Source organism: Larus michahellis, chromosome 6 (genome assembly GCF_964199755.1).
Source record: "Larus michahellis chromosome 6, bLarMic1.1, whole genome shotgun sequence".
Taxonomy (NCBI): Eukaryota; Metazoa; Chordata; class Aves; order Charadriiformes; family Laridae; genus Larus; species Larus michahellis.
Window position 1 is genome coordinate 62,851,341 of NC_133901.1, and position 288,358 is coordinate 63,139,698.

General features: G+C 40.8%; 5 protein-coding genes and 1 long non-coding RNA gene across 18 annotated transcripts in view; 3 read left to right on the top strand and 3 right to left on the bottom strand.

The window, feature by feature from the left end:
- Positions 1-84,747: 84,747 nt before the first annotated feature.
- Positions 84,748-91,690, bottom strand: LOC141744817 (uncharacterized). The gene is made up of 3 exons (XR_012587585.1): positions 91,146-91,690; positions 87,926-88,016; positions 84,748-87,116 (listed from the first exon to the last, which is right to left on the bottom strand). It is a non-coding gene; the product is annotated as an uncharacterized LOC141744817 (long non-coding RNA).
- Positions 91,691-103,761: 12,071 nt separating this feature from the next.
- On the bottom strand, positions 103,762-197,372 carry GPAM (glycerol-3-phosphate acyltransferase, mitochondrial). Of its 6 annotated transcripts, none has more exons than XM_074591118.1 (22): positions 197,354-197,372; positions 136,809-136,907; positions 135,304-135,434; positions 133,162-133,284; positions 130,118-130,191; positions 127,049-127,162; positions 125,640-125,789; positions 124,059-124,155; positions 122,951-123,087; positions 121,632-121,731; positions 120,694-120,906; positions 120,187-120,300; positions 118,094-118,179; positions 116,978-117,093; positions 116,154-116,224; positions 114,784-115,048; positions 114,149-114,291; positions 112,525-112,602; positions 109,352-109,492; positions 108,409-108,598; positions 108,241-108,299; positions 103,762-107,139 (listed from the first exon to the last, which is right to left on the bottom strand). In XM_074591118.1, exons 3-22 carry the CDS (start codon positions 135,403-135,405, stop codon positions 107,023-107,025), a joined length of 2,490 nt encoding a protein of 829 aa, XP_074447219.1. In that variant the 5' UTR covers positions 135,406-135,434; positions 136,809-136,907; positions 197,354-197,372; the 3' UTR covers positions 103,762-107,022. The 6 variants fall into 6 exon arrangements, with proteins under 6 accessions (XP_074447219.1, XP_074447216.1, XP_074447217.1 ...); XM_074591115.1 differs by lacking the exon at positions 197,354-197,372 and adding an exon at positions 137,448-137,614; XM_074591116.1 differs by lacking the exon at positions 197,354-197,372 and adding an exon at positions 137,304-137,319.
- Positions 170,468-181,468, top strand: TECTB (tectorin beta). 2 transcript variants are annotated; one of them, XM_074591954.1, is made up of 11 exons: positions 170,468-170,935; positions 171,836-171,924; positions 173,769-173,959; positions 174,384-174,526; positions 174,608-174,680; positions 177,234-177,337; positions 177,417-177,500; positions 177,700-177,862; positions 179,815-179,884; positions 180,828-180,860; positions 181,340-181,464. In XM_074591954.1, the coding sequence occupies exons 2-11, from the start codon at positions 171,849-171,851 to the stop codon at positions 181,390-181,392; spliced, it is 990 nt and encodes a 329-aa protein (XP_074448055.1). In that variant the 5' UTR covers positions 170,468-170,935; positions 171,836-171,848; the 3' UTR covers positions 181,393-181,464. The 2 variants fall into 2 exon arrangements, with proteins under 2 accessions (XP_074448055.1, XP_074448056.1); XM_074591955.1 differs by lacking the exon at positions 180,828-180,860 and having other exon boundaries at positions 181,340-181,468.
- Positions 197,373-215,325: 17,953 nt separating the features above from the next.
- Positions 215,326-232,350, top strand: ACSL5 (acyl-CoA synthetase long chain family member 5). Of its 2 annotated transcripts, XM_074591122.1 has the most exons (22): positions 215,326-215,435; positions 216,597-216,710; positions 219,739-219,924; positions 220,484-220,592; positions 221,123-221,187; positions 221,267-221,368; positions 221,700-221,799; positions 223,013-223,191; positions 223,889-223,921; positions 224,146-224,197; positions 224,744-224,817; positions 225,252-225,329; positions 226,296-226,430; positions 226,900-227,034; positions 227,109-227,204; positions 227,749-227,821; positions 228,714-228,802; positions 228,883-228,999; positions 229,265-229,408; positions 230,397-230,498; positions 230,877-230,948; positions 231,388-232,350. In XM_074591122.1, the coding sequence occupies exons 3-22, from the start codon at positions 219,769-219,771 to the stop codon at positions 231,526-231,528; spliced, it is 2,052 nt and encodes a 683-aa protein (XP_074447223.1). In that variant the 5' UTR covers positions 215,326-215,435; positions 216,597-216,710; positions 219,739-219,768; the 3' UTR covers positions 231,529-232,350. The 2 variants fall into 2 exon arrangements, with proteins under 2 accessions (XP_074447223.1, XP_074447222.1); XM_074591121.1 differs by lacking the exon at positions 216,597-216,710.
- Positions 232,351-237,093: 4,743 nt separating this feature from the next.
- Positions 237,094-248,396, bottom strand: ZDHHC6 (zDHHC palmitoyltransferase 6). Its single transcript, XM_074591123.1, has 10 exons — positions 247,912-248,396; positions 246,498-246,589; positions 244,135-244,294; positions 242,890-243,051; positions 242,238-242,291; positions 240,584-240,751; positions 240,196-240,237; positions 239,646-239,791; positions 239,514-239,557; positions 237,094-237,671 (listed from the first exon to the last, which is right to left on the bottom strand). The coding sequence occupies exons 1-10, from the start codon at positions 248,149-248,151 to the stop codon at positions 237,568-237,570; spliced, it is 1,212 nt and encodes a 403-aa protein (XP_074447224.1). The 5' UTR covers positions 248,152-248,396; the 3' UTR covers positions 237,094-237,567.
- A 53-nt stretch (positions 248,397-248,449) lies between these two features.
- Positions 248,450-288,358, top strand: part of VTI1A (vesicle transport through interaction with t-SNAREs 1A) — a 290,579-nt gene continuing 250,670 nt past the window's right edge. For 3 of the 6 annotated variants that reach the window (XM_074591124.1, XM_074591128.1, XM_074591126.1), the window contains exons 1-3: positions 248,491-248,860; positions 256,603-256,661; positions 263,235-263,345. In XM_074591124.1, the coding sequence (XP_074447225.1) occupies positions 248,767-248,860; positions 256,603-256,661; positions 263,235-263,345 (264 nt within the window). In that variant the 5' untranslated portion in view covers positions 248,491-248,766. Of the gene's footprint in view, positions 248,861-256,602; positions 256,662-263,234; positions 263,346-288,358 lie in introns of all 6 variants that reach the window. The other 3 variants (XM_074591127.1, XM_074591125.1, XM_074591129.1) reach the window with 3 other exon arrangements.

The following is a 288,358-nucleotide window of genomic DNA, read 5'->3' on the forward strand; positions in this document are numbered from 1 at the left end:
CTTTTTCAGAAAAAAAGATAAGATTTAGTTCCTGTGTGGAACCAGTTTGCTCTTAAGTGAAGAGAATCAGAGACAGAAAATCAAGAGGGTACTGTCTAAAACCTAAAATATATCAGTCCAATGGCTTATTATTGGCATTTTACCTAAATACATATTAGGATTATTAAAAATGTGTACGGAATATTTGGTTACCTACAAAGACACTGTCATATAAAGACATACAATGACACACGACTCCAGAAAATTTCCTTTGCAGACAAATAACACATCAACGACATTTGATGACACCCAAGACAAGAGGAAGTAAGGCTGAAATTGTTTATCCTCACCAAAGACTTCCTATATGTGAACAGAAGAATCCAACTGACTACTGTTCAAAGAAAATGTGTCATTTTGCTGAGCAGGAAAATTTGTTTTGGGTTGCTAGAGTCAATTCAGCTGAAGACTAAGTCAGACATTAGCCAGTTCAACAATTAATTAATTTTTAATTAATTAAAATCTTGAGCAAATTCATTGTTAACTGACATGTTATATAACTTGCGGATTGTTTAGACAGCTCAAATAGGCTTTATTAACGTGGCATGAATAAGTATTTTTAATTCTTTTTTTTAATTTTATAGAAAGTCTAAAGAAATACAAGATTGAGTCTTATGAAAGTCCTGTTGTCTAGCTTCTCTTGAAATTATAGAGCACAATGTTCTTGGTTATATTTGCTTTCAGATTTTCCTTACCAATGGGCATTTTAAGACACCTAGGTATGTGGGGGCAGGGGGGAACAACCATGTATCGGAACAAACTACCTTGGGAATCATGCTTATATATGGGAGAACCCAAACAGACTAACATTCCTATATTAACTTCTTTTTTCTTCAGCTTGGCAGTACCATAATCTAATTTTTTTATTTTATTTATATCAAGTTTTTGAGGAATTTTAGTTAGAATCTGGGCATAACTAGTCAATGCAAACATGGCTTCTTTTGGGTCTAGTGGTGGGATTTCCAGCTAAGGGGGGGACCCTTCCATTCCTCTTGAAGTGGAATGAATTTTCTTGCTGTTTGTAAAGTGATCTTCTGCAGACAGCCACATCCCAAACCAGCAAAGCACGTTTGAACTTGCAGCCTCTGATCTGAATGGGACTTGACATCTGCTTACATCCAAGTGCAAGACTGAATGTCTTCAGTGGTTATAAGCACAAGCTTTACATTAAGCACACTGGCAGAAGCACCCACCTGAATTGAAGCCTGTCTATATTAACAATTTCCTCAATATTTGAATTTCTGCCACTTCTATCCCCAAGGACTTTTTTAATACTTAAAATATGATCTGAAATGGGGATCTTCATTAATATGTATACCATGTGCAGCTTCTCCTCAACAGTTGCTTACAAATTAGATGTAGCAGGAACTATCTCTGACCTTCAGTTAATTATTTTATACCACTACTGAATTTCAAGAACTGCAGGGGGTATCTTTTAGAAAATACCTACTGAATATTTGAGGAACTGCAAATGACACAAGGTCATCCATTTAATAAGATAGTATTAGCATCCTGTTCTGAGGACCCAAAAGTAATCCTCCACCCAGCACCATCGGTCAGAGGGCAGCAGCAAATGACTCACGGGAAAGGAGGATAATTTTTCATTTTTTCAGAAAGTTCTGTGACACAAACTTTAACAGATCATTAAGGATTTCATTCACAGGAATCCTGACTTAAATCCTGTTGCCTTTCTCTCTGGGTCAACAGAGCAGAGAGAGTTCAGTCAGGTGAGAACTCTTCTGAGCACAGTAACTGTAGAAATTGTTGTATTCATTGGCACTCCTTACCTGGACTCCTGCTCCTGAATGCAGTTTGCCTTGTTTGATCATTCCCACACATGCAAATTGTCAGAGTAGTACTTATCTGAGAAGCAATTTCCTTAAGTACTAGTATATGGTCAACCACCTTAGAGTACACACAGACATTACAGCCTTGTTATTCCCTTGAGGGAGCTCAGTCAACTAATTAAAAATGTTATGGTAATCTTAGCAGCAGTAACGATAATTGGAGTACATTAGTTTACTCCATTGACTTTTATTTGATTGCCTATATATTTGTAATTTGCCTTTTAAAAACTAGTCTATAATTATTACTTGCTCTTATTCACTCCCCATAGTGCATGAATATGAAAAAAAGAAAAAAAAAAAAAAAAAAGAGTTATGCAATGTCACAGTCCCTCCAAGATGGGTATGTAGAGAAGTGGGACTGGCCAGGAAAATGGACAAGTGTTTAGGAACAAGTACACCCTTGTCATGTACCGCACTCTGCACAAAAGAAGAACCATACAGCACTCTCACCTAATTCTCTAACAAAAAAAGGTGGAAGTTACAGTATTAAATAGAACTCATAAGGACAAATTGCTCTTTGCAAGATGTGGGACTGAAGGTGATGTCTCTCAGAGTATGCTAGCTCACACCAGTATTTTTGTCAGAGAGAAACATGTGCAAACAGATCCAACCTCCCATCCTCTCAAGCACTTTCCCCTGCTCTTTGTTAGCTGACCTACTGTTCTATCAACAGTTTGTCATCCTGCAAAGCCTTAACATGTCTTCTCCACCAACACCAGAGCACCTCCTGGTTCATTGCACTCTAGGTGAGAGGAGAACTGCACCTGCAGCTTTGCAACGAACAATTGGAATAACTGTTTTGGCAACAGAGAATCATGTCCGGCAGGGGTAGTGGGGTTAAAACAAAAAAAAAAAAAACCAAACAAAAAAAACAACAAAAAAACCCCAAAAAACAAAAAACCAAAACAAAACCAAAACAAAACCAAAAAAGGTAATAATTTTTAAGGAGAACTTTTCCGATTTTTCACTGCATGAAGCTACCTCAACGGCATACAGCAGCTTCTTACAACAGCTTCAGAATAGCTTCATTTTGGCTTGTTTAAATCTTGTTTCGCCTTGCCTGTGCTTGTTAAACACCAGCACCAAGAGACAGAAAAACAGTACCAATGTCTACAACGCCCAAAAACCTATCAAGAATCCAGAAGCTGCGTCCAGCTTTTAATAACAGCACTGAAGACGCTGCTGTTTTCATGACTGCAGCCCAGCTGAGCAAGCAAGAGACATGTCCAGACTTATTAGGCTGTGGACCAGCCCTCTAGGACATAGACGCTACCTGCTGATTGAAACCACCAAGCCTGAAAGCTTGCCACTGCTCTGCCTTGCTCTCGCAGGCAAATACAAACCAATCTTCTACGCATCTAGCCTTACTTCTGAGGCACTGTAAAACAGAAAGTATATTCAATCACACACATTAAGCACAAAGTGACAGAAGATTAATGAATAGAAAGGAAACAAACGCAGGGAAGGCATTTTGGGAGAAAACACTGACGCTGAGACTGTCAAAACTGAATAATAGATTTGATTGCTTAACGTCTACTAAAATAAATCCTTGTGGTAGTCTTGAAAGCCTCAAATCACTTTCAAGCTCTGATTCAAAGTGCAGTGAAATCAATAGGAAGATATCTAGTGCCTAAAAAAGTTAACAAATCAGAGCATGCAGAAGATATAAAAATTTGATTTTGCCCAAGGCTGGGCACATTTTTTACTTCACTTTTGCTCACCAGTAATAATATATGCTTTGGTATGCAGGGAACCGAAACACTCATGTATAGCTTTACAGATTATTACTGAAGTTTCCTACAGCGACACCTGCAGTTTTAGATGTAATTATTTATCAGAAGTCTTAATTCATTTAATTGACCTTTTTTCCCCTCAGCAGTTGCAGTTACTTTTTATATTCCTTGTAGTAGTTTGATCAATCCAGAAAAATAAAATAATAATAGTAATAAAAACAGAATTATACAATAAAGAAATTATAACTACTTCAAGAAAATAAAGAGAACAAGCCTCTTACAGCAGGGGGCTGGATTTTAAAAACATTCAAACTTGGTTAAGTATCTATGTAAATTATTTGCTACACTGAAACTTTTCTGTATAAAAGAATTATATTCTTTTATGTATAAAAGAATTATAAGCCAAATAAAGCTTTTACTAAAAATTGAGATAAAGCCAGTTTCTTTCTAAAAGGGGAATAGCAATTTGGAGAAAGACTGTGTTCCTCAAAGTGTGAATTTGAGATATATGTGGTACAGTGATAAAACGTTCCACAATACAAAGATGAGAAGTAAATCAATACAAAAGAAGAACTAAACAGCAGACAAAATCTGAACAAATATGAGAACTGCACTAGAAACAGGATAAGACACAGAAAGAGGAAGCGCTCACTTACACACTTCCTGACTAAAACCAAGACTTCTTCTATTAGCTGACATTTCATCACTGGAAAAAATAGGGAAGAAGGGATAATTAGTGGAAATCCATATGCCTGAAGTCTGTTTTCACGATGCACGCTCATTAGCCTAGGTGCAGAAGCAGTATAGATATCTTCATTTGGCAGTGGATCCTCGTTATACAGGCCTGTGCCTCCACCAGCCTCTTAGCCCAGGACCAACAGCACACACACTCTGCCTCCCTGCACTGAATGGGAATGTCTTTGCATGGTCTGCAAAGCTTTAGAGCTTCATGTCGTGTTGTAGTGTTACGGTCGGGATTGTTTGGTTAATTGAAAATCTTTCAGATAACCCATGTCTTGTTACCTACAGAATTAATCTCCTCTTAAACCAGGAATGGACAGAACAGAAAGAAGGAAAAAGAAAAATGAACAAAGAAATTACAGATACCTGGCCTTAAAAACTCAACCAAGCAAAAAAATAACTCACAAATAAAAAAAAAAATATTTCCCACTAAACCTAAATCAAACATTATTCACAGACTTAGGAAAGTGAGAAATGAATGTTAATTGACTCTTCTGTGCTTTCATCTTCTAAAAACCCAGCCGAATTCTCTATCTTATCTTGAGTACACCATATTTAACTGTCTCCAAGTCTATAGCAAAAAGCCACTTATTAATTAATTAAAGGCTGACAGACCTTATCACTGGAGACAAAAGCATGGCTGAAGCAGAAAACAGGCTAACAAAGCTGAATGGCCAAAACAAAGGCTTTATTCAATATTAAGACCAATTCTGGAACTAATAGTAAATTCATAAACTTTCCCACCCAAGCCACTTTGTTCCTGGAAGTTTTCCTCTGGACAGCTACTGTTAATGTAGCTTAGTAACTTTCTAGGTCATCGTTAAAGGTAGTACTTTACACAGAAGCATTAATGAGCAGGCAAAAGACACAAGGTAAGTCTCCAGGGAACATGGTCTGGATCCCAGCTGGCCACAAGTGAGTCCTGGCAAGCTGGAGGAGTGACCTGCTACTGTAAAGACAAAGTTTCTAGACCTAGACCTGATGATCTCTCCATGTCCTGATATAAATGGCACCATCCTTCAGGAAGGGAAGTGACAGAGAGGTTTAAAAGGAGCCTAAGTAAAAATAACCCATGCACCACTTCACATCACAGTGAGCTACAACTTGCTTCCTCTCCCAAAAACGGGATCTGGGAATATCTGTACTTGCAAAACTGAAGGAAGGCAAAGAGAAAGGAAAAGAAAGTACTCTTGTCGTCTTGATTCAAGCCGACAATCAGGCCCTAGAAGCAGAGAGAGTCTGCTGTGCTTTCAAGTCCATTCTCCTTCCCAGCAGGGTGGTCCTTTAGCTGTTCATCTCCTACAGAGACTGTGATTTTCTCCGGATTCCCAGGCATAAAGGGAAGCCACTTGTAGGACTGTGGAGTTTGGCATAGCAACTGCTTCATTCTCATTCCACTTGCAAAATCATTTGGCTTACACTTAAAACCCTTCTGTATAAAGGAGACCAATTTTTTTTAGGAAAATCTTTGCAAGGTGTTCTCTCCTCTGCATTAAGTGTCAGGTGGAGAACAAATGTCCTGGTTACTTGCCACCTCTCTGCACTGTTAATCTTTTAGTTAGTCATCCTCTTCTAGCTTCCTGCAAAGGCATCTGCTCCCACAACATCACTACTTGAAACTCCATCCTGCCTAGAAATCTCTTTGCTAATGCGGAAGTTGAGCAAATGCAAGTAAACAGACATTTAGACCAGATGGGTCAAAGAGAACCTCCCATACACACAATTAGAAGCTCTTTAGAATGAAGGAACAAACCCTGCAAATTCTGCAGTGTGCCATGGGAAAGCTCAATAGCACTGCCAAGGAATTTATGAGACCAGGTGCCCTCCAGCACATCCTCAGGTCCTGAAATCCTTATTTTGTGCCGGAACAAGGGCATGCTTTATGTCAGCAGAGGTTCCAATACATTGAATTTTATAGAATATGTGATCCATCTTTGTTCAACAGAAGGGTTCATGATGCAAGACTCAAAAGCTTGTTGCAGGTGAAGGAAGGGTGTTAGCAATCTAATGATGTGATTTTTATTCTACAGCAGTAGAGCTCTTGAGGATCTATTAAGGAAAGGTGTGTATAGAGCACAAAATAATACAGACACTTGGTGAGAAGTGCTCTCCTCTCTGCCGGCACCTTCAGATCTTGCCATGGTTTAGTAAACAAAGTGAGGAACAGAACTTAGAGCAGTTCAGGCTGCATGGATTCAACTCTCTCTTTCTACAGCCCTCAAGCAGGACACCAGATAGTTGGGAACAGCTCAGGATAATAACCTGTTCTGAATGCTTAAGACTAGTTATTTGCAAACAATTTCCTCACTGTCTCCGTTTTCTTACCTGACCTAGGAAAAACACTCCATTCTGGGTAAAGGCAAGCCAGGCAGCTTATCCCCATAAGACAGAATAGGATAGGAAAGAAAAAAAAAAAAATGCAAAGAGAGGCAAATGCAGTGAACGCTCTAGTACAGGGGTTGGACAAATCCAGCTTTGGAAAAAGGAATACTTACTGATGTTGGGCAGGTGTAGGTGGACATAAGAAACTGGAGAAAGGCCAGGAGGGATTATTAATCACAAATACATACACCGTGCAGCCAAGTCTCACAGAAAATCCCTCAGTAAGATAAGCAGATATACAAAATAATATTTAAAAAAAATAATAAAAAAAAAATTGCTCATGCAGTAATACTTTCCAGAATGATCGAACAGGAGACGTCCAGGTAGATTTGCAGGGTATAACGAGTGTAAAAAGAAATACAGGTGGGATTTTCAGACAGGTGCCCAAGAAAGTCACAGCAAGTGCCAGTCTGAATCTTTAGCTGTCTTAAATACTTACATGTCCTGTAGGCCTTGACAAGAAAGGTATCTGGGTGTTTGCTCATTAATCCTAATTCCTTTCCCCATTGGGGCTAGGCTTGCAGATAACTGACGTTCTTGTTTAATTTTTAGCTAAACCAAGATTACCCAATGTAATCCTTTAGGACCAAAATACAACCCTAGCACAAACAGAGTGGCATTCTAAAGGATACTAGTTTGTTATAATTTCCTAATATTTCTCCCATTCTGTTGGTATCAGAGAGAAAAATGGCCCAATGTTTTAAATATTTGACTGAAATTTGGGAGCTCAGAATTCAAGCTTTAGTTAAACTAAAAAATATCCCCAAAGAGATTTTCCTAAGCTTCAGTTCCCCAGATTCCCAATATGAGTTGAAGTTAAATAAGCTTTTCCATTCATCTTTTTTTTTCCTTTAAAAAAGCTAAAAGGAATACTTTGTGTCATCTCATTTTGCTTATTTCAAACCTTTCTTCATAAAAGGCAAGGTTTAAAAGAAGTGAGGGAGAAAAAGTAATTTTGAAACTCAACTCCAAAAATTGATTTCAAAACAGCATAAACTGAAACGTATCAGTATTACCAAAAGAATGAATTTTTAAACCTCAAAAGAAATGTTTTAATATTTACAGAACCATCATCATTTATGTATATATTGTCTGAAGTTGTTCATGTAATGTGACTCTGCTTCCCAAGTACTTTCATAGTCCTTATGATGCTGCCTTTTCTTTTTTTTCCTTTTTCCCCTTCCTTTTTTCTTTGTGACAAAGTCACTGTTCTTTGGGGAAGAGTCATCCAGGTCTAGCTGCAAGAAGCTGAATCATTTGGCCATGAATACCATAAAGAGGAAGATAACCCAAACAATAACGTGTCCTTGCAAATACGACTCAATTTTTTCTGAATCTTTTGTGTGCAATGCAAGCCCTGTTGTTGTTCAGCAGCTCGGGGGCCTAAATGTCATGCCTGTTGGCTAAAGTGTACTTTATGTTTATCCTCCTTTTATGTATTAATATTGTGTGCTTGCTTTTTCTTGAGTCTGAAGTGACTCATAAAAACGCAAATCTTTAGAGATGACCTAGAATGTGGTGAGAGAGAACAAGTTTGGGCGAGGTGTACCCTGGATGAAAGAGACTGATTAATCCATCATATGAGTATTAAAAATAAAACACAAAATGGGGTACCTTAACAAGACACAATTAAAAATGCAAATTCATGTACCGTTCCTAGTTTTCCACATTAAGAACTCTATTTCTCTGCAGCTAGCCATGCTCTCCCCTAAGCACCCAGATGCCCGTTTCAACTGTCCCATCCACTCTGATTCTAAGGCAATTGGGGAAAAAGGGAGCTCTGAGTAGAGCTTGACACGTCTCCTCAATTGCTTTCCTTGCAGAAAAAAAAGAGATAAAATAGGGTGTGAGTGGAAAGATTGCCATTACAAGTGGTTGACGGTGCAGCCATCAACCAAGCATTAGAACCTTCTCTCAGAAGGACACTGGGTCTCACCAGGCTCCCACTTCACTGGAGCCAGAGGCACAGCTCCATTCACCCACAGGGGTAGACTTTCCGTGGGATTCCAACAGCAGCTGCCAGAGCCAGGCTCAGTTAAGGGAGCAGCTCTGTTTCAGTCCCACCACTTTCTTCCTGACATAGTTGGTCCTTTCCACAAAATAACATGAAGAAACATATAGCAACAGGATAGGCGCACCTATTGAGACAGCTTACTGTACACTTAATTTTGCCAGAAATAGCGGCCAAGGAGACTAATAACTTCCCAGATTAGGGACCTTTTTCTCTGAGCCCTCAAGCCTCCCGTTCACTCCCATCACCTCTTAACATCAGTCATTTGCAAGAATGGGTAATGGGTGAGGGGATAGCCATAACTAAAAGCAAAAAATTCCCACTAAGAGAATTTGGAACTTTTGAGGTAGAACTTTAACCATAAATCTCCTGGAAGTGATGTGAAATACTGGAAATCAGGGATCTGGACCACTGGATGACCACTTAATGGGTGGGCTGTTTCACCACTTCCCACGTTCAGGAAACGCTGAAGTTTAACTGAGATTGTTAAAGCTGACAAGTGACAATAGAAAACCTCAATTAACTCAAAAAAACCACCAGTTTTTATCCCTCTGTAAGTTCATCCCATCTGTCGTGTGGTTAACCACTGACCATTTTAGCCCTAGACACAGTGCAGATACTTGTCTTGCTCACAGAAGACAGGGGTGGGACAGACAGATTTCCAGAAACAGACTTTGTCTGCTACTTTTTTAAGGTACTACTTCTTTCACATCTCTCCCTAAAAAATCTTCTAGTTCAGTTTCCCACATAGGAAAAAATCAAGAAAGATCGATGTAAAAGTTTGCCCAAAAGGAATTGCCAAACAAGAACTGTACATCCAGAAGACAACACAAGCCTCTTGAAGGTGAAGAGTCTCTGTCTCTCAACTGCATCAAATATATCTGGCAATGCCTACTGACAGGTACCAGAATCACAGACCACAGCCAAATAGCTCTGATTTCTCACTGCTCAAGCCCTAAAAGCACATTTTTGAAAACTGATTTATCTTGTCCTGGAGCTCGCAATTATACATACCTGCTGCAAAAGCTGAATGAGCAGAGCTTTTAGGAAACTGAATGCAGGAATGTAGCTCTTCACTGATGGAAAATTGAAGTGATGAGGTATTACCCCTGCAAAAATAAATATTATAGCAAGGAAACCTGGATGAAGACCGAAACAAAACCTGACAGAGAGGTCATTTCAGAAATTACAGAAAGGACAGGAGTCAGTAATGACATGAAGAGTCTAGAGGGATAAGGGGATTTTTCTCTGAACCTTGCTTGTTTTCTATAATGATATTTTCCTTTAATGCACAGCAGAGCTTTCATATTGCCAATTGCTAATATCTCTGGATGAACCTTGGTGTCTAATACTCCTCAGGCATCCTGTGGCTTTTTCTATTAGCATACCACATTTAAGAGAGATCTAGTGTTCGCTATACTATCTGTTGAGCAATAAAAAAAAAAGCTCTCGCCACAGTAGAACCAAAAGTTGTGTCAGGGACTTAATTAAAATAAAAAACAAAGGCGATCTTTGAAAAAGCAAGCCACTTTCTGGCTTCAACTAACTTGTGTGTTTTACATAAAGGGAGGATGCCTCACAGAACAAGAAGTGATATTTTCCCTTCTGGCTAAGTTGAAAAAAAAAATTTACAATTTTTTTCACTTTGAGCAGAAATAAAGAAGTATTGGAAAACGTATTTTGGTGAGATTTTTAAATCAGTTTTGAAGAAACGTAGAGAAGAATATGAAAGCTATACTTTGTACCTTTACCCAGCCCCTATGGCTGAAACGTACCTAGCTACCTCTTGTTGAGATGGAACGCTTATTTGAAAACCTATTAGAAGAGTTAGTTCATAAACTTGAACACACAAGATTTCAAAATGGCATATTTTGTTTTCTTCCCTTAATCCTTTTGAGGGAATGAAGGAAATCAATTTCCAAAGAAAAACACCCCCCACTTCCCTAGGAAGGATTAAACCACCCCCTGCCCCAATTAAAAGCAGAAACCCTGTCTCCGACACAGCAGAGAAACACTTCTCTCTCCTTCTGATCTTTCACAACTGAAGGATTGTGTATGCACACATATACGCATGTAGGACCACATAACACCATGAGGCATTGAAGGAAAAAGTAAAAAACCTACACGAAAAATACCTTATGCTAGATAAGAAATGGGCTGTATAGATTCACATCTAACTCTACGTTCCTTACTACTGGTTTTTCTTTCCCCCCAGACTAAGAAAAACAAATTTCCATTGCTAGCCGAAAGGGATACAACATCTGTCTACATCCAACCTGTTGGAAATGTTTTCTTCAACAAGAGAATATTTGCATAACACTGTTTTCCTTGTCAGGTTCACAACAGCTGTGGGACTTATTAGACTGACTTTGTGTTGAATATTCAACAGTAATTCGCTAGTCATCTGAAAGGCCTCATAGGAGTCAAAACGTACGTGAGCTAAGACACATGATTTAAAATAATCCCTGTTCAGACTTTGAAAACAAAATGCACTTTCTACAGAAGAATAAAGGCTAGTGGACAGAGGAAATGTCAGAAAGCCTGCACTAGCTTATTATTTCCATACAATGAATTTTCCTGGTTTAAAACAGAGGCTATTAAGGGCTTGCAAAGGCTGACACACTTCTCAACACGGTGTTACAAGTCCTTCCCTTCTTGACTAAGCCACTGCGGACAGGTCTGTGGCCCACCTGTGTTGCTTAAACCTCTTCCCTTCTACAGAGAAATAAGATGCTTCACCTTAAAAATGAAGGTGAGCGTTTACAAAGACAACAACAAGAGAAAAGGGCTCTGTGTACTTTTGTTGTTACCATGTATTGTCAGATGCACCTGGAATGAGCAACTTGGCTACATATAGACATGGCGAGACATACACTCTGGCTTTCTATAGAGCAAAAGATCACAACTACCATTTGGAGGAACACAGCTTTTATATTTTGGGGAAAAAAAGGAGCCTTTTACATGGTGAAAGCCCTAAGCTCCAAGGACAGAGTTTTCCAGAGGGTGGAAAAGGCCTATCAGACTTAGACATCCTCCCATGAAATCAAGCTAGATATATGCTCCCTATTATGGGCAAGGTATATAGTAAGATCCTCCAGAAAGAAGACACCTAGTAAGGAAAAGGAGTTCAGTGACAAGCAGGAGACTTCCCCAAAAAGGCTGGACAGGACTCAGAAGCCAAGGGTTGAGAAAGAACCTGAAGAGCATTTTAGAGGCTGCAATGCTCTGCTGAGAGCTGAGCTCTGGGCAGCACTAGGAGGAATGAGGAGCAAGGAATGGATGAGAGATTTACGCTATTTTCTGCAGAAGAAAATAATTCCATCTGAGGATCTGACTAAATATTTTAATAACTTCAAAGACCTTTCCAAATCGTAGCCTCTCCCCACTCCCCTTGCTCCCTACAAGGTAAAACGATGAGACCAACTCCTCTTTCCATGGCTGTTTGCACTCCCCTTGACCTGAGGGCTGTCTCTCTCCATAACTCTGTCTGTAAGACACTGCACTGGAATAGGATCAAGCACACACATCTGTGTCCAAATTATACATTTTATCAGCCACAATGTCTATCCAGATGGCAGACAGTCATCTACTGCCAGTAATCCACTTCTCCTCCCACTTTACCACCCCAGCAAATTGATGACAAGACATCTCAGCAGTCTTTTAAAAGTAAGAGAACAAGGATATACAGATGTTGTTTTGGTTTTGGTTGTGTTTTGTTGTGTTTTGGTTTTTTTTAAATAACAAGTCATCTAGGGAAAAAAATTAAAAATTAAAGCCTGTGGTGCTGCTACAGCACACAGAGTCATTTGGTTTAAAATCACACTATTTGCAAGTACTTTCATTTCTGACAAATGGCAAAAGCAGCAGCTATGGCTGCTTGCCAGGCCAGCCCACTCTTTCTTACCTGCTGTGAGCTGAAGTGTTTGCAAACTGTGCGCTTGCCTTCTCATGGCTCCTTCCAGCCTGGTACTGGAGCTGTTAGAGAGAACTTTTCTAAGTATTTCCTTGACTCTTGACTTCTAGCTCCTGTAACCCTCTCACCTTTCCTCCTTTCTAAATGAAAATTTTTATGAGGTTCACATACCGTTTCATCACCAAACACGCCTCCAAACAGGGCAGAGGAGTAAGACCTCTGAGCAATTCAAAGGTCTGAATGTGAAGATTTCACCCATGAAACTTTAGAGTTTTACTTAGTTTGGGATTCTCCTTCATAAATAAATAGCAAATCATGCTAGATGGCCTTGCATTTTACAGTTTGATCTGAGACTGGATTCTTCAGAATAGCATTTTCTGTTTAATACAAGGAGAAAACACGCAGGCTTTCTGTAACAGCCAGAAAAACAATAAAAATATGATAACGCGTGTCAATCAACTCAATGCTCAGGAGTGATAGTGTGATTTAAATACAGAATCAGAAAAAAAATTACAGCAGCAGATACATATTCTTTTTTTCTTGTTTCAGTTTTTGCAAAACTAAAGATCATCATATATCTTACTGGAGTTTATTGAAAATAATAAATCGAACTTTGCAGTTGAATTAATGAACCTGACACTCCCACACTGAAAAGTTTTTCTCAGTGCAATACCAACAGATAATCCAGAAGTCTCACCAAAAACAAATATCAAGTTTGTTGACATTTGTCTGCCTAGTACAATGTTCTCATATCAATCTGGAGAAAACAAGAATTAGGGGATGGGAAACCTCAAAAACAAGAATTAGGGGATGGGAAACCTCAAGAAGTTTGGCTCGTTTTGGTTTTTTGTTTTTTGGGGTTTTTTTTTGGTTTGTTTTTTTTTTATGGGGGGGTTGCTGGTGGGGGTTTTTTTTGATTGTTTTTTGGTTTTGTTTTTTAAACTTCTGCTTTTGTTTTATGTCTGTGGCAGTATTTCAGGTCACAGGCACAACAACTGCTAAGGGAATAAGTGCCCAGAAGTTCGGCTCTTGATGTAAGCAATCTTTGAACTCCAGTGGGAGCAGTGTTGGAAACATCAGAGCCAGGAACACTATCCCAAAAGGTCTCATTATACCTGCTAGACAGCCCAGAAAGCAGAAGGAAGTGCTGTAGTTGAGACGCAGAAGCAGGACTATGGTCAATGCACGCCTTCCAGATTGCAACAGCACACGTGTCTGAGCAGCCTTAAATATTCACCCAGCCATAGCATGCATTTCTGAAAGAGGAGCTCTCTCTTTCCTCACCCTGCCCCAGATGGTTTGATAGCAGGCACTCTTGCTCTGTTTTTTTGGAACCTGGGCACAAGGGGATACAGCTAGGAAGCTGCTTCTCCTCACCCAGCCTGGCTTCTGCATGAGATTTTCCCTGCACTTTTCCACTCCTGTGGCTTTGTTTACCCTCTGGAAGCTCTATAGGTGTTTTCTGACTTTCTTGTTTAATTCAGAAGTATATTTTAATAATTATTCTTTTCTAGACAGGTGCAAGTCTAATAGTTTTTAATTCAGTATAACTTCTCAATACTTCTATGAATCTCGTAATATTAGAGGAGGCTTCAATTAACAGAAATTGCTGGAGAATATTCAGATTTTTAGTCTTCTCCAGTGGCACAAACTTTAAGGTTTGACGAACAGGATAAAGTTTACTTACAGAGGTATGTTTGAAAAATAATAGTTTTCATACACATTTCTGAGAAAGTAAGGTCTGGAGAGACTTAATCAACAACTGAGGAAAGAAGAAAAAAAAAAAATCCTATGACAGCTGTTTAGGTCAGAGAGGTACAGAAGTTCATCTCTGCTCCCACACATCTCTTATCCAGACCCAAAATTTCTTCATTTGTGTAACCACTACTGAGTTTGCCTTGGAGGCTCTAGTAACAATCCCCATGCACAGAAGTATGCAAAGCACCAGGAGAAAAGGTTGCTCACAAAGAGTTTCCGTCAGTGCCTGTTTAAGACACTAAAAAACAAAAAAACCCCAAACAAACAAAAAGGCATTTTGTGGAGAATTCAGACAATGTATACATACCATACCAATGCAATCTGAAAGCGGCTGATGTATAGAGATTAGTTCAAATTAGTGCCACCAACTTCACCTGGTTCCTGGCAGGCACAAGCCACAGCTGACAGAAAACAGCATTACATCCGACATTTCCTACTTTTAAGCCACAAGGGCCATTAGAAGTGCTCAGACCCTTTTTTAAGCCTCCATTTGTGATCAAGGCTGTGACCTCACTGTTTATTTCTGTGAGGAATAAGTCTCCCTGGCATCTCCCTGTGAGATTCTCAAAAAACCCTAAGTGTTGACTAATGGCATTTACAATGTGGAATGTGTGTATTTCCTTTCCAGATTTTACCTGAGCTCATAACGCTTTACCTCTCCTGGTAGCTTCTGTAAGACACGTTCTACTTTGGCCCATGACATTTTATCTTAAAAATTACACTCAACATGTATTTTCTACAGGTGTTTTCTACAGAAAACATCTTCAATTACCCAGCCTCAGGTTTCTTCTTAATTAGTTCTGAAAGTGATATCTGGGGGAGAAAGGGAATAAGCATATTTATTTCCTGATTAAATTTTCCAATGATCATAACTCTCCAAGTCTTAGCTTTATGGCCCTCACAGCAGTTCAGTCTTTTAAAAAATAACCTATATCATCAAAATAAACACTCAAAGAACATGAAAATCCAGACTTTTGCATCTTTTTTTTTTTTTTTTTTTTTTGCATTTTTACATAAAGACAGATAGATAACATTCCCATAAACAACAGAGACAAAAAACCTACAAAATTTAATGGAGCATTTCAAATGCTTGGTTAGAAGGCATGGTTAGAAAACTAATTTTCAGGCTAGCAGGCCACAAGCGGTAAACAAATTCCCAATACAAAAATGTTTCAACTAGAAATTGCATAAAATGAATGATGCTTATTCACGGCCACAGCAGGCTGAGAAAAAAATTAATTTAAAAAGTTTTTTTTTTTTTCAACCCAGCCCCAGAACATCTGATTTCTAAATCAATAGCTGTCTCTAGCCAAACTGAAGTGCTTGTACAACTTCAGACAGGTAATTACTTACAGGGATTGGACGAGGAACAAGCACATCAAGGGATATTGCTATGTCAATCTCTCTTATGTTATATTTTATTGTAGCCTTTTGGTTGTTTCAGAGATCAGCACTAAGAACATATTTTGTCCCCTAGGAGGTACAATACAAAGAACTAGTGCACTAGGTACACATCTTTTGTTGGTTTTTTTTTGTTTGTTTGTTTTTGTTTTGTTGTTTTTGTTTTTTTTTTTTTTCTTTTAGACCGATCCGTACAAATAGAACTATGGTCCCTGGAAAGGAAATAATGGAGATGCCATCAGGAGACGTGAAAATTATGTAATTCCAGGAAGAAACGCATTTGGTAAGACTCTTCACATGCATATAGAAAAGGTAATTCATTAAAATATATTAACATGACACAGCAATGAAATACCATTTACCTCTCCATTGAATGAAAACCCACAGTATACATTCAGAGTATCCAATGGCTGATATGACCACCTGACATTTTTTCAGTAAAATGTTACTATTAGAGTATTTGAGGGATTGACCTTTAAGTTGTCCTCTTAGGGTTTTTTTAATAGATTTTATAGATCTTAAATAGATTTTTTTAGCTGAAAACCTAAAATTTTCAGGGTTTCAAAATATCTTAAAATCCAAAAGGTTTACTTCGCTTTTTTTTTTAACCAAAAATAGCATTTTCTCTACTTACATATCTATATATACAGATGTGTGTATGTGTACTGCTAAATCCATCAGAATTTTCTGTGGGGAAAACCTGTTCTATGCAGATCTAACTTCCAGTATTACAGTTTTGGCTTTTTTAAGATTGAGAAACCACCTGTCTCCAAAGATTATTTTTGACAGCAACAATAAGTAGAAGTCACATTTATTTTGCAGTTGAAATAGCTTTCTAAAAGTCAGCCTCCAGGATACTTACTATAATAAGAGTGAGATAGAATATGAAGCATCGTATAAGTCTTAAAAGGCCTACGCTTGTATAAGATCTGCAAGTCTTTCTCCAGATTTCTTTGCATAGCTAGAAGCTCTTGGCAAGTCTTTCTTCACAGAGAAGCAAGCTCAGATATACAACCCTCCTGAGATCATGATACTTTTTATTAGAAGAGGATGTGTTTTAATGAACTGGATACATTTAGTTGCCTCTAGTGTTTTCTCTGGTATTCATGAGTCTCCCAGGTGATGAGTCAAAATTTGCATTTTAACAGAAGCTGAGTACTCTTATCAGAAAGGCATCATGCTCAAAAGCTCATAAATAGATATTTGTCTATGATTAGTTTATTTAAGTTTATTACCACCTTTACAGTCTCCTGTTTAAGGGATACACGCTGTTCCTGTTAATTGACCTAAATTAACATCTATATTTTTTGCACTCAGTTGCAAAATTACCATACTAGAACATAAACATGACGATCAGCTTTGCAGGGCAACTGCTCCATCTCTTTTCGCAATGATGTGGTAGCACAAAACAAGTAGAAAGCTCCTGATCACCTGGAAAATGTGCGAGTGGAATATAAGAAAAGGGTTTTGCAGACTCAAATCCACAGAGGGTTTCAGCAATGTACAGCTAACAGTAACTGTTCAGCTGCAGTAAGGCCGTAAATAGGTGTACCACCCTGACAACCAATGCAATGTTCCTGATCCATTCATCAGGGGAAGCAATGGAAGAGCGCAGAGGACGGTCTCACTGTATGACTGCACATACAGTCGGTCACTAATGTTAATTTGCTAGATAAGATTAAAGATTTCTCACATTTGACATTAAGGGTTTTTTTTTTTTTAGTTTCTTTTTACCCAATCCAGATGATTCTGGTAACTGGGATGGAGGATGCAGCTGTGCTTGCAGGCATGAGAGGACTTCTCTGGTTCCAGGCATGTCTCTCTCTGCCCAGCTCAGCTGCAGCTAAGAGAAGGCACCTGCCCAGAGCTAAAATTATTCCGACAGTTGAAAGGGCTGCCAGCCAACCACAGAGGTGTGAAGAGCACTAGCTCTGTCTTCCTATTGAACAAATCCTTTCCACTGACAAAATGCTTCATGCAGGTTTTGTAGTAATTAATCAACATAAAATGCAAGGAAGGACTTTGGGACACAGAACAGCAAGTTCTCATGCGATATATGCCTTTGCTGTATTCTCAAGACATCTACACTTTTATTGCTGATTTGCTCTATGGAGTATATAACAGAACTTTGCCTTAAAACTAACGCAACAGAAATTTGATGGTCCTGACTGAGCACGAGAAAACTGCTGAGAGGATAAAACCAAGGCTGGCACATGGAGCCAGGTTGTTAAATCAAGCAGAAATGTCTTATCCCTGTGATCCTGACCTGGTACCACCGAGAAAAGGAAGCATCCAGAAAGTGTGAAGTAGCCAAAACATCTGCTCATCTTAGTAGCCCCTTGTGCGATTCATGAACTTTTATTCCTCACATAGAGCCCCCTTTTCCATCTCAGTCATCTTCAAACCTTCCATAACTATGTTTTTCTATATACAGTTTCTTCCATCTTAAACTGTTCTCCCTTGATCTCTGTGCAGCAAACACACCCACAAGCACAGACTTCCTTTTCCACACCAAACCCCTTTTTGACTTGGACGATAAGTAATTTTACATTGATACTTTATTCCTAGTGACCTGTAGGGCAGCACTTTATGCCTTGTCACCTGCTGCGACCCAATGCAAAGGGACATTTGTCAGGGTAAAAAGTTTTACCGAGAGATTTTTCTTCAAGAGAAATTTCTGATAGGAAAAAAAAAAAAAAACAAAACAAAAAAAACCAAACAAACACACGTTGCCTTCCCACTCGGACCAGGGAGAGTTTTCAGTTTCCAGACCAAAGAGATACAGACTGTACCACCAGATACAAGGCAGGGAGAGTAAAATACTTTGAGCAGTTTCACTGTGCCATTACATTCTTCACTTCTGAACACACGTGATTTTGTGTACTATTAAAGGAGCTGCCATCTGCTATGTCAGAAGTGCTTATACTTCAGTATATATAAATGTACATTTAAACAGTGACACCACGTCTTAATAAGTGATTTGCTTAATCCTATGAGCTTATAAAATGATATGTTTCAAAACAGTCAAATAAGAGGATCCAAAAGCAGTCTAGTACTGAAAAACTTTGGCAGGTCAAGTATATTGGGAAAAAAAAATTAGGTTTTCAACTTCCAACAAGTTAGAGTGGTAAGTATTGAGAACGTAACCAAAAAAGTACTTAAACAGCATATATGTTAGCACAACAAAGTAGACCACTACAGTGAAGAGCTGGTAACAAAGTCCCAGCATCTCCACCATAGGTGTTTGAGGGATAAATTCTAAGTCTGGACTAGTTCTAATCTGGTTGTGCATATTAGACATACATTGCCAGTTCAATTACATGAGTTGCACTCTCAAAGCATATCTATTAATTTAACTTCATCAAAAAGAAAGACCACTCGTGGCCTTCAAGTAGCTCTAGGATGTGAATGATACGTGGGGATAGTCCCAAAATTCACTTAAGAAATGTTCTCCCAATCCAAAACAAAAGGCTAATGCAGAAGTACCTCTAGGCACCTTCCTTTACACAATAGTGAGAAGGCAATAGCTAATGTAGAAGATTTAATAAAAAAAATAAAATAAATCACAAGGGCTCTCAGATTTCCCACAGCTGAAAACCCTATCAAGATACATATTAAGCCACCAGGAATAGCAGAAATATATTAGAAATGTACTGAAGCAATGAGGTTATTTCCATGGGCTCCTATACATTATATTCATTACAGATTTTCCAGGCTGATGCTCTAAAAACTAACAAGACTTTGATGAAGAGCTGACGCAAACTTATCAGCAGTCAGCTGCTTTCTGCAGGGTTTTGGTGCCACAGCAGTGCAGGAGTGTGGGCTCATCAGGATAACAAGCAGCAGGTAACAGCATCACAGCCATCAGCAGACCCTTTCCAGGGGCAGGATGAGGGAGCAAGGGAGGAGGAGATGGAGAAAGAAATAAAAATGCTCTTCAAGAAAGCCAACATGTAAGCATTCTAACTGACCCACAAGCGAGGTTACAGCCCCACAACAAGGACATCCAGGCAATAGGGATGGAGCAATTTCTTCATCTCCAGCTGGAGACACTACAGGGGAGAAGCTGCCTGGTCTGGTAACAGATCAGCCATAGCAGTGTCCATACCAGGCTTTGGATGCTCTTACTGCTTTCCAGAAGGACAGAGGTTTTCCCTGCTTCTTCACCAGTACAGCCAGCTGCAGCCTCCTGGTAACAATCTGACTGATGTTTTAACATAAACAGAGTAAGAAACCTTCCCAAAGAAAATTATTATCTGCCCAGCAATCATTTCAAGTTTAACCCGAACAGCTATTTAAGTCTATTCTCTCTGACCTGGGAGAGGTCGGCAAACAAACCTCCTCCTTGCCGGGGAAACAAGACCCTTCTCTCCCACCTCATCCTGGCTGCCCATGAAAATGAAGCCTGCAAGGAGTTTCCTGCCATATGCCCTGGAGACAAGCTCAGCCTTCAATTACTGCAGAGACAGAAGGTTTTTTTAGGACTGCCATCACTCTCCAGTGACTGCAGCATGAAGGCAACAGAGCAGGTAGTGCTCGCAGCCGCTGTGTTGTTTGTCACCACACAAACATGTACATCCCTCACTGATCAGGAAGGACAGGCTGCCATCCCACTCACACTTCACCATCCCACCTCCTGCCAGAGGGACTGTGGCCTCCCCATGAGCACGGTGCCACAGGGTTCTTGCAGGACAGGAGCCCGCTCCCCTCCCCTCTCCCCCAAGATCCATCCCTGCCTGCCTGCTTCCAGCACTCACATTTCTTCTCTCTGTAGCCTTTCCACCCACTTCCATCTTTCTTTTAGAAGAATGCACTTGTTTTCCTCACAAATATTTTTTTCACACAAGGAAAATGAACACCATTTGTAACTGGGACTGACGTTTGGAGGCTACAACTCAGAGTGGGGCAAGCATACAGCAAGATGCAACTCTCATACAGCTGTGGTTTGCATACACAAATGCAGAGGCACTGGCTTACCTTAAAAATGAACCCGACCCACAATTAGTGGCTGATCTAATAAAAGGCAAAAAAAAATAAAAATCTCACTTGTCTAAAACACAGCTTCACTTACTGAATTACCCTGCTGTGACTATGCAAGCACTTTGGCTGTTGTAATGGTTCATTTTTTATTAATGATACGGAAGGGGACTTATTCTGAAGGCTCTGAAATCCTTCATTCTTCTGCTGAAATCTTTCTCATGCATTATTTACAGCCAAGAATTCTCCCTTGCACCAAGATGTATACATTTCATTTCCCTTTTTCTTTAATTCAAAAATTCTTTAACTACAGCTGCAAAACAAAATATAAATACAACATTAAAAAGTACAATTGTGAATGAAATATTGAATAACTGACTGTGGAATAACTGAAAATTTTTAATTTATGAAAGATGCTCTCTTCCTCTTACGCTGCTTTTTGAATTAGATGTTTCACTTCCAAATCCACTTAAGATACAAAGTCTACTGAACTGAGACGTTATAATCATATTTGCTGATTGCTTTAGCAATTGTCTCCTGCAATCTTCTAAACCAGTCATTAGACTCCCACTGACTGCGTCCACGATAGAAGAAGATAACATGAACATCCAACAATTATTATTTTTTCAGTCCGGCTATACACATATCTCACATTCATACATATTTAGGTCTGAACCATAGGCTGCTATTGCTATGCAAGGCAAAAAGATGATGACCTGAAGGATGTAAGGCTGGTCTTTTTCAGGTCTTTACATCACCATAAGCCAGAGATCCCCAAACTGATTCCATAGGAGGAAAACAGAAACTATACTCCCCAGGAGCTGCAGGTTTAATTGCTGTTCTCACCTCCCAGATCCTCCTTAAACTCTGCAGAACAGCTCAGTGTTGGCAGCTGTGTTGCAGAAGGGGTGCCACGTCCTCAGAGGTGCACCTCCTCTGGGAAAACAACAGGCCAAAATTCAGCTCCTCTCCCTCAATTAGGAAAATCATGTTTGTAAAGATTGCTTCTGATTGATAAGGGTATCTTACAAATGCATGCAGCAAACATAAGAGCTAAGCTAGCCACAGGCAGTTTACCTTCAGAGCCGTAGTGCTAGCAGGTTTGGGTGTCGTGGGTTTTTTTGTGGGTTTATGGTTTGTTTTTTCAGGTTTGTTTTTTTTGCCTTTTTTTTTTTTTTTAAAGGGAGTTAGTTCATACACAGCTCTGCAAAGAAATTCTAGGATTTTCTGCGATACAGCAACAAAATGGACTAATGTTACTGACCACTATTCCACTGGGTGGACGGGTTAATAGACCAATAACTGGACAACTGGATTAGACAGAAAACCTGGTTTAGAAGGCTGAGGAATATCCTTTGAGATTTCATACCATCTTATCTCTCAGAGCTTTGTTTTCAACCCTCCTACATGACCCCTATTACCTGTCTAATAGGACAGTGTTCTAGCTGTTTCTAAGTTGTGATAACAAGAAACTTCTTAGGTCTCTTTAGAACGTAGCATACATTAGCATGACAGTTAAATATTAATTAGATCTTATTCTTATTCTTGTTGATTTACTAGCTTGTTAGCATCTGACCTTCTTTTTCCACCTGCCTCTGGGAGGTTGAATCCAGCTTTTTTATATTAGAACTACAGCCTAGTCAAAGTTATTCCTTATCACATTTAATGATTTCCCCCCCACCTTTACATGGCAGTACAGCACAACTCAAAAGGGAGCTGGACCAACACATGCAACATTGGCCACCTTTCCCACAAGAAGAGTGGCTGTCCAGGGGTTCACACCCTTCTCCCTGGTCAAAATGCAGCACCCCTAGGTCACCTCTAAAGCTGTACAGCACAGAAAGCACAGCAGTGGAATAATAAGGAAAAGTGTGCTAGTAGTAAGGACTGCAAATAAAAAGGAGTACTGAACATTGAAATAAACTATTGGGAGACAGGGAATTAAATATCCATCACAGATGACTTTTACCTATAAATAATGCAAACAGTGGCTAGGAAGGTGCGTGCAATTGTTGCTGGTGGTGACAGACCGACAACCACTTGATATTTCTCCCAGAAGTTTTTGGTTTTTTTCCTCTCACTCTAGTCAGAAAAACAAAGCTCTTCCTCTGCAGATCATCTCCCTTGCTCTCTGGGAGGAGGTACAGAATCACAGAATGGTAGGGGTTGGAAGAGACCTCTAGAGATCAATTAGTCCAACCCCTCTGCTAAATCAGGTTCACCTAGAGCAGGTTGCACAGGATCACATCCAGGTGGGTTTTGAATATCTCCAGAGACAGAGACTCCACCACCTCTCTGGGCAGCCTGTTCCAGTGCTCCATCACCCTCAAAGTAAAGAATTTTTCCCTCATGTTCAGATGGAATTTCCTGTGTTACAGTTTGTGCCCATTGCCCCTTGTCCTGACACTGGGCACTACTGAAAAGTGTCTGGCCCCATCCTCTTGACGCCTGCTTTTGTGATATTTTTAAGCATTCATAAGATCCCCTCTCAGTCTTCTCTTCTCCAGGCTAAACACACCCAGGTCTCTCAGCCTTTCCTCATAAGAGAGATGCTCCATTATCCTGACCATCTTTGCAGCCCTCTGCTGAACTCCAGGAGTTCCTTGTCTTTCTTGAACTGCGGAGCCCAGAACTGGACACAGTATTCCAGCTGTGGCCTCACCAGGGCAGAGTAGAGGGAGAGGATGACTTTCCTTGACCTGCTGTCCATGCTCTTTTTAACGCACACCAGGATACCGTTGGCCTTCTTGGCCACAAGGGCACATTGCTGGCTCATGGTCAACTTGTTGCTGACCAGGACTCCCAGGTCCTTCTCTGCAGAACTGCTTTCCAGCAGGTCAACCCCTAACCTGTACTGGTGCATGGGGTTATTCCTTCCTAGGTGCAGGACCCTACGCTTGCCTTTGTTGAACTTCATTAGGTTCCTCTCTGCCCAACTCTCCAGCCTGTCCAAGTCTCACTGAAAGGCAGCTCAGCCTTCTGGTGTGTCAGCTGCTCCTCCCAGTATTATGTCATCAGCAAACTTCCTGAGGGTACACTCTGTCCCCACATCCAGGTCATTGATGAATGTGTTGAACAAGACTAGACCCAGTACTGATCCCTTGGGGAATACTGTTAGCTACAGGCCTCCAACCAGACTCTCTGCCACTGATCACAACCCTCTGAGCTCTGCCATTCAGACAGTTCTCAATCCACCACTCAATTTCATATACCCAAGTCATTTCTACAGCCACACAGAATAGCATGGGACAGGGCAGGAGACCCCTTCTCAGCAGATAAAACCACCTTGGAGGGCAGATCCAAGGATGCAGGGCACTCCCATGGCTCCACTAGCAAGACTCCAAACATACCAATTTTTCCCTCATTATTCCTTCCCCTCAAGAGCCTGGCCTAATCCACCTCCAGCAGCCTGTCTCACACCCATTCTTGGTTTGAATTTAGCAGGCACTATGGGCCGTCATTGTAATTTACTAGAAGGGCAGAAGGAAATAATAAACCAGTCTCAAAACACACCCCCAAAAAAGTGTGTCTCCATAGCTCAAAACACACCAAAAAAAGGTGTGTCTCCATAGCTTACCAGTGAAATAGCTTTTCTGTCAGGGCAAGAGGCAATTGCTCTTCCATGTGCCAGTCAGCATCAGCAGCCATTTGTATATTTGTTTAGCATCAACTAGTTTTGGCAATTAACACTTTGCACTACTGTTTAGTTACAGAGAAGTGACTGTGGTTTCACTCCCAGCACTAGGCACTGGCAACAGGCAAAATTCAGCCTGCAGCACAGTCTGGGATGTTCCTGGCATCGAGACCACTGTGGGTTTTTCCCCCCGTGGTTTAGCTTTGCCGCATAATTGCCAGCTACCGTGCAGATTGCTTGGTAGCCTATGGAAAAACCTAGGCAACGGAGCAGGAGGGCCCCCTCCGATTGCCTTTTTTTTTTATAAATAAAAGTAAGAAAAAAAAATAATTACCACGGTGTGACCATCTCCATTTATGCAGTGGGGTGTGGAAGAAGAGGAGAGAATGTCCCACTACTGAGAATAGCTTTTAAGTATATACCAGGCATTCATTAGCTTTGTTTACCCAGGAAAATGGCCATGTAAGTTAGCAGTAGTGTAATTGGATGGTTAATACAAATATATTCTTTAGTTCAAAGGTTCAACAAAAAGGAGGGGGGAAAATAATCGTTCATACTGAGAGGTTATTTATTTTTCCAGCAAAATAGAAAACCTGACAAGAGGTTATTTTAATTTTTCTGACTATTTACTACTTATTTGTAAGCTTTTACGTAAGCACAGGCCAACTTTTACCCAAACTGTGCCTGTCTAAAACAAGTCAATTTTATAAACATCAAAAAAGTTGTCCTTATAAACAGAGCTTGATTTTAAGAAATAAGGAAGTCAAACATGCTTGCATTTTCTCCATTTTTCTGACACCAACTTAAAGGAAATAATTTCCAGTTAAATTTCCAGCTTGCTGGAAACCAGGTGACTGTGAAGCCCTCTGCTAAGGCAACAGGTGATGCTCAGAAGTTAGGAGATTGAGCAGAGATGTTGCCACCCTCTGTTGATGTCACTGGAAGAGGAGCTTCCGCAGGTAGCAGCGACCCCTCTCTGCCCAGCACACCTCATTGCCGACTCTGTCAGGCCACCACCCTAAAGAGCTCCAACACTGCTGACTGCATCATAGGATTCTCCTTCCCACCCACCAACATCCAACCTGCACACTGGCACCACAGGCCACCCTGGAGTCATACCCAGTGGCTATTTCAGACCTCCCACCACACGCACTTAGATTAAACTCACACAGTGAGTTAGCTAGGAACCTAATATAAGGGCCCTGGAATCTTCTCAGCTTTACTTGTCTTTGGTTGTCCCCAGTTTGAAAGCATAAATTTAGTTCCTCTAGAAACAGATCACGATTTATGCCTCAATCTCAGCAGAGACTGTTCAAGCAGCCCATTATAACTCTGCCAGCATGCGTTGGTCCCCTCTTGCAGTCCCTTCACCACTTCCAAGACAAAAAAAACCCCACAGTTGTGTAAATAACAATTTACATTCAGCTGTCAACGAGAAGGCAAATATATACCCCTTAGTGACAAGATGTTGCCTCTTTCACCAACACCTCACCTACAGTTCTTTCTCGCATTCTTTATATAAAGCAAGCAATAATAAGCATCCTGCAAACAGCTAAAAAACATATTAGGTCTGCAGTCAGAGTAGATGCTGAGTGTTCAGTTCAAATAAGAGTAAAGACACCCAGTCACCACAATTCAGGTTTTTCTATTAAAATATCATCCTAATGCGTCTCCAGGATTCCAAATTATATGAAATTAGAAAATTTAATTCTACATTATTCAAATGTAGAAATTAGAAATGATTACTGGAGCAGAGCAAATATCAAGTCTAGAACACACAGGAAGACTTAGGCTTTTCTGGCCTCGCTAATTGCAGACAAAAGCCTAAACAGCAACAAGAAAAATATTTAAAACTTAGGAACACAGTTCTGCCTATTAGCAGAAATAGTACTTTAACAGCTTATAATTATTGAACATTTCAGTTTAAGAAGTCTGATAAAAATATAACCCTAAGTACTACCCAAGGTGCTTTTTATTTAAAAACAAACAAACACACACCAAAAAAAAGAAAAAAAAGAAGAAAAAAAACAAACCTCATGGTTTTCTTTAGTAGCTTTCATAATTTTTTACTGTACTTTAAGTTTTAATTTGTGAAAGGTCAGTTCCTGAGCAGGACAGAATTTCAGCTATCATTAAACTTATCAGGGCTCCAGGTACATGTTCAAGTGGGTGAGCTGTGACCTTACTGGGAAGCTCAAGACCACTGCGTTACAGCGTTTTTTGGCAAGGAGATGCAGAGTAAATTACTTACTTTTAGGGTTTCTTGTTAGCAGCATTACTGTCTGCACAAGAATGCAGGACGTTTTTCTAAGACAGGGCAGTTTTAAGAAAACAAACTCCTCTCTATCTGGTTTCAGTCTCTCCAAAAAATCTCACAAAGGTCCAATGGTATTGCTCAGTATAACCTAAACCTCAGCAAGGTCCTTTCTTAGGATTTTTAAATGAAGATACAGAATTTCAACCTTATTTTAAAGCAAGTCAGCAACCTGCCAGCACAATGGGTCACTGACTTTTCAAAACCCTTTCTCCCTGAAATAAGGGAGAACATAAGAGATGACAGAAGGGTTTGCAGGGTCAAGCAGCTTCTAAGCAAAACACCAAATAAGATTAGACAGGAAGAGATTCGGCAGCTCTGTAATTTATAGCCATTAAAATGCAAGATATTATCTAGAGCTTTATTCGCCAGGAGGAGATGATCAGGAGAGGAAAATCATCACCTCTGCCCTAGTCAAACAGGTTGAGATAAAGAGTTAGCTGAAACTTTCCAGTAGAAAATTTAGTTTTGGCAAAGATTCCCTTTCCTCTCTCCCTACCTCAAAACAAACAAGTAAAACCATCGTACAGGCGAAGTTTCTGAAATTCCTCCAAGAATCAGTTGAAATATTTCATTAGAGATGAGAAATAATTTTTTTTACAGTAGAGATCTACACTTTGCCTTCATTCTGTGACGTAGGATGTACAAAGCACAGTAGCTTCTATAACGCACCGGGGCACTATGATACACCTTGTATAATTAAAATGCTTTGGTTTTTGAGTATTTTCAAAGAAACTTTTTTCCATGAAAAAAATTCTCCCATTTCAGTTATTCTAAAAATTTTAAGCAGCTTTTATCCTGGCTGGATTCCTGATGTCCCACATGCCCAACACCTACAAATAAGTTAGCACATTTCATATTTACTCTAGCTTGCTAATTAAATAAATCTTTCTTGCATCTGAATGCACAAAGACAGCAATAGTCCTTTCTGGGCTTTGCAGCAGGGAGGCAGCATAATCCACTAAACCCGACCATGATTTGAAGCAACAACATGCTTAGACCCCAGACCAGACTCCAAAAAACATCTTTCAGTGAATGTTTACATAGCCTACAAGTGCTGTATTTCCATATTTTGGTTATTTGGACAGTGCTTGGACTCCACACTCCAGGCTTATCCTAGGCCCTGTGCAGGCAAAGAGATAAGGACAGTACTCACAACTCAACTTTCATTTAAAAATTAAGAGGCAATAATCCTTGGCCAGCAGTAGGTAATGGCAGTGAGCTGTCTACACAGAATGTTATTTTTCATGTTGCTTTGCAAAGGAACAGGCAGGAAGGGCATTGGCATTATCGTCCTGACATTAGAGGAACGAACGAGGAACCCGGAGCTGAAGGAATTAGTCTAAATGGGAAGTCGCTTGCGTGATCAGGAAGAGCCAGGACACTCTCTCAGTGTTCAGTCCATATTCTCAGATTGTTTCACTACCAGTACAATCTACTCGGACTAAAAATAAAAGTACATTTTTATTTCCACCAACAAAAAAGATGATTAATCTTGGGTGAACAGTTTCAACATCTATGATAATTTCTACATCAAAGAATATATTTCAGAGCAGAAACTTTTCCCATCAAATAGGATGCTCTGATTCAAGTGGGAATTAGTACTTGGAAAACCCTTATATCGTACTGCTCAGGAGGCTCAGACAGCCTTGAACTCTGGGCCACAAACTTGAGATGGGGGAGTGCAGAAAACAGTAGAACATTGTCCCGTATTTGAAACAAGTTAAAGCTTTGAGAAATACTCTAGTCACAGGAAAAAAAACCCTCTTCTATTTTATCATCACATCGATATTTTTTTTAACTGACCATACTGTAGAAGGTGTTGTCTACTGACATTTGACAGAACAGAAGAGATAATTTTATGGGCAAAGGAAAAGGGCCAGTAAATAGCTTCCCTATTCCTTTGCAGACAATATCTTTCTGTCACTCAGCAAGCCATTTTCCATTATCACTACCACAGTAATGTAGAACCTTTTTTACTCTTCACAAAGAATATTCATCATTTATAGATAACCTCTCAGTTGTTTCTATTCATCTCCTACTAACAAGATTCCCTCCAAATCTCGATTTATCTTGGGATTCATGAAACTTTCATGCCATTTTCTCTTGTCCAGAAAGACATCTGTTAACTTCCTGCACCAAAATGACAGAGACTGAGGAAAGTTCCTCCTGAAATAAGTTTCCCCAGTTCTTCAGCTCTGGCCTTTAAACTGTGAGGTTCTTCACTTGTGATGCATTTCACAGCATCAACTACTTTGGTTCAAATATCTGTTTCCTAGGAAAAGGAATATTGAGCTAGAGGACCATTTTCTTCCTACTATGGGAACGCCCTCAAAAGACCTCTTTATTCAGACCCTCCTTCTGTTAATGGAACCACTTTTAATTGCACTCTCCTTTTCCTGCCTTCCCTTAGAGCTCCCTTCTCCCAGGTTTCCCTCGCTTTTGGGTAAAAATTTAAAAGGTTTTCCTCAAAACACCTTCATATCACAGAAGCCCTGTTCTTTTCTGCTATTGTCTTATTCCAAGTAGAGGACTGGCAGTCTGGACTTATTTCCACCCCTGCGACTGACATCATACGGTACTTAAGTGGTGATGAACTAGAAAAATTTAAATCTTCTAGCCTGATATGGAAAGTTAATACATTCTTAATACTATCCTCTGTACAGAAGTAGAGTAAAAAAAACTGCCACTCTGTGCCAGGTGCCATTGGGAACTGAAAGCAGCCCTTCCCTAGCTTTGCCTTATGGTATTGTAAAGGTGTTTACACAGTGGTCATAGCAAAGCTCATTAGACAAGTCATTAGGTGAACCGTTAGGTAAAACACTTACGTTGAAAATTTGTCCTTCCTTTGTTGCATTGATCTTGCCAAAGAACTTTTACATTTCATCTTGTAAAAAAACCCATGTAGGCTGTTTTATATTTCCCAGAGACCCTCTGCATGAGGAAGTTAATTTTCAACATCTTTTTGCAAACAAAGGAGGCTCTTAACCTTTTAGCAGTCACATGTAACAAACTAGAGTGTTTTGTTGAGTACCAGACTCCCGGTAGCAGGCAACACACGCTTAAAGCAGACACAGCATCATACCTCCTGGTATACAATTTACACTCCCAGCAAACCTCGTTTGAGAAAATAAGAGAGCAGGAGTTTGAATTACCACCATCCGCTGTTTAAGAATTCTTGATGGATCTTACTTCTGTGACCATCTGCCTTTTGAAACCATCTATGTTTCTGGCCTTCAAAACACATTTTATGCAGCACGTAATTACGCTGCTGATGCTGCCATCAAAGTTATTTGCATTCAGACCTTCTGCATTATTTCATTTGGCCTTAAAGTTCTCGTACTGACCGAGAATATAATTCACAGATCTCTTTCCCGAATGACAATATTTAATTCCAAGCCCATCCCCTGTGCACATACAGTTAGGGCAATATTCTTCCCTGCGTTCATTACTTTCCTTTCACTAACATAGAATTATTTTACCACTTTCTTGTTCAGAAACTCAAAATGATGAAATCCTTCTGCAACAGTTTTAATTTTGTCTCTTTTTGTATCAAGTCTCAACTCTCTCCTTTCACTCACCCCTTTTCCATATTGTTATGAACATAAAGCTTCCCCCAGTGCACAAATTATTTTTTTAAACCATCTTTCACAACACATCACTTACATGAACATCAGCTATTTCTCAGTTCCTGGCTGAAACTAACCAAAAGCTTTTTTAGGAAGCTATATACCACAGTATCTATATCATTTCGCTTCACACATTCATTGGCTCATCTAAAATTTAAGACCTGTAACTTCTCCATGAAAGAACACTTTAAATCAGCAGACATACATTTTGATAACAAGTAGCAGCTCTTTTCCACTGGTTTGTGTTTTTAACGCTACAATCAGTAGTTCAATAATTTTGCATTTTCTTTCTTTTAGAAATCTTGATCATGCATCCCTGATATAGCCACTTGCAACTCACCCTCTTTTTAGAACTTTATCGGCACCCTTTTGGGAAGGGAAGGGTAGGCCTTCTTCTACTTCCCTCTTCCAGTAAAAGCAGCCTGTTCTTTCCAGTTCCAGTAAGAACACTCTGTTCTTTATCAAATAATAAAAACCTGTGTGGGAGAGAAAAAAACAACACAAATAAGGGTAGGACACAATAAATTAAAAGCAGCTAAGGACGCATGCCATAGAAAAGAAAAGCAACACAGGTTTAAATGATGTCCTTATACTTTCATGCTGACTTTTGACAAGCTTTATGTAGAAATTTACTGTTTTGGTTTGGGTTTCTGATGGATTTTCTTGGGCTAGTTCTGGCTCTGATTCTTGACCAGGAAACAGCCATTTGCACTGTTCCAGAAAGGGCTGGAGGGCCCCATGCTGTTTCCAGAAAAAAAAAAAAAAAAAGAAAAAGAAAAAAGAGAAGATAAACATATCATCGTGTCCTTGTAGCACTCATAACAAAGATAAGGAGTTTTAAACAGAGTCAACCTCTAACCCCTGGCAGGGAAAGCTTCCATCTCAGCTCCAGCAGGAAGACTGAGCACCGCTACTGTAACAGAGAAAGATCCTAATACCCTTAGACCTGTTATTAGCACACATATACATCCAAATATGTTATCGCTGGTTACGTTCAGTTTCTTTTTCTCTCATTTCATAAGCTTTTTTCCAATGCTTGGCTAAACTTGCAAAATGACAACGAAACTATTTGAAAAGCAACGAAAACTGTTAGCCAAGGTTGATCGGTGGTGTTGGCATCAGGAGCTGGTTCACCCATTGACAAGATCTGGAATTCACTCAAACAGAACCAGGATGTTACGGTGAGCTAGAGGAGGTGACACCTCTTACTAACACAAACCAATCCCACCACAGCTCCTAAGGATGACATTGTAGCATATGGGGAAAAAATACACAAAACTAGGAAGTTGTTTCCTAGGTACATTTCTTACAAACTATCCACCAGATGCAAATATATTTTTTTTTTTAGCTAAGCACATTAATCCTCAAAACAAACAAAGCTAAAGTTATAAGATCTGTATTAGCTATAGGGGTAAGACTGAAGTCATTGCTCAGTTGTAATTAACTGGATGACAATTATGAATGGGACAAATCCAGAACCTGAGGTCTGACCCTGGTCACTGCTGTCTTCTTGCCTATCTTCCATCCACACCACTCCTTTAAAAGCACTAGTTCTGTTACCCTATGATAACCTGAATGCACACATAGCATAAGGGCTTTGAGGTAATCTTCCTCTTACAGGCTGATAATTAGAGTGCTAGTAAGTCATGGCAGGAGAGTGAGTATGTGAAAGAGAAATTTGTTTGGGTTTTTTTTTGGGGGGTGGGGGGATAGGGCACGGGTGGTGAAGGGAGGTGGTGTTTTTCCCAACAGGGGTAGCTTACAGGTTTTTAGGTGGCAAAAATACAGCTGTTTGACTCCAGCAGTAGACACAAGTCTGGATTAAAATTAAGATCACTGAAGACATTTGTAAACATCGCTGTATTTAGATTAGTGCAAGTATATCTAAATATCCTTTCTCTTCAGAACAAGAAAGATGGATTAGCTAGCTCTATGAGCATAGCTATATGAAAGAGAAAGGCAAGGAAGCGAAGGGAAATCTTTGGCTTTTGCTGTGCCTTCACTCCTGGAGGGCTCCATAGCTCACAGAACAGTAACTGAAGTGAGTGGTACAGGCTTCTGGCTCTCTGATCACCAGAGAAAAAGATGAACACTTGAGAGAAACAAATTATATAAGCAATAAGAGCGCACGTAAAGTGATTTGGGAAAGGGCAGCTTTCTCTCTCGTCATTGCTGATGAAAACTGGCACTTGGCAGCTAGATGCTCTAGGCACTGCCTGGCAGATTTCAGAGAGCTGCGCCTTTGAAGGAACTGCAAACCTGTACTGAGTGACAACAATAATCAGGCAGAAGAGAGCATATATTACACCTTATCAAATCAGAGTGTGCTAATGGTTCCAGAGAGAGCCTCTAAAATAAAAAATATCCAGAGCATTAAAGGTAAACAGTTCAAAAAGAATTAATGATAGTCATTAAAATGACTTGTAGCACACAGAGTCATTTGCTGTAGACACAGGCCACAATGAAACATTTAAGACAAAACTTAAAATTCAGGAAAAGATACGGATATGTCAAGTATCTAAGGATCTCTGATAGAATATTTCTGGTCTTAGGTGCAGCAACAGAAGCGCTACTGACAGGGGACATTCACCAGACCCTGCTTTTTCATCAGAGACCCACATATGTGCACACCTCAAAGCATCCATCAGAAGACAGCACTGAGCTGAGAGCAGCTGAGCTCAGCACCTCTTCATATTTTGGAGTGCCTTCAAGGCAATGAGGTGGGCCCAGCCAAGCAGTATAAATCAAGGGTTTCTATTTCTGACAAACTCCAAACGGCTAATTTCAGAAACAGTTATTTAGTTCTTAGCAAAGAACAAGTACCTGGCCCTTGCAAACGCTCTAGGAAGCCAGAAGATACATTTATGTCAGAGATAAGGAAGAACACTGCTACGGCGACCACACACCTATTGTTTCAATGATGGCTTCTTTTTCAATTCCCAGATATCTTGGAAATTCAACTTCAGATAGAATAGAATCATAGAATAGTTTGGGTTGGAAGGGACCTTTAAAGGTCATCTAGTCCAACCCCGCCACCATAAGCAGGGACATCTTCAACCAGATCAGGTTGCTCAGAGCCTCGTCCAACCTGAGTGAATGTTTCCAGAGATGGGGCACATACCAACTCTCTGGGAAACATATGCCAGTGTTTCACCACACTCATTGTAAAAAATTTCTTCCTTATATCTATTTTAAATCTACCCTCTTTTAGTTTAAAACCATTACCCCTTGTCCTATCACTACTGGCCCTACTAAAGCCTGTCCCCATCTTTCCTGTAAGCCTCCTTTAAGTGCTAAAAGGCTACAATAAGGTCTCCCCAGATGCTTCTCTTCTCCAGGCTGAACAAACCCAACTCTCTCAGCCTGTCCTCTCAGGAGAAGTGCTCCAGCCCTCTGAGCATCTTTGTGGCCCTCCTCTGGACCCACTCCAACAGGTCCATGTCATTCCTGTTCTGAGGACTCCAGAGCTGGATGCTGCAACTCCAGGTGTGGTCTCACCAGAGCAGAAGGGCAGAAACACCTCCCTCAACCTGCTAGTCACACTGCTTTTCGCGCAGGCCAGAATACAGTTGGGCCTCTGGGCTGCAAGTGCACATTTTCAAGTCATGTCCAGCTTTTCACTCACCGGTACCCCCAATTCCTTCTTGGCAGGATTGCTCTCAATCCCTTCATCCCCCAACCTGTATTGACAGTTTTGCAAACTGTCAATTTTCAGTTTGCTGAACTGAAAGTTCAGCAATTTCCTTTCTTCCTTTTTACAGCCATTGTAATAAATGCTTTGTATTCAAATATACATTAAAATGGTTTATTTTTCTTATCTTGAAACCATCTCTTCAAACAGTCACTTTGCAAAATCACAATCTCAGAAAATCTGCCTTTAAATTGGGAGCCAAGAAGCAATGGCAATACTCATCAGCACATTTCCAATTCAGTGGAGAGGCAACAGGAACATACTGTATTATCATTGCGGTTTCTTATTCTCTTATACTATAGTCTCAGCAGATTTATTCTATGTAACTCTCTTAGAAACAATCTTTCAATATAAGTGCTATTGTACAAAGGTGTTTGAAGGTAAGAGAGAGATGACGGAAAGTAGAGGTGTTTAGTCAAAGGAACATTAATTTGAAAATAATCACATTCTCTCCCATAATGATAGGTTGGCTTACATGCAGAGGCAGTTATGTGCAGGCAACACCCCAAACTTCTGTGCATTTATCAGCCAAGTTAAGCAGCCATATTCCTAATGAAAAAAGTGTGCTTATTCATGCTCTAAGAGCAAGCCAACTGTCCTGTCTCATGGTAGAGCACATCATGCCCTGTGGTTAAGCAGCAAAAAGATTCCTGCGTTCATGATTTCCACTGCTTAGATTCAAAAACACATGAGGAGAAACAAACACCACCAAGGGCCAGACTAATCCCCTTAAAGAAGAAAATCCACTGAGATCAGCAGCTAAGCTAAGCAATTCCCTCCTATACCCACTGCTGCAGAAAGATTTTTGAACCTGCTGTGAATGGAGGGCAGTTCGAGTGGGGGTGTCAGGGATTTACCCTTTTCATCTGTGCACCCAGTATGCATCAGAGGAGCATAACAGTGATGCAGGTGAGAGCTGCTGCACAAATTTGTCCAGTAAAGCCTGACCACCCTGGGTTGTTGCTCACCATCATACACTGTTGTGGCCTCATCCATGGGAATTGTTGGTCTGGGTCAGCCCCAGTTCAAATCAGCTCTTGCTTGGTTCGCTCCAGTGCTTCTGTTTTAGGGCTGCTGGCAGAGGGAGCAAGGCCAGCAAATGCAAGTGGATGGACACCTTCCCTGGTCTGAGCCTTTCTCTAATCTAAAGAGTTGATCAAGGCATCTTGCTCATTGCCACAAACTCAGCAGCTTCTCACCACTTAACTCACTTCCTTGCACACACCAGGATCACCACGCTAGGGCAGTAGCTTTGGGATTCCACCTGCACAGATGGAGAATATGGAGAATTAATTCTTCCCTTCCCCATGAGTTTCTTGCTACAAATACCAACTCTTTGGAATAATAAAAAAAAAAAAAAAAAGGTCAGACTGCAGCTGACGGTACAGGCCTATCAGTCCTGATTTCTCAGACCGAATTAAAACAAGAGATAAGGGGAGGGTTTTTCAGTCAAGCTTTTTCTTGCTGTTTTGTAATCCTTAACACTAATGTCTAGCTGTGCTGTAGATAGTCAGGACTCCCACAGCTTTTATTGGGTCTGATATTGCAAAATCTATGTATTACTTAGATCAGAAGATACAGGATCATAAAAGTCAACTTTATTGGAGAACGGAACACAAACATTTAGAGGTGTTTTGGGAAGAACAGCTTTTCAACATGACATAAACTAACAAGAAAAGTGAAATCAGTTACTATTTGTTTGTGCACTTTCCATTCTTCTATGACATGGGAGCTTTCCCATCTGTACTGTTTGCCTTTCTATTACCATACCAATGCTCTGAAAATTTCTTCATATCCAAGTGCAGAAAGAGTGGTCTTCTTGGCCCAGAGGTCCCCAAATATCTCTGCAGGTTCATGGTCCTTCTCACATAGACATGAACTCTCTGGTTCCAAGTTAGTGTTTGATTTCTCTGTGCCTGATAAAACACTTGTGATGCACAGCTCACTTCTACAACTGCATAGAAGAAACAGATCAAATGCACACGTGGTCTCACAAAGATTCACCTTGGTTTTTAATACCCTTTCAACTCCCTTGGTCCCTGCCATACTTTAAACAATCACATTGAAAAAAAAAGGGATGGAGAGACATGGCACATTAATACAGTTTCTATAATGCTCCTATTGATGTTCCTGTGTTCTACTCCAGTCTGGATTTCATTGTCAGTTTGCAGCTATTTTGCCACTTTCTTTACCCCTATTGCCTCCAAACTTTGCTGCAGAGAGTGACTTTTCTCTTCCTTACTTCACCTAATCATCCAGCCCCACCTTGTCCCAATAGCTTTTCTGTTTCTCAAGTAAGAAAATACTGTGCTTATCCAGCCTCACCACAGATTCCTGCAGTTTCAGTGAACACCACTGGTGCAGAGCAGTGACAGCTTTCCCCTTTGAGCCAGCCAGATTTTCAGTCCCTGTTCCCCCTTAACACTCAACACAAAGATGTGATTAAAGCTACTTGCAAGCAGTACCAGAAAAAGCAATACTTTTCTCAGTACTCTGTGCTGAGAGCACACCAGTTTTCTCCTGTAGAAATGGACTCTTGTGCTCTCTGCACCACAACACTTAACTACTTTCTAACATCTACAGATCAACTAGTCAGGTACCTACACAGTCTCAATTTCCACCCAAACACATGATCAGTTATTCACCAGTGAACACACTTAAAGAGAAAACAGTATAGCTTGAGTTCTGTTTAAAACCATGCCATTTAACTCTCAATTTAGCAAGCATTAGATTCAAATCGCTTTCCAATTGTTAGCTCTTCTTATAGAGCTTTCAAGGCTCTCACATTATCCAAAGTTCAGATGAACAAGTCCGCAACTGAATTACCGCCTGCACAGATCCCAGCATAGTCCCATCTCACATTTGACCTCTAGGTTTATGTTAAACTTATAAAATAGCTTTTTAAGACCGAAAAAAATGATTTTAAAGTGTAACTGCCTGTTGTGCCAAGTGCTGCCTACTGAATAAAATAAGTTACTTGTACTAAACAGTATTCTGAAGATGCATTTATAAATAAACATGAAAATATCAAAGCTATACTTAGATGTGTAGTTGCAAAACTTGTTCCTAAAGGTTATTAGCTTGTTGTTGACTTTTTGCTACTATTTACAAAATGCACAATGCACCAGCAGCATTAAGACTGCATAGTCCTAGATCTTAATGTTTAATGCATCATTATAAATTATGCAGTTATTTATGAACTGGATGTGATCTTTATCAACAAAAACTGTTAGAAATTGATTTTTAAAATATTTCAGATGGGTCTGTATTGAATTTAATGACCGAAATTTGTTGGGGGATGGCACAGGGGCAGACAAGTTATAAAGACAGCTCCTAGCACTGGCCTAGACTCAGTATTGTTGCAAAGACGTCTTTGCTTCCTGGCTTTTATATAAGGTCTTCTTTGCCTTGTTGTATCTCTTGGAGCCTCCGCTCTCCTGTCCCTTCTCTCTGCCTTCAATCGTGCATTTATCTGCCTTTTAAACAAATGTCCTTGAAAATTTCCCCACAGATTGACTCTAGACACTGGGCTTCCCTGGTAGTAGTATCTAAGCCCAGCCTGGGAAGCTACTGTCACTGTACACTGATTCTGGTCAGTTTTCCAACAACATTGACATTGAATTAACTTGTCCTTGATCACATTTCTCATTTCCCTGAAAGTTTTGGAGCTTAGAATTGTAAAGTACTAAAATAAAGCAAGGCAATAGAAAATGTGGTGCTGCAAGCAGAAGGAGAATGGATTCGCATTAGAAGAAATTAGCAACTAATAATTAATTCCAATTTGCAAAGCTATTCAGGAAGATGCACTATAATAAATACCACCTCTTCTATCTAGAGAGCACAGAGACAAAAGACCGGCTAATGAAATCTTCAGCCACTATTGGGTAATGTTTAGTATTAACATGTTAAATATGTTATTGTGATCAAAGTCACAATAGGCTTGCAATACTCACCATTCCAAAGTCATTCATTACAACCTCTATCAGACATGTTTTCACTTACGTTAGCATTCCAGTGCATTAAACCTCTTCTGAAACCTCTTCTTAGCTAACGTCAAAGTTAAAGCTCTGCAAATGACTGTCAAGACAGTTTTCCTAATCACGCACAACACTTTGGCCACTCAAAAGGTTAGGTTCAGACAATGCAACAAAGATATATCACCTGGAACATATGACTGGGAGTCTTCTAGACTAGCCTTAACACCCTTTAGGAAATTTACACCAATTGAAAACCATTTATTTCATGTTTACATGAAACAATGCAGTAAATGGTTAGAAAATAGCTGCCATAAACTCCAGGTAGTTTCACACTGTTAGTGGCAGAGCCATTTAGTCCATGCAATGCATCAACCAGAAGCAACTATAATGCTTCCAGTACCAAACATACCTCTCTTAGAACTAGATTAAGCCCCCTGTGTGTTTCTCCATACTTTCAACCCTGGAAACTCCAGTGAAAGTAGGGATATGCTTTATAAGCGAGACATGGAGTCTTCAGTACAGAGGCACCTACCTTAATATCAGATCTTAGCAGAGATAAAGCACTGTGGTTTTTTACATTGATGTAGTCAGCTGAGATCCATCTTATTTGAGCTAAATAGAGATCAGTTATTAGGAATGGCTATTTAACTTCACTTAAGACATTGTTACATGGGGCTTAATTACTGAAATGAGAGGGACACAAATTCACAGTGTATTTGCTACTCCTTGGCTGATCTGTTGTGCATGGAAAAGGCAGGGTAGAATTCATTTCACCCTAAAAGTTAGGCAGTTTGTCTAACCTTGCCATATAGGTTCCTTTAACCACCTATAAAACACACCTCCAAAATCAGGTTACCTTTTAGACATTTACAGTGCTAGAGTTCAGGTGGGCTTCACCTCACCTAAGCATCAGGCTGCTTACAATACTTCCAAAGCTTCACCACAGGCAGCACTGGATCAAACTAAAACCCTTCTATGAGTATAAGGAAGCTTTGTATTTAAGACAATATACCCACCATTGTATTTAAGACAATATACCTAATATTAAAACAAATACACCACCACCACCCCCCATCTGTTATTTTTTTCTTTTAGTTTGAATAATAAAAACAGGCTGTTCAAGTTCCACGTTTCATCCTGTTTCTTAGTTTGGCCTTCCCAAGCACAAATACAATGGCTAGAAACAGTGTAATAACTTTCAGCAACATTTAAAAGCGTGTTTCGGTGAGTATTAGGCAGTTTAAAAGCTGGAAGCACAGCCTGTTTAAAACAGATATTTTCACTTTTCCCCAGAAAAGCTTTCCAAATTACAATAAGTATAAAACAAATAGGCACTACAGAAGTGTAACAGATCCTAAAGGAACAGTTATAACAACCTGCAGAATTTGTAGATAGTATAATCTTATTCTGTAACTTTTCCTAAAACCACTAAGAAGAATTGAGGGAATAATTATATCCCAGAGATTTTCAGAGTTAGCAGCAGACTGTTAAATTTTACATGACAGCAGGAACCTGTTATAAATTAACATATTTCACCAACTCCTACTGGTCTTTTCTGTAAGAACAGGTAAGCTTATAAGTAACTGATTTTTCAGCTTTTCTAAAGAGACCAAAAACATGTTTATCATGGCTAAGTACAACATTGTTTCTATTTACCTGTGTTCGACTTTCTGGTACTATATGCCATCCCATTACACAATCCATACAATTACATTTTGATCTAGCTTCATGTTCTGAAGCATGTTTTGTGAACACTACTGCAGAAGTATTAGCTCACACAGACCAGCAAGTAGCCTCTGATACACAGTAAGACATTACATGATGAATCAATTAAGGCATTGAGGCATGAGGCTATTACCAAGGAGAGAAATTAAGATGCAGGGCAAGGGAGACAAAGATGTATCGTATGATCAGATTTGAAGAGATGTAAAGCTAATGAAGCAGAGACAAAGAAGAAAGCTAGAATGCTTTCAGTACTATGGTGTTGATTAAATATTGTACTGAACATAAGAGCAATTTGGTGCTTTTCTTTTTCTGGGATGGCATTCCCATCACAATTAAGCTGAAAAGATAAATGCTCCAACGCTTCACAGATGCTAGGTGTTGCTCACCCAGAGAATTCCTCTGACTAGTGAAAGCAAAGCTCAACTTCAAGCCCTGATCCCATGAGAGGCACCATAGGGTTCAACAGTCTTCAATGCTCTTGGCATTGGCAGAGCCTCAGTAATGCCAGTGGGATCCTAGGAGAAAACAGAGATTCCCAGACAGGAACAGCTATGCGCTTCCAACAGGGAAGGTATCTTCTGACACAGCCCAATCTAAATATTTGACTCAATCTGCTATTAAATCTACAAAGAAGTGATGCATTAAGTTTTCAGTTTGGCTTTGGTTAGGAGATCAATCCCGTGCAATCCCAAAATAATTTCTAATATGAGTTGAGAACAACTGCTGAAGTGTTATGCCACTCAGAAGTAGAAAGATGAGCCAATTCCAGCCAAGCAGATGCCTACTCTGTTCTCTATGGATTATTTTATTACCTTCATTAAAGAAACACTTCCCACTAGTGAATTACATGATGAAATTAACATCTGTTATGTGTAAAGGAAGGAGAGGTGTTCTCCCCTCTTCTTCTTGGAACACTCCCCCCACCCCCTACAAAAAAAACCCCTAATCTTAACTCTGTCCTGATAGAAACTTAAGAGCAAGGACAGGTATAAACACAACCTCCAGTGCCATCAAAAGTGTCCCTGTTAAGGACACTCTACTCTAAAAAGCATCTTTCATAACATATGCTGGATATAGAGTGACACCAAAAAATCCTTCAGCCAGGAAGAAAGAAACAATGCTAGGAACAGCATGAGGCAACCCACCCTTAAATGAGCAGGAGCTCACATAGGCTTTAGATCAGCAAGCTTCAGAGAAGAAAATTTGAATTCCATTATCTTTAATGTTCTGTTTCTATTTTAATCTATACCTAAGCTGCCGAACCTGTTTGGCAGACAGACAACCTCAACTCAGAGGTTTTTGTATCTCCTGTCCTTTAAGGACATTACTTGGCTTGATTTCAAGCATTCCACTTTCAGTGGAAAGGTCAGAGCATCTAGTGACATAATTACTGCAGGTATGTAGAGATCTACACACTTCACTGGCAAAGTTTCAGTGAAGTGAAGTAGACATAATAGCAATTACACACCTAGTAAGTCTACAACTAGGCTTTGCAAACTATGTATCTCTAAGTCCAGCCATTGGTAGTATCAGCAAATACTGACAGCTCAGACAACATCTGCATGCTGCATACCTTTAACCTTCACTCACTGATCATTCTTAGTTCACGTACCAAGCTGAGGAATCCATGATCTGAAAACTAACAGTTTAAACAGTCATTTTTCAAGAACTGTTTGGAGGAAAGTGTTTGATCTGAATGACCAAGTAATTCAGTACAACATCCCCCATAACATCTCAAGAATTTGAAAATCAAGTACTGACAGCTGTTGGGATGCTTCAACAACCACTGAGGCTCTACCATTTGTTTAGACCATCCCAAGACTTGATGCTCTGACCATAAACCAGCTCCGGTGCTGCACCTTAGAGAGAAGCTTGGGAAGATGACACATCAGTACCATTTCAGTTTGCTCTCACTACATCAGTTTCTATATAATACAGGGGAAGACAGTGTATGCAGTGGGTATCACACAGCTCAAAGCTTCCGGCAGAAACTGCTCACCTGTGCTCTTTGCTCAGGGGAAATCCTCCCCAACACACACATATCACAAGCCCTGTCAGAAGAAAACAGGCAGAAGTTGACCTGTTGCGATAGGTACACAATCAAATTCCAGGTACAAGGCTTTAAGACTTAAGAAGCAGAAATAAAGAGGCTTTTAACTGAAACAGAAGTAACAAATCTAAATACTTAAAAGGTGGGTGTCAGGAGGATGGGGCCAGGATCTTTTCAGTGGCGCCCAGCGACAGGACAAGAGGTAACGGGCACAAACTTGAGCATAGGAAGTTCCACCTAAACATGAGGAGGAACTTCTTTACCCTGAGGGTGGCAGAGCACTGGAACAGGCTGCCCAGAGAGGTGGTGGAGTCTCCGTCTCTGGAGACATTCAAAACCCTCCTGGACACGTTCCTGTGCAACCTGCTCTAAGATGACCCTGCTCTGGCAGGAGGGTTGGACTAGATGATCTCCAGAGGTCCCTTCCAATCCTACGATTCTATGATTTCAGTTGAAAAGGACCTACAAAGATCATCTAGTCCTGACCAATTCTGGGTCAACCAAAAGTTAAAGCACAATACCAAGGGCATTGTCGATTAAACACTGACGGGCTTGGGGCATCAACCACCTCTTTAAGGAAGCCTGTTCTAGTGTACCATAGGTCTGCTTTTATTCTTCAGCTGTAATAATTTTTATACCAGCATTTTTCAGTGGGCTCATATTTCCTACAGAAGCACAAACAACTAATGCTTATTCAGCCCGATTTGGCTCTTCCTAGTGAAGTTTCTTCAGCTTCAGGGTAAAGCAGAGCTGTACTGACTCTGAGCTGGTCCTTTTTGACCTTCCTCCAAAGGGTGTCTGAGCAGGTAAACGTACCAGCTTTCATAGTGATATAGAGCGCTTGCAAAGCACAGGTTTCTGATCACCCAAAGCCTCCAATTTGATGTCCCTCATTTCTGCAAGCCCTGCCCTGCTGCTCCATATATTTCTGTCAATTCACACAGATAACTGAAATGCTACTGTCTTGAGGCACACGCACCTGAACAAAATTAACAGTGGCAGCAAGCAAATAGTGGATGAGCAGCAGTTTACAGTCAATGAACCAGCAAATTGCTGTCTGTTGAGAAGGTGCTTTCCTTTCCCCATGATGGATACCACGGCTTCATTAGGAAGCCACACGCTCCAGCTTTGTTTCACAGCCCACAGATGTTCTGCTTGAACTCTAATTAGCTCCCATCAATCTGCAGTTCAAACAGCTGTGGTAAATAGGATTGCTGCTCAAGTTAACAGGCTTCTGCTGGCTACTGAACTCTCCTCAGAAGGCTCCCCCTCCCTTGTTAAATGCTTAATGGTTCCCAGCATTGTTTTCCCTTGTTAAGATCTTAGAGGAATAACAATTCAGAAGATTTGGAGTTCATTGCACAGCAAATGCATATAGTAGAACCTCAAAGAGTTCACCAAAACAGAACTGACACTTTCTAGTGAGGTCTGAGTCCATGTTTTACACCTTCACAGTTAATCTTCTCAGAGCAGTTCCCCACGATAAATTTGTAGGCATCTAACATAACATTAGCTTGCAATAGATGACAAGTAATGAGAGAAACACACTGACTTCTACCTGCAGTGTGATGTTTGGGCCCTCCTCTTCCTGATGTGACAAGAGGAGGAACCAAGCGTGCAGATCGCTATCACACAGTGGCCTGAACACAGAGATACAGCTAGAAAAATATCACAAGTTGTCCACTTGAGATCACTGTAAGCAGCACAAGGCTGGTGCGCCATTTACCCTACCTGGTTGCTGTAAAAAATCCAATCCAGAAGAGGGGTTTACACTTAAGCCATCTCATCAGGGTCTCCCACAAGCAGATGATGCTGCCTGCTCTTACCACCTCTGCTACTGGTGCTTCTCAGCAAGACACACACAAGCAAAGAACTTCACAACAGTGCTCCCGTTAAACATGGGGGCGGACAAATCCTGGGCAGTCTCTCATCTGTCCATGCATTTGTTCTGTGGCACATATCAAAGCTTCATCGATAGTGGTCTCCAGGCTTCTGCTGTGTTGCCTGCAGCGTGCTGCACACTTTTGTCCAAATTTCCTGTGTCTGAAAGCAATAATAGAAGGCCTGCAAGACCTTTACTGGACAACCAGTAAAACCAATAATGCAGAGAGAATGTAATCCAGCTGGTCATGGATGCTTCCTTTGGTTTGGTAGGTCAGGAGGCTTTGTTTCCTTTAATGTTTCCTTTCTTGGCAATTCTAAAGTCATTGGAAGTAGTTTAGAGAGCTGTAGAAATAATGCATGAAATTTCAGCTCATCCCTGGAGATGTTATAGCATGCTTTTCTGTAGCAATACTAACATACCAAATGTAAGCCAACAACTGTCAGCTTTAGTTTCAGTGAAACTGTGCAGGGTTTAGAAAATCAGGGTTGCAGACCCTGATCTGCAACCAGAGCTTATGTAAGAGTCAGGCACATTTACTCACTTGAAGATAATGTTTAATTAATCCCACAAATCAGAGGTAATTTTGAGAAGTACCTATTTCCAAACCAGCCAATGCATCTTATAAACACAGAGAATGTAATGTTCTTTACCATCTTCACCATTTTTCTCTGGCAGAGGCGATAGAGGGGGCTGCTCAGGGAAAGAAGAGCTGTCAGCATTGTACAAACACAAAAGATAAACCCTGCTCAGAAAAGAACACGCTATACTTGACAAAAGGCAAAGACAAAACAACAAGGTAACTATTCAAAGAGCAGAACTTAAACACATGAAGTGAGCTCATTTGTTAGACAAGTAATTACTAGACCAATCAGAGTATTTCATGAATTGAACTGCCCTGTGAATATACAATTTTCTTCTAAATTATAAGGTCTGTAGTGAGGACATGTTTGCCTAGCCCTTTCCCACCTATTGAGCAGTGTTGATACTTTACAAATGAATAAGTAATAGTGATGAAGCCGTGTTATTTCCTGCTCTCATTAGGATAGCAAAAGCAGTGGAAATAAAGAGCTTTTTATTCTGCCTCCCCACCCCTCAATCCCAAACTCCTGCCATCTACTTGGCTGTCACTCTAGAGGAGGCTGTAGGCATTTCTACCAGAAGGAAAAAAAAAAAAAAAAAAAAAAGAAAAATCCATAGGAGACATAATCAACCCTAAAAGAGTAATTAAACGACTTGGAGTTCGATTGTACAGTTGCTTCTCACTGATTAGATGTGTTTGGAAAAGAGCTAAATTAGATGGGACTAATTTAGTTTATTAAAGAATACAACCATTCCTGAGTGAAATGCTAGTTTACATCTATGATTGCTCAGAGCACTCAGAAAAGCACATATATGCCTTAATACCCATAGATTATGTTTGCTAGTGATTGCTATAATGGATGTGGGAAAATAGGCACTAACCTACATTCTTATAGTGGAATCAATAATGATGCACAACATTACCATAATGATATTGCACCAAATAAGTGAAACCTTCACGGTTCCTATGTGAATTTACATGCTCCGTAGCACCTACAGCTTATAGCATAGAAAAGGTTAATCATTTACTTCAGGTAGAGTGCACAGGAACAAAAGCTTTATTTCCTAAGAATATAGTTTGCGTAGGCTCTGCGCTTCCATTTGGTTGCCTTTTCAAGCATCTTGAAATGCTTAAAATTGAAGTGAATTAGGACATCGTGTTTTGATAAGACCAAAATGTTTTGTTGAAATACCATTTAATTTTTTTTAAAAATAAAAGGTCATATTGGAAAACGCGAACTTTCCAAACTGGAATCTCACCAAACACATGTTTCTCTGTGCTTCTTCCCCCCTCATCCCCCCCCCACCCCCCAGAATGGCATTTGGCAACACAAATGCATTCTCTCCAAGAGCTTCCAGATAGCTTACACTTCAAGGATTTTTTTCCAATGCCACCAGGTGAATGGTTTTCTAGTAAGATCCAGCTGCCAGCACAGCCACAGGCTTGGTGGGGGGGCGGTGGTAACTCCACAGTTCCAGTAGCTTTGCAGCCAGCCAGCAGTCATTTGCAGGAATAAAGTTAAACTTTGGAAATTCTTGGGGTCTTACTTTGTTTCCCCCAGGATCCATAAGACAGGAATTTTAGCAGCATAGGAATATTTTTCAGAAATCAGCCTGAACGTCTTCCAGTAGCTTCTCTGCAGACCCAGAAGCCCGAGATCAATGAAACACTCAGACACTTTGCCAAGCAACAGCTTTGGAAAACATAGCCTTAAGTGAAATCTCTGAACTGTAAAAACATGTCAAAAAGCATAGAAAGAATTTTGCTTGTAAACATTTTAATCATACCATAGAAATCTACTCAAGAATATATTCATTGGAGTCTGACTTCAACTAATATACAAGCTCAGTTCTGTGCATTGCTACCCCCACAAGTCTGACACAGCCCATTAGCCACCTAATACATTAGAAACACACTTTTCTTGTATCCAGCTAGAGCTGCAATGTGGTTCTGCTAGCAATAAGCTTGCTGTGTGTTCACTTTTAAACATACCAGAAGATTGAGCATTGAGAGAAGATTAAACATACCTGAGCAGAGTGGTAATTTTACTACAGCTTCTCAATAACAGGACTACTAAAATTAAATGCCCTTACCAGAAATTCTTGCTACACTCACATGAAGGCAGCAAGTAATTTCTATACTCCTACCATTCATTTCATATCACCTCATCTTCCTGGTCACAATTTCTATTAAGCAGCATGGCCTTGGGAGGCACAGCAAGCCCCCAGTAAATACCTTATTGCGAGACATAACCTCTGTGGGGTTTTGAACCAGTATGTTCCTCAGAGGTAACCCTCATGATTTTCAAGAATTTGTTTTTCTGAGGATTGTGCCAGCCCTTTGCTGTCAGAACAGGCCCTCAATAAAATACAAGCAGCATTTCAATACTCTAAAGAAACCTCTAGTCTCTGTACAAGCGTCAGGAAAAACCACTCATTAACATCTTCATCCCAGCCTTCAAAAGGCCAGATGTACAAAGACATTTTAATCCTTTTAGTGGGACACTTGCCTACAAAGTAAACACTTTCAGGTATCTCAAGTTTTGGAATGTCTTTGCATCTCACAAGGTGACAGCATCAGGCAGGAAGATTCATATTCCTACACCGTTAGTGACAAGCATGATCAAAAGCTCACAAAAACGAACTTGTAAGAGTCATTCTAACTCACGTTATCAGGTCTTCCAATTCCATTCAACTTTGACTTATAAAGAACATTGCTAAAATTTCTCCATCTAGAAGCCCATGTTCTCTGGTCGGACCATATGCTAGTAGAAAAAAAAAAAAAATCTACCTTGGAATTAATGATGTCCTTATCACCATAGTTTGAATTCCAAAGGAATTTTGTTGCTAAGGGTACAGGTACATTGATAGGGATTTTCATAGGAAAATTTGCGGTTTTCAGCTGCATAAACACAAAATCTCACCTTTTAAATCATTGAGTTTTCCTAGAAAGTTGGTTGAATCATTCCTATCAAAAAGCTATGCCTTATTCTCAGTCTGATAAACATCTGTAAAGTGTAAGTTACAGAGATCCAGAGCTGGTAAACAGAAAGACAAACTGTTTATTTTCACCTTCTTTTCTTTTTTACACACTAAAAAATGCCACTTCAGGGAAGAAATACTGAACAGAAGTATTAGTAAGTTGGCTTTTTTGTTGTTGTTGGGTTTTTTTGTGGTTTTTTTTGGTTGGTTGGTTTTTTACATAAAAGGTCACTTCAAATAGAGACTAGCCTAAGTGTCTTCTGCAGCTTGCAGCTGAAGGAGCACTGGAGCAATCCCTGGCTGTTTTCACTAGATGCATAGAAAAGCAGCATTAAACTATGAGCATGCAAACTGCTGATAAAATGGATTAACTTGTAAAAGGCTCATTTCTGCAAAATCGTGTTGCTTGCTGTTGAACTCTTTGTGTGTCTGCCAAGTCTAGTCTCACCTTCAGACCAAACATTTCAACTTTTTCCTCCCTGCAGCAAAGAGGAAGGGGACACAATAGTTTGGGCTTTATGTTATTCAGTCTTCTATCTATTACTGAGCCAATCACAAGTTTATTCCTTGTCTTTTTACTGCAGCCTCAAAGCGCATCACAGCTACTAAAAATACACTATTTTGCAAAAACAGCCACAGAATTGATGGAGTGGTTACAAGTTGCAGGAACAAGAAACTGAATCCAGATGTCTTAGATCAGTATACCCAGTATTTTGCTTCCAAGAACACCTCAATTTTCCGTTCCATATCTGTTCTCTTCTTACCTTGGTAAAACTACAATCTTGCCATCTTCTCTAAAGCTAGCTTATGTGAGAGAAGGATGGGCTCCAGAGGATTGGGCATCTGTTTTACCAACTCTGGAAGGACTACAGCTAGTCTTTACAGCAATATTAGGACACAGCTGCTGTAAGGTTAGAGTCCAGAAGAGTAATAGGGTTGAGGCAACACAAATATTTTGTCATAACATGGACTCAACAGCTCCACATCTAGCAAGCACTGTACAGCACCTTTATCACATCAACCAGAAATGCAGCATGGGCTGATGGCTCTGAGCAATGGGATGAAGCAAAACACATTTCATCTGCTTCCCTAAAAAGCTACAGGAGGATTATAAATTGAAACTTACCAGCTTCAAAATCACCTAGAAAATCCCACACATCACATGCCTTCTGGAGACTACTGGTGGAATTCAGAACTTGAGCTCACTTGAGGCCCTCACTTGAGGGTGAGGAAAACTCATAGAGCTTTCACTCTGAGCATATCCACTTCAGAGCTCCAATGCCAGCACTGAAACCCAATTTAATCCTCACATTACCTACTCTCATCCATTATGAGACCTTTAGTGTTCTGCAGGTGTCCCAGTTCGGGGTGGAGCATGGCCAACTCTCTGCTCAGTGACAGGCCCGGGCTCACGCTCGTTGCCATGGCAACCAGGGTCAGCTGACCCAGGTGTTTAACCTTGGGGGGTCACACCTATGGGGGGGGCGGGGACAGGTCAGGTGACCCAAACTGACCAATCGGGTGTTCCGTCCTATCCGCCATGCTCAGTATAAAAGCTGAGGGAGCAGAGGCCCAGCTCCTTTCCAGTCGCTCGGGTGGTTCTGCAGTGGCTGCGGTCTGAGGAGGACCCTGTCTGTCCATCTGCCTTTGATCCCACTCAGTGTGTTCCAGTTCCCATCTGTCACCGAGTCCAGTCTGCAACTTCTCCAGTGCCTGCCGGTGACATCTCCCTGGGAACTCGATATGGTTTTGTGTACGTTTGTATATATTGTATCTATTTGATTATTTCCTTTTATTATTAGTATTTCATTAGTTTAGGGTTTTTTCTCTAAACTCAAAAATCTCTTCATCTCTCTTCTTACTCTCCTTGGAGCAAGAGGTAGGGGAGAGCATTTGTCATATTGTCATTGGCCAACCTGGCCTAAAACTGCAACAGCAGGTTATCCAGTCTTGTTTGAAAAAAAACTTACTTTCTCTACCATTGCAAGCTCATGACCCACAATAGGAACATTCCCTTGGATCACGCTTACGATTACACAAACATTTCATAGCTATTCCCAGTTTTGATGTTGGGAAAAAAAAAAAACCAAACACAAACCAAAAAAACCACCACAACTTAGCAAAGAGATCCATTAGCATTCTCTTCCTGCCAAACCTCATTGAGAAGGACTAATCTAGTGTTGCTTCATCTGTTTCTGATCCATGTTACCCACCTCTAGCCCATCATACAGTTCAATGTAGAAGGCTGTGCCAGGGAGCAAATAGATTTGCAACCGTAGAAGACTGCATAACTCCTAGGAGAAACACCCATTACCATCTCCTGAAAAAGCAGGCCTCTCTAAAAATTTGTATCATCACAGAGACTTTTGTTGAAACTACATTTGCAAAACTTTCACGTTTAGAACCAATTCAACATGAACTGGTTTCTGTATCAAGAGATCCGCCACAAGTGAACTCTGGTGATTCGGTAGAGGTTTTCAATACAGACTTAAACTTTTTTTCCCCACAATGATTTGATAGGAACATGAACGAGTATGAACAATGTCTTACCAAGAACACTTATATTAAAAAAAAAAAAAAAATATCAGGTAGCAGTAGTTTTCCACTAAGCCTGCAACTCTAGCAGTTGCGAAGGATAGCACAGCCTAGACCAATTTTTTTTTTTTTTTGGTTAATATATTTCAAGTTTACATAGCATTAGAGTAGATGCAAAAAAGTAGCAGCTGGCAAGAGCAATGCAAAAATGGAACTGCAGTCAGAGATAGGTGCACCCTCTCCCCTCAGTGCTACAGGTGCCAGGCTCCCCAGGCACAGAGATGTCTCACCTCTGCAGCACCCAGCCAGGCATGACTTCCAGAGGAGCAGTCCTGTTTAGCTTTGCTGATTCTCAAACTGAAGAGTGTAGCTATGTATCTTCTTGTGGCACACGATGTAGATTCATTGGGTTTCCTCCCATCGCTATTCATGCCAGCTTCTGCACAATACAGTTGAAAGGCTGATGGTAATGCTTAACAGAGCAAAGGGGGATGTGCGGCCAAAGAGGGGGAAAAAAACAAAACTAAACACCAAGACCGATGGTGATACAGCCCCTAGCTTATTATGATTAGAGTATGATGAAAATGAGTAGTGAAAACCCCACATGGGAGAGGCAAGCACACCAGTGCAGGGAACCGTAGGCTAACTCCAGCTGACCTGGATCCAGAGCGGGAAGCAGCAGGCTAGTATTGGTGCCAGGCTGCAGAGCAAACATATGGGCATCATCTCACCAGTGCCAGAGAAGCAATTTGGCAGGCTACCATTACCATGCATTCATTACCATCTGCCACCTGGAGATCATCCCTCCTTTCCATTTACACCACACTGGTGCTCATTAAAAGTTTTCCTAGTCCTTGTCATTACAACTAGCTGACTAATACTGCTGCTGACAGTGGTTTGAGCTAAATCAGGCCTCAGTGTGAGCCCTAGCGGCTGTGGAGATGGTAGTTGCTCTGAGACCACTGCTAGGGATACTATTTTTTTAAACCAATTTGCTTTGAATCATTAAAGAACTATACTTTCCTGACATACTGCAGAATTAGGAATTAGCAGAATTTTGGAATTAGGAAGTAGCAAAACTAACCTACTTGATAGTGGTTAGCTGTCATTTTTTTCTACTTTTAGACTTCTCATATCTCTCTCTTCTCCCAAGACACACCAGTTTGGACTCCGTTGAAAAACAATGATCTGAAGGGTTCTCTTTGCATCTCCTGGTTTGATTAGAATTACTCCTTATAACAAAAACATGATTTTGTCTTCTGTCAAAACTTTTCCAAAAGGTTTGCTATCACCAAATTCCACCTACCCTTCCCACCGTCCACCCCCCTTCCCCCCCCCCCCCAAAGTGTACATAACAAGCCCGATAAGATTAAATAAAGAAGTAACCCCCATTCACATCTCTAGTAGGCTTGCCACTATTGGTAAAATAAGAGTGATGGTGCATACACGATTAAAACTGTATAGTAAGAAGAGTCAGAAAGAGAAAGAAACATCAAAAATAAGTTCATAACCCACAAAAACCTCTTAGGAAGGGAATGAACAAATCAACTAAACTGTGCTAGAACAAAATTGTAACTAAGTAAATGTAAGTTGTTATATAACACCAGGGAAGTCTCAGCTGCAGAAAAATAATCCTGCTCATTTATTCTATCCCTTTATCAAAGTGATCTTCAGGAGGGCCGACAGCTCTGCAGTTCCTCCACTTCCACAGTGCTTTAAATTTATGCCCACCTCATTAAGACCCTATGGGGCCTTCCTTTTAAGCTCTTCTTGTTTTAAGCCTTGGCTTCACACAGCTTCCAACCAGACTGCAATTTTTTATTGTAGACAATGTTCTTTTGAAAGCTGTAACACATTGGTACGTAGATACACACAAGCTTTTTGCCATCTACATAGTGCAAGTTGGAAGGAACCCACTAGAACACAGATAGGAAAGTAAATTACCTTCATTACAACCGAACAATCCTTCTCGGCAGTTCCACCACAGCCCCCAACTTGGTTTCTTCCACCCCTCCACCAATCTTAGAAGTTACAGTGCTTTGTCTGCCCTGTTTGTTTCTGGTTATCTTTTCACTACTACTTCTTTGCCCTAGGTACAGCGTGTTTTCAAATTCGACAGTATAATCTGCCTTTAAAGAGCCTTGAAGATAGGCTTGCCTTTTTCTTCAATTTCTGTTAGCCAAACTGATACAACTATTAACACATCTTTACAGACTTTGTCACAAAATATCCTTAAGGTACAACTACCACCAGTGGGAGCAGGGGGAACTATAAGAAATCAAGGTTTCAATTCCTGTTTCACTTATTCTCCACTCTTATTTTAAGGATCAACTCTAGGTGAGGTCATACAAGAAACAGACTTCAATAACTTGGACCCAAGGACTTCCCGCAGTGGTAGATCAAAGACTTCTAAAGTTACATTCATGGTTTTCCATAAACACTTTCTAGGAAGTTATCTGTGTTGGAGAGAAGCTTAGGAACAAGGGCTAAAAACCTTTACCAAGTTTGGAACCTAGAAACATAACTAAAACTACAGATTAAACCTGGCTCTACCTGTCCTACAAAAACCAATTCTACTGCATCTTGGAATTGACTAAATCAGGGCCATCACCCTCACTTGCGGGAACAGAAAAATCACTCCATTAAGATTAATAGTGGATAAATGAGTGAAAAAACAAAAGCAGTAGTGAGGTGGTTGCTTAAACTCAGAGAGCCCTCATCTGAGCAGAGCTCCAGAAGCTTGAAATTCCTTCCTTTCACTTGATTATTAAAAACTTGTTTTCCTCAAATTCTTCCAGGTGAATTCTTTGCCTCCTACATATGTCAAAGGATACTTTCTATGGTTGTAAGCCATGAATAAGTATAATTTACATCAAGAAAGTACTGCATCTGCTCTTTTACCTAGTTTCACCCACACCTAAATTGCAATATAACTCTTTCAAGGAGCCACAAGCCTCCATGGCAATCGTTCCTTGAGTTTTAAACTGGGAACTACAGAGGAGGGAAAGAGTTACCAGCAGCCCTGTGAAGGAGTGATGGACAGAGTTGGCAAGCAAAGGGTTTGGGGTGACAGAAATGAGAGGGAACACTAAACAAAACAGGGCTTAAGCATTTGTTACCTCCAAAAATCTGCACATAAGCAAGGAAGTGCTTCTATAAATACCTAAGTAGCAAAATTAAGATTTGGGTAAATTTGGTCCCATTGCTGAATGAGGAGGGGATCTGTTGATACAGGATGTAGAAAAGACTGAGCTACCAAAAGCATTCTTTACTTCACTATTGAGTATCATGACTGTGCTCCTGAGTACCTATGTTAATTGAATGGATAAAGAAAAATAATTCCAATTTTACAAAATCCCTCTACATTCCTTTGGTAGGCCCAGGAACTTGGAATCATAAAAATCAGATTTTGTTCAGTAAGAACACTGCCATTGATCCCTGAGGGATAATTCCTTTCTCTAGGTTACCTGGGAGGAGGTGGTGAACATCAGAAAAAATTTCTTCAAAGCACTTGTGGGCTCTCTGTATCCATTGGTTCTGAGAGGGGTTCTGAGATAGTCATCTTCCTGATGTGCTCTTATTTCACAGGCTTTTGTACAATTGAGACTCACTGAGCACATTTCAAATATCAACAAGATAACAAAACTAGAATACCCCTGTGTCTATGACAGAGACTCACAATTAGCTATAACCATTCATGGTGCAGTTCTGGTAATTAGTTTGAAAGAGTTGTGATATAGCTGTATGTGTTCCAGGAACAGTAGAAGTAGAGAGCCAGGACTGCCAGATGGATTATTTTCTGCAAGTTATTTGTTCAGTATACCCTCGCAGAAAATTCAGATAGAACATAACAAAATAGGACTGTGTAAAAATTATTCTAAATCTCTGTATAGTTTAGAAGGAATACTTCCCTCTTGTAGCTCTACTGAACCATTCACATGCTTTTATAACGAAGTTATGGGAAAATTTATTTTTTACTTCTCTAGCAAATTCTATCAGCCAGTCCCCTTAAAAACAACAGTAGGAAGTTTCAGAATTTTAAAGCTTATTCAATTCTTTTAGAATTTTCTTGAAGAGGTTAGAAAGAAAAATATATTATGTTCTTATTTTAAGCACAGCTTTTTAGTAGGTAATGGCCAGTTTTTCTAAACAGATGAGATAGGAATGAGGTTTTACATGCTGGCAGAGCCACATGGTACGTTCAAATCTAGCAATAAAAATTGCATCAAATCCATCAGTTCCTAAAACAAATGGAAATTTTTAATCCAGCACATTGCCTTATAACTCCAGACATCACTCCTGGAGCCAAATTTCCACTTAGAATACACGAAAGCAGCCTTAGAGTCATCACTGCATATCATCCGTAATCTTTAAAACATCACAGTCCTAAGATAAAGAAAACTCTTCCTATAAAGGAGGTAAATCAAAAGACAATTTCATCATGGTCAGTGTAAGAAAGCAGAGTCCTACCTTACCATTTTGCTGGTCTAACAGCCATTGCACATTACCATTAATAAACAGGAGTCTAATTTTTACGGGTTTTCTTCAGTCATTACAGATGCAGTCTGGTGCATTAAGTTATAAGGTCAGAGACGTAGAGTGCAGTGGTTTTATCCTCAGCTTGATAGATTATCCAGTGGCACAGCTAAACCAGACATAGGAACATGACATCTAAAGTCTAGCACTGATGGACAGCCAGCGATCGCGATCTGGACTCATACCTCCAACCCCGTGATACCTCACCCACTGTGTGTAAATCCAGATCCCAGATAGTCACAGCTCTCCGTGCAGGGAGACAGAAAGCCCCCTGAAAGCATTCAGGCCACAGACTACACACAAGCCACCTCCAGAGGAACTGAGGCCATGCTTTCACCTGGAGCATCTGCTACACAAGATGAACCTGCCTCAGTGGTTGTCTAGAAATCTCAGTATTTCTTATAAAGCAGAAAGCAAGTAGCTTGCTTTCAGGACTGTGAGGGAGGAAAGCTTAAATCAAACCTCAAATATCATTAAAACAGAAGAAAACAAGAGTATTTAAAATATAGAGAGTAATTTTAGTTACCTTCCTAAAGATTTTAGATCAACAGTATTGTAGTTATACCACTCACATTATTAACATTGGTCCTGTCTGCAATATCTTTTGCAGATTTTAAAGGATATATCCAGTCTGCAATATCCAAAGGTACTTTGATATAAAAATTCAGGCCAATTACCAACTTCTGGGATCACCGCATTTCAGAGTAGTGGGATTCAAGACCTCTGATATTTGCAACTATGAAAACAAGTCACAACTGATTCTAAAAAAGTAGCAGTTACAGTTACTTTTATCTCAATGTACTCAATATATTTTTAAGGGTTTAGAACAAATTGATATTTTTGAGAAAAAGCTGAGTGCCAACTTAAAAAGTGATGCCTGTCGAATTATGTGTTATACTTTGGGGTAACAGCAGAAGATGACTTCTTTTAGTGTGGTTTAAATCTAATATTTTTTAAGATACCAAGAGCCCATTAATCTCCTGCCTTAATTTGAGTAAGGTTCAGCGTATCTTAGAGTGAGATAAAAGATATAACAACCTCATTTCTGCTGAACAGGTCCCTAGTTATTAATTTCAAAAGGAATTCCACCATAGTAGAACCAAATACCAGGCAATGCTACCACTACAAGCCTGTGTAACCCAACTCTGCATGTTGACTTTCAGGGCAAAAAGAAATACTATTCAGTCCTTTAGGATGCAACTTATCTTCCTAGATCAATTTGGTAAGTATCTAATCTAAACAACTCGTCCAGATTCTTTCCGTAACCTATGGAAATGGAAAAAACATCTCCGAGTGATTTGCTCCATTCTAAGTCTTTCTGGAGGTGTCACCTAGCCTTCATTGACTATAGAGGGAGCCTAGAAGCTTAGATTAGGCTCTATGTCTGAGCAAGATAGATTTCAACATTTGAAGTTTCTTGATATTTGTATTAATGGTACAGTTTATTTTAACAAATTTTAGCCACCAGTAAAAAAATAAGTTGCTTCGTATACACAGACAAAGCATATAAGAATCATTTCATTCATACAGCAATGTTAGTGAGCGTATTATCAATAAATCTCCAAAGAGAAGGGAGATAAAAGAAAAAACCAACCCTGTAAAAAACCAAAAGGTTATAATACTCTAAAAATCACATCTCCAAAGGTTAACACTAGATTGCTTCCCTACAGTTTCCTATTAGCATGCTACTAATGAAAAATTACAAGTCCTCTCTTTTGTTGGGCATCTAACGAACCTGATCTGTTTCAGTCTGCAGCTTATGGCTCTATACAATTTTATCCCACAACACTGAATGTCAAGTGCCACTCCCACCCCCCACCGTGTTCCTAAAAACCTAGCCAACTCATACTCTGTGAGAGAGGGAAATGCTAATAACCAAAATTACAAATACTTCATTGTCTTATTACAATATGCTTATTTACATAAATGCCCTCTATTCATCTTATTGGAGCAGCCTGACCAAAACAAAATTTGCATTTAAATAGTATCACTATAATTGACATCAAGTACCTGGACTTATTTTCATACTCTTATTTCCACACATAAGAGGCTGGGAAAAGCGTTCTCTACTCAGGAAACAAAAGATCAGTATGAGATAATAAGCAGAGTAATTTCTCAGATTTTGGTTTTTTTATTTTAAGTTCTCCAGAGACCCTGCCCTTTTCCCCACTTCAAACTATGTGGTAGTTAAAAAAAGAAACAGCAGACAAAATCAGAGTTGATTTAGTCAAGGGAAGACTGAATCGGCCTGCAAGATCTTGTAACAAAGACACAAGTTGCTTATAGACAGCATCCCCGAGTAGAAGCATCACAGCCAAAAGCTACAACAGATGGAGAACACTGGCCATTGCTTTCTTTTTTTCTTCCTTTTTTTTAAAAAAAAAAAAAAAAATCAGGACAACTGTCATATCAGCAATTATGCACTGGGCAGCAGAAGCACGGGGATCTTGTTATCAGAGACTAGAATTTCACTGGAAGAAAAGATTGTCACTTCAGAACTGAAAAAAAGATCGCTGCAGGAAAAGTGACTGGAGCTTCTTTGAGTACCACCCTGCTGCAGGAAGGGGACTGCATTGTACTTGAGACACGATGCAAGAGAAGTGGCAGCCTTGTTCTCCAGTGGGGGACAGTGGCCATAGAGACACAAGTGGAAAAAATAAGGACAAAACTCTACCAGCTACAAGAACTGGAATATGTTCACAGAGCACCTTTCTGCTTTCAGGAAATTCAGGGAGAACATCCCCTCTGAATACCAGCTTACAGTAGATTAGCAGCCCTGCTACCTGAAAGCATCCTGTAGACCTACATTTTGCCAAGGATGGATACCAATCAGGAATTGCTTTCTCATCTCAAAATAAGGTCTGAAACAGAAGGAGCTAATTAAAGCTTCATCTCCTGCAGCTCTGGACTACAACACAAATCATTGCTTGGATGAAGAATAGTGGCACAGTAATGATTATGTGATAACAATTATGTTTTTATTTGGGGTTGCTGTTGGCTTTTTCCCTATGGTTCTCTTCTCCACTGTGTTTCTCATCCATAAAGCCACAGAAGTGTATCAATTCTGCATGACATAGAACTGATATATGAAGCATTTAAACGAGATGAAGATTTGTTGACTCCAAAAGAGGGCAAAAATTGTAGTAATATTCAAAAGATAAAACCTTGAAGCAAAGATTTGTATGAACACAGCTGATCTGCTCCAGCTAAAGCATCATTTCTCAAAGCGTAGGCTCTAAAACACCAAAAGGCTGCCAGAGGACATCCCTCTTCAGACGAGGGTGGCAGCTCACCTCCCCAAAGGATGAGACTGAGCACAGCAGTTCCAGTTATGGGCTGCAAAAGTTTCACAAGGAAGGGAAGAGTTAGTTACCTTCAGTTGCTAACACTCCAAGTCACAACAGATTTTAAACGTTTCAGAAGTGTTGGGGTGGGGAGGGCAACCTCTGGGAGCAGACAGAGTATAGAGAGCCTTACACAGATGGGCTGATGTTTATGACCTGTACAAAGCCCTCCTTTGTGTTAGCCTCAGCATTGTATGAGCACAGGTTTATTAAACTGAGTTAGAGTGATCCGTGTGCTCAAATACTTTGTGGCTCAATGACAAAAAGAGGCTCCGTGACATTTAAGTAAATTCATCTCACCCCTTGCAATATCAGCAGCATATGTTTTGTGTTCGATTTCTCATTTTTCTATTCTAATAATTAAGAGAAGGAATTTTTTTTGAAAAAAAAAGCAAAGACAAAATTCACAACTAAACCCCAGGAAGAAAAAAAAATTGTTTCCAAATATAATCCAAACCTTATATTTATATTTTTGCAATGCATTTTAAGTAAAGATTTGGTTAAGATCAGGTTCAAGACAAATAAAATACTTGCAAGGTTTAGTCCTCAGATTAACAGCTTCCAGACACTTTGCCAATCCCAACAGCATCCTCTTCCCCAGTTCAATAGGAGCTACTGTGAAGCAGGTCTAAGATGTGGCCATCTGTAACGGCCATTTAGGAGTTGCTACCTCAGCTGAGTTCATTGTCACACAGTACCTTTTTTCCATCCCAACATACCCGCTGTGACAGAGACCTTGTAAATGGCTCATCGTTTCACTCTTGCCAGGGAAGTCAGCTGTACAGGTAGTACAGTTTCAGGGTGTCAGTTCCAGAAGCCAACTGTAGTTCACCAGGAAGCAGAGCAACTGCAAGCAAATCAGAGGATCCTACTCCTGCATAACCCTGCTCCAATAAAACTTAAAAACATCCCAGTTAGGTCCTGTTACTTTTACTACAAACCCAGCAATAAACAGCTTCAGGATGGTAGTCGTGGGCATCCAAAATTCAGCACTCCTTAAGTATTACTAGGAATGTGACTCCAGTTCACTGGAGGTAAAGGACCTGTCAGGCCCAAGCATAAAGTTATCTTTATCAAGAATAATGTTCTACTCCATTTTGTTGTTATTCATTTACACAACAGGGCAAGTCCTTTCTTCCCAACCCACAGGCTTACTGTGCTGAGCAGCAAACAAGAGCCCATTTGCACGTGAAGTTGTTGTCCAGGTCCTTTTATGTACATCTTGTCACAGTCATTGTGGCACAAATAATTTCCCAAAGGAATAATTGCCACTACAGCTCATGTAACATCTTATCCACACAAACATACTTTAAGAAGTTTTTGCTGTTGTTTTTGATTTTATTTTTTTAAACAAATTAACTTCTGATGGGTTTTGCATCTGTGAAGAGAACAGTTATCCAGGCACCGACGAAGTTTTGCAAACAGAAAGCTATAGGAATGCAAGTATTTAGTATTGCCTGAAGTGCTCTGCAGAACACAAGTTTCTATACAAAGGCATCCTTATGCTCTAAAGCGTAGTCAGTAAAGATGTTTTCAGCTTCTTTCCAACCCTTCTGTAGACAATTAAATGAATATGCAATTAATCACAAGCCTTTTCATCCAAGTCAAACCCAACATTAAGACTTGCACTGATTTCAGATCGGCACTACCAGGAAAACCCAAAAATATTCAAGCAGGTTATATTTTATTTCCAGCAGAATACATTGGTCTTAAGTTACTAGTCTTAGGTCTACAGCAACACAGACACAGGTCACAGTTGCAGACTTTTGCTTCAACCTTTGTCTGCATTAAATGGGCTTTGATCTGGAAGCTTGGTGCAGTCTTCTCTGGAGCCCCAAACCAATATTATTTCATGCTGTTTCCTTCCAATACCTTCAATGCAATGTCTTAATCCTACAAGACATTGCTCACGCCTGTGAAGATCAAGTAGGGTGAATACAGGTTTTCAGGGCCAGGCCCCAGTCTCTAAAGCACACTACACAAGAATGCATAAGACTACGCCCACCACTGCATGAATCCCGACCTAGACAGTCTCAATACACAAATAAAACATTACACATATTGGCCCCAGATATTTTAGTACTCGCAAAAGCCTGTTCTCTGAAAGTGCAGTTCTGGATCTCAGAATTGCTCAGGTACTTAGCTTACATACCTACATACCTAGGTTCACATCTACTTTTGATTTTTGCATTGTTCCTCAAAACTTCAGGCAAAAGAGCCTTCAGCTAGAAAAAAAAGCCTGCATTACAGAAAAATTACCAATTCCTTGTGCAGGCTTTAGAAAATGTGTACGTGTGGCAGGGAAAGGGAAATACCTCGAGTCCAGAGCACTCTGCAAGTTATATGAATGACTTCAAGAACCTCAGATATGCTCAAAACTCACTTGATCGCAATCAATGACATACAAGTACTGGTTTGTCAATCTGATTTTCAGATTCTTGCCTCTTTAGGATCTGGTATACAGATATCAGAATTTGCAGAGGCATGGTTTGCAGCACACCATACAACAACAATTTATAAGGCCCTTCTCAGTGCAACTGGGCTAATTAACCTCCTGTTTCATGAAGAAATAGTGCCCAAGACTCCAGTAACAGCAATTCAGTCTCATTTAAGTGCCGTATGAAAAGCGTTAGTGGTAAACAACTTACATTTAACTGAAATTTAAAGTCCACTAGTGAAAGTGTCAAGGTTTCTGTCTACTGCAGTTTAACACTGCTAACTTTACCAAGAACTCGAGCCAAAAGAGTGCATCAATTCCCTGTCATCTTGGTTCGAAAGCAGTTTCAAGTAAATGCTTCAGGTCTTTTATCAATACTCTAATTTGACAGGCACTGTACATCTCAAAAGTTATCCAGTCACTTAAATTGATGCAGTTTTTAAAGTCAAAATGGCCACCCACCACTCTCCATTGCCTGCAAACCTCAGTCTTTTCAATGTCTTGAAAAAATGAACATTCTCCTTTCCTTTATATGATTTCAGTTTTTACACGTCTTTTACAAAGTATCTCTATCTTCCAGCTGAGCTATTAGTGGGTACTGGAAAACAATCTACCTTGTTTCCTGAGTTATTGCAGGCCAATATACTTGTCAGTTCTGACACATACAGCAGTGATTTTTTTTTTATTTTTTTCCCTGACAAAATATGGAATCCAGTTACAAGTTGAATTGTTGCTTTTTAAAGTCAATTCCCCATCCTCATACTAGTCAGAATGAAATGATCCACTAATACACTCAACTATTTCAGGTTTTAGATAGTTAGAGTGCTCAATTCCCAGTGCTGTAAATGGGCATATCAAGAGCCTGCCTCACAGGCATCAAAACTCAACACATATATATTTTTTAAAGTTGACGATTTTCACTTCTTCCAGTAGAGGATTCAAGTTCCCTCCAGACTGAGGACTCCATTCACTTGAAGACCTCTACATAATGTCATTACTTATTAGCTGCTTTTTAAAATTGTTTTTAAGTAAGTCTTAGCTGGTTTGCTCTCCTTCATCCACTCCTAGATCATCTTTAAGGTTCCTTCCAACCCAAACCATTCTATGATTCTATATCAAGCCACTAACTTCAGATTTGTCTTTATGACCCAGTTAAATCAAGTGACAGACATTCAGCTTTGGGCACTTAGCTTTGTCATACCATGAGTTGAAACTGTGCAAGCACAAAACTTCACGTGAACTGGAATGTAGGCATAGCATCAGGTAACTGATCTTCCACTTCCTGTGTCTCCTTCTTATTTGATATTTATCCAGTCAGGTCACCCTTATCTAGACATATACCTGGTGGCCAAGTCACATTTTCTGTGACCCAGTTTTTCCTCCCTGCACATCCTGGTCTGCATGCAAGGTGCCTTCTCACTCCTTGGAAGAATCCCAAGAACTTTCAATCAAATGTGATTGAACATCTCTATCCTGAGGATAGCAGGACACTGTACTGCTAGCACCAACTCTCCTTATAGAGAGGTGACTCTTCTATAAGGCACATCAGTTCCAGCCTGATGAAGAGCAAACTCCAGCTCTAAGTCATTAATCCCACAGAAGTAAATAGCTTTTGACCAGCTCAAGTGAGTCAGTTGAGGCACACCTAAATTTCATAGAGAAACACCTCATGCTAGAGAAACACCTGTGTGACCCTATGGACATAAATTTTGAATATGAATAACTGAGGACTGAACCATCAGCAGTATTTTATAGCACTGTAATTCACTCCTTTTCTTAGTCTCCCTCCCTCCTGCTTTTTTTACTTCCTTAATGCCTAAAGGACTTGTTTAGTTCCCAGAGAACAGCAGATTCTTAATATTATTTGGTTCCATTTGCAAGTCATCTTGTCCTTTCCCTTCACCTTGCATATCACCATTACCTTATTTTTTGTATTCTACTAAGTAATTTCTCTGTTCTTTTGTACTCTTGCAGTCCTCTTTTTTGCTCTCCCACCTCCTACTTGTTAACACCACCACTGCCCCCTGACTATTTCAGATTCACTGAGAAACACCACATCTCTTTCCTCCAATGTCCCAATTCGCCACAAGCTGTGGAAAAAATAGCTCACATGAACAAAAGGGGCTTTCACCAACTTCAGGTAGGAATTGCAGGTAAAAGCTCCAGTAAAGATGTTAAAAGATCTCCTAAAATATGATATCCAACGAGGTCCAGGCTATAGTTCTTCTGAGAAGAAAAGCAATCAACACACCATACTCAGGACTTGGCAGCAGTGTCCAGATCAACACATTTGGATCAGCCATTTGTCATCTGATGTAGAGACAAGGAATCAAGGCTCTGGTGGGAGTTCACCTCTACCGGGGCCTTTTGGGTGAAGCACAATGTCCACAGGGTGTATATACATCCGCAGCTTTGTGAGGAATGGCGAGGCTGGTCCCTGGATGCAGGACGTCCAGTGCCATGCCAGGCTGAGAAAGGCAGCCTCTTTTTCCATAAGGCAGTTATAAAAGCTGAGGAGCAGCCAAGGTTCCCCTTCACTGCACCTGTCCAAGTTTCTATCTGAGCACTCCCCAACCTATTTCCATGAAAAAAAATAAAAAAAACAAATTAAAAGACAGCTGACTTGCTTTAGAAGTCTAAGCCCAGAGATCCTCACTTAGGGAAACAGAGATCCCCCCAGGAATTTTGATACACAGATCTTGTGGATTTACTCTCCAAACTGTAGGCTTTCTTGAAAAGCCTCAAGTCTTTCAGGTGAATTGGCCTCGTACCTGGGAATGCAGAGATCACCAACACCCAACTGGACTGTTGAGCAAACACAAGTTTCTGTAGCTCTGGAATATCATAGCATTTTCTTATGTAGAAAGCAGGAATGGTGTCGCATTTCCTCTAGAAGCTGTCAGAACTCATGCATTCCCAATCTCACCTTGCAATTTTGTTTTGTTTCCTAAAACACAGGGGAATTAAGCAGTGAGAGAAGATGACGTGCACCTGGCAAAACCAGCTCTTGACCACACTGATTGAATCCAGCTAGTTACATGAGGAGAGCATAGCAGGACGTGCATCATAACAGATCTACCACACAGTAGTCCCCAGCAATATACTTCAGTTCCCATTTACACAGCAGCTGTACATACAAACCTCATAGTAAGAATCCAGTTGTGGTGCAAAAGAGTACCGAGTTTGAGGATAAAATCCCTAAAGCTTGGGTTGAGGTACTGCTAGCAGGGACAAGGCAGAGCATGAACGAGATTGCAGATGATAACATTTAGAAGTGTAGCGCTCGCAAAAGGGAAAAGCTCTAGAAGGCACAACTCTTGCATTTAACTCTGAGGTCAGCTGAAATTGAACTGGCAGAAAGTTAAAACGTGCTACTTCTCAAAGTTATGATTGCTTTTTCCATCATTGCTGGGGCGAAGCTAGCTGGAAGAATGTTTCCAAAGGACTTATGTTGACCAGGTTATGCTCTTATGGCCCCATTGGTAACAATTTAACAGAAAGTGCCCTGATGCGATTACTACTGCTAGAACACTGAATAGTAAGATTTTAGTACAAAAGTTCAATTTTGTGATTGCTAGTTAGGCATCCTGCTCTGCTGAAAGCAATTCGGCTTTGCAAGACTGTCTCTTATAGCAAGACTGAAGCTGTAAGTAAGTAGAAAATACACCCAATTTCTACCTATACTAGAAAGGAAGCTATGCTCCCAGCTGTCAGTAACTTAGATAACTACTTGATTTCACCCCCTACCCCCCCAACACATTAATTCAAAAGGGAGCCCTTTGAAGAAAAAAATACTTAAGTCAGACAAGTTACAAGATCTACTCTATCAGCAGTGGCTAATTGTGTCAAATCTCATATTGCATGCAGTCGTAGTACACCTACCTGTTAGAGAAACAGCAGAAATTCTTTTTAGTTATCAGTTTTCAAAGCAAACATTTTGCAAATACTTTTTTTCCTAAACAAAACTATAACTCTTATTTTGGACATATTGTACATTACTGAGGGTAGAGACACTTTGCTTCTTGTAATGGGCAATTGCATATCCATGCGCATATATACACACGTGTGCACATGTAGAAAAACAATCACTGCCCTGGAGAGCGAGAGAGATAAAGAGACACTACAGAAAGGAAAGTCTTATCATGCCCTGTTTACCAACGGGGAAGCTGTCATAATGAAATTCAGTGACGGACAGGATACCTGCAGTCCAGCTGAAGCACACGACTGCTCACCAGCTAGCCAGCTCAGAACCGACACCGTGCATGGTAGCTATGGAAGCACGACACTCAACACAGGATGACTGCCACACTGCTGCAGCTGCATTATCTATTAAATACTTGAGTGAGACAATTTAACACAAGTTCATGTCTATTCCAGCTATAACAACACCTTAGGGCTCTGGGGTCAGAAACAGCCTTAACCGAGAGCACAGGCGAAGCTGCTAGCAGAGCACAGTATTCAACCCAGCTCTCCTAGATTACAAGCCAGGAGTTTTTAAACCAACATCTGCTTCTTCAAGCTATTGTTTCAACACCACCTTGAACAAACACCAGGAACAGAGACAGCTCGGTCTTTTATTTTAGAATATTATATTTATTTTTTTCCTTTTTGTTCTTTCATCACTGCAAGACTCCATGAGGCACTCACCAGGCATCCAGAAGTACTGCTTAATTACTTGCCTCTGATCAGGCAAGCAGCTTGCTCTGCTGAAGGCAAGAGCTCCAGAAGTCACAGGATAAAGTTCCCTTCTGACATTTTGGTTGAAATTTGAAGAACAATGACATCATGCAGGACAGCTAGAGAAGTGAGCTCTGCTGGCACACTCAGTGGCAATTTCAGACTCATGAAGTTTGCAGGGTAAGGATGCAGAACCATTTTTTAATGTAGTTTTTATGTAGATTTTTCCTGATTTCTTGCAGTAGCTTGAAGCTACTGCAAGATCCTCTCAGATAGCTATACTTGCAAGCAAGAGACTGCTCAGTCATTTTCCCCATTTTTATTTAAGGAGTCAGGCAGTGAAAGAATCTGCAGGCAGTCCTTAGCCCAGGCCTGCAGATGAAATCTCAGGCAAAGCTAAGCCAAGAAGAGAAGTTCTGAGGGACTTAGTACAAATCCCAGTCTGCAGTGCCAATTTTTGCCTTAGAATGACTAGAGGAGGCAGCAATATGGGGCAACACTGCAAAACCCTACAAAGAATATTTAGGGGATTGCACACTAGAGCTGAACCCTCAATGCCGCACAGAGCCACGTTCATCCATACATCTTTTATCTTCAGGTTTAAGTGACAGAACTACATCCTTCAAGCAAGCCAGTGGCACATGTGAGGCAAGAGAGGTAGTAGTGCAGGTCAGACCGCCTGCGTAGTCACTGTGTCTCATTGTACAGTTTGTTCCCTGCTTCACTGTTCTCTGATTCAAGCAGCTATTTGTCAGCCCACTCACATGGGCCTTCCTTCAGTAAGGTACTAAAGCACATGATTATCACTATTTTAAAGCCAAGTACAATGAAAGCGATGAACTGCATCTGTACTTAATATTAGACTTTCTTTTGGCAAAATCAAGGCTAGATAAGCCATCCATGAAACACACATAACCCTGATGAAACATCTGCTTGCTCTCTCAGGTTTCTCTGCTCATTCTCTAATGCCAAACTCACCAAGATCAATCATTCTTTGCCCAGTAAAACCCAACCCTCGAGCCCACACTGCTCCTGACACTCCCAGCCTGAAGCACATGGTGAAGACATTAGTCTCTGCCTGTTCCATTCCCTCCTGCCACTAACATCAGGGACGAAATTAGCTTTAGCAGACAGAGCAATTCTTACTTCAGTCAGGGAAAGCTTGGCATTATGTTTTCCCATCTCTGTTATTAGCAAACCCTAAAGAAAAGTCACTACCGATGGATCTGAACAACTACATAACTTTATTATATCACATATCACCTAAACAACTTGTTTTCTCAGGGTCTGACTTGCATAGTCACTTAAGGAAACCGGGGCAGGGTGAGGAGGGTCTGGAGGGAGAAAAAACCCTTTCTGCCTACTACTTAAGTCATGAATAATAACAGAGAACAAGAGACATCCATTTTCAGTGTAGAATCCAATCCCCAGGGGCCAACTATCTCCTTACTTCCCCCTTCCCTACCCCACCATAAACTTCATACTGGCAAAGTACAGTTTCATCAAAAAGCAAAACAATTCATGAGAAAGAAAGTCTTTGAAATCTATATGCTGAAGTGAAGCAGGAAAATGCCTTGTTGTCATAATGTTTGACTAAGAAAACCATTTTAAAATGCTCACTTCAAACGTAATGATAAGTTTGCCCACAAAGACAACGACAAAGTTTCAAAATTGATGGCTTAATTGTTCCATTTTGCAAAGCAAAGATTTTTATTTTTTTTTTTCAGATTACTGCGTTATCCTAGTTCATGATGGATATGGCAATTCAAGAGAGGTACAATTTCCACACAGAAAAAAAATTCTGATTTTTACTCCTGCGTCCACGGCTGTGACTAGACAAGGCCGGACAGGGTTTGTATGGGAGAACATAACTGTTTTCCTTCCCGCAGTTTGTTGGGAAAGAGTGGCAGCTACTGAGACTCACACATCTCTCACCTGCAGGGAAAGGCAGCTCTCCACCCATCTCAGGGAGAGGGAGAAACTAATGCACAGCTGTTTTTTCTAGTTCCCCAAGACAAAGTATTAGCTATTATTTGACATTCACACTGAGACAAAAGGGTGCTCCATCCCTTAGATAACACCCTCACTTTTCTGTCTTTTCCTCTGTTTCAGTGGCTGATTATACTACCCAAGATGGGTTCAACACTTCAACTTTTACTGAGTCATTTTACTTTTCCTTGTTTCCCTGCTAAGGGATTTTCTTCTCACTTAAGACAAATATAAGCCTCTGCTTGCATGTAGTCCCATTTTCACGGGAGGAGAAAAGGGGGAAACAGGAAAGAGAAGAAGTGCTTGCAGAAGTCATCTCTAAGGAAATCAATGCGGGCAATGGTTCATCTCCTCTCCAATCCCATCATGTTGTGTCCTAAGTGTCTCACTTAAACTATAACTAACAAGTAACAACAAAAAAAACCCCAATCGTAAGGCAAGGCCTCCAGCAGCATTTCTGCTGTGGCATCAGGTGGCAAAGTTCATAGGCCCCTGTGGCTATCCCTAAGACTCCAGAAGAAGCCACTATCTCCCCTTTCTAATTTATTTCTTGCCAGACAAGGCCTCAGGCCTGTATTCAAATTTTGTACTCTAGATTTACACGCAGAGATAAAATCCCACCAATTCCAGAGGCAGTTTCTTCATTAGAAACTGAACGAAAACAACCATGTCAGCAGCGGGGAGCGTTTCTGACTAAACCAAGTTACTACACAAAATACATGGAGACAGGTCAGCTACGTGGAAAAAATGGATTTGACAAGAAAAACATGATTCCTGATTCTGACACTAAAAGAGATGGAGCACTTTCCTCATGGCAAAACATTAGCTAAGGGATCACAAGAGCTTGGTTCAAATCCTGGGTGCTTTTTCTTAATGTAAGCGTCTCTCCGAATTGTTATCATGGAAATTTTGTGAAAATGCATGCACATTTTCTTAGCTTGGCTCATTGTCTTGGTTGGTCTGGAGGGAACTGGAAGATGTACTGCAAGACACAACAGGAAACATTGCCAAGATAACAAAAAATAAAAGGAAGATGCGTGCATGCTAGAAAGGTTTTGGTTTGCAAGACAAGTTGCAGGATATGATTCAGTCAACGACAATAAACAATAGCTGCATTCTCAGACCATCCAAGCGAAATATTCACTCTGAGTTCTCACATGATGTGTTAAAAGAGTTACACCAGAAGCTGGCTGTCAGCACCTGGATGATTTATTCAGTTCAGCATAAGCTTCTGCACCAGAGAGCTCCGCTCTAGTCCAGTCCATAGCAGATCCGGATTCAGTTCTTACACCACCATGAGAGCACTGTGCAGACTTAAGTGATTTCTATTCTCCAACCTTTTGTTTATAGACTAGGGTAATACTCCTATTTCCCCACAGGGAATAATACCACTTGCAAATGTTGTACACTGACCTGAATTTTCTCTGGAAGAGATAGGATAGAAATAAGCATAAAAATAGAGTTAATCCACCTCATAGCAAGTTTGCCAGGAGACCAGACAGCCCTCTGGGGCCCTGAGCAATAGGATCAGCTGTGGTTTTAATGTTGGTGGTCATCATGAGAGAGCAAGACCCTCCCTGCTCCATCATCTCTGGTTTTCTCTTGGCAGGCAGAAGAAAGGAGAAATAAGTTCAGGGAGGTGTTCAGAAGGAAGGGGTACTCTTTCTGGGGCATAGCACCTCACAAGGCCACCCATGCTCCAGGAAGATGGTCCTCAGACCTCGCTGCAACTGCCAAAGAGGACTTTAGTTATATTAAACTTGCCCCACAAATTCTCCACTAAATACTTACCTCATTTTTGTGCCATGTAAGCGTGTGGGAGGACTTCATTTTAAAATTAAACAAGTTTCTGCCTTGATGTGCAAGAAACATGGACACAGAAGACTGTTCTTGCTCACTAGTCTTAAGGCTTTTCAATGTGCAATGCAAAGGCAAGTTAGATCTTCAGCAATAGCAACTAACGAACTGATCAGCTGAACAATTATTTACTGTTATTAAAAAAGGGTTGTCACTATGGCAACAGGAGCATCTACCAGATTTGATTTCTCCAAGACACAGAATGCCTCTTTGGAGCGCACAGGAGACTGACAAGCTATCAGAGGATATCCTAGGAAATATTTTCACTTGTTTTCCATTGCAGAAAGTTCTTCCACATGCCAGTCACTGTTTTAATTGACTTCATGAATACCCCTCCACTACTCAAAAAGAGGGAGGGGTGAAGAAAAGTTAATGCCTAGATTAATAAGGCCATAACAAGACTTGTGGCACCTGTGGGACCATATCCCAGGTGAAAGAAGTTTGATCCCAGGTGAAAGAAGTTTGTGCCACTTTTTAGGGCTCAGATCCACTTTCAAGTTGCAACTCAGCTTCCTTTTAGCTCACATCACCCCTTAGAGGTCAGGGATCCAACCCCAGACACCACACCCTCCTAAGGGCTGAAACTCTTGCTTTTAGTAATTCCAGTTAATTATGCAACACCAGGGAAAGCTCTTCCAATACAGTCAAGGGGCTCAAAACAGGTAGCAGAATAAGCGGCAGTGTTAAAAGAAATGCTGATGTGTTTTTTATGCAGAAATACACTTTTATATGACAAATGGCATGGACTGATGGGAGAGTGCCTGCAAGAAAAGTGATTCTGTCTCTATTTGCACGTTTCCATCTCCTCCTTGTGCTGAATACAAGGAGCCTGTGGATGTAAAGCTGACCATATTAGTTTATTGACCAGACTGATCTAAACCCCCCAAAGAGTTAGTTCTTGGATCAGCTATCTGTTTGACCCTCCCTGAGGCCACATGTTTCTTTCTGTTGCAAGGAACTAGATCATAGTATGGAAGCAACCCAAAGTTATATTGAATAAAGTCTGACAAAGTCATGCCCTAATATCTACACGCAGGCACCTGAAGTTACAGATACACCTTAGGTCACTATGACATTTTTTCAAACACACATTGGCCAGGAATAATAACCCTGAGACACTTCACCATTTTACAGTTGTGGCAGCTTTGATCACAGAACCACTAACTTTGAAACTATGTTCTGGAGTATTGCAGGAGCAAAAGTCTGCAGCAGTTCCTCAAGAACCAGCTGACATTTTCTATTGACAACATGGGAGCCAGGAGACTTCAATATTTATTTCTAGAAGTACTTAAAACACAATTTCTGGTTTAGCATTATGAGAGCACTAAATATACATTAAGACACTTTGTCACAAACAGAAAAACGCATGCAGCCACATCTCCTGTGTTTGCCTCCAAGTTTACTATTTGAAGCCCACAGGAACTTGGTCTAAAGTCCCCTAAGAAAACTGACTATTTTACAACAGTGCTAGAAGTTAAGCAAAGCCCAAGAAGAATTGAGGCCTTCCTGGGATCCTTGGGATCAGCACATTTGAGAGTGGTCAACAGTAAACCAGATTAGCAACTCAACCCCCGTACTGTGCCTAGAAACAAGTAGTATTCCACAGAAAGAGGGGCCTGAAAAATAATGTGTCTAAGGTAGAACATAAAGGGAAAGAGTTCCCAACTTATTTTCCCTGTCATAATGCTCGGGGCCAGACACTAGTGGCCTAGAGTTGTATCATTTGGGCTGACATACCGAATGGCCCATTATTTATGACTTCTATCATAGTACATATATCTGTAACCTAGTATTTCCGATGGCAATTCTGCTCTACCATTCAGAAAAAAGCCAAAGCACCAAAAAAAACAACAACAAAAAAAGAGACATTATGAGCCTCATAAAAATGTTCTGATTCAAGGAGAGAGCAGATATTCAGACTCCATCCCCTCCAACTCTGCCCCAATAACAATTTTACTGAGGATGGAGAACAGAAGAAACATTTTTCTCCTATTAAGTAAGGAGAAACAAGTAACAGAAGTGACTTCTTAAAAGCACCCGTTTAAAATTCTTTAACTTTTTAGCTTTCCTCAGAACCCATCCAGAAGTTTAAGGATCATAGAATCATTTTAGTTGGAAGAGACCTTTAAGATCATCAAGTCCAACTGTTAACCTAGCCATGCCAAGTTACCACTAAATCATCTCCCTCAGCCCTACATTCCAGACAGCTTTTAAATATCTCCAGAATGGCAACTCCATCAGGGGGAAGAACTAGCCGTGCCTGCAGCGAGCTCCTAACACAAACTCGTGAGCTATACTGCTGACTGAGACCAAAACAGACCTTAAGAGCTCTGGAGCACTAACCCAAGCATGGTTCTCCTTATCCCTTCTGAAGAAATGCCTTCTTACCCGACTTGCCTACCTCATGGGACAATATTAAAACATCTTGCAGACTCTTTCTTGCAACCTGCTGCTGTTTTCACAGACGAGGGAAAGGAAGAAGGGACAGCTCAGTGCAATGCTATCTGTGCAAGTGTATGTCAGTCCCATTTGTATCCTGCTGGGAAATGTGGATGTACCTTCCCAAATTTGACCCCAAGGCCTAGCCACAACCTTGTTTATCTTTCTCCTTCTGACAGCTCTACTTAAAAGATAGTTTCATGTTAAGAAAATGGAACACACGTGGAAAGAAAAGCAGCCTCTATCACCTCTGCTCTACAGACTCCCAGGGTCTCCCATGCTGTACAGAAGCACTCCTGCTCCCGCAGTTTGCCCAGTAGACACAGCAGCAGGCAGCTACCTTTGCAAGCCAATTCTTGGAAGCAGGATAAATGACCTCAAGGCTTGTATGCTCTGCCTAGCTTCCAACTCTGCAGTTGCTTTTGTTGTGACAGGATGGGGAGAAAAAAGTTTGTTGTTTTGGTTTTGTTTTGTTGTTTTGGCTTTTTAAATTCAATTTATTCAGCCAAACAAGCTAAGAGACATTCAGGTTTAGGAGGCAAAGTGTTCCTTCTTGGGCAAAAGGATGTTGAAGTTACCAACTTTCCTCTAGAAATTATGTAAAGAGGAATTCAGGGAGTAATGTAAATAGACAGAAACCATTCCAGCTCAGGAAGTTCCCTGGGCTGAAAGACAGAGGACAGGAGAGCACTCAGGGCAAATCATTACTCTTCCCTAAGCATTTGCTTAGGCCTCTGCTAGAGTCAGAGTATAGTGCTAGAGGGACCCTTAATATGGGCATGATTAATCAGGGCCTGGGACAACAGATTTGACACAGCTCAGTGAAGTTAGCTTGAACTTGTCCATGTGAGAAGTCCTAAATTATGGACAAAACAGGTGTCGCTTCACCAGCTGACACTAGTAATGAGATTCCAGAAGCTGATGATCTCACAGAAATCTTCGTTCCAATGGCATGTCATCTTAGGAGCTCAGCAGCCCCGTGTTTGGAGGATTATAGTGAAGCAAGAGAGGAGCAGTGGAGCCAAAAACCACTGTCCTTCCTTCTCACTGGTCACCTGCAGCAGCCCCACTACTCAAACAGCTGAAATTGAGATATCTCCCCAGAGCGGGATTTTTGCATGTAGACGCTATCAACCCTGCCCTCCCTTCCTTACAACTAACAAACCCTTTAGACCCAAGGCTGTCAGGCTACGTGATTAAAGGCCCATCAAAGTGAACACAGACTGACTGGGTATCAGAAGCAGCCCAGTAACCTCACCAGTCAGAGCTGGAACACACCAAGCAGCACACAGTTTCTCTGAAGACAATGGGAAACAATTAGATCGGTGTCCTTGTGAGAAACCCACAAAGATGAGCCAAGAAAAGAGGCTCTCCCTTGAGAGTCCTGCAGATTGAAGGGAGTCATTGAAGAGGGGGGAGAACTTTTCATAGGAGGCTAGGTGAAGTGCATTTGGGGGTTGTGCAAAACTTCTAATGGAGTGTTCAGGTGAAGGACTTTGGAATCTACCCAGGAGAAACAGGATATGAGCAAGTGAGCTATGAGGAAAGCTTCAGGTGGGAATTTATATCTTCTTAAACATTACAGAAAACAACTTCGGGTTGCTCTGGGATCAGCAGAGCTTATTTTAATTCCTTTCAGTAGGAAAATTCTAGCAGAAAACAGACCGAATTTTTGATTGGAGAGTAGTCAAAGTGGAAAAAGTAAATAAAATAATCAAATGTCACAGCCTGACTTAAATCACTGGGGATACAAAGATACTTGTTTTGTAGAAGCACCGTTATACACTTTGGTCTAGGCTTTCAGAGTTATTTACTCCAAGTCACTTCTTTACATGCAATCAAGTAATAATTAAATCTCGGTACTCTATGCACAATGCAAGTGCCTTACAATTTTCTGCATGCATAATTAAAATTATTTATAGACAAAAATGGCAGCTTTGGATAAGAATGCAATGTTTCAGCATTAAGTTTAATATCAGCAGGCAGGAGAGTAATTAGTTAATGGGCATGCAGAGTTTTTCTTAAAGGGCGAAAGCATTCATTACTATTTCTTCTATTTTAAATTGCTCTAATAGACAGATTCCTCCCAGAGATTTAGTTCAGTTCAGGTATTGTTTTATACAATTGAAATTCAGGCTTAAAAATCAGCCATCACCCAGGGAATTGGTAATGACTATTATTCCTGGTGTGTGGGGTTTTTTTTTTTCCTTGAGAAGTAAATCCCATACTCTTGAGGAGTAACTCACAAAAGGCATTAGCAATTCTGCACTGTACTTATCAGCAAATGCACTAATTTGCTTAATTCGTCCACCATTTCCAAAGCAGGTCTTTCTTAAAGCGTCCCTGATCATCCCACAAGTGCTTATACGAGTGTCTTTAATACACACTACAGGATATGTTTTTTTTGTCTCAGCAATTTACAGGATTGACCAAGTTCAGAGAAAGGTTACTCCAAAAAAAAAAAAAAGAAAAAAAATCAGCTTCATGCAGAGTCAGAGCACACAGATTGGAAGCAAAGCTTCAGACAGGTCATGGAGTAACAATAAGGGAGTTGCACTCTTTTCAATTTCAGCACTGTGGAGTCTATCCGCTATTTCACCCAGGCAAGGCGTGCTTGACAGAAGCCATTTCTTGTATGGGAAACTTCCATTAAAGCCACACACATAGCAGAAATTATACGGTGACAATCCAAGGCCAGCAGGAAGAAACAGAGGTCTTTCCAGATAGGCACAAACAGGAAACCCTCCCACAAGGAGTAATGTCTTCACAACACTTCAGGCAAAAACAGAGCTGCTGGCATTATGATTTTGGAGTTACTCTAAATTTCATTACGTCTGGCTTGTTTCCTGGCATCCCCAGTGAGCAGCAGCTCCATAGGCTAAGCCTCAGCAGCATTAGTCAGTAGCAAGGCTGTACTTGTCACCCAGCACCATCTTGTAGCTCAAGCTTCCATGCCACAGGACCAAGCCCACCACCAAACAGGAGCTCTGAGGCTGCAGAGACCACATGTGGCACGAATTGGTGCCCATAAACTGTCTGATATCCCAGAGACAAAGCTCTGCCCCTCACCCCTCTAATTCCCTCCCTTTGCCAAGGTCACTGTTACCACAAAAAGAAGAGCCTCTGAGATACATCACCCCCTGCCATGCAATGAGCTTTGTTCGGGAGCAGCCCAGATGATCCCTGCTGGGACATTCAAGCTCCCACTCTGCCCCCAGCTGACTGTTCTTACAAAGAGATGATGCTGATTTCCAGAACCATGGCCACATTTAGAGTACAAAATGCTTTCAATGGACGAGCTGCAGCATTCAAAGGGGGAAGGTATAGTAGTAATGCTAGTTATCCAGCTGCCAGAAAGAACTATTCCCACCAGCAGAGTAAGAAAGGAGCTGTGCAAGACAAGCTGTTACATCTATTATCCACGTTTTGCATCACTACCAGCCTTCCTTGTACTTACATACAAACTCAAGCCTTTGTTTTCTCCTTCTGAGGCTATTAAGTGTTCCCTGCACCATTTCCCATGCAAGAGTCTATTAAGGTGTATAAACAGATATTGATTCATACTTGCTGAAGACTTCACCACTGTCACCCAATTATTGTTTGTACTAATTAAAATACTGTATGCAGAGAGTCAACACTGTAAGCGACACTAGATTGAAAGCATCTAAGCAATTCATCATATTGCTAAAATATGCAGGCATGTTTCTCAGCACCAGAACATCTCCTTTCTAATTTAGGAACAAATTAGGTATTGCTGCAAGTTTGTGACTCAAAGGTAATTGCAAGACACTTTTCCTGGCTTCTTGTGTTTTCAATTTGTGATTGCTGCAAGTTTAATGGTGGCTGTAATTCTCTGTGCCACCCCAGAAGTCCCCAAGGGGCAGGCCACAATGCCAGTTTCTGAGAAGTAAACCATTACACTTGCTTGCTATAAAGATCAGGATGTAGAATAAATGTGAAATAGAATTTAATTAAGAACTCTTTCGCCAAGAACCATTTCCTCCAGGACATTATTCGGAAAGTCTGAGTGTTTTGATGAAAAACAGTGAAGACCAATCCCCTGTCCAGTTAGCAAGGGCTACTTCTCATGAGGATTACTTTCTTAAAAATTAAGAAACCCCATTAATTGTGTAGTCACTGTAGCTTAGGCTGAAACACAAAGTTTATCAAGTTTCTTAGTGTTGAGTCACATTGTTAGTTCGCAACAGACGAGTACCTAAATTCCCTATGAGGTAGGTTAGAATAAAGAAAGACAAATAGGCCTTTCAGAACATAGTCCATTGTCCAACTTCTCAAACTGAAGGCAAGAAAAAAAAAAATCCAAGTAGTTTGTTTTGGTTTTTGTGGGTTTGGGGGGCAGGCAAGAGGGGAGGGGGTGTGCTAAAAGGTCTACCTGTAGTAGCCTTGAGCAGCTGTTTCCAGTCCCTTGAGGGGAAGAAAATCCTCTAATTTGTGATAGATTGAGACCAATTAGAGAACAGCAGAAGCAAGACTGCAAGTAAGATCTTGATGCTGAGTTTACATCTGTAACACACGTAGGTAGGATCAGAGTATAGCTGACACTACTGAAGCCTATTGCAGTTAAAGACAATGAAGACCTTCACCAGAACTCAGCTAGTCCGTGCAAGAAACTGCTACACCCAGCAGAGCTCCATCAGCCCAGACCACAATTCAGAATTTCCAATTGTAACCTTGTACTGAATGCCCAGACCTCAACTCTCAGTTTCTGGTAAATGGGAGGAGCTCATGCACACAATCCCTGAAGATTCCCCACACTGAATGCCTTCAGCTTTGAAGCAAGCCAGCACAGAAAGTATTGGAAGCACCTGGGAAGGGATCAGTCCCCACTGCCTGCACGTTCTGCTGAATCAGCAACACTCGGTGCTGCACCCAGAAACCGCCCAGCTGTCACAGTTGCTGGCTGATCATCTCTCCACAGACATAGAGCTGCATTGTCAGGAATAATTGAAGTATTTTAAGTGACATGCCTGACCACCACAGCAAAAGCTTCATGCACTTAACGGTGCCAAGGTATTAGGAGAGAGAACTCCAGATCACCTTCCAGCAAGTACTTTAGTGACTCTCCTTCATCTTATCCCTGCCTACACAACTCTTCCTCCAGCCTAAAATTCTTTAATTTCTTTAAAGTACATAACTCCCTTAAATACACAGTAAGGTTTTGTTGTACATTAAAAAGCACATGTCCCAGGGCCCTGGTATCAGAGTATCTGAATAATTATAGATCACTTGTGACCCAGATGAAAGAGACTAAAAGATGAACAAGAAAAAATGCTCTTGAAGTCAAGACAAACACATTTACAGAGCAGAAAACAAGAGGGGAAAACAGAGCCCCCAGCAGAGGAATACAACAGAATTATACATCAAAGACCCCATCAGCGCAGGCAGAGCATGAACATCACTGACAACACCACCACACGCTGCCTCCCAGCTATAATCAAATCCCCTGAAGTATACTCGAGTACAAATAGATTCTGCGTCTCCTCAAAACACAATCAGTTGCAACAAAGCTTAAGGGTCCCAGAGACACACAAATATGAAACCCAAATTTGGGCCTTGATGTTATACAAGAGTAATGCCAGATGAGAAAAATAGATTACTGGAGAGCCCAGAACTAGGGAAAGAAGAGTAGTGAGGGCATGCTATTTTAAAAGAGAGGGAAAAAAAACAAAAACCAACAACAAATTGTTATAGAATGTATTAACCTGTTCTAAAGCCTATTCTCACCTTTCTTCACCCCAAATTTCACATCAGCTCAGCAGAGCTCTCTCACAAGTCACTCCATGGTCTTCACCTATCAGGGTATGCATCCAAAATACAGCACCTTTATGTAAGGGTGAAGAAATTCAGAGTTCTTCTGCATGAGGGCTCCAACAGCTTGCAGGCAAGAGGCACCTTTGCTTTCAGCACCCTGTGCAGGAAGTCTCCCACAATGAAGACTACTGCTCAAGACAGAAATAACCTTACACAGCAATGCCGTCCCTGAGAATTCACAAAAAAATTGAGGGAGCTGACATACTTCCTAACATCAAGGCAATGAAGATGACATGTGTTTGTGCTGTTCCAGCCAGACTTGCAGGCTTCACTTCTCTTTGGAATGGCCTGAACGCTGCAGAAATACATATCGCTCCAAGAATAGTCCCCCACAGCTGGATGGCAAGACATCTGGGAGGACTTCTCCCCCAGCAGCTCCATACTCGGCCTCCTTGTCCATACTTAAACATCTGCCAAGCTTCCCGCTCAAGCCCAACAGCCACATCCACATGCATCCAGTCCTTCATGCAACACTTGTTTATAAGCATTGCTGAGTATTTACCTATTTGCTCAACTTTGCAAAGTTTGCTTGCTGAATAAGGTCTTCACCTAGTCAAAGGCCATTACACACACAGCGGTGTTTGTTAGAAACCAAAACAACATATTATTCATACCGAGTTCTTCTGTTCAGCCTCACCCCTCCAACACCTCATTTTTCCTATTTAGCCTAGCACAGCATTTTCCTGAAATTGGGCATAAGGCTGACATTTCTTACAATTTACTTCTTTTCGAGGCCACTCAATACATACTAGATTAAAAGCAGCCCTACCGCATACACACAAAAAAATGGCTTTATTTCCCTTCACTCTTATTGTGTTGCCCTTCCTCTCCTCGAGAGACCCCCACTCCCCAGTGGGTAACACGCTCCATTTATCACAGCCTACAGAGACCCCTGTTACGGGGCTTGGCTGTATTTTACGGCACCCCACTATTTAGTCTGCACGTTACAGATGAGTGAGTGAGTATATAATCAATTATACCTAATGTTTAGCATATCTCCTTTCATCTATTAATCACTTGAACAGTCAAATTTCACAAACTTGAAAGAAGTCTATAACATTCTACTAAATAGAAACTTGGAGAGAAGTTTTGTCTCCTCCTATTACATAGTTAATTGGCTACTACCATAACTAACCTGTTGATAATATAAAGGTTTTATTTGGTTATGAAATAATGATTCACAAATCCATTGACAAGAGAGCAAGCAGTTATTTAACACCCAAGAGGGAAAGGAATTTTGTATTTTGCACTGTTAATTTTTTCTCTCTATCATACAATAAGCCTTTTATCACTAATAAAGTAATTTGCACTCATTTAGTTCTGCCTTTACTTCTTGAGAAGTGGTTTGTTATATTCTTTGCTCTTCATTACCCAAAACAAGAATAGGTCTCAGTCTGCCAAGTTCAGTGGACAGCATATAACAACTTGGTTCATTTGCCAACCTCCAGCTCAGAATTCATCCTGTATCTTCCAAAAATCTTATCCCTTCCAAGCAAAGGTTTCAAGCCACAACTGAAGTGCAAGTCTAACAATTGAAACAAGATAAGCTTAAGATGGGAGCAAGACTTACACCCCCGAATAGCACTGCTGCTCCAGCTCTTGCCACAATCCCCAGGTAAACAAGATCTTTAGCACAAGCTTTCTAACGGTTTATTTGCCATTCTAAGAGAATAAAAGGATGTGGGATAGGTAGAGCTTCCTATGGACACTCCTAGCATGCATTTTGCAGATAAAAAAATTGTTTCCGTGCCTTCATTAAATGTGCTATCTAAAAGAAAGGTCCCTTCCAGCGGCACTGATGCACCATCCTAACAGGAGGATCCAAAAGACCTGATGCTGGATGGTAACCCACACAGCTTTGGGTAAGGCTCAATCTCCTACACAGTTGCAGAGGCTCAGCACTACACCAGTAACTCTTGATGCAAGTACTCTTACTGGAGCACGTATTTTCCAGGGAAAAGCTTAGAGACCCCTTGAGTCACTGCAGGTTTTAGTCACTATTTTGGAACTACGCAGAGTGGCAGGCAGTCTGCATCTCCTTTCTAACAAGAAAATGCTTGCTTTTTAATAGACTATGAAGAGCACCTGGAGACAAGGATATTTTAGTTACAGAATCTCTTCTATATTAAGACACAAACAAAACAGAATGCTGGAAAGCTTGGCCTCATCTACCTTTCAGGCTTGCCTAGAGCTCTGTTATAGGCAGCAACACCTCCTATAAGAGAGAATTAGCCTCCAGGACACATAATCGAAAGCAAATAGGGCTCCAAAACTGGTACTACAACCTACTGGTGAGGACAGCTTCTGTAAAAATGACTGGTTTAATGAAGGAAGAGAAGAATCAGATTGTCTATATTCATCAGTGTGGGGAGTGTGCATGCGTATGCGGGGTTTTGCCAGTTACCCTTTCGAGCTCCCAAACTAGCCATTTCAAGGAATTTCACTAGCAAGATCTAGCACTCAATTTTTCTCAGGACTAAGTGCAAACTAGCTGTAGTTCACCATCATAACCTAACCAAGACACCATATTTACACCTAGGCCGTTCAGCAATACTTCTCAAACGCAGATTACACACATCTCTAGAAGTCAGTAGCTTCTAAGCTACTGGAAGTATTCAGACCTGTGATGTTTTTAAGTACCTAAACTCCAGCCATATCACAATTTTAGTCAAATCCCACCCCAGGATCCTGTAGAACACTTACCTTCAACCAGACCTTGTCCAAAGGGCACCTTCTTCCTTTAAAGACACATAGAACAACACAGTCATTCTTTCACAGCCCAAAACTTAGCTTCTTCCTTCAGATGTTTATCTTCTTCAGTGCACTGGCTTATTAAGCCTGGAACTCAGCTTCACCTGGAACAGGTGGGGGGCTTCATTTTACAGGTGTGAGCAATGAGCTAATCTGGGAGACCAAGCCACACAAACAATGGGAAATGCATTGTATCAATGTAACATTGATAAAATATGAGTCTTCTTACAGAACTAAGGATGAAGTGCATTGGAAGGTGACCTTAAGTGAAAAGGGCTGGGTCAGTCAGTGTTAACACTTGTAGCACTTAAGATGTATGAGTTGGATATAGGTATGCCCTTACCAAGAGGTATAGGATTGACTGGAGGATAGGATTAGATTAAAGGGAAAGAAGTTCCCAGACCACCTGACCTCCCAAAAACTGACTCAAGAAAGCTGTGTATTTTCTTTCCCTGCAGGAAAGATATTCTATGGATGAAGTTAGCAGCTAAGTTAGAGCAATGTGACAATACTGGCTGGAACAATATTGAATACAAGCTGGAATTTACGGGATCGGTATTGACAGCTGGATGGCAGGGGTTAGACTAGGTGATCCAATGATACTTTTGTCCGTAAAGCCCATGCATGAGAGAGAGGAAACAAGCAGCAGGTGGACTGTGATTCAGTTGTGTAAATCCGTATTCTATAGGTTTACTTCCAAGGGTTAGCTATTCAAATTTAGCTGCATGCTTTCCTCTTAGGTGCTGTGAATGTGTTTCATAGAAGAAATATTTTGAGTGTCCTTCCAAGTCTACTAAAGGCAACAGAAGCATTTCCACAGATTTTCCTGGGCCTTAGTCCTAAATAAACCATGAGGATTTCTGAGCTGTCTTTTACTTTACCTCTCCTGGGAACCCAAACCCCTTTGAAGATGATTCAGTTTTTCTAGGACCCTGCAACCTCCATGAACTCATGCCCCATCTGCTGCCAGTGAGGTCTCAGGTTAAGGCTCAAGTTCTCCACTGTGCTAGTGACAGCAGGTCTTTTTCTCAGCATCCACCGAGATGTTTTCTTTCTCATTTATTAGTTTGTCTATAAGCTAAAGTATAGCTCGAGAATTTTAATAATATCAGACTGAACTTGGTTTTGGTTAGGACTGATCTCCACGCATTAGGCACAGAAGATCTTGCCATAGAAATAGAATCCTAAATGCCTCCAAAATATCATTGCCGATCTTTTCTCCTCTAGGCTCAACCCACCCAACTCTGTTTTTCAATTAACTTCCCCTTTAAGTTTCCCCTGTGTTTTCCCCACCTCTTTCTCTCAGCTTCATACGCCTTTTCCTTGTGATTATCTAACAGGGTAGTTAAATGTTTCATCTTTGTCTCCTAGCCAGAATTAATTGTTTTATGCTCCACACAGAGTATGTTCTTTGATTAATTAAAACACACACACAGGAAGCTATACGGTAATTTTATTGCTGTTTTCTACTAAATAGCATTTTGTGTTCTGGATATTATCTGGCAAATGTGCAGTTCACTTAAGAACTACAAAACAGAATTGAAAATTAATATAAACGGGTTAATATTGTAGCAAAACTAAGAGCAGTGCCATCGGTTATAAGGAAAGTCATGACACACTATGCATTACTTAAGGAATTTGGCTTTTTTTGGCTGTTATTATTGCTGCAGAATTTAAATACTGTGCATTGTTTTGATGACAAAATAGAAATGCATCAGGTTGTCTACACATTGCTGGAGCTGATGTAGACAATTTAACATTCAATGGGTAAATCTAAGTCCTGTGTGCATTGTTATTCTACGTGCAGTGGGTCAAACCATAAATAACCGACCTCAGCGTACCTGAGCCTTGCAGCATTTGAAATACAGCTGAAGACTCAAATCTTTCAGGCTGCGTCTGCTTCTGGGAAAGGCTTATCATAGAGCAGAGGATATCATATTTCACACATTATGATCACTTTTCCTCATGTGGGCAAAAAATGTCTTTTTCCCGTTGAATGTAGAGAGGCCCCACGCCCATCACCTTTAAACCCGACTACTGCAATGCCCTCAGCTGGAAATGCCACAGCTTGCAGCAGGCGTTTCGGGCATGCCAGTGCAATGAAAACAAACCTCTGTGCTCCACAGCGGCTTCTGCTTCCTTTTTCGTGCTTCCTTGCCTTGGGAAGGAACTAGCTTCAACAAGTGTATGATTCATCCTCTGCCTGGTCTTGATCACCCAAGGTCAAGGTCTGCATGGAGTCAGCCCTGCCCTGTGGCTTTCTGGAACCAGCCTTCCTCCAGGGCTGTTTGTTCTGATCACTGCCAGTCTTGTATGCCTTGAAACTCACGCCTGGATAAGGAAAACTGTAGAGTTTTTACAACAAAACTAGTCACAAGAGCCTGATTTTGAAAGTCCATGCATCTTTCAAACTCCAATTTTGGCCCCCAGACAGCAGGCAAAACTAACCCTTAAGCCAAAATCACTGTGAGCCAGAGGCCCAGGTACCAAAAGATGTATGGCTGTGCAAACTCAAGAGTGGGTGCACAGGTACGCAGCTAATTTATTCTGGAAATACTAAATAGGCATATGTTAAATTCATTGCACCTGGAGTTTGCACCAATTATGAAAATTGAGGTCTTTTTGGTTCGTTTAATCTTCCAGTGGCACTTGCCACAGCTGCTATTAAAACAACATCTAGGATCAATTTGATGCTTTAAATATCATGGACAAATCTTCAGTCACCATTCCTGTCCACACTAGTTTTCCAAATGGTATCGAAAAAAATTTCCCTTTTATTTTCCCAGTAAAGTGTGAAATTGTTTTGAAAAGTAATTAGCACATTGTTCAGCAAGTGAGAGATAGTATAGCAACTGACATCACAAAAATCCCAGCAGTCCACAAGAGAACGGATTTTTGAAAAAAAATGCCTAAATCTTCATAAGGTCTTGAGCCCGAAGAGGCTGAGAAAATTACCACAGAGATTTAGTGTGAGGTCCCATTAAAGTATTAAGTCATATGCAGGAATCTACTGTAATTACATCAAAAACAAAGACTATCTTTCTTTGCTATGAAATGATAATAAAAACCCTGTGGTGAGAAAAATACCCAGTCTAACTCTCATGTACCTGTAATTTTCCCCTTCTTTGAAAATAAGAGAAAGAGCAGAGACGCTTCCAACAGCTGCAGGCAGAAAACAAGCAAACTTGTGTTTCTCCACCCTGCTAACAGAGGGGCCATCGGGTGGGTTTGGACCAAAGAGATCGCTCTTAAACATCTGAGGAAAGCCGTGCAGATGACTGTCTGGTGCTGGGCAAGCAGACCTGTTGTTAGATGTGTTTCAGCATTGATTATACCATGGAAAAGAAAGCCGCATTTTTGATGTGCAGTGTTTCAGTAACATTAAATGAAGTTTTAGTGAGAAAAAACCAAACCAAAACAAAACAAAAAAAAACAAAAAACCAAAAAAAAACCCAAAAAGCAAATACATTTCCCTTCCTCTTGTTTTTCTTAAAGTTATTTCATTTTTTCCCAGCTTCTAGAAGCATCATCATTTTTCTTGTGGAAGTGTCACTTTTTACTTAATCTGCTGCTCTTCTGAAGTTCCTGAGTAAAACGCTTATTTGGTTCTTTCCTTCTCTTTCCTTAAGATACTTTTAAAAGTTCCTCTTCTTTCCAGGTACCACAGGTGTCTTCAATAAGGAACCATATGCTTGGCCTTCCGGTCACTGTAACTGAGGAGAGCTCCTTTGACACAAATTACCATCCCAGAGCTCAGCTGAAAATTCAACTACTACCAAATATTTGGCAAAATCCCATCAAAGCACCCACCATTCATCTCAAAGGGAGAACATGAACAACCGGGTCAGGGCAGTTCCTTGCTGCGGAGCATCAGGATCCCCATCGAGTGGTGGGAGAGGTGGCAAGGTGAGCAGAAGCTCTGCTCACTCCAGCCCCTCTGCAACTACAGCTGTGCTTCACACACCCCGGCTTCATCACTCTTTTCCATCACCCAAGTCTCTGCTGCAAACTTGCTACAACTGTTCAGTAACTGATTTATTTCCCCAGAGCTCAGAAACTTTGAGAACAACTCTTTCTACTCCCTGCTTCAGTCTGGTCCTCACCTGAGCCACTGTTTCCCACCCCAAGTGATCTTACTGTCTGTCCATAATGAACCCACAGTGAGCTCTGAGGGTTGGCCATGGCCTTTCCTTCCTCAGCACTTAGGAGCATCTGCTCCACAGCATTTTAGCCCAAAAAGAGAACAGACAGAATCAGGCAATCATGCAGGAAAGCACTTCAGGTACAGTTTAGTGGACTTCTGCTACATCTAAGATATGACAGCAGTGGACGTTTCAGAAAGGCAGGACCAGAGACAAGGCTACAAAATATTCCCAAGGGGACCATCCAGGAGACAGGCTACCTACAGCACAGGTCCAGGTCCATCCAGGAGCAGGCTTACAGGCAGGCACATCTACAGACAGGGACTGATGGCCCCCTGCTGAGCTTAAATGGGTCTCCTGGGCCATGGGCAGGAGAGGGGCAGGTCTCAGGGGAGGCTGGGCAGAGACACAAAGGGCCATTAGTGCCCTCAGGGGCCTGCCAGTGTGACCCATCCCTTCATTTGAAAGATGACATTTGTAAATGTCATTGGCAATATAAAAGCCAACAACAAATTCTGTGGTGTTGAGGGACATGGTTTAGTGGTGGACATGGCAGTGCTAGGTTAACGGTTGGACTCTCTGATCTTAAAGGTTTTGTCCAACCTAAATGATTCTATGATCCAATTTTGTGATATCTGCAGCTCTCTGAGATCCCCCTCAACTACGTGAACACTTTCTGGGATTAATTTTTTTTCACGCTTTGTTTTTTCGTATCTATTGGTAGACAGTTATCTTGAGTACCAGATTAGATGATCCAGCTAATAGCTCACAAATATAGGGAGTGTTCCTCACTCATCACTAGCACTCAGTTAGTTCACCAACTGACTGAATCATTGCTTGTAAGTACTTTTGGATTGATTAGCTCTTGCAGGGTATTTTGAGCTGTTTGAATCAATGTACATTAATTTCTGGGTCTTAAATTGTAAGACATGAGAGTATTGGGCTCACAGAAATGCTTTATTCTATCATATTTTATACTCTTTACATCATATACGTGGCTACTTCTGACCCCTAGCTGGTATGAAACACATATTCCTAAGTATCCATCTCCCATTATACAGGTAATCAAGGCACAATTAGATCACTGACACCTCTATAAAGTTTTCTCTCAGAACTGGAAAGTCAATACAAACTATACCAATTTTCTTTTCCCCTGTTCTACATCAGTTTTTTTAGTCAAAAACTTATTTCTTTAGCATTTACAAAGCTGGGATAAGTTCCCTTTGGCTTGTGTGAGACGATCTGTGCTTGAGAATGTGAAGTCTTTAGTGAACTAACATGCAAAACATCGAATCTGCATTTTCCAGATGCAGACTTTGTGAACAGGGTCACATCCACTATGGTTTCTGTCCAGTATCAGGCATATACGAAGATTTCCTCAGAGCTGGCAGATCTGTAAGGGTCAGGGGTTAGAAGCTACAGTAGCTGGTTTCCCTCCTCTGCCACTGACTCTCCAGTCATCCTCAGGCTTCTCTCGTGCCTCTGGATTCACTGACTGTGTTTATCATTGCCCAACACATGGGAATAAAAATATTTAACAACGTATTCCAAGGGCGTGACAATCTTACAAAACAGCTTGCAAATCTAGAATAAAAGGTACAGAAGAAATAGCAAATGTTATTATTCAGATGTAATTCTATTCTTCTGCAGAATGCAAAGTTACCAGCTGTTGGGCTGGTTTTGTGCAGTTCATCACAGTGTGCTTGCTCTTTTCAAATTGTTCGTCAGTGATTTGATGGAGAAAAATCGTGTCTAACATTGTGGGATTAACGCTGTTAGATTTCCCAAAAGAGAGCTGCACCAAGGAATTTTCTCCCTGGTATGAGAAGACAGATTTGCATGGGTCAAACAATTCACTGTTTTAAAAAGTCTCCTTTAGAACCTTACATGGGTAGCGTGATCCATCCTAGGGCTGTTGCGTTTTTCTGCTCCTGGATTTTCTAGAATTACCAAATCTAGATTTTCTAGAAGTAGCAAAAAGAAACACTTCTATTTTTAAAATCTCAGATAACAGAAGATCGATATGAAATCTGCAGGAATACAATCTTTCACAGTCGTGATACAAGCCTTTTTCAAGAAGTAGTTCAAAAGACACCTTTCAGACCAACTATTAAAACAAATACATTTCAGCTTGGAGATGAAAGTCCATGATTTTTGCCAAGTTTCCCCAAGATTTATCCTGCTGTTCCTATTGTGCTCCAATGAGTGGTTCCGAACATCACGTTTCTTATTGCAGCAGCCTCCAGTGGTGGAAACCGGACAAGACACAATCTGTCCTGGCACACCTTCAGAGCAGGCATCACAATGAACATGCGGTACTGCCACTTCACATGGAACAAGCTGGAGTATTTCATATTAACCAATATTGTGGGCGTTCAAGTAGATTTCACAAAAGCCACAAGAAAATTGCGGATTGGTACCCAAATATTCCCAGTCTGAGTTCTTATTCCAAAGTGTACATGAAACGTGGCCTTGATAATTGCCCTCCTGCTCCTTATGGCAGTAATGCCCACTAATTGCCCCAGCTGGGGCTAGACCTTGCAGACCACAGTTACTGCCATGAACACCATTTTTTGCTAGTGTAGACACTGTCTGTAGCGCAGACAAGGTGGTCCTGTGTTGAAGAATCTAAGTACTGCTAAAGTTTAAAATAGAAAGTTTGGTCCCCGGACAAAGTCCCATAGCAGACAACCAAAGGGACACGTGCGATCCAGAGCAGCTGATGAGTGGGAAAAGTGCCATTAAAAGATAATTGTCTAATTAAGTGATTTAAGACTTCTGTAACATATGAACAGATGAAATCGAAGACCTGCAAGTGCCATTGAAGATTAGTGACTGTGGTGGCTCGGCAGCTATGAAAGTGAAGGATTTCATGTACATATGAAGGAGCACATCTGCCTTCTTGCTGGCTGCTGCTATTCTCAGCTCCCGGGAGGTCCTGCCGGTGCTCACTCCTGGGGGCTTGCGATGAACTTCAGCAGTTTAAATATTAGTCAAGTGGGATGTTCAAAGTCACATAAGGGATTTACAGGCCCAAACTCCATTAATTTCAGAAGGAACTGAATGCTCCAAAACCTTAGAGACCGTCAAGCATTTTACTCTGATTTCCATGCTTAAAATTTCCTTTCAAGGAAAGCTTTTGGTAAGAAACGCCGCAGGGGAAAGCACTGATTTGCAGCTGTTGCTGGAGAGAACTGATTGCTACAAGCAATGAGTACATGAGTTTTCTTTGTGGTTTCTTGTTAGTCCTGTGTCCTGTTTTTGTAGAGGTGATTTTTGTATCGATTTTGGGCTCTCCGTTTCAGGTGACAGCTGTAAGGTGGGGTGAAGAAGGATGATATGTGCAAAATGTGCTAGCAGAAGCCAAGGGATAAAAGTTTTAAATCACTTGCCTATGACAAGCAGATGGACTCTGTGGCTAAGGTTTACTGACTCTCCAACGCAGCAATTTATCACTTTCGGCCATTCTCCCTCTCTGCTTCCTTTCCCCAGATAAAGTGCCGCTAGCACAAGCTCACACACATTTTTTTGTTACTTGTGGACACAAGACACTGCCATTACCTTCAGGTGTTTATCTTAATGATTGAAGGAGCACAAATGTTCAAACTTCAGATTTTATTTCAGCGTATTCTAAACTTGGGAATTAGCCAGGTCAGTGACACTTGCCATTGAGCTGCCAGGTCAGTCATAAGAGATTTTACAGGAATTTACTGGGACCGTCGCACTTTTGCCAGTCCCATTGCAGATGCAGAGAGATGACTCCCACGTGACACAGGTCTTTCTGAAGTGCTGTAAAGTCTATCACACTGAAGAGACTCACCGGGGGGCTCCTACATTACAGCTCTGCACAAATCATTCTGAAGCTCATCGGTCTGCTCAGCAGTGCCGTGCCTTCCCTCCAACCCCCCGGCCCCTCTCCGGGGTGATCTCACCTCTGCACTCAGGGATAGAGCCTTATCGGCACCGGCAATCACAAGAGCCTCGCTAGAGGTCACAGCTTTCACATGATTCAATTAGGTGGGTTTTAATATTCTACAGAAGAGCAAACTTTAGATGCGGTTTGTAGCATTCATTAACCTTAGCAGGCAGGTACTGTAAAGTCCCGGTGACAGTAAACTCACCTCCTGCCCTCTTCCTTGTCCAGGTGGCAAGAAACCCGCTCCCACATCTTTCCCCTCAGGGTCCTTTCATTTGGTGCTTTCGGATCGTTCCCTGCAATATTGAAAGAAAAAAAAATATACCCCTCCTTTCTTCATAAAACACCTAAACAGGGATTTATTATGGAACAGATAGTAATTATTTTCTTGGTCATCTTTCTGCCACACAAGCTCTTTTGCAGGAAAAAGGGTTCAAGGTTCCTCCAATGTCCTGGGCTGTTTGCAGAGTTCTCTGCGTGGGCAATTACAGTCCTTGGACACGTCAGTTCAGTGGCCAAGCCAGGAAGGTAACCCGAGTGCCTAACTCCTGAACAAGCAGGGAGAAAAAAACCTTGTAGTCATTCAGGACAGAGGGTATGAGGGTCAGTAGGAGGGATGCACTCCCAGCGTGACGTCCGACAGCGCCGTGGCCTGGCACCGGGCAGAGATCTGACCCGGCGACTCTCGCCCGCGGTCTGCTGCTGGGAAGCAGCGCAGGGACTCCTGCAGCCTGGCCGACTGCAGGGACACTCCTCAGGTGTTCCTGAGGGGAGGCTAGAGGGGAATAAAGCGATGAAAGAACAATTTCTGAATTCACACCTTGATTTTTAAAAGAAAGCCTAATTCCTTTCTAAATCTGGCAGCAGGTAATAACGCTGCTTTATGTAAGCAAAAGCATAAGATCCTCCAGGTTTACAGAGTCACGGTAGGGCCTGCCGAAGGGGAATTAGGAGGGACTGTTCCCGCACACACAAAGCTATCACACGCAGGGCACATCCACGCTGCCCAAGTCCCACCACTGAGCGAGAGCTGGTTCCTATTGCGCTTCTTTTGACTGAGTGAGTCTCTCTTCCTAGCATTGCCTAAATCCTCCTCTGTTGCAGAAGTAAAGGATAATATTGGCATTGGCTTTAAAATATTCCTGCAGCAATCTGGGACAGCGTGTGATCCTGTGCTCCCCCCCTCCTCCCCCAGCTCGGAGGCAGCCTATGAGAAGATTTGACTATCAGAAACAATAAACTTCACAATAGATTTCGCTATCAGAAACAATAAAGAATAAAATTCACATCTATATAGACCACCAAAAAGCCTATTCCGTGCTAAATATCTCTTTCACATACACTGACAGGCACCCCAGCACCTACTCCAAAGGATCAGCTGCAGGGCAGGAATAACAGTTAAAAGAGTGGGAGATACAGTAGTAAAATAGGTAAAATCTCAAGTGCCATATGGAAATGGAAATAGAGCTCTCCTGCATATATATACTTATGAAAGGAAGGAGATAATCTAGTTAATGAGAGTTGTGAACCCATTGCAAGCTGGTGGGAGGAAATGCATGTCTGCTTCCCTGGGCAGGAGCAACTCACGCAAACGCTAACGAGCCTTTGAAACTCATTGCGTCATTTGATGCCACAGCGCTGAGGGATACAGAAGATCGCGCAATAAAAGCTCTCCTGTGTTTCAGCCCGTGTTCTCAACCATGAGCCTGGAGATCTGGGAATAAACTTCCCCTTTGAGGGAGCTATTTAACTGTGGGGTTTCTGGGACTTGCGTCTTAGCACAAGCCCCTGGCAGCTGTCGGAGGCAGGATGACACAGACCAGATTTTCTTCCAGCAGGACAAATCCTACATTTCTATACTTCACAGAAACTAAACAGTTGTGTTGAGAGTTATGGTTATTAACTGGACAATGCCATGGATAATTCGCTTTGTTTCAGCTCTTCTGAGCAAATGAACATCCCGGGCTCTTGCCCTTCTTCTGGAAACCAGAATCCCCCCCAACCACTTTGGAGAGGTACTCTGCAGAATTAAAATCCTCCCCAGGGAGATTTTGTAGGTACAGTAACACCGTTTAAAGATCCCTGCCAGCTAGCTCGTGTCATTCCAAATCCTTCTGGAAATATTTAAAACAAGCAGACTGGAGAGGCTGACGTAAGGGAAATATGAGAGCTGGGCAAGTATAAAAGTATGCGGTAACCTTTCTGACAGTCCTAGGAGCGTGGCGATTATCTGAGTCAAGAATCAATTTCTAAAGCAGCAGAAACAGCAAGCTTTCTCTTTAATTTGTGATAAGCAGAAATAAAGCTATAAAGAAGCTGTGTTAACAAATTTATAATATGGTCTATAAAAAATTCCCTAACAAAAGTGTATTAAAAACGTATTTAGTAAAGTGTTGTGGTGGAGGTTCAACGGAATGAATCCAAGAGCTGGAGCAGAGCCTACCGTGTTTTTATGAATCCATAAAATGTTTAAAGGATCTCATGAGCAAGACCCTAAGAAACCAAATTTGAAGCCCGAAGCAAATTTTTTCACAGTTCATATATAAAAACAGAACCGGAGGTTTTTATATGATAATGCTGACACATTAATTATAGGGGGAACTGATAACGTTAAACACAAAAAAGGGGGAAAAAAATGAAAAAACATTTGCTGGGTACTATGAGGAGTACATATATACTTTCTGTTATTTTACCTAGAGGCAAAACTAATTGAAACAAAGACAAATGGTGAAGTCACTGCTGAAATCATACTTCATCTCACTGGAAACTAATAGTGCTCTTCCAAGACTCCTTTAGATGAGGACAAAGTTATAACTTTATCACAGTGCTCCCAGCGCTGTGTTCTGCCGTGAGTGCCATTTGTTTCTTTGCAGAGTCCCGCCGTACCCCTCCTTTTCCTGACTGGAAAGGCACGAGGAAAAGCCCACGGGGAATGCAAGATTGGTGTTTATTTGCTAATTATGTAGTATTGCCTTACACACAACAAACTAACAAAAAACCTTCCCGAGATACATAGATCCTACAGAGGATGATCACAGAGAAATCTGCCTAATAATTAACTTCGGTTTTGCTTATTTAGACAAGTAGCGTTAGTTTTCCTGTACAGATATTGTGTGTAGGGAAACAACCGGTGTAAAATGAAATGCATTAAAACAGCGTCAACCCTCTTATTTCACAGAGCCAATCACCGATTGGGTTATCGCACCAAGAACACAGCAAATTCATTGAACCGGGACCATTAAAATAAATTCACTTCCACCTCCTTCCTTCTTAATCAATCTTCATGTAGTGCGCCTTGCATAAGCTAATAACAGATTCATTGCAGCCATGCTGTAACTGATTGCTAAACTTTGCATATTTTACTGATGTATATTAAGAGGTAGTACTGAGACTCTCAGGATTAACAGCTCTACGCTTTGAATTACCTTTCATTTCCATTCAAAGTCCATGCAATTCTCTACAAGGGCTCTTCAAAAGAAGTTCTGCAGGAAACAAAGACAGATTAAAACTCAGCGGGGGTGAATTCATATGTGCTGAAGAAAGGAATTAAAATAAGAAAAACCAGTTCCACTTTTACATTTTCAAAAAGCAGAACAATCATGACCTTATAATGATCATAATTCTTACAGCAACACAAACCTTAGTGTCTCAGAGGCTGTTCGTGTCTCTTAATTTGTTTAAGTATGGCGTAGAGAACTGAAAAAAAAACATTGATACCACAGGTCTGCTCCTATTCCCAATAGAAAACTGAGAGGAAGAAGAAGGAAAAAAAAAAAAAAAAAAAAAAAAAAAAAGAATAATTTAGGTTGGGAGTGTCCTCCGGAAGTCAGGTGGTCCAACACCACCCCCACCTCCAAGAAGGGCCAGCTCAGCTTAGGGCAGGTTGCTCAGCACCTTTTCTAGTTGGATATTTGACACCTCCAAGGACAGAAGTTCAACAGCCCCTCTGAGCCCCTCCTGCAGGGTTTCACTGCCCACACTGAGGATTTGAGGATTTTTTCCTGGGATCTAACAGGAATTTCCTTTGTTGCAGCTTGTGTCTGTTGCCTCTTGAAAGCAGGCTAGAGCAAGCCTTTGTCTTGGGGTAGGGTGGGAGCAAAATTGGGCATGTTTTTCCAGATGTGTCCTATTAAGGGCTGGGTAGAGGGGAATAATCACCTGTGCTGAAGCTAACGCAGCTTAGGTGCAGTTGGCCGTTACGACCTGGGCAAGCAGCGTGGGTGATTGAGCAGCTTGATGCCCACCAGGCAATGGAGGTCCTTTTCTGTAACTGATTTCTATATAAAAGGCTAGTTAGTGTCGCTAAGACAAAAATAACAGCTCTAGCACATCTTCTGTACTTACTGAAATTTTAGTACCTTCCAAGATTGCTTTGGCGTATCTGGTACACCAAAAAAGAAGAAAAAAAAAAATCCCTAAATTTTCCAACACAAACAATTTTTTGCACTGTACTTTACTTTTCTTCTGGTCTGCAGTTGTCTTATTAGAAACCATAGATCCAGAGTGGCTTTAGAAGACAGACATGGGGAAGTCCATCTGGAGAAACAATTCATCGAGTGTCTTTCTCAGGCATTTGAAAGAGAAAATGAGGATAATTTTAGTAGGAGATGAGAAATTTGAGTAAATAACTGGTGCCTCTCTGCACTTATTAAGTGCCAGTCTCCACTTTGATTTAAACTTTTTAATGAACTGGTGTCCCAACTCAAATTCTTCAGCTGGGTGTGGTATGTAATTTAGGTAGCACCTGGTATGTAATTGGCAGCAGTTTGCTCTTTGCTCGTCTCTTTGGGTGAGCCTCTGTGATCCTAATGACCAGGAAGAATCTTGAAAATCCTTCCCGAACAAGCAGTGTCTCCTGTGCACTGATACTACATTGGCAGCCCTTTAAATCACTCTGTTCTGCTGTCTAACGAGGTTTCCACATCCTGCCTGGCCTCCTTGTCCTGCTCCCAGCTCCGTGCTCCTCCATGGAGCTCCCTTAACCCCTGTGCTCCTGTGGCACCTCCATCCTTCTGGTCCAGCCCTCTCTTCCAGTAGTTCCAGTGTCATCCATCAATAGTTTTCTAGGGCTGGGAGAGAGGGTGAGGATTTTATCAGCATTCTTCTTTTCTAAAACCCGAATCTTAGATAAACTTTACCCAGGGAGACAAGATTTTCCCTCAAAGCAAGAGGAGAGACACAGAGAGGATATGGAAATAGAGGTTCTCATGTAGCCCTTCATTATCCAACTCTACTTTTTTGCAAGGGTGGAAAGATACAGTCCAGTCACTCAAATTTTTCTCCTGCCCAGAAGTTTCAAGTGGGTGTCATGTTCTTATTCACTGAGCTGGTGTCATTTAATGCTGTCTCAAATTGTTAAGCAGCTTCTGGATGCTCTCTTCTGATGGATGAGGCAATTCTCCCTTTACGTAATTCAGAGGAGCCACATGAGACTTAATTAATATTTATAAAGCATTCAGGATGCTCAGTTGAAAAGGGTGATGATATAGAAGCTCTACAAAAACACTTACAATTTTTCAAATTCTCTGATGCTGCAGGTCAAGTTAAAGACTCATTTTTTTCCCCTTCATTTTGCTGCAGCAATTCTGTCCCCTGTGGGTTCTCAGAAGCCAGTAACACCGGGAATTTAAAAAGAGAGGATAACCTATTTATACTTGTAAAGGATAGCACCCCATGAACAACAAAGCCAACGAAATGTTATTTCCTGTGAATTTGTGTCCTGTCTCCTCTAACCACCGCCCCGTCGTACATCTCCCCGCAGCCCTTCCCTCTCCCCTGGGGCACACGGCGGTGCGCGCAGCGGCTGGTCCGAGCCCGGCCGCTCAGCTGGCGCACACCGTTCAGCCACGCGGCGGCTGCGTCTTGAACAGCGAACGAGTTGAACCGCGTGGTGATGATATTACAGCTTGTTATTGCATCTGCAATTACTCTGACTTTGCGCGAGTTGGTTGAAACTGTCTGGGAAAAAAAAGGCAGACGTGCCAGATGTCTGAAGAACCTCATTTCTTTAAATTGCCAAGCACAGCCCCGAGCAGAGCAGACCGGACTGGGGCTCTCGAGCGCTCTCCATGATGTCTAGTTTCTACTCTTGCAAACAGCTACTGGTGCCGGCAAAGAATTAAAAAAAACCTGCTTAACTGAGGCTGGAGCAGAGTGGCAACCATCCCACCCTGCTGCAGGGCAGTACCAAAGAGATGCCATAGGGATCACAGTGACAACAGCAAAGGCACCGGACTGGAAAGGATGTGTTACAGCTGGCAAACAAAAGCACCAGTTAGAGGAACATCATAGCCCATAGGGAAACGTGCGTGTTTATTTTTTCAGGTCTCATCTAGCACGCAGAGGAAAATTATAGAGAAAGAGAGTGTTTGGGTGTGTTTGTATCTCCACTCAACCGTTACGGGAAAGGGAAATCATCCAGAGCACAGATTTGTTTAATGTGGAATGATTTAATGGCATATGGCGTAATTCAGGGAGTAACCTGAGGCGATCTCCTCCCGCAGCATCCTGGCAGTGCGGTACTGCCATCCCCCGCAGGCCGGGCTCCGCAAGGATGCGGCCCCTCTCCCCTCCTGCTGCCTGATCCAAAGGCTGCTCCCACCCCTGGTGGGGAGCTGGGGGGTGGCGAAGCAGCTGCTCCTAAGACGGTTAGAAGTTTTCTTTCTTAACGTGCAATGCCTACAACTGCTTCCCAGAGGCATTCAAATGATGGCGTCCCTGCTCTGTATCAATTCAAGGGATCGCTAGGACCGAGCTCCTGGACGCCAAGCCTCGGCACCACGCTCCGATGGAAGCGCTGGCATGTGCGGCCCCATCTTGCCTTCCCTTTCCTCCCTGGTGCCAGCTCCAGTGTGTTCCTGGTCCAGTGCTGGGCTACTTCAGCGCTGGCGGCTGGCAGCCAAGTCTCTGCTGTTGTGGTTTGCTGGGTTTTTGCACACCCATCAAACCCCTCCTCTCACCCTCCTCCGTCTCTCTCCCCAGAACGCCCCTCTCCCACTGCGCCCACAAAAGCAGGCTGGCCGTCGCCTGAGAGCCCTGCCTGCTCCCCCACCAGTATCACCCTGCTCTTGGGGACTGGTGTCACCGCGAGCCAGCCGCCAGCCTGCCGAGCTGCTGGTGGCTCTGCCACCGCTTGGCATCTCCCGCCGGGCTGCGCCGCGCAGCAGCCAGTCTTCAGCCACAGCACGCCTGACGTTTGTGTCCCTCTTTTCGCTGCTGGGATGCATTTAGCCCACCCTGAAGAAGCTTCAGAGCTGTAAAAGGCCTTTAATCCTGAATTTCATCCATATCGCCCATCATGCTCAATGCCCAGTCAGGTTACGGAGCGAGAACCTCTGGCAGGAGCAGCGGGGAGAGCTGGAGCACAGAGGGAGAGGGCAGATGCTTGGAGCCGGGGGCGAGCGGTGGTTTGACCCCGCTGGCGTTAGCCGTAGCCTCGGCTGCAGCACTGCCGGCTGGCGGGTGAGCACCGGGAGCTGCCATCCCGGGTGCTCGAAAAGCTGCTGGATGTGAGAATAACGGAGTGAGAGGAAAAGGAATGTAGGAAAGCAAAAGGGAAATGTTTGCTGCAACAAGATAAGCCTGAAGTGAATCATTCGGGGAAAGATTAGCGGATACAAGGGCAGTTGTGAGTTTTACAGCTGCCCTCCAGTGGCTGCGTTACTATCCATAAATCTCCTCCGGGCTTGGTTAGCTAATATTTCAGATGTGGAAGAAATCCTTTTAGAGCTTCCCTTGCGCCAGAGTGACCACTTCTCTCACCAGCAGTTTAAGACAGAGGAATTGATTCCTTGTAATTTTGAATAAAGGAACCAAATCCTGATGCCGAACAGTTTGGTCGCAGAATAACAAAAAAAGTATTGCTACTAAAACCATCAGCAGGCCAGGCTGCAGAGGACAGGCACAGGGAGTTAAATGCAACTTCTTCCATGCGTTCTCAGAGCACGCCTTTGGCTTCATGATTTCTGGGTTTCACCACCATGCTGCTTCTCGCTGTTAAACCGTCCCCAGCTCTCTTTTCCCCGGTGCAGGCCGGGGGGTGAGCTCTGCCCCGCACAGCAGCTGGGAGGGTCCTGTCGGTGTTGCTTCATCCCCCACACCTCACTTTTTGGGCTAGTTGGAAATCGCTTCAATTGCCACACAAACCTAAAGCCTTAAGGGTAAGAGGCCCTCAAAAATACTGGTGTGAGGTGTTCCCGCTCTCCTTTCAACCTTTCTTCATTATTATTTCTGTCGCCGGCTTGGCTCCCTCCACCATGCTGACAGTGGCCAGTGCTGCTTTGCCAGGAGCCGGATCAGGACTTCAATCCACCTGAAAAATAACCCAGAAGTAAAGGGGATGGAGGTGGAGGAAGCTGTGGAATTTCATTCAGCTGCGCTCCCAGCAAAGCCTCAGACCAGACACCCAGGAACAGGGGACACGGGCGTCTGGGAAGAACTGAGCAAAGACAGGGAAGGGGAAAGGGCAGGGTTTGTCAGCATCAATGCTGTTGTCAAGAAATGCACGCGAACCTCATCTCCTGGCCTCCACTAGCCATCTGGACAACGGGACAGAGGTGCTCAGCAGACACCGGCCACCTCCCTGTCCAGAGCCCGCACCTACGCGCTGTGCAGTCGAGTGAACTGCACCAACCCCCTGCCCTGAAGGACGTCTTAAACCCTGGGGACTTCTCAGTTTTTATTTAGGGCGGGTTCAAATTTGCTTTGCACTGGTGCATCAGGAGGTTTTTGAGTAAAAACCACTGAGGGCTGATGAGTTAGGCTGTTCACTGGTGTTTTAACGGCTCTTCTTCCTGGGACACTTGAGTTCAGAAGGTTATCTTCACAAGGAGAGGCCTGCAGAGTATTTTAAAATTAAATTAATGCTTGTAATGCTTTGCAGAATATTTAGGAGATGTAGTGATGCTGTGAGGACACTTTGTACCCACATTCAGACAAGATCTTGGAGTTGCCCTCCAGCATCAGAGGAAGGTTTTCATCTAAAGGGGTTTTCATCTAAGGTTTTCATCTAAGCTCAGCTGGCAGCGCTGCCAGGCTCTCCCAAACACCCCGAGGACACAGCCTCTCCTTTTCACCTGCCCTGCAGAAGACAATTCTCTGCCTCCCACAGCTGTAGAGGGGCAATGGGGTGTGAGGGTGGGGGGACCTGACATGGGTCTGCAGCCCAGAAGTCAGGTCTGGCATCTGGGACACTTCCAAACTGAGGCATGCTCAGGTCTGGACTTGGAGTGATGGCTTCGTGTTTTTTAAAATGCTCATCCAGACCAGAAGTTGCAGGAGGAAGGTGAGGTGAAGAACTTCTCTCCTAATGCAAATTTTCTCTTGAAGCAGCCCAAACACTGCTCTGTGCCCACAGGCGTTGAAGATGGTCTCTCAAGGTGGTGGCGTTTGTGTCAGGTGCCAAACACAGCCTGACTCCTGCAACTATAAAAATCAATCACAGCAACAGATGATATCAGCTCCAAAAGAAGTGCTTTCCATGTTAAGCAAATATTGCATCTGGCTGCCGAGGAAATGATGTTTTGTTTCTAATGGACAGCCTGGGGGCTGAGGTGTGGGAATGGTGCAGGCCCTCTGCGGGAATCGCAGCTGTAGATGAAACTCCACCACCATCTACTGGACACAGTGAAGATGGAGCTGGGCTCCTCTGTGTTTGTTTGCTAGCGAAAAGACAAAATCCCTCTAAAGAAAAAGGTTAAACCCCTCTAAAGAAAAAGGTTAAAAGTGTCAGGGCCAAAGTCCTTACCTCCCTGTTCTCCAGCCGCTGGGAATTTTTCTACACGTGGACGTAAGTGGCAACTATGCATCTTCTGAAAGTCTGGTTTTATTTCATTGTAGTGTAACCCTGATAGATCTGAGAGGCAATTCTTATCTCGCCAAGTACAAGTCTGAATGCAAAAGCAGGCAAACAGTGGGGAAAGAGTGTTTTCTTAGGCAGTTCAAACAAAAAACCTTTATGTGGTTTACACAGTAGGGAGCAGTCGGACTCAAGGTTAACCCTCTGTGTGAGACTGAATTGGGAGAAAGAAATCACTGTACCAGAGCCCATGCAGACCGTGGAAATTGCTACAGTCACATAGCAATAACAGGGAGGACGGAATTTTGTGTATTAAAGAAAATCACCCTGAGCTAGTTGGATTGGGAGTCTCACTGCGCCTCCCCTCCCCTCCTTCATCCCTACCTGCTGTGGTGCTGCTGGGTCCCGGCCACCCGTGCCTCCATCCCTGCGGTGGAGCGGCCGAGCAGGTACCACATCTCCTGCTCAGGGGCAGGGATGGGGCAGAGGTGCCCGGCGCAGAGATGCACCTGGCGATGCCAGCACAGCAGGGCACGGCACCCTGCTCATCGGTACCTGTCCATCCTCCAGCTCTGCCTCCAAGACCTGGCCACCTCAGGGCACCACGCCGTCGCTTCCGGGCACCGAAGGGCTTTCTGACAAACTTAGAGCATTGAGTGGTCTTCCCAGGGTGACATCTGGAGACCCTTTCGGAGCCAGGAGCTGAGTCCTGTATCTCCACGTATCAGAGCGACGTCCCTCCAGCGCACAGCCCTCCCAACTCTCCCTTCCCTCTCAGCTCCGCATCTCTTCACGTGACCTACAATAACAATCCCCAAGGAAGTGACCAGGTTATCTCCAGGAGGTCCCGCATACCCAAAATTTCCTGCACCCAACGAACCTTTCAGCTTATCCCAAGTCTGCAGCAGGACCCAACACCCCAGGCTATTGCAACAGCAATGTCTCAAACCTGCTGCATCATTTAGATTTGATTCTTTAATAAATGAAGAAGTGAGGCTTTAATAAGAGATAAGGGAGCCTTGGACTGCCTTGCTCAGACTAGGCTTTTAATGGTTGAAAATGATAGACAAGCTGCTCCAATTTCTTATCTAGCATTTTGCTTTGAATTATTAATAACAAATTTGTACTTAATTTACTTATTTCAGAAAATTAACTACGTGTCACTGGTTCCAACATTTTTCATTTTTACTGCCTTCTGCATCTGCAGATGGATAACTTCATATAAACCCATTAAAAGGGAAAAACAAACACACAACCTCCTGCCCTGGTGCGCCCTCCTCCCTCTCTGGAGTACAGCCAGAAATCCCAGCCTCTAATATTGCTATGCTGCTTTGCTTCAGACTTCCTTAAACTACAGCTCGGGTTAATGATTACAGCTGGTAAAGGGACAGAATTCTCCTTGTATCTAAAGCAGTTTTCCCAGACTCTTGGACAAAGAGAAACAATTTGGGGTAAAAGGGACAGAATCCGCAGCGTTGAGTGGAGAATGGAAGAGTTCTAAACCCTTGAATTAATTCACATTACATCTAAGTATTACTTAAATGTTGACACAGACGTGTCTAAACTTCCCCATTTCCTAGAGACAGGGAACATTGGCTTCCTGTAATGATTTCTTTTGTAGATTTAAAAAATATTGTTCAAGGAATGTAGTATGGCTTCCTCAAATCATGATTTTTTGGCATAGAACATACTATTCTGCCAAGAGCAGCATAGTTTTAAAGTTCATCTCATTGAGTCAGGCTGGTCACTTTCAAAAACAATGAATAACATTTATTAAGGAAAACAAATACTGCTGCATTAATCAAGCTACTCTCCAAAGACAAGAGGAGATGAATGACATTTCAGTGACAGCTGAATGAAACATCACAGACATTTCAAATCCAATGGTTTTGTTGAAAGTATTTATGGAAAATTTTTTGAGAAGAAGCTTGTTCTGCCTTTCGCTTTCAAAACCCCCAAGTGAACAAAGCCACTACTTCAATGCAAAGTCTTTCTTCAGATTTAATTCTTTCACAAGCACCTTGCCAAAATACAGAAGCACAGACAGAAATACACCTGCTTTTTAACACATTGATTTTTAAGGAAACAAGATTTCCTGATAGGAAAAAAAAAAAAAAAGATAAAAAAGATTCATTAATTTTAGCTACCGTGTCTGGGTTTCAAAGGAGCTTATTTTTATATTTTGGGGGGTCTGTTTGAATGAGAAATCTGAGTCACCCAGCCAAAGAGTTGCTGTTAGGAAGGATGATGAGAAGCACCTGGGAACAGGAACAGTCGCGAGGATGACGAGCGTCTAAACTGGTAGCGCAGAAAGAAGAAACTGGGGAAACTGGAGGCTATAACGGAACGGCCAGCCAGAGGGACAAAGGGAGAGAGTTGTGGGCAAAGCTGCTGAATTATGATCCTTAAGTTTAATGGAGGGGAAGTATCAACACTGAAAAAAGGGTTTTTACACCTGACAGGTGCTGGTCTAATTGTCCTTCTCCATCCTGCAGAGACAAGAGGAAGTCTGAGTCCAAAAGGTGCCCAGCACCACTGCTAAAATCAGGCTTCGGCTAAACTTAGAGACCTCGTATATTAACGCAGCCATAAGGTGAGCCGGTAAAACCTTCCACAGACAGGCAAACCGCGTCACTGGGGAACAAACCCAGTCCATCAGCCCTTCCCTAGCCTCATCCGAAGGAGGACAATAAATGAAAGGCGAGCCATTTGTTTTGTAGACACGCTCCAACTAAACCTACGCTAACAAAACCTCTCAGGTACCGATTACCCGGCAGCCATCACACAGTACTGAGCCCAAAGAGGTTGCTTAAGTATTTTGGGGGCATCCTGGAAAGTCTTCCGAAGAAAAAGCTTTATGGTAAAACAGCGCCACTGACAATTCTGTGGCATTTATAAATGTTGTTGTTTTCTTTGCACAGATACGATCACTGGAGCCTGAACTCCTGAGGTAACGCAATAGTCAAGGCGGCAGTAAACCCGAAACTCAGGAAATACCACTTGGCTTCCAGCACTTCCAAAGCAGGGTCAGAGTTAAACTGTAATCTGTTAACAGATTACAGGGTTAATTTGTAATTTGTTATTGTGATCTGCCAAGAGCCGTCTGGAAGGTGAAAATGCCGGGGGCAGGATCCATCACCCATTTTGCAGTCACCGGGGGTTTTACTCCTGGCAGAGGTACGAGGGTCCTACACATCTCTCCGTGAAAACGCTCACACAACACTCAAGACGCAGAGCAGAGGCACGGTGATGTTATCCAGCTTCTTCTCTGTTCCTTTCCTGATCCTGGTACTCCATGTGCTTTTTCACACTCAACACACATTTTTTTTACAGAATAACCTTAGTAAAGCCCTCATATATTTTATTCCTGAGCACTTGTAGGAACAAGAAGCATAATTTACATTAGAGCTGTTTCTGATCTCAGAACTCGGGGATGAAGAGCCAGCACATCAAGTCAACGCAGCCTGACCAAGCTGCTTCTGCACAAACCCATTTCTAGTTCCCCCTGGGAAAGGTGCGGGCAGAGCTTCACCTCCCGCCCATGCTGCTCATCACCATCTGCCACAACCGCTGGGGACCGGGGCAGGGGCAGGGACACAGTACCCAGAACAAGGGAAACATCAGCCCGCTCGGGCCATCTATTTCGATGCTTCTCTAGGCTTACAGCAAAAAGATTTTACAGTATCTAACCCGATTCTTTTCACTGCAACCGAAGACTGGTCTAGTGGGAGGTGTCCCTGCCCCGGGCAGGGGGGTTGGAACGAGATGATCTTTAAGGTCCCTTCCAACCCAAACCATTCTATGATTCTGTGATTCTAAGACTAAATTCACTACTTTCATCCAACCTGGGTACTCCCATATCCAGGGAATAATCCAGATTCTTCTCTTCTTTTCCACAAGCGGAGAAAATAAAAGCCATTTTTTCCCTTCCGTCTTGCCCGTATCATCCTTCGAATAAAGCTGCTCAAGCAGAACCCGGTGTCCCAGCTGAGACCTTATCAATCCGAATGGACTGGAAAGTTTTGCCCTGCGTTTGTCATTCATGTGCAGGCGTCGGGTGTCTGTGCACGACGCCTGCCCTTTTCATAACAGCATGCCACTTTTGACTCATGTTCTGCTTGTGATCTGCCAGGAAATTGGAGTTTTCTCCAAAGAATTGCTACGCAGCCAGTTTATTTCTTCTCCGGTGCCTGCACGTTTAGTTTTTCCTCTCTTGGTTGTAGTACCTTGTACTTCCCTGATTGAATTGCGTTCTTCTTTTTGCCTTCAGGACTTTCCAAAAACGTATAATTACCACTGGGGCCATGACAATCTCTGGTGTACTACCCGGCTTGCCCGGATCTCGTTACCTACAAATGTAAAAAGCAAACTCTCTCTTCCATTCCCCAGGTCACTAATGAAGGTCCTGAATAGCTGAGACTCAGAGCAGATGCTAGCGGAATCGTGTCCACTACTAATAGTAATTCTTCCACTCCATAATTCTTCCATTCTGACTGTGAATTGTGCTTTAAGGAGAAGGAAAAAAAATATGCTTAGTACTGTACACATGCAGCCTTTCCCAAACTGCCATCACTTGCTAATGAAAATACAAATTAGGAGCAAAAGAATAGGTTCATAGGTGTCACTGAACCCACGTATGGCCTTAGACACATTACCTGGTCTCCATGTCTAGGTTTCCTCATCTGTTAGAGGTTGTCACCCTAAAACATCTGAGACCTGGAGACTGCAAGTACTATCAGTTTAAGAACCAATATTATTACTATGCTGGAGAATATCCTTTTTATGCAAATTACTCATAGCAATTATTCCAGGCATCTTTTATTGAAATAGTGCATTGCATAATTACATATGTATGTATTTGTATAACTAATAGTAATACAATAATTAATTAAATAGCTTTTGTTTCTGTAACTGTCAATGCTTTATGACAGATGAAATCTAAAAGTCTCTCTGGGGTTTATGGTCTCTTGGGTCTGAACTCCAGCGTAACACGCAGCAATCGACTTTTCATTTATGTTTCTTCCCCAAAGCCAGAAAGTTCCTTATTCTAATGACAGCATCAACTATGATACTCTACTTTGTAGAGTGGAGATGATGGTTGGACTCGATGATCCCAAGGGTCTTTTCCAACCTAAATGATTCTATTCTATGATTCTATGATACTTTACAGACAATTACATTAACAGGTGGGCCAACGTACAGAAGAATTAACAAGGCTGACACGTCTCACCCAGCCAAGTGCAATGAACACCTGTAAAAGACTGAAACGCCAAAGTTCCAAGCAGCAATCCAGATCAATGTGGATCTCACCTTGAGAACACAGGGCTGCTGGAAACTTGGTGTACCGTAAGAGAGAAGAAAGCAGAGAGCTCCAATCAAGTGATCCTTCTCAATAAGCCTGACAAGCTTTTATTACAAGAAAACTGAATTAAGCAAAAAACGGAGATAAGTGCTTTATCTGACATTTGGGATTTTAAAAGACTGAGAAATAGGAGGACATTTACAGAAAGAATAACACGTAAGGTCATCACCAATACCAACTGGGTTTTATTCAAGCTATTGACAATAATTGAATTTTAGTTTCCTACCTCAGCCTAGATTTGTCAATTAATCGAGCCTTGCTTGCATGTGAACATTGCTAGAGGCCTCTTAAAGAATTGGTTGATTACAACTTTTTTTTTTTTTCCTTTCTTCTGAAGGGTGAAACAGCATCCCTCCTTCTCAATTTAAGTAATGACCATCTATGCAGGTTTTATTCTATTAAAGCCCCACTCCAATTGATTCCCATTTGCCAGATGCTGTCAGAATTGCTGACAGGTGCTTATCGTGCTCCAGGTCAGCTTGGAATCACCCGGAGCAGGGACCGTCTGCAGCCTCAGAGCCCTCCCAGGCTCCTGAATGACCCACCTCCTCCCCCTAAGGCGAGAGGAACTTTTAGCACCTTTAAAAGAGGAAGCCACAAACCACAAACGGGGCCAGGGAAACAGAAGCAAAACAGCCCCTCCGCTTCGCAACAAAACAGGCAGTGACTCAGGGGTCAGGATGTCACCTTGATCTGCCTTTTAAATGGTTCTGCTCCAGTACGTACCCTGGTAGAGATACATAAACCATAAAAAGCTTTCATTGTAGAATTTCAGAAACTACCTGGAATGGGACAAAGTTATCGAATGAATTATCTTTGCAGGTTACTTTTAAAAAAAAAATAACAAAGAAACCCCCAAAAAACCAAACCACACCAGAAGAGCTTGTTAAATGTCATATTAGCAAACAGTTTAATTTATTAAAATGACTCCAGTACACCTCTGTGCTTCTACAACAGACACGGCATCACACGTAACAGGTAAAACGTGGTAACATTCTCAAGGAAGCAGTATCAGGCTCATTAGCACAGAAACACAAGAGCAACGGTATCCTACATCACCTCCCAGCTCACCCTTCTTCGACACGGTGACTCTGACACTTCTTTGTGGAGCAGGCAGGCAGCGGAACGCGAGCATGTGCACATGCTTCCTAATCCATAGGGGTGAATAAAGCTCTATACTGTCAAGGAGGCAGGCATGCCTCCCACGTCGGCGTGAGTAAATGCATTAACAAGTTTATGATCCCTGGGGGCCTGGGTAGCTGGGGCAGCACGGGAAGTGGAATTTTACATTTTCATCACTCTCAAAATGTGAGATCTGAAGGATGCACATGGAAAGATTACGTTTTTCGTATCACGAAAAGATCCTGGCCCAAAAGGACTTGCACACCTGAGTAATACGCTCATAAGAATGATGAGGCTCGTGTAAGTCTTTATAAGAGCAGAGTCTTAAAATACATTTGTGGTAATTCAGGGCCAGTCCCTTCTTCTTTACTGGTTAACTTTACTGAAATTAACTCAGCCTGGCATTCTATCAGCACAGGAAACATGAGAGGTTAATAAAATCAGAAGACACTGAAGGTGTAAATACAGTGCAAAATTGTTAGTTTTCATTTTTGACTGTTACAGCCTGATAATTTGATATTCTGTGCTTTATTTTCAGGGAAAAGCATAGTTGTCGTGTGTCATAATATACACGCTTGCATATATATGTATACATACACACTTGCTGCAGAATGCAAAGGCTTCCAGTGGCATACGATTCGTAGTGCTGACTTCTCACATGCAGGTTTTCTTTCATACAAAACCAAACCAGTCTTAGAGGTGCCCCCTCCCTCTGCATATTAAGTGTATTCATTAGTGTGTATTCACATGCATTATTATCCTACTCACTGATTTATATTAACCAGATTTATTTTTTTATTATTTTTTTTTTTTAAATGTAAGCCATAAGTTATCTTAGTTGCAACACCTAGCCAGAACACTCCAGTGACCACAGTACTCCTGGGTTTTATGGTAACTAATACATCAGTTGGCAGAACATTCTTAACAAAACGTCTCAAGTTTTGTTTGCTTCATATTGCTTCATCTTTTAAAAAGCTTTTTTATGTACAGTCTTCGTTGTTAGCACACTTCAGATTTACTGAAATGCAGTAAACTATGAGAGCTCGTTATTCAGAAGCACCTAGTCTTTTTTTGACATTAAATGGAAGCCATCAGCAATGACCATTGTACGGAGCATTCCCCAGGCTAACGGACAGTGCACATCAGCTACTATGAGATGAAACTGTTTTCTAAATAGCTAGGAGACTTCACAAAACAAATTCTGTGCGATGTAGTCACTATCCTGCCAAGACAGCAGAAGGACGTCAGAACAAAAGCAACTCTAGGGTCAGTTTCTATCTGTATTAACGTAGCTTTGGTTCAGAAATTCTTTAAGTGTTGTAGAGCACCTGGTTTAGTGACAAATGCATGCGTCTCACAGTGCTAACAGTATAATGCTAATAAACTATAAACTGCAGGTTTCAAATATTAATAGCATTTAATAAAAAAAATCTATAGAAATACTCTTGTTGACAAATGTGCAGTACAAATGCGAGCTCCTTGGCCACAAACTCAAATTGTGTGCATCAGTTTTGTGCTGGCGTAACAGTGCAAACGCTGGGATTCAAGTATGCTTTTCCGTCTTTACGTTAAGCAACAGAGACTACAAGATGAAGTTTGGGGGATTGCTCACAAGGCCAGGACGTAAGAATCAAGCGAAACATTGCAGTAATTGAAATGGTTGATTTCCCTCACATAGAAGGCAATCTAAATGAGGAAAGCCACATTTCACAAGCAAACCAGCTTCACGTACCACCGAGTTATTGCTTCAGCTAGATCAGCTGTACTAAACACAGGCCTACAGCTTGCAATCGCATCTCCACTCGCATGAAGGGAAGATGAAATCTACAGTGCAAGTCCTCCATGCAAAAGGATCGCATCGCAAGACCAGAGTCCTGTTTCATAGGACAGAATTTATTCATCATTCAGTTTTGTCTGCAAATGTTTTGTTGTTGTTGCTAGTCAGTTAGATCAAAGTCAAAAGTACACGTTTATGATATTTCTGTGTTTCTCTAGAGGTTACTATTTCATGCCAATTTAGATCTGCTCAACAACAGAATATAATATGAACATTCGTTTTCAAAGAATTGCAAAAGTTATTGCTGAAATTTTTAGGGCCAAAATTAAAAGTTATTTCACCAAATCAAGGCTTTACTCCACTTTAAAAAAAAAAAAAATATCTGAAATCCTATTAATTAAAAAAAAACAAAACCAAACTTAATAGCTTTTTTCAATTAAATAATAATCTAAGATTTTACAAGATATTCACATTCAGGCAACTGTCTCCTGACTTTCATCTGGCTGAATGACAGATGCCATAATAAAAAAAAAAAAGAACGCTACTCTCACATTCTTCATGACAGCAGTGATTAGTGCAATTTACCACTGCACTACACAGCTCTAATAGTGCAAGGTGTGCCTGCTAACAACGTTTCTCACAATCAGCTGCTACATGATCATTATTCTCAGATGTCTGTAACTGTTATTCTCATTAGAATTTTGGCATTTACGTTAACATTTATGAAAAACTATGGCTTTATCCATGAAACATATATCCTGCCTAAGCAAAATTTTTAAACCATTTATTTAAAACAGTAAAACTGAATAGGAATGAAAGTTACTTGTTTATGCCATAAGCTGTGTTGCCACTAAACTCAAGATCTCAGGGTTAGCTACAGATCACAAATATGTGCATTTGTGCATCTGTTACAGTCTTTAAAAGTATACTTAAAACATAACACTGATAAAACTTCACTCTTCATTTTAAATCTAATTCTAATAATTTATCTTATTTTTTGCAACATGTTTAATTACTTGTATCCAAAGTGTCATCTGAGTATCGCTGGATTACAATAGGATTGGGACTGTAAGAAACCCATAAATGCATACATATGAAGGCACTTGTCTTCCAGTAGTTCAAGTCAGAGAAGGCCTTACCCAGACAGTGGCACCTTACACTTTGAAGGATTAGCGAATGTCCCCAGGCTTTGACACAGTCTCAAAACCTGTCTTCATGTCCCTGGACAAAGGTGCTGTATGTGGTCTATAATACCATGAAGCTCATGATGAATTCCAGTAGTTTTTGCCTGTTGCGCTGAGGTAGGAACGTAGTGCTTAGTTCCAAAATGGTGTCTCTTCTTTGCTTCGTCTGATTGAAAACCTAAAGCACAGCAGAAATATATGTAAGTATGACCATGCTAAAGAAATTTCCTTTCTTTTGTGATTAAAGTTTTATGGTCTATACTAAAGTTACCCTCATTTACAAGGCTTCCCCCCCCGCCCCGCCCTTTTCCTTTCTTGAAGGCTTTGGTGGCAATTCCCTTAGATATTATTAGAATTCACTCAACACTGAAGCCCTTTTAAGTGGTTAAGGAAGAAGAGGAACTGAGGAATAAGCAGAATGTATGATAAACAGCCAACTCCTAACAGCAAGGGACAAAACATGCACTCAAAAAGCATGCAAGACGGAAGTGTAAGCACTTTGAAAACAAATTCAGATGCTATGCTCTGAACAGATGCTCAGCAGGTGCTAACTAGTTCAACTTTTCCAATAGCAGAATGAACTAGAATTAAAATGATGGATTCGATACGCGCTTTCTTCGCAGCTCTTACAGTGTACAAGAAGATAGCTTTACTATAGGATTCACTATAGGCTAACTAGTGTTAGATTATTTAATACATCAGAATTTAAAGACAAAGACTTCAATAGCAATACTTTGCCCAAATGCTGATGCTTACAAAATTATAATGCTAAATCCCATCTGGCATTCAGGAAACCATGTCATTCTGATGAAAGAAAAACTCATTATTTGCAAAATCTAGATAGGTGATTTAAAATTCAAAATGCTAATGGTAAAGTGCAAAACCGATCCTTTATTTTCAAGAACACCTGTATCCTCATGGTCTATTTTAGGATGGTTCTCCTGGAGCATCAATCATTTGTAAGCCGAAATTCAGTAATTAATACTTTTTGAAGATTTAAGTAGTCCTTCAAAGTTAAATTTAGCCATTACTGAACACAGAGCATGGTCTCAGCCTTCCAACATTGTCACTGGGGTCTAATAAGGACACGGAGTAGAGCTGTGAAGAGAAGTGCCTGCTCACCTAGCCCTTACCTAGACAGCTTTTCTCAGGGGCACGTTTGCACAGATACATTCGCAGATTTCAAACTGACACTGAACAGATTCCATGAGTTGTCAAGATTGGGCTCGTTATTAAAATGAAACTTAACAGTCTCCAACTTTGCTCACCGAACACTTACCCCAATTTCCTTAAAGACTTTGACTGCGTTTTTCACATGACTGTAGGTAGCACTCTCAGCTGCAAGAAAGAAAACCCAGAGATAAACAAACTGGAATTGAATTTGGCCTACTTTGCACTAAGAGGAGTGGAACGAATAAAATACAGTTCCAAAACCAGTTTAACATACCATATACAGCAACATTCTTCTCTGTCCTGCTTATTAAGTGCCTGTGTAACTTTTGAACGTATTCGGACTCCGAAACTGGCCCACTAAAATTGTGCACGAAGATGACAGCAGAGCTATATGCCTCCAGTAAAGGACCCAACAACCTCTGCAGGAAAGTGATGTACTGCTGGTGCTCTTGAGACTGGCTCACCTAAGAAAGGGCAACAAGAGCTTAAGTGACAGAGACCAGCGGAAACAAGAAACGACCTGCAACACAGCACATGGCAAAATGGCAGCCCAAGTAATTCTTAGTACAAAAAGGAGGACAAGGGCAAAACACAGCACATTATGAAAGCGTGGCAAAAAAGCAGTTTACCACGAGGGACAAAACGGGCACACTACATCACAGATCAATGCTACTTTTTTCTCCTCCGGGATATTAATAAGTATTTTCCTAAGATAAAATTAAAGGCATCATACTGTCCTGCAGCCAACAGAAGGGTTGCCAAACACTCACAGAGATGGACGGAAGTTTCCAAGTGTTAAGGAGATATCCTAAACAGTATTTGTGTCAGCTCTGTGAGAAAACTGGTGATATGTCTAAAATCAACATGATCAACCTATGAAGCGAAATTTCATCTGAACATAAATACCAGCCGGATGTGCCTCTTTTAGAGTGCATGCTCTCAGTAAAGAATAGAACATTTAGATACTAAGATGCTTAAACCTTCATCAGTTTTCATGACACTAACCATCACCCTTCCACCTCCCTACAAGATTATTTGATGTTTATTCAGCTGTTTTCCCTAGGGGAAGGAGAGAAAGCTGTTTTACTGACTGTAGAAAAACACTACAGACTAACACTACGAAACAGCAAAAAATAAAATTATCATTTACAAACTAGTGAAGCAGTTTGTATCTCTCACAATGGACTTCAATGTTATTAGCCTTAGGATAATATTACCTTCAGGTAGCAATCTCTCTGCTCTTCTCCAAAATCACTGTCTTCATCTTCCTCATCACTCCTCCAAGATAACGGCTCAGGGAGTTTTTTATCCCATTGCTGTTCTGTAAGACTAGGGCTAATGTCCTCCTGATCATCCTGCTTAAATTTGAAAGACAAAGTGGTAAATAGGTAAAAACCCCAGATCCAGGCAAACAACAGGTTTATTTTATAATCTCATCTGACTTAATCAGTCCATTCATTAATCAGTATTTAATGAAAGCAGGTGAGATCCAATTACAGACAGGGCTGAGACAAGCACAGAGAAGAGACATTTGGTGAAAAAGACTTTCTTTAGTTTGCCTGTCACATAAAAGTGAAAATCTTTGCAAGTGTTGCTGAATGTTCCTACCAGAGGCCATGCAGTAGCAGTTGCCAGGAAAGTGTTTTTACTTGTTAGGACAGAAAGTTGCGATGCTATCTGTATGGGGATGTTGCTGAACTCTGTACTAATGTTGCCTTGAAGACAGAGTAGTAAACGCTGTGTAATTCTATTACAATAGCTGAAATCTCAACTTAGAATGCCACAAGTTGGTATTTGGAAGTGGTAACTTACTGCCTCTAACGATGCTGTTCTTGCATTTGTCCCAAAAGTGAGATACTGGTTGGAACAGAATGAGCCACTTTCAATCACAAAGGCCCTAAAGTGTTTAAACCTTGATCACGTTGACATTAGGACCCCTCCACCTGTTGCATCACAGCAATTCCCTTCTGTTAATCGCCCTGACAAGCACCACCCAAGTTTAGCCTACAAATGCCTCAAGGTAATCCACGCTCAGAGCAGGACATGGATTTACACTTACATTTATTGGCAGGTAGCTGTCTTAGGTAAATATACATTTCCTCAACCTTTTGAGATGAGCGTGTGACAGCAAGGATACCACTGGTGGAATTTTTTTAACTTGAATATTGAGAGGGGAAAATGAGTTCATAATTTGCTTTTAATCTATTTAGTAAAACCATCTATTGTAGTAAAACCATCAATTAGTAAAGTGCTTTGTAAAGTTGTAAAGCATTGTAACCTTCCCCTGCAAGGGCATCGTGAGGTAATCCACCAGAGACAATAAGCACAAGTGACAAACATACATACTAGATCTACATGAATAGCAATTTTATTCTGTTGTGCAATAATGCAGGTCTGTCAGAAGTTCAGGTGTACAGTAACTGAGGTACAACAGAAATACTCCACCTGACTGATCAACGTCTGATGCAATATTCAATTTCAACAACACATCTTCAGAGATGAGTTTTAGAGATAGTAAACACACACTCAAAAGAATAAGGGAAGCCTTACTGTCAATCATTCACCTTTTTTTTTTTGGTTTTTTGTTGTTTTTTTTTTTTTTCCTCAAAGTCATAGAACAGAAAGATTCTTCCAAAGGTCATCAGTGCTAAGTCGGTGAGGAAAGACCCTCCATACAGTAACTCCATTTACAAATGGGAATCAGGCAAGATTAAAACCAAATGGATAACAGACATCTCGAAGATGTGATTACTGTCATAATATGAACAACAAAGAAAAAGCCCTCTGCAGCGAACGAAGAATGTCATCCTTCCAATCTTACACTCTGACCAAATGTTTTATTTTGAATGAAGCAAAGGTCACAAAATAAATTTTAAAAAATATCTCTCTGATAACATGATCACTATGTGTCAGGAATATTTCTTAGCTTTTGAAATAGACACTAGAATCACAGGAAAATAATAAAAAAAAAAAGCATGGATCAATCAAACTCAATTTAATGGGAAATTTATCAATGTGTTCTTATTAGCATAATTAGAAATAATTAGAAGGGGCAGAAGCTAGCTGCCTTCTTAGAGAACAGGTTGTAAAAACCCCAGAAACATCTCCAACCTGTCCAAGTCACGAAATAACCATTGCTTAGTGTTTGCACTTATTATGCAAATTCTTAACATTTTAAAAGGAGTAAGCAGGTACAGAGGTTTTCAAAGTTCAAGAAATTTACTGAGGGAATATATCCCCTTTTTAAGCATTCAAATATTCCATCAGTGGTGTGTATCAGACAACACAAATATTTACATACTGCCTAAAAGCTATCCATATCCCAGCGATAAACAGCAAAGTACCAGACTCAGCATCTGAAAGAACCCTCAAGACAGGTTTCGTGCTTGAGCAGAGAGAGGTGCACATCTACTGCTGTCCACACCTATTTTCCTCATCTGTCCCCAGGCATGGAACATACAGGTTTCTTCCTAATCCTCCGATTAGCATTCATTTTTGGATTTATCTAATAACGATTACAATTTAATGCACGACATCATGTCAGTAGTTCAGATAAAAAGCAAGCAGTAGTAACTCCAAAGAAGGAGAATGTTTAATATCCAGGTATAACAAGTAAATGGTCCTATGGTTACATATATTGAAAATGGAAGCATGTATCAAAAGGAATGCAGTAAGATTAGAGTGAAGCAGTGGCCACTAACAAATACACCAGAAGCAGCTCTAGCCTCCTTTGAAACTGCAGAGCTGCAAGAAGAAAGCAGCCAAATATGTAACACTCTTCCACGCGCTCTTTAAATTTTGTTGCTTACTCCTGGGCGCCAAGGTTTCTTTATTGTGCACAACAAGAGTTTGGGAAGCAAAGGCATGCTGTGACAGCTGCCCCCGCCGGTCCCCAGGCTTTCTTTACAGTGTGTGCCTCTGGCAGATTGCAGCACACCGCGCCTCCAGCTCCTCCCTGCAACTGCAAACTGTGCTAGCAGGGGAGGCTTACACTAATTTCGAGATGGATGTAAAGAAATCAAAGAATGACAAAAGATCTGGAATACTGACTCCTGTAGAGTAGAAAGTAAACATCCCTGTAGCTACGCTACAATTTGAAAGGGCTCCAATAATAATATAAAACCCCATTTTACAAGACAGTATAAAATATGTGTCTTCCTTGGTAGGTTCAATGGTACAAGGAAATTACACACAAGAGTCATTCATAGCACCACAGGTGACTATACCCAAATGTCTGATGCTTATAAATGTAAGAATGTAAGTAGCATCAGTCCTGCACTTGTTAAATTGTTATAAGCTTTCAGTAACAGCATACATTTAAAACAAGACTCACAACTAAGCAGCATAAACTACGAGAAACAAAACTCATTTAGTATCTCTACCACCTTACCTCGGCCACCAGAAGAATGCCATATTGTATCAGCCTTTCCACAGATTCATGGCAAACTTGATAAATCACCTGGCAAGGCTGCACAACGTAAAAGAAATGCACTGAAAAAATCACATCCATTATACCCATTATAGCAACACCAGTTCCCTGTTCAATACGAATGTTTTAGATACAGCAGTATTATTCCTTTTAAGCAAGTTATTAAATTTTTACCAGCATAATCCCAACGCACCACTCTTATGTTTGTCCTGACCGACAGGCAGACATTAAAAAAATTACAGTGAAATAGGATATTTAGAATTTGTCCAAGTTTTTTCAAGAAATGCATTACTACGCTGGTAGAAAACCACATTAAATATTCTCTCCTTTTAATTGCCTCTAACTAAATTTTAGTTTGTTAACAATTCTAGAATAAAATCATCATAAAACTAAAATCATTGAGACTCATATCAGCATATTATTTGGAATTTAGAGGAAAGTACACTTTTAAGAAACTCCTTTGTGTGTTTTGAAACTGAATAAAAAAAATAACCTCTTTCACATGGTTCATAATCATGTAGGAAATACTTTCTAAGTTAAAAAAAAAAACAGTCAATTATTAGCTCTGAAAGCAGAAGGATAAAATTATTAAAGAACCCCACCATATGAGCTACGTTACTGCCCGGACAAAATTACTAAATTTGGCTTATGCTTCATTTAAAAAGGCACAAGTATGTGTGCAATTTAAGAACTAATTAAAGAATCTCGAGAATTTTAAGTAACTTCTGCATATAAGAAAAAAACCATCTAGCACTTAAAATTGCAAGTACACAGAGTGTAAGTATAGAGAATGTCTGAAAACCGAGATAACATCAGCTTCAACATAACAGATAACAGAGTCAAGCCATGTTTAAAATTGCCACTAAGTACTAGGTGTGGCACGCTGTGACTATTGCACTCCTATGCAAATTAGCAATATCTTTAGAATCTGGAGCCTTAGTTCCCAGCATAACTTCAATCATCTATGCAAACTCATATGAGTTGGGTACTCTCAAAGACTTGTATTTGTTTAAGAAAAAAAAAAAAACCAACATATTAAATAGTTTGGGCAGAATGCAGATACAGTTGTGATGGTCTAATGACATAAGCGACACAAAATCTGTTAGAAGGCAATAAAAAGCCCAACCTCAAGCTGTGGGAAGCTGATAGAGAGAGGGTGAGCAGCTTTTCTTTCCTGGGAAAGGCCCAAAGCTGGCACAGCAGCAACGCTGCAGGCTCACCCCAGCATCGCCCACTTAGACCTGCAGGAGCAGCAGGCGTGCAATCAGTACGTATCCCCGAAACCAAACTGATTGATTTTGTCACGCCTTGCCAAGGAAACAAGGTAGTGCAGGAGTCTGGCAAGTTAATTCACGTGTTGTCTTAGATCAGACAACTTTTCGATGAACTGTTCTGACGGAACTACAATCGTTCGGATGCCTCCTTGAAGCAAATGAGAACAATGCTATCTTCCATTTTTTAATTATATTCAACCTCTTCATACCCACTACCACCAGACTGAAATCATCAATTCATTTTAAAGTAACATATGCAGTTACAAGCAGAACAAAAATTTGAAACACGGACGATTAATGCAATTACTTACCAAAGATATAGTAAATTCATTAGAGAGCAAGTAACACAAGCTGGCAGCTTTTCGGACCAGGTGTTCTTGACTAATCAAACTGGGAGAAGCACCATTGCTACCATTTCTGTACCTCCTGCTCTGAACCGCATGAAGACTGCAGGCTAGAGCAGAAACAAACATAAGCAAAGTTTGTTTTTCCAAAGAGGTTTGTAGTAAAGGAAACCTAAAAATTTTGTTTTGTCTCTTTCTAGGCCTAAAAGCAGTCAAACGTTTCACATGCAACTGAATAATAAAGGACAGAATTCACCACTATTCCATTTGTGTCTGCTTAATGTCAGACTGAAACAGAATCTCATGAAAATATTGGTGACAAAAGCACAGGTTTTGCCATGTTGCCTAAGGCAGTGACCAAGGCATGAATGTTTCCAAGAAAGATAAAGGATAATGAGAAAAATGAGTGAAACATTCTACAAAGCAATACGAAGTTCACGTTAAAATTGTTTTTGTTAGAGTAAACATGGGCTGAAGCAGGAAGGGAAGAAATAGATATAAGTAAATCACGTGAAAAAGGGGGGGTGGGAGAGATTGTGCAGATACTTTTGACTTTCATGGGTCACAAAAAAAGTCTTTCCTTGGTAAACCCCAACACATACCAATAATGGCCTCTTTAATGAATACATGAAGTACTCCATTGCTGTAGAAGTTGAGTTCAAAGACAGCAGGTATCGTTGTGCTGGGAGTGATGAAGAACTCATTGTTTCGGCTAGTGTTCGTGATATTTACGCAGTTCCCCAACAAGTGGATGGCATGCATGACAACATCATCCGAGTTCCCTGAAAATCCCAAATCAAAGTCACGGGCCAAGACCTCCTCCTTCATGGAGAAAAAATCTTCTACCAACCTGGAAAGATCTGTTCCCTAGAAATAAAAACAGAATCACAGAGTGAGACAATATTTCTGCACAGAAGAACGTATATAGCAAACACACGAACAATCCACTAATTGTCAATAATCCAAAGCACAACAGTTATATTAGAAAATCTTATTTTCACAGAGATTTTCCTGAAATAGTCCACAGGTTTTGAATTACATGCAATTGTATTTTAAAGCCACGCAGCTATTTGAAAATCCAAGCTTTTGGTTACTTCTTGGTTTATTTCACAACCTGCAGAGACCTGAGCTGTTCGTTCAGAACATGTTAGAGATATCATATTTCCATTACCTAGGCTATAAAATGAATGATCAATTATCTGGGAATATTGTAACCGGTAGAACTTCTCTTCAGTTGTTTGGGGGCATGAGGAAAAGCCTTTCCTCAAGCACTTCCTTTCCTTGGTTTTTGTCACAATAGCTTCAGATCACATTGTAAAATTTTCTTTTAATCCCATTATTTTAGGAAATTGGAAAGACTGAACTGACGGGAATAGGGATACTGCCCTTGACTAGGAATATTACATATCTCACTAATATTTTTCAATTTGTTCTTGATTTATATGCAATACAAGTTTCAGATTAGAGACAGAACGCATTTCAGAAAAAATGCTATGCACATTTATAGGAGAGAAAAAAAATTTCTTCCATGCCCCATGCACAAGACGTCAGTTAAACATTTGCATCATTTTGCCATCGTGGTATAATGTTCTAGTACCAATGAACAGCAAAACTCATTTAAAAATTAACAGAAGAGTTGCTGGAATATTCAATAGCAAGTGGGTTTAAGATCTAAAAAACAATCTTAACACAATGAACAAAAACAATGTATTCTTTTTAAAAGCATAACTACAGTTTGAATTATAAAAATCTATTTCCACATGAGTATTTATTATCATTCCGTTAATAATGGCTTATCTTCAAGCATCCACTACTAACTAAAATATTAGCTCTCAGACTACCTGAAATCCACTTTAATTTAATTCCATCTTTCCTCTTTTATTAGTATTATACAATAGTAGAATGCATACTATTTTTTTAATTAACAAGGCCAAAGTAATGTTTGGCTATTTAAGCAGCATGGAAGCCTTACCTGCCTGTGTCTATATAGCAGCAAACAGGCAACAATGTGGGTAGACATCACAGCACAGGATTTGTTAGCCGCTAGAGGTAAACAAGATAAACTCATTAAGCACCTGGGAAGTTCAGAACATTATTACAAATGCAATTTGTAATTGCTATTTACAAAAGAAAATTTTGTATTTTAAAAGAATTTTTTCTATTTAAAAAAGAAAAATAATAGTGATACTGGCACAGAACTGTACCTTCTGAATGAAATACAAAATGTGTTATGTCTATATGGTAACAATATTAAAGTAATCAAATTAAAGTAACTTGAACTGAGAAGGCTGAATAAAGCTTAAATGTTTACTAAGCTAAGTGCCAGTCTGTATGCATCTCATACCACAAATCACAGACACAGTGACTGAAGCATACACCACAAAACCTGTAAACCCTGGCAACACTGGTCAGCGCAGCAAGATGAGTTCACGTGAGCAGGATCTTAGATAAATGCCATTAAGACACTGCAATAACTTCTTTCATGAAATGAAATCAGTGTATCAAAACCACAATCAAATACTTCAGATTACAGCAACTTGAGTATACCAGTACAAGGAACACAAAAGTTAACAAAACAGAGTAAAGGGTTAAACTTAATTAGAAAGAGAATTTATTATACTTTGAAGAGGAGGGAGGGAGAGAGGCAAAGGATGGAGAACTGTCAAGAGAGCATGTGAAATCATGAAATGACCACCTGAATGGAGGGATTTGTGAAGTTAAAAATATTACCAAACAGCAAGTTCATGCAATCAGCAAAACAATACAGGTAGCAGATAGTGATAATGTAACACTTACTGAACAAAATATGCTCAGCCAAGTTGGATATCAGCTCTCTTCGGAACGGCTCACTGGTGATATCCCTGGAGTTGGGCAGCGACGCCTCTGTACCTTCATGCACAGTATCATTAGGTCTGAATACAGAATAAAAATTCACAGTATGACATTTAGATTTACAAAATGTAAAATAACCTAGACTGATTTTTTATTTTTTTTATACACTAACTGAACCACAGCACAGAAAACCACTATGCAGTCTGGTAAGGGTACAAAAATGTTATGTGTAACAAGCTCCACAAAAATTTTCATGCCTACGAACTTTTCCACATCATTTCTTCACACTAAACAATCATCCAAGATAAGACTACCAAAAGAAAAATTGCAATACAGAACATGTAGCTTGTCCTACTGGCTATCCCTGATTTTGCCATTACACCATTTGCACCTCATGGCTCTTTTCCCTTCAATGAATACGGACAACAGTAGAGTAAGCAAACCTGCCTAAAAGGCAGTTTCCAGCCCAGCCTCTCTACCAACTAGAAGTAGTTTTACATATGGACATACATACCAACCTGTAGGACCTGTATGGACCTACCTAAATGGCTTTGTCTCTATTAGAACCACACAGGTTTGCAGAAGTCAAGCTAAGACCTCAACTGAAATGTTTATCTGTGTAACAAATGCAGATCTAGCCCGTGAGCACAGTTTTGCATTTCTGAGTGACAGTCACCTCCTTGAGCAAGGGGTACTCGCTCCCAAGTCCTATATGCTTTGAGATTATACCAAAGCCCACCCGAAATGTTTGTGAGGTTTCAAAACAAATCCTTCATTTTTCATTGTGTGTCATTTTTCCCCTAAGTTATTCCATAAAATTTAAAATTAAACTCACAGAGGTCACAAAAATAAAAAATAAGAAAAAGCCAACTCGAGCTTATTTAAGCAGAACTCCCCAGACAGAATGCAACTCTCATAATAAATTGCAGACTTGCAACCCTGTAAGTTCTTAGTTTTTCTATACACTATTAGGTTACCTTTAGGGAGCTCAAGCACTGCTTGCAATGCAATGTAGAACACTAAAAAGACAAACAACCCCCAACCTGTTCTCCCTCTACCCAACACCCAGAAAATTTCTACCTTGATGGAAGTATAGCTGGTAACAAAGCTTGTTCCAAAGAAAGAGGAGCAGGCACAGGTTTTTGGCTTTGGCTGTTTACATATTCCTGTTAAGAGAAGACTTGTTATTTTTTATAGATTTTTCCACTTTATTCTTGCATTCAAATGATAATACTATTATATGAAAAAGGTAATTATTCAAAAATGCACTGTGATTAAAACTAGCTCACACTAAAGGAGAGGTAATAAGGTCAGAGAAATTAAGAGTTTGCAACATTTTATCCACTTTCAATTTTATTTTATGTAAAGGCAAACTTTCCACAGCAAGGAATCCATACTTCGTAAAGAACACTGCAACAAAAACAATACATAACCCCTGTCAGCACCCTGCTGGGAACAACTCCTTTGAGACTAGCTTCTCCATGATTAAATTAATGAGAACTGCCTTCATTAACATGAATGAGAGCAAAGTCTAATACCCTTTCAGAACCAACACGGAGACTGTAATTAGTGTTTGCTGCTGCTTTCCTCCAAGGCCAGGATAAGAGAATTCTCCATGGGTAAACACCAGTGTAGAAACTCCAGTTGCAAGACCCCTCAGAGTTCCAAAAACTAAAGCCCCCAGGAAGCAGGCAGGGTACGGCATGTTTGGAATACCTGAATCCCAAATTTCTCAAAAACCAAACACCTCTCCTTCACAGGTTACCATGTACATTACTCTGTTTTCAGGACACAGTGTTCCTTCAGTTTCTATAAAGACTGATGTGGGAAACTAAACAGCCACTTAACCTGCTGGTCAGGAAAACAGTTCCCTCCCAGGAAAGCTGCTTAAAAGACTTTCCCAGCCAGCTCACTCTCTTCTGCTTCTAAGCCTGGGCCATAGAACTGCACAAGCCCAAAATTAACCCCCAAAACTCCTCTCCTTTAGAAAAACCTGCAGTGACTTAACTACATCGATTTAAAAATACAGTTACACTTCTGCAAATCTTGGTTAAGGCATACTTAAACAATTTATGTCATTTATTATCTGTCTGGAATACGAAAATGAATACGCGAGCAAATGAGACTTGACAGAGGTTGCAGCGAGTGCTTATCATTTCACTAGATTAAGAGGGCAGATAACCTTCTTTTCCTTACACTGATCCAAGAACAATTGCTAACTCCCTACCAAGAATAGCCTGGAAGTGACCCAAGCCTTCTCCTTTGGAAGTGAATTAATATCTTTTCCTACTACGCTAATTATAATGCAGTGCAGACGGTCACAATAATTTCATGCTGCGGTAATTGAACCCTCCAAGCTCTCCAACCTACTGCTTTTCTGAGAGAAGTAGGGCAGAAAGAAGAACACCTAATTAATTTGAATACTATTCTAGTAGGTTGTTGTTACAGTAGTTAATCTTATTAAAGTCACACTAAAAATAAGGTATACTGTAGCAGAACACAGATTAGTGAAATGTAGATAAATTAAGCATAGTACTAGCAGATTCTGCAAAGAAATCAGAGAAAAATTAAAAAGTGAAGGCAGCCAGTACTGCACCACCCCATTCCCTGAGAAACTAAACAGTATTTGGTGAACTAGTGTATGTAGTAATTGTAAACTAATAATGAACTATGACACTCAAAGAATATGCAGACTTTTATGATATATGATCCATGATACTTTTATAGCTTCTCATTTGCTTAGCAGTTTTAAAAATCCAGTGAGATGAGTGCCTTTCCTCAACAAGAGTGTAAAACAAGTACTCACGACAGGTGAATACTGGAGAATGCTATTCAGTTTCCTTCAACTCCAAATGCCTCTAAAACTTAAACTTAAGGATCATTTTAAAGATTGATTGTTAAAACAAAACAAAAAAGAACCCCAGGGAGAACACTTACGCCATTTCAAACCTAACACAACCCTTTGTATCAACTCTGAGACTATCTTAACACAAACGTGTCTGGAGACTCGTGTCTTCAGCAAAACAGGAATACTTTTGTCTCACAGACTGGACTTCAGCAGATAATACTAGTGATGATAACTCACAAAGAGAAAAATCAAAATAAACGTGCCCCGCTATTGAAACATCAAAAATGTCAAACCTTCAAGAGGATCTTCAAAATATCCAACTTACTTTTAAGGAAAATGGTTGTGCAAAATCTACTCTGACACACCCATAATTCTTCCGCAGCATTCTGAAGACTCCTCTAGCTATACTCCAAAGACTTTCATTCTTCTTAGGCTTGCCCTGGAAAACATGGGTGGTTGTTTTGGGTTATTTCCAATTTGCAATTAAAAGGTTATGTTTAAAATTAAAATGCATACAACAGCACACAAAACAAAGCCGAATCTTTTGACACACCTAATAACTTCAAGTAAATCTAGAGAACTATTGTTTTCCATAGGTACCCACTAGAACATACTATTTGTTATGTCATGAATTTGCATTTAGAAGTATGTCGCCCCTACCTCAGCACTTCCAATCAGAGAGGTTCTGCGATTCATGGCTCCACGCTCTTCAACGCTAACACCAAGTACACGTGACAGAGGACTCCTAGCCTATCATTTAACTATGTAACACATTTTCTTGCACATAAACAGAAAATCCCCTAGGCAAAACAAGTTGTTCAGTTGCTCTTACCAGCTGTTCACTGTTATAGTGACCTTCAATTATGCGATCATAAGAGATTCCCACAGGTATAATTAGGACGTCAGGAGTAGCATTTGATAAAAGAGCATCCACCACCACAGATAAAAGACCTGCTCTAGCTCCAGATGTCTTTCCACTTCGAGACCGTGTGCCTTCCAAGAATATTTCTAAAAACTGCTGCTGTCTCAGCAATTCTTCTATATGCTGAATACAAAAAGATTGGGAAAAAAAGGAAAAAATAAATATCTAATTATAGTGGAAAATTCACATTTGAAATATATTGTCAGCAACCACTTCCTTTTAAAAACACTGAAGATCATGAGTTGGCATGAATACGCGTGAAAAAAAAAAAAACAAAAGCAGTAATTCATGCTTGACACAAACCCAGACCAAACTGCAACTGAATCTGCACGAATATACAGGCAATATAATGCCATTTGTTCAAAAACAGCATCTCTAGCAACAGCTGATCTAGCCGATTTGCATACATCTCTCCTTCTGGTTCCTCAGTACATTCCATCTTCCAAGATGCAAATACAGCTATTACATCGAATGGCACAAAGGATTACACCAACCCTTCATAAACAGAGACTTCCATTAAGTTTTAACAGAATCAGCGTAGATATGGCCCAGCACAAAAGAAATCAGAGAAACAAAGTTCGACATTAATTCAGAGACTATTAATTCCACTTTCTTTAATAAGGATTATACAAGGTGAAAATCTGCTCATCCTCAAAGGTGCCGGGCATTCCACTCTCTCTCATTCTACACATTTGAGACTTCATACAAAAATGTATCCTTTTTTTTCAGCATGAAACCTAAGACAAATTCACAGCAGTAAAAAAAATCCCCAGACTGATGGAACTCACTTTTCCACTTGCCACTGGACTGAAGTGCTCCATACAGAGACGAAGACAAGACATACGTACCACATAGAGCAAAGCTCTGTAGAGGAAATCCTTACGACCATCAGGACTCTGATCTAACTTCCGTCGAATGAAAAATCCTCCTAACTTGCGGATCAACGTGCTACATAATAAAGAAGAATTATACTCATTAATTTTAGTTTGCAGGAAACTTCTATATATCCAGTACAAAATTCCTAGCACACAACAGGAACTGAAATTACTGAAATTCCCAAAGACTAAAATGTATTACCCTATTTGCACATGATGGGACCACACAAATATTACTCTATTTAACTTCAGAAATAGGCTTCTCGACACTGTCTTGCTCTATTTAACGCCCTTGACAGAACACTTACCCTCTGCAGTGACCCTGACTGAGAAACCATTGTACATTGAGATGTTGGTGACCCCCCTAACAGTAAACCTGAGCTGGCGCAAGACTGCTGCACATACAGCATGGCCTTCGTGCCCGTGCTGCACATACCCCTTGGCAGCAGGATCAGCTCAGCCAGCTAATTTTAAGAGAGCAGCCTGCAGGCAGCTCCCACTTGGCGCCAGCAATTACGCCACCTGCATGGCCTTGCCTTTATCTAACAGTGCAGCAAGCAGTTCTCATGCGAACATCCTTTTCGCTTGACAGAAGAAACGATGAATAGAGTTGTTTTCTTGTAAGAAAACTCTACACAAGCTCAAATGACCAAAATGGGGTAACCCTTTCTGCAGACAGGTCTACCCAGCGTGTTGTGTGTGGATCGGAGGCCCGCTGGACACTGCACAACTTGGGATTCCCAGTGTCTAAAGGGATGTTAGATTACGTGTGATAGTCTCTCTTTCTTTATACTGCTAGCCCTAATAAACTGCATTTTGATACTTTATAGAGTCTGAATGCCTTTCTTAGTGGGATCATCACAGACCAGCACCTACTGGTTTTGGTCCTCAAGTTCTTCAGCCACCAGAAATATAATTTAAACAGAGACCAAATTGGAGCACCTCCCCACAAAGTACTATTCACTCAGTACTGTTGCTGCCCATTAGCCAGCTCATTAAACTTCATGAAGAACTTCGCAACACTTTTTCACATACTCATCTTTCCTTAGTCACCTACCCACTTTGAGACTCCTAGAAGAAAGGAATATCCTTCCTTACCCTATTTAGGTTATGTCAGAATGTCCCAGAAGAATCTTGCTATGCTTTCTCTCTGAGCTTGCAATAGGAACCAAAGCAGTTCTACACGATGACCCAATAATACTCAGATTATCTTACACTGGAACATAAGATATATTGGGGTCATCTGAAGATTGCCCCACCTCGGTCTTTTTCAAGTAAGAAGAGGTTATTACCTGAAGATGGGGATGTTGAGATTGTTCCCTGCAGCAATGTAGGGTGCTTTGATGTTATGGCAGAAAAGAATGAACGTAAGCAGCAGGTAGTCAATGTGGGATTTGTGAACAGGCAAGAAGATAAGAGGCAAATTCATCTATAGTGGGGAGAGAAGGAAAAAAAAGAGAAGATGATTGGTAAGAAATGTGGTATATTACTCCTTTTCTAAAATCCATCATTGAGATAGCTAGCATCATATTATCAGAACTGATGGTATTCTCCAGTTACCATCATCCGTTTGTTTACTTCTGGTTTTCGTTCAGCTGTGACAACGAGAACATTTTAGTCAACTGTACTTCTTAATTTTCATGGACTGTCGGTTTTAGTGGCATGCATTACATTAACGATGATTAATATTCCCAGTTTCTTCAGACTCCCAGCATTGAGACAACTAGCAAACAAAGGGATGTGTCCAAATCATCAATGTCACCAAAGCACTGCTATTTCTTTCTACTAGATATCAGCAAAGACCTATAAATAGTGGGGTTCCCAAACACTGTAATCAAAAGATAACAGAAAATATCAGGAACCTTTTTTGTTTGTTTTACCTGATCCATCTTTCTAAGGTAAACCCTGCAAAAAGAATCAATTCCTTTGAGTGTAAAGAAAATGGTAGAATTTAGGAGTTATTTTGCTCAATTTCAATAAATATCGAAGGACTGGGAACAGATTGCTAGTAAGAAGCAGGAAAAGTTTACTTCTTAAAGATTTTCATTGCAAATTAAGAGTGAAAAATCCTAAATAGGCCAACTAATTTATTACTGGCTGCCTCAGCACAAAAAGAGAAATCATACTGGATGCAGGTTATCTGAGATAATCATTCAGCCTGATAGTTAAAATTTGATCCTGAAACAAAGGTAAAATCAGAGTTCACATTTTAGGTTACACAACTCAAGTAGCTTTATATTTCATTAAAAACACCATTTCACAGATATGAGACAGTTCTATCTACAATCTGATATCATAAAGACTTGGCAGAGCTCTCCTAAAAAGAGAAAGTACTGTAAACATTAATAGAAACTACATCAGAAATTCTGCCTTACTAGATTCTTTCCCACCCTCCCTTACCTCTGTTGCTGCTTTGACCATTTCTATTTGACCTCTGTGGATCTGAATATTCCAGAAAAAGCTGTTAAACAACTTCAGTAACACCCAGCCAGTCAACCTGAAGGAAGGAAAAACACAAATCCCAAAGCTTCATTTGTTTCTGCCTGGTTTATACCACTTCTATATGACTAAAGGCAAAGCCATAAAATCTGATTACTTTATAGGCAAACAAAATTGTTATAAAACCCAACTGCTTAACAAGTTTTTGCCTACCAGCAAAGCCATGGTTACTAACCACATTTCAGCCTCCTGCAATTATGACACAAAACTTGTTAGTGTCAACCTCGGTGAAGGCTGTTCAAAGGGCAGAGACCACATTACATATGGGCCAAGTTAATGGAGGTCCTATGATCAATGATAATTAAGCTACTTAGGTGACATGTTAGGTGACAGTGTAGTTCTGGTCTTGTGGGAGAACGTAATGGAGTTACAAAAAATATGGGGTTTGCATCACTGAAGTTGGTGAAGGGCACTAGGAACATGACAGATACATATTAATCCTTAGTAGTTATCGTGGTTTCGGCTGGCATGGAGTTGACTTTCTTACTAGCAGCTGGTGTAGTGCTATGTTTTGGGTTTGGGATGAGAATGCTGATGATAGCGCACTAATGTTTTTGGCTATTGCTAAGCAGTCAAGGCCTTTTCTGCTCCTCATACCACCCTGCCGGGGTGTAGGCTGGGAGCGCACAAAAAGTTGGGAGGGGACACGGCTGGGACAGTGACACCAACTGACCAAAGGGATATTCCATGCCATGTGGCGTCATGCTCAGTACATAAAGCTGGGGGAAAAGAAGGAAGAGGGGGATGCTCAGAGTTATGGTGTTTGTCCTCCCAAGAAACCATTACGCCCTGCTTTCCTGGGGATGGCTGAACACCTGCCTGCCGATGGGAAGCAGTGAATGAATTCCTTGTTTTGCTTCGCCTGCACGCACAGCTTTTGCTCTACCTATTAAACTGTCTTCATCCCGACCCAGAAGTTTTGCTCACTTTTACTCTTCTGATTCTCTTCCCCATCCCGCCTTGGGGGAAGTAAGTGGCTGCATGGTCCTAGCTGCTGGCTGAGGTTAAACCATGACAGAAGCAAACACCACAGTAGAATATTTTATCTAAGATAAGACTCTCTCTGAGACATTTATAACAGCTTATGATATTCAATGGGCTACTGGAAAAAAGATCTTTCGCAGTCTAAGATGCTGCAGCTAGCTGCTCTCACCTGTATCAGCCTGAAACAACAAAAGATACTAATATTGGTCTAAGCATTACTGGTTTCAGGAGGAAAAAAAAAATAAACGTCTGCATTTAATGTTAACATAAGATTTATCCCTTGAAAAGGTGGTGGGTTTCTGCTTGACCTCAAAATGAAGAATAACTACCATTTCATTAGTTAGCATCAGAAAAAGGATTTTTATTAATGTCCTCTTATTTTTTAGAATAATTATTGATTATTTATTAATAATGTGTTACAAGCTCTGCTGGTATAACAGATAGAGATCTTGGCCATTCTTCTACCCATTGACAACACCGATGAGACATTTTTCTTACCTGATTAAAGCAGGTGACACATTTGCTACCATTTCTTGGAGAATTTTCCTAGCTTTTTTCTTCACTTTGTTGATAGCTTTAGGATCCGTCTGAGCAAAACTACCCGGAACACTTGGTTCAGAAGCTTCATCTACAATGGCCTTCTGGACTCTAACATTAAAAAGTAAAACTTATGAAAAAGTCCCACAGCAGAAGTGTTCAAGACACAGATGACAACTGCTGGGAATGAGCTATCTACTACTATAGGAGTAACCTGCGGGCATAAAAGAACATGCGCTCAAGTATTTTGTACTCCAAATGCATTAAATTTAATTCACTAGTCTTCTAAGCTCTGATTAAATAGCTGGATGATGGATGAATGCACTGAAAGTTGACCATATAAACAGTATATACGTAGCTCACAGGTACTGATACTAAGTGATCACCAATTTTCAGAAATGGTTAATACGGTTAATAATGCAAAAGGAACAGCTGAAATCTCCTTTTTGTTACTATTTTCTTTTTCCTCACATAGCAATTTCACTTACCTCGTTAAACAGATTTATGCAGTTGCTATTTTGCACTTCTACAGTGTATTCCCCCTTGAATTCTCACCTTTACAAAGTGTAACTAAATTTTGTAAGGGCTATTTTCCCCATTTAAAGCATAACTAAGAGAGATTAAGTGGTTTAACACACCGTAACTGTGGCACAACTCAGTCTGCTTCGCTTTTCAAAAGCGACACAATCATCTTCAAATGGGACTCAAAGATTAAAAATTCAGGAGAGTTAGGAATGTTAATGTAGGCAGTGTGTGGCCTCTGACAAAAGTAAACTCAAGGGGTGGGCACGCGGTTGAATTTCTTTGTGTCCAGGGAAAACTGATACCTTAATAGCTCAACAGGGGCTCAACGTGTCATTTTAAAATGCAGTATATCAAACAGAAAACAAGCTCCACAAAGTAAATGGTGGGTATTTCATGCTGTAGCCCTTTTCCAGTTTGCCTCACACTCTCAGTGTACGCTCAGGGTACTCTGAAATGCTGCTTTCCTTACATTTCTGAAACACCGACAGTTTCTGATGACTGCAGTATGACTTTAGTGGTAATGATTTACATGAATTAGATAAACAAACGTGTGAAGAGTTCCCATGTAGCAATTTATTTTTCTGTGTACTGTCTGCTGTCCACGCACTATGCATAATTCATTTAGAGATTTGTAATTCTTCATCTCTCCTCTTTTATTATTCACACACTGCATGCTACAGTCCTGAAGGGCTGTGCTGAAGATACGGTATCTTTTAGTATTTTAAATAGCCTGATTTCCAAAACCTGCTGTTTCCAAATTCTTCAATCATATTATAATAATCATATAAAAACTATAATATAATGTATCAGTCATATAAAACATAGTTTGTTTTTCATTATCTTACCTGCTGTTATTCAGCACATTTTCCGTCAGATTCTTGGCAAACATACCCTTATGGACATCCCTCTCTTGCACAAAAAGGACATAACAAAGGCGTCTTGCAAGCCACCCTCTGTACCTAGAAATATATGAAGGGTATTTGAGCGTGACCCTCAAAATATTTCATTGCCAAAAAAAAAATTTTAAAAATATAATTAAGAAGCAAAAGTAAGTAAAATTTTATGAAGGGCTGTCTAAAAGCTTCTGTATCTTCTAGTAAATTGTCAACATGTTAACATTACGGATGAAATAACTGATGTGTAGCAAAAAATACCTGAGACAACTGAGGTCTGCATTACTTCACTTCAGGGTCATACTGGCCTTAAAACATCCGTAGCATCACAGGTTAAGTAGCTACAAACCAGCACATACATTTTGTCTGTCCACTGGAACCGAGTCCCCAGCTCAAGGAGGAGGAAAGATGTAGTGCCCATTTCTGATTCAGTGACCTTCCACTGAGGAATGTAAATGCCCAGCTGAGAGGTTTGTCAACTTCTTCAGGAAACACTGAGCCCTCATGGAAGGCTGCTCACATCGTATGCGCAGGGTAAACTCTCACAGGCACTTTTGAAAATATGTTTGCATTAGCCACTGACGCTAAAAACAGTTTTTTGGTAATCTTTTCTTCCTTTCCAGTGCTTTTAAACGCGCAGTCCTATGTGCCTCCTATGTACCTTCTCCTTGCAAAGTTTTAACAGAAGTAGAACCACTAAATAATCAGTAAATCTCTCTACACATTCAAGCATTTAAGTAAGGCATCTTAGCTTATGTGGCCAGTCGCTGCCTTTTAAATTAACCCTGTCCTCTACTCTCTGGATCATCAGCAGCAATCGTCGGTGAAAATATAATTTTGAACAGTTTTCCTAACACCACAGAAGCTGCATGTGACATACGAAGGGGTAAAATCCAGCCCCAGCAGTGAATATTCATTACTATTTTCTCTCCTCACCACCCTCACTCACAAGGCCAGGAATGGACAAGCCACCACTTGTGGGTCACTCCACAAATCAAACACAGCTGGGACCTCCGAACAGCAGAGCTGATGTGATGAGGGAGAACTAACAGCTGGAAGAAACTAAATTCTGTCCATTCCTAAGATCTGAGCATTCAGTATTATACAAAAAACCTATCTAAGGACTGCCACGCGATGTATCGCTGATGCTCCAGCAAATATCCCAAACCAAACCACAGGTGGCAATACTCATGTTGGTTTCCATGCTGGAGTGCTGCCAAGGTCTCACTCCTGGTTGTCACCGGAGTTACTCATGTTGGCTGCTAAACCTCCCTGCCCCATTTCAGTAAATTTATACATGCGTTAAAACCGGTTAGGAAAGACGAGATGGAACTTTTAGACTGTAAAAGGCCAAACCACCTGAGAGCACTGGCCACTCGCACTGTAATTAAGAGGAGCGCACATACACAAGCCATCAGTACAGTCTGACACGTAGCAGTTATACAAATATTCAGACCGTCTCGAAGGATAAAGAATTTTGCTATTTGTGCTGTCAGGGAAGTAGACTGGTGACTCTGTTTTAATTGTTTTTCCATTTTCCCCTTCCCATTGAAGTTTGAGAGCCTTATTGATTTTTCTAAAAAGCAAAGTTAAGAAGATGTGCTTCTTTCTGACAACAGTTTTGGTAACTGCAAATGTATCATCGCAACAGCATACAGTTATTGCAGGGATCTGTCAAAGTATAAATGCTTCTACATTCATTTTACAGCTTAGATATGACGTAATATAATTAAAAAAAGATATGTTTTCTAATTGTGTACCAAAGACAGCAGACAAAAACCACACAGAATAGACCCAGTCAAGATATATCATAAAACTGACACATTCACACCTCAGAAAAAGGCTGTGGTAACGTCTCAAACCAGGTACAGTATGCTAACAGTTAAAGAGAATCCCTCTTGCTTTCTAAGGCCAAGAAACTGTGACTGTGTAACCCCATGGGACCTCAGAACTTCATTAAAATTGTCAATTTTCAGACTATAATGACATTCTGAGCTAAAGGCATTTTATTTCAGAATAATTCATTAACCCATATTTTGTTGCCCTTATATTTCTCATTTAAGTAACTCTGACCATTCAAAACCATTCAAGCATTGAGACTTTTGAAACTAATTTTTTTAAAAAAGGTTAAAATTAAACTCTATTTCTGTTATTTTTCTGTATTCTAAACTACAAGCTCAACTCCTAAAAAAGCATAATTAATTCAAATTGAAGAAAGAACAGCCTCTAACATTAGCTTCCTCCCTCTCAAGCACAGCACAATGCTGCCTTTCTTACACTCAGACACTTTGGCTCATTTCTTTCAGGCTGCTGGCCTCTCTTTGTTTGCTCTGACTCTACAACAAACACTGCAGGATCTGCTTATGCTAATGATTACTGTAAAGACCTTAGCAAGCATTATTAACTTTCCAAAGAACAGAATAAAGATTTTTGTGTACTTCCAGAGTCTTCATCCCAGAACACAAGATATATTTCCAATAGCACAAAGATACATCATCATTTTTAGGTCACAAATACCATCCTTCAGGAGCTGCACTCTGCCACAGAGGTAGAGGAAAGAGAGTCTAGCAAGACATGTTCAGATTTAATTGTCATTAGTGATAATAGTAAATGCCTAAATTGTAAGCCAGATCTGCTCAGTAAATTAAAATGCAGCCTGAAGTCATTCTTAAGTATGGGAATAAAACAGCTCCTCTCAGCATTATGCTATGGATGCTGCCGTTTGCAGTAAAGGAGAAAGGAATTAAACATGCTCTGCTTTTTGTGAAACAAGTTCGACCCTTCCACTCCTTGCCTATAACCCCAAAAGACTTTGCCCACCTCCCAAGTACACACAGTCGGATTTAACAAGTCCATTACTTTCCTGAAGTCAGCATCAATTCCTGCATTTAGAATCACAGAATCCCTGCATTTTAGGACAGCAATACATATTCACTCAGTCCGGACTATCCTAGACATTTCCCTGACATAAGATCAGAACACATGGAATTTTAAAAGCAAAAGAAAGACTTGCTACATTACCTCGTATGCGTTTCATTGATATATATGACGTTACGTAGACCCAAAGAAGGAATACTAGCATTGAAGAAGTTATCCTGTAAAACCAAGAAAAAAGAAAAGATTGCTGGATTACTTTGTTACATATGAATAGTTGTGTCTTTTCATTCATTGTAACATTTAAGATAATGCAATGTTTTTCACCTCTATTATAAACAAAAGCCAAAGCAGAGAAGTGCTGAACTTGCTTATAAAGTACACACAAACCGTTCCGAAATGAAAACGGAAATTGGCAAGTCACTATTCCCGACTCCCATGCTTTGAAAGTATTCTCTAGGCATTACTGCATGCAGAAATGGTTGTATTGGTTGAATTCTTCAAGCCAGAATATTTTATCCTATTCTGATGTAATATAAACCAGGACTTGTCATAATATAGAATGCAACTTTGAGACAGAACTTTGTTAAGCCACATTCAGCATTAGTATAATCAAGAGCCTTTTGACGCTCAGCCCGTGACATCCAGTTTGCCAGCAGATCACACGTCACGCAACGGCAGCCCAAGGGTCAGGACACCCATCCATGGTTAGATGGCGAATCTACACATCCCTGCTCAGCCTGAACAACAAACTCAATCCAGACTCGTACACCCCCGGTACAGACTCTACATGCCAGGCTATTAAGCATTCTGGGATGAGTTTGGGAGCAGTTCCACTTTGCATAAACAAATATTCCCTGGCAGGAAGACCTAAACTTTAATCGTCCATATTCCAAGTGAGTACTTTGACCGAGAGGCTGGTTTCTTTCTGCCCAAATAATATTTAATTATAAAATTGGTACCATGCCAACCGTGAATTACAGCTAAAACCACTGGGACTGTGCACATCAAGAAGGGCAAAAACAGGACAGCAAAGGAGAAAGATGGTTACCAGCAACAGCGTAGCTGCAGAATAGCCTCACTACCAATTCTGCAATGGGCGTCAGATAAGAGCCTCTTTTTTTTGTATTTTGTTTAGGACACACCACTTGCCACAAATTAAAATATATGTGTCCTACGTCATTTGAAAATCAGGTAGAAATTATGTGCTACGGTAGGAACACACAGTCTTTTGCACCATGCTAAAACACAGCTGCGTAGTACATACAATCAACAAATTGTTGCTCCAGGCCCTTAAGAGGAAACCTCAAGGTAATACTAATTTCTTTGACTATTCACTGGTAATTTTTTGTAGATGAAATGTTCTGGCAAAGAGAATTGAAATGAATTGTTCTTGGTCTCCCAACAAAATCAGCAACAAAGTTAAGTACCACTGAACACCCAAGTCCACCCCAGTGCTCTAACTGCTAGGTTATAACCTCGCCCTGTGAAATTCAACCTCCAGCTGTAATGTCACACGTTAGTTTTTCCTTATTTAACTTTTTCATGACCCTATGTCAAGATGTGGCTCTGTGAAACCAAGTGAGCTGATACAGCATCTCCCTGCCGCTGCGAGAGAGAAGCCCAGGTCCCACCACCACATCCTACCCTTTCCCAGTACTGTCCCCCACCTCATCACTGACACCACCCCTAGCATTCATCACACCCCTCAACGAGCCAACTTCATTCAGGAAAGGTAGAAAACTAAGACAGCCAGACTAAATGAATAAATAAAGCAGGTAGTTTTCTGCTTGGTTAGTGAACTTGATCAGCCCCCAGGAAAGCAGGAAGGAACAGAAGAGGGAGAAGGACGACTTCCCACTCCCTGCACCAGCAAGGTGTTAGTCTGGCCAACACACTTAAGGAATTCTGTCTTCCTCATACATCCCTTTTCTTTAAGAGAATTAACAAAACAGGCAGCGCAACAAAAGTGAAACATCTAGAGTCTAATGAGAGGGTCTGGTTTGTTATCATTTGCTGCAAGGAGTACTTTCTTCTGTGGCAGAAGGAAATAAAGAACTTAATCAGGTCATGCCCCTTTCATAAGTGGGATCTCTGGACAGGTAATTAATTCCTTATTAAGTGGACAAAATACAGAACAAGATTTTAGTTCCTAAAGTGTAATTCCCAACTTAAGAGGAACAGCCTAATTACTAAACATATAAAGGCCCAAGTTGAGGATTCCTACACAACGTTTTAGAAGTCAAAACACTTAAGTGTCTGTTAGAAGTAGTTTCAGTTTATCTAATTGGTTGTCTTGTTGCCCATATCTTATATAGCCTTCACAGCACATTTGGATTTTTATCCCACATTTGTATGTCATTGCTACAATTTTCTATTCTGGCGTAGGAACAGAGTGAAATAACAACTTCTTAGCCAAAGAAACAAGCAAATTTTAACTCTAGTCCAGCCAATCCTGGAGCTCAGTAGCTGAGTGCAATTTAAAGCCCATGGGGTACACATAGTCAAATTATGTGATGAACTGGTTGCAAACTATATTATACCATATCAGCATTTTGCATCTTCAGCTTACGGAAAGCCTGCCCAAAACAGTTCAATAAAGGTGACATTTTAAATCAGCTTGTGCAGCCCCTCTAGAGCCACCATCTTGACGCTGTTCCCAGCAGACAACGATCTCCCCTATCCTAACTGGCATTCCTTGTTTTCAGGCTGGGCTGTGAAGCCAGGAATCAGCCAGGGGTAGAAAACCAACCTGTCTTCTCAAACACAGGACTGAACTCTTCCAAGTTTGAAGGGAAGCATGTTGCTTATTTTCAAAACTGTACTTATTCTGTGGACAGAGAATTACATGTCCTAAAAGTAAGTCTTAACACTTTCATATGCACCAAATGCCCATTATTAATGTAGCAGAGCAGATATTTTTTTTCCATACAATTTCGTGGTGCTAGAGAGTTTTGTGCAAGGACTAAGTCTGCACTGAAAAGCGGGGGACAAAGCATCACAATAGGTCTGTGTCATCCATTAATTCCACGACAAAGAAAATATAAGCACAAACAAAGGTGAAAAACTATATTCCTTTATGAAATAAGAACACTGTGACCTTAATTCTGAAAGTAAGAAAACTACTGAAACTTCATTACGCTGCAACTATGCATTATTGTCAAACATAATCCAGTCTGTAATCTTCTTACCCGGCTCTGGGGAGTGCATACGTAGCAACATCGTCCCACAAACGGCCTTTTTCTGCTCAACAGAGTCTCTTTCCATTTTAAAGTAGCGGATCGGAAGAGAGTGGGCCTAGAGTTACACTCTCCCTGCAGGACAAAAGACAACTGCGTAAGTATCCAGAAATATATGTTCTACTGGGTAAGCAAAATCTTTGAGTAAGAGGAGTTGCCAGATTAAAAAAAAAATAAAAAATTATCCCCCAAATTACATTAAACAAACACACTTTTTTCCAAGATTTTTCTAAAATAAATTATATTATCTCCAGATGACGTGATTTTAAAAAATAAAAGCAAAATCACAGTTCTGTACTTATGTATCTTGCACTACAACATTTGCTGACCTACTAAATTCATAAATAAATAGCTTTAATAAGAAACAGCAAGGAAACTGACAGCCCAGAAAAGTGGAAGAAATTAACAGTAAATTACACTCTCAATAACTTAAGGGTGCTTATAAAACGAGCAATGTATTTTAAGCTTTAACTGGACATCAGCCTGTAAAATTGCAAGAACACTGAATGTACGCAAAATATTAACTCTGTTGACACTGTAGGCTCTTATTCAGCAGTTTCATGCAAAGTGGTATGAAAAAGTAACCGCTGTGCCTTTGCCAATGCTATGCTGTCTTTCTGAAGATTACAGAACCAAAAAATCCAAAGTAACTGCTTTCACAGAACACGCTCTCTATGTTAGGACATGAAGAAAATATACTTAACTACCATTTTTAAAAAGACATTGAATGTTCCCATTAAAGTCTACTGAGTTACTGCTTGCCTGAGAGTGAGCACTGGATTGCCATTTTCTGAACCATATATTCTAAGTTTCTAATAAAAGGGAAGTTACAGAAACAAACCAAAACAAAATCAAAATGTTTAAAATAGAATATTTAAGTGGAAGAGAAGCAGGATAGACCCAATACCTTAAAGTGGCATAAGGGCTGGAAAACACAAATACAGATCACCACATACTCAGCTAGAAAGCCAGCCCAGGAAGAAACAACCAGAAAGTCAAAAGCAATGCTGAAGATGCCTAAAAACTAAAATGTGCATATATCACGTTTGGCAAGCGGTATGAATTGGCAATTATTCCAGGGCTAAGTCTTCCATCCGAAATAAACAAGCCTCAAGATGCTCAGCCTGGCCCAATCCTTTCCCTATCAGCTTCTGTAATGTTAACTCCAAAATTAACCAACTTTCTAACGATATTGTCTTCCTTCTGCTCGCCTCCAAGCCCTGATTGAGTTCATCACCACTTTTTACAGAACCTCCTTCCGATCTCTTTTGTCTCTCTTGCTTTTAACCCCACTCTTTCACAGATCTCTTGGTAACCGCAGCTTGCTGTCCCATGTAACTTACATCTAGCTACATGAAAAACCCAGCTGCCAGGACATCTGTCCTTTCCCTCAACTCTGACCACGGCTCCAACTCTTCTGTATCAAGTTCAAACTCCTCCTCTGCACAGCAGTGTCTAATTCCTCCTGACCTATGCTTCTAAACCAGCAAGTACAGCCTGGTCCCCATGTGGCTCTTTTTGCTCCACCCAGCCCTCCCTGCTCACTGCCCCCTTTCTCTCCTCCAAATCCCAAGACTCGCTCAACAGAGAACACAGTCTTTTAATAGGTTCCTTATTTATATCCACCAAATTTTCTCTGGCTCCTGTATTGCACGAAAAGCTCCAGCTATGACGGATACATGACTGTGCATCTTCAGCTTCACGCTCCTTTTCACTTATGCATTTCAAACTACATCCTTCAGAACAGCAACGAGCTTTCTATTTGTCTTTCTGTTTGACCTCAGTCTACTCCAGAACGGGATTCTGCACATTTACTGCTATATAAAATGATTAGTAAATTCATACCAGAAGACTGTAAGACTATCAATAAGGTTTGAATAGGGCTTTTCTTTTCTAGCAACATTAGCCTTTGGCACAGCAATGAACTGTTGGTTCCTCCTTACATTTCGAGTTAAATTAAAACCAAACTTGCATCATGCATGAGAGAGGTGATGCCTTATCTTCATTCTTCATAATAATAAATAAAATGTCCACCTGTGACGTGAAGAAAAAATAAGATAAAAACGGCCCGTAAGATTCACAATTTTTACTTACCCATTCTTCACTGGAATGCTTACATCTACTTATACTGCACTCTGCTGAGGCGGACAAATAGGAAACATCTATTGCTCCAAGGGACAAAGCAGTTTCATCCATGACACACTAGTTGAACTGAAGATCAGAAGCTGCAAAATAATAACATACATACACACATATATATGCAGACACATATGCAGAAACACATACACACATGCGTAATTTCAGTGATGGGTATCCAGCAACAAATTAGCAAACTGGTACTTCTTCACCCTTCAGTAAAAGTTAGGTTCTGAAGAAGTTTCATCACAGTCAGAAATCAGGATGATTTTAATATGATTAAAAAGAGACTCCAGCACATTCAATTTCCATAAACGCACCATACTGATCAGCTACCGGCATGTTTTTCTCTCCCTGCTCTTCTTCCCATTCAGGTCAGTACAGTCGCTTTATGCTTTTCCACTGTTCTTCACTGCATGGTTTAAACCATTCAGCCACAAGGATACACATTTCAGCCACTTTCAAAAGTTTACTATTCTCTTGCACTACACGACCTCACTCTTTCATCATTTGCTTCTCAAGGACACCTATTATCTACAAAAAAAGTTCATTAATGTTCTCTCCCAATCCTATCTCACAGAATTTTTTATGTGTCTGATCCAGCTGTAGTCAAACCAGTTTGCAGACTCCTCGGAGGAAGGAGTGCTCTATACAAAATTACACCCCTAAATCTGAACGTGCTGCTGACATAAATGACATCATCGGCTTGTGGGATTAAAAAGCAGTGGAGAAGTCTAAACTTGCACTGTTATTTTAAAATAGAAGTTTTATAATTCATGTAATAAGCACAGTAAACAATTCTCCCTTGGCCAAAGAAAAAAGAAAGCAGGCTAAACATAGCAAAACAACTTAGCGCTGTATGGGGTATCTGCAAAACACTACAAATTAAACTGCTTTGTTATGGAGACCCATCGAAACAGGAATCCCAGCATTTTCCTCTAGAGAAGCTGTAAAGAGGCAATACCGCCTCTTCCATCTGTCACCGCAAAGAAACTTACATTACGGCCAAGCTTTGAGCCATGCGGGAATGAGACTGTTCCCACCCTATACGCTAAATTTGGGAAAGCGAGGCCTAAAACTTTAGTCCAACATTTTGTCTTTCTTACCGTCCTCCCTGAGCAGACACAAACCTCTCTGGACACCGCCACGTACCAGCTGGAGCTCGTATAGCCACGCACATACATGTCTTTACACAGCCTAAGTACCTAAGTTGTCCTTTATTCTTTGCTGGCTCTTAGGCTCAATTTGCCTTTTCTTTTTTTATTTGTACTGATGCAAATTAGTATCTAAACCACCCACTAAATACACGAGAAAGGCTCACGAACACCTAAACGGTGAAAGCGAAAGGCGTCCTGCAATTTGTGCTCAAGGTGACCTTGGCTGCACCGGCACACATAAAAGATGAACTTTAAAAAAAATACGCAATTAAAAGCCTGCTCGAGCAACACCAACTCCGTACGTACCTCTGACGGAACCTGCCCTCCCGAGCGCCCGCTCAGGCCGTCACCCTGCCGGGACACGCCATCCTCCGGGGCTGGGGACCCGCGGGCTCACACGATCTGCTATAAATAAAAAACACGAGGGCTGAGCGCCGGGATCGGGTGCGGAGCCTCCCCGGGCACTGCCGGCGCCGCTCCAAGGGGCCGGCCCCAGGGGCGGGCGCCCACCGCCGGGCCCGGAGCCCCCAGCGGGCACGGCCGCCGAGCTTCCCCGCTGCCCACCTGCCCGGCTCCACGGCAGCCACGGGGACGGCCGAGGCCACCGCTCTCCCCTCAGAAGCCACTCGGCGCCCGGGCCGCCCGCTCCGCCGCCGCGCAGCCCCACACGCCCCGGCTCCGCCGGCCGCGGCCCGCCCCCTCCCGCCACGCGGCAGCCCCTCGGCCTGCCCTGCCCTGCCCCGCCGCCGGGGGCAGCACCGCCGCGCCCGCCTCCCGCTGCCCGCCGGACCCTGCCCGCACCGCTGCCCCCCTGCTGCCCGCCCGCCGGCGCCGGGCCTGACGCGACTTCCTGAGCGCCCGTCGCCATGGTGCGGGCCCGCCGCCTCCCGCCCGGCCCTCGCTGCAGGCCCGGGGCCCCGCCGCTGCCCTCCCGCCCCGGCGCACCCGCTGCGGTGCCCGTCCCCTGAGAGGCTCCGGCCGTCCCCGCTGGCGGGTGTCACCGTCTGCGGCCACCGCAGAGGCTGGGACATCCTCGGAGCGCCGCTTCCACCACCGAACCGCCTCCCCCCGCCCCTTCTGGCGACTAACGGTTATTCTGCTCTCGAGTCGGCGCTGCCAGGAAGGAAAAACACGGGGAAAGGGGGTGTAAAATGGTGTTTTATGTGGGTTTACGGCCCGTCCGAGCTGCAGCCGAGGTGCTGCTGAAATGAGAACGATCGCGGAAAATTCGGGACAGGTATCGATCTGCCCGCCCGGCCTTGCCGCGGTGCCAGCGTGCCTTTCACTGCCTGCAAAAGCAAATGTTGATTGAGGTTGCTGCATATCAACAAACATGGGCTGGGAGTATTTTTTGGCTTTGGCAATCTTGGGCTATTTAAAGATAGTCTTTCTGTGGCTTAAGTTGAGCTAGCAGAGCTATGGAGAGGCTAGCGCTGCGTTTTCTTCTTTGCAGGCTTTGAATGCTCCTTCGCTGTTACTTAAAACAGTGCAACAAGGGAATAAAGTGACAAAATACATGACATCATTTTATGTTAATGACAGTAGCCCACTTACAAATTTAAGTAACCAAGGAGGTGTTCTCGTTCTAGGGGTCTCACTTCTAGACGTCATGTTGAATTTATTATAAATGAGAATTGTTAAGTAAGAATTACAAATGCTTTTTGCACATAAAAGAAAATGCATGACGTTTGATGGACAAACCCCAAACTGCTCCACACCTGTGTGAGTTACCCTGCTTCCCACAACCGGCTGCCTGCCAGGGAATATCACGAGGCTCTTACAGCTGATACTTTAGGAAGGGCATTCTGCACTTTACGGGTCAGAAGAGAATTTGGATCTGAATTTTCCTCCGTTTAGCAAGCAAAGATAGTTTACGTTGTTGCAAGGTGGACTTTGGAATACGAGAGATCAACTTTTCAAATCACAAAAATACCATAAGATGTGATCTAGTGAAATGTACTACTCTTACAAAAGTTTGTATTTCAGCATAATACACAGTGCAGCACTTGTGCAGAGTGTATAGCAAAGCACCGTTTTCTAGGGCATCATATTTTGTATAAAGGACAATCTCTAATTGTATTTCTTACAGCGCATTCACATACTGAAGTATTCTCCCAGTTTTCACATCATCTGGGTCAAGAATTTCAAATTTGATTAGCGGTTCTGTGTGTCAGTTCTCACGAAGGAGAGTTGGTTGAAATAGTGCCAAACACCCACTTTTAAGTTTTGGTTTTGAAAAGCGACGTTGCCAGAATCTCTTCTGAAATACAAGCCCATAACTGTCCAGCTTTACAACGAACCTTTTGACTTAATATCAACTTTCTCTTGAATTGATTTACTGAAGGTCAGGCAGGAAAGAGGGGGCAGATTCTGCTTTCATCTGGGTCTACTGCAGCTAAGTGGATTTGTAACTGCTTCGCTAATCAGAGCCTGGCGCAGGAGGCCATCGATACAGAAAGAAAAGACATAAGGGTTTTGAGAGTCACGGTGCTACCGCCAGATTTGTGTGATCTCAGTTATTACATCCTCATCTCAGCTTCACCGGCCTAATGAGCATCTCATCGACTTGGCGGAGTTGTGGAGGCCAGAGGAGGAGTTGTCTGTCTCCCATCCTGTGGCCCAGCCCCTCAGCAGGGCCACGTCCCACGCTCGGGCTTGCCTGGAGTTTGTGTTGGGTGCATCGGAAGGGGAAACTCTGAACCCCCCTCAGAAAAGTGAAATCCAGTGTTACATCACATACGTGTGTGTAACTCTCTTTGCACAAAAAGCAGATCACAAAAGTAGTCAAAGGCCCAAGATAATGCTGCAGCCCGCATCCGGATCACTGCTTCTGCGATGGGTCCGTCTGTGTGAGTGAGAGAGTGTGCAATGAGGGAACCACGGCTGTGACTAAAGTGGCAAAACTGACCTCAGAAATCACATTGGAGGAGATGATTCAACAACTGCATAACGTGAAAACTGAATATAACAGAGATGACAATGGATGGTTACATCTAGAGCCTAAGAAAGTACAGGAAACATATGTCAGTTTAAATTCTTATTAGTGTTCTCTAATAATTTTATTGCTCCACTGCATTTGTATTGTTACATGGGAACTTCTTAATAGGTGCTTTACATTATAAAGGACCGACAATATTGTTTACGCACAACTTCTTTACTTTCTCTAGGTGTGGAATCACTTTGATTTTTTTTTTCCCCTTTGATGCATAAAAATATGGGATCAAGCAGTGCCCTCAGTTTTTCAGCATGCTCTAATATAACTCGGAGCAAACTCTCAGCCACCGAGTATAAAGCAAGCTTGGCTGCTTTGCTTCCCTCTATAAAAGATGAACTATTTTACATTCAGAATCTGATATATATTTCTTGGCATATTTTTTCCTTGCATGCTTTTACACTGGTATATTTTTCAGGTTGCAAGGAGTTATTTCTGTGATATAAGTAATATGAAAATCAGGACAGAAGCCTCAGTGGCCTTATCATAATTTTATGTAGTCTCTAGAGTCTGATTTTAGTGTCATTTGTGAGAAAACTGCTTAGGCTATTCCCTAGACTGATTTGAAAAGAATAGGATATAGATACAGTGTTTTACTCAAACATAGCGATTCTGTGTAATAAAAAAAAAAGTAGTTTCTGGTATGATTGTAAAGAAGTTTTCTTGTTTTTCTAACCTTTGTAAATTCTTGGCTTACCGTAAAATAAATCCAGAGAGAATTTTGTCACTCATCTGAAAAAGACGCAGAATTAGTCCAATGGCAGTTGCAGCTCAGCAAGATCTTTTTGCAGGGTACACTTGGATAAATCCTCAGGCTTAGTAGTAAAATCTCATTTCAGTATTGAGAGCTTGGTGGGGATGTTGTGTTGCCATGGAATCAAGCAAATGGGAAAAATTTTGGAATGCCCAAAAGGAACAGACTAACAGACTTTCAGAGCTGCATGTGCTCCAAAAAGCTCAAATACCGCCCCAAATACCGCCGGGCCTCGCTTCCAGAAAAGAGAGACTCTCTCCTGCTTCCATTGAAGTCCATGGGAGGCTTGCCACTGATCTCAGTAGGAGCGGGAGCATGCCTAAGTTTTGCAATCCATCTTTTTAAACTCCTTAAACCGAGGTGTTTGCCGTGCCAATGAGTCCAGGGAGGTAATTTGCATAGGATGGCAAATCAGCAGAACCCTGGCTTTGTGTGAATAAGCCGCTGACCACACCGTGCGCAGCAGCCTGCAAATGAGAAAGAGGGTCTTTTTTTTAACTAATGATCAGTCCTTCCTATGTTTAAACTCCTCATGATGCTTCCAACGGAGTTCAACAAAGTACCTGTTTGCCAGACAGTGCTGGGAGGGGGAGGGAAGGAAGGACGCGGGGGACCTCTTTTTACATCGCCTCTACCCCAGGTCCGTGCCCCCAGCTCGCTTCCAGCGATTCCCATGATGTCACTCTCACTCATGGAGACACGCTTACAAAAGGGGTACACAGCATCCTCTTTAAAAAGAAACTTTCCACCCGGGGAGCGCTGCAAAAGTTAGGAAACCGAAAACTGTGTGAGGAGGGAGTAAAGATCCAAACAAAGGTTCTTTTGTTTGCGGTGACCGAACTCGACCTCACATGACTATGAACAATAATGAATATGCAATTTGGCAGCCGCAGGACTCCATGTCGGCAGCATTGCCTTTGGTATACAACGTATTAAGAGCATCTGAGAGTGGCAAGTGGCCTTGAAATGGACTGATAAGATTGTACATAGAAATGGTTCGGGTATACTTTGTGTCTCCTTTCAAGACAAATGATTTCTCCTATTTCATCTCCCTTATCTTGAGAACAAATGCAAAATTCATTAAGAGTGCATTGACTCTCTCCTATGTAATATAGCACATCGTGTTTCTGTAATTTCTTCTCATTCAGATATCGTATTTATTACTGTAATTTTGAAAAGATAAGGAAGGGTATTTCAGCCTGAGCTGCTCCTAGCTTTTCCCTTGAACTTGTTACTCACATTTGTACAAAAAAGGCTTTTGTTCTAACAGAACGCACTACTGGGTTAAAACCAATAAAACTAACTTTTACACTTGCGAAGTTAGCACCATTTATCTATCAAGCAACTACACACGTACTCACATTACGTACAAATTAGAAAATCTTAACTATCCAAAGGAATTTACCAGCATTTTTAATTTAGGAATACTGAATGACGGAATTTGGAACAAGACTGTCCCATACTCAGACCTTAAGCAATTATCTGCCATAACAATGCAAGCTTCCCCCTGCCCGCTGTGAGTAAGGGGGACGTTTTGTGAGGGTAGTTACTGCAGTTCTCTGCCTTTGTTTGTCGTTCTCTGTTGTTTTGTCTGCAAAGCTGACATTTTATCTAAAAGTTGATTTTATCTGACAAATAACACAGATGAAACAACCAATTTACTGCATATAGGCCCTAAATATCATTGGATACCTCAAAGTTATCCATTTGTAAATCATTAAAAATCAGTATGTGTGGGGACTCTGGTTATATAAAGGATAAATCTAGCTTTGCGTTTGCAGATATTTCAAGTTTCCCTAGTGACTTTATGGCAAGAATCATAGAATCATAGAATCATAGGGTTGGAAGGGACCTCCCAAAGGACTTCTACTTGTTGCCAACTTCCCCACAGAAGACAGAAGAGTTTCTTCTCATCTGGTCCCCGCTCCAGGAATTTAGAGCCGTTTTCTATCCCTCCAAAGAAACAACCAAGGAATAGAAATAAAGAAATCTGAGAGCTGAGGGCACTGTGGACCATTTTGAAAAAAAATGACATCTCATAAAGAAATCACAAAATCGTGATCTCATCAAATTTGCTGACTCATCCTTGAGGGATTGCAAATTGTTCTAGAATAACACAACCCCTAATTATTATGAGATGCCAGGCAAGTCTTTCATCAGTATCTCAAAAGGAGGCAGTTTTCACTGCTCAGGTTCGCTCTGTTGTGCAGTTGTTGGCTTCAGAAGGACTTGTCATGTCTTATAATTTAAAGCACTGTAGGTATTGGAAGTTGGGATCAGAGACAGCTCCTCAAACACCAGACCACAAGAGACGATATGGCCCAGGTGTTAAATGATGTGACTTCCCACCCCTCCCTTCATTTTTTGGGTATTCAGGACCTTAATCAAGGCACTGCCATTTGGGCCACCGCAAGAGTGGTCATGCCTTTGACATGGAAGACATAAGACCTGTTGGTTGGGAAATTTTCTCAGAATTTTGAGGACATCTTTTGCAAACACCTTGGGAGGGTTAGGAGAGTGTCAGGGCGTCTGTTCTGACCTGATGCAATGATCCTGAGGGAGACTGCCCTATATTCCAATGAAGGCTTTACAACCCCAATATTTTCCAGTCTCCTATTTGATTATCTCTTCTGCAGATGAGCAGAGAGCCAACTCCAAAAGGCAACACCCCCCACCTCAATTTACCCAGGCAAACAAAATGAATTTGCTGATTTGGGTTTTGCAAAATGTAAACAGGAACTAAAACTTCCCAAACTTCCCATAGATATCTAGACATATTTCTTTTTTTTTTTTTTTTTAAGTCAGTCTCACTAAAAATACAAGGTCTTCGGGCTTTAGTTTATCATAGATACATATTATTAACTTAATGTAGCTGAAATTTCATCTATGAACAGAAACAACAAAAAGTAAACTATAAATTTTGCTTCAGCGCTGCAAAATTAACTGAGAACCCTGACAAAAGTGGTTATTTGCCTTTGTCCTTCCCTTTGCATTAATCTGGCTACATCAGTTGTTACATTCCAATTCTGACATTTAAATCATGTTGAGCAACTTTCCCACAGTGTGTTTCCCAAACAAAAGCATTTTTTCCCACTCCCACTTATGTGTCTCCTGGATCTGGGAACTGCAGAAAAATATCCTTGTTTACGTCCTAAGACCCGGCCAGCAATCGTGTCGCAGTGCTAGATTTCACGAACTATCTGTGAGCATTTGAGCAAAATGATACCAATTGACCCAGCAAAAGAATACCTTTCAGTTACTAAATAACAGATACTCAACTCACAACACAAAATCCTACTTAATGTTTTTTTAACTGTTTGAAGCATAACCTAATACTTTCCCAAGGACCTTATACCTTCGTGAGAGCAGAAATATTTTTATGCGTATATCCTAAACTATTAAATTGCTTAATTATTCCAGGATATTCACCTGGAATGGCAGACGGCTTGAAAAGGATATCACCTCTTGCTAGGAGATGATGGTTTTGCAGCTCTGGCCTTTCCCCTTTATACAAGAACAGTGCATATTACTAGCTTGGTATTTCACACGTGACCAACCATCGCTTCAGGAGAATTAGATGGGGCATAGCACGGCAGGGTGGTTTCACGCAGCTGTTTGTGGGCTTAGGACTGAGTCGCTCCACAGCTCTTTCAGGCTGAGGATCATGCAGGATCATATATGCCTTGTTTATCCTTGCTGCGCTTTCCCCTGTCGTTCTCTCCATAGGAGGGGTAAAGCAACAGTGGTTTCTGGAGGGTTCTTGTTTGTTTTACCTTTACCTGCAGTGGGAGATTAAACTACACGTCCCCTGCAGCAAAGCAGCCTTGGCTGTAGGGCAGAGGTGTTTTGAACCAGGTCATTTGGGGAAGAGAAATGATTGATACCTTTCATTAGGACCTAATCAGGTACAAGAGAAGGTTATATCAGCTTTTGCCTTTAAAACGTCTGTCTTTCAGAGACACAAAGTTACAAAAAAAAAAATATTTCATCCAGCATAAAAAAATGTGCAAATTTGAGCACCTATCGATCACCGTAAGTTACTAAAAGTGTCACAGTCGCTCAGGTAAAATAAAATTGGCATAACGCGTGATAGAATTCAGGCTGAAAGGCAAGATGAGGAGCCTCTGGAAGCAACAACGTTTTATTTCTTCTGAGGAGCTGGAAAAAACCTAGTAAGGTATAGATACCACTTCTGCATTTTGTGATAGAACTTTTAAATTTTCAGCGTTACGGATTGACTACACTGGTCAGATTTTATGAAATAATACAATTAATGAGCATGCCAGTGCACTCTGAATGTGCATTCAGAAATCTTTAGTGGTGAGAATATACTGGGCATGCATCTGCCTCAGGGTCTTACCAAAATTTTTCTTCTCATTTCCTATCATCTGTGCTACTACAGTGTCTCCAAGATCAAGCTAAATTCTACCACTCAAGCTGAGTGGTGTTTCCCCACCAGCTTTTTTCATATAAGAACTTCCTGCACATTTTCACCAGTGACGTTTCTGCCAATGAAATGGGGATCCAAGGAAAAACTGGATGTTCTTGGGGACCAAAATAATAGATAAGAGAGCGCACCTAGAAACATTTAATCTGTAAATTTTCATTGTCATCAGTTAGAAACAGAAAAAATAACCTTGGGTTTTAAGTTGATCACAGCGTTAGAGCCACTAATGTGGTGCCACATGAGAAAGACAATTATTTCCAATAATATTTCAACAAAACTAAAGTTTATTTGTGCATTGGTGTAAAACCCTATCTACAATACCGTGTTGAGTGGCTGAATGCGGCTACCCATCTTCTAGGCAGATGGCTTCACACGGTAACAGGTACAGAGGAGGGCTAACAGAATAATCTTAAAAAGTTTACAGTGATTAACTCTAAAGAAACAATGATCAAGAAGGATTCCAGATTCTAAGATTCCCAGAAATTCCTCTGGGAAAACACCATCCAGAGAAGAAAGCCTGTGTGAGCTACAAGGTCATGGTGGCACAATGCTGAGAAAATGGATAAGCATTGGCCATACTGGAAACTGGAGAAGGCTCCTATGCAGTTAAGAAGTCATTTCTGCAGCCTTCCAAGAGGATTGCGGGGCAAATATCAGCCTCAGGTCCAGCCTACATCAGGGATCATCCTGACATTTTTGGCCATTCCTCATTCAGTTTCAGCTCCTCTGGTAGATCATTAGTACATCTGGGCCAGGAGGTACCGTCAGTAATCCTAGTATGATGAAAGATGGAGCAAAATTTCATAGTTTGTTTACATTACGAATACCTGTTGCTAAAAATGTCTTAGTTACTATATTTTAACTAAAATTTCAAGCCCTAGCATAGATGTGTTATCTGTTCCCGATCAGCTCTCAAAGTGAGAGCCAATTTATTTTGAAACATGATTTATTTTCTAATCTAGGTCTTGTTAAATTTCATAAAACCTGGGTCAGGCAGAACTGGAGAAAAAGTCATCCATATCTCTGTACTTGGAAAATTTGGAAGCAGAACAATGCACGATCAGAGTCCAAATGTCATTTTGCAACTTTGTGATCAGTAGCATGATCCACCCTCTCTGCTTCTCTGTTCTATCTGTTCCTCTGGTAAATCTATATAAGATGGTTTCTGACTATAGATGTGCCACATCTCATATTCATGTGGTCAGTTGATATTCGGAATTAAAAAAGGCCCCATACAAAGCAAGGTGTGCATTTTCAGAGGACCACACCAGAAAATATATGCTGATGGACCCCTTCAGCGAAGAAATGCCTTAAATCTGACTTGTGGGGTTTGCTATGGGAATTCAAATTAAACATTTAGAAAGGTGTTAAATTAGGAAAGGTGGTAGGTTACTATAGCTAACACATTTCAAATTGCAACTCTGTCTATAATCCTTCTGATTTACATTTAGATTTAAATACTTGTTTCATTTCTGCTAAACTAAGATTCCCTTCCCCATCTCAATTCTCTTCAGTTTCTTCCATTCCAGGCTAAACTCTGTATTTAGTACAACGTCCAAGACATCTTCAGACTCTCCTCGGTACAGATCCTGACTTAGACTAATTAAAATTAGACTAAATACAAGAAAAAGGGCTAACACAGTAGATGTTTTATAAAATGAGAAAAACTTGTGACTGTTGACTAAGTCTTCCGATGTCTTCTCTGCCTGTATGTTATTGTGTTTTAGCTGATCTCGCCTGAGACCCTCAGGGTAAAATCATGGCATTGCAAAAGACAATGGTGAAACTCCCACCCAGAACAGGGAAGCTGCATCACACTGGTATATGGTACGAATATCACAAAACTCATATACTATCTCACAGGACAACCTGTACATACTTTCTGAGCCCTATTTGAACTTACACTGCACACTTCTGTACTAATCAAGCATTTGACTTACGTCGGGAGGATTTTAATGAATGTAAAATTAATTTAACCAGGAGTAACCTTTGAAACCGCACTTGCATTATCAGGGGTGATTTGTGCAGGATACCTGATGGAGCTGCAATCTACGCATCCTTACGTAAGAGGCATTAAGAAGCAGTTACACAACTTAATGCAAACACCACCGACAGATGAAAATCCATGGCACAGACAGGATCTTGAGTAATCGTCAAAGCAGTGCCAGAAAGCAAATTCTACCTGCAGAAAACCTTTTTTTCATGTTAAATGCATTTCAGGGGATGCTCTGCATTTCAGTTGCTGGTAGGCAGATAGTGCTTTAATCAAATAATAGCCTTAATATAGAGTCTGCCACAACGTTGCTTTTTTTGGTAAACTTTTTATCCTTCAGAACCTGTTAATACAAACGTTGACCAACACTGCCAGCCACAAAATGTGTGTGCAATTCAACTCATATCTTTGCTGAGTGCAATAATAAACTTTTGGTCTAAAACAAACAGGTCATTAGCAAACAGATACTTTGGTGCACTGTGGTGACTTGGGCCTCTCTCCTCCCGTCATCCCGTTTTTCACTCCCTGTTCACATGCTTAGAGTTTGATGTCTGACTACGTCTTCATGATGCCGTGGCCTTGCAGCTTTCTCAAATTCCGTACCGGGTAAAGAACATACTCCATTTCCCTGTGCACAAGGTTTATTAGTCTCCCTTAATTATAACTGTTCATTCAGGCAATAATTCCATCTCGGGTGTTAACTTAAGTCACAGGATATGTCTAAATTCAGGCCGCCATGCTCGTAGGTAAATGTATTCTAACTTCAAGAAATCTTATCCAATTATCTTTGCTCTAATTTCAGAATAGTTTTTTAAGTTGATGTAATTTCTTGATAAACAGATCTCATTTTGTACAACAGGAACATTCCAAGACCCCTTTTAGATACTTTATATTGCAGACATTGCAGTGCTATACAGTCCATTTTATGGGACAGATTCTGGTTGCTTTTACATCAATAGAAATTAGGATGACTCCAAATTTCTAGTGGTATAACAGAACACTTGTTTTTCCCCCCAGCCATTACTGGGGAAGATAGATATATCCCGCATGGCAAGATATAACTATGTGGTCAGAGATACTTTTTGTAAGATGCATAGGTTTTCACTGTTTAACTACATTGCATCTTTAGAAAACACTCGAGTATTTTAAACACCATCAGGCCTGGAAGGAGACGCTTACAGAGCTTTTTTTAATCACTAAGAATATCATCACAACAGACTAAGAGGTAATGTGCTTGCATCAAAGATATTCGAACAGCAGTGAAATAGCAGTACTGGGTGACTAGCGCATGCAGATCTGGGCTGCTTTCAGGGGGACTGGAATGCTGAATGAAGGGAAAAATTGGTTTTTACCTTTTTCATAGCCTCATAAGAATCCACCCATACAACTTTACTTCTAACCCGCTAGTCTAAGGAGGTATTTTACTTTCCCTTTTAAGTCTCCTGTACTTAGGCTTCAATCTCTCCAAACACAACCACTTGGAAACACTTAAATACATGAATTTGGTCACTGAAAAACCTACTCAACAAAGCAGAAAGACCAGGTTTAAGAATTACCTGAAAACCTGGTCCTCCTGATTCACCTTTTCCATTGTTTTTCCCGCCTCTCTCAACAGAAAGAAAATACATAATTCCTTTGGGGTTTTTTTTGGTTAAAACTTGCTAACGATTACATACATCCCTCAGCTGGGAGGCGGGCAGTGAGCAAGATGGGAGAAGCAATCCACCTGAGAAATAAGTCATCATCAAAACCACCATATGGTTGGCTGGTCCAACCGTAGAGGCAGCGGAAGGGTGGGAGGAATGACCGAGGGAGGGGCAGGAGCTGCACAAAGTGGCAGGGCCATTAAAAGACATGTATGTGGAGTTGTGCTCAGAGAGTCATATCCTACTGCTTGTGAGGAACAGCCATGTTTCCTGTTATGGAATGAGAACATAAACATGGGGGAGGGAGAGCCCCAGGAAGAAACCAGACTTGATGGAGAATGAGGTCAAACTGCAGCTTTAAAAAGTACATTCTTTACATGATTATCCAGGTTAAGGCTTAGTTTTGTTTTCTGGGGGTGAAAAAAAGGAAAATAACTTAAATACTCATAACATGCCTTTTCCCTCATTTAAACTCCCAGTTTAAAAAAATAAATAAATAAAAAAATTAATCAGTTTTGCTTGTATGCCAGCAATTCAATTTACCAGAACATATTTGCATTCATTCCCCAATTGAAACTAAATTCCATTTGTCAAAGCCCTTAAAAGCGCAGTTGTGTCAACGGGACACCAAAGCGTGTTCTTCTTGAATAAGGTGTCTTCTCCAATGCGATGTTTTGCTACAAGCTACATCCAATTCGACCATGCTTGAAAACACTGTAATTATGTCAGTCAGGAACGTAATTTTTTTCTTAATGAAACAGGTTTCCAAAGTGGTTTCTACCACCTACAGTTTGGAAACCAGTATACTGTCACATAGGCCACTTTTCTTCCTTGCCTACTATTGGCAAAGTCCCATTTTATCTCTATCTGCATGGTTAAAACCTCTGCATACAAACTGAGGATCTATGAGTACAGAAGAATCTGGGAAATGTGACGCATTTATTCACTATCTATCTTCTGAATTACTTTTACCTTCAGCTTTTAATTTTTTAAATGCTTCTTTGTACTGGTTATTCCAGAATTGTCTGTCATCTACAACATCCTAATTGTATTGCTTCAACTAACAGCTAAGTACAAAATATAATTCCATGGACTTATTTTTAATCGTGGATCTCTCTTCCTTGATCAAAAAGTAACAATGAAGGAATGCATAAAAAGATAACTGTAAAGCAGGCAGTGATTCAGGCGGAAATTAAGCTGCTCTGTCCCAAAAAATTCAGTTCACTTTGCCCAACGTAAAACACCTGAGAACTGTGCATTTCCCACCATTCCCTCTGCTTGCAAGAATCCTGAGCTCTGTATGGGCACCTCTAACTCTATTTTCTTTTCCTTTTATGCAAAAAACTAATGACAAATTAACCAGTGTCTTACCACATCCAGCCAGTGCTGCTAAGCGTGTGGTCACGAACAAGGACATAAATGAAATGTGCCTGGATGAAGCATGACTCATGTTTAGAGACGAGGTACCCAGGAGATGTGCCAGTGATGATCTCCGTCCCCTGCTATTTTATCTGTCTTGCTAAGGCATTTGCACGGCTCCCATTACCGTGCTGCCAGAATATATAGGGACACACAGCTATTCTTATAACACTCAAATCGAGTGGCCAGATTACATGGGTTATCCCAGGTCAGAAGTCTGAAGCAGAACAGAGCATTACACAAGCTTCACAAGCTCTTGATCAGGAGACGGTGTTTATCGACCATTTTTATATAAATCAACACCTAACCCCATTCCCAAAGTATCCAACTGTTTCTCAAGCATTTATGCCTAAATAATCTAAAGCCCCATGCTGGAGGTTTTATTGGACATGAACCAATGGTTGAAATGAACTGGTGTTTGACTTACAGCAGCTTCTTTTGGTGCACTTCAAATGCTCTTCAGCTAAGGCTGTGAAGATAAATATATTTCATAACAACACTTCTAAATTTCTATTTTAGTCAATCATTTTAATCATAGAGTGCCTAGTAAGACTGTATTTCCCCCCATTGTCCCTATGGTCATGAAATTGAGTTCGTTTCTATTAGATGAAGTTGTCACTAACCTACTCATGCCTTTAGGTTTTCAAGGTTAGACTATCAGAACATGCTTTAAAGCCAGTGAGATTTCTGTGTGGAGACGTGTTAACATCTACTATGAGTGATGTAAGTTCGGGCTGATGGTTGGATGTCATCTGGTAGCTTCTCCTATAGATGCACTGCTTGCTGGCTGGCTGGCTAACACATTGTATGCCCGTCCACTAATAAACTCTATACAGCTGCTTCGGCACAAATGGAGGAATCATGCCCTTTATACAAGCTTTTATGATTCCCATATGATACCATACAGTCAGAAATAGTAACATGTTTATAATTATTGTTATCTGTAAAATGGCAAAATATTTACCAACCTGGTAGGATGCTGGTTAAGATAATTAACTATTCTTTGGAGAAGCTCTTAAGACTGCTGAATACTAGGTCCTACAGGAGAGAGAAATATGTGATCTACTAACACTTGGTTAACACACGCCCATGTCATCACTCCTGCAGCCTTTACGGCTTCACCGGCCTCGGTAGCCAAAAGATAAAAGCAAGGCTGAATCGCTCAAAATCAATAATGGCTTTAGACAACACTTGGCAATGAAAAGTAATGTGTTCAGTATGTTGACGTCTTTTCCCTTAAAACAGCTAGTATTCCAGTTTTAACCTAAATATTTTTCATCTAGTACCACCCGTCTAACACGATGCATTACTGTATCTCCCATCATTTCACTGATGCCAATATGTGTTCATGCTCAATAAGCCTAGTCAGCAGGAATTTCCTTCATATTTCATTATGGAAATGCTTTTTTCTAACCATTTTATTTTCTAAACCAACTTCTATTTTTTTATTCTAGGTTTTAAAGTCACGAGGATATGTTGTAGATACCTAGACAAAATCCTCATGACAGAAAACCCGTGACCAATAAAGGTACCACAGCAAAAGCATACAAGAAGAAAATGTCATGAAATTCCAGATGTCAAAGATACCTCCTGCAGCAGCACCATTACAGCAATGTAATGAAGGATGTTTTCCGCATGTATTTAATACATTTCTGCTTTTAGTGGTGACAATTTAAGCTTAGCCAAATCAGAGGGCTTAGACTGGAATTCATGGCAACGATGCTAGACAGTTTCTCACAATGCACCCATTCGAGTGGCTTTGGGACATTATGGTTTTCACCTTTCATATCTTCATGCTGAAATACCATTGTGACTATTTCAGGTGTAACCAATGTGAGCTTTAAGATTAATTTAACAAAATAACCTTAATATGGTGTGGTCAGATGTAAACGCCAACCAATTCTAAAATGTTGTTAACGGGTTTTAATAATATCTTGCACTAGAGCTGGTAGGATATTTTTGCATGAAAGAACTGATAGCAAGTATTATATAAAGTTAGTCTTTATGTGAATTTTTGTTGTTCAGCTCTCATTTCATCCAAAAATATGAGTAATTTTGACCCAATCACTTGCTGATAAATGAAGATGTTAACAGGTTTTGCAACATATGCCCTGGCCTAGTGCATCTGGAGAGATTTTTGTCTGAGATGATGGAAGTTCATGCATGAAATGCATCTCTCCATGTCTCTGCAGCGATATTTCTGAAGAGACAAGCATTTCAGTTGCCTCTCTCAGAAATCTTTGGACAAATCTGGGAACGCAGAGTAACTTTTCTCTGTTCTCTTTACAGAGGCAGCATTGCACATACACATGACAAGATTTCCAGTAAGTTCAGCCATGCAGGGCAGTCTGCAGTAGAAGCGCATTAATAGATAATATAGATATAAATTCAAGTCTTGACCCTCGGACATTTGTTCCGCTGAACAGTCTGGTCTCAGGAGAGAAATCTCAGTGATGCTGAAGAGGCCTGCGACATATTTATTACTCATAAGAGCCATGGTGCAAGACTGGAAATTCACTTCCAACTCATTATGCATGTTTGGTTTCAGTTCTCTTAATGGCAGGCTCACATAGATACATACATTTTAACTATACAGCGGTGGGAGTAACAAAAATCTACAAGCATTCAGCATAAGTGTAACAGTAATATTCTGCAGTAGACACCTCTCCACAGCAACTGGGATGAGCTGGTAGCTGCTGCTGTGCCATATCTCAAACCAGCACTTTCCATGGAGAGGAGATAGGGCAGAATGAAGCCTATGAGGAGTTCTCACATTTTTACACCAGCATGTCTAAATGTTCGTAACAGGCCTTCAGAATTTCCATTTCAACCCCTGGATATGCATATTGGAAAGAATAAGATTCAAGATGCAAGGATCATAAAACGCAGCAAGAAAGAAATCTGTGCATGAACAAGAGGAAGGAAAAAGTAGGTTCACTATTCAGTGGAGATGGAAATCCACTGATGAATAATGCTGAGAAGGCTGAAGTGTTTTGTGTCTTTTCATTTTCTACAACTACCACAGAGAACTAACAATTCAGTGACTACTTTTGCTAATTCCTCAAATATCCTAGGGCAGTTTTTTCAGATTCTGGTCCTCTCTGTATACATGCTTTAAAATACTCTTTAAACTGTTTTTTTTTTTTTCTGTTTTCTGACTTAAGCTCCTACCATATAGTTAGAATTAATTTTGCTAAACTTCTGGACACAACTTTCAGATTCAAAGCTTTGAATGATTTTATTTTCTTATCATCTGCTATTTGATCTCTTTCCACGTTAAGTACTGAGCTTCTAACTTGCCTTTGTCTTTCCTTTACATTTTCATTACAGAATCTTTTCTTCTTGCTTTTTGTTTCAGTTTAGTCCTTCTGACTTTATTCCTGTATTCTTGCCCTTTATTCTCACCCTCAGATATGTCTCCTTGCTTCTACTTTTTACGCACATTTCATTTAGGTTTTCAAGTCACAAAGTGATCCTGATGCGGCTTTGTCAGTTATGGGGGGAGGGCATAAACACAGCTCACCGCAAATCAGAAGATTCAGGTTTTAGTCTTTTTAAGTATAACCCTACAAGAAATTTGATTATTAGAAACCAATAACCAGGAAAATCCAGTTGCTGATACGATAAGATATAACATGACTAGCAGATACTCAGGTGAGTGAAAACAGATTTGGTGCTAATCAGGTGGGAAAGTCTGAAACAGCAACACAGAAAACCATTGTGGGTTCTTAATCTAGAGGAGTTAACCATCTGGGACAATATTGCACATATCGTGACCACAATATTATAACCTCAGTTCTATCCTAAGGGGAGCTGTGATTCTCTCTCCCTGGCCGTGTGCGAGACCTGCAAGGTCTGCAGGGTAGCAGGTGTTGCTCTAGTTCACTCGGAAGGGATGATAATTTGGAGCTTTTTTGAAAAAAACATTAATAACACAAAACCGGAGTGGATTCATAGGTCTGAACAAGCTATACACGACTGCCACACTCTGCTTCTCTATCTGCTTTCTCTGTGCTTCCTACAACATAGGAAAATTGTCCTAAGTCCTGCTGAGTCCTGCTAATACTGAGAGATTACTGAGAGGCTAAGGAAAAGCTGAACGGGACTGAAGGGCAAACGTACTGGGTGAGTTTCATCCAGCTAAGCTCAGACATGTATATCTGTATCTCACTCTGGAAAGAAACATTCATTTCTAGGGCACAGTTCATCTGATCCCAAAGCAGATGCCTCAAACATTCAGATGCATTGCTCGTAACAGGCTCCGAAGGACCCTGCTTCTCTGCACTGAATACGAAATCAGTTTAAGGTGACTAGCCCAAATATAGACAAACCACTGACTTCTAATGATGGGCAGACTAAACTGCATCCCAGTTGCCAAGCCTTGACAGTACGGTACAAAGCAAATAAATGAAGAGTTTAGAGAGATGCACAGGACTGACATCAAGCCCTGAGATATTCGTAGTAACCCACTGGAACAGCTCAAGGAAGTCAAAGCCTGGACTTTGAAATACGAAACTATAAACAACTTCAGACTGATCATCAAAGGCTTTAATGAGCCCAGATCTATTCCAGCCGTACTTTGCAGCTGGGCTCCCATCTTCCCTGCAGGGTTGCTTCAGTCCTTGGAGTAGACATTATCCTCCCACTGAAGATCTCCAAGGATCTAGCTGTGATGGAGCTAATTATAGGTAATCTGCTGATGTGTGATTAAATATGCTCGCCAGCACAATTTGTGGGTTGCGTGGTATGCTCTGCTACGCCAAGCAAAAGGATCTGTCATTGAACAAGAATAAATACCAGCTCAGCCTGCAGATTAGTGATTTGAAGCACCTGTTGTGTGACAAAGACATACAAGCTGGGATGCCAGTTCAAACAAAGTCCCTTAAAGAAGGGATGCCTTGTCACGTACGTGTTAGGAAATACAATTATTCCTTAATCACAATTAAGGAATCATTTCTTAATATTTATTTTTTACTACAGACCAGAGGAGGAGTGGGTGGAACTGCTAATCCACCCACCGTGCTAGATGTGCTACAAATATAGTAAGAGACAATTCTTCCACTAAGGAGACTGGAAGGTAAAAATACAAGGCAGAGGCTGAAGGGCAGCCAAAGGCACAGGGTGATACTCCGTATCTGTGATCACACAGCTGGTCTGTGCCCAAGGACTGTTCTCTGTCCCCACAGCACTGCTTAAATACAGCTCAGAGTGACTGTGGAAATGAGAAAAGCCTCTAGAGACCGTAGAAAAAAGGTTGCACGGAATGATGTCTTTCATGCTGTCCTTAAGTTAACATTTAGCCAAAGATCTCAATCAGTGCAAGATTGCATCAGTTGCTGGCTACTCTTCTGTAAAACGGATGGCAGAACCTGCTTCTGAGTGACCGACCCTACCAGCACTGTCTGAGGACTGATAAAACCAGTAGTGGGATTTGATTATGAGTAACCTCAAACTGGATTAAAAAGCTTTTACTCTTTTTTCTGTAAAAAAGTTTTACAGAAACCATTGTGTAACCCACCAAGTGAGCCTTAAGAGAGGTCCAAGGCACCGCAGAAATCCCTACTGAACTGGACACACAGGCCTGGCAAGGGACTTTGTACTACACCAAAGTTCCCAGAGTGCCTCCAGTCTGAACACAAGAAGCTGCAAAAAAAAGGACTATCTTCTACAGAACAACACAAAGTGATTCTGTCTTCTAAACCTAACAAAAAGTAGCCATCACAAAACCAAACATACCTTAACTGCTGAACCCTGGTGGGAAAGTCGAGGTGAAATTACGTCCTCCCAAAGGTTTATGCCACTGTCAAAGACACACAGAGGTCAAAAAAACACAAGAGACCCCCAGAGAGCATAGTGAGTGTCAGAACAAAGTCCAAAATGTTCTGTTCGAGTAATCTCTTTGAAGTTGCCATCAAAAATGAAGCAGACAAATGAAAAAAAACAGCATTAAAGTGCTAGTAACAGAATATGAAAAATCCAAAGAAACTACACAAGACTTCTGATTCCCTATGCCAGGGCTAGCATGTAGCACGTACGTACTTGATTTATTCCTATCCACGGACTACTCAGTGTATTTATGTTTGGGATTGATCTATTGCACAATGCAATGAATAACGCAGTAATAACAGAGAATAAATCAGTTTCCTTGGCACCAGGATCTGGATAGTAATAACCTGCAAATAACACATGACTCATTGGCAATTCCCTTTCACATGCCAATTTAAAGGGAACAATATGGAAGTTCATTAAATTATGCCCATACAGTCAGCTATATCCTGTTCAGAGAAGCAGCTTATGTGGGTGCTGGCACCGAGGTATTTTGTCCACTAACCAGGGTCCCGAGCCAAAGATTATTAACCAAAAAGTAGTTACAAGAGAATGATGAACATGACATAAGTAAATCAGTATCTTTAGGCCATTACACCTATGACAAAACAACTGCTATCACGTAAAAGCAGAGCATAATCTATAAGCGAATTAACAGCCACCTATTTTACAGGTGGGAGAGAATTAGTTTTTTTCCAAAAGAAGGTGGTGGGCAATTTGTTTTGGAAACAATCCATGCCTTCAACATTAAGATCATAACACTTAAGCCACCGCCGTGGGTTGTTTGAGGAAGAACAGCAGAAGACATGCCACCACATCACAGGAGAAGTCTTGGTCTCCTTGACATTTGATGAAGAAATGTCTCAGTTCTGAGCCTTGCTTTTTACCCCTGTTTGGGTTTGTAAAAACAACACAGGGAGTAGAAATTCAGCACAGGGGAGGCAGGTGGTGGACACAACACACTTCCAAACACTGCATAGTTAATTACAGCCCTGGAGTCACACTCAATTGATAGTGTGGGCCAAATATATTCTGGTGGTTTTTAATTGCTTGTTGCTATATTAATATTACTTTTACAGTGATTAGAAAAGATGTGACTCAGAAATGAGCCACGACAGGAATGACAAACATTTCAAACTGGAAAGAAATGCACTGGGCTTTCCTGCTGCAGAGGCACCAGGTGGTAAGGCAGTGAAAATGAAAGGGAATCTTATAGCAGATAAAATAATTTACTTAGCTCATGCATGTTATTAAAAATCTGTTAGATATGAGTAGCATAGAGTTTTGTGGGGAACAAAACTGATGAAGTTGGGTCCACCGTGCAAGTGTTTCAGAAAGACCAGACCCTTCCTAGAGGTGATTCACATGTCTGCAGGTGGGTGTTTGGCTAATGGGTGTACTTACACCCACAACTGAACACACCCATGCCAGCAGGCATGCACCTCTGTCCGTACTCAGGATAACATATCTACACAGCATCATACACACACTGAAGACGACCTCACGCCCCTCCATGGTAATTTTCTGGTCTGTGCTAAGAGCGCATCCTCCCACTGCTTCGTGCTAATTTGGCCTCACAGCTTATTTCTTTTTTCTCATTCACCTATCTGCTTGCATTTCTTTTGCCTTTCAATGTTTTTCAAAAACAAATGAATGCTATGCAAAAGCTGTGTTATTGCAATGTTTACCCAGCAAGGTCAGGAAGATGGCAAAAGCTATCTGGCATACAAAGATGGGGGAGAAGCGCAAACAAGAGCAGTCATGCCAGACACTTTCAGAAGCATAGCCAAATGCAGGGTCAGGGAGACCAGAACAGTCAAAATCAGTCAAAATGTCCCGTCCTGAACACTGCAGTAGGACTCCAGGGATACTCATGTAAATCATCACCAATATCCAAGAGACTAAAAATATGTTTAAATTTTCCCTCGCACTGTGTAAGAAAAAAGTTTTCACATCAGAAGCATCAAATTTCCTAGTAGAAGCCTTTGGCCACAAAACATTATCAAGATCTCCTACAGGTATCTCTCACTTCAAGGCAGAAATAAAAGCAGGATGCAGAGGCTGACTATTCTCCCGCCCCCTACCAGCTGCTAGTTGGCTATTTAGAAACTCATTAACTTCCTCAAGAGACCTTGGCCCTAATTAGTGCCTGGACTGATCAGCCTGCCCCTTTCTCCTTCACCTCTGCCTCTCAGGGCCTTCCACAATGATTAATGGAAGCCATGCTCCTTTTGTACAAGTTAAAAAAAAACAGAATTTCTTGAGCTATCAGGATCTGCATACAACTTCAATTCAGTTCTGCCTTGGAGCTTACCAGACCACTCCAGAATTATCCAGTTTGCTTCAACACCCTAATTCTTCATGTGTACATGTATCATTCTTAAATTCTTCTCTAAACCAAGCTCTGTAGTTTCCTTTTCTTTGCCTTTTGTACAACAGAATCTGTTTTAACTGCAACTGAAGTGTCACCGGGGCCATTCAGCCAACTGCAATGTTGATGCCAATCCTGCAGTCTTTTTAACACTGTCAGTGAGAAGGAAATGAGCAAAAAATGGATTAATTCCACCTTCCAAAACTATAATGTATTTTATATGTAGATATGTAGCTATACGCTCCATAATGGTGACAAAAACCCCATATCAATATAATAGAAAACCAAGAGGACTCCTCACTTCAATTTCTGTCTAAATGGATGCAGTTAACAATGTTAAGTCCAATAAATATGTGAACTGAAAGATAAACAAAATGTAGAAGGCAAAATGAGGAAAGTTATGATTGCAAAGCACAAGCAAAGTCTTACTCACACTTACACAGTTTAATGCATGTGGCCAGCTTATGCAAAATGTTTTTTATTTTCTGAATTTCTTCCAATTTCTCAGAAATTCGTGTCTGCACCTGAAACAAAAAGCTCCCATGCCCTGAAACCGGTCTTTTTGGATGACTGGACATGGGTTCCACTGCTGCACAGCCACAGGTGCACTCATCGTGCAGCTAAAACCATCCTCTTCCCAGGTAACTGTCATAGTCCTTATTCACCAAAATAAGGGGAAGTATTGTCCTTGCATGTGGACTATTAAAATAGTCAGTCCAAGGGCTATAAAGTAGTAATACTACCCTAACACCTCTCTAATTAATATAATTACTGTAAATGCCACCTAAAGACTCTTATCTTATTTTGGATATAACACAGATCTTCCATTGGCATTACAGGAAGGCAAACTGAAGCCATCATAATTCATTATCATAATTACATATTAATGATAACCCTAGATTTTTTTTCCAAAACAATGTTTGAAAAACATCATCACTATAACAACAGAAATCCTAGCAGGAGTGAGGATAGTGATCTCCTGAAGGGTATCCTCCCTGTAGCAATTAAACGAAATTGTAACCAAGAGATTTCTCAGTTCAAAGACAGTCTCGTGAAAACAATAAAATATTTTAACGAAACCTGATGCCATGACACCCAAGGAAATTCTTAACATTATATCTAAGAGAGGCACGAGGCTACAAGGCCCATTTAAAATAATAACAGTCAGTAACCTGTTAAATATGTTCCTGTTCTGGCATCCTTACCTTGAGTAGTCACTTATTTACCCAGCTTGAGCTGCAGGTATGGTCAAACCACTGATTAAATATTTCCTGAATTCTGTCGCTGTTTTCCTTAGGATTCCATCTGTATATACCCAAACCACACTTGCCTGTTTTCTGCTTTCTCACATTCTCATACACCAATTTCCAATTCCGTATTAACTGTCCTTTCTATTTCAAACACAATTTCCCTCATACACTCAGGCCTCTTCAATTTCTTAAAGACCAGTCTTTAAAAAGAAAGAAACTGAATAAGCAGGCGTTTCCTTCCACCCTTCCTAAGTAAAAATTTCAGTCTCTATAATTCCTGGGAGAAAAGAGTTCTGCTTCAGTGAATTCCAGGGAACAGAAAACTTTCCCAAACAAGAAGTGCTTCCGGCTTTGTAAGCACCACTGATCCAATTTCAGAATTTCCATCCTGAAGAACATTTCTACATTCATTCTCTGCACAACTTGGACGAAAAGTTGAAATAATGGACTCTACAGAAATATTGATATACCCTACAGATATACTCATCTGATGGAACAGAGCATTATCTCCTTACCAGTTCTCATTTTTAAGTAACTTAAGGGCAACAGTTCATCTTCAGACTGAACACCGCTTTTCCAAATGGCCCTGTCTGTCAGTATCCTCAGGGCAATGAATTTAAATTGCCCTCAGAAATGATGGAGGCTCCCTGTACTTGCAGGATGAAGACCAATCTGAAGAATACGTGGTGGGCTCAACGGCCCCGTTGTAAAGTAGTCTCACTGCAGGCAAAGTAGCTTCATTGGAAAAGGTACTTTGTGAAAGAGAGGAGTTATTTTTAAAAAAAGCTGTTCTGCCTGAAACTCAAAGTGTAACGGATTTATTTGGCAAATATAGATTGAGAAGCTTCCAGTGCTGAATAATAATGGCAAGAGGACCATCAGTTCTGCAATCATGAAAATCACTAGATTTAGATTCCTAAATAACTTCTTTTTAGAATATGAATTAGCCATCTAAATCACTTAGCTCAAAAAAATTTTAAAGGTATTTAGGTGCCAAGTCCCCCTCGAGTTAAGATATTTGACCATAAACAGGAAGATTTGGATAGAATAGCTACGGAATTTGAAAAAAAAAACATTTCAAAATGAGAGCATACTGGCCAAGCAGCAAAAGATGTTACCATCACAACAGTCAAACACATAAATAAATCATCAGCATGACTGATCTCAGTGGCCTTTAATCCCAATGTCTCTTTTCCCAGGCCATCTAGGACACTTTGTCCAGCATGTTAAATCTAAAAGATAATAACTACTGCAGATAATACGGCTACCTACAGCATTTAGATACAAATATCAGGGCATGTCCCTGCACCAGAACTACATTGTCCACTAGTCAGGATGCCCCCAACTTTGGCATGGATGGATAAATAAGAGATAAGAGGACAAGAGGAGCTACCCCTTCTTTTGTGATCTGTGTAAAACAGATGCATCGGGGTCCAAGCATCGGGGAAGGCTGGGGAGGTCCCCTTGCACATTGAGCCACAGAAACCTCCCTGAAGAAGGCAGAGCAATGAAATATCAAGGTACAGTTTCCCTCTTTCTCCTTTGAGCTTCTGGGGCCTCTGACAAGCAAAACTCAGGCTGTACCTGGCCTCCTCACTTCACTTCAAGAGACTGTAGTTAGACTGAGACTAAAGGGTCCAGGCTGGCTATGACTGCGCAATAAGAACAAGCAGCACAAGAGCCTTTATTTCATTCTCTTTAGATGGTAATGATTAAAGTAGCTGCTAAAGTGCAAAACCATGCATGAATAACCTGGGATCATAGTAACAGCCAAGGTACCATGTTAGCTGAGCACCATCAACTGCCAACAACAGCTAGTCTCCCTGCCCGCAGAGCCTTTCCTGGCTGATGGCATTCTCCCGCTGAGAGGAACAGAGGGAGAAGAGCAAGGAGGGAACCACCACTGAAACCCTGCACAAAGTGAGGGAGTGCTGGAAGGAAAGATTTACAAACGAAGTCTCACTCACAAGCATATTTAAGTAGCATGGGCAAAGTCATGAAGTGAAGGAGACGGTACGAGCACCGGTGTTTGCTGAGCTCAATGAAAGTTGTAACTGAACAGAAGGGTGGTGGGAGAGGAAACAGTAAAGGAGGTGTGAAGATGAGAAGCCAGCCCACAATACCAGAAGGTGGCATTATGTAGTAACAGCTGCAGACAATGTGGTTTTAGTGGCATATTGGACAAACAGTAAGGGTTGCAACTACAGGAGGAAAATGAAGATTAGAAAGAGGAGAAATGAGCTGGCATAGGGATCAGCAATGCTGGTAGAAAAGGAGACTGAAAGGTTTGAGGTCACTCTGCAACTGGAGATCTCAATTGAGTTGATTCCTGACAGGAGCTGAAGGAGGAAGGGAACAGGTGGCATTTGTTGTCCTGGAGAGGAACGTCTTTCCAAACTACTTGTTACTGGCCACAAGATTAAGGCTTGGAAAAGAAGTCAAAAATGTCTGAACTTATTTCACTCACATCTGCTATTCCTAAGAGACGTAAGCTCTGATCTAGTCTATTTAAATTTACCTGATAATAAATTATCTACATTATTGGTTAATGAATCTATCCCCAAAGAAATTATTTCAAGGAGATTATGTTTGCCTTCATATCATTGCTTGCTTGCCACATTGAAACAGCAACACTGAATAATAATTATTACAGATAATGCAAACAATCAGAACAGGCCAATGAAAGGTCCAGGAGGTGCGGCAGCACTCAGAGGAGGGTGAGATGTCTTCACCAGATTTCATATGAGTTTGTAAGTCACTTTGTGAGTCGCTGTGTCACGTGTTTTCTGTTGATAGTACACCACTAACACCATCTCCTGGCCAGTTGGTGTCTGAAGTCAAATCTTTATAAAGGTTTCTGAAAGCCTGGAATGAAAGGTATTGCAAACCTAGCAAATAGTATTTTTTCCATATCTCATATATGTTCATATTCATTGACTTTACATATGCCAAAATAATACCAAAAGAAACTCCACAGAATGAGATGTACGGTGCAGGCATTTCAACTAGATTTTTTTTTTCCAGAGTGTTTCCAGCAAAGTGTATCAGAATAGTCTAAAATCAGATCATGTTTTCAGAACGGACCATTGATTTGCATGTACTTTGTTTTGAGAAACCCACTGAGAAAACCAAAACTGAAATTAAGGAGAAGCCTGTGAAAATAGACCCTTTTCCAGTGTTTCAAGTTCCGCTCTTTAAACCTTACAGACTTTCTGAAACATCGCTAATATATTTTCACCACCTATTGCTATCAAAGATTCAGTATTTCCTGATCTTTTTATGCATTTTTTTTAGATATCAAGACCATCCAGAGCTGCAAAGGATAACTCTTCAACTTTAGGTGCTTTTGGTACAGCCAAACAGTCAAAAGACCAAGGTCTGTCCAGTTAGCACTTACTGAATGTATCCAGCTGTTTTCAAGCATTAAGACAGGGCTTTGACTTCTTGATCTTTCAAAATGTATCCAGCTGTTTTCAAGCATTAAGACAGGGCTTTGACTTCTTGATCTTTCAAAATCTTAAGTATCTGTAGAAGTCCAACATAGCATGTTAAGGAGTTACCCTAGAAATTGCTCAGAGGTTATTGTTCATATATATCAATTGACCCAGGCACATTTCATTTCAAATGCATTTAAGAACTGACACAACTCAAGGAAAACACCTTCGTAGCTTTGGCTTTAGAGGCCGTATTTCCAGAAAAATCAACAGAATCAGTAACTTGTATTTTTGCCTTTAAACTAATTCAGGAACATAGCATCAACTTCTAATTTTAGCTAATCCCAGAATAAACAAACAGCAGCCAAGCCTCCTGCGTCATTACCAGCATAATCAATCTAGAGTCTTCAGCACAGTCTGTCCTAGAGAATTCAGTACTTGGAGCTACACTGGGTTTCTGATGAGAGAAACCGTATGAATCCCTTGGAAGGTAATCAGATTATTGTACTCCTGAGGGATTTTCATAGGAGAAGGTAACTGCTGTGTCATACTTTCTGGAATAGCTTGTAAGAAATATTATATGAATGTCTCTGGTGTATTATAATTGCAGAAGTTTTGCAGATGACCACAATGCTCTGTTCAGCCAGTTTAGATCGAAATGATCGCTTTCTGCAGAGTGCATACTTCATCCAATCATGTTGCTGTAAGCCACAACAGAGACAGAAATAGTCATTTTAAATGCTAGCAGATAGTACTTATGATCATCATACAAGGTGGTCGAACTGATTTTGAGTGAATTGGTGCCACAACAGCTACAGCCCACCAGAAGAAAAAAGTGCCAACTTTCTCAAACTTGGCTACCAGAGAAAGCCTGTGAACATCTGAAGAGCTGTATATGGGCAGTAACACAGCCATCTCTTGCATTTGGTGTTTCAGTAATTCTCCAAGAAATCCTATCTTCAAACAGCCAATTAAAAAAGGAAGATCTGGTTTTTATTTGCGATCAGTTGACTCACAAAGCAACAAGTTTAGGAATATCTAATTGAGAAAGCCTCTAGACTTCATTGCTCTGCTTCATCCCACTACGTGGAGCCTGTAACATCTCTCTACTACTGTAAAACATGGTGAATGGAAAGAACCATCTCAATGTATATCATTATTAGTGTGTTGGTGCAATTTGAAGAAAACTATATCCTTTAATTGATCTGAAATTTGGTCTGTTATCTATGGGAAGTCTCAGAAAGTGACCTCTTTGGAGGCTGAATGCACTAGAGGCTGTCTTGACAAAGTGGGAAGAAAAACTGTTTATGGCATCAGAAGAGGAAAATCCCCTGAGACACTCAACTGGTGGTGGATTGTGAGTCATCAAGTCATTGCTAATAAACCATAAGGCCCAGCATGAATGGTAAACTGACAAGCAGGGGGAGTTCAGTACTTTAGGTAGTAAAATAGCCTCTGAGATAAACGGGAGTCCTCTGTTCCAGAAGACATGGCCTGACAGTCATCCTGCAGCTTCCCATAAAGCTTTTCTTATTCACAGGACAGACCCATCCAAAGTTTTCTTGGGTAGCTTCTCCTCCAAGCTGCTTATTGTTTCAATGACACAAGGGAAATAAGAGCAGTACGGCCAGCTCAAGAGCCCTGCGCTGGGCTTTGCCTTTCTGTGGCTCAGTTCCATTATCTGCAAAACAGAGATAACGGAACTAAGATCGTGATAAGCATTATTATGATCACTTTACAAGCACAGCACAAGCTAATTAATACAGTTAAGTTTGATACAAGTAGCTCTCAAAGCCACGTAATTCTTTATAACAAACAGATCCCTTTCAGAGCAAGGGAGACTGTCTCCAAGCATGATGTTATCAGCCTGCTGAAAAATCACAAACTTTTAAAAATGGGGACAACACTAGTATAATGGATAGAGTGTGCTAAGAGAAGTAGGTCTAAGAATGAACCAGCAGGATTATGTAGCTCGAGAAACCAGAACTGTGATTTTGATCAGCAGCTGCTATTGATAGAAGTGCAGAGGGCTGCGCTCAATTTGAGAGGGCAGCGCTACAGATACTGAAAGATTATTTCATAGGGAAAAACGACTGGATCTTAATTCTTCAAAGGATAGGAATTATGGTGAGCATTTCTAGAACCTGATTTTTACCAGTCCTTCATGTGTGCAATCCCGTCCGGATCCCAGAAATTTACAATTCAGCTGGCTCAGACCACCGGGTAACCAGGGAGCTGGAGAGAGGTTCTGCAGCTCAGCCAAGAGTAGAGGTGTTACAGAGGGAGCAGGAGTACTCTGGCCTCCCAGCACAGTACAGATTGAAAATCTGAGGAAAGGTTTCTAGGCTTGGGAATGTGAATGGATAGATGCACTTCCAAGCTAGATGGCAATCAAGTCCTTTACTATAATTCTGTGTTACTCCTGCTTCTGAAATTTCTGTATCGGTTTGCCTTTGCATTTTTCTTTGCTTTGTTTTTTTATTACTTAACCATATTTTTAAAATAAGCAGCATACATTTAGTTCCTCAGCAGTCAATGGAACTGCCACTGAGGGAGACCAGAGGAGAAATTTGCCTTTAATATATTTTTAATGCTTCACTGCACTGCAGTCCTTTTTTTGTCAGCTCTTCTGTAGCAAAGCATGTTCGCTGGGTGAGCAGCATTATTTATGGCCAACACATCATGGCCAGGAATGAGGCAGAAGATCAGACAGCTGCTACACACTCTCTCAAAGTTGTAGTGACAAACCCCAACCCAAGCTGAAAAACATCATATTGCTGCAACCTTCCCAGCACTAGTGGGATAACATCCAGAAAAGAGAGCATTACTGGAGCAAGAGCAATGGTTACTGTGTCAGAGCCAGCTGCCAACCTGAGAAGATTAAACTAATGAATGACACAAAGAGTCCATTCTACCTTGTTCCTCACCTTCCTCTTAAAATCCTTCCCCCCAGCCCCACGCTGCCAAGAGATCAAGACCTGTTGTTGAGATAACAAGAACTAAAAGGTTTACAAGGTGTTATACAGGACCGCATGGTTGAGATCCAAAAAAGCACTTAGGCACCTCAGAAGCCATTTAGACCTCATCCAGGGGATTCTAGAATGCTACTCCCCAACAACATCATTCTGCTACAAAACACTTTAACCACGTATTCTCAACAGAAAATGCCTACAGTTCTGCTATGGCCCATACCAAGTGGGACAGCAGCACTGATTACAGCTGAGCCCAGCAGCCACAGCCACGCTCTCTCCAAAGCACAGCTGGAGGAGACAGGCCTGGTGGTCATAGCCTTTGCCCAGGACTATGGGAGATCCGATGCAATTCTTCTTGCCCGTAAAGTTCAAAGCTATCTTTCCCCAGAAGTGGTCTCACTTCTACCTAGAAGCTAGCCTTGGGCGTTCAATGAACAATTTGAGGGCTCTGTACCGACTGGAGCAGGCTCAGGCACGTGTGCCGCAGAGCGTGCCAGCATGCTTAGACTTCCAAGGCAAAAAACCATGAATATCAAGCCCAGAGCAGTGTGCCTGCTTGGTCTCAATTCAGATGCCCCCTCCACAGACATCCACTGCCATTTAAGATATCCTTGAGTATCCTGCCTGGCATCCAGATCCCATTCCAAAAGTGCTCGGGTCTCCTAGAGATCCTGTGTCACAGCTGCAGATATCTTGGCCACCTTACAGCACCTGTTAATGCAATACATGCCTCGTTTAGGCAAATGAGTCAAGTGCCTGGCAAGTTTAGGCATCTTCAAAAGGTGGCAGTCCAAGGATGGTTGTGGTCTCACGTGACCAGTGTGTCATCAGTTCTGGTCTCGCATGACCTGTTTTACATGTCTCGTGCTTTTATTAAATCAAGTCCCATGCCTTTATTAAATCAGGCCCCAAATCCTTATCCTGCAGAACTAGCTAGCTCCAAGATAGACCATAAAAAAATACGCCAAAGAGAACACTTACCCGCACAAAAGCTTCAAGGAAACTCAGCTGGAAACCGATGCTTTATTCCAACAGTAGCAAACTCCAGGCAGAGTTTTGCTGGAGAAGCTTCCAAAGAATAATACTCTGAATATGCTGGCAAAGCTAAACAGCAACAGGATGAGGCATTCAAATGAGCAGGAAATATGATGATTTACTTCAGCCACAATTCTGTGCTCGGCAAGATTTGGTGTTGTAAATGTCTGTGTGAGTGCCTGGGACAGAAGAAATGTTAAGGGAATGCTTCTTCAGCGGAGCAGCTGTGCTCACCCACACCCCAGGGAGTGCATGTACCAACAGCAGCACTGTCTCGCTACGCGTATGGCTGCAGGTGATTGCTGAAAAATTATGATTCAGTGTTGCGTAGTTACACAGACGGACAGGTGATGCATAAGGAAGTTTAGAGCAGAAGACTGTTTCTTCTGGTGGCCCGAACCTCCATCTCTGATTTTTATGTGATTCTCTCTTCCACAAACACGATTTCCTCTAATTTCCCCTGCTTCTGATTTGTTTTGTGCAGTTATTGAAGAATGGCAGCCACCTGAGGACCAAAGTGCAGGGTATCTGTGGGTCCCACGTGCTCTGTTACATACCTGCACGGTTCTATCCTCTGCTCACAAGGCTGAAACATCATAGAATCATAAAATCATGGAATCATTTGGGTTAGAAAAGACCTTTAAGTTCGCATCCGACCGTAAAGCCAACAGTGACAAGTCCACCATTAAACCTTGTCCCTAAGTGCTACATCTACACGTCTTTTAAATACCTCCAGGGATGGTGACTCGATCAGGTGCTGAAGTGACCAACCACGTGCTATGAGTAACTAAGTATTGGAAAGATATTTAGCCTATTAAAGGCAAAACAATGCTGAAATCCATTAGGTATTTATGACTCGAGGCAATGAGTCTATGCAGCACAACTCACTGTAGACTTAGGATCCGGGATGAATTTGACTGCACCAACACAGTGCCGCATTTCCAACAGGACCCATTAACTCAGATCAGGCCAAATAGAAATGCAGTTACCATGCTTCCAGACCCAGCATGGATATCTCCACACCTGTGGGAAAAATACACACCTCATCGCAGACAAAACTGAGTATGCCAGGTTTTGGTGTGTGGCTGGGAACACCATCATCAATACATTGCAGCCTCTAGGCGAGTGTCACCAGATCTCACTCCTCCTGGAATCAGCTAGCTGTCCCCGTTGACCCTCATTACCCCATAAACTCCTTCCATATAGCTCAGGGGCTCTTCAGGTTTATTGTCTTATCCAAAACAATGAAAACTGGATGTCACAATATCCCTTGCAGTTTCAAACAGCAGAACCTAGTTTTCTTCATGTAAGAACCAGACAGTGGATATTCGCACAGCTTTCCATCACAATGCAAGGAACAAAGCTGGAGAGACAAGCTGCCCTTGTGGGTGAAATTCACAATAAGGCCTTCATTTGCTCTTTCTTGAAATCTTTGCAGATACTTAGATTGCTGAGATTATTCAATGGGCTTGGAAAGAGTCAGGGAAATGCAACAAACCTCAATGGTCTGCTTTGCAATTTAATGGCTTTCCTTTTTCTATGTGTGCAATTACTGAGCGAAACCTAACCCTTCCCCAAGCCTTCACCTTTGATCAGAGCACGGATCAAATGCTGTTTGGCTTAGGTACGTTTTGTGCTTGTTTCTTATGCAAATGCAACCTACTATACACCAGCTGGCACTTTTGCCAAATTTGTTTCATGGATTTCACTCCGTTTTCTACCTTTCACCTAAAAAGGGGTATTATGTACATGGAGATTACTTTTCTGTGAGAAGATAGTGAGAGATTTATTTTCTCTCAAAAATTATGGGACGAGATCCATCTTGGAGTAATTCCACTGAAACCTGTAGCCTTACACCGATGATTATTTAATCACATTATTTGCTAAAAATCACCAGAACAAAGCTCATCTGTGTTTCAAGTGCTTTGTTAACGTTACGGCAAGGTATAACCACTTACTTCATTTTTAGCAACTCATTTACACTATGCCTCATCAAGGTTAGCCAAATATCTTATGTTCCAAATCAGCCCTGTGTGGGCAGACCTGAGAGACCAAATCCAAGCCCAAGCCCAGGGCTAAATCTGATTCCTTGAGCTTGAAGAATTGGTTTGTACAAGGTGGTGAGGCCTTTCTCATGCCCAAAGTCACAAGCTTTCTCCTGCAATCCCTTCCCGTGTTTGTGGGCTGTATATACTTGACAACAGTGTGGCTTATAAGGTCTCACCAGTCCCTGGATTCAGGTTCCAGACCAAATACACACTCACACACACAGAAAGACAAACATAAGTGAATGTTTACTCAGTCTCTATTCAGTCAGAGTTGGGCTTTGGAAATCAAATTTGGGCCTCAGTGCCTGCAGAAGGATTTGGGGTAAGGATGTAAGACAGACACCTGGAGTTAAATCTTCCTTATTTTAGGATTTCTGATGAGGATAATCCCTAGTTAGGTCCCATCAAATCATTTATGAGCTTTGGTTCTTGTTCAGTGGATTATTCTTTTATTCAATTAAAGAATAATCCTCACCAATGGATTTTATCCATGTGTACATCTTTAAGTAATCTCATTTGAATCAGAATGTGATGGCTTGCAGGATTTGTCTCACAAGACTAGTGGGAGCAGCCTATTTCATGTGCTCTGTATTGCGATCCTTACAAAGCTCCAGGTCTAGCTTCAGGTTTATTTTTTAAACTAAGCACAGAACTTTGTAGGCTTTTTAACCCTTCTTTAGAGCTTTGGATCAGTTTGCAAGAAGCAATAGTCACCCTAATTATTTATAAACAGTTTCATATCATTGTAGATTCACCCTCACGCCATCATCGCTGTGTGAGAGCTGGGATCCCTTACAACGCACGCTGTAGTCGTGGCCGTGCTTCGCTAATGCCGTCTGGCTTGAGGCACTCCTTGTAGTCTGGATTTAGAGCAGCAAATGTTCTCCTGGAGGTGCGCCCATAAATCTCACCCACAGGAGAGCTGCAAACTCATTGCCCAGAATCTCAGGTTAAGTTTGGGGCCACTGTGCTCTTCATCCCACTCCCTCCTCCCTCAAAAACTCCAGACTAATGACAACTGGAACAGCTTCCCTACTGCATAATCCCATATGCCAAAAGTTGCTTGAGAGAGGGCAGACCTGCACCATACCCCTGCCACGGATGGGACAGAATGAGGCTCTGTCCACTGGGATAACTCCATAGAAGGAGACACCAAAATCATCTCTGAGAAGCCCCGCAGGACTGGGTCCCACAGGCAAGGCCAGTGAGGTCCTCTGTCTTTTGGGTTTTTTTGACTCAAGCCAGAGATCAGAGCACACGTAACTCAACAGCACTTGGATCTGGGTGGACACGCGCATGCCCAAAGCGGGGGTCACGCCAGCTGACATGGCAAGACTGTTTATGGCCCCTGTTTTTTATGCAGGCTTGTAAAACAGCAGCAGCATACCCAAGTCCTTTTTCTGGGCCTATCACTAAAAGGTAACACAAACAGGATGTAACAGGTCACCAGAAAATTTTACCAGCTGACCAAGACTGTCACAAGGCAACCACATGACCGATGGTCACATGAAGAGCAAATTTCAGTTTTCTGTGCAATGGTCAATTTTACCCATTCTATAGTGTAATATTTAATGTGTACTGCATCGTCTTATACACACGTAGTATTATACATTATTATTATATAGCATGATACTTAGGTTTATAGAAGATCCTACCTAAACTCAGATTACATGCGTGTGAACTTTTAGAAAAAATAAGTAAATAAAACAACCCCAAAGGTGGTACATCATCTGTGGAAATTATTTTTGTACACTTGACATTGTCAAGATGCCATTCAAGAGAGGCATCTAATTCCTGCAAATTCCCATAAATACGTTTTCACTGAATTCTAGGAGGCAGCTGTTATTTCACCTCTGCAGAAAATCTACATTTCCCTAATTAACTGTTAAAACGAACATTTTGTGCCAGTTATATACCTTCAACAGGTTTCTGTTCAATTATTTTCAAGACCTGTAAAATGCCACCATGGAAAGACTTTTAAAAAAAAAATCAAGTAGCAGCAACACAGTCCCATCTAGGGGAAGAGAACTGCTTTTCTATAACTCTTTTTTTCCCTCCCACACTGGACAATACTGGCGGGCTGAGATTTAACCAGAGATGGGCTCCTTTTACAAGATTGCTTATATAAAGCGAAGATAATGCCAGCTGGGTTCATTTGAAAGAAGACATCTTGGGAAGAGCCGACAGCGCAGCTATTGGAATAAGACTGGAATGAAAATCTGAAATACTTAGCCTCTTCCTGTCTCGTAGGTATACTTTATTTCTTGTAGAATGCATAGGATTATAATTAGAAGGAATTGTCACTGAAATTTACTGTATGAGCCTTTTATATATATTTTTAATAGAGACTGAACGAAAAGGCTGATTCTCTTTGTTGGAAATACTTAATTAGGAAGATATTTTTTTTCTTTACCTAAATGATATTTGTTACTTCTGAAAGTGTGCTCAGGGATGTGTATATGAGGGCAGACAAGAAGAGTGTCTACAAAGGGAAAATATGAGAACTCCAGTCCCAGTCCCACAGGCTGTACATGCCTCTCCCCGTGGGAAACAGCTTGCAGATTTGAGGCCTGAAGTGGAAATGTAAATTACTGCTATGTATGTTTTCCTGACAATGCAATGGTTAGCAGTAAAGGAGAAAATGCTAATTTACCAAAACTGAGCTACATGAAGTTAAGATTATATATGTCAGGATAGCTGTCAACATGGAGAATAGTTTCAGCAGTAAATTTAAAAGCACAATATTGTTATTGCATGCTATTGCATGTTATTGCATCATATTTCTTCTAGTAATTTCTATTCCCTCTTTTTTCAGGTCCCATTGTTTCAGTCTTATTTGGTTATACAAACACTTTAGGTTTAGACTCTTGACAAGAACAAAGAAAACTTAGAATAATTCAAATGCACCACTAAACTGAAATAGTAAAATAGTCACGATAGTGACGCAGTGATAATAACAGTCTTGGAAATATTTATCCTATAGAAGCAATTAAGTAAGTTGGGTGACAATATCAGTAATGTTATTTGTTTCTCTCTGCAAGAAAAATATGTTTAACGGTAGCTACAGTTCTGGGTCTGCAGACAATGCCTTTTTTTTTATTTCCAATTTTAAAGACAACTTCAGTTTTTATTCCCTGTGTCCTCAGATCATTGCAAGAAATGGTGACTCTTACTTTCTATCTGCTGGTCATCTTGGCTCAAGCTCTTGCGGGGCCTTGCAATCCAAATAAAGCAGGTAAAATAACTTAAGTGTCCTATGATCTTCTCTTGTAATTAAGCTGCCAAAGGTGTTTTTTTCTATTCAAAAGTGGAAAGGTTTTTCTTCAGAAATTTAAACTGTGGATTCTGGAGAGCTAATTCTTACATTTCTGTGATTGGTCTGCCTTCAGCTAGCACAGTAAAGCAAGTACCACTCAAGTCCTAGCCCCACAGAAAATTAGGCATATGCTTAACTCTATGCAATAATCATAGTGCAATAAAGTTAAGCACAAGCAGCACGTAGGGATAAAATGGCAAAGAAAACAACAACAATTCAAAATTATCTGCAATAGCACAGGCTAGATGCAGCAGATCTTTGCTGGGCTTCAGTCCCACTGACTGCAATCAGTGACCAGTGGTGCATGAATGTGCTGGGCTGAACTACTGAAGCACTCTGCTACATTAAACAAAAAAACCCAAAAATCATTGATGCTAAAGCCCTAATTGTACCCTGATTTCTGCCTAGAAACTCAAATGATCTGGTGCCAGCCAGACCTGTAACGTAGAATTCGTTACAATTAAGAAATATGCTTTAGAAATGCTCTGGAATATGCCTCAATATGCCTCAATATGTGCTTTGTATGTGCGTGACTGTTGCCAATTTACTGCTGGTAATTTCATGGTGTATCTTAAGTATTTGGCCCTCTAGCCATTTATTTCAGTACCTTCATTTGCACAAGCAGTTTCTCTGAACTGCAGAAATTCTCATAGCTGTAAAGTCTCCAGAGTTACAAATCTGACCACCACCACAAGCAGAATCAGCCTGTGCGTGCTGAAGGTTTGTTGACCAGAAAGGAGCTAGTTGCTAAAATCCCTATTTGACTTTCCTTGAGTATTCCCTAACCTTCTGCAGACACAAAAAGGCTGCAAAATCAGGCTTTTATCATAAAAATGATGTTGTCACAGGTTTTAAAAGAAATAATTGAATAATTCCAGGCAGGGTGTCTTTTTTCTGACTGTAGTAATTGAAGTCTTTCTCAATTTTCAGGTCACTAATGCTTAGTCAATATTTGCCCTTTAAATTCCCATCAGACATTCAAATTTGCACTGCCCGATTCTCTTTGAAAAATGTCCAATTCTGCTATCATGAAGCAATCAGTCTGTAAGTTATGGTGTTCAATATTCATGGTTGTATTAGCAATCACCATGCTTGGAAACATTGCACTGTGATTAATCATTGCCGTTAACAGAGCTAGGATTTCGGTTCATTTACTATTGCTATTAACAGGGCTAGGCTTTTCAGTTCATTTATTATTATTGCCATTAACAGCGCTAGATTCATTTTCAGATCTTAGCTTTTAAATTGAGAATTCTAAAAATGCAGTTTGCGCTGGTGCTGCAATGCCAGTGTGAGGAGAGAAAGGGTAGAATATGTATCATGGCCTGGATCTCACACCGCTACATAAAGGTGCCCATCTACTGAAACCTAAGAAAAAACTTCACCGGTGTTATTTTTACAGAGTCAGCAGTGTTAGAGAAGCCAGCTCTGCAGCACAGTCTGACACATTTCAGTGCAGCGATTTGTCACTTCAGGTTTCTCAGCAGTGTCTCTGCTCCTCAATCAGTTATTCCAGAAAGATAAAAAATTTACATGAAGTTCTGCATTGATTAGAAGGCAAAGGCCAAACTCTTCCGAAGAGGACAGAATTTAACAACCCAAAGGTCAGTTTTGTGTAGCAAAAGCTGCTCACATTAGGGGACCTTCCAGCACACACACTGGCTCACAGATGTTTAATCCCAATGGAAATAGGTGTGCAGACCCACCTCTTTGAAAGAAAAACACCACTGAATATCACCCCAGGTATATTATTTTCCTTTCAGATGTAATTCTGGTATACTGCTATCCTAAAACCATCATTACCAAAATTCCGGAGTGTCCTTACGGATGGGAGGTTAATCAATTGGCACTTGGAGGCATTTGCTACAATGGGATCCACGATTCGGGATATTACCAGTTCACAATCCCGGACCTGTCACCTAAAAACAAATCATACTGTGGGACGCAGTCAGAGGTAAGACTATCCAGGTCAGCATTTCTGAGCTGGACTTAGAAATCAACTGGACTCACTTGAGAGAGTCCCGTTTGCTTCAGCTTGGAGTGGGCTTTAAGTACTTTAAGGAAGGAGGAGACAAACTCCAGTATCAGGGAGAATGAAGAATCAATTAGTCGCGCCTTGCATCTACAGGCAAAACACTCGCAGGCTTTAGTGATATTAGTCTGTGTGTTAGTCGCCCATTTGCACCTGTATTACACAGAACATATATATAGTAAGGTGTATATATAGGCAGCACAGCATATAAAGAGCTACAAAACCACGTTGCCTTGGGGATGGTGTTTTGTCACCAGATTGAGCCTTCACTTTTCAAAGTACGAAGTTGTTCCTGATGCCTCAAAGACTCAGTACTGCCTACATTTCTCTATCTCACCATTCACAGTTCAAGAACCCCATTTATCACTTCTACAACTCCATCGTCTCCAATGACACGTCGGTAATTGTGAAGAGCCAGCCTGTGAATTACTCATTCACCTGCACGTACAATGCCAACTACCTGGTGAATCAGGCTGCCTTTGACCAAAGGTAAGTCCTCTTCTGGGAGTGTGCCTCACCCCGTCTTTAGCACCACGTGTCACTCATACAGAAACTTTGTTATGTCCTCAGGGTGGCCACCATCCACGTGAAGAATGGGAGCTCCGGCTCATTTGAAAGTCAGTTGTCCCTCAACTTCTACTCTGTAAGTGTTCTTTGCCACCCAGCTTTTCTCCTTCACTCCTCACAGGCTTCAGCCTAAGAGCTGGGGAAAAAAAAAGGCCTGCTGCTCCTGACTTCTGTGTATCATGCAGCACGTTACCAGCCTCTAACAGTTAATTGCAGTGGGGTTTGCAGGGGTCCTTGTTTCTGCTGATTAACAGGGATAACTTAAACTGAACAGAGCAGACACATGCCAACTGTTATTTTAACCCCTCCAAATCAGGCAGATTTTTCTGCTGAGATACACATTTCTAACACGCTGACAGGTTTTATAAGAAAAAGCAAAACTTGTTTGTAGTCCCACTCAAAGAGCAGAATGCATCTGCAGGCACCACTGCTATCCCCGAGTCTCTATTGACACAACAAAGCTCCATCCATTTTTCTTGCAGTTTGCTTCCTGCTCCTCTCACCGGGCAGATATTTTGTGTTCCCCAGAGACCTTTAGGTCATGCTGGGATTTTGTTTCCAAGAAAATATTATCCCTGGATATCAGGCCAATCTTTTGAAACATCCCTCTCCTCCCCACAGCTCCTGGAGTCTTTTTTCCACCAAAGCACGGTTAAAAGCACCAAAGCCACCTCTCTATTTTAGCAGAGCTACAAAAAGCACAACTAATAATATACTGTGTTAAATTTATAGGCCAGCTAGAGGGAGTATTTAGCACAAGGTGGACTAATGGAAATCTCTCCCCTGACACCCTGCCTTTTGGGCACCAATTGATCACTAAACATTTTGGCAGCCTTGGGATTCCACATGAAAACCCATGTGGAGGTTTTTTCTGATATATGGCCCACTGGTAGTATACACTGGCAAGGTACCACACTGCTCCTGTCAACTCCTGGCAGAATGGCTGCAAAAACAAATGACAGACAGTGAGCAATGGATCTCTGGTACTTTTGTTGGGTTTTTTTGCTAAGTGACTGTTTTGTTCTAATGGCCATGGGGCTCCCAGGAGTCAAGGAGGGAGTGGCTGAACTGTTAGTAATACATTTTCCCACTGAGCACAAGTACAGAACAAGCTCAGAAAGCTAATGGACCACTCCTTTGTGGGGTTTTTTTTCCCATTTTCACCATGGAGAAAAGGTTAATTTCAATGAAATGTTCCTTTTTTTTCTGGCAAAATGGAAATAAAAGATTTATTTTGCCTACTTATTCATCTCTGCGGCTCCCTGACAGAGCCCTCTGCCTCAGGTGGGCCATACTTCCAGGTGCTTCACGTGCCCATTTCCTCATGCAGGAACAGTGCCCAAGCTGCAGCATAATCCACTGGAAACACTTCAGCCTCACCTGCCCTTTACTCTGTGATACACCACTAACAGCAAAAGACTGTGATGCAGCATGAGGGGCTGGAGCCCGAATGGAAATCAGACCTTCAGCACTGAAACCTGTTCTGAAGAAAAGCAAGATAGTACCCTAAAATGGTGTAGAGCAATAGAGTTTGGAAAAAGAAACACTATACCAGGTCCAACTCATTTTAGCACAAGGACTGATAGGAGTTTTGTGACAGGACTTCTGCAAGTTCTCTCCTTTGGGAGAAGTCTTTGGTTGAATGAGAATTTCCCAGGGCACTTAAAGCCATGGATCACTAATCTAAACACAGCCTTGAGCCTTAACTTCAGTGCATCCAATCTATCAGATGTTGCAGTGGGAATACTGTAGTGCCTCACAGCCACCTCAACGTGTAGGTGAGGAAAGTACCAGGGAACTGGTAAGAAAATCAGTACCAGGGAACTGAGCAAGAACAGGGAAAGATAGTCCAACAGCTCCAGAACTACATATACCTGAATCCTGCTGTGTAGATCTAAGTAAGTAAACCAATGCTATAACTAAACGTGATACTCTTTATATAGTTCTGGTGCTGGCTTTGTTGTGATCTTACGCAATAAAAAGTGGTGGGATTTAAGGTAGGTACTTCAGTGTGTTTGTAACCAAACTTTCTCACCCGAGCACCACACACTGCACTACTTTTAGGAGGCTGGCTTTTTAGTGGATGAATAACTATAGCTGGCAGCGCTCTTTCTGCGTGCACATGTCCCTTCAGCTCTCCTCATGCTGGCCACCACAAGTATAAATTACGGACTGCTGAACCTTTGCATATGGGCACATGATTTCTGCTTGTCTTCATTCCTTTTCCCTGACACATGGCCATCTCCCAACCCCATTCCCATTCCATACAGTCATCTGCAGTCTTTCACTCCCACCAGCTTTCCTCACCACCTCTGGTGTACCAGAAGCAGCAGCAAGCTCGTTTCCCACACATGCTGTGATAGAACACATACCATAACCCAAATACCATCAAATTATTAACATTATAATATCACTTATTATCATTATAAGCCGAAAATTAAGAAAAATATTTTTAAACACCATCTTGGGTTTGCAATACTCCTACTACTAGGTGTAGAGCTTAGAGCTTGCAGGTAAAAAGAACCGAGACTTCTGGAGTTCATCTCTCCAGATCTGTCTGAAGTTGCCACATACCTTTGCTTTGCATGTTATTAGTAATGTATGATGTTTTTCTCTTTGTCTTTCAAAGAATGCCAAGTTTTCAAGTATAAAAGAAGCCCCTTTCATCGTTGAAACATCAGAAATTGGTTCTGACATATTTGCTGGAGTGGAAGCTAAGGGCTTAAGTGACAGGTAGGCAAGGGAAGGAGTAATAACTAATAAACTGGCAACCATGACATTCCTTGTTAATCTGGGGTTTGTGTCTCCCCAGGTTCAAAGTTGTTCTCAACAACTGCTGGGCAACTCCCTCCTCGGAGTATTTCTACCAGATCCACTGGCCTCTGATCACCAAGGGGTAGGTGCTGGTGGGACCTGGGGGAGCACCTCTGCCCAGCCCAGCCCTGAGGATGACAGAAAGCCGGGGGCGGGGGGATGCAGGGGCAAAAGAGAACCTGGCCCACAGCAGGGCGAATGCATCCATCAGACTGTGACCTCAGGAGACGTTTCAATGAAGCCATGGAGGCTCTGACACTGCTTCTCCATACACAACACAGGTGTTCTACAGACAACTCCATCCTCGTGCACGAGAATGGGAAAACAAGCCGGGCGACGTTCCAGTTCAACGCTTTCCGCTTCCGTAACATCCCCAAGCTGTCCAAGGTCTGGCTGCACTGCGAGACGCACGTCTGCGACAGCGAGAAGTTCTCCTGCCCGGTGGTAAGACCTCCCTCCCAGAGAAACACACAGTGCTAAATTTAGACGGAGGATGTGGAGACCTTCCTGAGGGCACATCGGGTGCAGAGCCAGTGCCAGAGCTTTCAGTAGATGGAGCCACCGCCACGTGTGAACCTGAGTGGCCAGCCGTGCACCCCGACCCCTGTCATGCCACAGGCGCTGTATGCAACATTGGGAAACTTGTTTGAATGTATTGAGAAATAAGGTAGACTTTTAAAAACTCGGTTCTTGTCAATACCCCAGACTACAGTCCTGTCGGACAAACACCTACAGTTAAACACGAGCCTGAAAAAAAAGGAGCAAGTAGAGCTTTTTTGATTTTACCAAATATCTCGGTGCTGAGGGCACCGGGGGGCAGCGGGAGAGCCTGGCTCAAAGCACATCCCTAGTCGAACCAAACCTCCCAGTCTCCCTTCCCAGGGAAAATCCTCCCCACCGTCCTGCAGTGCTGCAGGAAGTTACTGCTCTTGCAGCCACCTCATGAAATACATCGTCACTGGAGCAGGAGCTGAGGATGAAGAGTAGGTCCCGGTGACCTCAGGTGGCAATGAGGTGGGGGTGCTATGCAGGCGTGTTATTCAGCACGGGGAGGTGCACACTGCTTGCACCAACTGATGAGGAGAGGGCTACTAAAGCGTCTTTCTTTAAAGACTTCTCTCTCCCTCCTTCAGTAACTCAGAGCTTCACTATTCTTTCTCCCACACAATGTATATGTCATTGCTATAAAACAAAGCCACACTTTATTTAACCTGAAATTAAAGCCCAAAACACTCCTTGGCCAACATACTGTTGTTTCAGCAACAAGTATTTCTTGCTGGAGAAGAGAAAGCATCAATTCTGGTCAAACCATCTTTTTTTTCTGAACTCTTTCTCAGTCCAGGAGCCAAATTAAGACAGCAATTTATTACCCAGCCTCAGCACTAAGCAGGGAGCGCTGATTTGTGCAAAATCTGCACATTTGATAAAATTGCATTGTTAGAAATTCTAAGTTTCAAAGGCAAAAGAAAAAACTCTGATTTTGTTCTTTGCTTTTAGAGATTTCTTCAACTTTCCATCAAGCCATAGACTGGGGTTAAAAGCAGACACAGAAACGGTTCTCCTTTCTGACAGTGCTGTCAAACATCTACATCATCCTTACAGGCACAGGGTGGAATTCCCTGCTCACCCTGCAGTGAAGGATAATTGGTTGATCAAGCTAACATCCCTTGAGTCCACTTCCAACCCAAAAATGCAGCTGGTGGTCTGCTGCAATTAAGGTCGAACCAAGCTGGAGGTCTATGCTTACAAGCAACTCCTAACCAGAATTACCACACGCTGAGTTTGTAAAAAACATGTCCACAGCTGGGGATCTGCAAAGGTCAGGGGATGGACAAGGACCTTTAATCTGTAGAGCACTGCCCCCAATACAGACCTTGTCAGCTGTGACAGGCGTCATTAGTGCTGGACATGAGATGACCTATATGGAAGGGATTTGGTGCTTTCTGTTTCTACCCAATGGGCAACAATTATAATTAGCAATAAACAACAACAGAAGCCTTTGGAGAGGTCATGGGTTAAGCAGATGGAGCTCAGCTCCCCCCCTCCTTCTTGACAGGAGGCTTGTTTCAGGCAGGGTGGAAAGGGCAGCCCAGGAGGACCTGTGATTAGCAGGCAGACACCCATCTGGGCTCCTGCCATCTCACAACCGAAAAGAGCACTTACACTGACAGTCACGGCAAGGGCTGTGGCGCACCGAAATCCTCAGAAAATGCACTGTAAAGACTCTCCTTAAATTTCTCCTGCACCAAAAAAAACCCCAATAATTACAGGGGAAAAAATCCCTAGAAAATATGCAGCAATATAGATTTCATTTCCTTGGTTGGAAACATGAGAGTTGGGTTTGGATTCTTTAATGAATTTTTTAGTGTACACGGCTTTCTCTCTGATCTCTTGAGACATGTGACAAACGGAAACAGCGCATGGAACAAACTGGAGGTGTTTTAGTGGCGGAGATCACTGTACGCAGTAAGTGACGGGGTGTCTGGGGTGTTTCTCCCTTTGGGAAGCAATGAAGCTGGGAACCACTGGTGGCTCAGGGGCAAGCCGAGGGAGCCGAAGCCTTCTGCCAGAGCCCTTTCCCCCGCAGCGGCAAGAGTCTGGAACAGAAGTTGGTCCCCTCCAGGCTCAGGGCTCTGGCAGAAGAGCTCAGTGAAACTCTCCTCATTTACAAAGTGAGTAAAGGAACCCATTTGGCATTAATGATAAATGGCCAAACCACTTACTTACACTGGAGGTTAGCAATGTAAACTCTGCTCACCTGCATTTGACCTCCGCGGCAGCCCAGACAAGCTCTGATAGCTCGAACAGGACTAGGAGAGAGGTCAGGCTTAGGAGCAGCCGGAAAGCTTTTCTTTACACTGTGGGTTGGTGCCTCAGCGTAACCCTAACTCTGGTAGGTTAACCCTTTGTGCCTGTCCCTCCTGATACACAAATTGAACTGCATTCAGGTTTTGCCATTATAAAACACCTATTTTCTCTGACTGCTGCCTTCTGGAGGCACCAGGAATTTATCCCTGAGCTGGTTTAATTCTGTGGATCCAGCATATCTTTTGAAACAGGTCCTCAGAACAAGGTATGCCTAAATCATGTTTTCACTAGAGCCCTTCTTTATACCACTTTATCAACTACATCCACACCAACCTGAAAGTCAATTTAAAATTGCAAAGACACGTAGACCAGCACTATTACAATTCAGTATGTTGCACCGGTAAAATCTCATCGATTTTAGAAGATAAAACAACTGAGGATCCTTTTGTAACTTCAGACAGTAAAGTCAAGAGGAAGAACTATCCAAAATTTCAAAATGTGGCAAATGATATCTGTTCTGCTCTTACAAGGCATGCTGGTGCACTTTGCCCTATTTTAAACATGCTATCCCAGTGTTATCTTTTTCTCTTATTTTATACAGGCAAAGGTTTATCCAGATTTTACACACTCTCAGGTAAATAGCAAAGTATGACAATGAAAATATCAATCCCAAATATGGATTTTGAGTGACTCCGTCAGCATAAACCCCATAGCTCAAAGAAAGACCTGGTAAATTTGACAGAAATGGAAGTATTTCAAAATCAAATTTTTTATTTCTCAACATTCTACACTTTGTTTTCCTCCTTTGGCACATCCCACACTCTGGCCAATAAGATCATACCAATAACTTCCAATACTGAACACTACTTTCTCTTCTTTTCATGCCTTCTTCCTAAAAAGGAGCAAGAATCTTTCACCGGGTTAACAGAGATGTCTAAAAGCATTTCTATTTGGAGAGGGTTTGAAAAAGCCCTTTCAAAGCCTATTTGTTAAAACTTGATATGGTGACAGAGCCACATTAAGGGCATGCAGTTGCATTGATGGGGGTGGGAAGAGAATGTGAAAGGCAGCTGCCAGTGAAGTACTCACATTTAGTCTTTGTTTCTCTTGCAGATATCATCTTCCACCTACTCTTTGTGATTGGATTTTGCGCTGTTTTATTATAAAATGCAGCCCACCTATGTTTCTTAACTTTTCCAATCCTGTTTGGACCTGGACTTCTTTACTAAGGATGTTTATTTTACAGAGGAAAAATGAAAGTCACAAAAAAACCCTTGTGCACCATTTTACCAGATAAATAAAACATTCCATGAGCTTTGTGCCTCGAATACTGGAGAATCCCAAAGCAGATTTGCCTCTCCTCAGTCTCTGCAGGTGTTTTAAACTAGTGAAAACCCAAGGGTTATGTATTCTGCTGATGCCTCCTTTTGCCATCCTTGACTTGTGATGCCAACAGTACCTGTTCTCTAAGGAACACAGGGATATGCAAACTCAGCATTTTTCAATGCCAAGCTTCCCTTCAGGGTCCCCCTCCCTGTCAGTCTCAGTGTGGTAGCGAACTCCCCTCCAGGCCTGGTCTTGCAAGGTCCTAGCTTGGATCTGTGAAGCCTTTGAACAACATGAAAACTAACCTAACATGTCAAGGATGGGGGAAAAATATGCTTTTTATGTAACAATAGTTAGAAGGACTTCTGAATTAATTACCTGGCATTTCTTCCCTGCTTCTCAGCGTTGTCAGTATTGATTGGTTGGGCTAAGTAGAGTACGACACATGCTGCAGTAGGTACAACACTGTTAGGAGCAGGATGTCTTGCTGACTGGACAGGCTCAGTGCTGGACTGCTGCATGGCGTGGATGCAAATTAAGCACATCTGAGGTTGGAAAACAAGCTAATGAGCTCTACACTTTCTTGGAGATGTAGCTGCTGTCAGATACAATAGGGCCTAGGTGCTGGCTCTGTACCTGAGTAACAACAGCTCTTAAATAACACTAAGAAGAAATCCCTAGAAAGGAAAACCATGATTTCTAAAGCGCAGGGAATATCAGGACATGAAACAATTTCTCAGCAGGAGTGATGGTAGGTTATTTACTTCCAGTAATTACTAAGACAATATTGAACAAAATTATTGAAAGTGTAAGAAATATTCCTAGGCCTTTTCCATAAATTTTTCAGGATCCTAAATGTGAAAGAGAGAAGAATGACTACAGCTGTTACACTTCCTATTGAATGAACACAGTGAGTGTACCTGTATCTGCACACATTGCAGCCTAAATGCATTATAGAATTTTTGCTATTGTTTTTAGAGAGGAAACATCCTGAATAATTCTATTAAATTAAGGATTTTAAGCTCACCGTTCTTTTTGAAACCTCATTGTTATGAAGATAACGCATAGCTACAAGATGCATACACTACAGCCACAGTTTTCAAATACACACAGATTCCTCTTAGCATAGACTGTATTTTCACCTCTAGGTGTGATCTCAGTCCACGTGTATTTATAAGTATCTGAGAAAAATTAAGCTGTTTAGAAGCTGAAATGTTAGCAGACAGCATCCACCCTGACACCCTGCAGAAAACCAGTCCATTCTGAAGGCATGCATTTAGCCATTAAATACAACAGAGGGCACTCTCTTGACAGAATAGTCTGATTTCGACAGACCAGGGTTGGAAGTACTTCAAAGTAATTCGTAGTGGTACAAGTTTCTAAAGCAAAGCAGAGCAATTGAAAGTTTTGTGCACCACAGGACATTCTGATCAGAGATAATGACCCTGCAGGTTTTTCTCCCATTTGCTGTTTTGCCTCCCTTTCCCCTTCCCTCCTCCCACTAATACCCCAAGTTTCAACACCCCCGACCAAGTGGCTTTACCGCTTCGAATTCTTGTCCTTGCCAAATGAGACTAACACACCATCCTCTTCTCCAAAGCCTGTTTCTTTCACCTCGCCTTTGCAGCAGTCACTGCTCTCCTATCATGGCTATTTTGTGCAGAAAGCCTTGAACAGGGTTTCCTTGGTAGGTTGATTAATTTACTACCTGATTATGCAATAGGTGTTGCTGTGGAACAAACCTTGCAGGATTGCAGCAGCTGCGAAGTGTGCCTGCAAATTCCCAGGCCGCCTCCCTGCCCAGCGTGGGATGGAGCCTCTGGCCATACATATCTCCCGTGCGCGTTGCTGCACCGAGTGGGGCTCAGGCAGCCAGCTAGCTGTGGGTGCAGGATGGGCAAAGCCCTATTGCCAAGCCAAATCTGGATCGCTATCTCCCTAGGCTCCAAAAATGGTTTATAGCTAAAAACCAAACAAATAAAACACAACTGAAAAACAGCTCCCAGACGGGACTGTGAAAAGATCGATCTGCCAAAGAAGGCAGCAACACATGAACACGTTTCAGCTCCAGAAGTGAACCACTTACTGTTCCTTAAGGAAGCACAAGTTGTCCATCCTAAATAGCCTGCATAAAAAATATGGACGATAATTCACCTTCATTTTTCCTGACCTGCATATGGCTCATCACTGTTTATTCTGCTGAATACCACTTATGTTGGCAGTATCAGAAAACGCACTGATTGCAAAAGATTTTAGCACAAGCTAAAGCTTGATAGACTTCATAATTTCAGATGCACTGTAATGATGGATCTTTTTCAGCTGGTGAGACATGAAGCTGCTTGCCTTGATGTCTGCATCTGAAAGTCTAACTCAACACTGGCCATGGAGGTATGAGGAAAGGCAGGTTAGTTACAGGGGACACAGGTAATCTGTTTAGAACCCAACATTTGTTTTCCCAAAGATCAGAGTTTGGTTTTGTCCCAGTTCTTCCTCCTATTTGGATGAACTCTAATGAGGCATGAGTTTTTACATGCTTTCATCCTCACAGTTTGACATTGCAATGGTGAAGCACAAGGCCACTGAGGTCATGGCAAGGAGTAGGAGAGAAATGAATGCACACAGATGTCAAGATGGTAACAACACAGGTTGCAGCACAGTAGCACTAGTACATTTACACAATATTTTGTTCGTTAAAGATAGGTCACTCTTCTCACTTGCAAATGGTAAACACCATTAACCTGCGTGGCCTTTGTTTGACAGTCACCGCAGACGCAAATTATGATTAAGAAGGTCCAACAGAATTTGTCAATGAAAGAGTGAGTCAGATATAACACAATATCCTCAGAAGTACAAACCAGCAAGCATGCCACCTATGCAAGCTGGTACTTTCCATCCTTGACAGCCTATATTCAGCGTCCCCAAACAAGCAGTGCCGTGGCACTGTGATCCTTATTCCTGCCACCCCAGCTCCCACAGTGAAAAAGAACGCTCTGAGACTGACAAGTCAGAATTAATTATAATCAAGCATTATGTCTTATATCCTATATTGGAATACTACAATTTCAAATCCAAACTTGAGAACAAATCCCCAGCAGCTGGTATCAGAGAACATGCAATTGGTTCTGCTGCAGAGATGCCAGAGTAGGTCTGACCTGTATGCCCACACAGGGCATCCCCTCGTAGCTCAGCCCTGAAAGGAGTGGAGCCCCATCAGGACTGCAGGCCTTTCTGTAGGGGGATCTCAACTCAGTAGAACATCAAGTAAACATTGCATACCCTGACAGAATTGGCAATATATTACACAATATAAACACAGGCAACCTCTTGGATCCAGATAGCATATATAGAAACTCCCTGTCTTAATCCTAATTTAAACACCAACTTCATCTCTCAATTCTGTAAAACCATGCCTTTTTTTTTTAAATGTCTCTGTCAGGGACAAGGAAAGCCCCTACTTATCTCAGAATAGTATCCTAAGAACCATGACTCAATACATACAAAACACATCATAGAAATACCTAACCTGTATTAAGAGTGAACCTCCCCACCCCATTCTGAAGATCAAATCTTTCAAAGTTATCTCCACCCAAAGGGCAGCTGTCACTCACAGGTGCAGAGGAAAAAATAGCTATTGATTGATTGGACTCCACAGCCCTTTCATGTAGCATATCACTGTGGCCCTGCAAAGGTCAAGGTCCAGTGGCTTCAGAGAAATAAATAACAATTCTTGCAGCCAGGCACTCAAGGGGGAGACTAGTGTCCTGAGGTCTTGTCAGAAGCTTCACCGCACCCTGAAGCACAGCTGTCAGCCTGCTTCCCAACACATTTTTCGTTATTTCTTGTTACAAGGAAAACCTAGTACTCGTCTAATGTCTTAGCCTGTTCTTCAAAAGCAATTTTTAGACATGTACCGATTTTAAATTCTAAGTGAAATGTTAAATTCCCCTTTACAAAGGGCCACCTGCAATGCAAACAGCTCTCTGTAGTGTAACCAGTCTCCAGCCTTCCCAGCCTGATTCCCACAGCAAGCAGCCCGTGTCACCTGTCCTGCTGAATCTTCTCTGTGTGTGGTTTCATCCACAACACCCTCCTCCCACCGACTGGCTCCCTCTGGGCATTTACACACTCTGACACAGAAGATTACTGGAAGGGATTCCACCCTGCTGCAAGACAGCCTGCTTTCCCGCTTACCCTCACCTGCCCAAACTGGAAAATAATATCAGCGTTTTTCTTCAGGGAGCAAACACAGCAACACGCATCAACACTCCTAAGACACAAACGCTGAGGATGTGTATCATATTGACCTCATTTTAAACAGACAATTAAGCCACAATAGGTAGCCCAGACTTGTCAGTAACATGGCCCTGAAATATGTTTTGAGAAGATCTTGCAGGTTTAAATTGCATTCTGCTTTTCCGTAAGCACATTCAGCAGAGTCCAATTGATGCAGTACTGCATGACGAGAAGTGGGGCACGTAAGTCATATTCCTTGGTGAGCACAAACGCTGAGGTCTAACACTAAAGCAGAGGTCTTATCACTGAGAAATGTTTGCACAGCACTATAAATTTACATGGTGATTAATAAGCCCTGATAAGAGCATTGTGAGCACTTCTCATTGTCTCCATGCCCAACACTTCTATGCTAGCGCCTTTTAGCGAATATCTCAAAGTACTCCAAAAACAGTAATGAAGTATAATGAATCTTAACTGATTCATCTGGAAAATTTAATCTTCCCTTACAAAATGAGAAAAACTGAGGCAGAAAGAACGAAGTGAGCGAGTCGTGGCTGGGGTGCGCATCAGATAGATTGGTACTCATTCCAGTCGAGGGGAATGTTACTGGAGTAACACAAATAGTCATCAAGGAAAAAAATGTAGCCTGATCTGATACTTCTAAGGATGAATTGTGAATTGAGAAAACTCGCAAATTTTGCATTTATTTTATCTGTATTGGAAAGATACATGTCATATATACAGAAAATCAAGACAACAAATTCAAGAGTTCTGACACACAATTTATTATGTACCTGGTGACCCAGAGTAACAAATCACAAGCAGCCATAGCAAACATAAGGTAAAACTCAAAGGTTAATCACCTGGAAGTAGTTTGGACCAACAAGTTTTACCTCACACTTGCGGCAGGTGTGCTGCCGTGCCTCAGTGGGTGACAATCCTTACCCTCTGATGTACCTCCACCCTCAGCTCACAACCAGCCAGGCTCGGGCTGCTCACCTGCGTCAAGGCCGAACAGGCCATTTCGGCTTCTCTCTGGGTAAATGGCCTATCTCAAAAGCAATCGCAGCACTCAGGAATTCCACAGACATAATACCTATTTCTTCAGCGGGGTTGATCCCACTGCAGACAGGCAGGCTGCTAGCCACCATATAAGCATCACCAGTGGTTTCTATCTTTAGCGAAAAAAAGAGCGCAGCTACTTATTGCATACTCTAGATGTGGAGTGCAGGGTGCAAATAAATTTGAACCTTAAATCTTGCAGTGGCTATTTTCCAAAATGTAAAGAAAAGAAGGATGACACCAAAATGTTTTGAAGTTACTGTATCAATGGTCTTTTACTGGACTAAATTGAAATTCTATTAAGTCTTTTTTTCCTAGGAGAGATCTTCAACCTCTTCACAACTTTCTTTGGCAGATAGGGAAACCATTTTTCTCCTCACACCCATGAATAGACTATAAAAATGCATTTGCTACTAACCTTCCTACTGAGTTATAATAGCAGAGGTCCATCTCCAAGGCCAGCAGAAGAGTCACGATGAAAGCTTTGCTATTCCATGACTATTTGCTCAATTGCCAGAAAATGCCAAACACCATGTGTTTTAAGGATGTTCTAGAAGAGGCTGTACAGGTCACTCAGGAGACTGACCACTTGAAGGGGGATGCTGACAGAACACAAGTTGCAGCTCCACCAAGCAATAAGCTGCTCTCTCCAGTGAAGCTGGAAAGGAGGAGGAAAAGGGATAATTTCTATTGTGAGCACTGTTTCTTGCTCTCCATTTCCTTCATTTGGCCTGATTTGTTTTGTAAATAGGCAGAATTTACTGAAAGCATTTTCCAAAACTTCAGTAGGAAACAGGGAAAGTGATGCATGGAGATCACTACCCATCATGCTGACCAATATTGCCCTCCTATTTCTTCCCCTGCTTCTGATATTCCTTTACATCCTCCGTTGGCTTTTGTTTCTTAATTTCAAGTATTAGAGCAACACTTTGATTAGCAACACATTTATATAGAGTGTCAGTCAATAACTCCAGGCAACACTGATGACAAGAGCTCATCTATCTTCCTTTTCTCTGCCACCAACTGCACCAGTCCCTCCAAACGATCAACATATTTTTCCAGTTTGCTCACCATGTTGTCCAAGATCTACTGTGCCTACTGGGGCATATACAACAAGGTCACGGTTGTTTATCGTCTGGTGCCAAGCAACGGAGCATATAGTGTATCATTTCAGATTCCAGTAGTTTCCTCCTGGTGGTTGGATTTCACGGCAAGGGAGAGAACGACTTGTCTGTTCCATATTCCAGGTCTTTTCACGAGGTGCCATAGTCTGATCATGCTTGGGTCCTTCTACCACATATCTTTGCAGAATCTACATACGCGGCTAATTACTTAGTCATTTCTCACACCAGTTTAAAGGGGTAGCTTGCTGAGGGAAGAAATAATTTTGAAAGAAAATAATTTTCCCATCTGTCATAATTTAACACCGGCCTCACTGGAGCAGAATAAAGGTTCATCTAATTCAAAAGTCTCCCTCTGACAGTGACCACCAGCAGTGCTTACAGAAAGTGCAAAAGCAACGGAACATGTACCCAGTGAATCTCTGCGTCCCCCATAACAACTATTGGAACCTACCTATCTAACAAGACACAAGGCTGTGGGCTTGCATCCTGGCCGAATTCTATCATAGATTAATTATGTAATAAAATACTGAGATATTGAAAGGAATAAAACGCAGTTACCTGAGAGAAGGGGTTGCGGGGAGGGGAGATCAGGGTTATCTACTTTTTAGTAAGCACAACTGCAAAGGATGGGGCACTTTTTATATATTTTATCTTTTTATCTTATTTTGAGGCTTTTAATATGTAGCAAGCTTAATGGAACCTATTTTGCTTCAAGAAGAGACTAGACAAACATTTGAAATGAGCAGGGAGAGTATTGACCACAGATATCGAAAACCCGTGACGCCTGAAGCAACCACAGTCTGAATTTAAAAAAAGAGACTAGCTTACTATTTGCCTAATTAACATCACATCTGGTTTCAACTGGATATTAATTGCCCTCATTTCCTGCTTTAAACCACTGAAGATTGTCGTTGTGGGCTGTTCAGCAGCTACTATTTCCCATCTCTACAACAGCCGCGTTTGAGTGGTGAACAAACAATGCACATTTCACACGGTCTACAGAACACTTTTGATACCTGTCAAGAGAAAGGTACAACGTATTTGTGGCAGTAAGCCTTTCACAAGTGAGCAAAACTCACCCTTCATGGCTTGCTTCTCTTAACCACTTTTTCACAGAGAAGAAAATCAGTCTCTGCTCTGTATTTTCATCCCAACAAGCTCTTAACGTGGTGATGATCCTTGCATTCCACTTCTCCACACACTGGGATGGCTGTAGGGATGAGTCCTTGATTCTGTTGATAATCTCTGAACACAGCAAGCATGATTCATCACGATCCCAGGTCCTTGTACAGCTATTTTCATTTTAGTATTACTCGCATTTGATTGAAAATGTCTGTAACAAGAAAAGGGATGTGTCCTTCCCATAAAGGGTTTCAGCTCCCCACTTAGGAAAGCTTTCAGGGAACCAGAAGGAATCAGTGCCAGAACCTACACAAACATGAATATCAAATTAGGAGAAACTGTCTTTGAAATATGCAATGGACAAGAAGGTATGGTGTGAGTGCTTTAGATACACTGGAGAGAAATAATGGCCACAGTTGCTGAAACAAACATAGAACTGCCAAGGAATTTTGCTGAGCTGCTTGAAATTTTGTGCACGGTGGAAGCTGGGGGGGGCTTGGAGTGGTGCATGTGTAGGTATTTTGGTAATAGAGTTTACAACCAGTGACGGGATCTCCATCTAGCATTAGAAATCCAATGAAGGAATTACTAGTAAGCTTAGGTAAGTTCTATAATCTTGTACAATATTTATCAAAAGGTCAAAAATCCATACAAGTCTTCAAAGATTAAAGGTGACATCTTTAGTAAGCAGATACATTACTCTGACTATACTCATCTCATGCATTCTATGTTTCAATGCAAATAAAGTAAATATAGCTCCTTCAGGATGTAAATATGCACTTCCAAAAAAGATTGCACGAAAGATAGTTCAAAACAAGCAATGGAACAACCTGGCAACAATGGCTTCGGAAAACTTTGCTAGCTCTCTTCTCCATCCAGCAAACTTTCCCTCCTGGAGGAGCTCCTGTTCCCCTTCAGCCTACACAGTATCATGGTTCTGCTCTGGCTACATGGCATTGCCCCATCTACCTTCAGACATCTATCTGCCAGTGACTCAGGCCACCGGCTCATCTCAGTGCTGATGCCTAAATCCAGTGGTACCTAACAGACCCAGCTCACAGACCCAGACCTGATTTTGCTGCACAAAAAGAATGAAAAGAACAAGTAGGAAACAGAAATTCTAGGAAGGATATAACAGTGCCAATAGAAGTTTGTCCTCAGAATAACTTTAAGATCCTTTAGCCTAAAATAGATTAAAAAAAAGACAGGAGAAGGGAAAAATGGAGCAGTCCTGAGGATGGGCTCTAGAAAAAGTGAACTTTACACCCCAACAACTAGAACTTACCACAAAACAAGGGCAAACTGGTTCAAGTAACCACAGGAGAAGAACGAGGTTAGACATTATGTCTGATCAACGACAGGACGACAGTTCTTTTGCTACAGGTCTGCCACTGCAGCTCTCTATTTGTGGTCAGATATTAAAAGCAGCACTGTGCCCCAGGGCGCTGTAACTCAGGCACCGAGCCCAGGTTTCCATCTCAAGAGTGAAACAAGATCCTCATTCCTTTGTAATTGTCACCTGAAGGTTGGGCATAATTTAATGAGAGACTGCCCAGTTGCTGGCATTTCTTAACATCTTATGGTTTATAAAAATATCAGGATTAAGATTTTCTTTTCTCGGTTATTTCTAGGTACAGAGAAGTGGAGCGAGGCATTATTGCAGCAAAACAGGACTAGTGCAGCAGCACGCTGTCAGCTTGCTTCGCCGTCATGTAATCTTTGGCAGCACGTCAGCACCTTTGCACCATTCTGGCAGCAGAGAGCAACTGTGGAACTGGTTCGATCAGCGCTCGGGAGCCTGCGAGGTACGGAGCTGCCTGGGCTCGGCCGGCACTGCCGTCTTTGCCCTGGCTTTCCCGCAGAGGGTTTCAACCAAGGGGCTTCAAACCTGTGAAAATCAGCCTGAATGATTGCCTGGTGATGACTGTGGAGCCGGACCAGAGAACACCTTTGACGAGATTCGTCTGATCTCTGGACTAAATTGAAACTTGCTCACAAATCTACATGCCCTGACTTTCAGGGCTCCTAATTAATCAAGGAGGGTTCAACTTTATTTTGGTGACCAACTCCGGAAGACGCTAACTTTAACTTACGGCTTAATCCTTCTAAGCTTTAGTTCCCACCTCACACACGCATCCCTCTTTTTTTTTTTCAACGTGACTGTGCACACCACAAACTTCCGTTAGGTAACATTTATGAAAACTCACTGTCATCTTTGAAAAAAGCAGTACTTTCCTCACTCCCAACATACCTGACAGTTCAGTTCTTGCGACTCTTAAAAAAACTCACTTGTGAGTGAAGCTTGGCAATATTCTTATGAAGTCCAGAAAATGGCCTGTCTTTAGGAGGAAAGCCATCCAGCCAGCTGACAGAGGCCATTTATTTTGTTGAACCGCAGTTAGGTGCAGGCAGCTATTTAAGAATCCATTTCTGCTATCTTTTTTCTTTCATGTTTACTTTATTTTACAAATTGTGGGGGGAACACACCAAACTGCTTTGTCATCTAAAGCTCAACATCACGAGTTTTTTAAAATGGAACGTTTTCTTCCCCACAGAAATTTCAGAAAGTGGGAGACAAGCTACAAATAAAAGAAAATATTTTGGAAAGGGGAAAAAAATACCAAAACCTGTTAAAATATAGTTCCTTCATGGAAAATCATCTTTATTTGAGTGAAGAATAACGATAGTGGAAAACTTCCAGCTACCTATAAAGTATGTTTTTCTAAAACATGCTCCTGTCTCCCAATTCATCAACGTGCACCGAGCCAGCAGTCCCTAGGAAGACAAGGCATTTAACACTTTAAAGTTGCAGATGAGAGGGATGCAGTCAGTCTCAGCTTCTCTCTGCCTTTGCTGCATGTTAAGCTGGACATTCCCCCATTAGTTTATCCCTTTTTCCTTCTAGAAATCAATCACAATCTGCAGAGCAAGAGGATTCCAAACTGCACATTTTATCCTCCTCAGATTGTTCAGGTGCAATAAAAGTAACCTGCTAATTACAGCCAGCCAAAGGACTGATATTTTACTGCAACTTTTTTTTTGAGAAATATGTAACATATATAACGTATGTTAACACCCCTGCTCACGTTGAAGCCAACAGGATCCAAGCCTGCCTGGGGAAGAAGTGATGCTAAATCACAGTTCAGGATCCAGTTACACCAAAGCCCTTCCACAAGCCATTGCGCAGACAACAGATCTACACCATGACATACTGTCTCAAATGTGGTACTTTCCAGGCTGGTGAAGAAGTGGCCATACCTCTTCTTCCATCAGCTGCCACCCTCTTCTGAGAAAGACCTTGTGGTATCTACTGGGGGCGATATGGCTGAGGCATCTGTGCTCCCTAAATGTTCTGCAGCTCCCAGCAAAACCCAGAGAAGGCATTAAAGCAGCTTTCAGGACAAGACGCTTTCCTGACCCTTATACTGCCTCTTTTGCTGTTCCTCTGGAACCAAGGGGGATTTTACCAGGACTTGGGACAGATGGATGAACTAACTACACCAATTTTCAAAGGCACATTGTGCTTGTGCATGTTCAAAAGAAACAGAAAGCATATTCCAAGGGAGGGGAGCACCAAGAGCCTAGGATGTACAGCTCCTGTTCTCGTGCCACATCTCTCCCTTCTGTTCAGCAGCCTTTCTAAATGTGTTTTCTTTCTCCAGAGCAGCTGGGCTAATCAGCTTGGTCAAGGCACAACATCCATTCCCAGTTTTGGACTAAATCAGGGAACTCTTCACCAAATACTGTAGACTTGCCTAGCGTATTCCAGCAAGGTTTGTAATTCAATGGAAAAGACCCAGGACAGACAGACACCTGACAAATTTTGTCTGCTTATTAGTGGAGGGAAGGACAACAGACATTCAAAAATAATTTTCCTAGAATGCCAGGTAGGGGACAGCCTGCATATTGGCTGATGAACTGTCTGAACCACGTGGGACCGGCACCAAGCCAGTAATCAGTGGTGATGCTGCAGCTGGTCAGATTATAAAATCATTGCATCTTACTCAGCTTCCGCTGCCTGCCTGCCCTCGAGCAGTCCCTCTCCCTAACCCAGCAATCCCACGATGACCTGGAGTTAAAAGGCAAAAGAAAAGGTTATTCTGAGAACTGCCTAAGGTAAGTGGGTCATTTTGTCAGAACTGCCTGGACCCAAATTGGAGGTACTGATCTCAAACTCATTTAGTGACAGTTACCACAGCGCATTTGGCTATCACCTCAGAATACAGCTATCGCTGGTACGTGCTCACAAGTCCTGCAACTACCCCTCCAGGTACAACCAATGGTGGGTTGGTTATGGTCTGTTGGTTAACTCCCATTGTATACAACCAGGAAAAGCGCTTCATTGAACGCTTACCAAACAAACGTATTTTATTGCAGTTTCAGATTCGCAGTAACTGCTCTTTGATCTCAAATGTCCTTCCTGTTATTTCACTTCTTTTTTTACAGATATAACCCCATGATTTAACATTTCCTTTACAGGCGTGTCATACAGCAGTACCGTATCATGCCGGTAGGCTGAGTAAGAACATACCTTAGCCAACAAAAGGCAGCAGTCTCAAGATGCTGTCTGGGTTTGGTATTTACCAAATCATTTTCAGTTAAAAGTACATTTCATTTGCAGTAAATACATTCCAACTTTGTCACAAATGCAGCTGTGATTCCAGACCATAATAATTAATTGACAATCCATATCTAGAACTAGCTACTATCATTCTTCAAGCAGGAATGAACAAAAACATGCCTTGAAATTTCCTAAATCACTCCTACATTGAATTTGTGATCCCTTAGTCCCTGGGGACTGAAAAACACACAAGGGTGCCTCAGATGCACTTTGGTTGGAGACAAATTTATTCAGGTATGCAAATCTGAGGAAACAACAGACTGGGAAAAGGAGGAGTCTTAATTAGAATATCATATTAGGTGAATGCTGTAAAGCAGGGAGCACAATGTCAAAGCTCTTCCTCTGAAGACAGTGAGCTGCAAAAGGGCTGTCCCTTCAAGCCTTTCCTAAGCCTCTTCCAAACAATCTAAATACTTAGTAGATTCCCCAGGAGTGCCAAGGGTGACCAGGAACACAAGTTCCTAGGCTTTGAGCACACTACTATCCTGAAAACCAGAAACGGTGCCCCTCCTCTGGCATGCAATTAGTGACTCCAGCATTTAATCCAACCAATCCCCTGGAAAAGACTAGAAATTAAGGTTAGGCTCAGTGGTGGGTTGTGAGAATTTTAATGCATTACTTTATTTGTTGATTTTCTCCAATTGACCGACAAAAATGTTAAGTCAGTCTCACCGCACTGCTGCATATTTAAAACTGCTAGACAACAAAGACAAGTTTCCCATTTAGCAGATCTGTTTAACTTCCAGCATATCTGAAGACTGCAGATTAAAATGATGATTGCAAGTGTGAGGGGGAAGTGAAGAAGCACACACAGTCATTTCCCTTCCCGTTTGTCACAGAGCAAACAGAGCTACTGATCAGTGCTAATATTATGCAAACTGAATTTGTCACCACCTAACAAACACCTATGTACAGAATTTAACCACAGGTGTGTCCCTGGAAAGCCCACTGGGCTGTAATTGAGTAGATAAACATGTATTGCTTGCTGAATATCCATCCGTTGGCTGATGATCGGTTAAAGATCTTGTGGTGATGGAAAATTAAGCACTTTCTGGCAGCTGGAAACTGCCACCAATATTCTACCCATTATTGACTCCTTAAAGTAAACCGCTTGGAGGTAATACAAGAAAGGACTGCTTTTTATGCAAAAAGATTGCCAACTGCAGGTTTCTCTTTGTTGTACAGAAAAATAACTTCTTGCAGAATATCAAATCAAATTATCAAGTGATAGAAAAATCCCTGTGAAAAGCATTTCCTTGAGTGATGGTGGGTAGCAACCTAAACCAGCACACAAACATTTGCAAACAAGACATCAGTAACAAGACAACACAAGAAACAGCTTCGTTCATCCTCTCTTCTTCTCTCTCCTCTCCTTTTGTGGAGGAAAACTCATTTTAAGAAACATATATTTTACTAAAAAGATGTAAAATATTTATAAAAACACCTTATTTTTTCTGGCAATCTTGTGTTAAAAGCCCAGAGCTTCATCCATGTCTTGGAATTTAGCAGCTTTCAGTTACACAAGAGAGCATTTTCCCATTTTTTAAAAATGGAAGAGGATATTTCTCCCTGTTTCAAAACTGTGGGACTATTCAGGACAAAGTCAATTCCCCATTGTTTTCCCCGAATTTCTGAGTGAGTTAGAATTTTCCAATGGGGAAAAGAAACAGTAACAAGAACAAAGTTCCCCTCCCTCCCACTGCTCAAGGAAAATATCCCAGTTTTCATGCCCAGAACTAGTGACAATATCTTTCAAAGCCCAGCACCTGAGAGTCCAGGAGTAACTGCTGTCCCCAGAGCTTTCCCAAGGAAGAGACACATGTACAGGCTTTATTTCTATTACTCCAGTGTCTGGAGAATGCGGGTGGGTGGGGAGACCCCCTCATTACAGTGGGCATTAACCAGTGCTGATAAGCAGGGATGGTCTGAGCCCTACACAAACAGGTGAGTCACGGTTGGTAGCAGAACAGTGTGTCCTGGAAAAGCCCCGGAGGACTGGTGTGGGCTCCTTTCCTGCTCCACTCTGGAAATCAGCAGCCTGGCAGGTAGGCACACTTCACCCAACACTCTTCATATGCCCAACCCTACCGTCGACCGTCTCTCTCACCACAAACCCCCACCATTACGGCAGTTAATAAAATGCAGTTTCTGCCTTCTCCTTTTCCATTAATTCATTCTCACCTGGCTCTAAACAGCCTGGTAGGCGGAGGAGGAGAGTTTTCTGCCTTCTTTCCGATCTTTTGCTTTTATATATATTTTCTGCCTTGTATCACTGTTTGTGCACTTCAGGAAGGACAGAAAGTTACTGTTCTGATTAGCACTGTCCTGTTGAAGTACTGAATGTGCAGTCATGTCATGCGTGGGAGTGACTTAGGTCAGAGTTTATTATATTCCTAGTTTCATATGTGAACACTTTTCTCCTCCCCTCCCCCCAGGTAAGAGCAAAATGCTTAATCTACAGTAAGTAGAGCAAAGTCCTCCTCCTGCACAGTTAGGATGCCCCAAGCAAAGGGGAAAGCAGCACATGCTATCAGTATGGTCTTGGGGCCAAGTACAATGCCAACAAGTAGTCTGTCAAAAGATCATTTATTTGCGTATAATCTACCTAGCTAGACTCCACGCCATGTGCTGCAATATAGAATTATATGTCTTTTTAAGATAACATCACAGAAGACAATATATATGTATTGTCAAAACGATGCAACAATGAGTTTGGAAACTACCTTCAGTGATCACAGCTTCCATAAATCATGCACTTGCAAGATGCACACAGCAGATTCCTGCAGAGCTCAGATGCAGACTGCTATGAAATCGCCCTGAGTACAGACATTGTAATCAGAGATACTCCAACAACTGGATCAGGTATCCATTTAGAGTCAGAGTTTTGGATGAATTGTGTTTTTAAGCTACTGGTTATTCTAGAAGGAGGTGCCATTTGTCTCTGTGTCATAGTGTTCGGCACACCGTAATCCTTGCTGAGTGTTCTGACTTGCACTACACTACTGAAGCGTTTAACAGAATGAAGTCCATGAAAGAAATTGCGACGAGGACGGCTGCAGTATTAGTCACAATGGCAGTTTTCCATATTCACTAACAGCACAGTACCTGAGCTGCATTCTAGCACGGAGAGGAACATTGCCTGTTTATAAAGCCCCACAGGCTTTCTGCCAGAGCTAGTAAGAAATATAAATCATCCTTTAAACAGCTAACAGAAGGACGGAGTCCACAGAGTTTTGGAAATGCTACAGTCTTCGGAAACCACGTATATCCTAAAAAACTGACAGCCTTTTTGACCAACTGTTTATTACACACTTGAATATTAACCATAACAAACTAGGAAGCATTTATTTCGTGTTAAAACCTAAATATGCACTCAGGAAATAATCACCACTTGCAACACCATTCCATTTCTATATCCCATAATATAAGAGAAAAATGCTCTGCATTACAATCCTTTCTTACCTTAGCACCGCACTTTCTTACCTTCCTAGGTAAGAAAGGCGAAGAGTAAAGTTCTGATAAAGCCAAGCTTATTTGTACTTAATTTTGCTCCTTTAATGCATTCCTGCTGACACTTTGCAAGAATACCACCCACAGATTCAACAGGCAAAGGAAAACTGTATTTAAAATGAAACTTACGTCTAGCAGCAGATGATAGGTACTTGACATTTTCCTGGTGAAGGGTTCCATCTTTGGTGTTGTGTCTGAGCTTAGCAGCAACAGTGACATTGACTGATTTGCTTTTCCACAGAGCTCCACAATTCATCTGCTTAATCCTACACAGCGACTTCAGGTGAGCTTCCAAGTAATACGGCAGAGCTCGAGTCAGAGGATGTTTATAAAGTACTTCCAATCGCTGTAGAGGAGACAAAATTTTGACAGAAGTGTCAGAGAAGGGCATTTTCCAGCTTTGCTGCCTGGTCATACCCAAATATAGGGATATTTCAGTCATAAGGCCAAAAAAAGTACCCTAAAGATGGCGACAAGAAGATGGCCTTTTATTTTCTGTCAGAAAATAGAAGGCAAAAGTTATTCTGATATGCAACTCTGAATTGTTCTATAGTCTTCACTAATCACCACTGCCATTGGCTTCTGCTTTTCATTTCATAGGTCAGTTTGGCTTTATTCGTCCCCCACAGATTTCAGATGTTTTCATATTTTATAGTACCATAATCAAATTCCAAGTGAAATCTTTGGCTATAATCCTCTACAGTTACCATAAAGCTGAAAAATTACCAAACCTGGCACAGATCACAAAATCTGTGATTTTGTATTTTTCAGGACAAATTCATACCCAGGGTAAATTCATTGATCCAAGTATTTCCCCAGCTCTTCAGTTAAGCTCTTCAGTAATTTGGAGCAAACTAAACTGTAAAGATTAGAGCCCAGATTTTGGAGACTTCCATATATGTGGTATTACTAGATTTCAAATATTCTTCAAAACCTCAACTCCAGATACTTTCTCCTTAAGAAAACCTTGTAAGGCTGATTTTTAACAGCTTTATGTCCTTGATGCTATCGTAACTGAAGTTAACCGAGTACGGTCTACTGAGTACATTGGGAAGTACCCAGCCAACAAATGCAGTTCAGAAGCATGTTAAATTTTAATTTTTTACAGTTATGGCATAAAAGAACAAAATTAGAGAGAAGGAGGATTTCCTGGTTTATCTCCATTTTTATCTGCAAGTACATGGTTCAAACCCCACTTTTCTCAGGAGTGTGCGGTACTGGAGATGATCATTTCTCCAACTGCTGACACATAATGGTCAAACCCCCTTTCTCTCTACTCTCCACCCCCAAAACTGCCTTCAGATTTCAATGTAAAGTTCTGACACATCAGCTCCAAAAACTATGAGCAATTTGCAGATTACTATTGGTCTGCTGAAATGGCTGTTCCATCAGAGTTGCTATTAGACTCACAAATAGCGCTGCCAAATCATTGTTAGCGTCACAGTAGAGTTGAGCGCCCATGTTACTAGTTCACATGATGGGCTCTAATCTCAGGGAAGACCAGGGGAAGAAAACTTTTCACTGCTTTTCTGAGCATTTTGTAACAAAACCCAGAGATCCAATAATCTTTATATTAAGAAGATAATCCATACTCGCAACTCCAGCTGCTATGGAGGAGGAGAACTCCTTGTCCAGAGAGTGATTTTGTCAGTAAAAAGCTGTCCCATAGACTGTCCGCCTCTCCACCGCTCATGAAAGAAAGTCTGCCAGCCACCCATATACACAGATCAACCACCAAAGCTTGCTTTTAAACCCTGTGGCTCAATTATCTAGCGGCATTCTTGTACCTTCAGCAACAAAAGTGAGCCAATGTCTTCAGCTGTTAGGAAAGTGAAATTGCTCATGCCACTTTATTCCCTCTGGCAGGGCTGAGGTTTACTGCTGTTATCCTTGGCGAGGATACAGCAAAGGAAATTCACTCCAGAGCAGCATATAATAAGAACAATGTTTGGGGGCTTCTCAGACTTAAAGACACTTCGCTGGTTCACACAGGTGAAGTCTAAACACTGCAATTTTATTCAGTGATTTATGCACTCTACATTTTCACCTACTGAGCAGTGTTACGTCCAATGAAACATCCTGTCTTTTTCATCGTAACATCTCCTTCAGCATTTTTTCCTGCCCTTTAGATAGTAGGAAATACAATTACTTTCCTATTTTGAAATCAAGAACAAATGGATGTTTTCCTTACCATGATGCTGTCATGAGGATTTTCACACACCACCCATTAAGCTCTAGAAAAAGCTATAGTAATGTTTTTATCCCAGATCTCAAACCCACATATACTTGTCTAACTTTCTGTATCAAAACATTGCTGATCTTTATATTATTCTAATACCTAGACCAAAGACCAAATTTCAGTGGTTTTCACCTGATATTCACACTGGTAGGGACCATATTGAAACTGAAGAGTATGTGTTACCTAAGTAACTCTTATGAAATCAGCAATAGATCATTTTTTTTCCTATGATGTGTCTCTGAATCAAGATTTATATCCGGTAATTTAAAGGGGACGAACAAGCTTTGCCCTTAAGTAGTCTCTGATTTAAAAAAAAAAAAAAAATTAAAAAAAATCATTTGTCTTGGGAAAAGAAGGTCAGTAAGAAAAAAAAAGTAATCGAGCAAACAAAAATGTTGCAAGATGAAAGCTAACACTCTTTCACAGAAGTATGTCATGCTGTTTGCACCAGCCCTGTGACGGCACAGAGAATTGCATATTGCTCCCTGCAACCTGAGCAAGAGCCCAGCAAGGTAGACAGGAGCAGAAACAGCAGAAACAGCTGCATTATTTGCTCTTGGACTTTCTCTATCTGGACTTAGTAGAAAGGCTCAATAAAACACTACAGCGAGATCCCTCCAAGCACAGAGCCACACTGTTAAAGAATAACAATCTCTGCAGTAAGAGGCAGCTGCTCAAGCTTCAGGCCATGGAAACTGGGGAAGAATGGAGAGGGACTTCCCCAAGCCCCCAGTAGAAATCCATGTAACTGGCAGCCACTTAAATGCATTGTCTTAAGATGACTGAAACCAACAATCACAGGGGCTCTCTGGATGAAAAAGGTTATTTACTTCTTCAATTTTAAACTCTATGTTAACTCTGGGCATTGAACCTCCGTTAGAAAAGTTTCAATGTCTGAAAAACATATGGAAACTCTCTACTGTAAAAGTGGCTTCATTGAGAAAATCCTTTTCCAAATCATTGCAATTTAATGGGAAAAAATCCATTGCAGACTGAAATTCTTCTTCACCATATAGGTCTATGAAAAATTTACCCCATTTGCTACAGATCTTTGAAGCCATGCTTGAGGTGATCTTGTAATCAGATAAAACATATCACTAACAGACTAGAAAACCAGTTGTCAGGCATTTTCCCATTAAAACAGTTTTCGGGTTTGTAAGCTTGTGGGCAGGCTGGGTAAATCACTAAGCTGAATGCACTGCATAAAAACAAGTTATTATTACGTGAGGGTGTAGCTGTCACAGTATAAAAGATGGTTGAGTAAGCAGATTGAATAGCAAAGAGAAGCTAACAGCAGCGCTAAGGAGATTACAGAAACAACAGCTGGTACTCTACTGAAAGAGGTGAGTGACTGGAGACAAAAAAACTAAGTAAAAAAATGTTGCTTGCTTTGTTCACTTCTTGGGCAAAGGTGCTTAGCTGATGTTAACAACTCCCTGTTGCCACAGAATTAAGAGTTCAATGATATTGTTGATCTCTTCTGCTCTCTCCTGTGACACAATGTACATTCTGGTCTTTCGTAGTAAGCTCATTAAAAGATGCTAGGAGAGTTTTATGGTTTTATGTATGAGGAGTGTCTTCTCTAGACTATCTAGTTCCACATACCAGTGTTGAGTAACAGCTACTATATAATCCCTTGCTTTGTGCGTCTGCACTTTGGGGCTGGAGATGGGAAAAAGAAAGGGGATGGAGAAGGGAAAAGAAAAAAATTGAAGTTCCTAAATCTTATGATAACTATTTTATACGTGGAAACCTGTGAGATAATGAATCAATGTATACTGATATGTATTTCTGAAGAGCACGTGGACTTACTACAAGACGGGAAGAAAGCAAATAGCACTGCAACCCTCAAGAAAAACAGGAGGATCCCAGCAACAGCACAGATGCTATTTTTTCTAACCAATGAAGTAGTACCAAGGAATATAAACCACATCAGTGACTACAGAGAACTAAGTGAAGCCATCAACTATACTGCCTGGATACACCTTCCCAAACATCATAGGTTTGGGTTGGTTTTTTTTCTTTGTTGTTTTCGTTGCTTTTTTTTTTTAAACAAACATGGATTACAAAATTTGGAGATAAAGGGAATGCAAATGACATGAAATCTAGCTGAGTGTTACAGAATTGTTTCTTAATGTGTCTCCTTGCAAAAACTTAATTAAAAAAAATAATTTAAAAGCACCAGCATGCACCACTTTTGAATTAAATAGAAGAGAAGAGAAGTAAAGACTCATCGTTTTCAACACTTGGGAGAATCTCCAGAGTCCTGGGTTCTCCTCCAGCTTTGTTGGGAGGCTGAAGTCAAACACCTTCTACATTAGTTCCTGCTCTACCTTTGAATATGGGACCCTCTCCTTACATTTGGTCAACAAGCTGGGATCTGGATATATTATTCTAATACGAAATAATTAATGGTATTACTTACACCAAAGGTATTACAACAATATGTGGGTGTTTAAAATGAAGTATGGTATGTGACTGCATATCAGGAGGAAGTCTTGCAATGACCTGTGCTCCACACCATGTGCTGAAACATGAGTAAGCTTGGGATCTCAGCACCCAGAAGAGGACAACAAAGGGTGTTACCACAGAACAAGTCTTTTTCGTGGAGCAAACACAGCATATGGAGCTAATACTGCTTACTACGTCCAGGCAGTTTTTAGTCTTTACAAAGTGACTGAACATGTTAACACTGTTCACACGTTCCTCTGTTTGATTCAGAGGTATCTGCCAAATACTCACATAATTAATGATCCATTTCTCAGTGATGATGCTGATTTGACATTTACAGAATTTATAGCATTTATTACATTCTCCTGCAATCAGAGGGACAGATTGCATTATATGATACAGACGTGGGCCCTGCTTGGATGCTGTAATTGCTTCAAGGAAGGTTTGAAGTTGGATGTTATCGGCTATAGACAGAGATGTGGTGTTGTGGGAGTATTTTCTGGTGTTTGCCTTCCTATTGCATACTTCTACCAGGAAGCACCTTCTTTGGATTGCAGCGGAGTGAGTCAAAATGCTGTGACTGCAGTCATAGCGATTTCATTTAAAGCTACAGCAGACTGTCAGAGAAGCACAGTCTTGGGGCAAACCATACTATGGCAGGTGGTGTGTTTGAAAGGTTAAGAAAGGAGCAGGCTGTGTGCCAAAGAAGAGGCAACACTCAGGAGCTCCAAGTGGCCTCAAAGACAGTATCATCCCATGGTACAGAGATTAATCTTGGCAGTGCACACTGTGGTGTGGATGAAATAGCCGCCTCAGGCTTAGGGCAGCATGAGCTGGTGCCTGAAGTGCCACGCCAGGATGTACAAGACTGGGGCTGGAGACAGTCTGCTTCTGACTGGTTAAAGTATTTCTCAGATTTGTATCAACTGTGACAAGTCGTATTGCAAAACACACAAGCCCAGCTGGAAAGTGCCAAGACGTTGTGCTTCAGCATTCCAGGAAAAAAGAAAGAAAAAAAAAAAAAGGAATTCTGCTCAGCTAAAACTGTCCTCTTGCTTTTTAAGGTTTGGAAGATCCTCAAAGCGAAAGAGAGCTCAGTCAGCTTTCCGAAACTCCTACAGACAAAAGAAAACCCCTTTACAACCAGCTCTAACACTGGTATCTTCTAGAAAGTACTTTGTAGGAAACACCCTGAACAGAAATCAGCTCCTCATAAGCGAAAATGATCGAGCTGACTGCAAAAAGCCTTTGGCAGCAACCACTGAGGGCTCAAGAGCTCAGTACAGCTGAAGAGCACTACTTGCTGTCAAGTGCTTTCCCTTCTGTCATTTGTTATAAATAACAGACAAATAAGCCCTCTTCCCTCCCTCTTCTAACAGAAAATACCAACTTCACAGCACAAGCAATATGCTTCAAGACATGGCACAAGCACAAAGCAATCCACATCAAAGGCAGGTCTCACCACAAGCGGATGAGAAGTCACAGGAGCACCATGTTAACACTCTTAACTGACACAAAAACCTCACACAGAAGCAGCAATCCTCGACCTCCTCCCCACACCAAATTTCACAGCTTGTTGTCACAAATTCTCATGTCATTTTAGCAACTACCGGCAGGAGCATGGGGTGACACTAGAATTTCAGGGTTTTTTACTGAGGGAGAAAGTGTTTGAGTATCATGTCCTAAGACACACACACTGCAATAACCTGTGAGCTCAGAGGCAGAAGAAACATGTCAGAGGGGATGGAGGTCAGTGATAGAATCCTCCTGTCTCCTCAGAGCAATGCATTCCTCCAGAAAAGCCTGGAAAAGGAACACAGCAGGCAAACTGGGTCTTACTAAGGATGAGAGATGCAAGCCTGAGTCAGATATTAGGCAAAACCTTCTCCTGTTCCACTACTTCCCACTGAAATTGGGAAGACATTGGTCCAAGCACTATTCTCAATAACAAAACAAAACAAAAGAAAAAAACCCCAGAATGACAGGACTGGGGAGAAGGAAAAAAAAAAGCAAACCACAGAAACACATACTCCACCTCAGCTGCATTGAACGGTCTGGCCCAAAAGGGCTGGAACATTCTCCTGCTGAACCTTACAGGTGAAGGCATTAAGAGACTTGGCATCACCAACACCATCAGCATAAACAAAAGCCGGGATAAAGTTACCCAAGGACGACTGGTCTGAAATGACTGTTGATGGCAATCTGGATAGCTGAGCCCAGCTTCTGCTGCCAGGTGGGCAGGATGCATTCCAAGGTGCCTGGAATGCCACAACAAGCTCAAAGGTGTCTGGCCCATTTACCAAGGCCTTGGGCAAGATTCATCAGAGCAAGAACCACTGCAGCACTGTAAGAGACAGGGGTCCTTCCTTGGTACTGAAGAGCACACTGAGACCCCGGTGTCACCAAGTGGCAGTACATCTGAACTTCAGACACTACGTTTTCCTCTTCTTCTTCTTTTTATTCTGCTGGCTCCAACTTCTTTGCCTGTCACCAGATTTTAATTAAATAATCCCAATTAACCAGAGCATTTTGACTTAATTGTTTCAATGGCATCCTGGGTTTGGACTCAGTATATATTGCAACTCAGGGCAGGTCAGATTTTACAGCTTGCCACGTTGTTGTTTATCATACATTAGCTGGAAAAAAAACAAATGGTACATGGGATGCAGTAGAACACTAATTGATAGATGAGGCAAGTACTACTAGCAGCAAAGTGCGAGATTGCCTCAGTACTACTGTTCATCTCCCTCCATCTAAGCTAGAAGTTGCATCGTGTATAATATAGGCAGGGTCACTATTCTCTTCCTGGACAGAAATTAGTTTTGATTTATTTGCTTGTGGGTTTTTTTTTGTTTGCTTTTCAAATATTTCCCTTGGTTCTCCAGTGAGAACTGAAGGAACACATGCAGCCTTGTGAAGCAACTGACACGCTCCCCTCAGCTTGCCATCAGACATAACATGCGTTTTATACAAGATGGTGGTTTAATTTGCTTTGAAACTGAATGTGACCAGAAAAACTGAAGAAGTTCCAAATCCTGCAGCAACCTACGTAAACACCATTGGATACAAGCAAAAGATCCAGGAGAAGCAGATGGCACCTGGTGCCCTCCATATTGTTCAGGGTACCAGTAGTGTCCTGCAGAAAGGGGCTACCAATGTTTCCACCAACCATCTACTGCCATTTTTTGCTGCCCAAATAATTACCTTTGACCTTCAAACTTTTACACAATCAAGAGCTCACAGGCAGTCCAATACCACTGGTAACAAAGTTCATGAAACTACCAAGGCAGAATAGGCTGCTTGTGTGTATATAGCCACCCTGAATTTGTTTTCTGTTCTCCTGCATTCCGTTTATCCTGTAATTTTTTTCCTCTTTCTGTAATTTTTTTCTTTCTAACAAAGTTTTCAGCATTGCATATCTTCCATTGGACATCAGGAACAAATCCAGCATGGCTTACTGGTACCGTGACCAAGTCTCATTCTATCTTGTTCACATGAAATATTCCCACATGCTCCGAAACAGAAGATGTAACCCAAATAGTCTACGTCTGGGCTTGCCCTGAATAAGCCACTGACAAAACACGGTCATCTGCCCCAGATACGGCCTGAAATCTTCTAAGAAAAGTTTGCAACATTAACAGTAGGTCCTCTTCAAATTGTTTGGGGCTGGGACACAGGTCTTGAGGTAATTTCCACAGCGTATTAATGTCCATCTCAGTGTGTTGCTGCATAAGATTGAGTAGTATTATTAATCAAAGGTAACTAGGTGATTGCAATTCAAACCACAAGGCCATAAAAGGTGTAGAACTTCATGTGGTGCATATTGTCTTGAATTCCTTTGCCATTAGAATCATTGCAAGACGAGCTGCAAGTCCTCTAATCCACCCCCTAGGCAAGTGAGAATCAACTATGCCTTACATCGGCACGTACTTCTGCTGCCACCCTAATCCAGGCAAAATCCCTGTTCTTGGGAGTGTATTTTATGCAGAGTCCTCTCTGTCCGTAGCAACTTAAATCTAGGAAACATGCTAGCTTAAAACACAGGAGAAGCCCCACTGAACACAATAGAAAAAAAGAAGTAAAACGTCTGTGCTTAAGTGCTCATCATGGCAAGTCTTCTTAGTGATTTTTCTGGATTTACCATGGGCTAAAGCACCTTTTGACAATTATATTTGCTGTAGCTAAACCAAAGCTAATCCCTTTGGTGAGTCGATTGCAGTGACTGCAGTGCAAATACCATAGATGTGCATTAGAGCATGTTACACACCCGTACATCATACACTGATTAATCAGGTTGACAAAGTCATTTACTCACCTCATTCCATGCCCTTACTAAACATGACCCAGGGGTTATAACTTGGCCACAAGAAGTACTAATTGCCTGAATTTGAATATCACTACCTTTCTTCTCAGTGTATTTCCCTGAACTGCAATATACACCTATGTACTTTTAGTCAAGCAAATGGCTTTTTTCAAGGTCAGTAGCTTCAGCTGGCACAAAATTGAGTAAAAAAATTCTTTATCTGCACAGCCCTGAAAAGCCACATGTGCTATTGTAACGACCTCAATCACAGTCCCTAAATTTCTGAACCTACTATTAGGCACCAAAACCTTCATCTGCCTTCATCAGTAATAAGCAACTTCGGCAAGAGAGGCTTAATTAAAATCTAAATCCACAGTTTAAAGCAATGTCTCTTTTTGTGATCTTGCACTAGAATGAACTCAAAAGCCTTCTAAAATTTAGCTCCAGTGGTCTGTTTCAACAGATTTTCTAAAGAAATACGTACAATTACTTTGGAAATTAAAGATCTTGACAGTACTCATCAGAAAGAATAATTCTTTGGTCTTTTAAATCCATGCACCTAATGAAGTCTATATAATTAAATCACAAAAGCATCAGGCACCTTATCTGACAACAATCTACATCTTGAACTTCTTATATTCAGCCTGGTCTTTAATTGGGACAAAACTGAGTCAGTCAAGGCTTGAGCTGAAGCACAGGTAGAAAGAAAAGATTTCAGAACATTACAAGCATTCTGCATTGTTCCAATAACAATATGTAAGCAGAAGATCTAGTGTACATTAAAGACTGGTCATTACAGACAAGCTCTGTATTGGTTTACAATGGCACCTCATCAACATCAATGGCATTATGTGTAGCCTGAAAGGAAAAAAAGAGCTCCTTTATTATAGAGTTTCTAAATTATAGATGGACCCCAAATCAGATCAGCGCTCCTCAGAATATCACAACAAGAGCTGAACTCCAAGGCGTACCCTTTGCGTTAAGCACAGGTGAACAGATGAGGTCCAAGACACAACACATGAAGGACTGTAACAGGCATCTTAGCAAACCAATGTATGTACTACTCCACCATCAAAAGCATAGTATCTTTAAAAAAAAATAATCATTGCTGTCTCTCTTGTCCAGCTAAATTACTCAGGATTGACATTGACAAATCAAATCTTCATGGCTATCTATATTATAAATGGAGTTTGGTTGTTTCAACAAAAGTTTAACTACCTAAACAAATTACAGCGCTGTGATAACACTTAGAAGCAATCCAAGTGGTCTTTAAACTTTCCTCATCTAAATATTACACGTCAGATATTGCTCACTTCGAACATTAGCTTTTTCCTCTTTTATTAGCCCGTGGATCCAAAGTCTAAAGTCACCAAGAAAGATTTGCTCCTTTCCCCCCCCCCCCCCCCCACTTCCAGTTTGAATAGTCAATAGTCACAGTTTGTGTTCATAAACTCTCATGTCTGCTTCTCTTGCCCACAATTTATCCTGGCAGTAGGGGAGGTTAAGTACAGCAAAATGTTCAGGTAAATGTGTAGGTAGAATAACAGAGTGAAACTACGAAAACTACTGAACAAATGAATCAGAAGCTTCAGTTCTTGGATCACGTTTTAGGATTGGATTTGAAAGTCTGGAGCTGATGCAGAAGCCAAGCTTTGCATGGACACAAGAACAAAATCCTGTTGAGCTTCAGGAGACCCTCAACTTTGGTAGGCAGTTCTCATTTTCATCAGGAGTTAAATAGCATGAAATCTTCACGAGTTGCTGCAAATTCGATCTAAGCTCATTTGTACCCATTGTGTCTGCCCACTTCATGTTTGAGCGCCCTCCATTATGTCATTAACCTTTAGAGGAGGAAAAGACACCTGATAATTTAATCTGTCCACAGACTTGTGTTGTCCCTGCGATCCTTGCTGTCACAGCCATGCAGTCAGGCAGAACGTGTGCTGGATGGTCTCCAGAGTTAAGATGCAATTTATGGCAGTCAGTGCTCGTGAGATAGGAATGGCTTTACTTTGTTGGAGATTACGCAGAGACAGCTTCATTAATTTTTCATCTCTGATTCTTATCAGATGGAACAGAAACAATCAATGCCAAATATTTTTTTGTGTCAGAGTTCAGAAGTACTAGTCTTTTGGGGACAAATTCTGATCCCAAATAGACCAATGTAAATCCACAGTATTACATCATTTCCAGTCAAAAATCAGTAGAATTATTTGTCAGTTGTTATGCTCAGGATCAGCAAGTGAAGATGTAAATCAGATGCTTTTAGGTCCTGCAAAGTTACTAGTGACAGTTCATACTTGTGTGTATTCAACATCAACAGTTATCTTAAGACTTTTTTGTCTGGTTTTAAGACCATAGGCACTTAGTGGGACACACCACTTGAGCTCTGCATAAAGTGAGGAGAATACAAGATTGTCAATGGTAACATGGAAGCAGCAAATTCAGTCAGATCCTTCAATTTCATACAGCAGCCGCACCAGCCAACAAAATAAGCGTACAGCCGCTCTTAGGCACCACAGAGCAACTGCAAATATTCAAACATGTGTGGTCTCATTAGTTGATCTTAACAGTTGAACTACACATCCATCCCTTTTATACAAATGCTTTAACACAGTAAGAATGACTTGTGATATACTGGCACCAAACTTTACTACTGTCAGGGCAATTATTTAGGCTGAAGGGTTAGAGTTTGTTTCATGTTTATCACTCAGTAGCCTATTGCATTTGAGTAGATTTCACAAGACCAATAAAAAAAGACCTCTTGTATGTTACCTAGAAGGGATTAAACTCCAGCTTTGTGTAGTAATGACCTTTAGCTTCACTCTTCACATCTAGGACTAGTTGCACAACCTCAGCAAGAATCACTTTTAATCAGCATTCAAGGATACCCCACAGTTGCATGTTCACTGGCAGGTACCTAAAATAACGCCTGTGAATCCTGCTGTCAGTAGCGGAGCTGTAAGAAAGCTAGAAGAAACACTCCTTTGAATTTCTTTTGCTCCCTTCTGGTGCATATTCTTCATCATTCAAATGTCAAGGGAATTGCAAAGGGCAAAGCATTAAATTGCTTGTGTGATATTTGAAAGAACTGTTAATGTGACTAGTGATACTTTAGATAAGCACAGAAAATGGATCTAAACAGAGAGGGCAAAATATTGAGCTTTCTATCATCTATAAAAACTAGCAAAAGAAAAGTTGGATTATGACATGCTGAAAAACTACATGCATGCAGAGACATCTGTCAAAAATTAATACTTTTGAATAAACATTTTGAGCCAAAACCTGCTCGTAGATTTAAAAAATGACTAACTTGATCCAATTCATAGGGCCCATTCTAGCCTACAGAGAATTCTTCATGTTGTTTGTCATGCTTCCTTCATAATTTAGTCTTGAAGAGAAAAATTGTCAACATTTTCATTACCTTAAAAAGTGGGTTTTTCCAATCCTATGGAAAAAAAGCATTTGCTAATTCTAAGTAGGGTCTTCCTTGAGCTCCTCTTTTTCAGAACTGGGACATAGGTGATGTTTCTACAGCTGATCTCGTCTCTTTGATGTCATTGGTCATGTGCTTTGGTCACTGAGACCATAAACTACGGCATCTCTCATTCAGAAACAAGGAACAGGGATAATGTACACAGACCAGGCTGCATTGCAGACCATAAGCCCATGTGTCTTCAGGGCTTGTGAACACGTTTTCTCACACCTGCTTTCAAAACAGACTGAAATAAAAGGTTACCTACAATTAGTAATTCAGCATGACTTTTTTTGATCAAGACCCCAACCTACCCAACTCAGAGATGACCCAGAGTTATGGCTCAGAGTTGCTTAGGACTCCTAGAATGTTTTTTTTAACAGCGAACTAATCAATGGTCTTCATTCCTTGGGAAGAAACTATACACATACTCTATCTACTGCTCATCTTAATTTGCTAATGGGTATGAAAGATGACAAAACACTACAACTTGGATTAATTTGCTGTTCAAAAGAGGTAAAAAGCCAGGTACTTGGTGTACCAGGGAAAAAGGGTGGAGAAGGAAAAGCAGGTACAGCTTTACACATACAGCTAGCTTGGGTAATTCGCTTTGTTCCCTCCTCAAGCCACTCTGCTGTGCTTCTCTCAAACATCTGTATATAAGGTGCATCTAGGAACCAAAACCACAGATGGTGTCAGTCATTCTACCTCTTTTGAGGAGGTGAGACAATATCCACTTACACTGAACAGGGACCTGCTGAACTACTTATAATTAATATCTATTGCATACCTCATAATAGCATTACACTAACTGCTTTATTTCCCACGTGCAAGATGCACCACAGACCGGAGCCAAGAGACTTGCACACCAGTATCATCTCTTTACACCAAGTCTGGAACCATCCCGCTCATTTTCTTTCATCCACCTCAAACTGGCATTTTCTAAAAACTTAGAGAAGATTGCAATCAGAAATTCTAGGATGATAATTAGTGTTGGCACAGGTGCTTCCAGTTTTATTCACGTCCACTGATACAGGTGGGTTCCCCCACCTCAATCAAGAATACTTAAGATTGTAAGTGAAAAGTGTTAATATTGGCTTACTCTTCAAATATCATACAAGAGTGAAATTCCAGCACCAATCTAACCAGGCCGGGATCAACAAAAGCTTTGTTATCTTGACCAGGCCTGACAGTAGCGAGTGAGTGCTGAAAGGACTTTGGTATATCTCGGATCATGAGGAGCAAACTTCTTCCAAAGATCACATCCACAGCCTTTGGAAGTGATGCCAAGAAGCTCCACCTGCCAGCCCAGCCCGCGTACCTCACCTCACAGCTGAGTCTTTCTCAAGCAGCATTAAGCAGAGCAGCTCTGTTACTGCCATTTCATAGATGGGGGAAGACACACACACATACAAAAAAAAAAAATCAATCACATCAACACAAGAAATCTCTGATGAAGAAGCAAAATACCCTTATCTTACCTTTGGTAAGATTAGGGTAGGGATTAGTTAGGGATTAAGGCCCCATTGTAGTAAACGTTGCCAATAAGCTTGTGTGTATAAATAATCTAGCATATAACAGTTTTTACTGACAAGATTTCAAAACCTGCTTGTGATGCTGCAGAACCAAATTATTCTTCTGTTTCTGGAACTCTCTTTTAAACATGAGTCTGAATGGGAGCCTGGCACTGGTACGCTGTGCACTGTATCTTTAAATAGATATACACCTATATATATATATACACACCTATACAGAGAAATCTTACCTTTGGTAAGATAACCAGTCCCCCATACATCCCAACTGCACTGGGAGCTCCTGCCATAAAGGAATGTGCTACTTTATGGACCACTTGAGCTGCAAAGGAAACCCACACCCCAGCAGTCAGATGTGATTAAGGAGAGGCCCTTCCATAAAGCAGTAGGGAAAAATATCACAATATATTTGCTTCTCAAAGTGCAATCTAAGAGGCACCTTTTCTCAGTGGAACAAGACTTACTCAGCACCCCATGCACACTCAGAGTACATGAGAGTTCTATTAAAAACCCAAGCGTGCAGGTTTCGCAGGGCTGGGGTTCGCTTTCACAGCGTGCTGCTCTCTTCTAAAGCTGTTGCGCAAGAGTTGTATGTTTAACATTTCTAACCAGCCAAAATTGCTCTTTATATTTGATCAGGAATAAGTTTTTTTTTTTTTTTTTTTACCTTTGAACCTGTTGCAACGCAGGTTCAAAGGTTACCTGGGTGCAGTGTTGCCTGTTTATTAAAGCCACACACTGATGATTCGGGGCTTAGTCCTACCACAGGAGCTGGGGAAGCACCAACCCTTGAACGCCCACTTGGAGTTGTAAAGCAGCAAAGGAAGGCAGCCTGTACCGGCCCCTCCACCCTCCTCCAGCGCTCAAGGAAGGTAAGCAAATCCCTCCTGATCGGAGCCCGTCTTTGCCAAGTTCTAGGTTTCCTGGTCCTGCAAAGAAGTACTGCAAGTGGGATAATAACCTTAATTTGCTGCAATGCCTGGGTGCAATGCACCCTTCTCATCACACTGTGTGCTGTTAAAGGCAACAGCTGTGTAATTGGCTGCATGTTTGTTATTAAAGACGCAAGGCTGGGCTCAGGGGTGGTATACAGAGAAATCACAGCCTGAGCAAGAGCAACCATCTGAACGCTCCCTGTTGCTATAGTCTGGCTGGAACTGGAAACCTGACTACCGTCCAGGCTGAAGCCATTTTCTTATCAGTTTGTTAGTTATATCTATTTAAAGATACAGTGCACAGCGTACCAGTGCCAGGCTCCCATTCAGACTCATGTTTAAAAGAGAGTTCCAGAAACAGAAGAATAATTTGGTTCTGCAGCATCACAAGCAGGTTTTGAAATCTTGTCAATAAAAACTGTTATATGCTAGATTATTTATACACACAAGCTTATTGGCAACGTTTACTACAATGGGACCTTAATCCCTAACTAAGAACACAGAAGCTGGCTTTTAAAATGTTTTAAAAGCACAGATTTCAAGAGTGTGGCACACCAGACTGCTGCCATCACCTTGGTACAGCTGCTTGGTGTAGCTCTAGAGGTGGAGCCTTCTCCAAGCTCTTGCTTGTGTGCAGAGCTGCAGCCATACCAAAGCAGAGGATTGCGGAGACAAAGATTAACCAGAAATCAAGCTGCAAGTAAGAGAACTGGCAAAAACCATGCTGCTCTTCCAAGTCTTAAGCCCATTGTCCCATCCATACCACCTTCTCTGAGGAACCCACTTATGCTCTGAGACGATTATTTATGTCCCTGTGCCACCACTCTGCTTTACAAAAGCCAGAAGGCTGCCCTTGAAAAGTGTAGCAGAGCAATAAAGAATGATTATTTTCAAAGCATTAAGAAACTTGAATTTTTAATTCAACCCTTTAAATAATGAGCCCACACTTTCCACAGACTCACAAAATTTAGATCCAAGTCTTGAAGCGACAACAGAGAAAACTGTACACTGAGCTAATGCTTCCCCTTCATCTATTTACATCCTCTGCTATTTGTTATAGGTAGATGAGCTATTTTGGCATCTTTGGATGGCAAAAGCTCATGTTGTGCCATGACCTTAAGGTTTATTATAAAAGCTCATCTTATCCATCCTCTATGCAAACCTTTTGTGACAGTGACAACAGAAAGGAAACACCTTGAACTCGCTATACACATACTCTATCTACTGCTCATCTTAATTTGCTAATGGGTATGAAAGATGCAGATGTACATTTTATATATGTGTACAAAAAGAAGCAAAGGTTAAGTCATTCATGACTCTGCTTTATTTTTTGGCAGAGAATTACTAGCAACAAATGGATTTGGGCCTCAAAAATCTGGAGTTTATTCAGATCATTTGACGCAATATCAAAAGTTAAAAGCTTCAAAATTTGCATGTCACTTCTTACGCATACTGGGGAAAGACTGTCAGCTGTATTCTAATTTATGAGCATTAAACAGAACCAATCATTAAGGATAGGGTATCAATCATCCACAAGGCTTTTCTATATGTGCATCCCTTACTTCAATTTATGTTGGACCTGTGAGACCCACTGAGTCCAGGCAACGCAGTGTAACCTTACCAGTTCAGGGACCTCTGCATCACACTGGGCTTCTGGCAGGCCAGGTAGGACGGGGCTGTGGGCACGTTCTCTTGTACCCACAGCCAGAGTCAATGCATCTGAGACACACAACGCATTGCTACCCAACAGCTGATCATAGGCAGGGCAAATTCACTGCTTTTTCCCTTCCTCCTGGGAAAATAACAGCCTGAGGCCAGATATCTGAAGGGGGAAAATCCTCAGAGAGGCACTCAGAGCTGCCTGGGCTGGGAGCCTGGCCTTCTTTCCCTTCTCTGTAAAGGGCATTGCCTTCCTCTAAGCATAAGTGCACCCTGACTAGCAAGATTAAAGCCAAAGCTCACAGCCTCACTTAAATGCTACAGGAACAGGTCTGGGTAGGCAAAGCCAAAGGCAGAGTAATTTCATGCAGAACAAGGTCTTTTTCATCTTCATGTAAAGCTTACGGTAAAATCGGTGAATTAAGCCTCAGCTTCCCTAAAAGTATATCTGCATTGCTAAATAATGCCACGATTACAGTGTAAGTTACTTGACTAGCATAAAATTTACAGCAGCAATAAAAACATAATTGCAATTACTAGAAGCTATGTGTTTTAGCAAGCCAAGGTCCAGGACCAATTGTATTTTGGATGCAAGTACATGCAATGTTATCCCATCCCTGCAATAGTTAGTCCAGCTAACCAGATTATTCTGAAATCATGCAGCATAGAAAAACTTTCAGATGGGCAAACTGTTAAGTGGAAAAACAATTCCAAAATCTCAGGTGAAGGCACTGAAGAAGAGAGATAGGTGAAGCTACTGTCTTCCCACCCCTCCAACCATGCTGCAAAATTCTAGTTACGTTAGACAAGCATCAGAGAGAAAAAGAGAAAACAGCAGAAGCTATAAACTTTCAAACAAAGAAATGCAACTATAAAACCATAAAGAATTTCCCTGTCATAGCAGGAAACAAAACTGAAGTTTGAAACGTGATTCAATGTTACCTTGTGCAAGTAATTGCACGTATATGTCTGTACCACAGCAGAAAGAACTAGGTAGCTTTTTGGGGGGAAAAAAACAAACAAAACCCCACCAAAAACAAACAAACCAAACCAAACCAGCAGCAGAAATGGGGAACTAGCCCACCAGCAAGTACATTACAGCAGCACATAAGAAATACTCTACTCAAAGCCCTTTGTCAGTATTACAGGCTGCAAAGCTCTGCTCAGCTTGACGTGCACGTAGCTATAGAGGGAAAATTACCATCGTTGAGAGAACGCCTTTATACACAGGAAAAAAAAAATCAGTAAAAAGATTATAAAGAGTAAACTCTAAATATCAAATCGAAAGGCCTCGGTATACTTTTCATCTAGCTCTTCGGAAATATGTCAACTTCAAGCTCTTTTCCTCAACAAACAAAACGCCAACGACCTCCTCCATGATTTTTTTTTTTTCTTCTTCTCTGAGCTACTTCAGTTTCCCTATGCAAGTTCCTTCCTTTTAGAAGCTCCCTTCCCAGCATGCTTTTCTGCTTGCTGATTTATTTAAACCGGGGAGAGGGAAGTAGCTGTAGTTTTTAAGATGAGTGTTACCTACTTGGGAGTGGTTTGCTACTGTGCTGTTAAGGCTCCCTTTTGCTTAAGGAAAAGGGGTTGGCTCCCCACTCCACCTTCAAAATGGTAGGTGCTTTTGGTTACTGGTTCTCATCTCTGTATTTTGTCTGAAATATTTTCCGTATAAGTAACAAAGTTCTACTTTTATTTGTTTTATTGCTGATGGGCTTGCTTGCTGTTACTTACATAGGCTTTACTATAACCTATGTGTGAGTGATTGCCTCTATGGCTCCAGATAATGAGTTTATCAGGAGCCTGCTAGGAAATCTCTGAGCTATCAGTTAGATGTTAACTGATGAACTTAAGCTGAGTTAAGTTCAGATACATGTTTGCTCTTTGCTCTTCATAATGTAAGTGCTGTAATAATATGTAGTAATAAAAGACACTGGTATCTAGAAATTTTCAGTGCTGTCTCCTCTTTGTGTGGCTACGTAAGGTGTTTAACGATGATGTTCTTTGGGGAGTTCTGTGTGAATTTTCAAGTTGAGCTTTAGTTCTAGCTCCTTAAACCATGCTTATTGTATGTCTAGAGATAATTTCCTATTAATGCAATGTCATACGTATGTCTTGCAAGAATGTGATCTTGTACTAATAAGAAAAAAGTAACAGAACACATTATCCTAAATACTTTAATGTTTTCAGAACTTCAAAGGGCTAGTTGAACATGTTCTATCTTTCTGAGTAGGTAGCTTTCAAGGAGAAAACCTCATGGTAAAAAAATATGTGAAAGCCTGGCTTTTCAATTTATCTGTCAAAATGACCTTTTTTACTAAGCAGTGTCATGGTGGTGTTGCCCTCCTGATAGAGGGACAGTAATATCACATACAGTAAAATTCTTTATTAAAAATGGCCTTTCTGTTTAATTATACTGAAAGCCTGAGTTAAATAGGTTTCATCAGCAAGGCTCAGAAATAGCCTGTAACATGTACTCTGAAACCACAGAGCACTAAACTTCCTGAAAGTAAATTACTGAGGCCTCTTTCTTTCCCACCCCCCAGCAGAGTGCTTCTCGGGCAAGATCAAAGGGTACTTGAGCTGTTTGGCTCTGGCTTTCGTAAGAGGTACTCTGAAAGCAAAGCCTAACTGAAGTGTACCTTAGGCTTAATGCAAGTTACTGTGGATTTTGCTTTGTGGTTTTTATGTGGCTCTGTTCAGCAGTCACTGCTGAGCTTTTGCGCTTTAGCTTCTTTCTGGATGCTAAAAGTTAGATGTTCCTAAACCCCGCAGAACACAAGACTTCTCCTTCCTGCAGCTGGAGGAAGATGGGATATAATGCTTCCAAGGAGTAAGAACTGGCACAGTGGCTCACATCTGCAGGACACCAGGCAAGAGCTGCACTGTGTAAGCAACTGTAAAGAGTGAGCTACTGGTGGTTAACTGATTAGTCACCTCGGTGTAGTTGGTTGTACTCTACTCTTCCTGCTTGGAACGAGTCAATGTTATCTTACTAATGCTGATTAACAAGTTTTCATGATCACCTCAAAAACACATGCAAACTATTTCTTAGGTGAACTCGAGTCAAAGAATATAGTTCTAGGAAGCATTCTCCCAGGCAGCGCGTGACCATTGCTTCTGAAATTCTGCAAGTATCAAAGGTTGCTTTGCTGTTGGTAAAGAACTACTGTGATGGAGAGAACACTGATTTCTTTCTTCATACTTATGTGTTTGGAGGCACAACGCTCAGTCACTTTCCAGTGGAGAGAATCTCCTGACTTGGAGAGAATAGAGAATAACTTTTTCATTCATTCTAGCTAGTAAAGGAATTGCTGTAGAGGGGTGTGCGTGGGGGGGGTGCAGTGGAAATGAGAACATGTACTCCACAACTCAAGGCTCTAAATGGTATCACTGTAATCTCTTCAGATAAAAACTAAGCCTTTGCACTCCAGAGCCTAGTGCATCTTATCCCTGACCATTGATCAGGCCAGACAACCTAAGTACATGTTAACTGTCTACCATCTTATTGCACAAGAGGACTAAGCAGGTGGTTTGAGACATCCTGTGCATTTTGTATCTTTCTGGTCAGTTGAGCCCTTCAAAACTCAGGGGTTTTGAGCAGTCCAGCTCCCTGTATGCTTAAGAAAGCAGCTAGTGTTCAGCCTTGCCCTGCAGTGGAAGCCAGTTTCTGTCAAAAATGCCCTGGCTTTGTCTCATGCTGCACTGAGTTGAGTTTTCACTCAGGTGTTATGTATGCATAGGGCATTTGGATTTGCGAGTTAAGCTCTGGTTGTAGCTGCTCTGTAGCACAGATCTAGGGTAGAGCTGTTCTCTTCCCATGGACAGAAAACTCTGTCAAGTAAACAGGCTCCTGTCCTCCCTGCTGGCTCTTCTGCTTTAAGGGAAGCAGGATTAAGTGGCTTTTGGAGGATACCAGAGGTGATTAATTAGCAGTGACTTGGATTAGACAAGTAGTTACAGTAGAAGCTCTAGGCATAGGAAATGACTGCCCCAGTGCTGGGAATTGAGACAAATTTGCTGATGGTCTCTTGCCACAGCTTGAATAACACACTCTCTGTATGGTGATGGGAGTGACTAAAGCCCATCTGAGGAAACACAGTTGGAAAGTAAAAGCAAAATGCTGTCGCTATTCTGTTCATGAAGTAGGGGAATTGAAAATCGTCTTTCAGATATTAAAAGCATTTTTTTTGTATTGTAAACAAGATGTAGGTATTTGTGCTTTTTTAACATGACACTAACTTCTGTGGCTTTAAAGGATGTTAGGTATGACTCTCGCATGTGTAGTCTCATTTGGTATTGTAAGTGGGCTAAAAAAAACCCCAAATCTGACCTAGAAGCAAATGAGCATACAATACTTCCCAGGCTTTAGAGATAAACCTGTCAACAGGTCTTTCTTTAAATTAAAAATCCGTTTGGCTTGTAACTGAAAATCATCCTTGACTAACTATAGGGATGCTGGTTAGGCTACACTGGGATTAGACTACTGTCTGGTCTCTCTTCTCTATGCGAGACATTTGTGGAATCAATTCAGAATGTGAAGGCAAAAGCTTTGCTGCATTTAGTTATCTTCAGGCTTTTCTCACACTTGATCATGTGTTTTCCCTGGACTTTGAGTTCTTTGCTCCAAGCATCATTATCCTTCAGGGCCTGATGTTCCATCTTCCTAGATGTCTTGGCACAAACTGCCTTGTGTGTTGAGTCAGTGAGGAAATTAGAGTACCCTAATTTAAAGCTTTTCAGCGACTTATCTACTGCTGCATGGAGCATTTGGGGTTAGTGGGTTTTCTGGTCTTTGCCACAAAAAGGTCAGACAAGTGTTCTCTATTAATTTTCTGTCAAGTAAGTCCATGTAACAGACAGTAGCTATTTGTGACAATTGCAGTGATCTGCCTGATTAGGCACTGTTAATGCTAATCAGTGTTAACAAGTTTTACTAGAGGACTTCATGCTGTAGACATGATCCCCAGTTCTGTTGATTACCTCTACCATGATACCCTACAGGCATCCAATCCTTCCTGGTTTCTAGGAATTTGTCTTAAAATTACTATTAAAATGAGCATGAGAGCACACTTCAACCACTAAAACTGGTACAGCTATGCAGGCATGTGGTCTCTTCGGTTGCTTGCATGTAACTCTATTCTCCTACTGCTGGCTGAAAAAAAAAGTTTTTCTTATAAGAAATCCTGCTTTCTCAGTTTTTGCTTCCTTGCTCTGGAGGATGCGAGCAGCCAGAACTGCTTCTGTATTTCCCAGCTAGAGTTCCATTGCACACATTAACTTCCAGGTCACCATTTCCAAGTGGAAACTAACTTTCACAGTTTTGACTCGTGCCATATCTCATGCTGAACACACTGTCAGTATCTGAAATACGTGCCCAGCATAGACCCCACTTTCCAGTAAGAGCAGCTGATAGTGAAGATACTGCTTGCTCTGCAGACTTTGACGTGTTTGTTACATCTACATGTAATTTAGCAGCACCCCTCATATTTTAGCAATGCCCCCTCCTATTGGACAGATATAATACTGAGTTTTCTTACTACCACTACTCACATCACTGAACTGTAGGTATTTTTTGGTTATACTTAAGTTGGGGAATTACACACTGGCCTTCCCCAGGCAGATTTTTACTCTTGAATAGAAAGAACTGACAGCTGTTCCTTTCTGACTTCATTAGGCTTCAGCTTTTTGTGGAGGTGGATGCAGTGTGGATTAACATTTATGGGGACAGGTGACTTGAGATCTCTTAAGAGGCTTAAAGCATTGTATAAGCATGCTTCATTATTGTACCAAGACTCTTTAGGGGCAAACTGCTGAAATGATTTGCAGTATTGCTTAACAAACTACATAAGTAACCATGACTTATAGGTAGTGCGTGCTTCTAACTCATGTCTGCTAAACCTCCTGTTTGTTTCAGGTTCAAATCTGGCTCCACTGACCCAGCACAATGATCTGGATACTTCAAGTCTTGTTCTCACCGCTTCCAACACCAGCATTGATTAGTCTTATTGCATTTGGAGTTGGCATCTTCCTGTGGGTGATAAGCAGGCCAAAACCTGTTCTGCCTCCTGTTGACTTGAACAGGCAGTCAATAGGGGTTGAGGTAATACCTACTCTGCTTGTGGGCATGGACTATTTTTGAGAAGCTTAATCTGAATACTGATCCATTCTAACTCTGGGTATCAGTGGAAAGTCTCCTATCTGATATACACAGCTTTCTCTCCCAGGTGTACAACTCAACAGTATGGCGGGGAGAAGAGAAATCTTAAGACACTAAAAGCAAGAAACGGCAGCTCTTGCCAACAGGGTTAGGTGGGCTTTTTACCAGATGGCCTTGGCCCTCACTGGCTTTTTTCTGTTACTTAATGCTTTGCATCAGCTTTGAGGCTGGCGCTAGACTATGATGCTAGACTTTGTGTAACTAGACAAGTTGTAGCACTCAGTCAAGGTCTCTCTAATAACCTGTAATTGAATATTAATCTAGGCCATCTAGAAAATTCCTCTGCATATAACTGAGTAGATCAAAATCGGGAAGGAAAATGAGACTTTCCTACCAATGCAATGCTACGGAAATGCTTTAAATGGGGTGCTGGGAGAACGGCTGAGGAATAAATGACATTGCATCTGTTCTGCACTGTTTCATAACTATGTTCTGTTCCTAGGGAGGAGCCAGAAGAGGTGCACTCTTGACAGATAATAACCTGCTTTCTTACTACTTTGAAGATGGTAAAACCTTGTATGAAGTTTTCCGGAGAGGACTGCATGCTTCTGGTAAGCTTTGTATCTGCTACTTAGTACTTGTCTATCACAAGTAAATAAAGCTATTCCAAGCTCTTTTGCCTTGCCTCTTGCCTGTAGTAATAATTCAGGCTAGCAAAAGCTTTCCTGGCCTTCTGTGGAGTGCAGTAACAAGTGACCATATTTTTATTTTTTTTCCCCCATTGATTTAGAAGTAGTCTTAGTTGGCAGACTGGGCAGGAACAAATATCAGAAGCTTAAGAGGGTGCAGTTCAGTGGAGACAGTAAGCATCAGAGGGGGTTGGGGGGAAACACTTCTTTATCTTATGATGTAGGTTTTAGTGTAAAATTACTGCCTGCTTAAAACAGGTACGAATTTGTGCCTATGTGACTTCAGGGGTCCTATGCATGGAAACACAGGATAGCTTGCAAGCTATTTCAAGCTCACATGCAGTTAGCTGGATGTCTGACTGAAAATATTTCCTGCTTACAAGTGTTGCATTAAAGTGCTATGCAGCTTCAGTACTGAGCTTTACAGGTGCCTTTCTGAACTCTTCCATTAGGAAATGGCGACTGTTTAGGCTACAGAAAACCCAAACAACCTTATCAGTGGCTGACATATCAACAGGTGAGTATCGTACATGATGGATGATTTTAATTTGGGATACTGTCTTGTAACACTAAAGTGGGGGAAAACTATCTTACAGGTTTTGGACAGAGCTCAATACCTGGGATCAGGGCTTCTGCAAAAAGGATGCAACCCATCATCAAACCAGTTTATTGGCATTTTTGCTCAGAATAGGCCAGAGGTAAGCAACAAATTGAATATCCTTTCCCAGAATATTCTGACACCTTGGGGAGAGGAGGGTCTGCATTTAAATAGCTTGAGGCCACACGAAGAACAATCACAACTGGCTTTTCCCTTCCCATTTCCACTATTACTGACAGAGCACATACTATGCCAGGCATGTAATACAATGCTCTTAAACCCTCACTACTCTAAGAATCTCATTGATGTGCTCCTTACACAACCCCTACTACTAATGTGTGCATGGGCTACTGAAGCTGTATGAAATCTGTAGGTAATCCTGTCTTGGCAAGCTGCTAGTTTTTCTTAGCTCTGGTGTTTTCTCTCTTCAGTGGATCATTTCAGAGTATGCCTGCTACACTTACTCAATGGTTGCTGTTCCACTCTATGACACTCTGGGGCCAGAGGCCATTGTATATATTGTTAACAAAGGTAAATATTGACTTCCAGTATTTCATAATGATTTCTCTAAGAAGCTTTGTTTTGAGAAGGCTGAAGTTCAAGGGAATTTGATGCAAAAATCAGGGTAGTTACTGCTCTTATACTTTTATAGACACTTAATTTCTGTAAATGAAGCCCCTCTGCAGGGGACATGGTTCAATGCCTAGAAGAAGCCAGTAGGCTTCCTATGTCTCCGAGTGTCTTGAGTGCAAGTCCACGGAAGGCCTGCTAGGTCCTGTGGACCATCCTGCAATCAGCGCTCAACTCTTTGCGATTTGAGGTTTTGCAGTCTTGAACTCCCACACTGCCAAACAATCAGACAATGCAGACAGGCTTGCATGCAAATTAACACTACATGAGTGTCTTTTACATCCTACAACTTTAAGTCAAAAGTGGAGGAGGGAGGAGTAAAGATAAACAGATTTAGGCATATCTGGTTACGGCCTGTTGTTCTACAGATGCAACAACTAGCGTGCCATCGTGGAAGAAACTGGCAAGGAAGCTTGAGTAAATCTTCAAACTTTCTTCCCCCAGTCTTAGAGGAGGAATGGGGGAGGAAAAATATCCACTGCTGTCACAACAGTCTGGGATCCAACCCATAAACAGGATTTGCCAAGTAAAATCCCTTCAGCAGTTATGCTGGTGAACCTTGCAAACAGGTCTTGCCTTGGGACTACACAGCTGTGACTTACTAGGCTAACAGGGAACCAGCATGTTCAGGCAAATCCAATTCCTCTACTGACTTAATGGGAAATGCTTTTGTAATTGCATAAAACTCTTGCACATGCAGGGAAGCTGAGGCATTAGTTCAAGAATTTTAGCTCCCTCTTTCAAACAGATCTAAATGCCTTTGCATTTAAGGAAGATGGCTAAACTTCAACTATCAGTGAGGACAATTCTGAGCTTTTATGGCAATACCAAAAGTTTAAATGCGTATCTTGACTGTGACGGAGGATATTTGTCTTCAGTTCCTCACCTTCTGCCCTCACTTCTTATATCTAGAATCTTAAGATTTCCCAGTCAGTTGGCAGTGGAAGGAGGAACCTTCTTAGCGTTGTAAGCCAGCCACTGAAACCATATGAACAAATGCAAATGGCTTTAGAACAAACCAATGCTGTCTTCTAAACGTATGTGCTACTGTGCTGTCACTCACTAGCCTCATGTCTTCTAAATAGACTTCTGAAATGTACCTTCTTTTCTGTAGCTGACATCAGCATAGTGATCTGTGACAAGCCCGAGAAAGCACAGATCTTGCTTGAGAACTGTGAGCAAGAAAAGACCCCAGGTCTGAAGACTATCATTCTCATGGATCTCTTTGATAAAGAGCTCAAGGACAGAGGAGCTAAAGCGGGAGTCGAAATTCTAGCACTGCAGGAGGTTGAGGTAGGTGACTAAAGGCTTGTGCTTGACCGTGCCAGCTAGACATCTAGACCTTCTCTGGTAACAATGACACTTTAATGTAAGCATTATCCAGTTTACACATCTGTGCCTGAGTCACTTTGAAACTTGATATAGCTAGCCAAATGGACTTGCAGAGTTCAAACCTGCAGACACTGTCAGACAAGAGTCAGACACTGACTAAAGTTGTGTCAATGTCTTGTGGACAGTCAGTATGCATTAAATTGAAGACTTCCTTAGCTTAATTCATGGTGCAGTTGAAACAGGATTTATGAGGCTTCTAAGGTGGCAGTTGAGTCTAATTGAAACTGTAAGTGCAAATTACTGGCTGCTTTGGCATCCCAATACTAGGCTTAACTGTCCAGATATAATGCAGAAGTGCAGAGTATAAGAGATGTGGCCTACATCAAATAAAATGAAGTATCTCCACTCAGGACTTCCAAATTCCTTCAGTAGTTCTGATCACTTTCTACACACTCAAATTCATGCTTCCCACGACCCCAGGAAGCTTTTCCAAGTTGTGTGCACTAAATTCAGGAAGATCAACATGGGTCTCTGAGACAGAGTATCAAGAGGCAAAGTAAAAACAAGTGTTGCATTTGGAATGCAATTACCTATTCATTTACTGTTGCTGCACATCTTTCTGTTGCAATTGTTAAGATGTGTTTTCTGTCTAATGCAGGAGCTGGGAAGAAACAACATGAGAGAACCAGTTGTAAGTATCTTTGTGGAACAGTTATAAACTTGCAAAACTAGTCTCTGAAAAGACCTCTTGCCATGCTGCTAGTAGAGAAGGCTGGCAGGGTTGGTTTTTTTGGTATCTTGTCTTGCTGTTTCCAAACAGAATTCCTGGTTCATCCCCCTTTAGGAAGTGTATGTAAATACTGATTAGCAACATAATCCTTAATCTGTTGACTTTATGTGGCTTTTTCCCTCTAGCCTCCTAAGCCCGAAGACCTTTGCATTGTGTGTTTTACCAGTGGAACCACAGGTAAGAGACTATATAGTGATGCTTTCCCATTGAAACAATCTCCCTGTGCTGAAAAAAAAAATTGCTTTCTAGCACAAAAGAGGAAATGCTAGCAACATAGAAGTGAAACAGTAAATTAGAGCAGCGTCAAGCCACTACTGCAGTTTAACTTGGGACATTGTCACTACAAGTCAAATGCCCTAAGACTTCTTAGAGATGGAGGGGAAGAATAGCCAAATTCATGTTGTCTTATCCTATGAAAAATACAGGGTCTTAATGTTAAAAAGATTGGTTGTTTAACTGTCTGTATTCTGATCCACAGGGGCTAGAGGAACATCCTGTTTCAGCATTCTCTGATACTCCTAATTACTCTGCTGTTTCAGTAGATGTTTCCTTTATATAAATATCCATAGCATGCAAGATAAAGCATATTTGCGATCTCTTAAGATAATGCATGCTATGATTGAGCCTAATACCGAGATAGTTCAAACTGAGCCAAACAAGGCATGGGAAACTGTCGGCAGAAGCTGTCAGAGCCACAGCTGACTTTGCTCGATCTCTCCACAGGTAACCCTAAAGGAGCCATGCTGACACATCAAAATGTTGTTGCAAATGCTGGTGCCTTCCTTAGATGCACAGAGGTAAGCTTCTGCTAATGGTGATCTCGAGGCTATGTCACTCAGTCATAAACTAGCTTTAATGTGGGCATTTTCTGCAAACCATTCACTCACAGCAAACCCGTATTTCAATGGGACAATAGTATTGCAAGAAACTCGGTTTAACCTTGAACATGTATACAGAAGTTATTCTAGAATGAGTCAGTCCTAAATGCCAAGAGTACTAAACTCCTCTAGTTCAAGTTTTGCCAAAACGCAAAACTAATCTTGATGTAGCATGGCTGAGTTACAGCTGCAAAAATTTTGAAGAGGTGATGGATGAGCCTGAGTTGTTTCAGTCATTTGAAGTGTCTATTTCAAAGTATTCAAATTGATCCAAACTTTATTCACTTTCTACTTAAGAGTAACTCAAGCAGGCATAGGGAGTGCTAACCTACTTCTATTTCCTTCCCTTCTAGAACACAATCGATTGTACAAGTTCAGATATCACCATGTCCTATCTCCCCTTGGCTCACATGTTTGAGAGAGTTGTACAGGTAAGTAGACTGTATGCATGCTACTAAGCTTCTGTAGAAGATCTTGTACGTATGAACTAGTTCAGACAGTAACACTTGTTAGAAGCCATATCAAAATGGTTAAGACCATCTACCTAAAATAAAACCTCCGAACTGACTAAGTAATGCCTAGTTACTTCTCCAAGACATGGCTACTATCTTCAATAAATGAAGCTTTGTTCTTCAGTCTGGCCTCACTGAGTCTGTGACTTACGAAGAAATCAGCCAGGGAAATAAACAGCATCAAGACCTTAGTCAAAACACAGTGAAAGCTGGTACTTGAAGAGGAAGCAGTTTAAGACCAGTGGATTTAGTACTTGGAGGTAAACAGTGGTATGTTCTCCACTGTTTATTCTGCTGGGCTATGTCACCTTCCTGTCTGTTTCCAAAGCTGAAGTTCTAGTCTTCCAATTAATGCACTTCCTCCAGCATGTTGTATAAGTAACGCTTCCTACAGGGAACATCAGCAACTCGTGGCAGGATCTAACGCTTCTACATGTAATTGTCTCAGAACAGTCTCTTAACCTCAGTTCCCAACCCAGTATTTAAACCAGAATGTGTCTTTGTCCTATTCCTTGTCAAGCTGTTAAATTTTTCTCTTGCCTTGTATTTAAATTTCTAGGTATCTCAAAAGATATCAAAATAGAACAGGTGTTACAAATGTGGTGAAGCTCATATTAATTGTATTCAACCATAATGTGAAACTTCATTTTTTTTTTTTTGTGCTCATCAAAGTTGCAAGCCAGAACTTAATCTAAGCATCTGAGCTTCTATAGATCAAATTATAGTAAAAGGCATGACAGCCTTCTGTATTTCCTCAAAACGTATTCACTCAAGAACGTTCCTACCACTGGGCCCTGGAAATCATGCTGCTTTCCATAGACAAATAATTATGGCTAATGAAGCTAGTAATTATCTGTGACTAAACTTAGTCTGGTCAATTTTTAGACTGTGGCCTTCAGCTGTGGAGCAAAAGTAGGCTTCTTCCAAGGAGACATCAAGTTGCTAACAGATGACATGAAAACCTTGAAGCCAACACTATTTCCAGTTGTACCAAGACTGCTCAATAGAATATATGACAAGGTATGTGAGCAATTTTAGCTAAATTACCTTCATGTTCATATATTTAAGCAAGCATACAAGTTTAAATTCATATGGAATACGGCATAATATCACTATTAGTTAATTACTCCTTAACAGGAATAATTATTTAAAATCCTTTCCAAGGAGATGGAAAGAGCCTTGGGCCCTGGAGTATAAGAACAGTGTATCCAGTCATGACTGGGTTAAGACTGTTGCCATTCAGCAACAAAGTTTGTTTACTTTTTGGAAAGCAAATGAAGCAAGTGTAAGGTTATCCCTCAAAGCTGCAGCTGAAGTATGCCAGCAGTAACACAAATTAGTATTGCCCCTTGGTTCATCTCCTAGACCGTGGCAGTAGTGAAGAGAGACCCTAGAACATCAAAGTAAGATATGGTGCCTACTAACAAAGCAAGAACTGGACGTACAGATGTGAAGTAAACCCAGGAGTCACCAATACTTTTCCTTGCAGATACAAAGTGGTGCCAAGAGCCCAGTGAAGCGTTGCCTGTTAAACTTGGCTGTGGTTATGAAGATGGCTGAAATAAAACAGGGCATAATTCGAAATGACAGCATTTGGGACAAGCTAATCTTCAAAAAAGTTCAGGTAAGTTATTTTAAGTGTGAGTAAGCTGAGCGTTGTAGTATCAGAGGATCTGATGGCTTCTGTTTCACTTGTAGGAAAACATGGGTGGAAGAGTGCGTGTAATGGTAACAGGCGCAGCCCCTATATCTCCCTCTGTCCTGACATTTCTTAGAGCAGCACTGGGCTGTCAGGTAAGCTGAGGGTTGGTTTTTTGTTTTTTTTTCTTAAAATAAGACCTATTTGGTTATGCCCAAATAAGTGACCAATGATATAGCTGTCGTCCAGCCCAACTTGTTCCTGGGGAGATTGCTGTCAGTCTTCACTATTTACAGGCAGCTTGATCTGAGATAACTGTAACAGGAACAAAATTCTGCAGGGCTGGCTTCAAACTACACTACCAAAAAACTATCCTGTAGGGTCTGGGGAGAGGAATAGAGCAGCAGAAATAGGAACGTGTGACACTCAAAGTCAGGTAGTTGCTTACCCTGACAGTCAATGAGCTTACGATGTAGTACATTTAAGAACAGAGTTCAGAGGATGAGGAGACAAAAGCAAGGTTTGGATAGGTGAACTTGAGGAACATCTGGTTACACCAATAAGACCAAGAAGTCTTGAAGGCTAGGACTGTCTTGGCTTATTTCCGAAGAAGAAATATTGAGCATGGGCATAGTTGAAACTGAGCTCTTTCACACCAAAGCCTTGATGTTCAAAGAATATTCACCCTTTCTCACACAGATCTTTGAAGGTTATGGCCAGACTGAATGCTCAGCTGGATGCACTTTTTCAATGCCTGGAGACTGGACAACAGGTACAGTAGTTGAGACTTGGAAATTCTCCCACAGCTGTCAGCAGAAAGTTGCACTTAAGCTTAGGTGCTCTACTGCTTTTAGTTCAATGAAAGTTAAAGCCTGGGTACTTAATCTCAAAGTGATTCTTAGGAGCATCGGTCACCTGTATGCTTAATAGGTACCAAAATTCTTGACTCAAGTAGGTGAGGATCTCTTGTGTGAAGCGACATAGGTCAGCTTAGACCCTGTCTCAGTGTATGGGAAAGGAGTGTCTGTACAGAACTGAGCAAACTGGACAAGGACTTCCAAATGGCTTTAAGAAACTAGCTTTAGCTCCCAAATAACTTGTTTTACTGAAAGAATTATGACTAAAATATCAGAGCTGATACTTGGCTATTTTCCTGAAGGACTACCTGACCTTGAATATTCAGCTTTCATCTTAGCAAGGATGTTTTTAATATTGGGTATTCTAAATTCAAGCTCAAGTCACCATCTTTGAGAACACAATAAGGGCAGAGTATAATGAGGATGAAATGCAAATTAATGCCAAGGTCTATGAAGGAATTCTGTGGAGGTGAATGTGGTACATAGTTGGTGTGGTTGATCACACAAACAAATGGCTCTAAGCATTGAGACTTAGCTGCTACTTATCCTGCATTAACTGTCTGAAAATAGCATTACAATAATTTTCTTGAACATGTCAGACTCCTTTATATAGTACTGGTTCTTGCTAAAGCAGTGAATGAAGAGCCATTAAGCATCTACTATCACTGAAGTCTTTCATATGTAGGGGGCACCTGAGTTTTCATCTTACTTCAAGAGCTAGTCTTTCTAGCTTTAGATCAAATAGGGACAACTGCTACCAGAATTCCCAAAACATAACTGTCGCTGTTGTTTTTTTTTTCCTCTTAGGCCATGTTGGTGCCCCTCTGGCTTGTAATATCATAAAACTCGATGATGTGGAAGAAATGAACTACTACTCTTCTAACAATGAAGGCGAGGTAGGTACCATCTCCCGTGTGTGTCAGGAAATACTGAAACATAAGACTTGGTGATTAACCGTTTTCTGTGCTTGCTATAGGTCTGCATTAAAGGACCAAATGTGTTCAAGGGTTATCTGAAAGATCCTGAGAAGACAGCAGAAGCAATTGATAAGGATGGCTGGCTCCACACTGGAGACATAGGGAAATGGTTGCCAGTGAGTAATTGCTTAATACAAACCATCCTTTGGATGTGAATTTCTGGCTAGTTTACAGTAATCTGAAAAGCTGGAGAAGTGAATTCTAGGATAAAAGCCTCACATGGTATTTTGTTATCATTCACCAAGTAACTCCAGGCAAAGCTCCAAAGACCGATTAGGTTACAAGATCTCAAATAACACCTGCTAGGCCATTCTATTCTATTCTACTTCTTATAGAAGCAAGACAGACTTGAAACTAATGGCCTCCACCTTTAACTTCTAGAATGGAACACTGAAGATCATTGATAGGAAGAAGAATATATTTAAACTTGCACAAGGAGAATACATTGCTCCAGAGAAGATAGAAAATGTCTATATCAGAAGTGCTCCTGTAGCCCAGGTCTTTGTACATGGGGAAAGCCTGAGGGTAAGTGATGTCAGGAGTGAGCATCCTGCAAGATTCCTCCTACAATGAGTTCTGGAAGACCAGGGCACAAATGTGTGTATTTATAAGAGTTTTTGAACAAGACCTGCTCCAAACAGTGCCATATTTATAGGAATATCCTTTCAGACCTGTAGCCTCCCTGATTGACAGCAAAGAAAAGGAGATCTTGGCATCAAATTGCAAGCTGGGTAAAGGCTAATTACATACTTCTATGGGATTAGTATGCCAGGTCGTCTCTGTACAGTTTAGAATTATAGAATAGTTTGGGTTGGAAGGGACCTTTAAAGGTCATCTAGTCCAGACTGTGCAATGAGCAGGGACATCTTCAAATAGATCAGGCTGCTCAGATCCCCGTCCAACCTGACCTGGAATGTTTCCAGGGATGGGGCATCTACCATCTCTCTGGGCAGCCTGTTCCAGTGTTTCACCACACTCATTGTTTTTTTTAAAAAAAAAAAAAAAATAATTCTTCCTTATATGTAGTCTAAATCTACCCTCTTTTAGTTTAAAGCCATTACCCCTTGTCCTATTGCAACAGGCCCAACTAAAAAGTTTCTCCCCATCTTTCTTATAAGCCCCCTTTAAGTACTGAAAGGCTGCAATAAGGTCTCCCTGGAGCCTTCTCTTCTCCACGCTGAACAACCCCAACTCTCTCAGCCTTTCTTCATAGGAGAGGTGTCACCTATGCTAGCAGAGGCCAGTCTTCAATCTGTAAACCAGCTCAAAGCAGTTGCTGGATCATTCAGCACATATAATAAACTGCATTAGTGCTTCAATTACTGCTGTCAGAACTCAAATCTAAGTGACTTGAAAGTCTTTGTAACTACTTCTCAAAATCTGGAAATGGATGGGGGGATATAGATGTGGCTTCTTATAGAAACACTGTCCACAATCAAGTTCATATAAACAATCAAAGTAATTTCAGATGCCTTATCTTGGTCTCAGCATGACTTCTTCCACTTGTTCTCAGTCTTTTCTAATAGGTATAGTGGTTCCTGATGCTGAGACTCTTCCAGAATTTGCAGCAAAACTGGGAATAAAAGGTTCCTATGAAGATGTCTGTAAGAATCCAGTGAGTGGCTTTATGTTTTTAGTAGCTTATAGATAGAATTTAATTCTGAAGTTCAATCTTGTATTGCTTTGACTTCATTCTACCTACCTTTTTTTGTAAATTAAACTGGCTTAATGCTGTGCGAGTCATGCAAGCAGCCTTACAGTAAAAACCGGAACTAAGTACAGGTGTCTCTTGATGCTTCAAGGGCTTCCAATGAGAAGACAGACATCACCCTGTAGTGGCCTTAATGAAAGAAACCTTGAATGTTGAAATATGTACATGTATTCTTGCCAACCTCATTTTTCGCTGACTGGGCAATGGGGTATGGTCTTGAGTTGCAATTAGAAAATGGGATTTTCCCATTTTCCCACCCTGTTCCTGCTCTGTTTCTTCTAGGCAGTGAAGAAAGCTATTTTAGAAGATATGATCAGACTGGGGAAAGAGGCTGGCCTTAAATCCTTTGAACAAGTAAGTGCTTCTAAATCCTGCTTGTCACAAGCCCCTGTATTGCTAATGCAATGGCTAGGATGTCTTCATTCCTGTTCTTGACTGAGCCAGGATGGCGCCCAAGACAGCTGCCCCAGACAAGTGACTGAAGTAGTTTCACAATGAAGTGAAACATTGACTGGCTGCCTGTCTCTTGACCAAGAGACAGGTGGCTGTACAGGGCAACAGTCACAATTGCCATGAGATGGAGTGGAGGTTCACCAAAGGCTGCAGGAGCTGCCTATCTGCTCGCTGTGTCAGTCAAAAGGAGTTTGACTTCCATCAAAAAAACAGTTTAGTTACTGGACCTCCTGAGACTAAGTGAGTTCTTGCACTGAGCTCAAGGAAGCTGTGAAGAACCATTGCTTGTCCTCTAAGTAATTATTTAAGTGTCATATGCTAAATTACTTTCTTTTAATAGGTTAAAGACTTGTACATCCACACAGAGATGTTCTCTGTAGAAAACGGACTTTTGACACCAACACTGAAGGCAAAACGACCAGAGCTTGTTAAAGTCTTCCAGGACCAGATTGAGGCCCTCTATTCAAGCATGCAGGAATAAGTGGCCAGTTTAAATTAAACTGCATGGAGTATCCAAACAAATCGGTGACACTACATGATCTATGGAGAACACGCACATGAGTGGAGGGAAGCAAGGAGAACTTAAATATATTGTTTCTGGTGTCCTGGGAAAAATGACTTTCAGATGAAGATGGCTATAGTGTAACTGACAACTGGCAGTATTTACATCTTGCAGGACTAAGCATCAGCTGTCTAGGTGAAGCCGGGACTTTCATCTTCCTTGGATTGTGACTGAAGTGCAAAAACACTCAAGAGCCTCAGCCTTTAAGAGGCAGCAGAATGCACTTCTCGCTGCCAAAAGCAAATCTCGTTTTCCTCCTCTAACTATGAACTCCATTATGACCTTTTGTGAATTGCAATCAGACTGAACTCTTTCATGCAGTTACATGTTTTTTGGGGGGGAGACAGTGCAAAAACCAAGAGCAGGAAAATAACACTTCAGTTTCCGCTCAGGATGATATAACCTGTCTCAACTCAAGCTGTCACAATATGAATTGGTGCTTAACATCTGTTCAGCAAATACAAAGTAAATGTCCTATTTCTTGTGCTGGACCACACACTAGAGGTTGTTTTTAATGAAAATGAGTAGTCTGACATTAAATGGTTTATAAAGTACATGTGTCTAAAGCAAACATAGCTTATTATGGGAGGTACTGGATCAGTTTTTGCACACGTTCTCAAATGCAATGGCAGTTCTAAAGCCTCTAGACTTATGAATTTGAGCCTTGATAAGTGGAAAACTTTAGCTGTCATTCTTAAGGATATAGGATGCAATAAACTGTAACTGCACAATCAAACCAAAGCCTGTGCGAGTGACTTGTTTCTCTGCTGCAACCAGACTGTTAGCTGCAAGGTTTACTGCTGCCTGGTTATGTATAGCTGCAGATATAACACAACCGCTGCAGAATGCTAACTCCTCTCCTGTGCTGTCATGGCATAGCCCCAGCTCAAGCCATGAGGCTAGAGCAGATGTTGCTCCTTTACTCAACTTTCCTTTTCTTGTAGTAGGGTAATATGTGTTGAAACTTCAGGACAAATTCCTTCTTCCAGCTTAGGACATCACATGAAATAAGGCATCAGATATAATTTTCTAATGGTAAAGCTGTTCCTTAAAAAAAAAAATTATTTGGCAAGATGAGTACTATCTCTGCTTTTAGAAACAGGTCTTCAATTAGCATATACTACCTCTGCTGACAGTTCCTCCTGGTCCCTGTAACTGTCTGCTGTATTAGTCCAAAAGGCAATGCAGTGCTAACAAGGATGTAACATGTAGTTTTTCTATGCCAGTTCTCCTTGTCTGTGCCAGATTCTACAGTTGGTGGCTGTTCCTCTCTGTATTTAATGCTCTTGGTCAGATATCCCACAATGAAAGCAACCAGGAGATTTACTGGTCAGGAAAGACTCAACCCTTGGCTGTGAGGCATCTCTGACTAGTAAAAACAACTGACCCAATTCATTTTCAGGTGACTCTTCTGTCATTTATTGTGCTTATTGTAACCTCAGTCTCTAAAGGCTTCTACAACTCTGAAAACGCATCTAACTATGCTGCTTATCTTTCCCATGTTTCCTTAAAGTAATGTGACTTAAAAGTTATTAATGGCTTAATCTTTTACCCCAGGTGAGACTCGGAAGAAAGAGGGGAATGAGAGGGAAGAATAAATGTGTACTTACTTAAACTGTCTGTGGGTTCTGATGAGCAATTCAGTCGGGGACAGTAAGTCTAGTGCCACTAAGATCTGTATAAACTTGAGGCTGAATGCTGTGATGCCACCTGCTGCATTGTCCAGAAAGTACTTTGTTCATTCTCTCAACATGTAAAACTTCCCTACAGAGATCAGTTTGGATGTTGAAGCCCAGCACTCTGGTGGGCCCTTCAACTAGCAGTGTTCGGATAGCAATTGCAGTGCTTCATTAACAGATTTCTTCACTGTGGAGTGAGTATAGAATGCCTACTTTTCCATGGCACATCTCAGAAAGTAGTAACTTTGTACAGGTCACTTTCTAATACAGTAGAGATGCTTTCTCTTTTGGAAGAGGAAATACCTCAGTCTCTGAACTTGAATTAATCTTAATTGCAATTAAGCCCCTTCACACAGTGGCAAACTACAGTGCTTTAGATTTTTCATGCCTGTGGTACCTGCTAGTAGCTGTTACAAAGACTAAATTGGATGCGTAATGGTGCCGTCTGACCAATAAATCATACATATCAACTCAAATGTAAATTGGTGTGAAACTGGCCTCTTGGGTGCTGCTTCTGCCATATGTACTGCTTCCACAACATAGATCTAAAGTGAAAACAGGAGTACTTTAGGCATGCTTGCATTGAAGTGATGCCAAAATTATTTCAAGGTATTGAGAACTAGAGAGCTACCTACAGCAGGCTTGAAGCACTCTAATATCCAGTGAACAAAGATTTGAGGTAAGGAGGGCTATAGGTGCAATGAAGTTCAGATCACTGCAACATTTTTTCCCAGAATACAGGGAATGGAGCTAAAAATAACAGCCAGTCTTCTCTACTTGCTTTAAAAATCTTTCACCTAGTAGCTATCCATTATGAAATGATCCATTCGGGTTGCAGCACAGTTGTGCATACATGCTGAATAATAAGCGCTAACATGATTAATGGCAGATATTTAATATGAATATTAGTAATATGCTTTCCTTCTACTTAGCAAACTGGAAACAGCCCTCACATGTACTATACCAGGATTGCCTGATTTAGGCTCTCCAAATCATGTATACCAAAATATAATTTGTTAAATGTATTTTCTTTCCATCTCTATGTAACAACCCCTGTGCCTGCGACTTAATTACAGGTTGGTCTCTTTGGGTCAGAGGAAGTGTTCAGAGGGAAATATTAACTTTAAATTCATAATTGGCTTTAATGAGATCCTTATTTCCATCAGCACTCTCAAGACAGATCTAGACTCAATTCACTAATGCTATAGCTAGGAAACTCAACTGTGAAAACTAGCTAACCTGCAAACCCCTGGCTTCCTAGCATGGGAAATTCTCTTTTCTCCTCCTGGTCGCTACTTTGCATTTGAAAAGTTAACTAAAATGCTTAAGATGCTTAAACTCTAGCTTAAAATACAAGCAGAGTTGAGCTTGTATTTGCTCAGCTCATAAGAGATCTGGATTAAAATCAGAAACCTCTTGGTTAAGACTACTGAGGAGGAGAGAACTCTTTCGTTATTGATTTCTTTTACTATTGGTAATCACCTCAAAGTTACTAGGCACAAGAATACCAAAGCTAGTCTTTCACACAGCATGTTGGTAATCCATCCCCTTCCTCATCAAGAACTGAGATGCCTGGTACAGTCAGTGGCTTCACTCTCCAAAGGAGAATCTCTTTGTATTGGAGGCCAAAGCGAGGGCAGATGAGTAGAAAGCAAAATTTTCATTGATTTGGTAGTTGAACAGGCTGCCTGAGACATCCATTTAGCACGGCCAGCATTGTTTGCTTTCACGACAAATTCTCTTTCTGTCTTGGTGCAAAAACTGCCTGAACAAAGAAGGTGGCTATTTCTTAATTGGTTTCCTTTAAATAGGAGGGCAGGGCTCCACTTCAGTATGCAGTTACCCTTACTTTCCATCACACTAGAGCCTGAGTTAGCCTAGCGTGGTATTGCAAGTCTACACTTGCTGTTAGATGATGGAAAGAAAGCAAAGTTCAAAATTTTAAATATAAATAGCAATTCTTCCCTCAGGGAAAACCAAGAGATAGTTTAATAGAGCTAACTGCTGTGTGAAAAAGACACTTGCTTTTTGCTTCCCCCAGACGTGGCTTCTCTAAGGATTTGAACTTAAAAGAAAATCAGCTGAATTCCCTGATGAATCACTACAAAACAGAGAACAGTGTCAAATCTATACCTGCTCCTTTACTTAACAAACAAAGGTCTTCCTCGAGCAAAATGCAAGGAGTGGGGAATGAAGAAGGAAAAAAAAGGTAGAATGGGATGGTAGAAAGGAAGGAAAAGAAAATCTACCAGTATTAAGAATCAGCGTTCCTTAGAGGCGGTTTTAAACTTCACGCTCTTATAGTTTTCAGCAATGGAACGACAGCTTGCATTTTCCTTCGCAGCAGAATCCCTAAATGCCTTTATGACGTATATGTTTTGTTTTAGCTGATTCTTTGTAGGCAAGCACTGCTGAGTGAAGGTGTTGTAATGGTAAACAGAAACACCAGTTACCTGTGCTACAAAAGGAAAAAGGTGGGACTAAAGTTAAGGCTACAAGGGAACAAGATGAAAGCTTAAAAAGAAAAGCAAGTGAAGTCTATTTCAGTTTGTATGTGCACTTCTGAAGCAGAGCTCCTGGGCATGTTCACAGTGTAGTGATCTTGGTATGCAAAATTCTGCTCAGATGAAAGCTGAAATGCAGCTGAAGATGCTCTTCAACTACTAAAAGATATCCAGTCCCCTATAAACAGACCACAGTTTACATAAATTCCTCTCCTAATAACTAACCGTCAACTGTGGTCGTTAGTGCTGTTAATCTGTTCCTATTACACTGTTAATTGCTGCCTGCTAATATAGATAGCAGCTATTTAATCATTTAAAAGTCAAGAACAAGAGGTCCTCAGCTGGAAGACAAGCTTATTTTTTCGCAATCTTTGTTTAGTTCTAGACTCCACAGACACTGAACAGAAACTACTGCACTCCACGCAGTTTGAAGGTTTTCATATTAATTTCCAAAATAGCTACATTCTGCTGAGTTATGGTCTTTTGCCTCTAATGAAGCCTGCTTCTAGAAAATAAGTACTTTGATTTCAAGAGGGGCAAAGCACCTGCTTGCAGACTACTGAAATTGAACACTAATTCCCCATTGCCACAGCTCATAAACAGCCTAGGATTATGGCTCCCCATGAGCACTAAAGCAGAGCAGGCTTGAAGTAACAAAAAACCCTGGCTTTCTGGAGAGTCTGAGGTAGGAGCATACAGGAATAATGCAGGCTTGATGTATGTAGTTACTTCTAAAAGCACTTAACATAGTTTAAGAAATGCTCATCTACTTGAGATTACTCATGAAGGTGGAGGTAAACCAGATTTTAGTTTAAAGCAGTAACTTGCAAAAGCTCTCAAAATGTGACATGCAACTGGACTATGAGAGAACAAAACCACCTGCTGCATTTAGAACACATTTAGAAAGCCTTCAGCTGGTACAGGTTATTCTATTTTAAGGTCTTCCTTCTAATAACCCAACCAGATGCTAAATAAACATGGTTTAGGCAAGGTGTTAATCACTTACTTAGTAGCAACTAGGCTCACAAAAATTTTCATGCTTGGCACTACTGCTTCCTTTCACTCTAAGATGGATCAAGAACTCTAGTCTCTTGGGTACATGCTCGAATTTCACAGGGAACAGACAGAGCTGGCTATATTTTTTGCCATTAAAAGCACGGAATATTCTTAGAGCAAGAGCTGAAGTCTTTCTAACCTTGAGAAGCAACTTTTTAACAGTGACATCTTTACTCCCCAGTCAATTCACATTCCCATGCCTATAAACAAGTTCTGGTAGGTCTAAGAACAATTAAATCCACAAATGAATATGAATGTATCATTTATTTGAGGTGGACAATTCACATCATCAGAAGTCACAGGTAACAAATCTTATCTTGAATTTGAATCAGATGTTTATTTTATAGTTTTCAGGGGCAGCTTCAGAGAAAGTAAAATACAAAAGATAAGCAGCACGCATCACGCCCAGATGCGGTTGAGGATAAAACCTAAAATATGAATCCTCAGAATGCAATTTCAACAGGAAAAAGAAAAAACACCTGATGGGATGAAAAAGATGCATCTTGAAGGCAATCCACGGAATGGCTTCTTCAATTATTCATTGTTAAAAAAGTATGCAAATGATGGCACAGACATATCCAACCCTTTCAGCTGCGAGCAAGAGAAAACCTTGTCCTAACATATTCATTGCATAAGTCTAAAGTAATATACAGAAAATTTCAAGTAAAGGATTGTGGTCTGAAGTAAAAATTCCATTTCTGATTTAAAAAATTAGAAGGCTATCTGTTTTTCTTCTCTCCATCCACTGGTTGATCCGTTTCAGAGTCATATTGGCATTTTTCCACACATTTCCTAGGGAACCAGCCTCGTTCTCTTATTCCACCTTAAGACATGAAAAGTTGCATTAACTTGGAACAAAACATTGACCCACTATAAAAGAAAAACACAGGACTGGAAGAGACATCAAGACGTTACCTAGTTTATTTTCTTCTCCAAGGCAGGTCATCTAAGTCATTCCTACCATCATTGCCTAGGGACGCATAAAGTCTCCCCCATTGCCTAAAATGTTTTCAGAGATCTCCAAAGTTTGCCAGTACTCTGCCTTCTTACTACTAGGACATATTTCCTAATACTCTATCTGAATCTTTCCGTCTATAAGTCAAGTTCACAACTCCTCTTTCTACACACCAGGGCCACAGGAAGCAGCTAACAAGCTTCTCTACAACAGACTTTCATGCAGCTGATAACAATTTGCACACACACTGGCTTTCTCCCATCTCCTTGCCCTCTCCACATAAGCCACCCCAATTCTTTCAGCTTTCCCTTGCACGTCACATTCTCTAGTACTCCTATTATTCTCATTCTTTCCCTCTCAACCCTTTACAGCTGATCTCCCTCTTTCTTCAGATGCAGTAACTGCTTTCAGTTGTGGCAGTAATTCAGCTGAGTCTCTGCCAATGTTGAGTAGGATGGAAGGATTACTTCATGCATCTGGGAAGCTATATGCTTTTTTCTTTTTTGCAAGTGTTGACTCCATCTTAAGATTATGACTGACTATTATTTTCCTCAGGAGAACTGCTACTTAATCACTTATTTTTCCATCTTGTTTTAGTGCTTGTTATTCCTGCCTATTTATAGCATTTTGCTATACATTCCTAACAAATCTCATCCTATTTTTGAAGCCTAGTTCTCCAAAATGCCAATGTTACTTTGAATTCTAATCCAGCCTCTCGGTATACACCAAGTTCCCCACTCAGACCACATTTCACCTGATTTAAAAAGAATATTTGATATAGCACAGGTAACTCCAGCTAACCTTCACAATAAACACCACAATGCAAACTATTAACATGCTCATTCAATGACTCCTTTAGGTTTGATGTTTGAAAGAGTTCATCGGAGTGAGCTGCCAAAGCACTTGTAGTCCACAAAGGTCTCAGACCTCCCATGAAAGGCATGGACACTTTCAATCTAGGAATTTCAATCTAGTAAACCGATCTGTTTGCTGCCTCTCTTTTGCCAACAAAGAACGTATGTGAAATGAATTCACAATTGTTTGGAAGAGACAACAGAATCCAACGCACCCTCGATGGAAAGTCTGGCAGGTAAAATTTTAGCTCAGTCCTAAGCAGGAGGGCTAACGTAAAAAATGTAAAAATTTCAACACAGGTGGCTATTATGTCTCTCTGCAGACCAGCAGGAGTCTTTAACATCTTTGATAGCTGTTGTTAGTTACATAAATGCATGACAAAGTTTTTGAAATCAATCCCAAACCAAAAATATAATGTCTCCTTGTTTTTGAGATGTACCAAGAGTAATCCCAGATTTTATATGTATTTGGGGTGTTTAGGTAGGAAATCTGAATGTATTTAAGAAAAATAAAAAAAAAAGAGAAATCACCATTAACCTCTTTAGAGTCTAGATGTCTTAACTTTTTCTTAGAATATGAAAAATTGTCCCCCTTCCCATTCAACCTTCAATAAACTACTAGATGAATGTTCTTTCAGTCTGACAGATTCACATAATGTTTATCAAAACTGGTAAATCTACCAGATGTGAAGAATAAAGACTGTGGATGTGGTTTTAGAGGGGAGAGGAGCTAATGCCAATAAGGTCAGTCGTTACATTTTGAAAACTGAACATGTAATATTGTCCACATTTCTAGACAGCTATAAAATTGATTGGTAATTTTCAACAGAAAAAGTGAAAAATAACTGCTTCATACCATCAGCAGCTGAGTCGAGAATCTTCTCACCATACATCCAGTGTCTGGGGAAGAAAGCGTAACAGGTAATTAGATGCCAGAACTCATCTCAGTATTTCTTTTAACTAAACATAAAGGTGTGGAGGCACTAACTTTAAGCCTCTTGTGGCTAAAATCAGATCCCCTTTACTCAGTGCAATTCTAGGTTCTTCAGTGCATGGTGTTGTGAAGAATGTTTTAACACCTTTAGTCACAGGGCAGCAGACACCGCTGTAATCTTCTACTGCTCGATACCGCACCTACAAGTTTGAACAGAACACCGCAAGATATTATTGTATGGAGCTATGGCTTTGCTGACAGTTTCATGCCAAAAGTAAAAATCAATTCAAGCATACCATTAGATTCGAGCATAATGACGACGATTGTCAAAGGGACTCTAAATTCTAAATTAACCACTTAACAATGAAGCACAGACATTTTTATTATCATGTTTCTTACCATCTGGAAACTAAGGAGCAAACGCAAAGAAAGCTAAATGCTAAGTTTAACTAAGCAGAGGTTGCAGCACACTGTTTGTGTAGAAACACAAGGTATTTAATTGCTAGATTTAAAAGTCAAGAAAAGAAACAGTCTCAGCAATTACTTACACTAATTTATACTGATATTTCAAAGTAATTACAGATCAAACTTCAGAAATACTTACACTTCTTACTCGCTTGTCTGCCTTCTGTTTCAGTTGCTCTATCTATAAATGATTATAAATAGAAATTTAGGCAGTGTTTAGTTTAAGAGGACTTGTGTATTCAACACAAAATGAAGTCAGGTATTGAAACCATTCAACAGACACATGAAATATAATTAGCATTCAAAAGCACTCACAAAAGCTTAACTTTTTAGCGTATCAAAAAAGGGGAAACATTTGACAGGACTCCTGTTTCTTAACTATATGTATTACTAGTCAGACTATTTTAGTTATTTAAAAAGTTGGCAAATTACTGCAAAGGAAAGCAGGCAATTGGGTAGTGGGGAGGTAACTTGAGATATCACTGAAGTGGGGAGGATAACTTGAGATATCACTGAAGATCAGTTACCGTCAAACTGTACTGGTGACAGCCATTTCTTACTGGCCAATCCAGGCCGTCTCCCTCAGGAATCCCAGACCATGTAAACACTTGCTTGAAGTTTTTCCATTTACTTCCCGTGTCATAAGGAAAAATAAAGGTCTCACCCGTTTGGTAGTACTGGATTCTGTCTTTGGCCTGGAAAATAATTAAGAAATACAGTACATAAAAACATACCCTACAAACTGCAACTGAACAGCAAATATTAAGAAGGCCAGGTCATATGCCCTGTATGGGTCCATGAGACCTGAAGGCAAACGTTTTGAGACAGGAGCGGTAAGTTTCTGCTATATTAACCTAGGCTTTTAAAACCACTTACAACAATCATGCATTTAGAAGTGCATCTGGTCTGGGTGTGCCCCGGCCCCTTTAGCAACAGAGACAACTGACTGCCCTGACTGTATTTTATGGCTTTTTTCAAAGACTGATGCCTGACCATTTCTCAGTTACATACAAAGACTTCCACAGCTCAGGATTCTTTGATTAGCGATCATGAGCATAATTCAACATTGGTAGCATCTATTCCACCTCTAAGAAGTGCATATATACAGGCACGCTCTGAATATCCCACGTTTCTGCAGTCATGAACTTTTCATTCTTTCGGTAACAATGACATCTAGTGGAACAGCCACAGAAGAGTTTGTGCTCTGTTGCAATAATGTTGCTTTTATTAAACACGTATTACAGTCTGTCCTCAGTTTTCAGAACAAACGTATTAGCAGTCTGTGTTTTACAGCAAAAATTTTAACAGATTATTCCAAATTCTACTATTAAGTTATAACAGGTTTTTCTTTCATTTATGTTCCATTGTCCTATTATTCAAAGGCCCAAAAGGACTACGATCCAGCTAAGCTAGATTCTATGCAAAGAGATGGCATTACAATTCTTAGCTACTTAACACACAGTGAAGATCCTTGTACTAATTTTCACCCAGAATAAAAGAAAGACAATAGGATAATAATGAAACGTTTGTGGACTTTTACAAAATAAGCTGGTAGCACTGAACTAGTTTCTAAACATTCAGTCAGTTTTGCTTCCTCTAAACTTAGCTTCTGCTGCTTGGCTATATTTCTTCTGAAAAATCTTGTGAAAACCCATATAGAGATACGGAAATCAAGAAGAAATCTGATGGAGAGAAGACTAGGTATTTCATTATTTTCTAACAGTTCTTCAAAATCAAGGAAAGTCCTCCCAATTTTAATGAGAGAAGTAGGAAATTAGGAAAATCATGAGCCAAAACATGCCACCTAGAATGGGCAGGGGAAGCGGACAATTAAAGACATAGGTGGGCACAATGAGAAGCAAAGACAATTGAAGTTTCAGATGAAAACACCCATATATTCCAAGCAGATAAGCAAAGTCTCTTAAAAGCAAATATTTTTCTATGTTCAAACCAATTGCCCCAAGCAAAAAAGAAAAGAAAAATCTATGCAGTTAAATGATTTCTCATCTATTACAGTCAATTTCAGAGACAGTAATGGAAAAGCTGGCTGTAGGTGTAAAGTTAGCGGTGAAGTGAAATGACACCTTTGGTTTAAATCCAGAGAAGTGAAACAAGAGTGGATACATAAGGAGAATAAGCTTTGTAACAATACAGTACCTGAACACTGTAATAAAAGCTTACCTTTTCTTCAATCCAGGACTCGATTGAAGTTTTATTTGTCAAAATGACTTTCATCTAAAATAAAAGCATTAGGTGAAATTAGCATTGATTTTCTCAGAAATACATCAATTAAGCAAAGAAAACTTCATTTAACAAAATAAGTTCACTTCAAAAAACAAAGCAACTTTTACAGGCTTAACTGAAACACACAAAACATTCAAAATTAAAGATTCAGCATAAATACATGCTAATGCTATTCTCTAAAATTATACACTGAGACAGTACCACATAGTATTTCAGTTTATGCTTAAAATGTGTATTTTTGTTTCCTTCCAAAGATCTCAAACATTTGAAGTAATATATCTACCATGTTTATATCTATTTTCAGGGACAGGGGCATGTACTCCTGAAATACCAAGTATTATGCCTTTTCCAGATAGTTTATACAGCCCATCTCATGTTTACTTAGTTCATTACATTTTCAGCTCCAAGTTCTCCCATGAGGAAAAATAATAAAATAACTGTGATAACAACAGAGGATTTGGGAGAAAGCAACATAAAACCTGCTACACAGCAACATAAGCTCTAAACAACTGCTTCTGTTCTGAATTCTGTTTCTGCTCCACAACGAGGCAAAACTTTAACCTCTTTGTAACAGAAGCCATAAACTTACCTGGATAATGAACAGCATACCAACAGCAATAGTTGTTCCTAATGCCAGTCCTAAGGCAAATAAAGATGCAGCAAATGCAGACAGTCCAAAGGGAATAATGGGTCGAGGGTCCCTCTTGGCTGCACTCATGTCAATCTTTACAGAACTCCACCCAAAAGATATCTGCAAAGGGAAAAAGTCATCATTGAGCTCTAGAACATTCTGACTCATGAAACAAAACAAATTATCAATAAAAAATCTGGCTCTGAAGATAGGTGCCCAACTTCTGACAGGTTTATAATGCAAGTGGAATAATTACCAAAAAAAATATTCAAATTACTTTTCCTCTTCAGAAATACATTCTTTCCTAGATGTAGGCCTTCTCTAGATGGAAAGCTAAACCAAAATCACCACCTTGCAAGCTCCACATCAAATTAAGCCTAAAATCTGCAAAAAAAATAAATCTGGATTCTGGCATATTTAACAAAAACACATTCATCAGTTTCAGATAGAAAATGTTTGCACAGCGTGGTATCCATTTTCAATGGAAACGCTACAGGTTTTCCTCTGAAAGCTTTAGCAGTTCTCAACATTACTGCTCTGCAAATACAATGCACAGCCTTCATATGTTACACTCAGCTGATGTTTTCAAGCTCTTCATTGCAACCAAAAAGGCTGAAATCAAAGCTCATAACCTTAGCCATAGATCTGAGATAAGGGATGTATTCCAGCACAAGCTTTGCTCACTGTTGCTCCAATTAGATTTTACCATTTAAGAACAAATCCAACATAATTTGGTTTTGGCTAAAAAAAAAAAACGTACTGTTTTTCCCCTTGAAGAAAGGGATACAATTCTAGAAAAGTGGCAAGCAAAAGAAAATAAATAGCATCTAACTTGCATGTTGGAAATAAATAGCAGCTAGTTTCTGTGCCAGCCAAAACACAGCCTGTCTCTCTATATAAAGTACTACTCAGAAACTGTCTTCGGTGAATGCAAAGCTCTAGGAAACTCCCAGTGATTATGACAAGCAACAGGGGAAAAAAAAAAAAAAGAGAAAAGAAAATAAAAACAGCTTTCTCTGAATCCTCCTGCAATCAATGAACATACTTTTCACAGGCGGAGAGCAGAACTGAGAGTACATGTTGAAAGAATAACAAGGAATTCCACATGCTGCTTCTCAGGAAATCAAACAATCTCATATCTCCAGAAATAAATCACCCATCTGACTTAAATAATATTTTAAGCATTTAATTATGTTTTCTTACTCTGTTGTAAAGCTGAGTGTACATAGTCATAACAAATATGAAAGAAGCGTGAATGCATCCTAGTGGGGCTAAGAGGAGAAACAGAGTGAAAGATGCATGATTCTGGTATCCGCAACAGTTGTTGATCCAAGGACAATGGTGATCCATTTTCATGACACATCTGTGAATAATAAGTATTCATTAATATAAAGGATATTTATTATGTTTTTTCCAAAAAGCACAAAGAAAAGGACAACTAACTTTCTACTACTAAACCTCCACTCATTCATTTAAACCCACTAATTTCCAACAGCTCAACGCAACAGCCTCTTTTTTCGTTGCTATTTAGAATGCTATTTCATGTTGTAGAGTGAAAGAATGCAAAACACAAAGTGCTCCCCGGTCCTACCATCTCTAATTATCACTCCATCCTCTTTACTCAAACTTGCTGGTTGCTAATAAACACCATTCCAGAGCTCGGAGACGGAGGCCTAGAATGGGAAGTGTAAGAACTACCAACACAATAACTAAGCACTAATATTATTGCCAATTCTTTTAAATAAGCACACCAGTAAAACAAAGGAAGTATCAAGTCCCCTGGGAACTACTTGCAGAAAGAGCATATGAAGATACACAGACAGAACTGTGCTAATGCCTCTTTCTTTTCAGTAGTAGACCCTCTGAAAGCTTCATCAATTGCTATGTATTGACCATACACCACTATGAATCCTTTTCAAAACCTATTTAACAAGCATAAACACCCCTAGAGACACTCGTGTATTCAATATAAAGCTGGTTATTTTGGTTTAGCTTGCAGGTGCAAAAAAAAAAACAAAAAAACACCTGACAAAAGATTTGTCCACATCCCAAATTGCATTGATTCAACTTAGCAGGTGTAAAAGTCACTAATTATAATGTTGCGGTTCATCTGCACCAAACCTAAGTGATAAACAAAGGACTGAACTACACAAATATCCAGCTTCTCTGAAAATAAAAGTTAAGCGTTTTGGAACTGCTGACCTCATTATCTTTTAAACTAGTCCATTCCCAACAGGAAGTTCAGTTTCTCCCTTTTAAAGTATTAGTTGTTCTTCATTAGCATATGCTCAACTGCCACTGTACAAGTTCTTGAACATGTAATATTAATTATCAGCACAAGTGTTTCTGAAGAAGTTCCTAGATCTTAACTGTAAACCTCACCCCATTCAGGTGGGCCACAAGAAGTGACCCCTTTCATGCACTGAAACTTGCCATAGCAGAGAAGACTTTTGGCAGCGGTTTAAGTTACCTACTTCACTGCAACAAGCTAGAAAAACATGCAGAATGAGTTAGTTTGGCCAGAAAATTCCTAACGCATATCAGCAAAATGATTTGGAGGATGTGCTGCAGTTTCTTCTGTTTTATTTATTTGACAAAACATAAATTATTTAAAGAACTTGCTTTTGCAAAGACAATCATCAGGATCTGCTGCCATTTTCTCTTAAACCCTCAGTGTAAAGATTGTCACTCAAGGAAAGGGATCTAATTTTAAGTCTCAGGATGATGCAGCCAAATTACAGCACTGCTCTACAGTTTCAGTCTCTACTTCCTAAAAGCGCACTGACTGTGCATCTTGCATTTATAGAAATAACAAATGAATGCACATGCTGCAATATCTTTTTACCATGCTCTGTAAGCCCTTCAGAGGAGGACCTGCCCAGTAAACCCAAGATAAATGCAACTACAGCCTAGACTGCAGACAGCTCAAGTGGCTTGTTTTTTATAAGCTACACTAAATTCTAGTGCAGCTATTTATAATAAAAGCATTCTTTAGCTCAAAACAAGTCTATTGGAAGACTAACATGTAACAAGGCAAAATTTTTTTAAGTTGACCCAAAAGGCTTATTAGTTCACTTAACATGCAGACGCCCCTTGAAAAAAACCCTTTAGTGAAAAGTAAAGAACAGTCCAAAATTTCCACTCAAATCAATATTGAACTCTCACTTGCAAAGATTACAGAATAGGCTTTTCTACTCCCTGAGCAGGTGAATGTTTGGACTCAGAACTTACAAAGGACTGAAAGATTTTCAGGTATTTACACAGGCTCACTTCCCTGAAACAGTACTGCAATGTTTTGTTAATGCTATCAAAAAGTTCTCAAGGGGAACTGATTTTGAGCTAAAAAGAAAATGTTAAAGACAGATTTATTTATTAAACACAGTAAAACCATATAGTAATGATACAACTAGAAAGTGGAAATATTTGAAACGGGTATAGTGTTCATATGTAAATCTTTTAAAAATGCACAATACAAGACTTGGAAGAATAAAATATATTAATAGCTCATCGTTAGATTAGCAGCTGCTTTAATATGGACTTAAAACAACTTTAAAGATAGACAATACCTGTTACACTTTCGACAGTGGTGTGAACGTGGTGCCTTGTAAGACTGACACACTTTACAGTATTGGAGATACATGCAATCCTGAGATTTTTCCTTTAAACAGAAGAACAGGCGTTAGACATATAGATAATTCTACTGGCAATATATATCTTAGCACTTTCCTAACCTAAGCATCTTTGCTTACTTCTGACAGGGTGTGTCTCATAACCCAACCCTATTTAATCGTAGGTAGCGAGGAGAGAAAAAACCAAAATTAAATACTCTCTTGGCTATCAACACAGCCATCTCCCACTGTTGGAAGTGCTGGTTGCTAAAAGAAATAAACAGCTCTTCCATCAGGAAGAGCAACTGTACAAGCAGGGTTTCATAGTGAAGTTCTGAGAGTAACAAGAAGCATAAGGACTTTATTTTTCAAGAACTTGAGCACCTTGTCTCTCCATTTTATACCCTAAGCCAATCTAGGCTTACTACTAAGATACAGTACAGGTAAGCGTTAACGATCAACTAGCTCTTGTTTGCCTCCTTCTCTCTCTTACAAACACACATATACCAACTACAGCAAGATGAGAGACAAAGATTTTTAGATAACAAACAGCAATAACGCAAGCCAAAATCTTCTGCTTACTAAGGGGAATACCCAGTTGTCCTGCTAGGACTGCATCAGGATCCTCTTATCACTAGACTCTGTTCTGAGAAATATTCCACAAGCAGAAATATAATTATTACTAATCTTCAAACCCTGGCCTGCTGTCTTGAGATACTGAACCTGTGTCACTCTGGTCCTTGATTACTACTCTTCCAAGAGATTAATGAAGCAAAGGAAATGCAAATTTCTACCTTGATTTATAATACTGTGTTGAACATAATATAAACATGTAACTTTTTCTGGCTCACATAAAAAAAAAACATTAAGTGTGCTAAATGAAATTCTTCTAATCCTTGCTACTAGCAGCAAAGTCTTCAATGCAACGGTGTGTGTGTGAGCATGCAGATAACCTTGAAGTTTTCAATCCTAGCTAACCGTACTGGTTTCACATTGTTTTGCTTTGAGAAGCAGCTATAAAACACCACAATTGCTGCCCACAAAGAAGCGCTACCGGTTGTCCCCAGACCACTGGCACCGACAGAACAAGATAAGGATGGAGCGAGCTGGAGCATACTGGAAACGCTGGAAGCAGCAGCAAAGCAGGAAAGAGGCAGAAAGTGAAGATGTCGAAACAAGGTAAGGAGAGAGGAGCAGCCCGAGGGGCTGGCAGCATTCTTCGGGGAGAAAGGGGAAATAGTGGCATCGAAAGATCGGCCGTTTCTTGCCCTCTCTGACCCCCGCACCTGCTCCTCTCAGAAAGGCGGGCCCCCGGGCAGGCCCGCACCCCCCGCCCTGGGGATGAGGCGACCGATCAAAAGCCAGTGCTTACCGGCGTCCACCCCAGCGGGACGTACCCCGGGCCCACAAACATGGCGCTGAAGTAGTTGTAGAGGATCATGACGGTCCAGTTGAGGAGCATGATGAAGTTGACGCTTCCCCCGGCGGTATCCAGGGGCCAGTACCACAGCGCGGCGTCCGCCATGGCGGTAGCGGAGCACACGGCCACCACGGCCAGGGCCACCAGCGGCCCCCAGTGGCACAGCCGCCGCGCCCGGCCCAGCCCACCCATGGCCGCCGCTACCGCCGCCCTCCCGCAGCTGCCCCGCCGCCGCCCATGGCTCCCGCCGTCCCGCCGGCTGCCAAGAGAGCGGGAGCGCCCTGAAGAAGGGGAAGGGGAAGGGGAAGGGGAAAGGGAAGGGGAGGCGTCGGGGCCGGCCGAGCCTCGGCCCCGCCCCGCCGGCCCGGGGAGGCGAGGGGAGCGGAGCCAGCGCTCGCCTCCGCCCGCCGGCGCCTCCTGCTCAGCCACCGCCCCCTTGTCCGTTGGCAATAGAGTCCCGCCGGGAAACAGCGTCCCTCCGTCCCCACCACGCTGAAGGAGCGAGGCTAGAAGGCGGGACCCCGGGTTGCCGGGCTCGAGCGGGCCGCCCCCAAGCGAAGGTCGTCAAGGGGTGTCAGGGCGGGAGCGGGGCGGCGGGCCGCGCTGCTTAAAAGCACCTGAGCGGGGGCGAAGACTCTCTCCGGAACCTGTGTCGAGACGCCCGGAGGCTGGGGGGAAACGGCTTTGAAGGGAGCAGAACGCGGAAGCGCCTGGGTGCAGAGCGGCTGAGGGCGGCCAGCTGAGCGCGGCTTTCTCGGCAGTCAGCGCAGCGGGGCCGCTGTCTCCCCCACCGGCTCCGCCGCCGCCATGTCCTCCGATTTCGAGAGTTATGAGCAGGACTTCGCGGTGCTTACGGCCGAGATCACGGGCAGGATCGGGAAGGTGCCCAAGCTGATAGGAGGTGAGTGGCGGGCGGCGAGGGGCGGCTGCTGGCCCGGCGCCGCGGGGAGGCCCCTGTGGCGCTGTGCTCCCACCGGCACTGCTCTCCGCCTTCGCGGCTGTCGCTCCGCACCGCAGGCCCGTCTTGCTCGGCTGTAAGAGCCTCTCCGGCTCCCGGAGTCTCCGGCTTCCCAGCAGCAAGCGCTTGGGGTGGTGTCGGGGGGTTTTTTAACGTGTTTTTAGTGTGGCCTGTCTCTGTGTCCCGTCACCCCAGTGTGTCGTCTTGCTCCTCACGCAGCGGAGTCGGGATTCACTTCCCCCTGTTCCAGCAGCGAGCTGTCTGGTGAAGGGAATTAAGAATAACCTGACAGAAAACTGTTCGCAAGTGGGCTGTGAGGATCGGCCCTTCCCTCCTGACTTGCTGTGGGGCCGCGCAAAGTTGTGCCGGCGCCGCTGAAGGGCTGAGCAGCGCAGGGGTCAGAGCCGGGCGGTGATGCTTGTACCAGTATCGCTGCCGGGTGCTTTTTATTGTGGGCGTGCCACAATGTCAGTCATGGAAATCAAGTCTGTTTCATGTGGCATAGACAGAATTTGTGCATGATTTAATCCAAATCTGTATTTTTGCTGTCTACTGTCGAAACATTTGATTGGGGTAATTGACTGTGGTGACTCACATGTAGGAGCAGGTTCAAAGAAATCAGTGTTCATTGACTTTAATGTGTTTGGCAGGGCCCTGCAGCATTCATGGTCTAATTCATGATGTATCCCTGCAGTAGAGACAATAATGTCAACAAGAGTGTTAAGGTAGGAAGCTGAAAATTATAATCTCTTTAACCAGTGTAGCTGAATCTTCTAGCACATATGAATCAGTGCCCTGGTATGAGACAGGAGAAAGCTGAAACAAGTGGATTTCTCATCTGTCCCTGTTGTAGCTCTGCTTAATGCCTCTTCTGTTTCCAGGTCATTAAATATTTCTGCCTCTGCTTCCTATGCATGTTTCCCAAAGCTTTAAGATACTTTAACTGTGGGAGTGGGTATCATATAAGAGAGGAATAAACACACACTAATGGTATACTTTTCCATATGACTAAAGGAAAAAACATCATACATCCAGGACCAAAGAATAACATCCTACTTTTAGAGTGGGAAATGCATCATGAAGTGATGAAGTAGTGACTGTAAACAGGATTCGAGGTAGGTGGTCAGCTAAACCATATGATCTCAGTGCAGCGTAATTCAGAGGTTCAAAATACATCTGAAATGCATAAACAAGGGGATTTTGAATAAAAATCTGATTGATTCTGGAAGGTTATGTCCAATTCTAATCTTAGCAAGTTAGAAAGTCCTCTGATAAGTTGGGGTACTGGAAGGTGATGTCCAATTCCAATCCTAGCAAGTTAGAAAGTCTTCTGGTAAGTTGGGGTAACCAACCAATCACAAGCGTTATTAAAGGAAAAGAAACTATGCCTTTTCATTGGCTTAACAAAGCTGTTTCGCTGTTTCGCTTAACAAAAAGGACATGGGGAGATAATTCAGTCACAGTCTGCAGGTACTTATGAGGTACTACTAACGGAGACTTACAAAATGAAGAAGGGAGAGATCCAAAGAGTTCCAGTGATTGAAATTTGGAACTGGTGTAATTTAGTTTGCTCAGAAATGTTATTTAACCTGTAAATGATCTCTGGAACAATTTACTGAGGGGATGCAGTGAATTCTTCCCTAATGTAAAGTACCTTATCAAGGCAGTATTTCCCACTGCCTCACAAAGTGTTGTTCGCTTTTAAACAGAGTAAATTTAAGGACCTCTTGGAGGAACAGGAATACATCATAAATACACTGGAGGCTTTTGTTCTGAACATCAGTAGTGCTACACAGTGAGCTTGTGGAAAAAGAATATTTAATTTCCTAATCGTATAGATTTGGGAAGTCACAAGTGTCTGTTCAGTAGTAGGAAGCGTATTCTGCTTATTAGGAGTGTATTTCCATAATCCTCTCCTTGAATCAGTCTCGCTTATTCACTTAGGGAGACTTTGGAGCTGAAATATGAGATGTTTAAAGAGTATTGTCTTAAACAGTGACATAGCCTAGAAGCAGCAAGCTTTGAAATCATGATTCTTTCATGTGGCCATTAGAAGGGGTTTTTTTAGAATTTGGTGTCCTCAGAGGAGAAAGAATATGTGTTTGCTGCGGGAGCAGTAGTGTGGTACTGGGCTAAATGGCTTCAAGATATAAGACAATGGTTAATTATTTTATTTTTTTTTTTAAAGGTGACTTTTCTGTGTTAGGACTTGGGGCCAGTCATACATGGTTTGGACTGGCTTGCATTATAGCTACTTCTTGCACTGTACATTTATAAGTGAGTTCATTGCTTCAGTTTTCAGGACTATTCTGTCTTTCATCAGAAAAAAACCATGTACGACTTAAAACCAAATTGCAGTATTAGCTAATAGAGGTATTTGACCACCTGGAAAAAAAAAATCTCTGACTATGCCGAGCATTTTAATCAGAAATATTTTAAATACACATTTTTCCCTTGTTTCTTGATAGGAATATTTGCAAGATCTTTGCTTCTTCATCACCAGAAGTTCCAGTTAGTTCTTGTGGAGATGGCTGGGAGAGCCTCAAAAAGAGGATTATGAGGTGGGAGGGGGACGTGAGGAGATGCACGTGAGGTGGCAGTTTTCAGCAGCAGTGATTTGAGAGAGATTGCTGATGGCCTTCTTCCTCCACGCTGGAAGAAGCAGGATGAGAGGTGTAAGGACTTGTGCTACTTCTGCGTAATACAGAGAGAGATCTCCTGAAGTCTAGTGACTGGTTTATTTCCTTCTGCTGCCCAAGATGGACCTGCTGTAAGCTTCGCGTTCAGTTGAATTGGAGAAATACTGGTTAATTGTTTTTGCAACATTCCTGCATTCGTTGTTGTCAGGACTTGATGCTGTCTTGTATTCTAGGGGGATAACGGCTCTACAAACAATCCTGTTGTCACAAATGCATAAATAGTTCAGCAAGAAATGTAACAAAGGCACTCTGATAATACAGAAACAATAAGCTGCAGGGACAATAGACTGTCTTGGGAAGAAATGTCTTCTGTTGAAACAAACATCTGGAGAATTAAAGAAAGTGTTCTGAATTGAGAAATGGCTTTTAAATAGAATTTCTATGATGCTGCTGCAGGTCTTTGAAGCATGAAGATCATGGGCTGATGTGGTTTATTAATGTTCCTCAGTGTTTCAGAGAAACATCTGTCTTGTGATTTGACCAAATATTTATATAAATTTTGATTGCTTGATCTGAGAGAGAGTTGTTTTATCAGCACAAATGGTGGTTCTTAGCCTTTTTACAGTACAGGAGCCTCTAGGTCATGGTGTTTTTAGAGTTGAATGCTGCTGCTGTTCTGATACTTGATACCTGCATTTTCTGCTGGGCAATCAAGGCACTGTATTTCAGTCTCTAACAGATTTAGCTGAAGAAAGGCCCACCTTTAATTTTCTGTTGTACCCCTGCACTGGAGTTTACTGTCTGAATTTCAGGTCTGTCTCATTAGGTGTGCCTCTTGAACCCAGTTTCGTAACCCAGAGAGAAACACATGTATTGTTCCATTTGTCTCTGCTGTTGGACAGTAACTTCTGGCAAAGTGGTGAACATGTAAACTACCCCAGCCAGTGTAGCAAAATCTGCAAGTGGTCTATGAACCGAAGCACTTTGTTACTGAATCTTTTCCTCAGTGTGTACTAATAAAAAGAAGCAATTCCACGTGCATTGAGACTGATCAGTCTTGGTCCAGATTTTTTAATCCCTTCATTGGTTTTGAGATCAAACCAGTGCCGTGTTACCTTTCTACGCTTGTAGGCAGGTTTCTGCCTTTCTGTAACTGCTGTATTTTGGATGACAAAATAGTGACTAATGCAAGGGCAAAGCTGAAAGAACAGAGGAAAATGTAGTAAAAGCTTGTTTCCTTTGTGTACAAACTTGTGTACAAACACAGAGTGGATCTCTTTGTTTGCAATCCTTACCTGGAGGGAAAAAAAACCACTTTTGCTTCTAGTTTTTATCCATATTTTGTCAAATTGACCAGTTAAATTATACACCCTAAATGCAATATTTTCTTTAGGACGTTCTGGCAATGTGGCAACAAAAATTCTACTCTAACTTTAGATATATTGATGAAGCATTGTTTTTTATTTACTTTCTTTAAAGGATATTATCAATTCTGCATTAAGAAAAAAACCCTTTTAATTCTTTCATATAGTGGAAGTGTATTTAGGGAAATGGTCAAGTAGGCAGATTGTGCCTGAGACATAGTGGGGTAATACAGTTAGTAATATGAGGATCTTTAATTGGATCATGACTTGTTTGTCCCGATCTACTAGTTTAGTAGCAAGCTTCTCTAACTCCCTCTGACCTCATCTGCAGTCTCTGAGCAAGTCATCCTGTGGATATTGTGTCCTCCTTTCTGTGGGGATTCTGACAGTGAAATAAGTTATTTCCTTAGCTTAACCGTGGCAGTAAAACTGAAAGTGAATGGTTTGAAAACCATTCCAGCAAGTACTTTATGATTGACAGTGTTGCAGCATTTCATGTTTCTGTTGCTGTTATCAGCCTAGAGGTATTGGCAGTCCTGCAGGTAAGTGGCTCCAGGCAGCATACTCCCACGAGGATTTTACATGGATGCAGCTAGAGGAAGAGAGGAAAGCGAAACAAAGTGGGTGATACTTACGCTTTGATAAGCTTGCTTTTCCTTACCAAAGTGACCCTGGTGGATCCTGCCACCCCTTCTTGTTCTGGGACTACATGCGGTTGCCAGAAGTTCAGCTGCTTTTCTGGAAATGTGTGAAGACATTGCTCCAAAGCTGCAGTGCTGGGATGTTTCCATGTGCTTGCTCACACATCTGTATTTGAAGGAACAACAAAGGCCTGTTGTCAGTAGGCCTCGCTCTCAGCGGTTGCTCTGGTCACCATCTGGGTGATTATTATAAATCTGGGATGATGTTAAAACGCAACTCTGGAGTTTGGTTGAAGTTTAATTAACTAAACCATTAAAGATCATTTGACTACCTCCTCAATTTTATGGGAGCAGTTCCAGCCAGACCTCCTTGAGTATTACTGAGTTTTCTGTACCAAAGGTCCATACCTTAATATCTCTGTGCGTAGGTAAGATCTTACCGGTCAGTGGAGTCCTAGGTAGTTCTTGTAATCACAAGTACACACAGAATTTGTAGACCATGAAATATCTTCCCCAACCCCCCAACTTTATACCCTTACATTTCACGTTGCTTAATGTGTATGGAAATTGTAATCCAGTAAAACTCAGGGAAATACTGAAATTGCTATAGTACATTTATTTTCTGTTGCTATATCTTTAAATTTTTTCAGCTTGAATAAACTGATATTGTGTGGTTTATATCATACATTGTTTTTCCTTTCATCCATCATCATCTTGCCCACTTACAAATGAAGGAAAGAACAGAGACGTTTTGGGATGCTCGGCAGGAGAATTGAAATGTGTGGGCAAACAAGCGGCAGATTCTCTTTTCTTTTGGGTCTAGTTATGTTAGGAAGATAAATCACTAACCATTGCATTTTCTGGCTTGAGTGCCATCACGAGAACCTGGTGGGGAATTAAAGAAAGACATTGCTAAAAAAGACTAAAAGTGCTGCACAGAAATGAACATTTTCTGCGTCTTCTGCTGTAGTTGAATCCACCAGACGTGGCAGAGTAAATTCCAGATTTACAGGAAAGATGCTGGTTTTCATGGAGTTATCTTTGTAGAGAGGATTGCTTGATGAAATTCTGGGTCCCTTTCAAGGATAAGAAGGGAAACTGTTTGGGAGGATTTAGGGGTGAGCTCTAACTTCTCACTTGTGTCACTGGCAGAGTTCCCTTTACTCGGAGGGCTTCAGTGTTCTTCAAGATTTTATTCTAGCTATGTTTTGCCAGCCATACTGTTGTATCCTCAGAAGGCAGCTTTTCTAGTTCTTGCCTAGCTGGTTATTTGCAAAGATCTCTGCGTTATCTTAAAGGTAGAAAGATGATCCTGAATCTGATCCCCGCTGCAGGCAGAGCTGCAACATATGTAACTGGAGAAGGACAGATCACAATGTTCACGTGTCCTTAGATGAGTATTTTAGGTAAATAAGAAGATAGGCTCATGCAAATGTAATGCAGGGTACTATGGCACAGCAGTAGAAGGGCTCAGCTGAAATATGACGTGCTTATGCTGGGGATGCTTCCCCAAAAACTGTAGCAATGTAGTCCTTTCAGAAGTGTTTCTGTTACTTTTAAGGAAGGTTGTTTTAAGGGCATGTTTTACTTTATATGGCAGAAATTCTGGGTTTGGTTGGTACCTCATCATGCCCTGATTCCCACCTATGGCGCTAAGTTTGCTTAAAAATAAAGCATTTCAGCCTGTGAGAAGCTAAATTATATACATTTATTCAGGAGGGTCTCTCTTAGAATTCAGTGGCTTGTGGCACACAGGAATCAAAGGAAATCATCAGATTAGTCCCTTTCAGTCTTCAATGTTTCACTTCTAGGATACAAAGAGGTCTTGTGGAAGAGAAGTAAAGGAATTCAGGCTAAAAAAAGAAAACCATGAAGTCTGAAGTTACACAGTAAAATCTATTGTGCCAATGTAGACTTATCCATCAAGATCTCTGGGGAGCAATGACTGGAGAGACTTTTGTGCAATTTACTTTTTATCTGCTTCATCAGGCAAACCACCAGCACAGATGTCTCATGATGCTCTTGATTTCAAACAAACAATGGTGTAAAGGGTTGTATGTTCAGAGTTTTGTTGTTGACTTCATTGAGACAGTGTGTGGATTTACAGTCAGAAGGATGGAAGATGTGGCCATGAGAGGGGCAGGAGATGATACAAATGGCAGTATAGCAGCTCCCAAATGCCCACAGTAATTAAGCAATGTGGGGACTTTTTATTATCTAGTGACTGAATATTACTCAGAAAGTCCCCTTTCATAATATAACAAACCAAACAGTCAAGCAATTGGAATATTTGGCAGATGTGACACTGAATCTCATTCTTGGTTTGTACTGGATTCTCTGCCTGAGAATGGATGGTTAAAGGCAGGTTGAAAGTCAGATGTGCTCTGCGTAGCTGGGATGTAGATTTGTTGGGGAACCTGGCAGAGGATGATTGCTACATAAAGCTTATTTTTTTTTTTAATTTTCATCTTTTATTACTAATTTACATTTTTACTGCTACTAGAAGACAGTGGTTTTCTTGTAATTCCCATGGCATTTCGTTTTGTTTGTGTGGAAGCAAAAGAAACAGGGTTCTAGACCCAGCATAGGAACAGGGGAATAGAAACCTCATTTTTCTTCAGTACCTGGATTCATTATAAATGGGATGCTTGGTTTTGCACATCTCGTATTTTGCACATAAATAGGATAAACCTTTGTTCTTAAACCATAGGGTTTTTTTACCATTTGGCTTAAATATATGCCTTCTCATGCATTTGTACACACCCAGCAAGTGCCTGCTGAGATGTAACTCCTACACCTGGAGCAGCTGTAACTGCTTTCCTAACTAGCAAATGCTGCATAACAAAGCAGAAGACTTCAAGGATTCTCCAAACTCTGCCCCCCCCCTTTTTTTTTTAATTACTAATGTGGGTATCGCAGTGCGTGATGATGTCATGGAATAAATCCCTGGAGTTGGTTTTAACTGATACATAGAAACGTTTAAAATTTTTCTTTCATGGCAAGAGCACAATTACATTGGTATTTTCACAATTCTATTTCAGATGAGAAGAAGCAGATGGTTGCAAATGTTGAGAGGCAGCTCGAAGAAGCAAGGGAACTGGTACGTTCTGGCTTTTCATATGTTAACAGCAAATTCCTAGGGAAAACAATAGGATCATTAGTGGTAACATTTAACACACTTGATGACCTAAAAATACTTAACAATACTACATTAGAAAATGAAATAATGTTTTTGAAATAGTTCTTATTTGAGGATATAAAATACCCAAGAGGAGCATATCCTTTGTTAATCTTGTGTTTAAGCGATTTAAGTTTTGAATTATTGCTGTAAACTATCACAGGCTACTACAGGCTTTCAGTTGTGGATTAGGTCTTTTACTTTAGGAATTGAATTAAATATTTACACACCTGGACTGTTTGGTTTTTTTCTTGTAGGACCCATGCATCTACTTGATTTAATCTGTCTGATTGTCTGTAGGGCTGTAGATCTTTTTTTCTCTCTTTGAGCAAGTGAGCCATAAAGATACTTAGTTGTTTGAGGTCAAGGGGGCAATGGAAGTGTGGGTTACTGATCTGAGAAGAGCATGTATGTTAACTAAGCATTAGTTAGTGATCCTCACTGACAGAAGAAAGCAATATATGTTAAGCAACTGTGACTTTTTTTTTTTAATAATTTTTTTCCCATTACAGCCTGTCTTGTCCTCCATCTGGATGAAGCCTAAAAGCAAAGTTTTGTAAATGTGGAGTAGCTGAGCAAAGGTGTTGATGACAGCTGAGATTGACTTTTTCCCCCATAAGCAATAGTTTATTGCCTGAAGGTGCTTTTGTTTATTGCTTGCAGATGAGTTTGGTCTATCTAGTGTCAGAAATGTAATCTAACTGTTAAGATAGGGAAAGGAAATCAGTTCTCCTAGCCTGAAAGTTCTTATAATTGAGCAACTTGAATTAAGGACTTGGTTACTAACTAAACAGTAATATTGAAATTCGCTTTTTAAAGTGACTTCGGAAGAAAAAGGTCTCTAGAGCGTTTGTTGACACCTGTGGTCCTTTGGTTTAAGAATTGAATTGGTCTTGTAGACCAGATCGTTGGAATAGTGTGCAGGAAAGCTGGAAAACTCTGCTGCAGGCTCACTCTGTGAGGGTGGCAAGGTGCCTAACCTCTCTGATTTGGTATTCTCAGTGAGAAACATGGTAAATATACTGTACCATCTCATGAAGATGTTCTGAAGATGTATTAAGGTCTTTTGGACACTTTCATATTCAAACACCTGAAATAAAGTAAAAATCTAGAAATTATTTTCATCTCCTTTTCACTACAACTTGACATGTCAAAAAAGCATAGCAGTACAGGGAACTTGTAGCATGGGTGGTCTGATGAAAAATAATTCAAATTTGGTTTTCTACTCGAAGTATGATTGGAAGGAGCAGAAATTGAGTTAATGGCTCATTACTTTTCTCCTTGTGCCAGAAAAAGATCATCTAAATTTGTTAAATCTATTTATTAAAAGATTAAAAAGTAAATCCTGTGTCTGTACTTTTATCCTAATGATGATCTTCATTTAATGTACTGGCTTTTCTTTCACGCTTTTGTTTTAGATCTTGTTGCTAATGCTGCTAGACAGGTGCTTAATTCAATTATTGGCTTTAAGCAATTACCTAACATGTTTGTGATTAATGTCAAGGCTCGAGTTTAAAAATCAATTTGAACAAACCTGCTAATAACAGAACTGATTAAAAAGATCCTCTTTTAAACTAAAGGCTACAGTAGAAAATCAAAATAAACCGAATTCCTTGCTACTGGTAATTTTCATACATTGGTTTTCTTCGTTTTCCTGGGTAGTCAAAGCTGGGTTTAGCTGATTTTGGTTTATTTCCTACTTGGCTAGGAAATAACACTCTCATGTGTTATAAATATTATTGTAGAGATAATCTATTTACATTGACTAACCACTGATTGTTTTAAAACACTGCGTGCTTTGTTTGGGTAAAATCACTGGTGTAATTGATTTGATGTAAGTGTAGAACTGACACCCAAACTTTTCAGACTCCCAGGCTGCTTTTTCAAGCCAGAGCTGTTGAGTTAGTGGTCTCTGGAGAGAAATCCTGTCATTCTGCATCCTATGTGGATGTAGAATGTGGATAAAAATGTTATTCTTACCAAGTTTTTAAGAAAGGTGAATGTTGTGATAACCTTAGGGAAATTCTTTTGAGTAAAAAATCTGGCATGTGCTAGAAGAGCTGGAATTAGCATTTTTGAGTGAAATTCTACTTTTAAGAAGAAAAAAACTGTCTGTGTGTTATTTGCCTTTATGTTTTATGAGGGGCCCATCACAAAATTGTTGTGTTGCAAATGCTACGTTATTCTTATCTAGACACTTGGCTTTTTTAGCATAGATCTCTATTTTAGTTCCAGGACTTTAGAATCTGAATAAAATAGCGAGTCTTAGAAGTTTCATAAAATGCTAGCAACTCTTCAGAGCAATTTATTGCAGAAAAGTTCCTGTGGGAGGGGGAAACTTATTTTGGAGTTTCAATGGACAACATCAGCAGCACTATCTTACTTTGTTGTGTTTTTTTGAATGGAAATACCAGTGGCTGCTCTGCTTTATTCTGTATTCAGTGCTGGGAGTGTACTGGATGTTATTAGGAGCAAACCTACTAGGTTAAACACCTGAGGAGCGCTAAGGATGTGGCCTGGTTTGTGAATTTGGGCAAGAGTTAGGTGCCAGAATGCTCAGCTTCACCACAGTGATGGCGAGTTTGAACATAAGCAATAACAGAAGTTTGAGCTTTTCCGTTTTCTGAGGAAAACTTGAGCTTCTACAGCCAGGTAATTCTTAGCTTTTAGTAGAATTTAGCTTTTCTCTTGCTCATGTATGAAAAATATGATTTTATGACCAATAATATGAGCCTTGAAAGTGAAAATGCGTGAAGTTAGGTTGCATTTAGGTTTACACCTGCTTGGACCACTATGTTCTGCATGACTTCACATGGAAATGTATCAGCCCAGCCACAAAATCTCATGTTTAATATCATGATGAAAAAAAAAAGGCGTTAAATGTCAGTCAGCCTAAATATGCATGCTCTGTCATTGTTCCTTGGACCTTACACTCTCTGATAGAATCAACATTTTGGATTTCATGGACTGTGATCCTGATCTTTGCTGCAAATTCGGTATTCACTGGGAGATGGTTTTGGTTTTATATAATAGATAAGAACTAAGACTTCATTATAATATCCTGACCTTGCACATATAATTTTATGTATATACAAGGAATGTTTTATATGTTTATAGAACATTTGAGATAAAATATATTGAGATGAAATTGATAAGAAATAAGCCATTAACTCCAGCTATCGGTTTAATTTGTAATACACCTTTGGAAAGTTAAGCCTGAGCCAAAGAACCAGGTAGAATTAGAAATTACTTTGTATGCTTCAATTCATTGCTGACTATTTAATTAAAGTCTGCTTTACAGTTTATTATTGAATATCATTTGTGTAATCAGAATAGATCAGGCTGAATAACTTCTGAGTATCTGGTAATTCTATTGATTAAATTCAGATGCTTTTCTTACTATATGAGGGTGAAATTTCAAAGTATAAGCAAGCGATTACATAGGAATAAACTGTAGCACTCCCTTGTGAAGACAGGTAACCAGTAGCTTGGGACCCTAATTGAAAGGCATTTCTATTCCAATGCCATATTCCTCAACTGAGATCAGTAGGAGGTGAGTAAATATTGTTTCAGGTGCCTACAGCAACCAAGGAGAAGTATTCTTTTATCTTTTTAAAGTAAGTTGGAAAGATTTTAAAAGGCAGGTAAGGGATTCTTCAGCTGTGCAAAATAGAATTCCTGAGCAGACGGCACCATGTAGAGGAGGCTCCATGACCCAGTGGGCAGGTAATCAGCAGGCAGCTCAGCCCAGGTTTATAACTTCTTTTGATTTTCTGTACCTCTGTGCCATATTTTTGTGTTTCAGGCCCCTTAGTATTCTACATTAGTATTAAGGAAGTCTTAAAGGTGGAGGAGCAGGCTGTCCCCATGTGCCGGAAAATGAGCCTTCGGGGAAGAATACTGGCCTGGCTGAACAGAGAGATATGGTCACAACTCAGGGAAAAAAGGAAAGTTTATGGCCTTTGGAAGAAGGGGCAGGCCAGTCAGGAGGACTACAAAGATGTGAGGCTATAACTAGAACTTAACCTGGTTTCAGATGACAAGGACAATAAAAAAAGTTTCTATAAATACATTAATAATAAAAGGAGGAATAAGGAGAATATCCATCCTTTATTAGACGGGGGCAGTAACATGGTAACAAAGGATGAGGAAAATGATGAGGTAATTAATGCCTTCTTTGCCTCGGTCTTTAGTAGTAGGACCAGTCGTTCCCTGAGTACTCAGCATCCTGAGCTGGAAGGCAGGGACCGGGAGCAGAATGAACCCCCCATAATCCAGGGGGAAATACTGAGGGACCTGCTGCACCACTGAGACACACACAAGTCTCTGTGGCCAGATGGGATCCACCGGAGAGTACTGAGGGAGCTGACAGGAGTGCTCACCAAGCCACTCTCCATCATTTACCAGCAGTCCTAACTGGGGAGGTCCCAGTAGACTGGCAGCCAACAAATGTGACACCCATCCACAAGAAGGGCCAGAAGGAGCATCTGGGGAACTCCAGGCCTGTCAGTCTGACCTCTGTGCCTGGGAAGGTCATGGAACAGATCATCCTGAGTGCCATTATGTGGCACATATAAGACAACCAGGTGATCAGGCCCAGTCAGCATGGGTTCATGAAAGGCAGGTCCTGCTTGACTAACCTAATCTCCTTCTATGACAAGGTGACCCGCTTAGTGGATGCGGGAAAGGCTGTGGATGTTGTTTACCTGGGTTTTAGTAAGGCCTTTGATACAGTTTCCCACAGCATTCTTCTCGAGAAAATGGCTGCCCATGGCCTGGACAGGCGTACTCGTCACTGGGTAAAAAACTGGCTGGAGGGACGGGCCCAGAGAGTGGTGGTGAATGGAGTTAATCCAGTGGGCGGCCCGTCACAAGTGGTGTTCTCCAGGGCTTGATATTGGGGACAGTTCTCTTTAATCTGGACGAGGGGATCAATTTCACCCTCAGTAAGTTTGCAGACGACACCAGGAGTGTTGAGCTGCTTGAGGGTAGAAAGGCTTTGCAGAGGGATCTGGACAGGCCGCTTCGATGGGCCAAGGCCAATGGTGTGAGGTTCAACAAGGCCAAGTGCTGGGTCCTGCACTTGGGTCACAGCAACCCCATGCAGCATCACAAGCTTGGGGAGGAGCGGCTGGAGAGCTGCCTGGCAGAGGGGGACCTGGGGGTGGTGGTTAACAGCCGGCTGAATATGAGCCAGCCGTGTGCCCAGGGGGCAAGAAGGCCAACAGCATCCTGGTCTGTATCCGGAGCAGTGTGGTGAGTAGGACTAGGGAAGCGATCGTCCTCCTGTACTCGGCACTGGTGAGGCCCCACCTTGAGTACTGTGTCCAGTTTTGGGCCCCTTGCCACAAAAAACACACTGAGGTGCTGGAGCGGGTCCAGAGAAGGGCAATGAAGCTGGTGAGGGGTCCGGAGCACAAGTCTTAAGAGGAGCAGCTGAGGGAGCTGGGGTTGTTCAGCCTGGAGAAAAGGAGGCTGAGGGGAGATCTCATCGCTCTCTACAACTCCCTGGAAGGAAGTTGTATCCAGGTGGGAGTCAGTCTCTTCTCCCAAGTAACAGGTGATAGGACATGAGGAAATGGCCTCAAGTTTCGTCAGGGGAGGTTTAGACTGGATATTAGGAAAAATTTCTTCACTGAAAGGGTTATCAAGCATTGGAACAGGCTGCCCGGGAAAGTGGTTGAGTCACCATCCCTGGACATATTTAAAAGATGGGTAGACGTGGTGCTTAGGGACATGGTTTAGTGATGGTTTCTGTCAGTGTTAGGTTGATGGTAGGACTTGATCTGAAAAGTTCCTTCCAACCTAGACAATTCTATGATGCTGCATGGCAAGGCTAAATAGAAAAAGCTTTTGAAAGATATATTCTCTGATGTTTTCATGCATTCGAATGTATAGAAGTTCTTGAATAGTATTATCATTAAACCCTGAAATTCAGCTATTTAATATACCTACGTACAGACTTGGGATGCAGGTTTAGGCAGTCAGTTCAGGCTTTGCAATTCTGCTGAGTAAGCAGTATTTGAAAGAACAAGAATTATTTTAGTAAACATAGAGGCTGGTGGAAAATAAGTCTTTAAACGTGCATATATATATGCACACACATGTATATGTATGTGTGTACATAAAAATAAATAAAATACCTTTTTCAGCTAAGGGTTTCCAAAACCACACAGCTATTTGCAGGGACTTATTTAACTTCAGTTTTACTATTTTCTTGAAATAAAATGTATTCCTCACATTTGGAATTGAAATCCAGAAATGTTTGACTAGAATCATTACTTCTAAGTGTTAATAGTATTAATTTTGTCACTTGTTTGTTGACTTAAGGCTGTGTAAAGATTTTGATGAATTGCTTATATATTGCAGAATAAAAAAAAAATTTCTCAGTAAGGAAGGAATATTTCTTAGTATTCGTGAACAATTTAGGTAAGTTCATTCTTGCTTTAATTACTCTTTTGATTTACATGTCTCTTCTTTATTTTTACTTGATAGCTTGAGCAGATGGAACTTGAAGTTCGAGAAATCCCACCTCAAAGCCGAGGAATGTACAGCAGTCGAATGAGAAGCTACAAACAAGAAATGGGAAAACTTGAAGCAGACTTCGTGAGTTTTTCACATATTAAATAAAGAAGGCATCTATGAGAATTTTTAAAATATAATAATGCAGTTATTCATGCAATTGAGAGGATATTTTTGACTAGTGTGAGAAATGAGTTCTGTGTATATCTAGCTGTATTTATGGACAGATGAAAACCAAACTGGGGAAGAGAATTTTTTTTTTTTTTTTGTAGCAGTCTCCTACCAATATTCACATTGCTAGCCTTCTGTTCCTTTCCCCTGGCTCTGAATTGTTTCTGTGCCATTAAACACTGAGTGTTCATGCTGTAGGCAAAATAGTCAGCTTTTAATCCTGTTTCTCAAGGAATGACTGTTAGAATATCAGAGTTGATACTTAAATTATAACGTAAGTATACTCAGTGGAAAATAATGGTTTGTTTAAGACAACTTGTGGGCAGTAACATGAAAGGCAACATAATCTCCAGTACATGGAACTTTTGAACGTAGTGTATCTCATGTGCGTTTTGTTTCTTAGTCTCTGTGATTTCATTTCTATTGCGCTGACATTCTTCTTGGCTTTTGTACAAATTGGTTATAAATACTACACTTTTCAAGTAATAGATGCAAACTAACAAGATTCACTTGTCTAGGGGCTTCTGCTACAGTTATCAGTCCTCTTTTGTGACTAGGATTTGTACTGAATAGATTTAGAGACAAAACTGTTTCCTCTAAAATCCTGAAACAGTTCAAAGGGATTGCAAAATGTAGGAAAATACTATGTTAATTGGCAGCAGCTCAGTTCCTTCAGGGTAGGGAGAAAGAAATAACTAGTGGCGGTATTTTCCATTCACTGGAGAACTGTCAATTTGCACAGGTTGCTGGCAGCAGTTTATTCCTTCAGGGGAGGGGAGTCAAAGTTTATACCTGCAGCCAGGAAATCCAGCTAACTGTCACTCCTCTGTGCTTCTGCCAAGTTGACCAGTCGCACAAAAATATATTAGTTAGAAGATGGTTGTGTAAAGTTTGAGGAATGTTGAGGTAAAAAGGCTTGCATCAAAATTTTGAGGCAATCTCATGCTGTTCTGCTGTGTGAAGTGTGCATGGCCCTACTGGCTAAACAGGGCTTCCAAGAGAGAGCGATTTCTGGACGAGTAATGAATGCTGTTTGTCTTCTCGGATGTGGGAGAATTTTCTGTCAGTATATATTTGTTGCTGGCCTATTTCTCTGTGTAGGCAGAAGGGAGGAACTGGTACTTCCATATTCCCAGGCAATAGGGAGTGGGAGAGTTCAGAACTGGGTGCTCTTTATGGAAGAGGAGAAATGAGTGTATGTGAAAGAAATGTGTCAGAGCACTAGGAGTTATGCGATTGAAGGAACATAAGTTTGTGCTCAGAGCGAAGGAGAAAAAAGAAGGAACAGATCGTAATAATGAGTAAAAAAACAACAGCCCAAAACCCAAGGATGGCATTCAGGAGAAGAAAGTGGAGTGAAGGATGCAGCAACATGCCGAAAGAAAACAATAGCTATGCTTGGAAAAACCTCAGTTATGTGGAAAATAGTTTTGTTACAACTAAATTCCCTACATAATTCCAGTTTCTAAGTACTAACAGTTTTCTAAGTTTGTATGTGAGAGTTTGAGAATCTTTTTGGATTGTTCTCCAATCAAATAGCAACTTGTTGGAAACTGTATAGGAAAATGATTCAGTTGTGAGTTCAAAGAGGGAAGAGGAGGAAGGAAAGGAAATGTTATTTTCACTCTGTAAGCTGCAGGGTCACCGAAGGTAGGAATTTGAAAATATGTGCTGAAATGCAAGTGCTTTCGCATGTTCTGCCTGAATATTGTCCTCAATGAGTTGTGAACTGTTTGACTGTAAGCAACGCGTATAGAGTTTGTGTAAGAGCTTTAGCAAACCTTTAGGGAAAGCAGATCTAACTACTTCTAAAATGAATTCGCATTTATAGATGAAGGGAAATTCTTAACTGGAAATGAAAGTGGCGATTTCAGGTTATGATGAGCTTACAGGTTTGCTGGTCAAAGCTCTTGGCTCTTCCAAAAGGCACCCAGATGTGAGCTTGCGGAGTTAAGTGTTGTTCTTTTTAAACGGAGTTGGAATCTCAGCTGGATCCCACTATATTTGGCTTGGCCTCTATTCCTGTGTGAAGTCGTATGTGCACTGAGCAGAGGACATTTCTCAATCATCTTCAAGTCTATGTTTCATTTTAAAGAAATCGTGTCTGTGAAATGAATGGCAAAAATTACATACCTCAATATATAGTCTTTTTCAGTAAGTTCTGTATTTCAAACATGGAGTGAATGCAGAACTGGCACTGGTAGTTTCTTTTATGTTCATCATAATGAACATGAGTTTTGATCTTGTGGTTATTTGTATGCTTTGTAGCATCTTCAAAATTTGCCCTCACCCAAGCAGTTACGGAAAACAGCAGCACAGCAAGATATTTAAAAGTTAGGAGAAGTAAACATGAGGTATGTGGACCTGTCCATTCTTTACTTGCAGGATGGACAACATTAAGGTTTATTTGTGACAAGTAATATGTAATTGGTGACTTTATTTGGTCTTGGGCAGTATGTATAATAATGACAAAACACTGGGTTATTGCTTTAACATTATTTAGTACATGCTGTGACATCTTAATGAATATATAGTGGGGGGGGTTTTCTATGCACTTTACTATGCCAGAAGTATATTCTGCAAAACACGGATTTAAGCTTGGTTGAGCTATACTTTGAAAAGTTACTCCAGGCATGGCTTGTTCATCTCTAACTTTTTAATCAAATAAAACAAGTTGCGAGTAGGTGATTTATTTCCCCTCATTGCTAATCCTTATTATCTTGAGTCACACCTGCAGTTAGTTATCAGCGCTCTGCAGTCCAGAGGTGTGTGTGGAGGCAATGACATCTGTATTGCGCACAGGTAGTTGGTAACCCACTAATTGCATTAAATCATATCTGAGGAGAAAAAGCCACCTTGCTCCATTTTGGCCCTCCTTCTTGGAGAGTAACAGTGGTAATGAAAAAAAGAGCAGCTCAATTTTGTCATTAAAAGTACTCAGCATAGTACTATGAATAAGGATAGGGAAAATTAACAAAACAAGTGTTCCACCTCAACTTAAGGCAGCAGTGGTTTCTGATGCTTGCCTCAGTGCTGTGCAGGCTTCCACGGAGAGCAGATACCTGGGGAGAAATATAAGAATAGGGCAAGCATAAAGTGATACTTCTTTGCAAAAAAAGCCCTATACACCTCAAAAAGCTACCTTTCAAGCTTGCTTACTCTCTGTGATAAACGTATCAAACTGTTAAACTTTGTGCTGTTTTTTTTTTTAACTTGCAGATGTAAATCTTGGTTTTATCATCTTATTTGCAATATCATATACCAATATTGCATTTTTATAGCGGGATGTCATTCCTATTGGGTCAGGAAAGCTGTAGTGCCAACCCGTCGATGAGTGCGGGGCTCCTGCAAGGACCAGGCTCGCTGGGCTGCAGAGACTGGGGTAATGGCTCTATCTTGTGGCCCGAAGTGGAGTTGCAGACCACGTATTTGCACTTTCTGGGTTGATTAAGGTCTTGGGACCACCTACTACCGAGTTACTGAAATTTAAAACAATCATCCTATGATCAGGTCTTTTTCCGGTGCCTACCAATGCACCATTATGTGGCTTAAGCTTGTAAATACTTTGTTTTCAGCTATTTCACATGTAGAATGTCCATTGTGACTGCCTGCATGAAGTAAGTTCTGAATGCAGAAGCAGCCTTTTATTTTATTGCAGTCTTTTAAATACATGGACTACAGGTATTGTTTATTTTTTTCAAATAAAGCTTTTTTTTGTTAATTGTTACCTGAAAATAGCCAGTGCTCTTTAAATAGTGGGGATAGGCAGTGGTAAAAGGCTTTCCAGATGTTATAAACGTACTTTGACCTGAATCTATCTCAGTTCATGTGAAACTGTAACTGTATAAACTTAGCAAATGTGTGGTTATATGCTAGCATTTGTATTCACCACAAGGATTCCATGTACTGGCTCAACATCAGGGCACAATAAAAAAAAAAAAAAGCGGGCATTTTCCTAAAAAGCTTACAGCTGAAGTATAGTGTTCAAATAGATGAGGAAATATAAGAATCCAGTAAGACTATATTACACAGCAATATTCCTATTACAAAAATAAGTACTACACAATCAGTGCAGTATAGGAACTGTTCCTATTCTGTCATGTCAGCACAGAAGCAAATTTTACAGGTAACGTTTGTTATCAATCCAAGAGACAGAACTCATTCCTTTTAAAGACTCAGAATTGGTACTGATTTTGGTTATTCTGACCTTCAACTTAAAAGAAAAAAAAAAAAAGAGGGGGAGAAGTCATAGATTACATAGACATATACAGATATATATATTGTACAAAATCTGACTAAACATTTAAACATTTTTAGCATTTAACAACAGCTTCAGTTCAGTCAATAGTGAAGTTATATATTCACATTTCATACCTCCTACAGGTTCTGTTTAAGATCATTGATAAAATGGCAACTGCTGTTAAGCTTTAAAAACATTTAAGGAGATAAGCAAAGGAATTTCATTTGATAAAGTGAGCTCTTTTGTATGACTCTGAAGAGCCACCTGAGTCCAGAAGCTCACCTGAGCAACTGCTACAGCTGTGTCAGTTATATTCTGGCTGCTTTTTGCAAATACTGCTACCCTTATTTCAGGTTCAGCCACCTACCGAGACAAATATTCATATGGTTATAAGCCTAATGAACAACATTTGTCAAATGACAGGTTAGTGGCCTGTGTCTTTATGGATAGTCTTCCCTAGCTTTCCAGTTTGAGCTAGAAGTTTAGAGAGTCAACTGTTGCTGCTGGATTATTTTGATTTAGAAGGCAAAGCATTATTGCTTTAGAGTTACAAAATCATAAATGGCGTGTGGGACAGTTGTATATATCTTTATAGTTGTATCCTAATGCTGTTATTAAAAACAGGGAACCCACCATGTGTACATGTCATGTACGTGTGTGCACCCTGCATGGGCAGGCATGCACGCCTGTTGTGAAAACCTGATCTTGTTGACAAATTTGAAACAGATTAGTTTTTGCTATGTGAGTAGTACAGCTCTTTTGAACAGGGCTGTGGGGGATTTGTTTTAATGCACGTGAGATTGAACTGGTTAAGTTTCAGAAGAAAGAGTTTGAAATATCTGACCATGTACTTTGACGATCTAATTTTGAGAAAGCATTTTGTGAACAAAAGTTCTTTCACTGTTCCATTTTTATAAATACTGTCACCTTCTTGAGATAAGTAATCAGTCCTCTACACTGCAATCAAGCTGTTGTGTACAGAGGCACTGTGAGGTTGGGTTTCTTCCTCTGTTCCTTTTCTGATGACTTCTGGTACAATGTTTGTCTGCTTGGCTGCTGCTGAACATTAGGCCAACTTTTCTATGGAGGCAAATTCCACATTGTCTTCAGTTTGTTTTTACTTGTGCCCCACCTTGGCAGGTTTGCGGTGGAAGAAGGTGGAGGCATTTGACATTTTGCGATGACTTTATTTATAATACTGCTATTTTAACTGGGGGAAAAGTGATACAGGAAAGAACTTTTTTTTGGTTTTTTGGTGTTTTGGGTTTTTTTTTGTAACATTCAAGGCCTAAACTTGAGGTTTCAATGAAAGATTAAGAGGTGGTATAACTTAGATCCTCAGTAGATAACTTGCCCTGATTTATTTACAGCTTAAGAATTTTTTAATAGTTCTGTATGGAAGCATGGAGCAGGAAGGAAATTTATTTCACCATGGAATTTTCTAGTGATGACATGGTTTTCTTTAGAGGAAAGTGTGAAAGATGGGACTTAACATGCTTAATTTGTAATTAACCTAAGGGATTATGATTGTCTTAACTGAGATTCCTGAGGGGCCAGACCAGTGAAGAACACCTTACCTCCTGGGTTTTATAATTCTGTAGGTATTGCTTACAAATAATCTTCCCGTGTTTGACCGGTAAGATACATCTCATAACACAGTATGCGAAGAGATAATATGCTGGGTAAGGGCAACGGAGCAGAAAATTTTTAATGTCAATAAAATTAATTCTTTAACTAGATTCTTCTCTCAACAGACTTCACCTTGATACTCGTAGGAAATTGTGTGTGTTTCTCTCCAGGGATGTTGCTCATCTGTTAACATGTAGGAATGGGACTGGTGAGTTTTGTGGCATGCTGTTTGTTGGTCCTTCGTCAAGTCAGTGACTGTGGAGATGATGCACATGATTTTAAGAAAAAAACAGTTTGTGGAGTACTAGACTTGGCTGAGCGATTACAAATAAAGGTGCTTTCAGGAAGCGATTTGGTGAGTCTGATAATTCTTGTGTGGCTGGGGGCTATGAATGAAAGGCATATTGAGTCCTACAGCGCACTGTAAGCATTCATGCCTCTCTCTTTCCTTTCTCCCTTCACACACAAAATGGTTCTGTATTAAATCAAGCTAAAAAGTGGTTTATGGCAGAATGAAATCCTCCTGTAAAATATGTTTTAAGGCATGTAATAGAAATTCAGCATGGCATCAGCTCTGCCTTTTTCACTTAACATCCTTTCTCACCTGGCAGTCTTTAGACAAGTCTGGATGCCAGCCCTCATCAGCCTTTCCCAGGTGGAGAACTCTCATTTCTGTTTACCATGTAATTTGTTCTTACGTTAAAACTTCTACTTCTCAAAGTTGTAGAACTAAATCTGTTTGCTGGTCTTCCTAGTAGATAGTGGAAGAAGCAATGTCCACTCAAAATGACTTCTAGCCAGCTGTGAGTAAAGTGACTTCATATACAGAAGGTGAATACTGTCTTTCGGGGGGCAGAAGGAGGAAGGCTTTAATGATTTCCTCTTTCTTGGTGATTTCTTATTTTAGTCAAGTGATACTCTCCTACCTGTCATGCAAAAAGAAGCAAGCTGTCATTGTCCTGCTTTTGATAGCAGCAGTAATAAAGGTTCTGCAGTTGGAACATAGATGTGGGATGCGATGATGAATAAAGCAGAACAGAGCCTATCTCACTCTCCCTTCATTGTATTGCTCACCTGCACTCGTATAAGTAGAAGTTTGATTTAGTTTCTATCATGACTTAGAAATATAAAGATTTTAAGAAAAAACAGCAGACAACTGAGCAAAAAACCCCATTATTTTAATATGCTTGCTTTTCAGACTAGAACAACTGCACTCTCCGGTTCCTCAACGTGTTATTACTCTTTTTTTTTTTTTTTTTTTTTTTTTTCCCCAGCTATAGAGAGGCTAATTTGTGTTTGACTGAAAAATAGGGAGAGACATGTGCTACTAGTAAAGCAAAAAAATAGGGAGAAGGTACCGGTTTGACACTGGAAGGATTGATTATAGCCCTTTTCAGATTTCTTGATTTGTTTGTTCAGGGAATGACACTAGATGGCACTGTTTGTTTGCAAAGCAAGTATTTTTTTTCTTTTTTTTTTTTTTTCCTCCCCTCCCTTTTTTTTTTCCTGTTTCTTTTTTTCTTTTTTTTGCTTTGGTAGTAACTGAAATTACTGTTTCATGAATAAAATATTTCTGGTGGGATTTGCATTTCTATATTGGCTGAAGATACTGTGTTGAATGTTTTATTAACCAGCCCAGTGCAACTGTCAGCCTATTAAAGAGATCCAATGGACCCTGTTTAGCTAAATAAACTAAATAAATCCAATTCGTCAAATTGTGTTCCTGGCTGTTTATTTTCCATTCTTTTGATGTACAGTTTATTTTAAGTTAAAGCCACATAGTTTTAAAAATTAATGTGAAAATAGAATTTAGTGTTTGAAACATGAGGAGACTAATTGCCATGGTCAAAAATAGCTTTCCTTTATGGTGAAGCTGCCGTCTGGTAATTGGTGAACTTTTTATTGGTGACTGATTAAGTGTCCCATGTCAAAAATTGGTTTGGCAAACAAGTGGTTAATGGTTTTTTTTGCCTGCTTGCTGGGTTCTGTTGCTTTCATGAAATGAAACTTGAAATATAAGCACTGCTGTTAAAAGTAGCTATTTCTACCCAACTTCAAGAGGTTTGTGCTTCATCTTGATATTTGCTCAATCAGAATTCAAGGGGAAATTTTCATATGATCATTACATATTAAACGCTTGTTGAAATTCCGATTGCATCATAGGCAAATATTAGAGCGTAAAGCAATCTCTTTACATAACTGAATATATTGTATGTCTGGTTGTCAAACAGCTGACAAACATTACAAATAATAGCATTCATTATATTCTGCTAGTACAAATAATATTTTAGTTACCTTGTTTTTTGCGGAAAACCTTTGCCATAGGAGACAGCCTATAAATTTATGGTAATGTTATTGGCATAGTAAAAATTCTTCTGTGTCAGTTAAAAATTCTTGTAAATGCAAATATATTCTAGATTTGTTAATAAGCGAAATGAAGAAACATTGATGGATGTATTCACTCATTCTGGCGCTTTCTGTAGCGCTGCTTTAGTGATGTTATATGTTAACTTTTGTGTGGTTTACAAGAAATTGATGCTGCCAGGTATCGTATTTGCATAGTTTTACTTTTATGATCTCAGATTTCCAAAACTGAAATACTGAAATTTAATGCAATAGAAACACAGTTGTTTAAATTCTGTTTCTGGCTTTTCTCTCAAGAAATCTACTCTAATGGATTAAAAAGTCTTTGTGAAGAGCTAACGTGTTAGTATGAGTTTGATAGTGTTAGGGATTCTTAAGGAAAATCGTTCAATCAGTTTGTTCTACCTTTTTTTCTTACAAATTATGGTTGAATTTAACTGAAATTGTACATTTTTGTTGCCGTCCCTCCCCCAAACGCTAACCCAAGAACTAAGTAGATATTTATGCAGATATCTTCGGTGTTGGATAAAGGGATAAAGTGCAGTTTCCTTGTGTAGATAGACTTTCATTTGTTCTGAAAAATATTAAAATTTCTTTAATATTTTCAAGTTGCAATTATTTAAAAATGCCATTTAATAACTAAACCACACAATGTTAGCCTGTTTTCTCTCTGATAAAACCTTCCCACTTTCTGCTCTAAGACGGTTCTTTTTAACATATCAGTAGTAAACACAGAAAAAACTTTTTTTTTTTTTTTTTTTTTTAACTGGCTAGCGCAGGTAAAAGGAGATGGACTTTTACAGCAGTGGAGGAGATGTCTTGTTTCTGGCTTAAGACTTGATGAGGAAGGAATATAAAGCAAAAAAATGCAGCTGGAAGTGTATTAGAATTATGTCCCCCCCACGCCTCTCCTCCCTGTAATGTTCTTTACTATGTGAAGCATATGGAAAAAGTGTGAATATCTCTGTTCTTTTGTTTGGTAACTTTTTTATTTGTATTCTGCAATCATTTAGTAGTCAGTCCCAAGTACAGTCAGCTTCCCTTAAAGCTGCTGTACAAACCACAACAAAAAGTGGTTCTTGGCCACAAAGGCTGTTTAAAACTTGCTGTTCTTTCCCAGTTGGGGAGGAAATCCCTGCAAAGGCTAAAGGATCTGTAAGTTGTATGTTTGACAATTTAGTGCTTGTATACATTTATAATAAGTGGATCAAATACAGTACCTCCTTACTTTTCATCCACTTTTTATAAACTGCCTTTAGGGTGCTAGGAACATAAGTCTTTTCCAATATTTAATAAATACTACAGAGATTTCACTCCTAAAAGAGCTGATCAATGAAAATTAGAGTAGGAATATAAAGAACAGATAGTAAAAAGGAATATAGCAGGTGGCTTCTGGGATCAGCAGTAGAGCAGAGCAATTTTTCATGCTGTAGTAACATTTAACCATTTCTGATGGGTTTGACGAAAAAAGATTTTTGCTAACTAAATATTTGGTGCCTCGTGTGTAAAGAAAAATAAATTGGGGAGTGTATGCATGGGCTCTGCATGTTTCCCTTTGAGCAGCATTTGTGCTTACTTCCTCAATCCCCACAACTTTCCAACGTGTCCTTAATTTTATTATTATTTTTTTTTATTTTCAGACAAGTTAAGACTAGAATGAATAAGGGCAGTGTTTGCCAACTTACCCTCCTGGTCAGCACAGAAACACGTTAGGTAGGCTTTTGGAAAACACTGAATTGCAATTGCAGACTTTGTACCTGTTCACTGTAGACTCAAATGTGAATTCTGGCAAGTCAAAGAAAAGGCTGGTATTGTGTTTCGTGGGTCCTGGCTGGGACCTTACATAGAAAATGTTCCTGCATTACGAAGGCAACGCTTTCCTTTCCACTGATTCATGAGTAGAAAACTTTGAGCCTTTAGTAAATCAAATTGTAAGCTTTGCTAGGGCGTATCATCAGCCAGGAAAAAAGTGGTATTTAATATTTGAGTTAAGAGAGAATAGTGGTATTAATGTCAAAGCAAATTCAGTTATTTCAGAATTTGAAAAGTAACTTTCCGTAATGATGGTTGGTATTTTGGGATGTGTAACTGCAAATATTTTGACATAGGGATCCCTCTTTGTAGAGTGCCTAGCACAAAAGCATTTCTCACCCATGAGTACGGCTCTTTGTCACTGTGATAGTGAGCATTAACTAAATAGAACTGTGCAAGGAACTGAATTGTTCTCTTGGTGTGTTTCTTGTGATTATTTTTATTTTATTTGTTTAAGAAATAGAGGTTAGTTTCAATATTATGGATTGTTCCATTAGCAGCTGTCTTTGAAACTACAGATTTTCATTTTTTATAATTTCTAGCATCCTGAAAAAAAGACTGAGAAACATTTATCTAGGATTAATGTGGTTGGGACTAAAACTAATAATGCAAGGATGGGTTCTTAACTATATTTCCAGGAATATTTTTTATTAAAAACAAATGTTTGATTTGTAATGACTGTGTTTTTGTATTGCTTTGTAATTCAATGCTATTAATACTCCTAAGTGACCATGTGATTTCCTCTTCTTTCTGCCCAGTCTTCAGGAGAAATCAAACTCTGTGGTTCAGTTGTGTAAGCTTCCCACAAAGTTAGTTCAGTCAACTAAATCAAGGTAAAAAGTTACAGAAAGGTCAGGATTAAGTTAGGGGTTGCTAACCTGAATCGCTTCCCCAGCCTTTTTAAGCCCTTAGTGTTCCTTTTGTCTTTTCTTCACCTTCTGTCATGTTGTCCTCCTGTTAGATCTTTATTTCAGTTGAAGGCACCTGGGCTGCATCTTTCTTCTGACCCATACTGCGAGTCAGTTTCAAACATGTTATTAAGGTCCCCTTTTTCCATTCATGAGCTACATGTCCGGCATTCAGCAATGCAGATTGGTGGCTCAGCACCTGTGCCCTCTAGAGATCTTGGTTTAAAATGCGTGAATTTTAGAATGGCCATAAGGAAAATTTGCTCCTTTCCCTCCCCATTTTCACTTTTCTTTTTCTGCTTCTCTTTCTGGGACAAACTTTAAAAGTTTTCACTTTTAATTTGTACCTAAAAAGTACTCTATAGCTAAGGTCATCTGCTGAGTTCCCTTCTCTCATAATCTAGGACCAGTTTTCAAGCCATTTTATATGTTTTAAAAAAATATCTTACCTGAGGACTTCTGTCCCGCCTGGGGCTTCACATACAGTAGTGGTGTTTGGTTTGGCAGTGCTGTGATTTTGAAGTGAATCCCTCAGTTTTCCTCGCTTACTGCACGTGAGTCTGAATAGGATTGCTTTTTGAGGAAAATTAACTGGAAACCCCATTTCAGATATGCATCAAACACAGAAATAAGGATCTGAACCAAAGGCTGGTGTTTGAGACAGCTTTGAACCATGTTGAAGTGAGGGTGTTTGGTCTAAGAACTGGGCTATATCTATTCTGCGATAAAACCTGAAATCATGTACACTGCAGAAACAATAGTGGAAAAACTCCAAGAATGCTACCTGTTCTGATGTAGTTAAATGTATCCTTTTGGAGCAAGACTATCTTTTGAGGTCCTTCCTTCCTTTGTGGAATATTTGGGCCCTTTGGAAATTTCCATTCACCATCTCATACCATATTTCAAACAAAGGAAATCAGGGTGCGGGCTTCTGTAGCCTGAAGTCTGGCTATTAGTAAGTTTGGACTACTTTTATTTTTAGTTGTCTTTTCAGTTAGCCTGATTAGTATATAAAGATCACTTACGACGGATCATGTGTCAATTCTTTCACCTACTTGTCATGTAAACAGAAAAACAAAGCTGCTTTTCCATCATATTCAATGTGCTTTCAAGGTCTTCAGCACTAAATTTCTGATATCCACAAAGGATTAGTGGGTGATACTTACAATATTCTTTATCTATGTCCCCAACTATACTCACTGTGTTTGTGATTTTTGACACAAAAGTTACATGAATTAGTAAAATTCCTGTTATCTAAGCAACAGGAAATCCAAATCAAGTCTTGGAGCATGTTCAGCATGTCTGCTGTATTCCAAGAAATCACTATCCTTAACCCTGTGAACAGTTAAGAGGCTGTGGCATGCAATACTTCTTGATGTCCATAGTTATCAAATCATAGTATCAGCTTCATTATATAATAAGCAAATTCTTCTCCATGTCTTATGCTGAGGTGTAGAGTGGGACTTGCTGAAGAGAAAAACAAACAAACCTTTTCTAGCAAGGAGAGGTCTCGTCTATGAACGGTCTATTTTCTGTTTCCTCCTTGCCTTTAAACTTTTCTGTGCTACTGGCCATAATTTGGCCTGAGTTTGGCTTGGGCAGGATTGTTTGAACTAATCTATACAATGGAGTTTATCCTTGCATTCAGATAAATAAGATATTTCTTTTCCCTATAGAGCAAGCTATTGCAATCTGGCTGGAATGACTTGCTGATTAGGTGTTGGCTGTGTAGTGGTGGTGGGAGGGATGGAATTCTTGAAATGAAGCTGTGCTGCCCTCTATTACGTGTTTTGGGAAGTATCTAGAAAGAAATGAGAATAGGTTGTCCTTTTGCCGTTATAAACGAAGAAGGTGGACCTATGATAGTAGCGTTCCTCTTGAGGGAACTGAATCAAGCACCTAGTGTAGAAAGTGAAGTGAAAACAAATGTATTGCTTTGCTCAGCTTCAGAGTTGCAGTTTCTTGTGCCTTATATTTTAACTTTTATGCAGGCTTACTGTATTTTAGATCAGAAGAAGAAATCTTTGGTGTGTGTTTAAATACAGGTGAACAAGTTTGTGTATTTGTGCATTGGTTTTTTTTAACATTAAACAAAGCCCTTTCCCCTGCCCAATACTGTCACAATGAAATTCAAATTCTACAAGAATTATAGTCTGTCTGTAAGCTTCACTGTTGGACACATCACTTCAAAAATAGCCATATGAAGAAAAATGCGTGATGCACTTATTGACAGAGAAAAGGCAATAAATCCAATCTGATTCAGGAAGCTGCGAAATATTTTAATAACTTTTTGACATTTTCCTGTAGTCCTTATTTACCTTATCAATAGTTATGGTGACATATGATTGTCAACTTTTTATATTAAACCAAACTAATAAATTAAACATGTTGTGTTTATACCTGATGAAAGCTGACGTTTTGGAAAGGTGTTAAAATATACTGACAGGTCTTGTTCATAAACTCCTTTGGTATAAATATGTAGATGACATCTTTAGATATTGTTTGTACATAGGCTGATAGGCAGGAAACGTTGACAACGTAACAAATGCAAATGTCAACCCCACAATTTAACCTTTCTATGTAGGAAAAGATGTTAGTTTTAAGTTACATGTATCTTTTAACTTTATTTTCAAAGTTTTTTTTGAGCCTGTTATCATTGCCGTTTCATGTGCCAGTGAAAGTAACACTGCAATAAGAAAGATTTGCACTTAAGAGCTTTTCTCTGTGGTGTTCCTACTTAAATGACTACAGCTGAGAGGGTGTTTTTTCCTCTAATTCTTTTTATTTCTCATGTTCTCCTATTACCTTCTGAATCTCTCTGCTGTATCACCTGTTCATTCATGACTTGCCAACGGTTCAGGGCTTGTAAGTCTGACACAAGGGCAGTAAACCAGTAAAACTATTTTTAAAATGTTACAGCAGTTTATTGTAACAACAGACATGTGGCCTTGGCTTTAACCCGGATCAGGGTTGCTTCGTATGCAGAATATTTCTGACTTGACCCCGGCCTCCTCCATGGTGACGTAAATCCAGTATATGTTATCTGCTTGACTTTTTTCTGCATCCTCTGCAAGCTGCAGTTATTATGAAATCTTCCAAAAGTTATGCCCAGTTTCTGGTGGTGAGGGCCCTGAGGGCACCAGTAGCCCTTAAGGGCCCTGAGTAGTCTCCTCCACCCTCCCATGGCCCCGGGCCTCACCTAAGGGCTGTGTGTCTCTGCTCCAGGGGTGCCAGGGGATGCTACTTTCCAGCTCCCCGCGGCCCTGCCCAGCCATGGGCCTTGCCGAGCTGGACCCTGATAAAATCCTGGCCTGAACTTTGGGAGCTGTGCCAGATGTCCCAAGGGACCTGTAAGTTCCCTGTCCTCGGCCTTTCTGACTTTGAAAACTGCTTGATCCAAACTGCTCGAGTAATGCTTTTCTATCACACAGCTAGGCATGTCTGCCTGTGGGCTAATGTCTGGGTGAGCAGTGTGGCGTCTTTTGTGTACCAGCATGGAGGGCTGCTGGTGGGATTTCGTAGTGCTGACTTAGGGCATGCATTGAAATATCGAGTATCTTGCACTGTTTTCGGAATGGGAATGCCCATTTTGATTGGTAGGTGTGAACAGAGTTACCACTGAAGCCTGTAGCCTGTCTAAATTATGTCTCTCAAGGTGCCATTTTAGTCTGGTGAGGGGCTTTAAGAATACAAACTTGCTGCACTTTCATGCTGTCCTCTTTCTGTCACCCAGGCTTTTTGCTCTCTCTTTTGGTGACCGGTTTCACAACCAAGATGAACTTTTCCATCATGTTCTTGCTGCTGCTTCATGCAGGTCTTCCTTTATTGCTATTGAACGTGCGCTCACTGGTAGATTGGGAATGTATTAGTAGATGTTCCATGATGTTTCACACAGCTCTCAGGTTGGAATCTCTGAACGAGAGAGTGCTTTGAATATTAACTCTATAATAGCTAAGGATGTATCTGTGAATCTCACCAAGGATAATCCACTCTTTCCTCACATGTCGGTGAACGTGCTGTACTCTGTGTGTTGGATAGAGAGGTTAAGCAGAAGTTTGGGAAGGGGAGGCTGGTGTTAATTGGTTTGTGACGCTGGATTGTGGGAGCTGTAGCTGTTATGTCAGGAATTACAATTTGCTAAATTTTAGTAGTGGTAGAGGAAGGAAGTTCTACTGCTTTTGTTGTCCTTCCTTTGTGAATGAGTTAAAGGATGTCCACAGTCACAACTGGACCTCTGTTATAAATAAAAACAAAAATGTACCAACGGTTTTGGTGTTCTCAAAGTGCCTACAGAGGTAGTTAGTGAAGGTCAAAGTAATGGGAGGTTGGTGCAGGCATATAAAATTTAATAGTTTTGGAAGGCTTCAAGTAAATTATTCTGGAAAAGAGTTATTTTTAATAAACTCCTTTAACTTGGTATTGAATCAATCAGCCAATTAGTGCAGTCCTGTTTTGTATTGTGGAAACTTTGGTAGCAGATTAATGAACACCAACCTTTTGGGCAGAGATATTTCTGCAGTTAGACTGACTTAGATATTATGTATTAATTAAAGGTAGCTCTCAAAAGCATTTTTCAGCTGTATATTTTTTCTTTTAGTTAGATGGACAGATTTGGGATGTACATCTGTGATACTGCATAATTGACAGAAAACCCTCTGGTATTTGACTGTCCAAAGAACATGAAAGGTATACTTTACTGTGCAACAATCATATTCTGTCAGATGGTTGCATTGACTTTCTGAAACAGTTGGAGAAAATTGATAAGACCTAATGTAAATGAAACTTACGTTTGATACTTACCTCATGTTACCTCCCTGTGATACCAAGCAGTTCCCAATCGTGCAGTAAGCGTGTTTTGCATGGTTCTTATTCCAAATCTTTCCCTGGGGAAATCACTGGAAGTTGTGGGACAAAGCTCTTTCATGTGCTGTTTAACCACCATTGACTTAGTTTCCTGAGTTATCTAACTAGGTGGCTTGATTTAATCCACTTCCTTTATACAGACTATAAATTGCTGCCTTGTATCAGTAGCATTGACCATTTTTTTCCTGAAAAAAAATATACCTTTAATTTCTAAACCATTATTTGGAAATGTAGTTTTAAGATTCCCAGTAACTCTGGCAGGGCCTGGGTGCAGTGTAGCTGCAGCGTACTTTTGGAAATTGCTATTAGTTCGCATCTGGTCCTTTAGCTTTATTTAGCAGCTTTTCTGCTCAGTGTAGTACCAGCTCTCTTTTTCTTCCCCTAGGTTTTTTGTTGTTGTGCATTTCCTGCTTAACAGAATGTTTGTTTAAGTAGATATAAGTGCAGTGAATTTCCTGGAAGTTACTCATTGGGGAAATTGAAATTAAATTTTAAAATATCATTAGTAATGCAAACAATAAATTCTTTCATTTGCTGTAGGCGTCTTTAGGTTGGAATGACTAGAAAAGGTTCTGGTTAATTAGAAGTAATTTGTTAGAAACCTGAATCCTTTTTTTTTTTTATTTCCTAGATTAAAACTCAGTTCCCAGCTGGATGCTTATAAGTGCAGGAAATGTAATTGTGAGATGATTAATTGCAAAAAGATGGATAATTGGAGTTCATATGATATGTCAAATATGGCTAAACCGAAAGGTTTTCTGCATGTTGAAAGAGATTGGCTGAAGTCTAGATTGCAGAATATTGAGCAAGGAGTGTTTTTAGAGATTAATAATCACAGATTGCTGCAAAAGGACTGGGCAGAGCTTGACTGTAAAGAGCTAACCCCTCCCAGCCCTTTCGGGTTTTAATTAGCATGGGTTTGGTTTTGTCCTCTTCCCTTTATTGCTGTTATGTGAATTGGAGATTAGGAAGCACAGTAAACATCATACATCTAACACCAATGCTTAGAGACAAAGATATCTCCTCCTCTCCACTAAGAAAGGCTCAGCCTACTGTAGGATAACAGCTGAACAGTCCTAGTGGACTTGTGTATCTGAGTCTCTTGTGTTATTCCCTCCCCAGTGCTTTGCCTCACAATCAGCATGTTTTCTTCTATAGATTTTTTTTTTAACGTATGTAATATTTGCTTTGAGTCCCTTTTTGCATTCTCTTTAACTGTACTGTAATAATAATTTAAAAGGTGATACATACAGTATGAACTGCATCAGTGGCATTTTGTTTTCATTATCCCTCATAGATGCTTAGCAAAACAGTGCCTGGTGTTTTAAATTACTTCTGCTTTGCTTTAAAATGGGAACTTAGGTTTGAATAGCCTATTGTTCTGTTAGCTACTACAATGCACTTCAAACCACATATATTCACTGTATTTTGGGATCATATAAAATATTTGTTCACCCCCCACGCCCCCAACCTATAAACTTCATATCTCAATAAGGAGTTTCTCAATAAGGAGTTTCTAACCCTTGGAAATACTGCTTTACAAATTCAGCTAATGACCCAAATACAGCTTGTTTGTTGTGTATGAGTTGTATTAAAATAACGTACTGTATGTGTATTGTCATTAATGATATGCTCATTTTGATAATGGAGCTGCAGTCTCTTAGTATGTAGTCCTTGGGGAGATGCTGCATTTTTTTAACTAAGTATTGTTCTGGCTCCTTTCCTTGATTGGCCCAGAAATAGCAATCAGCTGGGGAGCAGGATGACATGCCTCTTAGCGATCCCTTTTATCTTTGAGATGAGTATCAACATTGTATGCTTCCTAATGGAAGTGTAATTTAATGAAATCTATTGGGTAAACATACTTCAGATGTTCAAAGGAGGTGACAAAATTTTTGCTGGCAGCCAGGACCTGGCTGGTTTCCAGCTTGCCTTTAGCTGCTATGCATATAGCATTGAGAGAGGCACTTAAAATAGGAACACAAAGTATTGTTTCTATTGTGTTTTGGGTTGTGGATTTTTTTTCCCCTCTGTTTTATTTTCCTTATTTTTATTTTTGTGGTATTTGTACTAATGCCCTCTGACTTCTAGGCTTTCTTAGTAAAATGCTGCGTGAGGTCAGGTTTCTCCTCTCCCCCTAAAACACAGATAACAGTGTTAAACTCAGGGGAGATCGTTGGCACAGAACGTGCTGCATATTGGGGAGAGGGGGTGTGTGGGGGTGAGTAATCGAGACTACTGTTAGTCAGTAGCTCCATGAAAGAGTAAGTTCCTCTGTAGGCTGATAAAATTAAACATCCTGTTTTAAAGATTGTGGCAGAGCACTTTTATCAATAATAATTGCTGATGCAGAATTGCCCTTTATGAGGTTTTATAACAGATGGCTGGGAGTGGAAGAAAAGCTGCTCTGACTTCCACCTTCTCAGCTAGAAACAAGATTGCTAAAAGGAGACAGTTGTCCCTCTTACCATTGCTCCCTCCTCATTACAGAGCACAGTGATCCCACACACACACTTTGTGGTAGCAAACTTGGCAGAAAGACTGGAAGATTGTATCAGCAATGATGTCCCTTTAAGTGGATGTTTAACTGGACAGCTGATGGATCTTATTGCACAGATCCTAATGGTTTGGTAAACTGTAGGAAAGTATTTGAGAGGAAATACATTAGCATTTAGACACATTTGAATGTGGGTTTTTCTTCTCTATGTGTGAGGGCTAGGGCAGGTAGTTTTTCTTTGAAGACTTCCACAGAGGGCAGAATTGGGGGTCAAAGAATGTGCGTCACCTGCCTTTTGCTGTTCTTTCAGGTATCGTTGGCTAAATCAGAGCTTCTCATTATGACCCACTTTGTTTCCTGCTTGATCCCGTAAAGAAGTCTCATTCCTAAGCTTACATTGTCACTCTCCTATGAATGTGTGACATGATATATTTGATCATTGTGGTTTTACTGTGGTAACAAGTGAGTTTTTTGGACTGAAGGAAGTCATGGTCTGCCAACAGGGAGCTTGTTCCAAATGTTCCAACTTTGGGTACAAAGGCAAGGGTTAAACAACTGACTTTTTGTAGTGTTGCTAAGCTTGTATTCCATGTGAGGACAGTAAATAAGTATCAAGATGAAATAAGGTGTAAAATGGACTGAAATATATTGCTTGTTTACAAATAATGGAAAAAAATGTGAAAAATTGAGGAAGAAAATTTAAGATATGTCGATGTACCTGCTATTTTTATAACTGTAGGCTATAACGGTCATACAAAATCCGTTCAAAGTGTCTTTGATTCTTCAGACAAACTGCATATTACTTTAATGCTTACTATATTTTACAAACTTTCTAATGATGCCCAAAGTTTGTGCAAGACCCAGGTATATACTTATTTACATATGTGTGGATGCACATACAATGTTGTGCTGTATATGGAATACATGAATGCTAGTTTAGCTTGTGGCAGTTGTGGGATGGTTAAGACTATATATAATTTAAGACTATTTAATATATAAACACATTTTATTTAATTTTGTCCTTGCATTGCTTCTGGAGACTGGTGAGGAGAGGCAGGAAATGGGCAAAATTAGAGGCAGCAGCAAAGTTCATGACTTTATATGTTGTGAACCCAAAATAATTAAAAGGTTCACCAGGCTTTCAACTTAAGAAAATTAATTCAGCAGTGGCTAGAAAAAATATTTTCCGAAATAAAATGTTTGGCAAAGTTGTGAGATATCTTGGCTTTAGACCTGCTTCTTTGAGACTATGAAGTCCTCCTTTAAAGTGAAAGGTTTCTCTACACTTTTTGTGGACTGGTTAGCATTGTGAATGGGTATCTCAGTGACCACTTCAATGAAAACACCTTGAAGTGGTACCTTAGTATCTTAATATAATTGGGTTTGTTCTGTAATGCTTTCTTTAAGTACAAATCAATGCAGTGGCATAGTATTTGCAGTGGTTGTTTTGTATAACCTTCGTGGATGTGCAAGCAGCTTTTAAAGTCGGGTTTCCAGAAAACCATGGTACAACTTGAGCACAGAAATATGAAATATGCAATGACGTGATTGTACTTATTCTATCTGTTCCGTGGTGAAATTAGGCTTGAAGGAAGCCAAGCATTGGATCTTTTGGTTTTGTTTCTGTTCCCCTTCACCTAATTACCTGTTGAGAGTCCAAGGGAAGGCAACTCACTGCTGTAGGTTGGTGAGATAGTATTTATTAGCTTCACATCCACTCTTTGCATTTAGGTGAAGGTGCTGACTTAAAGCTTTTTCATCTTGATATTTTTCTGAGTTCCTCTTCCACCAAGGACATAATTAGATGGTAGTCTGCTTTGTCTCTCTCTTTTTCTTCATTTTATTCCTCCTGATCTGTTTCTTCCTTTACAGCCATCCACGCTGCAGCTGCTTCATGCCCCAGTGCAGAAGATTAAGCTGCTTCTGAGACCACCATCAAAAGCTTCTTTCTGACTAGGTCTATAGGAAGATGCAGAAGCATTACCTCTGACTGCTGCCATTGCCATCTTTATCATCTTTTTTTCCCCATTGTCAAGCCATCGTTTGTAGCTGCTGTAAGCTTTTACCTGTGGAAGCTTAAAAGATATAGGTTGAGATTTTTTCAGAAAGGACCCTGGAGAAGTCAGTGCTCAATCCTCGATGGCTTTCAGACCTGAGCAGCTTAGACCTCTTAAAAATTCTAGTCTTATGTCTTTTCAGGTGGGATTTTCAGATTCTCATGAGTAACCCATAAAAGGATGATACGTTGAAACCTGTACCTCATTTCATGGTTCAGGAGGGCTTGTTTTTTCAGCTTATATAAGTGCTTTTGAAATTTCATCCTTTGACAAGATCTGTCTCAAGAAACGTGTTTCAGTCTTAGCAAGGTAGTGTTTGAACAGCTGTGAATTCAGAAAGAATCACTTGCCATTTGGGGAATTTCATTGACATTTTCTTTCATGTGAAATTCCAGTATGGTTGAGCAACCAATATATCCAGAGGCCTTTCAGGTTGGTGGGCCTACCAGCTAAGGTAATAAAAATGGAAACTTGTAGCAGAGCTAATACTTAAATTGTTGGAGAAAGGGGCAGAAGTTACATCAAAGATTGTTGAAGTGTTGGATGTTGCAAAGAACGAGGAATGCAAGAAAGTCTAGAATGTTATCTTGAGAAAGTCTTTGGGAAGTGATCATCATCTTCTGGGGCATGATTCAGAATGAGTCTGCAGTCTGGGAAACTGTTTGTCCTTACACAGCTCTTACTGAAAAACAAAAACCAAAACCAAAAAACCAGAAAACAACAACCCCAAACAACCCAAACCCACCTCTTACTCCATCTTCTCTAAAAGGAATGAATTTTCCTATTTTAAAATGATATCAGGTAGATGGATGACAAGATTGAAGTGGAACTGAAATTAATAGCCGAGGGAAAGAGAAAGTTATACAATTATATATAGCATTGGGAATAGTATTATAGATACTGGAGGTAATCAAATCAGTGAAGTGCAGTTCTTGTAAAATTTTCCTATAGGAACGTATTGATAAAGTTGAGAGAGATGGTATATCTTAGAAAAGTCAACACAGTAATACATCACATTTGAAACCTCTATCAAACACTTGACATAGTAGTTAGAAGACAGTGGTATATCCCCAAGGACCATAAGAATGGCTGTATTAGGTTGGACCAATAGCCCATATAGCTTCATGTTGTTTCTCTGTGAGTAAGAGGTCACTGGAGAAGAGCGCGAGGGTAAGCCAGATATGTACCGATGCTATTCTTACACTCTTACAGCCTTTCTCAAATGTGACTGAGAGATTCCTGAGTCAGAAATGGTGTCTCCAACCTAGGGCTGTATCACCAGAACAGGAATTAGTTATCAAAGTTGTGGCTCAGGATTTAAAGATCAGTGGAAGCAAAAGATCAGCGAAGAACTTTTGCAGAGTGTGAGTTAGCGGTGTTTTTCCCTATATCCAGAAAATGATGAGAACAATGAAGCAGGATGCAAATGTATAAATGGTTGGTTTTGGGTTTTTTTCATTTTTCCATGAATGTTTTTCTTGGAGTTGTTTGAGTCTCTAATGGTGATTGCTCCAGGGCAGTGAAAGTGTAAGGTCTGAACTGAAGACCTGCGGTGGCAAAAAGTCTCAAGGTTGCGTCTGAACATGGGAGAAGGGAGGTGGTTCTGCCACGAGCAGCCTCATGCATTGGACCTGTTCCCAGACTCTCCATCAAGCTTAGGAAGGAGCAGGGGTGCAGAGTGCTTGGAAACTGACAGTGCAGCAAGTAAGACTATGTAATTTTGATTTGTATTAATTCCTTCCTAATTTGTTTCATCCTACGTAATTGGACAATATTATTTTGTGGGTAGAAGGAGGTCCTTCTCTAGTAGTGCTAGTAGTAAAGCTTCCTGTCTAGTAAGTTATCAGGGCTCTGAAGTTATATACTGTTTTCTGCATTGCATAGATTTTTGGTTTTTGTCTTAAGGCTATTATCTGCTTACATTTGAGCAGATGTTTGGAATTATACAAATGAGAATATCTGTATCCAAAGATGTAATTTTAGGAAATACTTTATTATGCTTGTAACTTGCACTTCTGTTTATTCTGCAAGTGTGTGGTTTTTTATGCATATGAGTGCCATCTATTCTCTGTCTGGATAAACTTTTTGGTTTGGGCTCTAAAATATCAAATGTAGGGCTTCCATAAAAATGGTAAGAAGTGCAATTAATCATTTATCTGCTAGGTGTCAGCAAAGGTTCTCTTTAAGATAAATAAATTAAAAATTGTGTGCATTTATACACTAGATCTTGAGGCTGTGTGGCTCAAATCTGTTTGGAGGCTGAAAAGGAATTTCTAAAGATACATTCAGGGAATACTTAGTGTCTAGAAGATACAGCTGTACTTTATACTCTTCATTTAATTAATTCACTCCATTGCATTTTTCTTGATGTATGCAACTTTGAACCTCTCTTTAATTAAGCAAAATGAACAAGTTTACTGTATATGGAGAAGACTTCATAGATTTCCTTTCAGCAAAGGTTTTTCAAAAAATTAAGTTACTGTTGCATAAGAGAGAAGACACTTTCATAGATTAGGTCAAAAAAAAGGTAATAAAGGGTAAGAAGAAGTGGTCAATTTTCACAGTGGAGGAAACTCATCAGTGGTGTCCGACAGCTTCCTATTTGTAGTTGTTCAACGTATTTGTAGATGGTCTTTATACAAAGAGGGAAAAGTTGACAAAGTTACTGATGATACTAAAATACGCAGGATAATGAAAGGGAAAGCTAAATGAATTATTTCAGAACTATCTTGGGGTACTGAGTGATTGAGCATTAAGCTTGCAGATGAAGCTCATTGTTGATTCTTATAAAGTGATGCACCTGGCAGAAAAACAATTCTGACTTTGAGACAAATCATCACTTTACCTACATATGTTCATGACTCTTCAGTGCTTTGTGTGATTATGATTCACTGTTCCCCAAACGTGCAGTAGAACTAGAAAATAGTTCCACTATTGATAATGAAAGCTCTGGAGCAGCTCAGTGCAAGGAACTGGGTAATGAACAGAAATTCTTCAGCTAGGAAAAGAGGGAAGGGATACATATAGAGATGATTATATAAATCGAGTGGCATGTAGAGAAGCAGTTATTCACCGTTTTTTGTAATATGTATCAGGTGGCATCAAATTAATTTGCTGAATAAGAGGTTAAAAAGCAAAACAGAATTTTTCCACATACAGTATTATTAAACCATGAAAGTCATTGCTACAGAATATTGCGGAAGCCAGAAGATTACTTAGTTTCAAGAAACATTTATGAATTCAAGGAAGAAATACTTTTCGCCTTCTTAAAACAGAAGAGAGGGAGCGTCAAAGTTGGGAAGCACCTGATCTGCAGACCATCACAAAGTGAGTGAGCGAAGAGAGTATACCAGACAGGAGTCATGCACTTTTACTCCTTCTCTGGGCTTCTAATATAGGTTCTTATTGGATACTGCGCATTAGACTTGATCAGCCTTTGATCTGAATTAGTATGGCCAGTCAGCTCTGTAAATTGTACTTTTTCCTGAACATTTGTGGCGTAGAAGAGGATGCAGTCACTTTTACAGGGTTGTACCCAGGTTAGGTATAAACCGTGCAAGTGTCTGGACTTTCTGGCTCTGGCAAGGGAGAACTTTTTGCTTGGATAAGTATTGGTCATTATTCCCAACTAAAAACCTGTGATCGTAGCAGGCATATGTTGGTTTGTTTGGTTGATAAATGAATATATTTAGCTTCAGCTTGTGCAGAAAATGAATAAGACTTCCTTTGTTCTGGAGTGATAGCTAGTTCTGGGAATAGTATAGCTTAAATGGGGAAAACACTGCAATACTTATTTGGGAATATAAACAAATTTCATCTGTTTCCACGTCTCTGTCTCATTCACTTCATAGGAACATTCTTGAGAAAAGCTCTGTAAATGGAAATATTTTAAAGTTTGTACACTTTGGATTTATATACCTACTTAAAGATAATGCAAGTATTATGCTGTACTTTTATGGGTATTGGTTATACATAACTCATCCAGCTGGGGATCAGACTGTTACCATATGACCTTTGTCTTTAATACATAGCACTTAAAATATATACACCAACCAACTAGCAAACTATCTGTAAATGAAAAGGTTGTGTTGAAAAACTTCCTTTGGATTATTTTTTTTTAACTGATTTGCAGAAGTTTGAGAAGAAAACTGCAAGTAAAAAAATAGATACACACATCTTACACCTTATAAAAAGTCTCATGTTTGTCATTAAATATTATGTACAAATTGAGAATTTATAATACCCATTCTAATAGTAATCATTATGTTCTTCACTTAAATCTAAGGTTTTTGGAAGTGCTCTGTTAGAAGTGCAACTCAACTTTTTTTTTTTTTTTTTTTTTGTCTGAAGTAGTATTTAGTAGACTATTGAGTGTGACAATTCAGTTCACTCAGACTGGTAATGTTCTTAATGTAACCATGTAACTGCACAGTAAGCCTAGTATTTCCCCCTTAGCTCTTATATTAATGAGAAACAGTGTTGTCTAATATTACTGTGTTACTTGTAATTCAGTAGAGCTCAAATAACTCCCTCAGGCTTGGTGGCCATACTGCGGC

Excerpts from the sequence above, each read along its gene's own strand:
- GPAM (XM_074591118.1), bottom strand. The coding sequence starts at position 135,405 with ATGGATGAAACTGCTTTGTCCCTTGGAGCAATAGATGTTTCCTATTTG. Across the intron at positions 130,192-133,161 it reads TATGCACTCCCCAGAGCCGG|GATAACTTCTTCAATGCTAG; the intron begins GTAAGAAGATTA and ends TTGGTTTTACAG. Across the intron at positions 108,599-109,351 it reads AGAGAGATTGCTACCTGAAG|GTGAGCCAGTCTCAAGAGCA; the intron begins GTAATATTATCC and ends GCCCTTTCTTAG.
- TECTB (XM_074591954.1), top strand. The coding sequence starts at position 171,849 with ATGGTGACTCTTACTTTCTATCTGCTGGTCATCTTGGCTCAAGCTCTT. Across the intron at positions 173,960-174,383 it reads ACTGTGGGACGCAGTCAGAG|TTCAAGAACCCCATTTATCA; the intron begins GTAAGACTATCC and ends CACCATTCACAG. Across the intron at positions 174,527-174,607 it reads CAGGCTGCCTTTGACCAAAG|GGTGGCCACCATCCACGTGA; the intron begins GTAAGTCCTCTT and ends TTATGTCCTCAG.
- ACSL5 (XM_074591122.1), top strand. The coding sequence starts at position 219,769 with ATGATCTGGATACTTCAAGTCTTGTTCTCACCGCTTCCAACACCAGCA. Across the intron at positions 221,188-221,266 it reads AGTGGCTGACATATCAACAG|GTTTTGGACAGAGCTCAATA; the intron begins GTGAGTATCGTA and ends ACTATCTTACAG. Across the intron at positions 227,822-228,713 it reads GCCTGGAGACTGGACAACAG|GCCATGTTGGTGCCCCTCTG; the intron begins GTACAGTAGTTG and ends TTTTCCTCTTAG.
- ZDHHC6 (XM_074591123.1), bottom strand. The coding sequence starts at position 248,151 with ATGGGTGGGCTGGGCCGGGCGCGGCGGCTGTGCCACTGGGGGCCGCTG. Across the intron at positions 239,792-240,195 it reads CAGACAAGCGAGTAAGAAGT|GTGCGGTATCGAGCAGTAGA; the intron begins GTAAGTATTTCT and ends TCAAACTTGTAG. Across the intron at positions 239,558-239,645 it reads TTAGCCACAAGAGGCTTAAA|ACACTGGATGTATGGTGAGA; the intron begins GTTAGTGCCTCC and ends TTTCTTCCCCAG.